The sequence below is a fragment of the Miniopterus natalensis genome, chromosome 10 (assembly GCF_054644295.1).
Source record: "Miniopterus natalensis isolate mMinNat1 chromosome 10, mMinNat1.hap1, whole genome shotgun sequence".
NCBI lineage: Eukaryota > Metazoa > Chordata > Mammalia > Chiroptera > Miniopteridae > Miniopterus > Miniopterus natalensis.
The window spans coordinates 3107709-3380611 of NC_142090.1; the positions used below are offsets into that span (position 1 = coordinate 3107709).

The 272903-nt window shown below is 56.9% G+C and overlaps 13 protein-coding genes across 24 annotated transcripts; 6 read left to right on the plus strand and 7 right to left on the minus strand.

Moving 5' to 3' along the window:
* Positions 1–1898: 1898 nt before the first annotated feature.
* On the minus strand, positions 1899–54247 carry AGAP3 (ArfGAP with GTPase domain, ankyrin repeat and PH domain 3). 7 transcript variants are annotated; one of them, XM_087820930.1, is made up of 18 exons: positions 53861–54238; positions 28287–28345; positions 27988–28075; positions 27762–27847; positions 27513–27654; positions 27055–27189; positions 26775–26902; positions 25218–25376; positions 21860–21952; positions 17346–17450; positions 11333–11501; positions 7483–7644; positions 5772–5909; positions 3914–4068; positions 3739–3829; positions 3327–3549; positions 2397–2652; positions 1899–2228 (listed from the first exon to the last, which is right to left on the minus strand). In XM_087820930.1, the coding sequence occupies exons 1-18, from the start codon at positions 54189–54191 to the stop codon at positions 2022–2024; spliced, it is 2727 nt and encodes a 908-aa protein (XP_087677056.1). In that variant the 5' UTR covers positions 54192–54238; the 3' UTR covers positions 1899–2021. The 7 variants fall into 7 exon arrangements, with proteins under 7 accessions (XP_087677056.1, XP_016052453.2, XP_087677051.1 ...); XM_016196967.2 differs by having other exon boundaries at positions 7525–7644; positions 53861–54237; XM_087820925.1 differs by lacking the exon at positions 53861–54238 and adding an exon at positions 29515–30409 and having other exon boundaries at positions 7525–7644.
* Positions 54248–58641: 4394 nt separating this feature from the next.
* TMUB1 (transmembrane and ubiquitin like domain containing 1) lies at positions 58642–60715 on the plus strand. 2 transcript variants are annotated; one of them, XM_087820937.1, is made up of 3 exons: positions 58642–58688; positions 59565–59983; positions 60282–60715. In XM_087820937.1, the coding sequence occupies exons 2-3, from the start codon at positions 59595–59597 to the stop codon at positions 60631–60633; spliced, it is 741 nt and encodes a 246-aa protein (XP_087677063.1). In that variant the 5' UTR covers positions 58642–58688; positions 59565–59594; the 3' UTR covers positions 60634–60715. The 2 variants fall into 2 exon arrangements, with proteins under 2 accessions (XP_087677063.1, XP_016052496.1); XM_016197010.2 differs by lacking the exon at positions 58642–58688 and adding an exon at positions 59086–59205.
* Positions 60716–61366: 651 nt separating this feature from the next.
* FASTK (Fas activated serine/threonine kinase) lies at positions 61367–65583 on the plus strand. Of its 2 annotated transcripts, none has more exons than XM_087820933.1 (10): positions 61367–61456; positions 62295–62717; positions 63179–63388; positions 63521–63660; positions 64085–64298; positions 64401–64560; positions 64781–64872; positions 64960–65095; positions 65168–65282; positions 65374–65583. In XM_087820933.1, the coding sequence occupies exons 1-10, from the start codon at positions 61375–61377 to the stop codon at positions 65479–65481; spliced, it is 1680 nt and encodes a 559-aa protein (XP_087677059.1). In that variant the 5' UTR covers positions 61367–61374; the 3' UTR covers positions 65482–65583. The 2 variants fall into 2 exon arrangements, with proteins under 2 accessions (XP_087677059.1, XP_087677060.1); XM_087820934.1 differs by having other exon boundaries at positions 63209–63388.
* A 90-nt stretch (positions 65584–65673) lies between these two features.
* Positions 65674–81699, minus strand: SLC4A2 (solute carrier family 4 member 2). The gene is made up of 23 exons (XM_016196969.2): positions 81616–81699; positions 79296–79409; positions 77371–77524; positions 76985–77226; positions 76788–76906; positions 75095–75327; positions 74552–74694; positions 72973–73153; positions 71388–71523; positions 71139–71304; positions 70922–71036; positions 70603–70787; positions 70285–70510; positions 69947–70162; positions 69719–69867; positions 69424–69618; positions 68271–68540; positions 68063–68152; positions 67292–67458; positions 66662–66915; positions 66396–66565; positions 65996–66169; positions 65674–65909 (listed from the first exon to the last, which is right to left on the minus strand). The coding sequence occupies exons 2-23, from the start codon at positions 79344–79346 to the stop codon at positions 65829–65831; spliced, it is 3717 nt and encodes a 1238-aa protein (XP_016052455.2). The 5' UTR covers positions 79347–79409; positions 81616–81699; the 3' UTR covers positions 65674–65828.
* A 1861-nt stretch (positions 81700–83560) lies between these two features.
* On the plus strand, positions 83561–88347 carry CDK5 (cyclin dependent kinase 5). The gene is made up of 12 exons (XM_016196972.2): positions 83561–83657; positions 84294–84382; positions 84475–84542; positions 84661–84721; positions 84820–84876; positions 85533–85628; positions 85752–85826; positions 85984–86080; positions 86248–86317; positions 86884–86944; positions 87050–87130; positions 87223–88347. The coding sequence occupies exons 1-12, from the start codon at positions 83621–83623 to the stop codon at positions 87307–87309; spliced, it is 879 nt and encodes a 292-aa protein (XP_016052458.1). The 5' UTR covers positions 83561–83620; the 3' UTR covers positions 87310–88347.
* A 187-nt stretch (positions 88348–88534) lies between these two features.
* Positions 88535–92306, minus strand: ASIC3 (acid sensing ion channel subunit 3). 2 transcript variants are annotated; one of them, XM_087820935.1, is made up of 11 exons: positions 91773–92306; positions 90911–91061; positions 90580–90707; positions 90186–90387; positions 90049–90105; positions 89800–89947; positions 89429–89520; positions 89259–89338; positions 89078–89155; positions 88845–88903; positions 88535–88709 (listed from the first exon to the last, which is right to left on the minus strand). In XM_087820935.1, exons 1-11 carry the CDS (start codon positions 92304–92306, stop codon positions 88631–88633), a joined length of 1608 nt encoding a protein of 535 aa, XP_087677061.1. In that variant the 3' UTR covers positions 88535–88630. The 2 variants fall into 2 exon arrangements, with proteins under 2 accessions (XP_087677061.1, XP_087677062.1); XM_087820936.1 differs by having other exon boundaries at positions 88535–88712.
* Positions 92307–94732: 2426 nt separating this feature from the next.
* ABCB8 (ATP binding cassette subfamily B member 8) lies at positions 94733–109950 on the minus strand. Of its 2 annotated transcripts, XM_016196973.2 has the most exons (16): positions 109795–109950; positions 105919–106231; positions 105410–105565; positions 105238–105332; positions 104991–105096; positions 104131–104292; positions 103945–104030; positions 103734–103831; positions 103265–103370; positions 100075–100108; positions 99751–99887; positions 99510–99604; positions 99215–99348; positions 98350–98497; positions 96792–97042; positions 94733–96238 (listed from the first exon to the last, which is right to left on the minus strand). In XM_016196973.2, exons 1-16 carry the CDS (start codon positions 109887–109889, stop codon positions 96113–96115), a joined length of 2142 nt encoding a protein of 713 aa, XP_016052459.2. In that variant the 5' UTR covers positions 109890–109950; the 3' UTR covers positions 94733–96112. The 2 variants fall into 2 exon arrangements, with proteins under 2 accessions (XP_016052459.2, XP_016052460.2); XM_016196974.2 differs by lacking the exons at positions 94733–96238; positions 96792–97042 and adding an exon at positions 97320–97879.
* A 2478-nt stretch (positions 109951–112428) lies between these two features.
* ATG9B (autophagy related 9B) lies at positions 112429–119854 on the plus strand. The gene is made up of 14 exons (XM_087820932.1): positions 112429–112978; positions 113109–113152; positions 113330–113394; positions 113529–113690; positions 114412–114553; positions 116015–116769; positions 116951–117104; positions 117326–117505; positions 118013–118249; positions 118428–118561; positions 118767–118863; positions 119052–119175; positions 119261–119402; positions 119568–119854. The coding sequence occupies exons 1-13, from the start codon at positions 112429–112431 to the stop codon at positions 119386–119388; spliced, it is 2772 nt and encodes a 923-aa protein (XP_087677058.1). The 3' UTR covers positions 119389–119402; positions 119568–119854.
* Positions 119855–120326: 472 nt separating this feature from the next.
* On the minus strand, positions 120327–138633 carry NOS3 (nitric oxide synthase 3). Its single transcript, XM_087821308.1, has 26 exons — positions 138470–138633; positions 137090–137192; positions 136628–136776; positions 136283–136445; positions 134936–135027; positions 134712–134853; positions 134353–134492; positions 134065–134239; positions 133012–133113; positions 132262–132456; positions 132088–132161; positions 131776–131920; positions 131473–131577; positions 128753–128820; positions 128269–128385; positions 128008–128182; positions 125584–125716; positions 125381–125459; positions 125084–125271; positions 124468–124640; positions 124008–124218; positions 123834–123921; positions 122513–122634; positions 121634–121782; positions 121159–121353; positions 120327–120917 (listed from the first exon to the last, which is right to left on the minus strand). The coding sequence occupies exons 1-26, from the start codon at positions 138631–138633 to the stop codon at positions 120756–120758; spliced, it is 3609 nt and encodes a 1202-aa protein (XP_087677434.1). The 3' UTR covers positions 120327–120755.
* A 13886-nt stretch (positions 138634–152519) lies between these two features.
* Positions 152520–185840, plus strand: KCNH2 (potassium voltage-gated channel subfamily H member 2). 2 transcript variants are annotated; one of them, XM_087820923.1, is made up of 15 exons: positions 152520–152595; positions 155398–155628; positions 170099–170263; positions 172629–173079; positions 173991–174213; positions 178155–178583; positions 179085–179472; positions 179782–179981; positions 180431–180683; positions 181699–181892; positions 182152–182251; positions 182955–183227; positions 183306–183492; positions 183863–184040; positions 185293–185840. In XM_087820923.1, exons 1-15 carry the CDS (start codon positions 152520–152522, stop codon positions 185440–185442), a joined length of 3498 nt encoding a protein of 1165 aa, XP_087677049.1. In that variant the 3' UTR covers positions 185443–185840. The 2 variants fall into 2 exon arrangements, with proteins under 2 accessions (XP_087677049.1, XP_087677050.1); XM_087820924.1 differs by having other exon boundaries at positions 172629–173063; positions 174002–174213.
* Positions 185841–220254: 34414 nt separating this feature from the next.
* AOC1 (amine oxidase copper containing 1) lies at positions 220255–224155 on the minus strand. The gene is made up of 4 exons (XM_016197003.2): positions 222568–224155; positions 221472–221757; positions 221071–221203; positions 220255–220524 (listed from the first exon to the last, which is right to left on the minus strand). The coding sequence occupies exons 1-4, from the start codon at positions 224153–224155 to the stop codon at positions 220255–220257; spliced, it is 2277 nt and encodes a 758-aa protein (XP_016052489.2).
* Positions 224156–249305: 25150 nt separating this feature from the next.
* TMEM176A (transmembrane protein 176A) lies at positions 249306–253225 on the minus strand. Its single transcript, XM_016197012.2, has 6 exons — positions 252975–253225; positions 252398–252517; positions 251081–251137; positions 250749–250958; positions 249749–249859; positions 249306–249383 (listed from the first exon to the last, which is right to left on the minus strand). Exons 1-6 carry the CDS (start codon positions 253155–253157, stop codon positions 249342–249344), a joined length of 723 nt encoding a protein of 240 aa, XP_016052498.2. The 5' UTR covers positions 253158–253225; the 3' UTR covers positions 249306–249341.
* Positions 253226–254553: 1328 nt separating this feature from the next.
* On the plus strand, positions 254554–264675 carry TMEM176B (transmembrane protein 176B). Its single transcript, XM_016197013.2, has 7 exons — positions 254554–254638; positions 260342–260550; positions 262176–262286; positions 262636–262692; positions 262924–263145; positions 264074–264193; positions 264583–264675. The coding sequence occupies exons 2-7, from the start codon at positions 260347–260349 to the stop codon at positions 264673–264675; spliced, it is 807 nt and encodes a 268-aa protein (XP_016052499.2). The 5' UTR covers positions 254554–254638; positions 260342–260346.
* The last annotated feature ends 8228 nt before the right edge of the window (positions 264676–272903 follow it).

Sequence of the window (272903 nt, forward strand, 5' to 3'; positions counted from 1 at the left end):
TATGGATCTATCTGCCTCTGTCTGTCTGTATCCCTAATAGGGCTTGGGAAAGTTGTTTCTTCAATCCTCTACCAGAGTTTAGTTCCATCTTACTGCCCTGAAGTGGTTACCATCTTGCCTGTCTATAATACATGGACATGGAAAGAAATGAAATGGAACAGTCGCTAGCTTCCTTAGAAACCCCTCAGCACACACCATCTCCTCTCATGTAAACTACCTCTACATTTGTCCTTTCCCAGCCCTGGGTCTGCCCACTGTGCACCTCTAGACTTCATGCTCCTAATGTGGCACTTTCCTCTCTACCCATTAAACAGGCAAGCTTTCTCATCTCTGCTTTCTTCTCTTTGGGAGAGCTGGCAACTTCAGGAATAGAAGACTCACATTTGTATTATGAGGGAAAATGAAATACTTGGCTCTAGTTTAGCTTGGGTGTGTCCAGAGCCTCCCTAACAAGGTAGAGTTCAGCAATTTGAGTTTGTTAGTGACTTGGGCAGGCCGAGGGCTCAGCTTCAACACCTGTGAGCTCATTGATCCTTGTCTATGCACAAGACACAGCAGCTTAGTGCATCTGCCACCATTTGGTATCCCAGACATGAGGGCCTGGAGTAAAAGACACTTTTCCAGTTGTTTCTTATGGCATTAATTGTGGTCTCTCCTCCCCCTCACAGCATTTATGAAGCTTAAGATACCAAATCCTCTTCTGTTATGAGATTGGTTGAGAAGGCCTACTGCAAAGTGGAGGCAGGAAAGAATCTGTGATGGTTCTGGAAGGGTATGTACTGTGGGGGAAGCTACGGATATAGGAATGCGGCTTTGGGGTTGGAATTCTATGAGCAAATTAAGGAATGGCATTAGTGGACACTTAAGAACCCTAACTTAACAAGTTCTCATCCTTCAAGAACAGGTACAGAGGGGTTTCCCCTAGATCTTCTATCATAACTAAGGGATAGAGGGAAAAGCAGAGCCTCTGGATTCTGCCCCAACTTGGCAAGATGGTGGGAGTCAAGGTGACTCTTCTGCCATCAGTCACCTATTCCCTCTCCTTTCCTCAAAAGCAAAGGCTAAACATGAGTCCAGAAAGAAGTGCTGCCCTAATAAGCACCGAGCCACTCCTGTGGCATCCTCAGCACTCTTGTGCGTTGACTCCCATACTTCCCTATACACCTGGCTGTGTGGGCTATTTCCCAGACTCTTAGGAAGGGGGACAGTGCTTATGCCTTCTTTGGGTGAACTTTGGCAAGTACAGGCACAGCAAGTTACTGAGTAGAATATTGATGAAAATAATTGGAAAAGTTTTGGGGGTGGGGGTGTGAGAATGCAGCAGGAAGCTTCCAGAGCTCCATATCACTTCCTATCCAGGTTCACTGCCAGTGCTGCTGACAAACTCAACTATACCCATGGCAAAAGAGGGCTGAGACGCACATGGAAGGCTGTTGGAAGACAGCTCTGCTTCAGGCCAACTAGCGGGGAGAAAATCCTAGAGGGCAAAGAGGTAGAGGTGAGGGCATTTTGGGAAGGGCAGATATATAAATGGAGGAAACAAGGCCACACACAGTCTGGTTTATTGGCTCATCATACACACACCAAATATGTACACAAACATAAATATTTCAATGTACAAATTTACATGGGACTCACAGATTACCCCCCCTTGTCTTTATCCAGCACCCCCAACCTGTGCTCTATCTAGGCTCCACTTTGGGATAGTTCACAGGGGGCTGGCACTAGAGGGTAGGAATCTGGAGGAGGGAGAGGTCCTGCTCCCCTCTCCTCACAGGTACCTCCAAAGGGTCCTGTCCCTTCTCAATGGCACGATAGGGCAGAAGGCTAAATACCTCCACTCCCTCTCTGTGGCAGCTCAAATCCCAGACGTCTTTCTTAGACTCTTCCTGTTTTCCTCTCCTTCCTTTCTGCGTGTCCCCACTTCTCAGTCTCTGTGTCTTTGTTTCCCCCAGTGCCTGTAGGGAGGAGGGCCTCCAGGGTATAGAGTCCTTCTGGCCCCTCTGCCCTCTTTCTGGGCCTTATAGGAGGCTAGGACTTCGGTGCAACTCAGCAGAGGCGTTGGTGCCATTGGCAGGCTCTCTGTTGGGGGTAGGTGTTAAGCCACAGCCCTCCCCAGGGCAGCCATGCTGGATCAAAATGTCTGCACACTCCTGGCTGCCAGCCCGGCGAGCATAGGCCAGTGGAGTCAGGCCCCGGGCGTCCCGGCTCCTAACGTCCACCCCGTACTGCAGAAGAAAGCATATTTTCACAGTTGGCATGAGGTGGCAGGGAAGATAGGTTCTTGGGGAGGAAAAGGAGGCTTTCAAAGGGCTGGGGTAAAAAGGATGTCAGGGCAGGTCAGAAGAGCCTACAAGGGTGGAGCTGGGAAAGCAAGGAGGGAACCCAGGACTCACCCAGATTAGCAGCTGTGTGAAGACGACGTTGGCCATGGCACTGGAGAGATGCAGAGCCGTCCGCCCATCCCCATCCCCGTAGGTCTCGTTCACCTCCTCCTTGGACCCGTGTGCCAGAAGCATCACCAACAACCGTAGGTCGTCCTCCACCACGGCCCGGAGCAGCTGCTGCCCCAGTGGCACATCCGAGCTCGGCAGTGGGGCCAGAAAGAGCTTCTGTTCGTACTTGGCTCGTATCCAGCGCTCCTTCTCCTCTCTAAAAGCACAGGTCCATCGAGGCATGAGCGAGGAAGAGTGGGGCCAGAGGGTAGTCAGGAAATGACATAAACACCATAAAGGAGAATAAGGAAACAGTGGGAGAAAGTGTCAGGGCAGAGAAAAGAGAAATCTAAGAGATCGAGGAGATCGAGGGCATAGAGGGGTAGCAGGCAATGCAAAGGGTGGGTAAGAAGCTGAAAGGAAGGAACACTGAAGGGAGGCCCTTAGGGGCGGCAGGGATGTAGGGGGCCGGAAGGGCAGGAAGATTCCAGGCAGGCTCGTGTGGCAGCTTATCTGGCCCTACTAGAACAAAGGGGATGGGAGACTGTGCTGGGGGCCCACCACTACCCTATCTACCACCCATTCTCCCCATCTCAAAGCTCAGGCTAGGGCCTTCACACCACAGAACAGATAGGGCCCTGCGCATGCGCCTCCTGCTGGCCCCCTGACCTGCTGATAACGACTCAGAAAGGGCCTGTTGTTGTGAGGCGCCTGAGTGACAGGCAGGGAGGGGAGAAGGGAACCTCAAGGGGCAACTGCCAAGCACAGCAACGGCCAGTATTAACCCTTCTATCACTGTTGCAGCCACTTGGCACCATCCCCAATCTTCCCCATACAGGAACACTGATGTCCCCTCCCTTCCTGGCCAGGTTCCAGGTCCCATCCACTCACCTGCAGGCGTCAGGCCCTGGCTTTGCATAGCCATCCAGGGCCCCCTCCCAGACGCTATTGGCCAGGGCATTGCCCATGGCAGTCATGACAGCTAGCAGCTCTGGTGGCCAGTCATCAAGGTCAAGAGAACGGACCCGGGACAAATGAGCCCCGAGATGTCGGTGGGTCCCTGAGCACTCAATACACATCAGGGCTCCCAGGTTCAGGCTGGCCCAGTCCGGATCTAGGTAAGGAGAAGCAGCACAGTGAAGCCCACAGGCAACCAGTGAGACCACCAGCAGAGCCCTCCTCCTCCCTGCCCTCCTCCTGGACCTACTGGAAACCTCTTGTCAAGCTTTCTCTATGAAGCTTGTGGAACTTTCTCTAAGCCACCCCCAAGCCTAGATCTGTCAAACCCGGCCCTGCCACTTACTAGGGGCGTCACAGTCGATACAGAAGCTGTTGCCTCGAACGGTTCGGACAGCCTGCACAGCCAGAGCTGTATTCTGGTTCCCTAGTCGAGTCTGCCACAGTGGGAGAGACAAGGCTTGGCTGGTCAGTCATGAAGCCACCTTTGGGTCCCACCCCACTTGGGCCTCCATGCCAACCTTGTCCTTGGCGCTGCGGCAGCCCTGCAGGCTGGCGAGGATCTGGGCCTGCACGCTTTGTACCCACAGCTCCCGCTCCTCTGCTGTCGAGGCCTCAAAGTGCCACGTCTGCCCGGTGAGGGACACCACCACAAATTCAAAGGACTCCTCCGCCTCTGTGGGGGATGGAGCATTTACCACCATCATAGCAGGCGTACCCAGAGACATGTCACTGCCAACTCCACTCACCCTCTGCCTTCCTGGCACCCATCCTTCCCTCACCCCAGCCTTCAGGACCACACTCTCCAGGGTAACTTGCAAGGTGGGAGGGAGTAAACTTGCAATAGTAGTGTAGAGCCTCAACTCTCCATTCCCAACCACCTGTGGAGCCTGGGTTAAAAGAGATGGGGGCACAAAGTTTCAGCATTGCTGGCACTGCCAGCAATGGGTCTAGAAATCAGGGTGCTTCCTGGAGCAAGAAGAGCTGAGTATGTGGAGAAGAATGTGCTGGGGTGCTAGGAGGCAATGCTGGGAGAGGGTGGGGGAGGCGGGTGTGGGCACCATCCGTACATGTCAGCTGCAGCCGCCTCATTTTGCAGCTCATTAAACCCAATATTCCTGACGGCGTCAGCGTGGGGCTCCTGGGAGCTGGGCCCCTCCCCCACTATCCTGGCATAGACAGGCAGGAAGGGCAAGTGGATGGGGAGAGGAGAGGTTTTCTCCACAAACTAGAATGTGTGAGTAGATAGGGACCTGAGGACATCTGCAGTGATTGGACTGTGACCCCAAGCAACATGGTCCAGCTGTTCCAAGTTCTGCTCCCCCAGAAGACAGCCCCATGAATCTCATTCCCAATGGTCACTGCCCCATGGGTGAACAGTTCCTAACAAGCAGTGTAAATGTCTCAAGGGCGCTGGAGAGACAGCTCAGGTACCTGTTGGAGGCCCAAGGCTGAGCCCATGGCAAAGGCCTGAATCACGTGTTCTGTCCAGGGCAGCCTCTCACCTCAATGACACTAACATCCCCTGGAAGTCCTGCTGGACTCCTGCTCTAAGGGCACCCCTAACGGAACGGCCTTCCTAGAAAAAGAAAACTGGCACCTTTTCTCTTCCTACACTCACAATTCCACCTCACCTTGCTTTCAACACAGCCTTTGAATTACATCATTGCCATCATTTGGGGCTCAGTTCCCTGGGACAGGTGACCAGGTGCCACCAACACTAAGCATCACCATGTCACAGGGTGGCTGGGAAAAGTGCCTCTTTCCCATGGAGGTAGTCTCCGCCCACCTACCCACGCACCTAATTTTGACAATCAGAACAGAAATGACAAACAAGGTGTCAATGTCAGAGAGAGGCTCCAACCACTGAACAGAGGAACAATCTGAAGATACTTTAGGGAAAACCAGAGAAGAGGCGCTACAATGGACAGAGGATTATGTGAGAGGGCCTACGGGAAAATGAGGAGCTGGAATCCCTGAGCTGGCAGCTGACTGAGGAGAGACTCAGCCCATCTGTACACACGTATTAAGCACCTAATATGTGCCCAGCATTCATTAAACTCAATGGGTGATACAAGAGACACAGAAAACATAGGTCCTCCTTTTCCGCAAGTCTTGGAAGAGCTATTGGAGTAGCCACCTGTGGTCTTTTACCTTCTATAAGAATAAGAGAAGCAAGCTCCACACTTTCACAGAAAGGGTTTAAGTTAGGCAAAAGAAAGAGCTCTTCTAAGACATCAGGTCTACATTACCAAAGAAGCTGTGGAATTACTTTTACTGGCAATTATTGAAAGTGCTTCACCTAATACTTTTAGGGTACTATCCCCAAGTACCACTGCCCACCTCCTATGCCCCGGTTTCCCTCTGGGTCCCCCTAACCTTCGGCAGCACTGCTGGGGCCATCTGGTCGGGGGGTCCCGGTGCTCTTTTTCCTCCGGTGCTTCTTCCGGTTGGAGTGGGGAGATGGGGGAGGCTCCAGCTTGGGGCTGGAACTGAGCACCTCAGCTGGGCCACTGGCTGGGGAGGGGAGAGTTGGAGAAGTGTGGGCAGAGGGGAGGGTGGGGGCAGAGCATAAGTCCTGCCTAGTGCCCCTAGGAGAGCCACCCTGAAGTATAGCTGGACCACCCTGGGAGAGCACCTGCCCAGCCAGTCCCAGTCCCAGTCCCAAAGCCTTGCCAGCCTCAGTGGAGAAGGTTGGGGACAGGAGAGTGTAGGAAAGTCAGGCAGAGCAGAATAAAAGCGAGGTGGAAATGCTGGCTTCTGCAGCCTGGAGGGGTGGAAGGCGGCCCAGGGAACTCACAGGGAGCTGAAGCCCCAGAAGCTCCGCACCAAATTTATCCTCAATCACACTCCCCGCTCCTCACAATTAATAGCAGAATTAGAAACAATCAGGGAGCTGCCTAATTACTGTCAATTAGAGCGCGCTAATCAAGCTCCCGTCTCCCACACCCCGCCCGGCGCTCACCACTAAATGTCAAACTTCATTAGAGGCAGACATGCTCCCTCCCACCCTGCCTTCCTCCTTCCAGACTCAACAGAGGGGCCCCATCAAGGCCAGAACAGGCCTTGGGGACAGTGACCCAGGAAGGGCCCTAGCTTTCCTTCTCAGGCCCTGCACACTCACTCCCCCAGGGGGCTTGAACTTAGGTCAGGAGCTGGACAGATTCCCTGTGCTGTGAGCACCCAGTGCCTTCCTGGGTCAGAGCTCAGGCTGGGGGCACAGCACTTCTGGATAGGTAGCCTGGGCTGGGAAACCCTATGAAAGGCCTTTGGGAGGCAAGTAGGGTTAATGGGCAGGGGCACAACTGCCCAGTGTGGGGGGCAGTGGGAAAGAAAGTTTGCCTGGGTTGTCACCCACCTCCTGGTACCCTGGGGTCTCCTCCTCCTTACACCTTCACTTAGGAAAGGAGGGCAGAGCTGTACCCATTTTCCTTTTAGCCTTCAGAACTGCTCCCAGGATCTGTGCCCAAAGGGTTAGGATACAGGTGAGAGTAAGGAGAGAAAGGGCAGAGGGAGGGAAGGAGGGGGGGGGGAGAGAGAGAGAGAGAGAGAGGGAGGGAGGGAGTGTGTGTGTGTTGAGATGCAAGCAAGGTATAAAAATGGACAGAGGGGAAAAAATGAAGAGCCAAGGAAAGAGAGATGAGAAGGGAAAGAAGCCGGTGGTTTTAGGTAGGATTGGGCCTCAACCTGTCTGAGGAGAGGGCAGGGGTGGGGACACCACCTTTCCGAACAACTCCCTGGATCCTGTCTACAGGGACCCCCTCTCCCTGCAGGCGAGTTGCCGCCTTCAGAACGTATTTAAAGCCCCCAGCCTACGACCTCCCTACTCAGCCCTGCTTCCTTGTCCCCCCCGCAGTGAGGCTGATGAGCTGGCTGCGCAGGGGGCTGATGGGGATGTGGAGCTGCCACCAGCGCCGCCTGGGGACAGCCGCTAGGCCAGCCGGCAGAGAAGCTGTAGAGGGAAGGTCTCTACCTGGGGGTAGGAAGCTCATAGGAAGGCTGGAGAAGGGTTAGAGCCCCTGCGACAGCCCGTGAGGGCTCCTCCCCCTTGCCTGGGCACCATCCAATTACAGTCACCCAAGCCAAAAACACTGCATGCTGCTTTCCTGTCCCTTGGCCGGGTCCTGCATACCTGGGGGCAGGGCAGCGGCCTCACTCCACTGGTCCGCGCTGGAAACTGAGCAGGAACGCTGGTACAGCCCCTCAGGGCGCGGGCCAGCCCAGGCTGGACTGCTGGCCAAGTGGGGGGCACCTGAGGGGGGGAAGGGTCAGACTGGGAGGGGAGGTCAGGGGAGGGGTGCACATATGCTTTCCTGGAAACAGGGTTGTGGGCACAGCTTGAGAAATTCCAACAGGAGGGTGAGCAGAAATTAGAGGGTCATGGGTACAGGGCCAGGCTTATTGGAGAACCAGAGCCCTCCATGCCTTAGAAAGCAGCCAGTCCAACTTCACACCCCTCCTCTCTCCATGCACAAGAAAGTGCACACCTCTGTCCCCTCCCTGGGACCCAAAAGTGTGGGGGAGTGGTACTGACACCCCCATCACTGCAGAGCCCCTCATCTGGCCATTATCCCCAGCCCCCTCTCTCCTGGTCAGGGCCCTGCACCTTACATTCTAGTCCACATATGCCATTTGCTTTGCCTCAGCTTTGCTGCCATTCTGACGAGAAATAAGTGTATCAAATTCAAGTAATTATGTCTAATTAGTATTAGTAATTATCCTGTTGGGCTGGAGAAAATTAATCTTTCGTTTCCCATCAGGGAAGAAAAGCAGAGCCAAGGGGAACTCAAGGCTCCAGAAGTGCCAAGGCCGGGCAGGCAGGGCCATGAGTGCCCTTAGAATTCCCTGCCTTCTCCCCAGACACTGAGTCACTAGTGGAGAGACTGTGCGAACAGCCACGGGACCTCAGAGCCCGTAACACTTAAAGGGCCTACACTGTTGTCCCCTCACCTCAGTCCACTTAAGACAGGTTGGGATAGAGGCCAGAAGGCAATGGCCGTGGAAGGTCTCAGGGTGAGTAGGCTACACTTGAGGTGTCTGACCAGAAGCAGAGGACCTAGCTAGACGTTGGAGGTTAGTAAGGAAGCAGAGATGGGCCTGCAAGCTGGATAAAGCTGGAGAGAGCAAGCAGCAAACACAAGACCTCAAACCAGCCCTGTGAACACACGGGTTGAGTTTCTGGAAGCCTAGAGATGGGAAGCTCTGAGCTGAAGCCACTAGAAGGAAAAGGAACAGGCCAGACATCCCTAATCCTCTGGAGACAGTATGATATTGAAAGGAGGGCAAGTTTTGTGTTTCTCTTGTATTTGTCATAACACCCAAGGCAGGACCAGGCACACAGTAGGTGCTTATTAATACACATGTGGTGCTGAGGCTGCAGCCAGTCTATCCTGTTTCCAGTCCCCCCAAGGCAACAAACTGACCTTCCTCTTCAGAATCTTGCTCCCCTCCTGCTCTGGCTTCAGGTCCCTGCAATCAGCCTTTCTCAGGGTCAGGAAACCTTCCAGGGGAGCAGTTCAGTTCCTAACTTTTCAGACACCTTGCTTCTCACCCCTCCTGCTTCCATCCCCTCCTGGGTTCCAAATCTTATTCCCTCCTTGCTAGCCCCACCCAAAGATCACAGGCCCACCTTCCTCCCCAAGCCCCTAACCCAGAACCCCAGGGAGGAAAAAGTACTCTCCCTTTTCTTTGTTAATTCTCCCCTCATTACGCCTGCAATCCCACAATCAGTGTGCACTGTAATTGTCGAATTTGATGCTAATGATTAATGAATTAAACATGGAGCCATCAATTAGTCCTCGGAGGATAATTCTGCATAAAGCAGCGGATAATGTAATTACAGTAACAAAGATAATGAGATGTTAACATCGCCCGGTGAGCGGGAGACATGTGTGAGTGTGCATGAGGTCGGTGTCAGCGTGCAGAGAGGGGACTCGGGCCTGGGTAAATGCTGGTCCATGTGTTCTGGGGATGCTGGTGAAGGTCTGTAGGCGTTGGTAATGATGCGGGTTAGTGTGATGCTGCGCCTCCCTCCTCGATGCGTCACTTCTGCTCCCCATGTGAAGTTATCAGGGCCCAGGAATGTGACTGGACAGAGGGTCTTAATGTTTCCCTCCCTTTGGGTTAACAGCCCAGCTTCTCTTGCTACCTGCCTTCAAGGAAAGGTTCCCCTTTGGGGCATTTATATTTCCTTCTCTAGTATGACTTGGGAAACCCTGAGCCAGACCAGAGGCTGACACTCACTGTCCCCAAGCAGCTCTAGGAGAGCTCTCGGGGCCCTGGCTGACCTCTAGCCCCTTCTCTACATGCCAGGGGTTTCCCAGCAGCCCTGACCCACCCTCCAGGCACAGTACTGGGGGCTGCACATGGCCTCCCATCTTTGCCATTGAGCCAGACCCTTCCCTAATGCACGCCCCGCCCCACGCCCCACGCAGGAGGCACCCCACCATGATGGGTGGTTGTCTTTCTTGCCTTAGCTTCCTTCCTTCCCTCGTCCACTAGGGCTCCCTCCACACAACTCAAGGGCTTTTTTTCTCAGCTCAGGGTGGGAGAGGACAGAATACAGTTTTTCAAGGCAGGAGCACAGGTTCAAACCACTTACTATGGGATTTTAGAGACAAGTTACTTAACCTCTCTGAGCCCTTGTTTCCTCATCCATAAAATGGGAATGATGATCTCAACTTCACAGAGTTGGGAAATGGGGCCTGACATAGACTTCCTGCACCTGGCTCACCTCAGTTGGCGGATGTCGGTGCCCCCCCCCCCACCTCTCCCAGTGCCTCTGAGCTGAACACAAGCCCCAGGGCAGGTGCCCAGTGCTCAGAGCCCTTGCCTCAAACGAGGAGCACACTCAGGACGCCATCGTCCCACCTACCGTCCTTAATCCCCGAGTTTCTCAGTGCAGGGCCTATCAACATTTTGAGTGGAGCAGTTCTTCAGGGTCTGTCCCATCCATTCTAGGCATTCTAGCCCCCTGTCCACTGAATGCCTACTGTGACAAGCAGAAACACCCTGCATCTGTGGGAAAGGCAGCACACCCATCCTAAGAGCTAACCCTGGGGCAGGGACCCAGTGGCAGCACCTAGGAGGGCAGGTCAGTGTATTGAGCAGCTACTTCTGGGCCAAGGGAAAACGAGATCCAATCATCTAGAACACCACCAGGGATATGAGGCCTTGAGAGGAAAAGTCCAGAGCCAAAGCAGATCTGGAGTGAGAGGACTGGGCATGGGAGGGACAACCCTCCAAAGAGAAATGTGGCTTAGAGCCAGAGAGGCCTAGGGAGGAACACAGCATCTTTACCTAAACCCACAGTATCACCTAGAAAGGGAATTGGCCAAGGAAGCACTGCCCTGCCTCAAGCTCAGACTCTCTCAGGCTCTAGCTCTTCTTTCCAGGCTGTTGGCCACATAGCACAGTCTGCTGGGCCTCCAGCTTCTTCTCTCTGCACTCGATCCTTTCTGAGCAAAGACCCACCTCTCACAGCACACTGAAGACATCTGCCAGGTGTGCCCCAGGCAAAAGTTCTGTCCCCTTCTAGCCCCCTCCATCCCCATATAGCAAGCTGGGCTGAGATGCTGCCCACGCATACCCAAGGTCCTGGCCCCACCATCACCTGCCTTGAGAGGTGATCCTGGGACCACTGAAGCCACCAGTCAGCATGAGGCTGTCTGGCCCCATTCTGACCTCTACATCATCTGCGGGACCACATCAGCTGCCACCTCCAACTCCACAGGGGCAGCATTCTGACCAGTGCCTTTGGCTGAGCTGCCCCTGAAGCACCATGTGGGGTGGCAACCACATTTGGAGTCTACAGGACTCAGCTAAAGAGCAAAGCCCCTGAATGCCTTCCCCAGGGACCGTCACAGAACTCCCCACTCTTCCAGAAAAGGAGGCAATGCTCTCCACATGCCTCATACCCCCAACCTCAGCAGCCACCTCACCTGTGCCCCCGCCCAGCTGTGTGTTACTCCGATCCAAGGCCAGCCCGTTGGCCCGGGGGCTGGTGCCTGGGGCTGTGGCTGGCGTGGCTCGGGGCAGGCGCTTCCCTGGCACTTTCACTGTTGTTCGCAGCAGGTCAATCTCCTTGCCGTGGATGTTCTGCATGTAATCCTAAGGGCCAGGTGGGTAAGACAGATGATTAGTTAGGTGGTGTAGGGAGGGAAAGCTCACGTTTAAAGAGCAGGATTGTGAGTACCACAGAATATCCCCAAATCTGGACGATACTGACACCTACACGCTGACCACGTGCAGCTCGGGGGACTCAGCCAGGAGCAGGAAAGAGTCAGGGGAGAGAGAAGGGTCTGGAGCCAGGAGCTGGGGCTCAGGCCTCCTTTAGGGAAGATGGCTCAGGAGGCAAAGCAAAGGAGGCCAAGTGCTGGACCTAGATGCAATTTAGGGGGAGAGGGCCCATGTGGTCGAGAGGAACTAAGACTCCATGGGATGCAGACAGCTGGGTTCTCAGGCTTTGGGGGGGCCGGTCACCAAGAACTTCAGCCCTGTTCTCAGAAGCTCACCCACCACCTGAGGCACGGAGAACCTGTACAGCTAGAACAGGGCCCAGTCCTTAGAACAGCGCCTAACAACAGTATCTGTTGAAGCCTTTGCTTCTTTGTGCTGTTCTTAGGAATTACGAGACAGGCCCATAGTGTCACAGGTACCAGTGGGATCCTGTCCACCAGCAGTAATGCCATTATCATCACATCCCTTCCCACTCGGGGGCCAGGTAGTCACTGTACCGTAGCTGTGTATCTATATTACACACATCCCCTCATGTAACCTTCACACCACCCACTCTACAGATGAGGAAACTGAGGCTTATAAAGGTTAATCCGCCCCAAAGTCACACAAACAGAAGGCAGTAGAGCCAGATTTAAGCCCAGGCTTTTCTGATCCCAAGGCTGTGCACTGAAGGCAACTTCCTTCCACTCTGCCTTCCAGTCAGCACCTGGGGGACCCAGAGCGGGAGCTGCTTGGTGCTTTGACCCCACCATCCCTGCCTGTTGCCCCCTCTGCCTGGGCGCTCCACTGGGGACTGGCCATAAGGGGCTGCAGAGCACAGCCCTGCCCCTGGGCCCAGCTTTTCCCACTACTCTGGTCTCTCCTCCAGATGGCAGACTCCTGTCTCCCCCCACAGGCCTCCCCACTGGGTGTCCCTGAGAGCAGAAGCCAGGTGCACAGAATCCCAGTGATTAGACTCGGAATCAATCCTCTTCCCTCAGGAGCACCTCTGGGACATTTTGCACCCAGAAAGCATCCGTGAGCAGCATAGTGCCATCTCAGATGCAGTCTTCGCAGGCTTAGAGCTCCTGTCTGTACCCACTTTGGAGCACCAGACTTCATGTCACCAAGGCATTCTCTGACCTTCTCATCTTTCAGCTTCAGGGATGAGCGACAGTGCCCTCTGCTTTAAAAAGCAGACAGAGGTGCTGCCTCTGGGAAGCAGGGGCTGCCATCACTCTGGGATGACCAAGAGAGAGGACATCAAGTGGAAAGGGGTCACCTGGCCCCAAGGAGCCAAGAGAACATGGGAGTCACCAGTTAGGAACAGGAGCGAGAACAAGGAAACAGCACCCAACATCAGTCTTCCTCCTGCCTTTCTGTCATTGGGCTGGATGTCACTCCAGGATGGGGACCAGTAGGAGGACCCTGGGGAGGCCTGGCTGGGCCTGGGGTTATCTTTTATTCTCCAAGCAGCTCTGACACCCTCAGAGGCAGATGGCCCTTCAGAAGGACAGGAGGGGCCTGGCCAGCCAGGAGGAAGCAGCCTCCAGAAGTGCGTGTCAAAGGAGGGGCTCCCTTCCCTAGCATTGGGCCCTCCTGCCACCACCAAGTCCTCTTTGAGGGATGGTGCCCAGTGCCTGGTCTCAGGCACATACTGCTTCATGTCTCAGAACCACTGAATGGTGTCACTGAGACATCACTGAGCAGTCTTAGCCCATGGGAACACCCTTTGACACCCTGGAACCGGACTGCTGAGTGCTGCCAGACCTCTGTCCCCAGCACTGAGCCTCACCACAGTGGCTGGGAAGGAAAGGAACCCAGGAATCCCTTTGCCCACTCTCTGTCTTCTCCAGCAGTCAGCCCATCCTACCCAGTCACTGCTGGCCCACTGGTCCTGCTTCAGCACAGCGCCCAGTGTGTGACTTCACTGTCTTGGCCCTCCCTACTCCTAGCCCAGCATCCCACTGACTCGGCTTCTGCACATACTGATCTCGAGTCCCTGTGCGTACTCATCCCAGGTCCCTGCACATAACCACATCTTGGATCCACTGCTCCAGACAACTGTCAGCAGTGGGCTGGGCCGAAGCCACAGCTGCAGGCCCTTTCCTTGGGGAGGGGCTTGGGCCGCTCTAGTTCACAAGGAGGTCACAGCAGCTGCAACAATTTTCAGGCCCCATGACAGCCTGGGATGCCCAGGCTAGGACATGGCGGGAGATGCTGACCCTATGCCAGAAGCTGCACGGAGGACTCTGGGGCCAAGGACCTGGACCCTGGCAGGAGGCGAAGACTGGCCCTGTTGGCATCTCTGACCTTGCGGGCAGGGGCTCTCTGCTCTGTGCCCTGTGCCAGGCCAGCTCCAGAGCCGTGCCGCTAGGAGATGGAGCCCGGCCCCGAGGTGAGTGGCGAGGACCTCAAGGAGCAGCAGCAGGGACAGAACGTCAGGGGAGAGCGTCAGCGTTTCCCTCCGTCAGCAGAACGGGGAGCGAGGCGGTGGCGGCTGCTCAGGAGAGCGGTCACCACGGCTGCCTTTATTACCCACCATCAAACAGCAATTTCTTCCCCAGCCTCCTCGCTAATTACCCAGCCAGCGTTCTCATCTCGTTTTATTACTGGAATTAACAACGAGTTCAGAGCGTGGAAAGCTATTAAGATGTGTGATTAAGCCACATTCAATTAGTTTCTACAAACAATTTAATTGATGTTGCAGATAGAATTAACAGAAGGTGATTGTGTGAATGGCTCCGCTGGTTGCAAAATGGGGGAGGCTGTGGCGGGCTCTCTTGGGCCAGGCAAGGATCGGACGCGAGGCCGGAGGCTTGCCCACCAGCCCTTCCTCTGCACACCCATCCAGCCCCTCAAGCCTGACTGGCCTAGGGGCTCAGGTAAGAGCTGTCCTGAGGGCAGCTGGCTGGGCCCAGAGTTCTGCAAGCAGGGCTGGAGTTCCCACGGGTCCTTTTTCTGCGTGCGCTCTAGCATGGCGGCTCACAGGGAGGCAGGGTGCCTGCTTACTGTTGGCAACTAAGAAGCTTGCTCAGGTTGGGAAAGATGGTAAGGGGGAGGTGGAGGCAGGTAAGCCAGGAACACGAGTCTAGCGGCAATCAAGGAAGGAAATCAAGAAGGAGGGGTGGTCCAAGGGAAGCAGCCTCTGCTAGGAGCAAACTCAGATCCCGTTCTTTTAGCCACACGTGGGGCCCTTGGCTTGGCCTTCACACAGCCGTTACTACAGTTCTAAATCTGATTTGTCTCCTGAATGAGAAAAAGCACCTACAGGGCAGGATGTCACCACCTGCATGTGCCAGTTCCTCCTGGCATCCAGTGTGGAGGAAGAACATGCGCTTTGACCCCAGAGCCAAAGGGCAGCCGGTGAAGAGCTGACAGATGGGGACCCCAGGCTCTCAAAGGAGCTGCCCACTCAACCTAGTCCTGCAGCCGGGAGAGCAAGAGTGGGCCTGGCTGGGGTGGGACCTGACATGCTGGGCCAGCACAGGCACCTGCCTCAGGCTCACCTTGCAAGAAAGCAAGGACTGGCCTGAGAGCCCCTGCGATCCTGTCCCAGGCCCCTGCACACACTAAGCTACACACAGTTCAACAAGCATGCTGCTGGAAGGGGCTCGGAGGAGCTCAGACACCCAGCCTGGCCAACCTCCTGTGTGACAGTAAGACTGGGCAACACTTGTCCTGATGTTAACTTTCCGGCGACTTTCTCAACCAGCTCTGAAAGGAGGTGCTCTTGGCATGTGCAAAAAAATCTGGGTAGTGCTCAGTCAGTCATGGGTCCAAGTCTTAGCTCAGCCACTGGCCCAGTGACTTTTTTTTTTTTTTTAAATATATCTTTATTGATTTCAGAGAGTGGAAGGGAGAGGGAGAGAGAGATAGAAACAGCGATGATGAGAGAATCATTGATCAGCTGCTTCCTGCAGGCCCCTGACTGGGGATCGAGCCCACAACTCGGGCATGTGCCCTGACCGGGAACTGAACCACGATCTGGACCCTAGGCCTATGCTCAACCACTGAGCCATGCTCAACCACGGAGCCACGCCCAGCCGGGCCGGCCCGTGACTTTGATGATCCAACAAACCCAGCTGAGCCTCAGCATAGAAGCAGCGCTCCCCTCCCTTCCCAGCCCAAACCCAAACCCAACACCGCACCACACCCAACCCTCTCCTTCCTGTTCTAAGACCCCCTCCCCTCTCCCTGTGCTTCCTCCACAATCCGGGGCCTGGGGACAAGCACAGGACCCAGCTAGGGCAGCACAAAGCAGAAGGAACAGGTAAGAACAACGCAAAGGGGAAAGACTAACGGTCCCCACCCCACCCCTGTACGAAAGTGGGGGAAACTGGATGCTTCAGAAAATCTAGTTTCCAGCTCAGTAGGCAAGACAATACCTAAGCCAAGAGCATGCACATCCTGCCTGGGGTGGAGGGAGCTAAGAGGCGCCCCTGTGGGCTCAGCCCCGGCATGGGCATGGGCATGGTAGCCCCTGGGCCCCTCTCAGCCAGAGACTCTGCACCCGCAGCTGCCCCTTGACTTTCTGAGACCCCTGTGCCTGGGTGTCAGTGCTTTTCCTGGTAACCCTGCTGCCTCTCATGGTGTCACTTACTCAGCAGTGGGACCAGGTCTAAGCGTGAGGAGGAGGCCAGAGTGGGAGAGGCAGTGCTGGGGAGCCTTCATACTGAATATCCAAGGTCACCTGAGTGTGGCCCCTCCTCCAACTGCGAGGGATCCCAGCACCAGCTCCCACCCTATGGAATAAAGGAGTCCAGAGCAAACAAGTCTAACTAGTACCGTCCCCCAGGCCAAGGGGAAAGGCCAGTGCCCGAGAAATCAAATACATGCCAGGCTGGGCTCTGGCTGGACTGGAAAGGGATCCTCGCTGCTTCTCCCTCTTCCACGTGTTCTCAGCAGGGCTGTCTGGATGGTGCTCTCAGGACCCGGTCACCACCAGCTACCAGCACCCCTCGGCTGGGGCCTCCCTGATGCCTTGTGCAGAGTCAAAGGCAGGCAAGGGACCCTCTGAGGCAGGCCCTGGGCGTCTGGGCCGGGGGTGGGGCTGGCCCACGTGCTGTGCTTGAGGGGCTTCACAGGAGAACTCATTAGCCCCACAGTGGGGTGGTGACAGAGATGGATTCTGGTGACAGCTGTGTGCTGGAGCCACGCAGTGAGGGGAGGGGGAAGAAGGAAGGGTGGGGGAGCCACAATCTACAATCATTGCAAACCCCCCCACCCTAGCCACAGGCCATGCACCCTCCAGACCTTTCTACCCACAAATGATACCACCCCACTCTCCTCCCAAGAGGACCTGTCCAAGTCCCCTCACCATTCTCCACAGCCCTGGCTTCACTGCCCTCTAGCTCTCTAGCATCCCAGGCCCAGGGCACCCCCACTGGTGTGGCTCCCTGAAGACACCTGGCTGGCAATGTTGGCACCCCCAACTTGAGCAATTCTGTGTAAATGGGCCCAATCAGCTCTTCAGACAACTAGAATGGGCGGATGCAGAACCTGACTGCCCACACCAGCCCAGCCTGGGTGACAATCCCTGGGGGAGAGTTCTCTCCAACAGGCTCAGGCACAACTCAGCTTAGTGTAAGTGTTCAGCCTGGGCCTGGGTCTTAGGGTCTGTGCAGTTCACAACCCACCAGAGTGAAGTCCTTTCTCAACTCAAGCAAGAGTCCACCTGACCTCACTAAAGTCCCAGAGTCAGCCCCTCCACTGTTCCAGTCCCGCTGGACTCACGTGCAGGCTGGGGTGGTAGGTCAGCAGCCCGTTGTCACAGAGCGTCACGTATTTCTTCTTCCACTCCTTGTTCAGGGACTTGCCGCTCCGCTTCAGTAGGATGCCCTGAGGACAGAGGCTGGATCAGAGACAGGCGCCAGCCTGCAGGCCCTCTCTCCAGGGGGATGTCTTTCCTCCTTTCCCTCCTGCCCAGGCCTCTCCAAGGGCACAAAGACCTCAGGTGGGCCTTGGCCTCTTACCCCCTGTGGTGGCCCCAGATTAGGAAAGAAAATCCCCTAACTATCCCCAGAATGCCCAACTCCCCCAAGGTAGGCAGTGCGAGGACCCCCAACCCAGCAACCCGATTTCCCACGTAAGCAGGTAAGACGCTCTGTCCAAGCATGAGGTCAGACGGGCATGAGGATGGACGAGCTCATGAGAGCAAGGACTGCTGTGTGTTTTGTTCGTTGATACAGTCAGCCCCGGGACAATGCCTGGACACAGTAGACACTCAGGAAACGTCTGGCGGATGGGTTAGGGAGAAGCCAGCCAAGACTGGCTGAAAGTGGGAAGAGGAAACGCGACCACACTAAGAGAAAGCCTTTGCTGCCTTCCTCTAATGACAACCCCTTAAGACAAGAGGCCCTCACCCACCTCTGGCTCTCCCCTGGAACAACAGACTGCGTGAGAGAGTGCGTGAAGCCAGGAGCTGGGGTGGGGAGAGGACAAGGACGGCTATGAATGTACACAGGTGGCAGATGACCCAGGAGAAGCATCATCAAACAGGAGGGCTGAGAAGAGGCCTGCTCTCTGCAGATGCCTGGACAAAAGTCTACAGGGGGACAGCCACACGGAGCCACAAACCAGGGGCCAATCGGGAATAAATCAGAATCAGCACTGGCTGGGAGGGTGGGGAAGTACCCTGAGTCCATCCCAATGGGTGTCAAAGAGGGGGAGAGGGAGAGAGACAGACAGACACTGTAATGGCTTCTCCTTTAGGAAGGGAGGGTGCTGCCCTAAGATAGGAAAGTAGGAATTAAGAAATTCAGGTGTGATGATTTCACGTCTGTGTGGAATCTAACAAAAGAAAATAAACGAACAGAAAAATCACAGATACAGACAACAAATTAATGGTCACCAGGTGGGGAGGGGGTTGGGAGGATGGGTGAAAAAGTAAAGGGATTAATAAAAATAGTCGAAGGGATGTAAACTACAGCACAGGGAATATTGTAAGAACTATATTACAATATTGTAATATTGTAAGAATATTGTAATAACTATATTGTTATTACAGGCAAAAATATTGTAATAACTATGTATGGTGTCCACTGGATCCTAGAAATACCATCTTTGTGAGGCATATAAATGTCTAACTGCTGTGCTACACACCTGGAAAGTATATAACACTGAATTTCAACTGTAATTGGAACTTTTTAAAAAAGATTCAGGTGTGAGAAAGCAGCCAGGCGTCCCTCCAGCATCAGCTGTGGCCCCGAGGACCAAGGAAGAGTGAGCCCAGATTCCATCACACCTCCCCTCTGAGTGCTGTGGAACAAGTCAAGGCTCGGAGCAGATCAGAAACAGTGATTTGGGATCTCCTGCCTGGTCTTTCCCCCAGGCAGGGACGCAGGCGCAGATTAGGGCCTCCCCTTGTCTCCGTCTTTTCAATAGATAGTTCACATCCTTGCTACCCTTCCTTCCGCCCTCCTCCTGCTGCCCCAACTGAGACGAGGTGGAGCAACATCCTGGTCCCCGTCAGCCTGACAGACCCTAGGGTCACAAGGTACTTCTGGACACCTGGTGTGAATGGGGCCTTCGCACAGGATGGGTGGAACATCTGGCCTGTGAAGGAGCCTTGGTGACCTGCTTCTGGGAGGCAGCCATCCCCTCACGGGCCAGGAAAGGGTGCCTGCCCCCCCCATCCTGCTCCCCTTCAGGGAGGGCTGGGGAACGGCCTCCTGGGCACGCTGTCCCCCAGCTCATCTTACTCCCCCCACCCCCACCCCAGCCGTCCCTGGGAGACTCCACAGTGGCCTCTGCTCTCAAATCCTTAGAACTCGAGCCCTGCCCTCCCTCCTGGGTCCAACCCGGGCTCCCATCAAGGGAAAGGGAAGCCGGCCTCTGCAGCCAACCAACCCTTAACGTCAAACAAGTTACGTCATTGCCTGGGCCTCAGTTTCCCTTACAGATAAGGAGAGGGGACTCACGTATAGCAGCCCTCCCTCCTAGCAGGAGACCAGGAGGCAGGCGAGGGGAGCCCTTTCCTACCCCAGCTCCGGCCTCTTCACCCGGGCCTGGCCTCGGGGAGAGGGCGGCGGTAATGAGCTCGTTAGTCTGCAGCGGGGCGTGGAGGCGCCGGTGTGGGAGGAGCGGGGCGTGGGAGGCGCGGGTGTGGGAGGAGCGGGGCGTGGGAGGCGCGGGGCGTGGAGGCGCCGCGAGAGAGAAGCCAGTGCAGCTGGGCCTGCGACCTGCCGCCGCCGCCCAGCGCCAGGCCCGCCCCGCAGAGAAGCTGGGCCAGCAGGACCCACCTGCCCGAGCCACGCAGGGCCGTTGTCGCGCGGCGTGCGTCCCAAGGAGGGAGAAGGAGCTCCAGGGGTCCCCGCTCCCGCCCCGGCCGGCCGCGCACGGCGGAGCAGGAAGCAATCTGGGGCGGAATGGGAGCGGCGCGGAGGCGACAGCCCCCAGAGGACCCGTTCCCGCCGCCGCCTCCCTCCCAGCTCCGCCAGCCGGCTTAATTGCGGAGTCCGGATTGATTGGGAATGCAAATGGCAACTGAAATGCAATCTCCACTCCCAGCAGGAGCAGGGGGGAGGGGAAGGAGCGGTGTCGGGAGACGGGGACGCGAGGCAGGAAAGGGGTTGGACCGCCCTGGGCAGGGGAAGGTGGGAGGGGAAGGAATGACCACCTGGCTGCCAGGAGCCTCCACCCTAACGGCAGGCACGCCCCCAAATGCCCTGTCTGAGGTACCTGCTGCCTCCAGCAGTAGCGGGGCCCAGGGCCCAGGGCTGTGCTGGGCTCCCTTCTATCCTCTTGAGGGGCCCTGAGGTTTAGGGGTCTGTAACACCCAGCTGGGTGCCTGGCCCTGGTGACTATTCATAGGGCATCGACCCCCACCCCTCAGCTCCTGCCTCCCCCATGTGTGGCCCATCTCGACCCTAGACAGGAAGGGCGTGGGGCTACTCTCTCCTCACAATGAGGGCCCCGGGACGGGGTCTCACTATTAAAGGTTTACGTGTGCGCACACTCAGAAAACACCCGTCCCCAGGCAGGGAGAGAGAGTCCTCTGGGAGCACAGCCACAGCGCTAGCAAGAGCCCCCAAGGAGGCACTTGGTTTGCACAGCCACAGTGACAGGCAATCACTCAGTCAACAGGTTTGTGGGGACCTACTGGAGACTGGCTGCTGCCACTCCTCTCGGCCTTCTCACCCAACCTCCCTGCACGCTGACCCAACTAGAGCGCAGTGACCTCTCAGGGGAGGGACGAAGCAGAAACAAAGGACCTGGAGCCCTGTAGTGTCCCCATCCTGCCCTCTGGGACCCTGAAGCACGCCCTGGGCTCCCCATTCTAAACAGACCTGCACGTGAATTCTGGTCATGATGGGCCCCAGAAGCCCCAGCCTGGAGGGTCAAACCTGAGCACAGGGCCCTGGCCAAGCTAAGCTCTGCTGCTCTGGCCACACCAGTCTCCTCTGTGGTCAAAACCTGACAACGTGGCCCCTAAAGACACAACATCTCTAACCACTGGCTCCCCAGAAGGTCTTTGCCAAGCCCAGCATCCTGTGGGTGCAGCAGACCACCAGCCCACGGCCCCCATCCTTGTGGCACCTCAGCCTGTAGGCTCCTGCCCAAGCTCCAGGGGGGCACCTCCTGGCTCTGCTCTTGTCCAGCCAGCAGTTCTAGAGCCCTGCCCAGTGCACCACCATCTCTGTGCAAAAGGCACTGCCATCACTCAAGTCCTTCCTATCATGGGGACCCACAACAGTTCTGGGAGCCCTGCCAGGCAGGGACTCGGGAAGGAGTTGGGGAGAGACACCTCGACTAAGTTTTTTCTTTACAAATGAACAGAGGCTCACATGGATAAGACTTGGCCAGCGAACCTGGGGGAAGACCAGCCCTCAGCATGCCCTTCAGTGCATACTCAGGGTACTCTTGTGAATTCTCTTCTTCTGGGCCAGAGAGCCCAGACTCAGCCCTCCAGCGGAGGCAGCGGGTCTCCCCCCAGGTCACCAACTCCAAAACCACCAGCAGAAGAGCAACTGGAGCCGGCAGGTGGCTCTCTTCTGCCCCCTGGTGGTGGTGAGAAGGTACAGGCTCCAGCCCAGGTTCGGATCCTAGTAACCAGACCTCAGCAGCGACTAGGCTCCCAGGCTACCCTCCCCAGAGATGAGTCCTTAGCAGAACCTCAGGCCTCCCAGGAGGGGGCGCCTGCTTCTCACACCATCTCCCCTGTCACAGTCCCAGAAAAGAACCATCCTCTAGCATTTCCTGGGCCTGGTCTCAGCTGCTCTCAGGCCTCAGGGAAAGGGGGTGCTGACCTGTTTAATGGGGATCGCCCGGCCACTCCCGATACTGTCCACCTTGCACTCGGCGGCCTTTTTCTCCCGGTCCAGATCAGCACCCTTCCGAGACTGGAAGAGAAAAGAAGAGGCATGTTACAGGGGTCTGAGGTCGGCGGGGGACAGCTGCCCACCTGGAACCCCCAGCCCGCCCGCCCTCCCTCGGCCTGGACAGGCCCCCTAGCAGTGGGGCAGGGCCGGGGCGGCGGGACCGGGAAGGAACTGAGACCACGAGTATTCCAATGGGTTTATTCTTACACACGGCACCATACAGAGCAGCACAGGTCACTGAGCCGGGACGCCCCTCACAAAAGAGCAAGGACACGAAATACCAAGGGCGTGAGAGGCACGCAGCCCAGGGGGCTGGGGTGGAAGAGAAGGGAAGGGGCCAGGAGAGGTGGACGGTGGCACTGAGGAATGGCCGGGAGCACGGGGCACGACAACCAGGGACAGCAAAGTCCAGAAGTGAGCGGGCAGTGGCCCGTCTGCGGCACAGACACCACGCGGCACGTTGCGCCGAGCTGGTCGGCGTGGCCCAAGGGGCACAGTGGATGGAGAGAGAGAGGAGAGAGGCCAGAAGAGGCCCTATGCCCCTGCCAGGCTCCTGGGGCAGAGCCGCCCCAATGCGGATCCTAGGAAACGGGGAGGCCAAGAGGGGGAAAGGCAAGCGCGCGGCGGTGCTGGCGTCCAGAGCAGAGCAGGAACGCAGAAGTCCATGCAGGAAGGAGCAGAGGAGGGGAGGGGCAGGAAAGCTCCCCCAGGAGCAGCCGGGCCGTGGGCGCTTGGACACCCCGCCCCTCTGGGCCTCGTCGCCGGGCAGGCGTGGGGCCGAGCTCCCTTCTTGTCCATGCAGCGAGCCTGGCGCAGCGTCCAGCCAGGCCTGGTCCCCGGCAGCCCCCGGCCGCGGGCTCCAGCTTCCTAGCCTTCCCTGGGGGTGGGGGTTAGTTACAAAGGTTCCTGTGGGTCTCTGGAGTGGGGAGCACGGCGGCCGCTTCTCATCTGAGAGCAGTCCCAGGGCCCGGCCCGCCTCCGGCCCCGCACAGGGGAGAATGTCCAGAGGTGCTGTGTCACCACCTGGTCTTCTAATTTGGAAGGAGTTGGAAAGGCCTTTTTGTTGATGAAAAGTTGGAAACAGTGGCACATATCTGCAAATATCGAAAGAATAAAGATTTTGGCAAGTTATACTCAAGCCCCGCGTAAGTTGGTCAGCACTGGTGAGGGCAGAGACCCAGGCGCCTGGGGAGAGGCGGCAGCGGGTGGAAGGAAGAGAGGCGGCGGCAGAGGGGCGGCGGGGCGGCCGGCGGGGACGCTCGCTCGGGCCCCACGCCCCTCCTGTTGGCCCGGCTGCCAGGAGCCAAGGGCACAGGGAGGGGGGAGAGTTTAGCAGCGGGGGGCGGGGGGGCACAGCTGAGGAGCGGGGAGAACTGGGCCCAAGGCCACTGCCCGCAGCTCCGTAAGCGCCTGCCCCGGCCTCCACTGGGTGCCACAGCCCCTGCCCCTTCGGCCCGGGGAGAAGGAAGGTGGACGGGACGGCTGCCCCTGGGGCAGGGGCGAGTGGGTACAGCCTGCCCCAGCCCGACTGGTCAGCCAAGAGGCCCCCAGTCACCGGAGGGTTCCCGTGAGCCCAGAGGGGGCACACCCACATGGCGGGAACCAGGGCAAGAGTGGCAACAAACGGGGCACATGAGGCCATGGGGGAGACTGGAGCTGTCAACAGCCATGTCCAGCGGGGGGTCCCAAGGGCACCGGCCCGGGAGCAGGCGCGGCTCTGTCAGGGGGATGAGGAGGGGAGGGGGTGGCCCCAACCGCGACGATGAGAGGGGAGGTCCCCAGATGCACCCTTAGAGACGGGGACGTGTCTTGAGGCTGCCTCAGGGGAACAATGGCCCAAGTGAGGTCACCGTGGAGACAATGGAAGGAGGAAATCAGGTTGCCACCATGAAGATGGGGGGACGGAAGGGCCCGCAGGACGGCAGGTGGAGGCGGCACAGTCGGCAGGCAGCGGGGGGCAGGGGCAGGAAGCAGATGGGCCGGCGAGGGGGCCGGGAGCCGGGCGTGGCGCGGGCAGAGGAGGGCTAGCGGGACCAGCAGCGGAGCAAGGCGGGGGGTAAGGATGGCGTCGAGGGAGCAGGTGACAGAGGCAGGATGTCAGGGAGCGGGTGCAGGGGGCACGGTCGGCGGTCACTGCAAACACAGGCACCCAGGGGACGCTACGGGGGCAGAAGCAGCGGCAGGTGGTACAAGCAGGCAGCCCAGGGCCCTGGGAGTCTCTGGGCGCGAACAGAAACAGGAAGCTTCGAGCCCAGGCGGGGTCAGGGCTGGGAAGTGCCAGGCGGGGCGGCAGCTGCCATCGGAAAGAGGGTCGGTCAGCGCGGACAGGGAGCGAGCACGCGGCAGGCACGGGGCAGAGGCAGGCAGACCGGGCAGCGGTGTGGAGGCGAGAATGAATGGGCAAGGCCCGGAGCGCTGGCTCCGCTGGGCTGGTTCCTGAGAGCCCGGCTGGGGCCCGGCCCGGCGGGCAGGACACAAGGCCGGGCTGGGAGCCCAGCCCCGAAGCTCGGAAAGAGGCGCATGGAGTGACGCAGAAGGACAGGGCGATCTCCTCAGAATCCACGCGGCAGCTCACCCACCTGTGTCTGACCCAAGGTTCCCGGAATGGTCCGGCCAGCTCCCAGCTGGAGGGTGAGCATTTGGGGGTGGGCTGCGCGTCAGACGCTAGAGGCTGGACATGACACGCAGCAGGCTGAGGGCACCTGAGAGCTTAGGGGTCGGGCCTGGAGCAGTGGGAGGCACAGGGGGCCCTGGCTGTGAGGTCTGCAGGGACGGGGGAGAAGTGACCTGTGGAGGTTGAAGGCGGGGTGGTGAGGACAGGATGGAGGCCTGGGGAAGGTGTCTAAGGCTTTGCTGGACCGACCGCGGTGGTGGAAGGAAGCGTGGAGTAATGGAAAAGAGCAGAATGGGGACAGGGGCCTGGGCCCTGGTTCTCGCTCTGCCGCTAGCCCTCTAATGCAGCCTCGGCGCACGACCTCCAAATCCAGGGTGTTGGGCAGTGAGAACAGATGCCTCCAAAGGTCCTCCAAGCTGGTGGAGAAGCCCTAAGGTGACGGGGGAGGTGTGGTGTGCACGGCGGGGCAGCGGGTCCGTGTGGATGTGCTGACGGCAGCCCGCCGGGCGCTGGGAGGAAGTCTGGAGCGCCTGGCTGTGCGTGAGGGCGCCGGTCAGGACCTACTGAGCTGCGTGTCTGTGTGGACGGAGGCCGGGGCGCCTTCCCTCCTGGCTGGGCCCTGCCTGCGGGGCGGAGGCCACTGAGAGGCTGGGGGGGGGCACGGGCACATACCGTGAAGATGTTGGAACGCCGCTTGGACTGCTTGCGGATGGGTGTGGGGGTGGAGGAGGCAGCGATGGTCTCGATGCGCAGCTCCCGCTGGCTGATGCTGGGGGTGGAGGGGACTGAGGACGAGTAGTCGCTGAAGGCGCTGCTGCCGCCATTCGTGGCCTAAGGACAGAGAGGGGGCTGCTGAGGGCGACTCTGGGATGGGGTGCAGGGCCGGCAGCAGTGTGGGGGACCTGGCCTGGGGCTCGTGGGGCGTCAGGGGGACACTAGCTCCTAGACAAGGAGCCGAGAGGGGCGGCATGGCCTGGAGGCCAGCGGAGCCCAGTGGTCACCGCGCGGGGCTGCCGACGGGGCCAATCAGAGGCAACGGCTAGCAAGTCGGAATCAGAGGCTGCGGCTGGATGTGAACTGTGGAGTCTGGGCTCACAGGTGGGTGTGACGCGAGGTAGCAGGTCACCCTGGGTGGGACATATGTCAGGGATACAGGAGGCCGGGCGGGGTAGGATGCCGTTTGCTTGTAAGGACCGTGTGTGACGGGGAGGGACACGGGAGCGCTGAGGCCGAGCACAGAACAGAACTCAGACCGCTGTCGGGAGGCAGCAGGAAGGGACAGAGCCGGGAAGAGGAGAGACAGGAAAGATGACAAGATGGGGACAGAAAGTGCATGCCAGTGTCCAACCCGGGGCTCAGAACACACACCGTCCAGGGCCCTGGCAGCCCCTCGAGCCCTAATCTGCACAAGGAGCAAAGGAGCTGCGCCCCCTCAGCCATCAGAGCCTCCCTGGGCAGCGCCCATGGGCCCAGCTGAGGCGAACTGCTCAGAGATCATGAGGAAAGAGCTCCGTCTATGTCCCTCCCTTTCTCCTCCACGTGGGACGCTTAGGGGAGAGCCCGGCTGCCTCCTAAACTGCTAAAGGGAGGCACCTGAAAGAGCAGCCAGGCTGCCGGCAGGAAGCTGGCGGCCGGGTGGGCCCTTGTCTGCTGGGCCGCTCCGTCGGGGCACCTGTGCTGACCCCAGGGCTTCCCAGGGAGCAGGGCACAGAGTGGGGCGACGCACTTACGGAAGGAAACTCTGGCCATATACCAAGGGCCGGAAAATAACCGGGCAGTAGGCCAGGAAGTGGACACGTGTCAACGTGGGATCATGGGAGGGATGCTGGCAGGACCTGGCTCAGAGGCCCCCCCACCCCACGAAAGCCACCGGTCCCTCAAACACTGACAGGGCCCACAGGTGGGGGGCCTGCTCGCGCTCCCGGTTTTGCCCAGGACACCTCTGTGCCTCCTGAGTCTGCTCCATGGGCAACAGCTCCTGAACCGGCCCTAACAGCGCTGACCAGAGCGAGTGTTGTGCCGCCTCAGCTGAAGGGGCTGCAGGGAGAGGGTGGCGAGCAGGGGTGGGCGCCAGCGGGAAGGCAGTCACCACAGGGGTGCAGATGAGGCCAGGCCAGTCGCGCAGGCTGCATGGGCTTTCAGCGCAGGAGACCAGACGGGGGGGCAGGCAGGCAGACAGACAGCATGGTAAGGCAGGGCCGAGGCACGGACGCGGGGAGGCTGCCGCACCTGGTTGATGTGCACGGCCGGGATGGAAGCAGCCGACACTGCCGAGTGGCTGGGGGAGTTGGGCAGGGACTTGCAGGGCCCGATGGCCAGCTGCTGCTTCTTCCGCAAGGCCACCACCTTCTGGGCCACTGCAGGGGACAGCAGAGTCAATTACTCCTCTGGGGAGAAGTGAGAGGCCCAGCTTAGAGCCGCCCCCTCCCAGAGCACAGGCCCGGCTGGCCAGAGGCCCCGCTGGCCCGCTCTGGGGAAGCCACCCCGCCCGCTGCGGCGCCCGAGTTACCGTCCTGGAAGACGCGCTCCACATTGAGCCCGTAGGTTGCACACGTCTCATAGTAGGTACAGCGCTTCAAGTCTGTGGACAGCTTGCGGGCCCTGCTGTCGTCGATGACCCGGGGGTTGGCGGCACTGATGGCATCTGTGGAGGCGGGAGGGTGGGGATTTACTCAGCCACCGGGAAGCTGGGGCGTCAAGGGGGCCCGCCTCTGGTTAGGGAGGGGCGAGCGCGAGAACACTGGTGTCTGGCCTTGTTCTAGCTCCGAGTGCAAACGAGCCAGCCACTCGGCTAATTCATCTCAATACACATCGACCCGATTGTCACATGAAGGCCGGATGTAGCTGGGGAAGAGCCAGTGAGCGTGGAGCCAGGATGAGCTGCCCCGTCAACATGGGGTGGAAGGGGAGGGGCTGGGCTTTCCCACGCCTGCCCGCCTGGGGACCCAGCCCCACAGGCCCGCTCACCCTGCGTGCCCACCAGCACCATGGGCACCTCGCTGGCGTTGCGGAAGCTGCAGAGGCGCAGGAAGTAGTTGTACACTGTCTGGAAGCTGATCTCATCCTCCAGGCTGAACACAAACACCACCGCGTCCACCCAGGCAGCAAACTATGGGGAACCGAGCACAATCACCAACCAGCCTCACCTGGTCACAGGAGAACTCCCTATCCCTCTCCCCACACACGCAACAGGCCAGGGCTGGGCAAGAGCCTCACCTGGAGCTCAGGTGGGCCTCCTTCATCTCGGATCAGCAGCAAGTAACTCTGGCCATCCACCACAATCTCCTTCTTAAAGCGACCCCCTAGGACAGAGTGCACGGTCAGGCCCGAAGCTGGGAGAAACGCCCTCCCGAGGGGCCAAGCAGAGGAGAAACGCACAGTCCCCCAGGAGATAGGAGCACCGAGAAACGAGGGGCTCGAGCCTCCAGCCTGTAACGCTCACCTTCAGGGGACTCCTCCTGGACATAGGTCCCTGTCAGATAGCGGTGCACAAGGGCCGACTTCCCACTAGACAGGTTCCCTACAATGCCCTGTGGGAGAGGAAGGGGTGACAGCAGCAGTCAGAGGGCACAAGGTAGGGGACAGGCAGGAAAGGCAAAAACCGTAAGGACTGAGAAGGACCAGTGCCAAGGATGGGAAGAGGGCCAGGAGGAGAGAGGGGCCGGAGGCAGGGAGCAATGCCCAGGCGGAGCCGAGCCCCCACCAGCCCCAGGGCTGCCCGGCCCTCCCCACCTCACTCACCACTTTAAGCTCCGGCACCGAGCGGCTCAGGGTCCACTCCTGGCTGTTCACAAAGGAGTCTGCGGGAGAGAAGGCTGCCCGTCAGGCCAGGCGGTGCCCACACCTGTGCTATCTGCTACCAGCTGTGGCCTACACTGCCCTTTCCTAGGCCCAGGCCAGAGGACAGCACTGTCCACAGGAGACCCCTAGTGCCCTAGGGAGCAGCAGGAAAGTGGAACAGAGTGAAGACAGTCCTCAGGGAGAGGACTCTCAGGGGTGTGGGCCCAGTTTCGCTGGCCTGGACCTGGGTCCCTCCTCCTCTTACTGCTCCAGCAAGGTAAGTAGCTCCCACCTTGAGCCACACCCGGCCCGGTGCCCCCAGGGCCCAGACAACAACAGACCCAGGAGAGAGACAGCTCCAGCAGGTCTCAGCCCAGGCCCAAGCCGGGCTGGGCACTTGGCAGCCAGGCAGGGGGGGCCAACCTCCTGCAGCAGGTAGGAACAGCTCCCCTGTGCAGGGTGGGGCCACCCACCACATTCCTGCCAGGGTGAGGAGGGAGGAGCCCTTACCTGGCCCTGTTCTGTGACAGCCCTCCAGCCCCAGCTCCTCCTTGTTGGGGGGGCCTCCCCCCAAGACCCGCCTCCCAGGCTCCCTCCTCTTCAGTCCATTCTCAGACCAGGGCAGCTGGCCTGACGCTGACACTGTCCTGGGGAAGGGGAGTCTTGCGCTGCCAGAGCCCTCCCTATCTCCTGGGTTGCAATGCAATCCTACAGCCCGCTTCCCCAGCCCAGGCCGTCTCCAAGGGTAGTTAGGGCACAGGCCGCCCGGGTCCCCGAGCAGCCCCTCAAGTCCTCTGCGGAGGCAGCCAGAAGGCAGAGCGCGAGCCCCGCCCGGGCGCTGGGACCTACAGACGTTCCAGCCGCGCCCAGAGCCCGGGACGCGGGGCTCGGCGCCCCTGGGCCCCAGCGCGGCGCGTGCCAAAAGCCAGGCAGGGGGCCCTGCGCCCTGGCCGCCGGTTCCACCAGGCCACAGGCCAGCGCTAGCCCCGCGGGGACCGCCTGGAAGTCCTCCCCTGTCCGCACTGCCACGGCCACGCTCGGGCACCACCAGCCGCCCCAGAGCCCGCGGGGCGCAGGCCTCGCTGGGCAGCCCCGCAGTCCCCCGCCCCCCACGACACGCCCACCTCTCCCAGGTAGGTCCCAGCTCTCCCACCGGCTCAGCCGGACCCGGCCCGGAGACGACCCTTACCGCTCGGCGCGCCCAAGAGCCCGGGGGCCGCGGCCGCCCGGCGGCTCCACAGCGGCTCCGCGGGCGCGGGGTCGGGCGCGGGGTCGGGCGCGGGGTCCCGGCGGCGGAAGCGGCTGGTGAGCAGCCGCCAGAGGCCGGCGGCGGAGCGGGGGCGGCCCCCGGGCTCGGGCGCGGCGCGCGGGGCCTCGGCGCCCAGCAGCAGGTCGCGGCGGCTGGCGAAGGCGCCCAGGGAGCCGGCGTCGCCGTCGCTGCGGGTGCGCGCGCGGGGCAGCAGCCCGGACTCGGCGCGCCGGAGCTCCTGGCCGCGGCGCAGGCGGAAGCTGAAGCTCTTCTTCAGCGCCGAGAGGCCGCGCCGGGGGCCGGGGGCCGCGCGCCCGCCGCCGCGCAGCACCTGCCAGCGCTGGCTGCTCCAGAGCGAGGCGCCCCGCAGGAAGCCCGCGCTGCCCGCGCGGCCCAGCCCCGCGCCCGCGCCCGCGGCCTCGGCCTCGGCCAGCTCCAGGCGGTTCACCTCCAGGAACGTCATGCTGGTGGGTCGCGGCCGCGCCGCCGGGGCGCCCCCGGAGCGGCTGCGCCGGGCGGGCGCGGGGCTGGGCGCGGCCGAGCCGGGGCGTTCCGGGGGCGCGGGGCCCCGGCGGCCGAATCGCGGGCGCAGGAAGCCCAGCAGCAGGCTGCGGGCGGCGGGCGGCGGCGGCGGCGGGCCCGGGTCCGCGGAGCACACGCTTCGCGGGCGCGCGGGCTGCTCGCGCCCGGCGCACAGGGCGGCCCGCAGGGCGGGGGCCGCGCGGTCGGCCGGGGCGCCGCGCAGGTCCAGCGCGTCGCAGACGCTGAGGGCGCGGCGGCAGGCGGCGGGCCGCTCCCGGCTGCAGCTGGACGCGGGCGGCCGGCCCCGCTCCATGCTCAGGGCCCGCGGGCGAGCGCCAGGCCCATGGCGAGGGGCGCGCGGCGGGGCCCGGGCCGGGGCCGCGGCCGGGGCGCACGGACCTCCGGCCTCTGGGCACCTGGCGTCGGCCGACCGAGTCCCACGACTCCTCCACGGCGCAGCCGGCAAGCCCAGACCTGGAGAGGCCCGCGGCCGCCCGGCGAGGAGAGCGAGGCGGCAAGCCCGGCCTGGAACACCCCGGAACGGCGGCGCCGGGGCAGCCCCGAGCCCTGGGAACAGGAAATTCCAGCCCAGGGCTCCTCCTCGGATTGCGGCAGGCAGGTGAGGCGCTGTCGCTGAGCGCAGGCCAACCGCCTAACAGTCCGTCCCGGGCCCGCTGCGCACACAAGTGGCCACTCTTTCTCCAAACGAAAAAAAAACAAAAACAAACCTGAAGGTGTAACGCCGGGGCCGGAATTAGTACAAGTGTACACCAAGAGTCAGGAGGCACGGCATACGCCCTCTCTGGGCCTCAGTTTTCTTATCTGCAAAATGGGAAGCCTAAAGGAGGTGATCCTATCTTCATGAGGCTCGGCTGGGAAACGAGAGAATCGGTTTCTGTTAACCAGCGAGGGTTTCTTCTCGCTAATTATGAAGTCATCCCGGCTGGGTTAAGTGTGGTCCTGCCTAAGGGCAGTGGAAAACCCAAAGGTCACCTCTGGCCGTGGACCATACAGCTCTGGACAAGGGACTCAACTTATGAGTCCCTGAACACTCTGGGTCTCCCCTCCCGCGCGGAGCCTGACCGGCTGAGCAGAGGTGAAGGGTTAGCTGGGAGTTCACCTCCTGTCCCGAGCCTGACCGGCTGAGCAGGGGTGAAGGGTTAGCTCGGGAGGACCGGCTGCAGCCTCATGCTCCCTCTCCCCAAGCCCTTTGGATTTGACCAGTGTGGGCTGCATCCGACACTCATTAAACGAAGGGCCCTCCCCCACAGCCCTGGAGATGAGCCAGGAGCCAGTTCACCATAACCCACAAGGACCCCAGGCAGATCAGGAGAAACCAGTTTTGGTGGTGGCAGAGGCGAGGGGGCTCGCCTTTTCCTTTAAAGAGATAATGCTCCCCGGTTTCCTCCACCCCCAGACCAACCCAACTCCCGCCTTCCCTCTCAGCTTCAGAATGCCATGGTCCTGGTCAGAAGCAAAGTACAAGATAAAAGTGGCACATTCCAGAGGGGGCTGGAGTGGGGGAATGCCTGAGGAAGGCAGGGCCTCTCCATCCTAGGTGCTCGGGCAGAAAAGAGCTGGAGACTCCCAAGTCCCGGGCTGGATCGCCCGGAGAGGCCTGGGGGTGAAATTGTATTCTCTCGGGACTAGTCATTAACAGTGACGAGGCAGCTTCGTGTCCTCTCGGGGTGCATAGTCTCCACTTAACGACAGACGGTTCCGCCGAAGGGCCTTTCCCAGGATCCTTCAGGCACGGAGACAAGAAGGAGACCCAGGAATCCTGACTCACACTTCCACGTTTGAAACTCCCACGCTCCGCTTCCCTATCTGCACATCTGTTTGCATGTCTCTCACACACACAGGGAATTACCTCTCCCCCAAAGCAAAAGGCTGCTCATCTCGAACCCTTCCCCCAAGCCAATGAAAATGCAAGCGCAGGACAGCAGTCTGGGGGCCGAGGGGACTGAGGAGGGAGAGGGAACACGGTACCTAAGGGGATGGCTGCCTCAGAATCCACATGACTCTTGGTGGCAGTGGCAGGACAGGGCTGGAGGGGAAAAGCCCCCCTCCCTGGCACAGGAAGAGGGACAGCAGTGCCGGGTCCCGGGGTGAAAGGGCGCCTCCCGTTCTCAGAGGACACACCAGCTCTGGGCCCCCACTGCACCTGCGAATCGGCCCCCGCAAGACGGTGAGTTCCCGAACCCGAACACCTTCCTCCTATCCCTTCTCCCCAGAAACTGTTCTCTACCGGCAGAAACGGAGCAGAGAAGGAGGATGGCGACACGTCAGAGTCCCAGGACATCAAGCCAGCCAGAGACCCCAGGAAGGACAGGCGCGGCACACAGCTCTTCCCCGCAGGCAGTGGCCCCAGCCAGGGACGAGGTCTCCGTGTCCTGTCTGACAAGGCTCTGCTCCGGAGAGAAGCGGCAAACGCAGTTCTCAACGCAGCCCGAAGGGAACGAGGGCGGCCCCGCAAAGCTTCACACTGGGACCCCGCAAACAGGCCCGGAAGTCCATAAAACAGCCCTCGTGTCAGCTGTTTGTCTGTCATCAGAAACACCAGGCTCCACCTGTGGCTTGGGAGTGAGTGTCGCCAAGGAAGTTTCTGGGGGAGCTACAGATGAAATGTCCCTCGATGCCTGCAGGAGCATTTTGGGTGTCGAGAACGCGCATCCCAGGGAGCCGGGAGGGCAGAAGCTCAGCCCCGCGCAGCCCCTCTGCTCCAAGCACCGGGAAACCAGAAGATGCTGAGTCTAGACGCGCACACAGCGTGGCGCCGGGGCTCAGACGTCCTGCCCTGGGTGTGCAACTGTGTCTGGGACCAGCAGGAATATACTGCTGACCGCATCAGGGTAGCTAAGGTGAAGGGAAAGGCCTGGTGCAGGCCTGGCATGCAGGCATGGCAGAAACAGAGTGCTGGTCCTGAGCCGGGCAAAGGGCGGCCTTGGGCTCAGGAATCCTGCAGAACCTGCGCCTGGTGTCTCCACTCAAATATTTGCTGGGTGACCCACTGATAAGCCGAGGTGTGCCCAGCTGAGGCCACACAAACCACATGGAGCTGCAGATGGATGGCTTTCTCGGGATGGGAAGGGCTAGCTTCCTGCCCCAACCAAGGGGCGTGTGGGAAAGGCCTGGCTTCTCCCTGCAACAGGGATGGTCCCAGAGCTATGTGGTCCTCCGCGCGGCACGGGGTTCCTCTTGTCCACAAGGTGGCAGCAAAACATCTTCGGGCAGCCCTGGCTACCAGCAGCGAGAAGCTGGCAACCCCCCAGCAGTGGCCATATGCAGGGTCTCCAGTCCCAGAAGAGAGAGGAGACTCAGGGCTGCCCCCTTGGTCCCTGCTGGCCCAAAGCCTCCCCAACAGCCCGCCGCTCACACTGGAGGCCTGCAGGACTCTTGAGTCTTTACAAGCGTCAGGGGCTGTCCACTGAGACAGTTCGTTGCAGCCGCAGCAACAATGAACCTCCCGATTCCATCCCCAAACCGCTCACCCCCTGGTTCTGTCTTAACTACTGCACAGCGAGGAGCCTTCCAGGCGTGAGCCTCCATTTCCTCACCACGCCCCACATCCAATCCCAGGCCAGTCCTGTTGGCTCCACCTCCTCAACGTGTCCCCAGTCCACTTTCTCACCGCCTCTGCACAGCCAAGGCAAGCCACCACCCTCCCTGCCCAAAGCCCCCACTGGCAATCCAGAAGTGACCTGGGCACGTCCCGCCCATGCCCCCCAGTGGCTTCCACTTGGCGCAACATTATACCAAGTTCCTCACCATCTTCTAATGCCCCACGTGCCTCTATGATCTCACCTCCTGGAACTCTCCCCGCTCCCCACCTCCGTCAGCCACAGAGCCCTGAACCTCGAAGGGCCTTGCTAGTTCTTTAGCTCACCCGCTTGCTAGTTCTTTAGCTCATCCGGATCCCCATCCCTCACCAGCTGGGGGCCCAGCCCCTCTCCAACACCACGGTCATATAACACTCCTTACTCTCGGATATCTTCCTGGTGTGTTTCACCTCCCCCCGGAACTCAGCTGGGCTCCATGACTCTGTGGATGGATGGATGGATGGATGGATGGATGGATGGATGGATGGATGGATGGATGGATGGATGGATGGATGAATAAATGAATGTCTTTGCTGAGCATGAACTGTGCACCCAGGCTTTTGTTCCCCTTGTGGGGAGGGAGGCAGGCATGGGAGAGACAGTCCCTGCTTGGGACAGTCTGTTGAGGCGACAAACCAAAGGCAAAACCGTTTTCACCGACCCTAAGTCCATAAGAGTGGCAGTGTACTGGCAAGACACGCCAGTACTCTGGAGCTGAGGGCTCTGGGTTCACATTCAGCCTCAGGAACTATTAGCTGTGTGCTGACCCATGTGCAGTCGCCTTCACCTCCCAGGGTCTCGGGGTTCAGTCTGTAAATCAGGGAGAGTCCACCCTGCCAGCTGAAGTCACACCACCGACGATGGGACTGGGGGGGGGGCCAGCACGGTGCCTGGCTTACAGCAGAGGGTTAATCAAAGGAGCCATCGCTGCTGGCAAGAAAGTGCCAGGGACACAGAAAAATTCACAAAAGCGATGTCTTCAAATCAGATCGAATTGGACACATCAGCAGTTCCACGTCTGCCCGGGGCCTTTCGGCTACAGGTCCCTCCACCTGTTCCCCAAGGAACTGCAGTTCGACCTCAGAGTCCCCAGGCCCACAGGCCCACGTGGATCATGGCTCCCTCTAAAAATCTGATAGAAGCTGATATGGGCTGGAAGAAGCAGATGCACACTGCGAAGTCCGAACCCCCAGGACCTCAGAATGCGGCCTTATTTGGAAACAGCGTGGTTGCAAATGTAATTCGCTAAGATGAGGTCACACTGAAGCAGGGTGGACCCCTAATCCCGTATGACTGGTGTCCTTATAAGAAGGGGAAATCTGGACATAGACACAGTCACGCACAGCGGGAAGACGGCCATCTGCACGCCGAGGGGAGAGGCCTGGAACAGATCCTCACAGCCTTGGGAAGGAGCAGGGCTCTGCCAACACCTTGATTTCAGACTTCCAGCCTCCCAAGCTGTGACAGATGCTGTTACAGCAGCCCCAGGAAACACACAGAAGCTGGTATAGACTCAAGGGGGCAGGCTCCACGGAGCCCAGCAGGTGTGACTGCGGGGACCAGCCTAGCCCCCAGCCCCCAGCCCAGCTCATTCTCCAGAAGGGGCCGGGGAATTCTCCCCCATCTACCGAGGCAGAGCCCCCCCGGGGCAGCATTCCCCTCCTCCCCTCGGCAAAGCTGAGGGGATCAAAAGGGCCAGGTCGGGAGTGGACAAAGGGAGGAAACCGAGACCATCCTCTGGGAAGCGGCGTCATCCCAGCCAGGAAATGGCCTTCTGGTCCCAAACTAGCTACTCGGTAAGTCTCTTCGTTTTCCTTTCTGTCCACAAACTCTGTCAGCACAGTGGTGGCCAGGACAAGACCGGACAAGACTGTCCTCCGGAAGACTCAGTTCCTACCGCTGTGCGTCCCCACTGGCCTACTGACCTTGGCCCACATTCTAACACCCTGAGCGGGACCCGGACACGCTGCTTCCTGCGGGGATCCGCTGCTTCCTGCCCAGACCAGAAAATATCCACAGGGCCATCTGAGGACCCCGGGTGCTGCACACTCCACGCTCTGCCAGAATGTCCCAAGAGAAAAGGGGCCCAGTGTGGTGAGACTGCACACGGCCACCTTGGGGAGGGGACAAGACTCAGAGTGGAAGAGCGGATGCGTCTTAGGCGCTCTGCCTTTTCACCCCAATCCTGACACGTGTCCTGCATTTCATGTTCTTATTTTTATTTATTTTTTTAATGTTTTTATTGATTTTCAGGGAGAGGGAAAAAGAAACATCAATGATGAGAGAGTCATTGATCGGCTGCCTCCTGCACGCCCCCTGCTGGGGATCGAGCTCACAACCCGGGCATGTGCCCCGACCAGGAATCGAACTGTAACCTGGATCCTAGGTGGATGCTCAGCCTCTGAGCCACGCCGGCCAGGCTGAATTTCATGTTTTTAAATGGTCCAGCTGCCCTGGCCGGTGTGGCTCAGTTGGTCGGGAATCGTCTTGTGCACCAAAAGATTGCTGGTTTGATTCCCAGTTAGGGCGCGTTCCTGAGTTGTGGGCTCGATCCCCGGTAGGGACGTACAAGAGACAGCCGATCGATGTTAAGCTCTCGTGTCGATGTTTCTCTTTTCTCCCTTCTCTCTCTAAAAATCAATAAACTATTCTTTAATAAATAAATAAACAAACAGTCCAGCTTACGTCCCATGAGCTGAGAATCTGCTGCTCCCAGCCCAACGGGCTTCTAAGATGCACTCAGGGACGAGATCACCGTTCCTCAGCAGTACTGGCACTATCGTCGACTTTCATCCTATTTTTACGAAAGCAGAGCATCTGAATCAAGGGGAGATGTGATGGAATATTCAAATAATTGCACAAATTTCACTCCGAGATGAAGGAGATGCAGACAGGAAGCTGCTGCCAGGTGCCCCCACCCCCTCACAGCTCAGGTGCACAAGTTCAGGGTCTCAAGTGAAGGGGACAGGGGCTCGGTGTAAACAATGAGAAAAAAAAAAGACTCCCCCCTTTTCTCTGACTTCTTAGCCACAGCAGCCCAGCCCAGGCTCATTTCCCCAGCCCTTTCTTGTTTCGCTGCCCCAGCTTTAATAAATGTCCTCTAAATTTAAGGAGAAAAAAAAAGGCAGGTGGATTGAGAATCTAATGGACAAAAGCTTTAAAGCATCTGAATTCTCATTACAGATTTTGAAAGCGGGGCAGGTAACTTCCCCAAGGGCAGGGGCCCTATACTGAGCCCAAGCCCACCCACTGCCCCCAGCATCCAACACACAGGCCCCGGGCTCGGGAGGCCTCAAGAAGCCAAAGGGCAGGGCCGAAGTGGACATCAGCAGGACCTGGACACCGAAGCCACCTCCCTCTGTCCCTGCCAGCTCAGTGGCAATCCTCAGTCAGCCATGGCTCACACCTGCTGTCCCCACAAAGACCCCCCTCCCGGGGGGGAGGTGTCTTTCAAACCTGCCCACCTCCTCTCAACATCCCTAGCTCATCTTGTCTCTGTTGTAGAGGCTCTGATCTAATTTGCCCTCACCTGCTGGGGGCTCCTGGGCACATGCAGGATGACAGACACCTGCCCTCACAGCTCAGAGCCCACCTTCAGCAGCTCCAAGGATAGCAGGGCCACCTTGGTGCCCCACGTGGGACACTGCTGGTCCCTGGAGAATAACAGCCACTTACTGAACACAAGAGGCCCCACTCTGGTCACTTTACACACACTGACCCACTGAACCCTCACAATAACCCATTTTACAGATGAGGAAATTGAGGCACAGGTGCCAAGTAACTTGCCCAAGGTCGCCAGCTAGTGAGTGGCTGAAGCTGGCATTGTAACCCAGGCTGTCTGACTGGCCCCGAGCCCTTAGGCCTCCCTGGCCTAGCGAGTCTCAGCTGACACAGGGCTGGCTTCAGCCCAAATTTCATCTTACAGGTGACCCCGCCTATCTTCCTTTCCTCCTGCCCTGGTACCCACATCAGGGGCTCTCCTACCAAAAACACTCCCCAAGGTTCCTCTTCACCCACCTTCCAAACAAATTCCTGCCCCCAGCCCCACTCTCCCAGCCCTGGGTCCTGGGAGGGGCTAATTCAGGCTGGGGCTACCCTCCCAGGGACCTGTGGCCCTTACAAGGGAGAAAGCTGCCCTGAATGACCACATCTGACAGCAAAAGGGGGCCTATCAAGGGGCGAATAGGTTCATGCCACGTGGACAGAGCCAGAGTGGCCAGGGCAGGCCCGCTGGTCCAGGAGGGCAGGAGTGGCTAAGTCAGACCACCCTCCCGAGTGGAGAATGCAGAGGACTGGGGCGGGGCGGGGGCAACCAGCCGAGCTCTCCAGGGCTCGGCTACCCTAGATGCGGCTGGTCCACCCGCACACTTCCTGCCAACCAACCACGTGTGCCCGGCCCCGCCGGTTCTCCTCGGCACAGAGTCACGGAAAATCGCATCGGAACCTCAGGCACGTGGCGACTGGGTTTAGGCTTCGATCTTAATTCTACCGTCATCTGCACTCAGCCCGATGACTGCGGCCCAGGCCAGCCCACCAGCTCGCAGGCCGGGGGCCCCAGGCCACACTGTCACTGCGAACCAGGGTCAGGTAACCCTGGTGACCATGTGGGGACCCACGAGAGGATGCGATGGAAGGAGCTCTGTGGCTAACGCTGGCCTTCCCCTCACTGGGTGGCCGGGCCCTCAGCTTCAAGATGACAAAGGCCAGGAGGTCTCCAGGCCACCTAAAGCCACTGCCCTCTGGGAACTTACAAGGCCAGAGTCAGCCGACCAGGAGGCCCATGGCAGGACCCCGCCCCGAAGAGCAAGGAGATCGGTCCTGGTCTGTGTGCGGCCAGTCTCAGGGCTGCCAGGTGCAGCTGGCCAGTGACAGGCAGTGGCAGGGGTGCTGGGCTCCCTGGTCACCTGGTAACTGTCTGAAAACGCCCACCCGCCGCCTCGCAGACAGGCCTCCTTGGGCTCTCCGCCTTCGCCTGGGCTCCTGTGTGCCCTCCTAACACCCCACCCGCCCGAAGGCCCTGCTGAGCCAGCCCGGTGCAGGGAGGGGGGCCAGAGAGTGAACCGAAGAGGAAGCTGTGCGGGGCTGTGGGAAGGGGCAGGCAGGATGGAGTTACAGGACAGGACGGGGGAGCAACAGAGTCAGCTACATCAAACAAGACAAAAAACTCTGGAAAAAAATTGTAAAAATCCTAGTGGAGCCCGGCTGGTGTGGCTCAGTGGTTGAGTGCACCGGAAGTCCCCGGTTCAATTCCTGGTCTGGGCACATGCCCGGGTTTCAGGCTCCATCCCCAGCAGGGGGCAGCCGATCGATGACTGTCTCTCATCATTGACGTTGCTCTCTCCCTCTCCCTTCCTCTCTCTCTAAAATCAATAGTCGTATTTTTAAAAAAACATCATGGGGATACAATTAAAGAGAAATCAATGCCTGAAAAAAAAAGTGACTCTGTCAATGGGCTGACATCATTAATACAGGCAGACCTTGCTTTCCTGCACTTTGTGGAAACTACGTTTCATCAGCATCGAGGCAAGACCCTCAGGCACCAGCGGAAAGGTCGCGGCTCACTCACTGAAGGCTCGGGTGAGGGCTGGCATTTTCGAGGAATAAAGTTTTTTTTTAATTAAGGTATGTATGTCTTTTTAGACATAATGCCACTGCTCATTTCACAGACGAACTACCGTACGGTGTAAACATAACTGCCATAGGCCCTGGGAAACCCAAAACTTCGTGGGGCTCGCTTTCCTGCGGGACTGGGAGATCGCGTAGTCGTCTCCTTCACATCACCAACGGCAGGGCCGGGTGTGACCGGGCAGGAGGTTCCTGCCAAAGGGCTTAACCTGGGGCTCGCCAGCCCCTAGACCTCGCTCCCGGCCCCGGCAGCACCGGGGGTAGACGAACACGTTAAACGCCACCAAGCAGCAGCAGCCTCTGGGCCCAGAGCACCGCTGTCTGCAAGAAACGCGGCTGGGACTCCACAGCCTGGGTGACGGCAAGAGCATCGCGATGGCTCCCGCTCCATCCTGACCCATCCCGACTGGGAAAAGCAGGCAGGTGACATAAGACATTTGGGGGATAAGTGAGGAAACGGGGTTACGGACGATGAGCTGCTGAATGACGACAGAGAATCCTTGTTCATATTCTCAGGTGAGATACTGGTATTGCGTTATGCAGAAAAAGACGCCCGTCCTTAGGAAATGCCTCCTGACGTGCTCAGAGGGGAAACGGTACCGTGTCTACAGCTGCTCACCGTGACCACTGCCGAAAAAAGGTGTGTGTGAGTGAGAGAGAGAGAGAGAGAAAATGGGGTAAAACATTAACAGAGTCCTTCAAGGTGGTCATTTTTCTTTTTTAATAAACCTGACCTGAGGATATTTTTTCCATTGCTTTTCAGAGAGAGTGCTCGGGGGCAGATGTGAGAGAGACCCATCGACTGGTTGCCTCCCCGCCGCACACGCCCCAACAGGGGCCGGGGATGGAGCCTGCAACCGAGGTACGAGCACTTGGCCGGACTCGAACACGGGACCCTTCAGTCTGAGGGCCGACGCTCTAACCACTGAGCCAAACTGGCCAGGGCTCAAGGTGATCATTTTTCAAAATAAAAAGCTGGGGGGGAAAAAACCTGTCAGTCTTTTCCTCTATAAATTCTGGGCTTCCTGTCTGGCTTAAAAGGCCCCCCCCCCTTACCCTAAGATGAAACAATATTCTCCTAACGTCCCCCGGTATTTTTTAAATTTTATCTTTTTCGTGGCATCACGGCGCACGCCAGCTCGGAGCACGGGCCCTGAGGCCTGACTTACTGGGTTCAGGTCCTGCCTCTGCCACTACCAGCAAGCAACCTCGGACAACTCCTTTACACCTCCATACCTCAGTTTCCTCGCCTGCAAGACGGGGACAAGGCGTGCCCCGCGGGGATGCCCGAGAGTTACGAGCGGGTACGCAGGGCGGCGCCCGCAGGTAAGGAGCGCCAGCGAGAAGTTCCTCTTCTCAGTACCTTCCTTTCGGGGGTTTCGGATCCGATCCCGCCGCCGAGCTCAGAACCCGGCAACTCCCCGTCAGGCTGTCAAGCTGTGACACTGGCAGCACAAACACGCACGTCTGAAGAGTTTAACAACACGCTATTCCAGCGATTTCCATAATGAAATCACGACGCCGGTAGAACGGTGTCTCGGTGCCCACCAAAGCAGCGGAGGGCACTCACACGTGGCTTCCTTGTAACTCCACATGGCCCGGCGGCCGCCCCCTCCCCCTCCCCAGGACCCCAGTCTCCAGTTCAGAGAAAGGGCCACACTTCTGGGCCCTCGGCTGCCTTGGGCAGTGCTGTGACCTTTACCCCGTTGTAGCAGCCATCAGTTTTACCGTGGATCACATCTGGGGGGGCATCCGGGGAAAGAATGGCACGTGGCATGCTGAAGCAAGCCTGGTGGTGACCACTGCCCCCAGGATTTATCTTCTTTTTTTTTTTAAAGATTTTTTTAATTGATTTTTAGAGAGAGGGAAGGAGAGGGAGGGAGAGAGAGAGAAATCAACGATGAGAGAATCATCGATCGGCTGCCTCCTGCACGCCCCCTACTGGGGATCGAGCCCGCAACCCGGGCATGTGCCCTGACCGGGAATCGAACCGGCAACCTTTTGGTGCACAGGACAAGGCCCGACCAACGGAGCCACACCGGCCAGGGCATCGGGATCACGATTTAGAAGGGTCTCGCCTTCCCCCGGCCTCACCCCTACCCCACAGCCGTCCCTCGGCTCCCTCTACCTGGACCACACCCAGTCCACCCTTGCTTTCCAGACAAGAAGGCTGGGGTGTCCTGGCCCGACTCTCACGTATGGATTTTCTTTACCACACGAGGAAATCTCAGTGTGTTTTCCCCTCAATAGCGGAGGAAGACACCACACTCGGGATGGCCCACAGCGGCCCCTCAGCCCTCAGCCCTCGGGGGGTCTATGTTAAGCTGTTTGGGTCGGGTCAGGGTCTCTGTATCTGTTCCATGGGGGCCCCTGACCTGGACTCCACTGTCCCTCCCGACTCCACGCAGAGGGCGCCTCGCTGAGGGCCAGGCTTCCTTCCCCAGAGGCGGGAGGCTCACTCGGGGCCTCACACCCACCGTCAGCCTACTGCTCCACCCCAGCAGCGAGGGTCACACAGTTTGGGCCAGTTCACAACTGCCCCCCCCCACCGGTAACTGGCTCCTCCCCCACGTCCACCTCCCTGGGCCCCGGCGGAGGGAAAGCCACTCACACGCCCGGGGGCAGTCCGCTCACTGGACAGGTTGTGGTTTTTACAACCGGAGCCAGCTGACCTGCCCAAAGCCCGAGCCCAACAGCAGGACATCCGTGTTTCCAGTGATCGCCTGGCTGACCCAGCTCTGACCCCTCGAGGAGGCACGGGAACTCCCACAGCGAGGACAGAGGACTTGACGCACTGCCACCCTCTCTCAGCACCAGCGGCTGGGCCCGCGCCAGACCGAGAGCCAGCGTGTCTCAGAGACGCAGCGGGAAGGCACCTCCCCAGCCTCCTGCCAGAGACACAGGCTCACAAAGAACAGCTGGCCTCACCATGAATGCCACCCCCCAGCCAGCCCACGAGCACCTGCAGCCCGAGCACCTGCGCAGGCCCCGCTCTAGGGGGGCGCAGAGCTCCTCTCTCAGACACCTGGCCGCCCGCAGCCCCACCTGTGCTCTGCTCCCGGGACCAGTGGGGCCCACCTGGCTGAGAGGGGACCCCGTGGCAGCAAAGTGGCCCTAAGAGGGACAGAGCAGTGGGACACGGGCAAGGGAGCTCCCTGAACGACCTCTAGTACCCAGTGGGACTCCTGGGCTGGGTGCAGGGCTGAGAGGCCCCTTGGTCGTTGGTTCAACATTACCTGCCAGGCCAGTGCTGGGCAGGGGGCTTGGGGCTCAGCGTCCAGAGGGGGAACAGGGAGCAAAGCAGACAGCGGCTGGTGACAAATGCTAGTGAGGGACAAGCACGGCCTGCTCCAGGCCCCACGAGGCCAGGGAGGGCTGGAGTGGGGGGGGGGGGGGCACCCAACAGACAAGGGCCTTGAACCCAAAAGGTGGGCATTGGAGCAGGTCAGAGCCAGGTTTAGGTCCCAGCTCGCCTCGGTGAGAAACAGGTAAAGGACAGGAACGCCTGGAGGGGCCGCAAAGGGGCTCAGGGCCCCCTGAGGGAACCGTGCAGGGCCCGAGGGCCACAGCTGCAGGGGGATGGAGACCCAGGAAGGGGTAAGAAAGCCTACGACCACAGGTCAGGACAGGGGAGAGTGAGAGGTCTACAAGGGGACGACCTCTGTCTTCTCTGGAGGGGCCTCGAGGTGTCCCACCCACAATGTCACAATGAGCACACGAAAGGCAGAGGGCTGCCCAGCAGGCCCATCCGCTGGCTCCCAGGACAAGAGTTAACACAAGGGAGCTGGTGAAAAGGACAGGCATTTACTGATGCCACACCCGGGGGTGCTCCTGACTGGCGAGGTCCACAGTCACCTCACCTCCAGGCAGGGAGGCAGGGAGGCAGGGGGGCAGGGAGGCAGGGAGGCAGGGAGGCAGGGAGGCAGGGAGGCAGGGAGGCAGGGAGGCAGGGAGGCAGGGAGGCAGGGAGGCAGTCCTGATTTCGGTGCTGGCGGGCGGCTGAGAGACAGGGCAGGGAGGCCAGCCTGGGCTGCCTTCCGTGCCACGTCCCAAGGGTATTTGTATGTTCGCAAACTTCCCGCTATTTTATGAATACGTAAGTCAGCGTCAATTAAGGACAAAACACAGCAAACGACAAAAGTACTTACAAAAACAGCCCCTGCCTAAGATGCCAGGACGGGGTGAGGGGAATAATGTGACATCTGCTGGTGCCATGTAGCATCGTGGGTCATGGCTGCGGGGAAGGGGGCTAGCAGGACCACCCAGCCACCGCTCTGCTGGAAGGAGGTCCCAGGACACAAAACGCCCAGGGCCAGACTGGGCCCTGCCACCCCCACCCGCTAGGGCCTGCGCAGCACCCGGGCTGCATCAGCAGCACCCTGTTCCCTGACCGCGCACCTCACAAGCCAGCACTTCGCCTGAGCCGTGTGCAAAGCTGCGACACAGGAGGCCAGCCGGTCCCCTGGGTGCTCGTACAGATTATGAATCTGTCCACCCACAGGCTCACGGCTGGTCCCGGCCAGCGGCGGTGAAAGGGCCGAGGGACGCGACACGGCCCTTCCCTGCCTGCCTTTCCTCTCCTCGCCCTAATTCAGGATTGTCCTCCAGGCTGGGAGAGGGAGGCGTGGGGCAGAGGGAACACGAACAAGGCGGCGGAGGCCACATGGGATGGAACCGCCACACTGGTGACGTGAGCCACACGGAGGCCAGTGGCCAGCCCACTGGTAACCGAGACGCTGACTAACCGGGGCCCACACGCAGTCCCCAAGACTTGCGCACTGTCGTCCTGCAAGAGCGGGGCAAAGAATACGAACTGTGGCTCCCAAACTTGGGGGAGTGGGGGCCCACTGACATTAACAAGTTTTGTGGCCGATCCTTCACAACAGTAGCTGTATTTCCAGATTTTAAGAAAATCCACACTGCCCTAGCCAGTTTGGCCCAGTGGTTAAAGCGCCGGCCCATGGACTGAAGGGTCCCGGGTTCGATTCCAGCCAAGGGCAGGTATCTCAGTTGCAGGCTCGATCCCCGGCCCCAGCGGGGGCAAGTGCAGGAGGCAACCAGTCGATGTGTCTCTCTCACACCAATGTTTCTCTCTCCCTTCCACTCTCTAAAAATCAATGGAAAAAAATATCCTCAGATAAAGATTAAAAAATAAAATAAAATAAATCCACAGCAACAAAAAGCTATGAATTCGGTAACTGTTTTCGATGGGTGTGTCTGCTATCGATCACCACAGCCTTACCAGGTCCCATAAATGAATGTTTGTTGAATGACTGAGTGAAAATGGTGGGACATTGTGAAAGGTATGTTATTTTAAAACTTTAACTACTTTAGAAAAGTGAGTCCAAAAGGTGAATACTCCTGTATTTGATTTTTAAAACAAACGTATTGTTATGTGATAGGCTAACGCGAGAGCTGTTCTTCCAGCATCACAGCTGCTGGCCACGTGCGGCTACTAAGCACTTGGAATGCAGCCAGTCCACAAGGAGAGGTGCTGGGGTGTGAACTCAGAGCAGAATTTGAAGACTTAGAATAAAAATAATGTAAAATATCTTATCAACAATGTTTATCCTGATTACGTGTGGAAAGGATGATATTTCAGAGATATAGACGAAATAAAATATAGTACTAAAATCTATTTCACCTTTTCTTACTTTCTTAATACGACCACTTGAACATTTAAATTTGCATGCATGTGACTCTTAGGGGTGGGGCAAAAGTAGGTTTACAGTTGTGAGTACTCAAAACACAGTTTATTCTTGTATTATTTATTAACTATTCTATTATTTTCCACACAATCAACTGTAAACCTACTTTTGCCCCACCCTGTATGTGCAGAGTTAGAAGAAACACTTTATTTTTAAATTGATTTTGGAGAGAGAGAGAAAGGGAGAGGGAGGGAGAGATAGAAACATCAGTCAATGATGAGAGGCAGTTATCCAACTGGCTGCCTCCGACTGGCGACTGAGCCCAAAACCTGGGCATGTGCCCTGACTGGGAATCGAACTGGTGACCTCTTGGTTCATGAGTTGACGCTCAACCAATGGAGCCACACCGGCCGGGAGAGGAAACACGTTAATCGACAGGCAAACCATGAAATGAAGGCTATCCTGGTGGCTGTGTGACACACCCTTGTAACAAGCTGTGGTCCAGGGTCCACATCCATCAGCTGGAACCTCAGATAAATCCCGACTTGGCAACCCTGCCCCAGGGCCTCCCGTGCTGTGCCAACAGACCCCAAACTGCCCTGCAGGGTCCGGCTCGGGTTCAGGAAACACCCCTGGAGGAGCCAACCGCTGGGAGCAGACCTGAGGTGCACACGCCCGCACCCTCACTCAGTGCTCACCACCACCCCGGAAGGCAGCCTGGACAGCTGGGTTATGAGCGGGGGACCAGAGCTGCCACATGTGAGCACTTCCTAGGGGCTGGGGCTGGTCTAAAAGCTTTCTGAGCATTAACTTACTTCACTTTCCCACCTAACACCATGAAATGGGGGCTTGTTAACATCATTTTAGCAACAAGGAAGCCAAGACACAGAGAGGTTAAGGAACTCGCCCAAGGTCACACAGCGACCAAGCGGTAGAGGTCTAGGGTTCAAATCTCGCCAGACTGGCTCCAGAGCTGGGATTGTAAACACTCCCTCATACAGGCTCTGACAGAGGAGGAGTGACGGACGCCCAGGCTTCACTCCACCACAGCACCCAATGCAGAACAGTCTGGAATAGTCTAGAAGCAATAACCAGGCAGAGGGGGGCTTCGGAGTGACCGAAAGCCACCAAACCTTCACAGCTTTTTGCCAAAGGCCTTGAAGTCTTCATTTAGGGACGATTTAAGAAAAATATCTTCATGGGTCCCTCCCTGGAAGAGCCCAGGCAGGGGAGGGGCCGGGAGCGCCCGCCAGGAGCAGACGGGAGCCCCCCTGCATGACACACGCAGACACGCACACGCCGAGAGGCTCTCACTCCACTCCAGAGCTCAGGCTCTGGGCCTGCAGGCCACAGAAACATCAAATTAAAGGCAAAAGAGAAGCACCGTTGTCGGCAGGCCCCAATAGTATAAGGAGGGTATTGAGAGAAAAGAGAGAAATAAAAATACACACTATAAACAGGCACAAAACCAGCTCAGGCTCCTCCCTCTGGGACCCCGAGGGTGGGGTCACCCTTCGCGGGGCCCGAGACGGCGCTTACCCAGCGACACAGGAATGTACGCTTCAGGAAAATCTATACGAAGAGGTGATAATTGTCCTACACGTAGTAAGAAAAAGAGGAACAAGCCCAAAAGGAAGGATATAAACAGAATTAAACAAAATACAAATGACCAAACAACAACATGGAAAATCATTTCGTCCATTTTTTAACCGATCGGGTGGGTAGCGAGGGGTCAGGGAACAGGTGGTGTCTGTCCCTGGAACCGGGAGGGCAGCGAGGCCCCACAAATATGCACACCCCAAAGTCTCACTATGCTATTCCTCCTGGGAATCTGTCTGAAGGAAATAACCAAACAAGTGCTCAAAGATCTACATCCAAGGAAATACATAATAAACTTCCACGCTGACACGGGGCACCACGCGGCCTTTTAAAACGACAGCATTCACTGGGTGCTTGCTGTGCCAGGCGCTGCTGTGAGCCCCTTGCATGCACAGCCCCCCACACGCACGCACACGCCTCAGCACACCCTACCGGCAGGTTTTGTTATTACCCCTCCATCTCACATGGGGAAACTGAGGCACAGAAGATCCCATCTCTCCGCACAGGACCTCTTCAACCACCAGCTCCTTGAGGGACCCCAGGCAGCGTGTGTGGCGCAGAACATGGCAGGGACGGAGCCTGCACCCCGGACAAGTGGGACTCAAGGCCAGACAGCCAAGACCCAGATGGTTCAGACGCTCCCGTGCAGGGTCACGGCCACGTGTGCACATGTGCGTGTTTCCCAGGTTCCCGCGGCCAGTCAGCGCGCAACAGGACCTGGGGCCCAGGAATCCTGTCGCCCCGTCAGGGAGCTGCTAGGGGGGCCTCTCGTGAATCTGTGACTCTCTGGTTCCCCTTCTCTGGCCGCGCGTTATCCACACACACCCTCCTTCTGCTGTGAAACACCAACAACCGAGCAGCGATCGCCGAGCAGCTGACAGCAGATAAGTGGACGGAAAACGGACAGGAAGGGCACACGTCAGAGTCCACGCAGGTACCTCTTAGGGGGAAGGCAGAGCACGCACATTTCTTCTACTACCCTGCACACGTGAATTTGTTACAACAAGCAGGAGTTACTCTTGTCATCTGAATATATATTTAAACTTTAACAATATTTAAATACTTTGAAGAATTTCCTGATCAAGCACCTACTATGCGCCTATCCACATCCGGGCTCCTCACCGAAGACAGAGGCAGCTCCGTGAGCCACCGTCCAGCTGGGGACTCAAGATGTCAGAGGACAGTTACAGCAGGCAAGGAGAGCCCTGGGTGGCCCTTAAGTTACAGTCTAAACATTTCTAAACGTGAAACGCAAGGTCAAAAGCATCCCTGAGAGGCACCTAAGAAGGGCAGACCGGGGTCCTGCACGGCCCCCCAAAGCTCACTGGTCCATCCCTGAAGGGCAAAAGCAAGACTGGAGCTGGAAAACCAGGTGAGGCCCCTGATTCAGCCGCTCCTCCTGTGGCCTGGGGGAGTCCCCCTGTCCAAGTCCTAGGCTATCTCATTTGCAAATGGGGATGATAACCTGCACATCTCAAAAGAGCCCGTGGGGACAGGAACCCTATGCTGCATCGGCCCCGAGACACTCTCCGGCAGGTAGGCAGGCAGAAGAATACTAATTGGTGCACTTCTGCACAGAGCAATGTCCCCATTCTCCAAGCAGGTGTCCCCGACACCTCCCTTTCCCACGTCCACAGCCTCAGGCTCAGCCCCAGGCTCCAGCGGCCTGTCCCTTACCCCCTAGCCTGCACGGTGGAAGTCAGCGAGGGTCAGAGGAAACAAACTGGTTAAACTGATTTTGAGTTACCTGCCTATTAAAAAGAAAATGAGAACAAGCCAGAAGGTCCAGGCAGGTGGGTGTTTAGAAGACGCTATATGGTGACACAGACCCTCTCAGGGCCCTGTCTGCCTCCCCCAGGCCTCAGCTCACCCAAGCTAGTCCCGCTTTTCAAGAAGGGCATCTTTGCCCAGCCGGCGTGGCTCAGTGGTTGAGCGTCGACCCATGAACAAGGAGATGGAAGTTCGATTCCCCATCAGGGCACATACCCAGGTTGTGGACTTGATCCCCAGCAGGGGGTGTGCAAGAGGCAACCGATCAATGACTCATCATTGATGTTTCCATCTCTCCCTCTCCCTTCTCTTTGAAATCAATAAAAACATTAAAAAAAAAAAAAAGAGCATCTTTGCTCCCTCCCCTCCTGAGGTTCTGAGGGCTCACAGAGCAAAGGCCCTGTGTGGACACTAAGAGCCCACTAATCTGCTTCCAGCTCCGCCTCTGATCCACCCGGCACTGCACGCCGTGGCCAAGGAGGCGTGCTCTCCAATGCAACCCTCCCAGGATAGCCCGTCTCCTGCAGGATCAAGCGCCATCTCGAATGATCTCCTGGAACACGGCAAGGTGTAAATGGATGATACAGGACAGAGCATTAAAACCACCGAACCAGGGTCCTCCTGCCTGTCCCTGGGGACTCAATGCCCCAGCCTGCTGCTCTTACCATCCCCTGCCGCCTCTGCAAACCTGTCCCTTCTCCCAGACCCCGTGCCCAGCACTCACATTCTGTTAAAGAAATAAATGGTAGCCCGGCTGGCGTGGCTCAGCAATTGAGCATGGACCTATGATCCAGGAGATCCGAGTTCGATTCCCGGTCAGGGCACACGCCCGGGTTGCAGGCTCGATCCCCAGCAGGGGCCGTGCAGGAGGCAGCCGATCTATGACTCTCATCATTGATGTTTCTATCTCTCTCCCTCTCCCTTCCTATGAAATCAATAAAATATATTAAAAACAAATAAATAAATGGTAAAGTAAATGATAAGCACTGGCCACAGGATATTTGTATTTACCAGGGGGTGTCCCCCACCTGGCAGTGAATGGGGAGGGGGGGTCCTCCCTGTCGCCTGAGGTCAGGCTGGGGTGGGTCTTTCCATTCCTCTCCTGTGATCTTAAGGAAAGGGGTCTTGAGAAGTCTTCCCCAGTATCTAACTTTTGCCCTGATTTTTTGTAAATCTGGGTTTATTCCTGTCGCTCCCAGTCCCCTGTCTGGTACCTCCAACAGGCTGATCCACTCACCTCCAGGTCCAGAGAGCAGCTGTAGCCCCTCCTCTCCCCTCCTCCCCTTCCTTCCTGCCTTCCAGGGAGCTAGGTGCAACTGGGCCACACAGTAGGAGCTAAATAAATGTATCTAGAGCAAGTGCAGCTCTCCCTGGCCACCGGCACCCACACGGATATCCTCTTTTAAAGAATTCCTAGAGCTCTTTTGTGCAAAGTCCTAAATAGGCAACCAGCCCCCCACCAGGCACTCATTCCCTAAACCAGCTAATTATGGGAATGGCCCCAGGAAGTTTCCAAACGCAGACCCAGATCCCCACATCCCAGGCCTCTTGGAGGGAGTCTCAGAAATTTGTACTTTAGCAAATCCCACAGGTGAGCATCCTGTCCAGGTTGGGGGGATGCCCCTTCCCCCCAGGACAGGCGAAAGGGCAAAGGAGGTAGCTTCCCTGTCTCTAAAATGGATACAATTCTCTCTGCATCTCAAGGCTATTGCTAGGATCTAGCCAAAGGACACACAGAGACGGGGGACAAACTCTAAAGCCCCAGGCAGGCCTGCCAGGAAGTGTGTGACTGCTGAGTCCCACTGAGTCCCCACCCCAACACCCAACACGTCGGCCACAGCTCAGCGCCCCGCTCTCTCTAGCCTAGATCTAAACCAACAGAAAAACCCTCTTTAGGATGTTACCAAGCCCTGGGCCCAGGGAGGCAGGAAGAAAGTCCCCCAAAAGAGTGAGGTGAGGGTGAGAACAAGCCAGCCTGCCTCTGGAGCGCTCAGAGGAACTCTGCTTTAAAAAAAGACCCAAGGGGAAAGCAGGGACAGGAACAAATCACCCAGTAGACAAAACCCGGTCCCTGCGTACAGCAGCAGCCATGTGGCACACCCACGGTCAAGGTCTACTCCAAGCCTGCCTGCGGGGAGGGGGCATATCTTCTCAGGGACAAGCTTGCCTTTCCAGGCCACCTGCTGGGACAGGAAGGGCTGCTTCTCCCAACAGCTCACCTGGCTCCTGCTCACTTGGCCCAGCTCCCTGCATTCCAGGTGCCCAGGCTGTCCCCCATCTGGCCTGAGGCCCAGTTCCTCTGCAGCCTTCTTTCTAAGACACAGCAGGAGACCCAAGCAAGTTCCTGGAGCTCTTTTTTCTGCAGGATCCAGGCTGAGGCCCAGCCTGATCGCTGGCAGATCAGCTTGGATACCCTCCCTTCCCTGAGCCTCAGTTTCCCCACCAAAGAGGTGCGAGCAGCTCAGAGGTTCTGCACGTGGTGAGCCTTCCATCCCTGTCCCAGGTTCTGGTTAGACTTCTTTCATTCCTTAAGACCCTGGGGTGGACATGTTTTCTCTTTCTTTGGCCCTTGGTGGGAAAAGGAACTTTTCTTTCTTTTTTTTTTTTAAATATATCTTTATTGATTTCAGAGAAAGGAAAGGAGAGGGAGAGAGAGAGAGAGAAACATCAATGATGAGAGAGTCATTGATCGAGCCCACAACCCAGGCATGTGCCCTGACCGGGAATCGAACCCTGATCGCCTAGATCCTATGTCGATGCTCAACCGCTGAGCCACACCCGGCCGGGCAGGAAAAGGAACTTTTCAAAAACGGCCTGCACCTCCCCTCAAACCTTGTCCTAAAAGCCCGCAAAGCTGAATGCTCCTCAGCTTCCCCCTGCCCTAACCATGGGGTCAGAGGTGACCGAGAGAAGCAGAGAGAGGACAGGAGGGCAAGGAGCCACTGTACTTCCTCAGTCGCAGACGGATCCTGCCTGCATCTCCCAGGTCACCTTCAGAGCTGGGACACAGAAACCCTTCACTCGAGTATTTACCGGAGTGAGGCGGAGGCTTATGATACACCAGGAAAATGTCATTCCTTCCCACTACGAGGCTCATCCCTAGTAAACACAGGATCTGCCTCCCAGGCCAGGAGTGTGTTTATGTAACAGCCGCAACCCAGGTCTGCTGGGCCCTGGCAGCGGGGGCTCGGTCAGGCTCAGAGTGAGCAGGGAACCGCCCGAGAAGCTGCTCCCCTCCCTCGGCCAAGAAACAAGGTGGGGATGCCGCTTCTCGGGACGGCAGCAATATGGTTTGGCAGATGGAGAGAGGAAGGATATAGGGCAGAAATTGGAGAAGTTTTCTGGGGTTTTTGATGCCTGCCTACAGCAGAAGAGCTGGGGAGACAGAAGTGGGAAAGCAGGGGTGAGGTGGGTAATAAAAATGGGTTCCAGGAAAGAAGATGGAAAAAAGGGGGGGGAAGCAAGAGGTGGGAGGCCTCGCCAAGAAAGAACACGGAAGCAGGGATCAGGAGAGCTGAGAACGGATGTGTGAGGAGCAGCTGGGCCTGGTGACAGTGAGACATCAGGTCCCAGGATTCATAGGGGTAATACCAAGCTCCCAGGCTACTAAGCAGGAACATGGGGTACTTCCAAACCACAGTGGGGAAGTTGGTCACGGGGGAGGGCTCTACGAGGGGGAATTTGCCTGTTGTGTTGAATGTAAGATGGGTGAAAATCCAAGTGCGCCTGGCAATCAGGGCCTTCACATCACTGAAGATGCCGCGTCAGAGACTTCCTGAGCTGGGGGGCAGGGGTTAATCATTGACAAAGGAAACAGAGTTAGCCTTGGAAGCTGAGATTCCTGCCTCTCCCTGCTCTGGGAAAGGCTCTGCGACAGATGTCTTCCCTCACCCCTTCTGTGGCTGTCCCTCCAAGTCTCTACACCAAAAAGGGTGGGGGTGGGATCTTGGAGCTGATCCGGGACTTCTCTTACTTCCTCCAAAGGGCGCCGAAGCTGCAGGGAATGACTGCTCTCCCTGCCCCACCCCCTTCAGCTCTAGAAGGAAAAATTGGTCATCTCCTCTCTTTGAGGCCGCTGGGGCTCACACAAATGCCATCTCCAGGTCCCCAGCCACAATGGTGATTCAGGCCATTTACTCGGATCCATGTTAATGAGTTCTTTTTCCTGTCACCTAATTAGTTCACAATGAACTCAGCCTGGGGAGGAAAGAGGCTAGAGAGGGCTGGGGAAAGGACAGAACGCAGTTGGACTGAGATGTCACAACAAAAGGGCAGGGCCCCAGCTCTACTGGGGCCCTTTACACTCAAAAGACCCAGCCGCAGGGAGCTCTGAAAGCAGAAAGGGGGTGTTGAGGGGAGGAGCCCCCAGGGCCTCACGCGAAGAAGTGAAAATGGGAGTGGGGGCCCTAACTGCGAGGCTCAAGCAAGTGGACAGGCCCCCTGCGCACAATTCCGTGTCATCAGCAAAAGGCCTTGGGCTCTCCCCGCATTTCCACTCCTGCCGAACCCACCACCTGCTGGTGGGCGTTCCCCCTTCAAATGGAACCGGAGGAGGAAGCAGATGGCCCAGGGCTGAGGCCCATCTGCCTACTGGGCACTCAAAGGTCGCCATGCCACAGGGGCGCCTGCGGGTGGTGCCAGCCCCCGCCACACCAGGGGTCGAAGGGCATCTACCAGCAGCTCGCTCCTGCTTCCTCTGTCCCTCCGCAGCTTAAGTTCAGGGTACAAGAGCCTAGAGAAGGGAGTGCTGGGCAGCGCGGGGTTTCAGTCCCTACCGCCCCGCACCCTGTCCCTGGAAGTTGGTCGATGCCCCCGCGAGAGGCTTCCCTAGAAAGCAGCGGCGGGTCCCGGCGCGCGGGGGACGCGGCCAAGGCGCGGACGGACTGGCCAGCGCCGCCCACGCGGTCGCAGAGCCCCAGCGCCCCAGCGCCGAGTCAGGCCCGGCCCACCACCGGCCTGGGCAGCCTGCGGGATGTGCGTCGGGAGAGGGCGCGCCGCTGCCACCGCCGCCCGCCCTGGCCCGCGGGCGCTGGGCCCGGGAAGGCTGCCATCCGCTAACGGGAAGCCCCGATCCCCTGCCCCGCCGCCGGGCAGAGCCTGGGCAGCGCCTGGGCAGCAGCTGAGAGGCCTCTCGGGCAGCGGCCCCACCTCCCGGCCGGCCCAGGCCCTCCGCCGCGCCCACCCTCCCGGGCCATGCCTCACCAGATTTGGCCCAGCCCCCTCTCCCGGAACCTCGGCGGCTCCGAGCGCCCCCGTCCCCGGAGAAACACTACCCTCGAGCCCTGGGGCACTAAGAGCAGAAAACAGACACCCTGGCACGGGACCGGCCCCCAGCCCAGAGTGCCCCCAGGCGACATATGGCGAAGCCCTGGACACCGGCTCTGCAGCGCCGGCGCTCAACACGCCGCGTGGCCCGGACGCGAGGCGCGCGAGGACCCCCGACGGGGAGCGAGCGGCCAGGCCGAACCCGCAGGGCCCGGGGGACCACCGCGCCCCGGCTCCCACAGCCCCGGCGCCGCTCACCCTCGATGGAGATGACGTGCTCCCGGATCTGGTTCTGCAGCGCCAAGTCCTCCATGCGCTCGATCAGGTCGTAGATGGCGTAGATATTGGGATGCACGGACTCGAAGCGCTGGATCTCGGCCCGGATGGCCGCCGAGTTGGAGAGCGCGAACTGCTGGGGGGGCCCGCCGGCCAGCTGCTGCGAGGGGCCGCCGCCGCCCCCGGACCCCGGGCCCGCGCCGCCGAACTGCCCGCCGCCCCCCGCGCCTCCGCCGCCGCCGCCGCCGCCTCCCGGGGCCGCCAGGCTCGGCTGCTGCTGCGGGCTCTGCCCCCCGCCCGCCTGGAAGTTCATGGCTCCGAAGCCGCGGGGCCCGAGGCGGGCCCGGCCGAGGCCGGGGCGGCTCTGCGGCGGCGGCGGCGGGCGGGCGGGCGCGCGGGGCTGGCGGCGCTGGGACTACGGAGCCGGCGGCGCCGGGCTAGTGCATGGGGCCGGGGGCCGGGGGCCTTGGCCGGGAGGCGCCGCCGCGCACGCTGTGGCCACCGCTGCCGGGCGCTTCCCGGCGCCGCGATCCCGCCGCCTCCAAGCAGCCTCCAGCGGCAACAACAACGGCACCGGGAGCGCGCGGCCCGGGCCCTCCCCCCGCGTCATGCGCACGCACTGCCACCCCCGCCGGCTACAGCACACGCAGCCCGAGCCCCCTCCCCGCCGCCCCCGCCCCTCCTGCGCGCGGGCCCCGCTCCCCCGCCCCTCGCTCGCGGGCTCGGCCGCCTCCGCCCCCGAGCGGCGCGCTCCAGCCCCGGCCCTCCGGCCCCTCCCACCGCGCCTCGGCCCTTCCGCCTCCTCTCCAGCCCCCGCCCGCGCCCGCCGCAGGGCCACGGCTCCGAGCGGACAGCGGCCGGGCCTCCTCGCCTTCCTGCGCAGGTCTGGGTGGGGGTCCGATCTCCGGGCACCGCTCGCACAGCGCCCTGCGCCTGAGGGTGCTGATGAGCGCGGCTGCTTGACCGAGGAGGGCCGCCAGCCCAGGCCCAGCTGCGCCTCCCTCACTTGGTCCTGCCTTAGTGCGGCACAGGCCCCCTGTCCCCAGCCTGAGGTCATCCCTAGAGACCACCCCTCCCCTGGGGTTCTCTCTCCAGCTTTCCCCTGGCCTCTCCACTGCCAGCTGCAGCACAGAGGCTGAAATTCTGTTTCCAGTTCTCTCTGAGAGCTTCATTGGCGGGGCCCTTGGAAATGACACTTTGAACAACAATGCCCCCACTCCTGTCTCCCCTCCTCTCCTTAAAGACCCCTCTGCGGAAGTGGGGAGGGTTCCCTGACCACTGCTGCACCCCACAGGTACACAGAAGGAAGAGGGAAATCACATAGGTCTTCTTCCCCAGCTCACGCCTTTCAGGAGACACCACAGCCCACATGCCTGTCTTCACCCCTTTGTCCATCCTGTGTCCCTGTCCACTCCTCTGGGGCCGCGGAGCTCCCTTCACTGTCCCAGTCCTCTGCATTCCCACTGCCAAAGCTGTCTGCAGTTCAGCTAGCCACCCCTCTCACCACCTTTCCTAAAACCCATAAGAGGCAGCATGTGCAGGACACTGGCCCAGCCAACCAGCCTGCTAGGGCTGCCTCCTTGGCTTCCTGTGTCCTCTGGCACAGTTGACATGTGTCATCGTTTTTATTTTATTTTTTAAAATATCTCTTTATTGATTTCAGAGAGAGGAAGGGAGAGAGACAGAGAGATAGAAACATCGATGATGAGAATCATTGATCAGCTGCCTCCTGCACACCCCCTATTGGGCATGAAGCCTGAAACCTGGGCCTGGGCTCCAGTGTCCTGGATCATAGTTCCATGCTCAACCGCTGAGCCATGCCGGCCCAGCAGTGTCATCCACTTCCACTTCCCAGGCCAAGCTGGACCTTTTCCCAGCATAAAGTTGTACCCCACTTGACTACCCACCCGACTCTGCCCCAGTACCAACCCAGTCACCATTCCTAAGTTTCTTGTACCTTCCAAAGAACCAGATGTAAGCTAATGAACACTGCGGCCTCCCCACCTCCTGAGAGAGACGGATTCCACCTACCTGTTTGACCTTCAGGATGTCTTACACACTCTCTGGGCTTCATCTGCAAAATAGAGTGGTTGAACAGAACATCTAGTCCTGATGTTCTATATTCTAAAAGCAGTATCCAACATCTTTCAGATGCTTAATTAGAATCCACATCAAGAAGTTGCCACCAGGCCCATCCAGTGTGGCTCAGTGGTTGAGCATCTCCTTATGATCCAGGAGGTCAGGATTCAATGCCCGGGTTGTGGGCTCGATCCCCAGTGGGGGGTGTGCAGGAGGCAGCCGATCAATGACTCATCATTGATGTTTCCATCTCTCCCACTCCCTTCCTCTCTCTGAAATCAATAAAGACATATTAAAAAGAAATATTGCTACCGGGTACCTCCCAGGAGAGATGCTGAGGCTACAGAGCTTCTGAAATATGTTGCCCAGCAGCCAGCACACACCTACTGCAGCACTGGTGTGTCTTCTGGTAGTATATGAGCCCCATGAGGGCAGGGACAGCATCTTACACATGCCTGGCATATAGTATATATTTAATACGTGTTTGTAGAAAAATATGGGTGAATGAGAGGGAGGGAACTAAAGATATTAGTTCTGTATGTTATAAATCTAAACTGACATTCTTCGCCCTGGCCAAGTAGCTCAGTTGGTCGGAGTGACATCTGTATCTGCCAGGGTTGCAGGTTTGATCCCGGATCAGGGCACATACAAGAATCAACCAATGAACTCATAAATAAAGTGGAACAACAAATCGATGTGGTGTTTTTTTCTTTCTCTGCCTTCTTCTCTCTAAAATCAATAAATTTTTTAAAAAAATGAAATAAACAGATTTCTTCTAGATGTATCTTTATTGATTTCAGAGAAAGGAGAAGGGGGGAAACATCAATGATGGGAGAGTCATCATTGATCAGCTTGCCTTCTGCACGCCCCCGACTGGGGATCGAGCCCGCAACCCAGGCATATGCCCTTACCGGAAATCGAACCACAATCTCCTGTATCCTAGGTTGGTGCTCAACCACTGAGCCATGCCCAGGTGGGCTAAACGGACATTCTTAAGGCAACACTTGGAGTACTTACTCTTACAAGTAGGCATGTACTATGGGAACACGAGGATATATTACCTTTTTTTAAAAAAATATGTCTTTATTAATTTCAGACAGAGGAAGGTAGAGGGGGAGAGAAAGAGAAACATCAATGATGAGAGAGTCATGGATCGGCTGCCTCCTGCACCCCCCCTACTGGGGATCGAGCCCACAATCCAGGCATGTGCCCTGACCGGGAACTGAACCACCATCTCCTGGATCCTAGGCCGATGCTCAACCACTGAGCCACGCTGGCTGGGCAAGGGTATATTACTTTTTGACCAAGACTGGCTTATAAAATCCAGGGTGTGCCCTAGCTGGTTTGGCTCAGTGGTTAGAGCGTTGGCCCGTGGACTGAAGGGTTTTGGGTTCAATTTCTTTTTTTTTTTTTAATATCTTTATTGATTTCAGAGAGAGGAAAGGAGAGGGAGAGAGAGAGAAACATCAATGATGAGAGTCATTGACAGAGCCCGCAACCTGGGCATGTGCCCTGACCGGGAATCGAACCCTGATCAGCCTGGATCCCAGGTCGATGCTCAACCGCTGAGCCACACCCGGCCGGACTGGGTTCAATTTCAGTCAAGGGCATTTACCTCATTTGCAGGCTCCTTCCCATCCCCAGCCTTGGCTATGCGCACGTGGGAGGCAACCAATCAATGTGTCTATCACGTCGATGTTTCTCTCTCTCTTTTCTCCTGTCCACTGTCTCTGAAAAGCAATAGAAAAAATAGCCTCGGGTGAGGATTTTAAAAATAAAATTAAAAATCCAGGATGTGGGATCTCTGCAGCTACAGGAGCCCAGGGGAAGGAGGCAAAGCCCACATAAATGAGCTGGCCTGAGCCAGGCTGGGGAATCAAATCAACATCCTCCACACAGCAGCATGCTAAGGACTCAATTTCCAAGTCCAGGTTTGAGTGGAGGGAGTGTACTGATACCAGCTGAGCAAACACCTGCCGTGTGACAGATTCCCTTACCTAGTTTCCACACTTACTTAACAAAACATCTAATTTCTTCCTTACAATTGCCTTATGAGGGAAGTCTCAGGAATGAAGAAATTGAGGTTCAAAGCGATTCAGGGATAAGGGACCAGCATTGTGTCAGGTTCCAAAGTCCATGCTTCCTTCACAGTCTTGCAGGTGCAAGGAGGAAGAGGGGTCCAGGGAGACAGGACAGCCCAAGCCACCTTGGCCAGCCCTGGGCACGAGCACGGGATACTCAGCCAGGCTGGTTACTGGGCTCTGGGCCGAAGAGTCAACTTGGGGGGGTCCAAGACGCCTCCTGGCGTTCACCTGACACCGGGGCAGGCCGAGCCACCCGAGCTCCCCAGAGCCTGCACCTCCAAACGCGCTCTCTGACGCGCTCAGGAGGACGCTGGTTTCTGCAGTGACAGCTGCCCTGGCTGCTGGCACAGGGAGGGGCCGGGTCCTGCCGCCCCCGGGACCTCTGGGGGGGCTGTGACAACTCCCGAGCCTGCCCTGCCCTTCCCTCTGCAACTGGAGGGCACCGGAACCCGTGCGCCGAGCCGCGCGCGCGGGGGCGCAGGGCGCAGGGCGGGGACTGCGTGCGGCCGGGACTACAAGTCCCACAATGCTCCGGACAGCGGCGGCGGGGAAAGGGGGGGCGGGGGGTGTCTCCAGGTGTCTGCGACCTCGGCGCCTCCCGCCCGGAAGTGCCCGAGGGTCCGCTATGGAGCTGGCGGAGCCGGGCGGTGAGTCCCCGAGCCGTGCCCGCGCCCACCCCGCCTCCCCGAGCCCCAGCCGTCACCCGCTCTCCCCGTCCCGGAGGCGCCCGCGCCCTCCTACGTCCCGGGGGCCGGAGGGGGGCGAGGCTGGGAGGGGTGATGGAGGAGTCGGGGATGCGGAGGGCGGAGCCCCCGGTTCCCCGGCGGGGTCTGGGGTCCAGCAGGGGCTGGGTTTGGAGAGGCCTCCCGAGGAGGCGAGGAGTCGGGCCGCCGCGGGGTGGGGCCGAGTCGGGTGGGGGGTGGCAACCTTCGGAGGCTCGGGATGGCCACGGGGCGGAGTTTGACGTTTGGTGTCGGGACGCGGCCCGCGTGGGTGGGTGGGGTTTAGGTAAAAGGGGGCGGGGGCGGCATAGAGGCCCTTTCTCTTCCCCCTTGGAGAAACTTGAGCGACGGAGCAGGAGATAGGCTTCGGGGGTAGATGAGCAGCTTTGGGGTGATACTGGTGAAGGAATAGAACTTTGAGATGAAGCAGACGGAAGAATAGGTAAGATTTAGGGTGAAGTTTGGTGGGGGTTGAATTTAGGGGAGAGGGTGCTCAGAAGGTCAAGGCCCTTATCTCCAGATAGGGTTCCCGTGAATTGGGGAGCTGGTTGGAGACCTAGAACTCAGGTTACAAAAGTTAGGACTTGGAACCTGGTGATGGGAAGGGGCACGTGAGGCAAGTTTGGGGCAACTGGGAGTCAAAACAGCCTGTGCCCCTGGGCTGGGGTTTGGGTAAGGGGATGGAGGAGTGAGGACTGTGGGAAGGTGGGGTGGGGTCAAGAGCCTGTTGAAATTCAGAGAGCTGTTGGCCCCCTATGAGCCAGCCCCTCAACCCCTCATGGGTTCTTTGTGCTTCTCCAGCTCAGTAGCACGGCGGGCAAGGCGGGTGCCATGGCCCTGATTGAAGGGGTGGGTGATGAGGTGACTGTCCTTTTCGCGGTGCTTGCCTGCCTTCTGGTGCTGGCTCTGGCCTGGGTCTCAACACACACATCGGAGAGCGCTGACCCGCTGCCCCAGCCATCAGGGACCCCAACACCAGCACAGCCCAGTGAAGCCATGGCGGTCACCGACAGCGTCACAGGGGAGGCCCCCGGAGCTGAGGCCCCCAGCCTGAGACACAGAGGTCAGGCTGCACACCCAGAGCTTGGCCCAGGGCTCCCAGCAACGCCACCACCCCCGGACTCCCCCCAGGAGCCTCTAGTGCTACGGCTGAAATTCCTCAACGATTCAGAGCAGGTCGCTAGGGCCTGGCCCCACGACACCATTGGCTCCCTGAAAAGGTAAGCTGGGCTGAGGAGAGGAACCAAGTGCTGAGGAGTGGGCGGGAGTGATCACGGACCTGGAAGGGCCACGGGAGACACTTGAGACTTCCCCCTCATCTTATAGATGTGGGAACTCAGATGCCCAAATCACACACTGTACTGTTCCCCTGTAGCAGGAGGGAACCCCCTGGGGGGCCATGACCGGGGTGCGTGGTGGGTGTGTGGAGGGCAGAGGTGAGGGGTGGGAATGTTATTCTGGGCAAGGGACTAGGATTGCCTGAGGCCTGCTCTATTACCCAGGTCCCTCTCTCCTCAGGACCCAGTTTCCCGGCCGGGAGCAGCAGGTACGGCTCATCTACCAAGGACAACTGCTGGGAGACGACACCCAGACCCTGGGCAGCCTTCACCTCCCTCCCAACTGCGTTCTCCACTGCCACGTGTCCACGCGGGTCGGTCCCCCACATCCCCCCTGCCCACCGGGGTCAGAGCCAGGCCCCTCCGGGCTGGAGATAGGCAGCCTGCTGCTCCCGCTGCTGCTCCTGCTGCTGCTGCTGCTCTGGTACTGCCAGATCCAGTACCGGCCGTTCTTCCCTCTGACTGCCACCCTGGGTCTGGCCGGCTTCACCCTGCTCCTCAGTCTCCTGGCTTTTGCCATGTACCGCCCATAGTGCCTCCACGGGCTCTGGGCAGCGTGGCCGGCCCTGCAGGACCTCGCTCCTCGCCACACCGAGGAAGCTGCTGTCTGCCCAGGCCCACCTCTGTGGCCTGCCTGTTCCAGCTGCCCTGGAGCCCAGCCCCGCGCAGCAGAGCTCTCCGGGGGCAGGTGGAGGCCCCTCCGTGTGACCTCCATGGCTCTGAGCCACCTCTTGGGGCTGCAGGCCCTCAGCCGCCACTGACAGTGGGCTCCTCCGGGTCAGCCAGCTGCTGTCGCTGCATTGGCGCTGGGCAGAGCGGGGCCACACCCCTGGGCCCGGCTTAATGTTCTGCCTGACGACCCAGCCACCTGGAGTCCCCTAATTGCTGCTTGTGCTTATTGGGGGACCCAAGGACCGTGGAAGGGTGGGAGGGGCCGAGGGAGTTCTCTGGCACTTTGTGCAGATTAAATAACTGTGACGTTTTCACTTCTGGTGTGTGTCTGAGCGTGGGGGACCCGCTGGAAGAAAAGGTGTGATGGGGACGGACTGGGGCCCGGGCACTGCGCTCACCTTTCCTCCGCCTGCGAGCGGGGCTCCTCGGCCCCGCCCCCTGGCCCCCGGCGCGGCGCGCGCAGCCTCCCGGAAGCGGGGGGCGGAGCTGGCGGCGCCCCGGCGCGCGCGGCATGACGGGAGCCACGTCTCCGCTGGCCGAGGGCTGAGCGGCGATTGGCGTCCGGGGGCTGCTGGGAAGATGGCGGGCTCGGTGGCCGGCGGATGAGGAGACCGCGGGGGGAGCCCGGCTCCCGGGCCCCGAGACCGACTGAGGGAGCGACCTGCGCGGGGCCTGGGGAGTCATGTAGGGAGGGCGCCTGCGGGGCGGGCCGCGGGAGGGCTGCGGGAGTTGGTGTCGGCGCCCGCGAGCGCGGTCTCCGGGCGCCCCCGGCCTGGGTGGGTGTGGGGGCCCCCGGCACCGCCGGCGCCGCGCCGCTGCAAACCCGTGCGCTCGGGCTCCACGGGCGCCCCCCGAGGCGGGCGTCGCGGCCTGGTTTCACAGGCGAGGAGGCTTAGGCAGAGAGACGAAGCCACTCGCCCAAGGTCACGCCGCTGGTAAGTGGGAGCGCCCGGCATGGAACCCAGGCCCGCCCGGTGCGGCGCCCGCGTGCCGCCCGCCGCGCTGCCGCCGCCTCCTGCAGGACGGGGAGCGGCCGGGGGCGGGTGTCGCCGGGCCGCGCCGGGCTCCAGGCGGGGCGCGACCGCCACTAACCAGAGGCGTGACCTCGGGCTTTCCCGGAACCCCTTCACCTCTCGGGGTCTGGGTTTCTCCACCTGTGAAATCGAGGTCATGCCAGCCCTGCCTGCCTCCCTCCCTGCCGCCCGCCTCCGGGGCGTGCGAGGAGGGCCGGAGGAGATGATGCATGTGGACTTGCTTTGTAAATGTCCCTGCGCTGAGAACACTGCAGCATTTTGATGGCTGTCTCAAAGGATGGAAGGAGGCAGAGAGAGAGAGAGAGAGAGAGAGAGAGGGGCGGGTGGGGAAGAAGACCAGAGCCGTCACCAAGAAGGGTGAGCACGAGTCTGGCTTGCTCTGACCCCAGGCCCCCCTCTGGATGGGGCGTGAGGTGAGGAGTAGATAGCAAGCAGGCTTTTCTCCCCTCTGGAGAAAACCTCACCCCCTTTTCTGGGCCGCCCCTCAGGGTCTCCGTCACCCAACTCCATGCTTCGAGTCCTGCGCGCTGCCCAGGCCTCTGCTGCTCGGCTGTCTGGCCTGCTGCTGCTGCCGCCAGTACAGCCCTTCTGTCTGGGGCCCAGCAAGTGGGGGGACCGGCCTCCTGGAGGAGGCCCCCATGCAGGTCCCGTGCGGGGGCTGCAGCGGCTCCTGGAACAGGCGAGGAGCCCTGCGGAGCTGCTGCGCTGGCTGGGCCAGAACCCTACCAAGGTGCGGGCCCACCACTACCCTGTGGCGCTTCGCCGTCTGGGCCAGCTCTTGGGGTCTCAGCCACAGCCCCCTCCCGTGGAGCAGGCCACACTGCAGGACTTGAGTCAGCTCATCATCCGAAACTGCCCCTCCTTTGACATTCACACCATCCACGTGTGTCTGCACCTTGCAGCCTTACTTGGTGAGGAGGGTGCCTGGGGGTGGGTGTTAACGAAAGAATAGTAGAGAAGAGCAGTAGAGGACCTAAGATCGCTGATAGAATTCACCTCTTAGGCCTTGCCAGGAATGGCCATACCCCCCGACCCACTGCTGTTCCCCCACAAGCACAGCAGACATCAGAAGTCAGGCAGCATTTATTGCAGCTTGGCCAGGGTGCTACCCCAGATTCCTTCTACCATAGTGCTCTAGGGGCCACCACAGTGTCACCATTAGCACTAGATGGGAACGTATTTGCCATCTTTGTATAAGGCTTTCCCTGCGAGCTGTTCTGATTCCTTAGTTCACACAGTATTCACATCTCACTAGTGTTTCCACTTAACACTATAGCAAATCTTCCAGCCCAGAAAATGGAGATGAGAGAGGTTGGGGATCCACTAACAAGCCCAGGACTGGAGCAGAGCAGAGCAGCTCCCTGTTAACCAGGACTGCCTCCTCTGACCCTCTCCGTCTCAGGCTTCCCATCTGATGGGCCCCTGGTATGTGCCCTGGAGCGGGAGCGAAGGTACCGCCTCCCTCCGAAGCCTCCCCCTCCTCTGCAGCCTGTCCTTCGAGGTGGGCAAAGGCTGGAAGCTGCTCTGAGCTGCCCCCATTTCCTGCGGCATCCACGGCAGCACCTCATCCGAAGCCTGTCAGGTGCTGGAGGGGGTTAAAGGCAGGTTGGGGGTCAGGGGCTGAGGAAGAGGCAGGTGGTGGGGTCTGGGCTAAGGTGGACACTAGCCTGGGGGTCTGGCCTGAGGGTCCATCGTGATACGCTGTTCTTCACAGACGCCAGGCCAGAGGAACTGACTCCCCATGTGATGGTGCTCCTGGCCCAGCACCTGGCCCGACACAGGTTGCGGGAACCCCAGCTTCTGGAAGCCATTGCCCACTTCCTGGTGACCCAGGAAGCCCAGCTCAACAGCAAGGTGGGATTGCCTCCCACGCTTTTCAGCCACCAGTCAGGCCCAGCCCCTGTCCAGCCAGGCCCTGTCCCCAGGGTTCCTTCTCACACCCTCCTCTCACCTTGGCTTCTCCACCTCCCAGCACCTGCCTGCTTCTCTGCAGTCCTCCAAGCACTCAGCGCTCTTAACTTCATTGATCCCACCCCTTCTCTAGGCCTTTAGGGCAGGGCCCCACAGCAGTGTCTCCACCTGTTTGGTGGTTGATTGCATGGGGCTCAAGACACTGCTTAGGCCGTGAACTTCTGGTGTGCCTCAGGTAGAGGGTGGTTCTGCCTTTGCAGTGATGTGCTGAGCTTGCCTTGCAGGCCAAGCCTCCCTGAGGCTCACCTCAAAGGGTTTTGGAAAACTGTTTCTTGCGGGGCAGTTGATGGCTGCTCTCCCTTCACAGGTGGTGCAGAAGCTGGTCCTGCCCTTTGGGCGGCTGAACTACTTTCCCCTGGAACAGCAGTTTATGCCCTGCCTTGAAAGGATCCTGGCTCGAGAAGCAGGGGTGGCCCCCCTAGCCACTGTCAACATCTTGATGTCACTGTGCCAGCTGCGGTGCCTGCCCTTCCGAGCCCTGCAGTTTGTCTTTTCCCCAGGTTTCATCAACCACGTCAGTGGTGCGCAGACAGGAAGACTGGCTGGGACCCGGAGGGCTGGCAGGCAGGGGAGAGTGGGATGGGGGTCTGCAGCCCAGCGAGCCTCAGTCCCCTTGCCTGCAGGCACCCCTCATGCCCTGATTGTGCGGCGCTACCTCTCCCTGCTGGACACGGCCGTGGAGCTGGAGCTCCCAGGATACCGGGGTCCGCGCCTTCCCCGAAGGCAGCAAGTGCCCATCTTCCCCCAGCCGCTCATCACCGACCGTGCCCGCTGCAAGTACAGGTGGATGGGGCAGCTTGGGGACGGGAGGGGACCAGCCCAGAAGAAGCAAAGTAGAAAAGCCAGAGAACCGGGACTCATCTAGGCTGATACACTGAGCAGTCATAAGAAATGGGCCTTGAGGCAGCAAGGGCATCTGCCCAGGGACTCTTTGGAGCTAGTGGGGATGGAGCTAGGAGACTCCCTGGACCTCCCCACCATCAATGTTCCTCTTCCCTCTCAGTCACAAGGATATAGTGGCAGAGGGGCTGCGCCAGCTGCTGGGGGAGGAGAAATACCGCCAAGACCTGACCGTGCCTCCAGGCTATTGCACAGGTGAGCTCCAGGAGGGTGGGCAGGCAGCCGGCTGACATGGAGCTAGGACTGAAAGCCAGTGGCCCTTTCTCTCCTGCCGCCTTTCAGACTTCCTGCTGTGTGTCAGCAGCTCTGGTGCTGTGCTTCCCGTGAGGACCCAGGACCCTTTCCTACCGTACCCCCCCAGGTCTTGTCCCCGGGGCCAGGCTGCCTCTCAGCCCACTACCCGAGACCCTGTCCAAAGGTAAGGGAAGAGGGCCGGAGGGCCTCCCCTGCCCTGACGGTGACCCTGAGCCACAGCTCACTCTCTCTCTAGGGTGGTGCTGATGCTGCGGGAACGCTGGCACTTCTGCCGGGATGGCAGGGTGCTGCTGGGTTCACGGGCCCTGCGGGAACGGCACCTGGGGCTAATGGGCTACCAGCTCCTGCCGGTGAGCCTCTTCTGCCCTGCCCCTCGTGAGACTCTGCATCCCCAAACCCCCACCCAGGGCCTGTGGGTAACCTGCTGCCCTCTCCCCGCAGCTACCCTTCGAGGAACTGGAGTCACAGAGAGGCCTGCCCCAGCTCAAGAGCTACCTGAGACAGAAGCTCCAAGCCTTGGGCCTCCGCTGGGGGCCTGAAGGGGGGTGAGGGGATACACATGGGGCTCACCATTGCCCCCCTATGGGGGGTGGACAATTTGCACTTTGGCTCCCTCTGTGTTTGTTCATTAAAGTCCCTTTCCTTCCCCTTCGCACATCTTGTTTCTGGAACGGGGACCAAGCTGGGTCCCCCCACCTCTTTTTCATCCATGCTCCCCATACAGAGACAGAAGGCTGGAGATAGGTGGGGGCCGAAGCACTTTACTGCAGGGGTAGGGGAGTAGGGGACTTTAAATTATTCACTTAAATAAAAATGAGGAGGCTAGGGGATGGGAGCGCACCCCAGCCCGTTCCCTCTGTCCATCGTCCGTCCCTCGCTGTCCATCCCAGCAGCGGCTACACAGGCATGGGCATCTCGTTGTACTCGTCCACACCCTCCCGCTCATCGAACACGGGCTCTGCCTCGTTGGCGTCCAGCTGTGGGGGAGGACCGGGTCAGGAGGGCTGACCCCAACCCTGCCAAGGCCGGGACCATAGAGGGGCTTGGGGGGGGGAGGACTTACGCATTTCATCTCCCGCTCGGTGAATATGCGGGTGAGCACCACCATGCGCAGCGGCACGGTGAGGATGAGAATGAAGGGGAAGGCCAGGGAGGCCGCCGTGGACATGACGGCCCAGAGCAGGGCCAGGCAGAGCAGCTGCAGGGCTGTGAACAGGTGCATGCGCAGGGTCCGGACCTGGGGGTGAGGAGGGCGGGGTGAGGGGCGAGTCCAGCTTCTCCCTAGCCACCAAGGGCCCTGGTCCCTGGTGGGACGTCGGGATGGCTGACCCCTCTCCCCTCCACGGGGGTGAGGCCAGCAGTGCCTTCTTGAGTGCGCACCGATCCCGGTCTGCACAATCCGAATGGTGACCCACCCAGCCCCAGAGGGGGCAGGCACAGGGCCCTTCCAAATGGGGTCTCACCTTCTTCACGTAGGTGACGTCTGGGTGGTGTTTGGGTGGCATGAGTAGCAGGTGCAGCCTCTCATAGAACTGGATCCCATTAAGGGAGGTAACACCCATGTACAGGAAAATCCCGAAGAGCACGGCCAGGGGTATCTGCCGGAGCAGGTCCCCGATAACCATGGAGAGGCCTGGGAGGAGGGGGAGAAACAGTTGTCCCCAGGGCTCCCCACCCTCAGTGGACCCAAGGCCCCTCCAGGACGGGCGGGATCAAGAGGTGAACATACCCACAAGCAGGGCAACTAACAGCCCTGTCACCCGCTGCTCCTTGACCTCCTGGATCTTGGGCTTGTCCCCGGGTGCCACAGCCTTGCTCATGACGGTGAGCGCGTTGGCGTGAGTGACGGAGCGGACGGTGGCAGCAGCCAACCAGGGCAAGCCAAAGAGGGCACAGATGCCGCCCATGGCCACGATGAGCAGCAGGTCCAGGTGGAAGCCGGAGCCCTTCTGTAGCATGCGCTCCTTCTTGGAGATGATCAGCCTGAGCGGGACAGGCGCGCACTGAGGCCCGGGGCCAGCTCAGCGGACAACCAGGTCTTTCCACAGAGCCCAGTCGGTTGCCTCTGTTTTTGGAACCTGGTGGTCCCTGCCCATTCCGTCCAAATGAGAGTTCCGTCCTGGAGCTGGGCCCATTCTGCACTGCCCCCTGCCCTCTAGGACAGCTCCCAGCCTGACCTGGGCCCATCCCAGCAAATATCAGCGGGATCTTCTGCCGTCTACAAAATAAACTCAAGTGGCCAGCTTGGCATCCTGGGCTCCCCTCACCCAATGCAGCCCCTGCCCGGGGCTCTGGCCCATCCACGCACCACCAGACGGTTCCCATCTGCACAGCACCCGCCTCGGCTAGGACCACTCACGTGGTGATCTGTGTCTCCATGAAGATGAGAATGAAGACCAGGATAGCGGGCAGCAGGCTGGCCACCATCATCCACACGGGGAAGGAGCTGTTCTCACCCAGGGGGTTGATGACCCAGCCCCGCTTTTGGGGGGCTGTCACTGAGAATCCATCTGGCACACTCAGCTTCTGCAGGGCAGAAGGGGGGCCAGTGAGCCTTGGAGGGAGAGCCCTGAGGGCATGCAGTGGAAAAGGCCCATGATGCCCGGCCAGTGTGGCTCAGTGGTTGAGTGTTGAACCATGAACTAAGAGGTCACCGGTGTGACTCCCAGTCAGGGCACATGCCTGGGTTGCAGGCTCAATGCCAAGTAGGGGGTGTGCAGGAGGCAGCCAATGGATGTTTCTCTCTCATCGCCGTTTCTATCTCCCCCTCTCCCTTCCTCTCTGAAGTCACTAAAAAAAAAAGAAAAGAAGAGCCTGGCCAGGTGTGGCTCAATGGCTGAGTGTTGACTTATGATCCAGGAGATCACGGTTCTATTCCCGGTCAGGGCACATGCCCGGGGTTGTGGGCTCGATCCCCAGTCGGGCGTGCAGGAGGCAGCCGATCAATGACGACTCTCTCATCACTGATGTTTCTCTCTCTCCCTCTCCCTCCCTCTCTCTGAAATCAATAAAGACATATTAAAAAAAGAAAAGGCCTGTGTCTGCCCAGTTAAGGGGCGGCTCTGAGGGTGGGACTGCAGAGCCCAGTGCCAGGCAGCATGTTCTCACTGCTGCATGTGCTCTTCCTTACCTGGGTGTAGGTGTCCTCGATACTGTAATCCACAAGCACCATGATGAGGATCGCGATGGGCACCCCAAAGTCCCCAATCACCCGGCGCACCTGTGGGCAAGCACTATGCTCAGACCAGAGGCCCCTGTCCCGCTCCAGACAGGCCTGACTCCACATCACCCCCTCATGCCTCCAGCTCCCGCTTCCCTCGGGCCTCCAGCCCACACACCCGGCCAGGGAAGAACCGGCTGTTCTTGAATTTGCGCAGGAAGAAGGCGATGAAGAAGGTGCCGGCCATGAGCACCAGCGACAGCAGGGCTGTGTTGGGCTGGCCCTGGGGCCTCCCCTGCCCAGGGGGCCCGGTCGAGCTCCCATTCCCTGGCCCCAGCGTGGCTCCTGCCCCAGCCCACGTGGTATTGTCGCCAATGTCTGCCTCTCCACTGTCTGCTTCGGAGCTGTTGGAGACCGAACAGCCATGGAGGGGGTGTTCCTGGAAGATCTGGGCAGGGGACAAAGGACTCTGTCAGTAAAACCGAGGAGATTTCCGGGCTCACCTGTGTGCTGAACGAGACAAGTGGGGCAGGGATGGCCAGCCTGCCCACAAGGAGCTTGTCCTGTTGATTAAAAAAATAACCCAGCCCTGGCTGGTTTTGCTCAGTAGTTAGAGCATTGTTGGCCTGCGGACCAAAGAGTCGCGGGTTTGATTCCCGGTTAAGGGCACATACCTTGGTTGCAGGCTTGATCCCCAGCCCCAGTTGGAGCGCATGCGGGAGGCAACCAATAGATGTCTCTCTTACATCGATGTTTCCCTCTCTCTCCCTTCCTGCCCTCCTTCCTCCCCCCCTCCACTCTCTCTAAAAGAAAAAACACACAAAACAATGGAAAAATATCCTCCGGTGAGAATTAACCGAAAAAAAAAAAAAAAAAAAGAAAAGAAAAGAAAACCCAGAAGACCAGCTATGAGCACAGGGCAACTGAGGATTAAGAGAGGGGCTGCTCTAACTCAGGAAGGCAGCTGGGGCGTGTGGCTCCGCCCAGGCCTGGAGGAGCACAGAGCACAAAGCCCGTCACAGGCATGGGTCTGAAGTGCTGTCCTCTTGGGGGCTTCTCCTTTCTCCATTTCTGGATTGTTTGCCACTTTAACAAAGGTGTATTATCTTTGCTATTAAAAATATGTTTTTAAGATCAATCTCAAGCCCTGGTGTGTGTCGATGACCTGGTGGGACTTGGGGGGAGGCAGGAGGAAAAACCAGCGCGCACTCTGTGGGCTCAGTGGACTGTGGCCAGGGGATCTCAGAGCCAGCCTGGCCTCACACCCAGGAGAGAGAACAGGAGGGGCATAGCCCCCGCCCCGCTCCCTCTAGTCCCAAAGCGTTGCCCACCTTAATCAACTTGTAGAAGGTCTCGTAGATGAAGATGAGGGAGATGAGGAAGGCAAAGATCTCCTGGGTGAAACGGGAGACAAAACGCACCAGGAAGCTCCCCTCCAGGGCCACCATGAGCAGGGCCAGCAGCACCAGCCAGAAGCCAATCCACACGCGGCCCACCAGGTACTCCAGGTTGTTGCTCTTACAGAACTGAGGGGCAGGGATGGGACAGGTCCAGTCAGGTCCAGAGCCCGGGTGGGTGTGTTCTGGACAAAGGAGGGGCAGCCCCAAGTAGCCTGTGGATCCTCACCGAGAAGAAGGCCTCCTCGAAGACCAGCAGGGGCCCGGAGAAGCCGATCACCAGCAGCGGCTGGGCGCCCAGCAGGCAGAAGATCACGCCCTGGAGCGCCGTGGACATGATCAGCTCCGACACCCCGATCAGGTCCTGCGTCTTCTCTCCTGGGGTGGCAGGAACCGGCTCAGGAGCTGGCAGCTGGGGCCTGTGCGCAACCCACCCCCACCTGAAGCCCCTCCTTACCCAGCAGCCCTCCGAAGGTGATGGCAGGAGACAGGGCTGCAAAGTAGATGAAGATGACCGCGGCCAGGCACTGGGGGTCGAGCGCATCCCGGAAATCGCTCAGGTAGTGGGGATAGCGGCGCCGCACGTCTCGGATGAGCCCCCCAAAGGGACGGCCTGTCCGCCGAAGGGGATCGTCTTCCACTGTGCCTGTCGCCTCTACCATCTGCAGGAGCGCTGCAACCCAGGCCTCCATCAGGGCGCTTGCGGCAGGACTCCCCCCGCCCGCCCGCTCTCCTCCGCAGATGCAGACCACCCAGCCCCTTCCCCAGCCAGCCCTGGCCAGCACTGGCCCGTACCCTTATCTTGGGCTGACTTGGGCTCCAGCCCAGCCCCTGGGGGCAGGAGGCGGCCCTGCTCCTCCCGCTTCTTGAGCATCTGGCGCTGGAAGTGAGCAACGGACCGAAGCAGCTCCTCGCCCTGCACTTCCGAGGGCGGCAGCACCACACTGCAGTCCAGGAAGGCGTTGATGGCGGTCAGGAGGTCCTCCCGCTCGTCTGCCAGGTAGGCTGCCTCATGGAATTGCTGCCGAAGCAGGACCGGGGCCGGTGAGGGCACAGAACAGGGACCAGGGACCAGGGGCCTGGGGCGGGGCGGGGCTCTGGGCCCGGGCTGACCTTGTCGGACATGAGGGTGGAGATGGAGCGGCCGATCTCGTGGTAGTCCATGTTGGCGCTGCTCGGCCCCAGCAGCAGGAAGAGGAAACGCACAGGCACGGGCACCTCCAGGACCGCGTCCAGCTCCACTGCCTCCCGCAGCCGCACGAAGGCCATGGTGGGCCGGGAGAGGAACTCCACGCAGCCTGGGGGTATGGGGCTGTCATCACAGGCAAGAGCAGGGCGCAGGCCACAGGCCACCTCCCAGCCCCAAGCCCAGGGACAGCAACGAGGCAGGCTGGCGACCAGGACCCTGGCCCCCAGGACTTGCCCCACATACCCACGAGGACCACCGTAGCCTCGGCGTTCTCGGGGATCTTCTCCAGCAGCTTCAGCTCGTGCTTGGACTTAGAGCGAGTGATGCCGGCCGTCGGGGCTGGAGGCGGAAGCTCACGCTGGGGATGTAGGAGAACGGAGCTCAGCCCAGCCTGCTTGCAGCCCTGCAGCCACCTGTGGTGGCCAGACCCGACCCAGGCAGGGCCATCTTCTCCCCTCACCTCTCGCTCCACCTCCAACCTGGTCTCTGGGACACCTCCAATGAGAGGCTCGGTGACATGGGGGTCGCTCTCGGCCCCCTGGCCATGGTGATGCCCCAGCAGGGAGCCCAGGGATCCGGCCGAGATATTTCGGGGGAAGGAGAATTCCTTCTCGTCACTTGGGTGGCTGGTGGGGCAAAGGGCAGTAAGGTAAGAAGGGTGATGACGGGCTAGGGACAGGTGGCAGGTTGTGGCCAGTGGGGGCCTCACCTGTGTTTCAGGAGCAGGGCCCGCAGCACGTTGGCTCTGTCCTCCGCCTTGATCTGGTCAGAGATGACCATCTGCTCCACCACCTGGTGGGCCACCCCAGGCAGGGTCTGCTGGTCCAGGTCCAAGAGCACGGCCCCTAGAAGAAGGATGGCTTAGGGGGACCCTCATTCCCAGGCAACAAAGAGCAGGGAATAGGGTGCAGCCAGGTGAGCCTGGTTCAGGGGACAGTGAGCTGGGCTTGAGACCCAAGTCCCATGGCCTCTCTGACCTGTTCCTTCCTGTCCCCTCTCCTCCCAGGGATGTTATGGGGCTCAGCAGAGGCCTTGGAACTCCAGCTATCAGAGTGGGCACATGGGCCGGAAACTGCCCAGATGCCCCTTCCAGGAAGCAGGCCACCTCCGCCAGGGCCCCAGGCCACCCACTTGGGCTGTGAGAAAGTTCCTCCTTCGGGGAGCCGCACACTGCCTACTGACATCCATTCTAGGGTCCTAGCCCTGCCCTCAGGAGCATGACAGAGCTGCTCTGGCCTTGTCCACTTGGCAGCCTTGAACCACCTGAAGATGCCCCCTCCACCCATCTCCTCAACATCCCCACATCCAGCAGCTGCTCACAAGACACATTCTGTACCTCTCCCCACAGGTCAGTACTCTCAGCTGCCATTTCATACAGCAGTGAAAGTTCTTTTAAAAGTCACCAGGTCATTTTCCAGTCAAGGTCAACTTTCAGAACACAGAGCTAAAGAACAAACAGAACCAAAAGCCCCTGTGCAGCCAAAATGAAGACCACAACGCCTGGCGATAAAGCCCCCACACCGTGGCACCTTCACCAAAGCGCTCAAGCCTCCCTCAGAGCCAACTGACTCCTAGTTTGGAAACAATTCTGAGGGCAGGTTTCTCAGTACTCAGCAGCTTAGAAAGGGGCCTCCTGACAGCACCTGGGAGTGAGTCTCCCAGCAAAGAGGAGGAAACAAGTAAGGAGCAGACACAGGGGACACAGAGCTCGAGAGGCCTGCATCTGCGGTCATTCGGGGAGGTTTGCACAGTCCTACAGGCTAGACCACTTCAGAAAGCTTCCCATCAAACCTGTCTAAAAACCATGTCAGCATCCAAAACATAGCAGCTTCCGTTATTTGAAAATGTCACTTAGACAAGCTGTTGGATGAGCGAGAGCAGTGACAATCCCACCCTGCAATGGCCCAGTGAGAGAGGGGACCCCGAGGAATGGCAGGCGGTGCAACATCACGAGGGGAGGCTTCCTCTGGGCTCTGGTGACACTGATCAGTGTTGCTCAAGACAAATGTGGGGCCCTGGCTGGGTAGCTCAGCTGGTTAGAACATTGTCCTGAGATGCCGAAGTTGTGGGTTTGATCCCCAGTCAGGGCACATACAAGAATCAACCAATGATGCATAAATGAGTGAACAACAAATCGATGTCTCTCTCTCTCTCTCTCTCTCTCTCAGTCCCTTCCTCTTTCTCTAAAATCAATAAAAAATTTAAAAAAGACAAACGTGGGGGCCATTTGGTCCTCAAGAGAACTGGCTCAGGGGAAGGGTATGTCCTGGGTGGAGGATGGGGGGGCAGGGTACCATGGGCTAGGGTCCGGCGGAGCTCCAGGAGGCTGCGGAAGGACAGGGAAGCCACGTGGGGCTTCCCCCAGCGCTCGGTCTCCTCTTCCACGTCCTCTTCGAATTTGATCCAGCGGGCAGTCTCCCTCCACTGCGGCTCCTGGTTTTTGTCCAGCAGCAACTCATTCAGCTCCACAAACACCTTGGGGTGAGATGAGAGGGCACAGCAGGGTCAGAGCCGTCGGGGGTCCCCAGGGACTGCTCTCAGACCGGCAGTGCCAAGGTGGGGCTGTGAGACTCTGGACAGCACAGGGCATTGGCATGGAGTCTCGGTGAGTTCCGATCCAATCTCAGACTTCATTTACCTCATCTGTAAAATGGGAGCAATACCATCCACCTCGAAGGGCCCTTAGGGGGATTAAAAGAAAAAGCACATGCCCTGGCCAGTGTGGCTCAGTTGGTTGGGAATCATCCAAAAGGTTATTGGTTCGGTTCCCGTTCAGGGCACACACCTGGGTTTCCGGCTTGATCCCCGGTTAGGAGCATGCAGGAGGCAGTTGATCAATGTTTGCTCTCACATCGATGTTTCTCTCTCTCTCCCCCCCCCCCTTCCTCTCTCTAAAAAAAAAAAAATCAATAAAAATAGTTTCTAAAAAAAACACACAAAACACGGAGCACAGTACACGACTCACGGTAAGGGCTCAGTAGACAGTCACCACACACACAATTCTGTGTGATGCCATCTATGTGCCATCAAGAACTGGCAGCCTGGCCGGGCATGGCTCAGCGGTTGAGCATCGACCTAGGATCCAGGCGATCGGGGTTCGAGTCCCAGTCAGGGCACATGCCCAGGTTGCGGGCTCGATCCCCAGTCGGGGGTGTGCAGGAGGCAGCCGATCAATGACTCTCTCATCATTGATGTTTCTATCTCTCTCTCTCTCCCTCTCCTTTCCTCTCTCTGAAATCAATAAAGACATATTTAAAAAAAAAAAAATAGAACTGGCAAAACTCGCCGAGAACAACAGAAAAGCCGTCGCCTCTGAGGGTACCACCTGCGCGGAGGCGTGAAGGACCCGTCCATGTGCAGGAAACGGCCCACATCTCGTGGGGTGAGCCCTCTGCGTACATGTGCACAAAGCCATCGAGCACTTAGCCCGAGCGCACTTTACTGTATGTCTATTTAGACCTCAATAAAACAGTTTAAAAAAATCCACTGGAAGGGTCAGGGTTCAGGGCCAGAGCCTTGGAGTCTACGAGGGGCAGCATCACCAAGTCGCTGAGTGGCCTTGGCCAGGCGCTGCCCCTGATTTATGGCCGACGCCACCTGGGCCACCACCTTCACGGGTGGGTGGTGGGAGGACTGAATGAGTCAGAGGCAAATGGATTCGGGAAAATGAAGTTCAAGGCTCCCCAGAGCTGCCTCTCGTCCAAAAAGAGTCCACGGCCAGAAAATGGCCGGGACAGAAATCGTCAGCGTGGAAGAAAATGTTCACAACCAGGGCTGGTGCCCCGGGGGCTGGGGGAGATCACTGCTGGTCCGAGAGGAGGGGAGGGGGCCGTGGGAAAGGGGAGGAAGCAGGTGAAGCAGAGAGAACCTTACCTCGTGGGGCTTGTGCGGGGCCCGGGGCCGGCCCCGCGGGGTGGGGCCCGGATCGCGTCCTTCCCGGCCACTCTGCCCAGACGCTTTGGCGTTCTTCCGTACCAAGTGCCGCCGAACCCCAGGAACATCCTCAAACCGGTGACCTTGGGGGGCAGAAGGGCAAGATCAGGCTCCCCCTTTCTCTTAACCCTGTTCCCACGAGCACTGAGCTTGGCCCGGGCCCAGCACTCACTCTTTTTTTTTTTGTTTGTTAACCCTCACCAGAGGATATTTCTTCCATTGAATTTTAGAAAGTGGAAGGAGGGGAGAAGAGAGAGGAGGGGGGGAGAGGGGGAGGGGGGGAGAGAGAGAGAGAGAGAGACATCAATGTGAGAGAGACACATTGATTGGTCACCTCCCCCATTCAACCCAACCGGACAGAGGCTGGGGATCGAACCTGCAACCCAGGTATGTGCCCTTGACCGGGAATCGAGCCCTTCACACTTTGGCGCTGGGGTCAATGCTCTAACCACTGAGTCACACTGGCCAGGGCCCAGCACTCACTTTTCATGAGATCTAGGTCAGCCGTGGCCAGCGTCTGGGCCTCACTCTCGTCCGTGGGGACCCGGGGCAGCAGTGCCTGCTCGGCCCCGGTCATGCTTCCGATGCGCCTCCTCTCCTGCAGGTTGTAGCTGCGGTGCCCAGGCTGCGCTTTGGTCAGGGGGCGCCCAGGGGCACCGCCATCATCACCTCCTGCTGTGCCGCTGGCCACTGCCACCACCTCTTCCACCATGGCTCTGGATAGACAGAGCAGCCATGAGCCAGAGAAGGTGGGCACCCTGCCCTCAGCAAGGAGCCACACAGGACCCCACCCTCCGAGCACCCCACTCTAGGGAGTGCAGTTGTGAAAGACGGAGGATTCTGGGAGCGGACCACAGCATTTAAATGCGGCCCTCCCCGCCACTGGGTATGTCCCGAACAATCACATCAGCCACCTCGGAACAAACTCCTTCGCAGTAAAACTGAGCGGGGGCGACTAATGTGGTGTGGGGAGGGGGAAGTCTGGAGATGCCACTCAGAACAGTGCTGGTCCCCTCCTCCCCTCCCAGGCACATCCTTAACTGTCAACCCAAGAGGGTCAAAGGGTCCCACATTTCTGACTAAATGGGGTAAGGTACATGTAATTGAGCTTTGAGACAACAGACAGTCCCCTGCAGTCATGAAGAAGATAAGACTTCTTATCCCGTACAGGTTCCAAATTCTGTCCTCCAAATCAAATGTCTCCTTCCTCTCTGCCATTGCCAGTGTGCCCTGATCCCCGCCACACCATTCTAAACCACTGTCCTGGTATTTAGCACCCACCCCACCACGTCAGGCCTGTGACCAGAACCCCCTACCACCAGGCTTTCTCTGCTTATGCCCACCCTCAGTGCCCTAGGCTCTGCTTCCACCCTTGCTCACAATCTGACCCACTTCTGCAATGCCAGGCTTCCTCTGAGGTTCCCCACCTCCTACTGGCCATCCGCTGCCCACGGGCCAGTGCCCGCAGTGCAGACCCAGCTGGGGACCCAGCGCCACCCACACAGCGAGCCTGTGCACACCCTGGAGGGGCACCGTGCCCTTCACTTCCCTGCAGTCCTTCACACTGCCTGGCACCCAGAAAATAACCTATCAAGGTCCATGATAGTAATGACCTTGAGAACTAGTTCAAAGTGATTTCCTCCAGGCAGCTTTCTCTGGCTGACACCCCCAAACTCCAAGCACCTTCGGGTGCTGACTCCGTGCCTGAACCGGCCATCTGACATAGTAACTTGTTCTGGTGCCATTTCCTGAGACGACAACCGGGGTGGACTGGCAGCTCCCCAAGTGCAAGTGGGGGGGCTCCTACTCTCTCACACCCTGAGGGCCTCAAGGGGTGCCTGGAGGTCACCAGACCAGGCCCTGACACAGAGCTTGAAGAAGCCTGGGGCAAGAGGATGGCGGGGGTGGGGGGCCCAGCTTACACTGCACCTCTGTTCCATGCCAGGCTAAACCACTCCTAAACCTTAACTCACACCACCGCTTAATCCCCACAAACACCTTTCGGGAAAGGTTCTATTATTCTTGGTTTACAGGCTTAGGGAGGTTACTTGCCCAAATAGCTAGGGAGCAGCAGGAATGAGATTTGACCCCGAGTCTGATGATCCTGAGGCTCTGCTTCGTTTCCCAATCACCTCGCTGACAACAGCAAGGAAGGTCTCTGTCTGGGGACACTTACCCAGTCTGGGCCCCTTTGGTGGCCCGAGGAGCTGCCTCCTGATGGGGCAGTGGCGGAGGGGGAGAGGGACTGGTCCTCTCTGCCTTCCGGTCAGTGCCTTCATCTTCCTGGAGAAAGAACTGGAAAAGGGACACATGTAGGCAGGTGAGGCCAGGCCAGGGATCCCCGTCATCCCCAGGAGCCCTGCCCCCACTCACCTGCACGGAAGAGGGTACAGGGGCAGGGGTAGGCTGGGTCAGTGCCCGGGCACCCTCAGCCTCACTGGCCTCATCTTCATCTTCTTCTCCCTCCTCAATGGTAGGGGTCTCCCCAGTGGGTGAGGCTCCGGGGCGCCTTCGAGGCTTCCGTCCGGGGCCCTGGGGTGTCTTGCGGCGGCGGGTGTCCGGAGGCAGGTGGGTGGACAGTGGGTGATGGATGTGATGGGAGGACTGGCGGTGGTCTGCAGGGAGAAGATGACCTGGTTGCTGGCAGGCACACCTTCGCTCCAGGGCCATCCTGGCCCCAGCCAAGGACCCTCCCACTAGGCCCCTCGTCCCTTCCTTTGTGGGCAGTCAGGCCAGAGCCTCCAGGGTACCCCCCTCACATTCAAAGTCTTCCTCCCCATAGCAGCGGCCTGGCTCCTCCCCGGCCTCCAGAAGGATCTCCTCAAACCGCTCCACGCCCAGGGTGCGGTGAAGCTCATCTTCCTCCTGCTCGGGGAACCCAGGTGCAGGGGGGCCTGCGCTCTCTGGCTCTGGCTGTGAGGCAGAAGGGATGGAAAGAAGACACAGGGGCTCAGCAGAAGCTCACCCTGAAACCCCACCCTGCCCAGTGCTGGAGGTCTAGTACCCCCCCCCCCCCCAAGCCTGTCCCATCAAATGCTGGGGACTCAGACCTGCCCCCTAGCAGCCTGTGCCCTAGATCCAGATTATCTGGACCCTGGCTGTGCCCATCCAGTTAGGGCAGGTGGAAAGGGTGTGCTCTGGAGGTCTCAACAGAAATCCTGTGTGTGCAGCCCCCTGGCACGGTGTGTAAGCCTGGCGGCTCCCGGCGGCTCACATGGGCGATGTGAATACAACTCCCTCTGGTTTGGAGGCAACAGCGGAGCCTGGAAAGTAACTTCTGGAGGCACCCAAGCTAACTGACCTGGACTTGGGTGTGAGTCAAACTGAAACCCAGGCCCTGGACAGGAATACAGCTTCATCTTGTCAGGGGAGCCCCCCCATGCACCACAGCCGCACCCCCTGGGGTCCCTGCGCGCTCCCTGGCCCCGCCCCGCCCCCACCCCCACTCCCCCCACCTGAGTCATACTGCAGGAGCCGAGCCCGGCGCAGCCGAGCAGCGAGCAGCGGGCAGCGGGCTGCGGCGGCGTTTTTGGAGAGCGCAGCCCAACTGACCGCCGGCTGCCTAGCCCGGGGCCTTGGTCCAGCCCCCCACCCACCCCCTGCCGGTCTCGGCTCCCAGCGCGCGCCAAATATTTGCTCAAGAGCTTCTGGACCTGAAGGGCATCAGGATCTCAAAGGGCGGGGTACGGCGGGGTACGGAGCCCCCTCCGTAGTGGTGCCGGAGCGCCGGCGAGGGAGAGCGAGGGAGGCGGCTGGGAAGAAGGGCGGGTCTTGAGGGGACTCCCAGGTGGGGATGGGAGCGCTGGGGTGGCAGGGACGCTGAGCTCAAGCAGGGGGCGGGGTCTGGGGGCCCATCTCCACAGCTCCAGCCCGGCAACCCCCAAGCGCTTGCCCCCGCCCCCCGCCCCCCGAATTAGCACGCTGCGGAGAGGAAGGCAGGGGGAGGTGCTGAAGCAGCAGAGAGAGCGCGCGGGGAGCCAGCCGAGGTGAGGGAGGGGGGTCGACAATCCCTCGCACCTGAGGGCGCAGGAGGAAGTCCATGGCTGGCAGGGGTGAACTTGGGAAGGAGGGGGGAAGGGACCAGCCCGCGCCCCTTCTTAGTCACGTGCCCGCCGGGCCAAAGTGACCAATACGGGCTGATTATGGCACTCAAGGTTAATCATTAAACTTCCCAGGAAAATCGGGAGGGGGCCACGTGGGGTAGGAACCACGTGGGGGGCTGGGAGGGGCCTGGGTGGCAGGTGGGTGGGGGCGGGGCCAGGGGCGGTCACTGCTGGGGAGCTCCGCCCAGGGCCTCTGCGCACAGGCCGCCGCCGGCTCTAGGACCCTGCGCAGGGGTGGGCATCCCTGGGTGGGAGACCCCCCAAAGTTTCTCTCTCACGCTACCATCCAGGTCTTCTGTAAACAGCCTCAACTCCCTCCCCAGGGCTGGAGGCCGACTGACCACGCCCCCTGGCCCCCACCCAATACCCATCTCAGACCCCTAGCGTCCCCTCGGGAATCCATCACCGGTTCCCCTCGCTCCCACGCCTCTGCACACGCACACGCACACGCACACATGCACACGCACACACGCACATGCACACGCACACGCACACACACGCACGCAGAGGGAATCCTCAGGAGGAACACCTGTGGCTGGAGGAGGGACGGTGGGGTGGCCAACTCGGCCGGCAATACTCACAGTTCGGAAAGAATCTGCGCCCGAGGCGGGGCGCCTGGGGGCGCTGCTCATGGCCAAATCTTAGCCCTTTTCACTGTCGCTGCGGCTTTCAGGGCAACAAGGTGGCGGCATAACCTGGTCGGGGGAGAGGACCGAGCACCTCGTGAGAGCAGGGCCAGGCCGGCGGGGTCAGCCCGCGCATGGCGCAGCCCTCGGCCCAGCCCAGGGGCGGGCAGGATGCGGGGCTTCCCGCGGGCCGGCCGCGAGGAGTCTCCCGGGTCACTAAGGGCCTCAGAGTGGCCCTTAGGGGCAGCGAGAGCAAAGAGAAGAGTTATTTATAGGAAGCAAGGAGAAGAGCAAAGACAAAGGCAGGCGAGGACTGGGGCCAGGAAGGGCCAAAGGACCAAGGAGGCGCTAGGGGTAGAAAGCAGAAGGTGGGAGAGGCTGCAAAAAAAAAAAAAAAAGCGGGAGTGGGGGGAGTGAGAAAGGAGTCAAGGCCCAGACCTGGAGAGAAAGCAGCAGAGATGGGGAGGTGTGTGTGTGTGGGGGGGGTGAGATAGAGGAGGGAGGGAGGGAAAGGACAGGCTGAGCCAGAAACAGGAGCAGTGACCTAGTGATGGCATGCGGAGGTGGGCTGAGACCAGGGAGGGGTGTGCTGTGGGGAGCGAGATACCCCACGGAGCAGGAACGTGGGGAGGAAAGGAGAGAGAGAACTCTGGAGAGAGTCCAAAAGGGCAGCAAGGGGGTCAGGAGACAGCCCAGGGCAGGGAAGGGGAGCATGACTGTGCCCCCTCCCCTGATGAAAGCCAGGCAGGGAGGGAGGGATGCAGGCTGGGGGGGGGGCAGGCAGGAGCCCAACTCCACTCACTCAGTGGGAGGGAGGGAGGGAGGACAGTGGCACAGACCTGGCAGTTTTATAATGGGGGAGGGTGGGCACAGAAACCCTGAGGTTCTGCCTTGAGGGGCAGTCCTGATCCCGTCCCTCCCCTGGGACCAGGAAAATCTGAGTGACAGAGCTGACGCCCAAACCCTCCTGACTATGACTATAGGGGTGTCTGGGGAGAACACTGTGTGTGGTGGGGGAGGAGAGAGCTGCAATTAGGGAACCTGAGCAGTGCAAATCGGGGTACCCATTCACAGTGAGGCTTTCTGAAGGTAAAAGTGCTGAAACTCCCCACTGTGTTGTTTGGGAGCTCAGGGTTGCCCAACTTAGGGCTACCTCGGGGGTAAGACGGGCCAGTGGAGGATCAAACAATATAGGTACAGGGTGGTCAGTCCAGGATGGGGAGCCTGAAGCGATACATTCCTGGCAAGCACTCCCAACTCAGCTGACGGTTCTCTTCACCTCCCCCAGCAGGCCTTTAGCCAGGACACGTCTGGTGTGGGGGGAGAGAAGCAGGGGGGCGGGCTGGGAAGCCTGTGTAGTAGGCTGAGCACCTGCAGGTGCCCCACTCTCACCTCCAGGCTGTGCCCTCAAAATGCTCCTCCATCTTCCCTCCCCCTTTAACCCCCCCTGCCCCCTCCCCCGACATCCTAGAACACAAAGCAGCTTCTGTCCAGAGCACCAGTGCCGATAATCCGGGGTGGGGACACATTCCGGGGACCAGCCCCGACCGGCCCGAAGGATTAGCATCTTTCCCCCTGCCCAGGGGATTAGCACTCCGGACCCCCACTTGGGCCTTAACCAAGCGAATTCGCACATTCCACAGCTCTTCGAGGTGGGGTTGGTTGGGGTGGGGGGAGGAAGGGTAAAGCTAAAGTGGACCCTGAATTTCAGGCAGCACCGCCCCCCCACACACTCAGCGCGGAGCTCCCCACCCAGAAAACCAGCCCCCCAGGAGTCTCGGGGCTCGCCTTTGCCATCCCCACCCAACTGGTCCCTCTTCTACCTGACCCCTTGTCCTTACCTGACCCGCCACCCCCCACCCCTTCTCGGCTCTTCCACCCAACCCAGAGGTTGGGGGAGAAGGCCCCGGGCAACCCCCAGGCTGGGTGCCCTGCACAGGCCTGAAGGATAGAATAGGGGGTCGCAAGGAAGAGGTGTCGCTTGGAGCCCGCCCAGGAGCTGGAGGGTCGGCGGCGCCTCCCTGAGACTACCCCGCCCGGGTGGCAGGGGGCGCGGCGCGCTCGCCTTAGGGAAGAAGCGGACCCGGGACCTCCTTCCGACGCGCACTCCCCTCGCCTCCCCATCATTCTCCCCAGACCTCGCTTCCCCGCGCCCCAGTCTCCGCCCTTTCCTCCACTTCCACTCCCTCCCGGCTCCGAGTCCCGAGTCCCCCCCTCCTTTCTCCACCCTTCCTCCGCGGCCCTGGCCCTCCCCCGCCGCCACCTCTCCGCTCACCCGCTTGCTCTGGACTTCGTGCCCTGGGGGTCTTGGGGGTCTCTCCCCCTGCTCCGGCGCCTTCGCGCGCTCCCGACGACTCCCCGGTGCCCACCTCGGGGCTCGCCCCCGCCGCTCCCAACTTCTCCCAACTCAACTTTCCCCCGCGCTGCGGGCAGGCCAGCCCCCTGCGTGCGCGCCCCCCGGCGCACCGTGCGCGGCCCCGGCGCATCGGAAGGGGAGGTGGGGAGGCGGGGAGCCCGGGCCCAGACCCGCGAGCGGAAGCTCGCTCCCAGGCACCGCCAGGCACCCGCGCCCCGCGTCCCGGAGGCGGCCCCCACTCTCAGGCGAGGCCGCCGCCCCGGGCTTCCCTGCACGGGGCTCGGGCGCCCCGGGGACGCCGTCTCTTGGCCCCATGTAGGCACCTCTGGGTGGAAAGGAGCCCGTCTCACGCTGGGGATATTCCAGGCAGGAAAACGGAGGCACGATGAGTAGGAAATTCGGGACGGAGAAGTAGAAATAGAAATGCATCGGGGTTAAGAGTCTCTCCCGCCCGCCGCCCCTCCCCCTCCAGTAATCCCATGGACCTCCTGGAAAGCCCCTGTCTTGCCTGGGAAAGGGCGGGGCGGGGGGGCGAGAGGGGTGTTGCGGGCTGGAGGTTGGATACCCATCACCCCGAGCTGACCTCAGCTTTCCAAATGTGGGGGGACTTCTGCCAGGGAGAGAGTCCCTGCGAGGTCCTCCTTCCTTGAACCCAATTCGTAGTCATCACCTGTCATTTAATAATCTATGCACTTCTGGTTTTCTCAACTAAATTATCAATTCTTCCAAATAAGGAATATACTTTTCGCTTGTTTTCTATAGTCTGCCACTGGGTGAAGCACAGCATCGTGAAGGTAGAAAACGTTCAGATATAAACAAGTTAATTAGCAAGTGTTTATAGCACCAACTCGGGTTCCTGCGCCGAGCGCTGTTGTGGACCCTTTTCTTCCAGTTCACAGCGCTCAGAAATGCAATCATGAGACAATTAGAGAGCAGCGCAATAAAATCTATAATCACCTCCTTAAGGGACGAGGGCAAGGATCTGTCTGTGCTTCTGTCTGTGGAGGGCGGTAACCAGCCTGCCAGCCCTTGGCCACACCCTGGCTGACTCTTGGGCTCGGACTCTGGAGAGTGGCATGGGGTTGTGGGGCAGGGGAACGACTCCCAGTGCCCCAGCCAGTTTGCCCGGGGATGTCAGAGTCAAGCGAGCGACTGGAGTCGGGTGGGCTCCAAGCCCACAGATGGGGTCCAGAGAAAAGAAATGGTCTCTGGCGCGTATGTTACATCCAGTTTCAAACGGAGCACACCTGCCTCCCTGCCCAGCCTTATGGTCAGCTGGTCCCCGTAAAAGTCATTATCGGTAAGAGACGGCTCAGTCATTGCCCAGTCAACGCGGGGGTCACCAGGTGGCCTGGGGAGAGGTGGAAACCCGTGCAGAGATTGTCACGAGGGCGTTGGGACCTCCACACCACCATCAACCCGGGCAGAGCTGGGCCACCTGCGTCCGGGAAGTAGGCCGCCAAACCCCAAACCGCAGAGAGTGCCCACGCCCACCCCCGCCCTGCTGCACTCGGGAATGTGCAGTCCCGGGGAGGCCTTTTTCAAAAGAAGGCAGTGGCCACGGAAAGAAACAAGAGCGGAGCACACTGGGAGCCGCGGCGCTACGCTGGGGCGCCCGGAAAGCGGACACGTGGTGCTTCCTGGGACTTGAAGTCCAGGGTTTGCCTCGGCGGTGGAACCGGAGTCCCGGGAAGCGAGTGCGGCAGAGAGCCTGAGCGCAGCATGCTGGGAGTTGTAGTCCTCTTGTTGTCTAAGGCCCCGGGCATTACTGGGAAACTTGGCCGTCTTAGGACTACAAGCTCCAGAAGCTCATGCGCAGGCAGGAGGGCGGGGCGGGGCTGGAGGCTGGGGTGCCGCCTCCTCTGCATCTCCGGTGCCAGAGTATTAGAACCGAGGGCCCGAAAGGGTCCCCGCGGCTGCCGCGATGCAGAAATACGAGAAACTGGAGAAGATTGGGGAAGGTAATGGGACCACGAGATGTTCTTTGCAAGATCATCTTCTGCGTTCCTTGCATCTCTGGCTCCTCTCCCATCAGCCATGCCCACAGACTCCGACCTCAGCCCTGGCTGCTGCCTCGGCCCTGAGCACAACATTCCGTGCAGACACCCATCCTCCCGTTAGCGTTTCCCGCAGATGCCACCTCCCAGCCTTAGCACTCCCTGTAGGCCCGACCTCCCGACCTCAGCACTTCCTGCATTTCCCACCCCCAGCCTCAGCACCACTTGCAGAATCCCACCCTCCCCCCAGCCTCCGTTCTGGCAGCAGACCTCCAGTCTCAGCATTCCTGCCAGCCTTCATTCCTCTCCCAGACCCCTGCTCGCTATTTCCGGCCCCTCTCCAAGCACCGCCTTCATTGTAGACCTCCTTGCCTGGCAGCCACAGCCTCCCTGCTGCAAAGCCCCTTGAGCCTCTGCAGGCCCCTTCTCTGCCACGTCCCCACTCACAAAGCTCTGCCACGCCCGGCCTTCACCCTGATTCTCCACCCTTACTCCAGGCATCAAAAATAACACACTCCCATGATGCCTCCTCTCCCCCGAGGGACTTAGGTTGGAGAAGGGTGCCCCATCCTTTCCCTCACCCCAACCTCCTTCTTCTAGGCACCTACGGAACAGTGTTCAAGGCCAAAAACCGGGAGACTCATGAGATCGTGGCCCTGAAACGGGTGAGGCTGGATGATGATGATGAGGTAAGACTGGGGCGTCTGGGCCAGGGAGGTGGCTGAGGGCCCAGGCTGGATGGTCTGTGACTGTTGCCCGCCGGGCCCCCTCCCCTGTGTAGGGAGTGCCGAGTTCTGCCCTTCGGGAAATCTGCCTGCTCAAAGAGCTGAAGCACAAGAACATTGTCAGGTGTGTAGACCGCAGGCCAGTGGGAGGAGGTGGGGGCTTCAGAGATGGACTGGGCTGCTAGTGGGATATTCAGAGCACACTTGTGGACCTGCCTGGCTGAGCCCTCCCCTCTCCCTAGGCTTCATGACGTCCTGCATAGCGACAAGAAGCTGACTTTGGTTTTTGAGTTCTGTGACCAGGTGAAAGGGGGCCTTGGGGGACAACAGTCTTGGGAGGGTATAGGAGCCCAGGTTGAGGTTAAACTCTGTCCTGTTCCCCCACCTCCACCCCTTTTTAGGACCTTAAGAAATATTTTGACAGCTGCAATGGTGACCTAGATCCTGAAATTGTGAAGGTGAGAGGACTGGTGTTCTGGGGACTCATGGAGGCTGAGGTTGGAGGATATGTTCAGTGTCCTACTCTTTGAGCACCAAGTTCGGGCCCTGAACAGGGATGCTGTGGGTGTCAGGGACTGAGAGGATCTGTTTCTGCTCTCCAGGAGCATTTTCCCATGATCCCTTTGACCTGACAGTAATGCTCTGGTCTCGGTGATATGATTTACACTTGAGAGATGAGATTCAGAGAGATACGTTATTCATTCAACAAACACTCACTGAATGCTTTGCTGTACGCCAGGCACTGTTCTAGGCCCAGGACCAAGTGACTTGTCCCAGTTTGCAAGAGAAACAAATGCTGAATAATAATATAGCATGTATATGTATATGCGGACAGGTAGGGGAGAGGTCAGCATTGGCTGGGAAGGCAGAAAGGCCCACTAGCTATAAGTTCCAGAAAGGTGGGTACCAGGGCCCCCATTCACTGTTCACTTCTAATACCTGGCATAATGCAAAGTAAGTCCTTGGTAATAAAGGAATGGCATGTCACTCAACTTGGTGCTGAAAGACGGGTGGGTGCGAAGCAAAGCAAAGGTGCAGAGGTGAGTGTGAGCCATTGCTAGTCACAGCTTCCTGTCCGGAGGGTCTGATGCCCTCTTCCATGCCCCTCCCCCAGTCATTCCTCTTCCAGCTGCTGAAAGGCCTGGGATTTTGTCACAGCCGAAACGTGCTGCACAGGGACCTGAAGCCCCAGAACCTGCTCATAAACAGGGTACCTCTCAGGGAGAAGGTGGGAGATGGGGGAGGCTGGAGCCAAGGGCTGAGCGATGAGGCAGCCGGGCTGGGAGGTGGGAGCACAGAGCTGGCCTTGACACTGTTCCTCTGTCTCCCTCAGAATGGGGAGCTGAAACTGGCTGATTTCGGGCTGGCTCGAGCCTTTGGGATCCCTGTTCGCTGTTACTCCGCTGAGGTGAGCTGGCGGGGTGGGATGTCAGGGTGAGGGAGGGCTTCCCCAGTGAACACCTCTCAGCTCCTACTCCAGGACCCAGAACATTATTTTCTCCTCTCTGAGCCTACGCCTCCCAGCCCTCTAAGTGGGGGGTCCCTGTGGGTGGGGTCTTTTCCAGGTGGTCACGCTGTGGTACCGCCCACCGGATGTCCTCTTTGGGGCCAAGCTGTACTCCACGTCCATTGACATGTGGTCAGCCGGCTGCATTTTTGCAGGTGACATGCTGGGGGTCTGCAGAGGCACTTTCCCTCCCCTTTGAGCTGACAGATAGGGCTTGGAGGGTCCCCTCTGGGGCAAGAAGCAGGGCCCTTGGGGAAGGGGTGTCATGGGAGTGAGGGGTTCTTCATATGTCAGCTCCTCTCACCTCTCCTCTTTCTCCCAGAGCTGGCCAATGCAGGGCGGCCTCTCTTCCCTGGCAACGATGTAGATGACCAGTTGAAGAGGATCTTCCGATATCCTTCCATTCCCCTTTGCCTCAAGCCCTCTGGGAGGGGAGCAAGGAGCCTTGGAGCTCCGAGTGCAGGGATTGAGGGTGGCGATGGGCTGGGCCAGCATGGGAGGGCCTGTGGGTTCTGATGGTCAGGGAACAGAGGGCAGAGGGTGATTGACACCCCTGGTTGTCACAGTGCAGCTGCATGCAAGCCAGCTGGAGAGAGTGACATGTAGACAAAGAGGGATCCCTGGGGGAAGAAGCCAGGAGGATGCTCCTCCAGCTTCAAGGTGACTCCTTAGGACCAAGGAGCCAGAAGGATCAGCAGGAGAATCTGCAGGAGTCAGGGAAGTCTGACCACAGACATCAGGGTTCAGGTCACAGCAGTTACTGTGTCTCTGTAGTGCCTGGCCCACGGTAAACACCACACCGGTGGGACTGAAAATGAGTCGCATGTGGTGGGGCCTCTTCTGTGGTGAGCTGGGGAGTAAAGTGAGGAGGGCAGGGGTGAGTCTGAGGCATCCGTCTTTGGAGAAGAGCCTCTCATCCTGCCCCGTTGCACTGAGTGGTCCTTGACTCCCTGGACACACTTCTGGGGACACCGACTGAGGAGCAGTGGCCCGCCATGACCAAGCTGCCAGACTATAAGGTGTGATGGGGATGAAGGGTCATGGTTCATCAGTGGTCCCTCATTTCTCAGCCCAAGCAGACTCCATGCCCTACACCCCTGGTCTGACTCTCCCTGTCCCCCCAGCCCTACCCGATGTACCCAGCCACAACATCCTTGGTGAACGTCGTACCCAAGCTCAACGCCACAGGCAGGGACCTGCTGCAGGTGACCAAGGGCAGAGGGACTGGGGGAGGTTTGGGGCTCTAGGTAGCTGACCCTGCCTGACCCGGCCACACCTTCCTTCCTCCTGCCTCTAGAACCTCCTGAAGTGCAACCCCGTCCAGCGCATCTCGGCAGAGGAGGCCCTGCAGCACCCCTACTTCTCTGACTTCTGCCCCCCCTAGGCTCTCGGACCCTGGCTGCCAGGCTGGGGCCTGGTCTATTTCAGCCCCCTCCCGGGAGGGGAAAAAAAAAGCAAGGACGCACCATGTGCTGAGCCCCAGCTGTGCTGGGCCCACCAGGGTGGAGGCGCCCACCCCTGGGTTCTCTCTCCCTCCACGGACTTTATTTAATTTCATAAATTGGCTCCTTTCCCACAGTCTGGCTGGTGTGGTGGTGGGTGGCTCTGAGAGAGGGTGGGCTTGGCCAGGGGCCCCTGCTCTGCTTCACCACTCTGCACCCCTGCTTCCAGCTGGAACACAGCCCAGCTGTCCCGTCCCGCTGTACTTCTTTAAGTGGCCTGAGGCTGGAGGCTGGAGGCTGTGACTCTCACCCCTGTGGCTGGACTCTGGGTAGTGCTGTGCCCACACCTGTCTGTGCTCAGGCACTTGTGCACACCCTGTTTTCTGCCTGGGAGGGCCTTAGACGGTCCTGAGGGATTGGGCAGCCAGTGCCTGTCCCTTCCCTCTTCATCCCCACCCCCATACCTAGGCCTGCAGGCTGAGACAGGAGACACCCACAGATGTGGTTAGATCAGGAACACCTCTCCCTGCTCCTTTATTTGTCAGTTTTCTAATATTTGGGGTGCAGAGAAGGAGAACAGGAAAGTGAGCTGGGGCTGGGGACTGGGTGTGTCCTTACTAGCACATGTGGGAAGGGAGGGCCCTCTCACCATCTCAAGCTGGGGCCTCTGCTGTTGTAGGGAGGTTGGGGAAGCAAGAGCTGTTCTCATGGAGACAGAGCACGCTTGGTCCCAAATGTGAGAAAAATAACCATGATCTAAGGCAGGACAATAGGTTTGTTCATGGAGGTGGAAGAGTCCCTCTGTCTTCTCCTTGCCTGCTCCCCAACTTCTTGCCAGGCTCTGGGTCAGAGCCTCCTCCCAGCCATTCCCTTATAGTCCCCCAGACGGGACTGTCCTGCCACTGACTCCTCTCTGCCCGCACACCTGGCTTCGGGCTCCGTTTTCTGAGATGTCAGGCTGATAAACTCATTCCCACTGAGGTGCAAGTGACTGATGCCTGCTTATTGCTCTTCTCTCCCAGAGAGACATCTGGAGGTAAACTGGGAAGCCACCCACGTTTCTGACACAGTGTCCTCTAGATGGTGGTTGGCAGAGGTCTTGTGCCTGAGTAGGGCTGACCTTGGCCTGACTAGTCTGCCGGTAAGAGGAACAGCTCAGGCTGAGGCACTAGAACTTTATTTGAGATGAAGGTGGCAAAGTCACGTGCGGGCAGGGCATGCCCCAAATGTCCAGGTTCGGCCCTGAAGACACAGACACCAGGTCTAGAGCCGTGTGACGAGGTAGCAGGTGCGGTGGGAGGCAGAGAGAGTCCTGGTGACGGCACAGGGAGGGGTGGGGGACCTGCTGAGACACAGACCACAGGGCTGGGACAGGAGGCCTTGAACCAGTGCCCTGCTCCTGCCCCCCTGGACCCGAACTTCACCCTCTGGATTAGACTTGCCCGTCCTTTGACCTTAGGGGGGCATTTTGTGTTACCTGGGGCCCAAGCTGAGATGCGGCACTTGGTTTCCATGGCTGCTCAGCCCTTCCTGAAGCTGTGGGAGGAGGGAGAGGGTCAGAGGAGGGGGGAATCCTCCCTCCCACCCAGGGACCAGCTAAGGTCACTGCATGCCCCTCCCTGCCACGGTTTTTTCCCAGGTGGGAAGGGATGGTGTTCTAGGCTTCACGGGGACAGCGGAGATGGCAGGGGAGGGAGAGGGGGCTGTTACCAGGTTGGTGCTGGAGTGCCTTTGGGAGCGCTTCTGCTTCCGGTTCCAGAAATATCCCAGGACCCTGTCTAGGAACACCTGGGGGCAGGCATTGGGGGGGTGGGGGGTGGCCAGCGCCCCCTCCCCCCTCCCCCTGTCCGGCTTGCTTCCTGCCCTCCCCCTGCTGGGGCCCCAGGCCCACCTCACAGAGGTAGTCCAGGATCTCAAGGATGGTGAGCAGGCTGGCCCCGATGAACAGCCCCATCTGGCCCCCAATGTCGCCTGCGGAGGCAGGGTCACTGGTCAGCTCGCAGTCACCTGCTCTGACCACCCCTCCCCAGGCCCCCCCCGGGGCGCCCTGCGCGCACACACCGAGCAGCTCCGACACCTCGTAGGCCTTCTTCTGCTCCACCGTCTCGTAGTTGAGGGCCTCGAAGAAGATGTCCAGCACCAGCACGTTCTCCCTGGAGGAAAAGGCGGGAGTGGCTGCCGGACAGGCCCTGCAGCCGGGACACAGCTGCGCGTCCTGCGGCCTCTGCTTCCTTCCAGGAGCCTGAGGGGGGCATCGGGGCCCCGGCTGCAGGAGGGTTTGCAGAGGGCGCAGCGTCGGATGTGTTAGCTCGTCCAGAGTCCAGAGCCCCAGGAGGACATGCAGAGGGGAGTCCCCACCCCGCGCGCGGTGCGCGCAGGAAGGGCTGGGCCCCGAGGGGCGCCGCCCCGCCCCGCCCCGCCCCGCGGCTCACGCGATGTAGGCCTCGCTGCGGTTGTATTTCCGCGCCAGGTAGCGGGCGGCGGCGCGGCTGGGCATCCGCACCATGGAGAGCTCCTTGGCGTAGCGCGTGATGGAGCAGGGGTTGGGGCAGACGCACGCGTCCTTGCGCAGCATCGCGTCTGCGGGCCAGGGTCGTGCGGGTCAGCGCCGCCCGCCCGGCGGGGTGGGGTCCCGGGCCGAGGGGCGGGCGAGGGCGGGATTTGGGACGCCTGCCCCTTACCCAGCGTGGGGTTGGCGCAGTCCTTGTACTGCTGGGGGCTGCAAACAGGTGCGCCACCTGCGGAGCGTGTGCGACAGCTTCGGGGCTCCTCCCAGCTTCGGCCCCTCCCCACCGGACCCCCCCCGCCCCCCCCTTACCCGGCATGTGCATCATTCGGCAGCCGCACTTCCGAGACACGTAGCGGGTTTCGCAGGCCAGGCGACACCCCATGAGACTATAGGGAGGGCTGGGGCCTGGGCTGGGGCTGGGGGGACCCAGGGGACCCGAGGGCTCCGGCTCAAAGTCGGGGTCCAGAGATGTTGAGCTGCAGTCGCCCCAGGGTGGTGGCAGGAAGCTCAGCTGTAGAGGGACTGGTTAAGGAGGTTTCGGGGAGAAGCGGGCACCCGGGGAAGATGTGAGCGGTCCCTGGGGGGCGGAGGCCCTGGGACAGGTCTGAAGAGCTGCGGGGCTGGGGTCTGAGGTGCTGTGGGCTGAAGGAGGGCGTTGGGAGCCTTGGTGGAAGGGGGGCTTCGGAGGCCCAGGTGAGGATACTTGCTGCTGCTGGCAGGACACAAACACCTGGTAGCCGGGGGCCGCCCCAAAGCCCAGCTGGTCAATGCTGGGCGGCTCCTCCTGGGTGTGGATCTGCACTCGGACCCCCACCTCAAATAGGGTCTCCTCTGTGGGGGGAGGGGGCCTGAGTCCTGGGCTCCAGGAGGCCCTGGCTGCAGCCCCCTCTCCCCAGGATTGTGATGGACCAACCCCACCCGCTCCCTTCTCATAAGGAAGGACATGCTTCAGGCCCCTGCCCGCACCCCCTCTCTTTCCCAGAGCCTTTTCCAGCACCCCCATGGCCCCCGGCCTCACACGTGGTGCTCCATACCCGTGTCCTTCCACATGGGCAGATATTCATCCTGCTGCACGTCCAGCATGATCTCCAGCCCGTTGCCCGCGCCGCCCTTGGGGGTGGTGAGAAGCTCTGCCCCGTCAGCGCCGGAGTTGAAGGTGTAGCACTGACCCATCCGGGTGAAGATCTAGGGGTGGCAGATGGGTACAGACCTCACCAGGGAGCAAGGGGCCCAGCCAGGCAAACCCGGGCCTGTGGGACCTTGCCTCTCCCTAGCCTCTACTTGGGTCTCTCTTTTGAACACTGAGGCCCACATCTCAATGTCCCCAGCCCCTACCTCATATAGTTGGACCCTCATGGGCTCCCATCACTCCACCTCCTCTCCCCCTCCATCCCCAGCTAAGGGCACAACCCACAGGGCAAGTGTTTCTTTGGAGACCGGGGTAAAAGGCAGTGGGTCCCAGCTGCCCTCCTCCAGGACTGGCAGAATGTGGAAGAGGCAGAGGGAAAGCCAGCCCCTCCATCGGCAGAGAGCGGGGGCTTCTGCCCCAGAATGGTCCCACTTGCATCCCTCCCATGCCCAGTAGCGGGGTCTCCATAGACCAGACCTGAGCCCAGAGCCTGCCTGGGTAAGTGCCCCAAACTGGAGGGTGTGACCTTGCACCCAGCTGAGTGACAGAGCGAGCCCCAAGGAGGACAGCTTCCTGAGCTGAAGAGAAGGCACTGGTGGGGTGGGGGCCTGTGGCCTGGCGGGGAAGGAAAGGGTCTCAGGGCACCAGTGTTAAGGTTCCCTGGCTTTGGGGGAGCCTGGGCTGGCAAGGCTGAGATGGTGGGTAATGGGCAGGGACTGGCAGGCACTCCTTGGTCTCTGGTGGGACAGGGTGGGTGGCCAGCTCACAGCAGTGAAGTTCTCGGGCCCGCACGGTTGGCCGCGGTAGCGACAGTCCAGCAGCATGTCTTCCAGGGTGTGCCCGGCCCGGGCGTAGAGTCGGGCCATGTCGAAGGTGGGACTGGGCATGAAGCCGGGCGGTGTGGGGGGCTGGCCGAGGACACGCAAGAAGGCCGCGTGCTCCGAGGGCTCCAGGCCCAGCAGCGACGGCCCAGCCCAGTGCAGGTCGTTGGGCGTGAGGCGCGAGCGGCGCAGCGGGTTGATGTTGCAGAGGGTGATGGCGGGGAAGGTGAGCTGGTGGCTTTCCCGCTCGTCCAGGGCCGTCTCGTGGTGGAACTCCCCGTAGTAGCGCACCCTCTCTGCCACCTGGTAGAGGAAGGCGGCCATCGACAGGAGCATGGCCAAGGCCCACAGTCCCCGGCGCGGGGTCAGGCTCCCCGGGCCAAAGACGTGGCCCAGCCCGTGCAGCGTGCAGCTGCTGGCGAACACGCTGATGTCCGAGGCCTGCCGCCGGGGCTCCTCCGTCCCTGAGGGGGGCTTCATGGCCGGAGCTAAGGTGAGGGGACAAAGAGGGCTGGAGGTGGTGACCAGGCTACAGAGGCTTAAAAGGAGGAGAGGGTCAGTCGGAGGACTGGGAGGGGATGGCCAGGCAGGGAACAGTGCAGGTGTGAGGCAAGGGGAGGGGCCCAGGCCAAGAGGGAGGTCAGGAGGCACTGGCCTGGCTGGGTCGGATGCAGTGACCTGGAGGGTCCAGCTGGCCTTGTCCAGGAACAGGCTGTGGCTCCAGGGGGCCCCGTGCTGGGCTGGGGGCTCCGCAGCAGAGAGCAGGCAGGGTGCAGCCGGCGTGGCAAGCAGGGCTGGTCTGCTGCTCTGCTGAGCCAGAGCTGCCGCAGAGGATTGGGTTTCAGCAGTGAGGGGGCCAGGGGGCTGGCAGAGCAGCCTGGGGCGTGGGGAGGTCCCTGGGGCCCCAGGCTGAGCCATTAGTGCAGCATGGGGGGGCCGTGGCTGTTGAGGCCAGAGGCGCCAGCGGGAAACCACAGCAACCCTGTTTGGGTTTGAGGGGAGCAAAGAGACAGTCAGGGCTGAGGGTGCCCTTGGGGCCTCTAGTTTCCCAGCTGCAGCCCCTGTATGTGGGGCTGAGAGTCAGTCACTGGCCCTTGGCCTGGCTCCTCCCTCCTCCTGCCTCCTTCCTTTCCACTAACCTCATCATGGGGTCATTTCACAAAAAGCGAACTTGGCTCTTGACCAGGCTGGAAGGTGGTGGGGCGTTTGGCATTGGCCATCTCCTCCTTTTGAGCCCCCAGGGTTCCAGCCTACGCTGGGTGGCCCAGGCCTCCGCAGGTCCCACGTCCTGCGGTCCCTTAAGTGACCCTCTTCCCCTACCCCCCTGCCAACTCAGGCCCTCCTGTCCGGGAGGTTGGCCTCTACCACAGTGAATGTGGGTTCACCTGCCACCCTCCCAGGTAGCACAGTCCAGCTCCCATGTATAACATGGGTGTCCTATGGTTTCACGTTTTTTTCACTTAACATATTCTGGGGACCATGTGATATCCAGTACCTGGGAAACTTCCCTTTTTTAAATGGCTGCACACCCTCCCGACATGTGGACATACCCTTGTTTTCAAGTCACCACCTCCCTGAGGAACTCTGGTGGTTTCCAGTTTTCCATTACCAACAGCGGTGCCCTCAGCAACGTTGCACAGCTGTAACTCCCACACACCGATCTGCTGGGTCAACAGGCACCCATGTGGGCTGTCTGATGCCACAAGCTCCCGGCCGTAGGAGTTCCACCCTTTGGTGCTCCCAGAAGTAACATGGGAGTGTGGGCTTTTCTAAAGGAAGACACTGTGTCCCTGAGCTGGCTGGAGGGCCCTGGGCCACATCTGACTGGAGAAGCCTCAGAGGACCCAGAGCCCATGGGCCAGTGGGGGATCTCCCAGCAGCTGGAACAGACACCCCCAGAAAGCAGAGCAGGGCCTGCAACGTCACTGCCGGCTGGCCTGAGAGGGAGAGGGCGTCTTGGGGACTCAAGGGGCAGAGGGCCACAGGAGCCAGCCCAGACAGGCCCATGCAGGACGGTGTCAGGGCCTGATCCTCTTGTCAAGCTCACCTGCCCTCCGGGTATGGGGCTCGGGTAGGCAGACACTGCACTGTGGGCCGAGACAAGGCAGGTTTATCTCCATTAACTCACTGAAATGTTTCTACTTGGTCCCTTTTTGCAAAGCACTTGAGGCCTCTGGGTTCCTGTTGGTGGGCTACTGGCTGAGAGCAGGAGACGTGTTCACATGGTCACGCTGTGCTGCAGCCACCCACCCACCCACCTGTCCTGACAAGCCCGTGGGCTGCAGGGGCCAGGGGCTGTCATCCCCATCGTGGGCGCCGGGGCATGATAGGTGCTTAATGAACACATTTTAGACAGAATGAGTGGATAACATGGTTTATTGCCCAGAGCTGACCACCTTCGAAGGCTGCAGCATGCTGAGTTTTAAGTATTTTACCATTTAAACTCTGAAAACAAGCTTTCACGATTAAGCATGGCCAGGCTCAGGATTCATGTTGATGAGCCAAAGTCGCCAAGGTCAAGTTCAGGCTACACAGCGCCAACCTCATGGCCTTCCAGCTGAAGGCACCGTGGATGGCACTTCCCTAGTTGAGCTGGTGGGGGTGGGGTGGGGGGGCGGTTGGCAGGGGCAGGATTTGGAGAGGCCACCCGGAAGGGGTAAGGAGAGACCTAGAATCTGGTGTCAGAGGCCTGAGCAGGAACTAACCCCAGCTGGCTCTCCTCTCTTAAGGGAGGGGCCAGGGAGGTGAGTGTAGACTGGGGGGGTGGGGTGTTTAAGGCCTGCTTGTGGCTTCACTGGATGTTTAGTGGCAAAGCAACCCGGAGACAGCCCCAGGCTCCGCTTCCTGGGCCAAAGCTGCCCTGGGATGCGACCTCTCACCCACTGCTCAGGAAGTAGGGCAGCAGAGTGCTGTGGCCCTGGGATATTTTGGGTGGTTTCTGGTCCTAAATCACACCCAGAAGAGGCTATGGCGTCTCTCACCCAGCTCCTGCACTCACACTGGAGCCACCGCTGCCTCTTCCAGGCTGCCCTCCAGCCTTAGGGAACGCTGTTCCTCCTGCAATTGCTGCTGCCCCCGGGCCATGGCCTCACCCTAGGTGCCACAGGATAAACCCAATATGCTTGGTCGGCCTTAAAGGTCTGGTACAGGCAACTTCTCTTCCCACCTAGGGAGCAGGGCTTAGTGGGGACTTCAGTCTGGACGTGGCTGTGAAGGGGGAAGGTGGTCTGGTGGGAGGTGACATGGGCAGAATCAAGGCAGGAGGGGCGCCCACAAGGGCTGGTGGGAAACCATGGCTACTCCCGGGTCCTTATTCACAGCTTCAGGGCCACAGGCTCAGGCGCTCGGGCAGTTGGCCAGTCCTTTTTCCAGGTGGCTCCAGTCCCATCTCCCCTGGTCTAGCAGTGACTGGTCCTCCTCCGACTGGTTTTGTATTTTGTTTGCCCAAGGGGGTTAGCATTAACCCCTCCCTCACGGTCTGGTGACTGTTGGTACTACGTGCCCCCATAGCTGGAGTTTGGGGTGTGTCGGCTCCTGCTCTGTCCCCTTCAGGCTGGTATCCTCAAGTAGAGGGGGGCTGTCTACAATCTCACCAGGTGATAGGCTCAAGGTGGGGGCCAGGGCAGTGGTGAGGCAGCTTGACTGGACCACAGCGCACCCCCCCTTCCCGGAGGGCCTGTCAGGCATCTGTTCTGTTTGAATGGGGAGGGTGAAAGCTAGAGACAAGGACTGTGTGAAGGAAGAAAAACTGTTCCGAGGATGGGACTGTGGGTTTGAGGGGTTGGCCCAAGGCAGGGCTCCTTCCCTGAGGGCCCAGAGAGGCAGTGGGATAAAGGGGTGTCAGGAGTCAGCCAGGGAAGTGAGGTTTGGCACAGGTCGGGTAGAACCCCAGTGTGAATCCTCCACCCACTCCCTGACCCTGAATGTAGTCTCCTTAGCTCCGGGGCCTAGACATCTTTAGGCTGTCAGGTAGGGGGGAGGCTGGCAGAGTTTTTGAGAGGGGTTAGGGAGGGTCTGGGTAAAGGGAAAGAACAGAGCAAGGGCCTGGGACTCTGCCTCCTCCCCTGTGCAGCCCAGTGACTTGTGGCTCTGGCAGGAGGGAGGCAGCCTGGGGAGAGGAGGGGGAGTAGATGGGAGCAGCCCCAACCTACTCCCAGCCCAGGGCCTGTCTTGGTTTTATTGTGAGCAGGGGCGCAGCCCACAGCCCAGCATGCTAGCCCTCTGGGGCTCAGTCCTCAGCCCTGGGCACTGATGCTTGGCAGTGACCAGACTGCAGAGGGCTGCTCTCAGGACTCGGGGTGGCGGTTCCTGGGGCCTCTGGGTGCCTTCGGAGGTGGGGCATCCAGGGCCTGTCTCCTGATAAGCTCGGCATAGAGCCCGCCTTTCTTTAGGAGCTCTTCATGCGACCCCGCCTGGAGAGAAGGAGGAGCAGAGGGTCACCCAACCTAGCTCAGAGTTCAGGACACCTGAGCCAGTGACCCTTCTGGGGTCACTATGAAACCAAAGCACAATTGCTTATAGATGCCACTGGCACACCTTATTTGTAGGTACCACCTCCCTGCTGTCCTCTGGGTCCCTCGTAACAGCCCAAAGATCCCAGCTCAGGGCCCAGTGTCCCCACAAACCCTTCAGTTTTGGCTTGAACAGGCCCCATGCAGCCTCCAAGCCCTGCCTCGGACCCCGCCTCTGGCTGGTCTCTGGGGCTATTTTGCACCTCAGTCCTGGTCGTGCTACACTTCCCTGTGACCCTGGGAGCTCTACTGCCCCCAGGGGACGAAGGAACTCTGGGGCCCTGAGAGGCCAGGGCTTACCTGAGGGCAGACATCTTTGAGTCCACCTGGGGTGCTGCTTAGAGAAGGCGGCCCCAATCCCCCAGGACCAGGCCGGACCCTCCCAGCTCAGCTGAGCCACTGTGTCTATGGTTCAAGCTGTCCCAACTTCCCCTCACCCTGGGCCCCTGCTGACCTCACAGACACGGCCCTGGGCCATGACGACAATGTGGTGGGCCCCGCGTACGGTGCTGAGCCGGTGGGCGATGACCAGCACGGTGCGGCCGGTGCTGGCTCGGTCCAGGGCCTCCTGAACGACCCGCTCAGACTCCGAGTCCAGAGCGCTCGTGGCCTCGTCCAGGATCAGCACTGCTGGCTGCTTGATAAGGGCTCGGGCGATGGCCAGGCGCTGCTTCTGGCCACCAGACAGGGTCGCGCCCCGCTCACCTGGGGAGGAAGGGAAAGGGCGCAGCCTGAAGCAATCCTCAGCTCTGCACCTGGGGGGCCCTGCAAAGGGCACCAGGCTGTGGGAACTTCCCAGCTGGCTCTCGGGGTCCTTGCCCGGCCTGTGTTCACCCTGCCTCTGTAGCGGCTCCCACCTCCCTGTGCAAGGTGACATGAATTGGTGAGCTGTGTGTATAGTGGGGCTCTGGCTCTCAGAGCCAGGATGGGACCTGCGATTCTAGCTGCTTTCCCCTGCTTCCCGGGTCTCTGCTCTGCGGGGACATCCGGGACCCTGATGTAGGCTCCTGGGGTGCGTGATGACAGCACAGTGGGATTCGAAGCCCACCACCCGGGCATTCTAGGGAGAGCTGCAGGAGCGGCAGCCTCAAGGTGATGGCAGTCATAGAGCAGGGAGGGGCAGACTGGGCCCCAGAGAAGCCCGGAGCGTGTAGGTCAGAGGTGCAGGACAAGGCCACCCAAGAGAGCAGTGAGTAACACCAGCTGGCCGGTAACACAGGGCATGAAGGACGGCTACAGAGGGACAGCACTTGGGAAGTGGAAGCTCAGCGAGCCTGAGGCCAAAGTTCAAGAAAAGAGCTGAGAACCTGATATGCCCGTGCCTGGAGACACGCGGGGACATTAGCAGCAGAGCCCAGAGACTGGACGATAAACATGGCCCAGAGGCTGGAGAGATGTCCGAGATGACCGATGCCGCAGCTGCCGCACGGACGCTCTACAGTGTCTGTCTGTGGATCTTCCAGAACCCCCAGAGCCCTCTCCTGGGGAAGTCAGAGAGGGACCTGCTCCCCCACGTCAGTCCCACGGTAAGCGAGGACACGCCTTTAAGTGAGAGAGTAGGACAGGAACGGCACCGGCGCCGGAAAGATGAGAGACTAGGAGGAGATACACCCACTGCCTCTGGCTGGGTCTCGGGACGCAGGGATCCCAACACTCTGGCCGGGTCACGGTACCCCTGGCCGGTGCTGTAGTCAGGAATGTGCTTAACAACGGAACACATTCTGAGAAATGCGTCTCCGGGCGTTTCTGTCGTTGTGGGATCACAGACAGTACGTCCCACAGCACACCTGGCTGTGTGGTGCACCGCGGTCCTGCCCGTGGTCCGTCACTGACCGGGATGTCATCACGCGAGCCGGACACGACTGCTCTCCCTGCCGTGTGCCTGTCTCTGCAGCCTGCTTGTGCCTGGCCTCCCGTCCCCACAGGCCACAGTCTGGCAGGGTCTTCCCGGATGCAATGCCCGTTCGCTTGTCCCCGGGGTCCCAGCCTCACGCTGCGGGCCCCGCACTCACCTACGACGGTGTTGTAGCCCTCAGGGAAGCTGGTGATGAACTCATGGGCGTTGGCTTCCCGGGCAGCCGCATAAACCTCCTCATCAGAGGCACCCAGCTTCCCAAAGCGGATGTTCTCCATGATTGTCGTGCCAAACAGGACTGGCTCCTGGGATGGGGTGGGGAAGTCCACAGGAAACATTCTGACTTTGCCCCAAACCCCCCAGGGGGGTGTCAGGAAAGGCTATTTTGGCCAAACCGGAACCCCTTGGAGAGCAGGTAGGGACAGTTCAGTCACAGGTCAAACGAGAACAGAGGTGCCTCAAAGCTGCAGAGGCTGAGCTCCCCGCAGGCCTCCCCTCCGTGAAGAGATGGGACAGAGGGGTGCGCACCCCGGCTTTCTTGCGCCGTGGAGGGAGCCCTTGTGAGTCAGTAAGTCCCCTCAGCCCGCACCCCGCGGGAGCGTGGGCCTGCTCTGGAGGCACGCCCCACACAGAGGCAGCATGGGACCTCACTCGGCGGGCGGGCGGCTGCCAGCAGTCCCCGGCAACACTGCATGGCGTCTCCAGGCCTCCAGACACCGCGGGCTCGTCGCAGAACCAGGGACCCTAAAGCAGCCACCCGAGCCCCAGCTTCCTGGCTTTAACGGAGGAGCAGCATTCCTGCCCCAGTGAGATGAGAGCAGAGCTGCGATGGCCCTGGATGCAGAAGCCTCAGACCCCAAGGGATGCCAGGGAACAAGCGCAGGCGCCCAGAGCCCCCAAGAGCAGGGATGACAGGCTGGGAAGGAGGAAAGGCCCAGGTGCCGTAAGGACTGAGAGAGGCAGGGCTTGGAGGAGGGAGACGGGCTGGACAACTGGTGGAGGAAAGCCTCCTCCCTCCGCACCTGGCTGATGAAGCCGATGACCTGGCCCCGGAGCCAGGAGGGGTCAAGGGTACGCAGGTCCCGCCCGTCCAGTGTCACCATGCCTGCCGTGGGGTCATAGAAGCGCTCGAGCAGGGAAGCCACAGTGGTCTTTCCTGGGGAATGAGGTTAGGAAGACAGGGCAGTTAGGGAGGGGGCACAAGTTTCTGGAGAAGTGCCAGGGGAGAGGGACACGTGGTGGCAGTGGAGGGGCTCCGCTCTGAGTGGCCACCACAGGGGGAAAGTCACGGGGTGCAAGGCTGTGGGCTCCTCTTACCTCCACCGGACTGGCCCACGAGGGCCACTATCCTGCCCGGAGGCAGCGTGAGGGTGAAGTCTTTGAGCACCTGGAAGCCAGGGCGGCAGGGGTAACTGGGAGGAGCCGAGAGACCCTCAGTCAGATCAGGTTCCCAGTCCCTGGTTGCCCCGGTCCCTCCTGAAGTCTCCCTGTACCCGAGGGGGCACAGAGGTCCCCAGCCCCGAGGGAACCACCCCTGGGCCCACCCACCAACACTGACCTGAAGCTGACGTTGTGAAATGTGATGGACCCTCGCAGCTGCTCCCTGGGGACCCAGCAGCCCCCGGACAGCGGGATGCATGGGCTCAAAGTCATGTACTCGAACACCCGGGCGCCCGCGCTGAGCCCCCGCACCACCTGGGAAGTGATGTGGTGTGCCCTCAGGGAGGGGAGGGTCCCAGGGAATGAATGGGGGGGAGTGACCGTAGCATCGCCTGGACTCCCCACACAGGCAGGTGTGGCATCCCCTCTACCCGACACCCAGCTCCCCCTGCGCACAAGTGATGCTGGTGGCTGACCAGAAGCACCCCCAACTGCCACTCACCTGACCAAACAGGACAGAGAGGTTGGCCATGGACCTGTGAGGAGCAGAGGAGAAGGGTGAGAGAAGGCTGGCACCAGAGGGAAGGCCCGGGTCTCAGCTGCATGGAGGACATGTGGGCTGAGGCCTGGAAACCTGGGCTGGAGACAAACTTGGAGGACAGTCCTGGAATCTTCGATCCTAGGAGCCCTGGGCCCAGGCAGGTCACAGGGCAGGTCCCTTCTGCTTTCGGAGACTGGCCTTTCCTTGACAAGAGGAGGCTGATGACCCTCACTACCTCAGGGCTGGGGACTCCGTGGCTCAGTGGGCCTGGATCCTGCACGGCCCACAGCTTGCAGGGGGAAGCTGGCTCCCGCACAGGAGAGGCACCAATGCTATCAGCAGGGGTCAGGGAAGCAAGGCCGCAGGGCAGGGCAGCTCTATCGCTGCTGACCCAAGGGGAAAGCAAGGGTAATTAAGGGGGGGAGAATGTTAGCCTTTTATTTTTTTAATCCTCACTGGAGGATATTTTTTCCATTACTTTTCAGAGTGGAAGGGGGAGGGAGGGGAGGGAGGGAGGAACATTGATGTGAGAGAGACACATCGATTGGCTGCCTCCCCCATGTACCCGGACTGGGACTGGGGATTAAGCCTGCAACCAAGGTACATGGTCTTGGCCAGGATTGAACCCGGGACCCTTCAGTTCATGCGCCAATGCTCTAACCACTGAGCCAAACAGGCCAGGGCCTGATGTTAGTTCTTTCAGAAAGAAGAAAACAGAAGACAGTGCACCACAGGGGAAGCTCTGGGGACACCCCCCCAAATGAAACTCCCTGGAGACGCTTCACTGTGGGCTTGCCCTGTAGGGGATGCCGAGTGTGCATCTGTCTAGACAGCGGGCCACCTCCTCCACCATCGGGGCTGCTGGGAGGAAGGTGAGTCACTGTTTAGTCACCAGGCCCTGCGGGGCCGGGCGGCCCGTGACAGGGTGTGCGGGGTGGTGTGTGCAGGGCCTTCCTGAAGAGGACTCACTCCTTCGCCACCTCACTCCTTCCAGCACTGGGCGGGAGGACAGCCTGCAAGGAGTGGTTCTAGCGGGCTCGGAGCCACCAGCGCTTGCCAAAGGGAGCGGGAGGCAGAGCAAGGAAGAGCCAGGACAGGGAGTTATCTGTGATGAGAAGGGAGAGATCTGGAGCCATTAGTGCCTGGCACAGGGGCCGGGCAGCAACCAAAAACCAGGTGCACATGACTGGCCGGTGAGCCATGACCTTGCTCTCAGAGATGGCTCAGAAGTCAGGCCTCGGCTCTCCCTGGAGACCAGGTGGGGGAGACTATTCCCTGTAGGGCCCAAACCTGGATGTGGACCAGGTGGCCTGGCCCTAACTGTGGTCTAGGTGCCTCCCCATCTCCCTGGGGGCCCCAGGGCCACCAAAAAGAATACCTGGATGGGGTCCAAAGGCTGGGGCTGCTTGAAGGCAGGGCAATGCTGCCTCCTTCCCTCCCCTCTCCCCCCTGCTGGGCCCCAGGAGGAAACATACCAGCTTCTTTAATAAAATGAGACCCAGTTCCTCCAGGTGGGTGGTGAAAGTCCTCATGAGGTGACGGGCCCCCAAAAGGATGGGCCCAGGGCCTGTGGCCCCACTTAGCAGCCTGCAAGACGCAGTGCAGAGGATCTCCCAGGGCCTCCTTATGTCTGTCATGAACTCGACTAACAGGCTCGGCAGAGCAGGGGGAGGAAGGAGGGGGTCTACTCAGGCCAGAAGGGGGGTGGGGCCAGGGCAGGCGAGTCTGAGGGAGGCCAGGAGCGGAGGGTGTGGCTTCCATCCCACAGGGAGACTTTGCTGCTGCTGCTCTGTGAGGCCGAGGGGTGAAAGCATGAAGGGAGCAGGCGGGTTCCTAAGGGTCCTTGGGGCTAAAATGAGAGGCCGACGGTGGGCCTGCGGATAGGCAGCCGGGGGGGGGCCCCAAGTCCCTTTTCTGTTCCTGGGGCTGCGGGAAGGGTGAGGCCACCCAGGACCAGAGGGGCTGAACAGGCCCAGGTCAGAACAGGCAGAAACGGGCTGAGGACGGGAGTCCTTCCCACCTGCCTGTCTGGGGTCAGCTCCGTTCTGCCAGGGACAATAACAAGGCCGAAGGTGAGGGATTCTGTGAGGAACAGGTGGGAAGACATGAAGCAGAGCCAGGCCCCAAGTGCCATCAGAATGGGCGCAACGGGGAAAGGGCCCGGGAGGCGCCCAGGGAGAGGCTCTGTTTCCTTGATGTGGTTGGTGGTAACACAGGTCTTCGCCCTTCATGACTTTCTATACAATATTCACTCTTCGACTATTTGTTGTAACCGATATTTATGTTTTACGCATTTTTGTGTACATTGGATGTGCGCGGTGGGGAAGAGAAAGTGAAGAGGAGCGCAGAAGGCACGGCTGGTGTTTACTGGAAGGAAGACACGGGAGGATGCCTGGGGCATCTTGTGGCTGAGTCAGCCGAGCTCCGGGCCGCCCACGGGCAGCCGGGGCCCAGAGGAGCAGGTAGATTTCAAAACAATTGGCAGAAGGAGCCCCCAGGTGGAGGGCAGGGGAGTGAGCGAGGCAAAGGAGGGTGGGCCAGCTCTTAAAAGGCATGTCAAAGATGGTCAATCCATACACAGAATCTCACTCAGCATCAGAAAGGAAGACATCCTGACACAGGCTACAACGTAGATGAACCCAGAAGACATCACACTGAGTGAAATAAGCCAGTCACAAAGGACAAACCCCGTGTGATCCCACTACCAGGAGGCCCCAGAGCAGTCAGACACTGTGACAGAGTAAGGTGGGGGTCGTGCCAGGGGTGGGGGAGGAGCCAGGGGGTTAGTGTTTAATGGGGACAGTTTCAGTTTTGCAAGATGAGAAAGTTCTGAAGACGACGGTGGTGATGGACGCACAATGGGAGTGTGCGTAACGCCACTGACTGCACACTCAGAAATGGTCAGGTGGCAAATTTCATGTTATGTGTATTTTACTATAATTAAAAAATGTTTTAAGCTCCTGGTTGTTTGGAAGGGTGAACATGACAACCGCGTTTCTGAGTGGGGTCAGCGAGGTGGGCGGGAGGTGCTGCTGGAGCCTGAGGGGCTTTCCTGGATAGGGGGCAGGGGCACACCCCCAGCCCTGTGCCTCCCCGGGGAGCAGGCTGGCACCCACAGGGTCCTTAGGAATGGGAATGGCCCCACACTCACCTCTGCACTGTCTGGGAGGCCACCAGGAAGGACATGAGGTCTCCCCCGGTCAGTTGCTGTCCAGCCACGAGGGAGCCCCCAATAAACAGGGTGCCCAAGACCATGCCTGCATGGGGAATGGGATAGGTGGTCAGGAAGGAAGCAGCTGGAAGCAGAGGACAGAGCCTGGCCCAGGGGGTAGTCCCTGGTTCATCCTTGCTGTGCCTCTACTGACTGGAATTTCGGTGAGTCACCAGAATGGTCTGTTTGTTTCCTCCTTTGGAAGCAGGTGGTGGGAGGAGGGGCCATGTCCACAGCTTCCTCCTGGGCAAGCTACACATAGCTGGGCTGTGACATCAGCCCACCTGCCCACTGCGTTGCCAGCTTGGGCTCCTGGCTCTGAAGGACACCAGGCAGGTGAGAGCTGCCGCGGGGCCCTGTCCTCTGCCCCTCCAGCCCCGCCCCCCAGGCGAGGCCGCTGCTCACTCACAGTTGAAGGCGATGTTAGAGAGCCCCTGGAACAGGGCGATGCCTCTGCCCAGCGCCTCTGCCTTAGAGCGGGACTCCTCCAGCTCTGCTCCGTAGCGTCTGGGGACAGAGGCCAAGCCCAGTCCTCAGGAAGCAGCCGGGCGGGGTGCAGGGCATGGGAGTGCGTCTGGGGAGCCCCTCTGCTCTGGGTTCCACCCCTGCCCGGGACTCACTCCTCTTCCCGCTGCTCCATGGCAAAGGCTCGCACAGTCCGAACGTTACCCAGGGCCTCATCAGCTACACCCGTTGCCCTGGCTATCTGCAAGGAGTCCGGGAGACGGGGTCAGGTTGGTGATGGGGAGGAGTGACAGGGCAGAGAGAAAGGGGAGGGTGAGGAGGGTGGGCAGGAATTCTGGTACCTGCTCCTGACATTGGCGAGACAATTTTCGGAGGGCTGAGCCCATCAAGGTGCCAACTCCCATCAGGGCGGGCATGGCCACCATCATTAGCAGCGTGAGGCGTGTGGACAGCATGGACAGGGACACCAAGCAGCCAACCACTTGGGTGCAGCTTCGCAGCCCCTGGGTAGAGGGAGGGAGGCAGGCAGGCAGGCAGTTTGGCGCCGCACCACGACTGGTGGCTGTTATCAAGGGTCTGCTAGCTATTGCTCTACGCCCACAAGGCCAAGGCTACAGGTCTGACTTTTGGGGGCCGACTGGCGGTCTGCTGGTCACAGAACATAACCCTTTCTTGGCCAGCAGGCACGAAGGGGCCGGGTGAGAGTGTGTGTGGACATGACACCCTTCCCCTGACAGATCCTGGTTTGCTTCTCTTTCTGCTCTAGAAACTGAGCAAAACTGTGGATGTCGTGGGCCAGTGTCTGCTGTGACCCTGGTGCCGACGAGGCGGACGAGGGGAGGACATCGGTAATACAGTAAAAGCCACCGCTCCTTTTCTCAACACTGTCAGCGTGCCAGGCCCTGGGGGCAAGGCAGGCCAGGGCGATTCCGCTCTTGGCAAGCTGGGCAGGAAAGGCTGTTGTCTGAGTCCTTGAGAAGGTTTTCGGGGGAGGTAGGATTTCAGAAGAGGAGAGAAACAGCTCATCCTGACCTTGGACAATGCCACGGCACCTCCCTTCTGTGAACTTCTCCAGCCCTTCACCCACACCCACACCCTCACCAGGGTGGGGCCCAATGGGCCAGGCGGGGCTAGCCCAGTTCGCTTGAACTGGGGAGCGTGCGCGCGTGGGTGAGTGGGTGGGGAAACCTGGGGCGCTGACCTGGGAGATGACAAGTTTGAAGGATGATTTAAACTCCTGCACGTCAGTTGTCAATCGGTTCACCAGCTGCCCTGTCTTTTTAGCATCAAAGAAAGCAATGTCTTGTCTGGAGGTGGGACACGGGCAAGAGGTGGGAGAAAGAGGGAGACGTTATCGGGATGAGGTCCCACCTCCAGATATTCCCTAGGACCCCAATGGGGCCCATCGGTGACCCCACCCGCAGTCTGCACCCTGCAGCTGGCAGTACCGGAGCAGGTTGCTGAAGAGGGCCCTCCGCATGTCCACGGCCATGCGCTCGCCGATGCGGGACAGGAGCACCAGGTATCCGAAGGTTAGCAGTCCCTGGGAGAGAGGCGGGGGGCACTCAGGGGAGCCCGGGTGGCTCCTGTCTGCCCCGGGGCCCTCCCCTCCTGCCATACCTGGAGGCCATAGAGGATGAGCAGGTGGGTGCCGAGATTCCGGGACTCATGCAGGAAGTTGCCCATGTGGTCCCTTGTGTACTTGGCCACGACCTCCACCAGCTGGCCCAGGAGCAGGGGGATCTGCACATTCACCAGTGCCGCGCCCAGTGCCAGCTGCAGGGTCACAGACATCGAGAGGGGGCCATACTCGCCTCCACCCCCGCCCTAACCCTGGTCCTCCTCTCCTGCCACTGTCCATGCTTCGGCTGCTCCTGCGCCTGAGGGTCAAAGCTCAGGTTGCCAGGACCTGGGGACCCTTACACCCTGCACACCCAGCCTCCTGCGCAGGCTGTTGGTATCCCTCGGCCTCCGTCCTCAAGCCAGTCCTGGCTGCTCCCTAAGGTCTTCTCCCTAAGACTCCATGAGGCAGGCAAGCGGTCCCCAAGCAGCTCTGGCTGGGGCTTCTGCAAACCGCTGGCTGAGTCTTTCCCTATCCCTGCTTTCAAGGGTGCGGGGGAAGATCTCACCACAATGGCTGTCCCCAGGATCAGCAGGTGGGGGCGCAGAAACTGCCAGAAGAGCTTCCAGTTAAAGCGGGACTCCACGTCATGGGGTCTGGGGCGGGCAGGAGGGGCCTCTTCTGCCTCACACAGCGCCACAAGGCAGAGGCGGGGGCACTTACTCAGCACCACGGGGCCCAGGAGGGCTCCGCCAACCCAGCGCCAGGCACAGGGGCTGCGGTCAGGACCTGGGGGCGCTCGAGGAAGGCGAGCCCGGAGCTGGGACCGCAGCTGGGCTACGGCCCTGAGGAGGTAGGAGCTGGGGTGGCCATCAGAGTGCCTGTAGGGAGAGAATTGCACTGAGGGCTCGAGGCCCCAACTGTCCTTCAGCTGAACATGAACCAGCCGGGCCCTGGGCTGAGCCCTCTGGCGGGCAGCACTGCCCTCTGCCAGGCCCTCTACTGCTCTCAGGCTGCTCTCAAGTGCCCTGTTTCTGAGACACACACAGGCAAAGTAGCTGAGGAATGAGACGGGTGCATGTAATGAAGTCTTACAGGTGTTCTCCCTCAAGCGGTCACTCAGGCAGCCAGGCCCTATGTGCCTCCGGAGGTACCTCTGGGCTAGTGACCGGCTCCAACCCACACGCTGGCAGATCCCTGGACCACAGAGCAGGAGGGCACCCTGCATGGCAGCTAGTCCACTGTACTGCCTTCCGGTGAAGGACACAGAAGTCTGAGTGCACAGGGCTCAGGGAAGAGGGGGAGAGCACCCAGCCTGGTGGTCATAGCCCCACCTCAAAGTGTTAACCGTCTGGAACAGGCAGGAGGGGCCTCTTCTGCCTCACACAGCGCCACAAGGCAGAGCAGGGGCACTTACTCAGCACCACGGGGCCCAGGAGGGCTCCGCCAACCCAGCGCCAGGCACAGGGGCTGCGGGCAGGACGTGGGGACGCTTGAGGAAGGTGAGCCTGGAGCTTGGACCGCAGCTGGGCTCCAGACACGGCACAGCAGAACAAGCCTAGATTCTGCAATCACCCGTCAGGGTTCCGCTCTAGTCCCAGGTCTGCTGCCTGGGGACAAATTATTAGCTCTCTCAGCCCCACATGATTTTGCTGTCTATCAAGTGAGCATAACGGCAGACCGTTAACACTGTGAGCCCCATCACCCTGGCTTCTCCCAGGCCTCCAGTGCTCATGTGACAATGTACAGAGGGAAAGGGTGACACACTCCCTCTCCACCAGCTGAAGGAAGAAAAAGAAAAATCCAAATAACGTATGTTGTCATCTTGGGTAGGCCAGGATCACCTCCTCTTTCCTGCAGTTCCCATATCTACAGATGGCAAATAGGGCTGTGTGCCTACTGTGCGCAGTGCTCTGCTGTGAGGCACTGAGAGCAGGAGCTGAACAGGAGAGACCAAGCAAATACCTCCTGGTGGTTACACTTTACTGGTGGGTAACAAACAGCTCATGGCAAAGCTTGCAGAGTGGGGAGAGGGGAACCACAGGGCACTTGGCGAGTACAGAGCAGGGGCTCCTCCTCCTGTCGGGGGGGGGAGGCAGGAAAGGCAGCAGGGGGTAGTCAGCACAGTCTTTATAAAACGGCTGGACTTGGGGGCAATGAGGACCATTTCTGGTTTTTAAGCCGGAGTGTGACATAATCAGATATGTATTTTAAAGATCATAGCACAGAGGCCTGTTAGGAGCAGAAGTTATCTTGCCAAGAGTATACGTACAATGGGATGTGCAAAAATCTGAATAATCAATGAGATTATTGATGGGGAAAGGCAACGAGGGAGAGGTTTTTCCTTTACTGTGATAGTGTATATTCCCAGGCCCTCCTAACTGCAGACTTCACCTTAACCTTCCCTTCTGTCAGAGAGGCCCAAGCTTCTTGCCACCTCTAAATTATGCCTCCACCTACCCCTTTCCACCTGCCTGGGTTTTATGTCTTGCTTTTCACTGTGTACTTTATGTCTGTCCTAAGTTTTAAATAGGGAAGCTCACTCTCCTCCTGCCCTGTGTAGCTGTCCAACTTCTCCATTAGACTGTCTGTTCCTTGAGAGCAGGAAACTCCAGCTTATTCCCCATTGTATCCTCAGCACTTAGCAGCTCTCTGGAATATAACAGATGTTTAAAAAAATGTTTGCTTGTTGAGTGCACACCCTCATTAGAAATGCAGAAGAACCTGACCTAACTCACCACTGCAGTGTTTGCAAAGTTTCAGATTTACTGAGGCCAACAGTAAAAAATACATTTTACATTGTAACCCAGTACAACCAACTTATGTCTATGTCACACAAAGTTGAAATGCTTCACAAAATGATACTTTCTCTATTTTAAATATGTACTCTATTTTCTATTATAAAAAATGTTTTTTACTGATTTCAGAGAGAAGAAGGAAGAGGGCGAGAGAGACAGAAACATTGATGAGAAAGGATCATTGATCTGCTGCCTCCTGCACGCCCCCTACTGGGGATCCAGCCCTCAACCGAGGCATGTGCGGTGACCCGGAATCAAACCATGCCCTCCTGGTTCACCGTTGGACACTCAACCACTGAGTCACACCGGCCTCTGTTTTCTATTATACTCACTTTTAAATGGTCCTAACCCACTAAGTTCATTTTATGATCTAGTGTGTTGTGACTTCAACATTTGTTAAACATTGTACAAATACTTGAATATTACTGGGTCTCTTTCCTTTGGCCTCTCTTGGCTTAAATAATATTAACACCCTTACTCTTCTCCTGAGGATTGTTCAAACCTTTTAATAATTAACCACGGACACTTTCCGGCTTTTCTCATCTTCTCCAAGCTGAGGCTCTAGGCAGGGCTTTGGTCACTGCCAAGAACTGGCAGATCACTTCCCAGCACCGGTACTTCTGGGTCCAGCTCCGCCCAGCTCCTGCCCTGTGTCAATCAGGTGGACTTTCAACAACCCAAGTCCACCCTGCGAATCTGGTGCCTGCCTGGCCCTCGGGTTATTCACTCCGGGATCACAAGGGAGTCGGTACCTTCTCATAAGGCGTTTACACTGCAGTCTCGGTTCAGGGTCCTCTTCGTTCCCCATCCTCTCCCTTCCTCTCTTCTTAGACCCACGTGTGCAGAGTGAACACACAAAGAACACACACGGGCCCCTTACTAGATTGCCTCTCTCTGCTGAAAGGACCCCATCTAGGGAATCATTTTTGTTCAGCTCATTTTCAACCTTGGGAGCACCACCAACACTGAAAGTCTCCGGACAGGAAATAATTTTTTCCCCCCCACAAGGAAATAAAAATTTAATTCTACACATTTTACACGCCACGATAAAATAGAAATGAGACGTGGGAAACCAAACAAGATCAGCAGTCCAAGGCTGGAGGTCACTATTTACCGCAGCCCAGGCTGCAGCTGCAGCTGTGTGGTCGGGGCAGGACCCTGGGTCTGACCCAGCTCCTGCCCCCGGTTCCCGCTGAGCCTGATGTCCATTCTGAACCTCAGAACTTGAGGCTGAAGCCAGGGCCTGCAGCAGAATAATTTTTATCCAAATCGCCAGATCAATTGCAAGAAAGAGGACAGGGCCAGGAGCGGAGACCAAAGGGCCAGCAACCTGTGCAGCTCGGCGCCCCCTGGTGGGGAGGCAGTATACACCCTGGGCGTGGTCGCCGACCCAGAGAGTCCCTCGGTCGGCCCACGCGCGGATCCAGATGCGCTGAGCCTCCTGCGGGCACCTGGCTCGTCGCAATAAATAATTGAGGCCAGTCCTCCGGGGAGTGACATTCCACCCCTGGCTGGGTCGGCCTACAACTCCCAGCAGGCCTCGCGCGAGCCCCGGACTCCATCTCCCGGCGGCCCCCGCGCCCGGCCAGCGGGTCAATGGCCCCGCGCTCCTAGTATGATTGTCAATTTTTTATTTATTTTTTTACCTGACGGCCAAGGATGTCTGGAAGCGGAGGGGGAGTAGAGGCCTGCCTGCGACAGTGCCTCCCCGAATCGCGACCCGAAATAAGTGCACCAACATGATGGGGCGGGAGAACAAGCGGCCGGCAACGGCAGTTTCACCCTTATCCCATTGAGGGCTCCATGTTGGTTCCTGCCCCCGTCCCGACAACCCCCTCGCGCCGCGGCGTCGATTGGAAGAGAGACGCAGCAATGTCGTTTCGAGCTGTGATTGGAGGGGATCCTGTCGGTTCTCCTCCCTCCGGAGCTGTGATTGGAGAGAGCCTCCTGCCCCACCCCAGCAGTGGGCGGGGCCGAGGAGGCCGGGACCCTGCGTACGGCGCGCTAGCAGACCCGGCTGTGGGTTGACGTTCTGGGCGTGCCTAGCGCGTTCCCGGCCCCGGGGTATCCATAGTAACGCGTCGGCCCCGGGCCTCCCCGCCGTTCCATCCCGGCTCCTGGGGGGCTCTACACGTCCCGGGGCTCCAGGGAGCGTAAGGCGCTGCTGGTTCTGGGGAGAGAAGGGACAAAACTCGGCTGGGGCGTTCTTTTTCAAAACATGCAACTACTAACTCAAACAAACAAACAAACAAACAAAAACCAAATGCACATGCCTTGCCCGCCGTGGCTCAGTGGTTGAGTGCCCACCCTTGAACCAGGAGGTCGCTGGCTTGATTCCCGGTCAGGGCACATGCCCGGGTGTGGGCTCGACCCCAGTAGGGGGCTGCAGGAGGCAGCCGATCAATGACTCAATGTTTCTCTCTCTCTCTCCCTCTCCCTTCTCTCTGAAATCGATATAAACATTTTAAGCAAACAAACACACAAAAAACAAACCAAAAAAATCCCCCAAAACACAAATGCACGTGTTTTTCCACCCACCCTGCTGTCCCAGGCTGGTGGGCAGCCACTTATTATAATGGAGGAAAAGCTCCCCGGGTGATTCTGATACGCTCCCCCTATTCAATGATTGAGAACCATTGATATTCAGGTCTGGTAGCTTATCAAGGCACCGCCTCAGACGCATCTCCCCACGGATGTCTCCCTCACCGCAGGTCAGGCTGACCAGGGCTCCCACCGCAGCACAGCTCTTGGACCTCTCTATTCTGCACTTCCTTTATTTGTTTGCATAGCCGCCTCCCCCACTGGCCAGGATTTCTTTTTTGGGTAGTGGCTCTGTCTCATTCTTCCGTTTCCCCCCATCCCCTTTGAGTGCCTGGCAGGAAAAAGCGCCCTTTATAATAAATTGACTTGAACTGGGGGGTGGTGGTGGTGGTAGGGAGGCTGCAAATGAGGTGGAACTGGGTGAGAAAGTGTGCCAGGATTAGCACACAGGCAGGGTGTGTGGGAGGGGTCCTATAGTAAGTGTGGCAGAATATTGAGGTGAGTGAGGCTGAGGGGAGACCAGATGAAACCCCACATAACCAATCTGGACAGATGTCTCTGAGACTTCATGGGAAATTCCTAGCCCCTCTACAATGTGGGATTCCATTTTCGGCACTAGGATGACATTTCTAGGAGGAGCGACTCTTGTTTCCATAGCTCTGCCCCCTGATCAGAGATAAAACTATGCAAGTCCCGAGCTAGGATGACAGCTCTCCCAGGAAGGAGGCGTGGAAGGAGAAACGGGCCTATCTGGACCCCAATGTTGTGGGCAATTCTGTGATTGCCTCCATGTGCTTCCAGGGAACAATCTGGGAAGCACTCTGTTCCTCTCCATTTCATGGATACTGGCCCCTACGTCAGCCCTTGGCCTCACACCTGGCTGGCTGAGTCAGCATCTCAGGCATGGGCTTCAGTAGGAAACCTGGTGGGTGATTCAGGGCCTCAAGAATGGCGTTGGACAAGCCACCGGACCAGCTGCCCGGGCCTCCTCCCCCTCCTTGTTGACGTGGCCACGAGGAACTCAACTCAGTCAGTTCATCCCTCGGTACCCAAACTATCCTTCCAAATTCCTGCCCCCCAGCTGCCCTCTGCCGGTTCAGTCCTGAGGCTTCTCAGGGGCCTCCAAAAACTGGATCAGGACTTGGGGGAAAGGGCTTCAGGGTTCGAGAGAATAAAGAAGTAAACATAATGGAACATCCAAGGAACTCCACTTTTCTACTGTAAGCTCCAAAAACCCGCCTCTCACGTCTGAGATCGCTGCTCTCCTTTCTGTCTTCCCTTCCTTCCTCTCAGTTTCCCCCAACCTGGACGCAAAGTTGGGCAGTCTCCCCTCTTGATTTACCATCTTGACCCCATAGTCCTATAATCCTGTGACGGGGTTTTCTTTTTGCTTTTGTTATTTTGGCTGCTACTCTCTGGACTCCCCTTCAAATCTACTTGAGGTCTGAAGACGGGGCAATAGGTGCCTCCTCTGGTCAGTTCTCAAGCTTCCGTCTGCCCCCCCCCATGCCCCTCCTGCATGGAGGCGGGGCCCTGACAGCGTAGGCTGCAGGTGGCCCTGGAAGGGGGTGTGAGTGCTTAGACAGGTGACTGGGAGCTGGGACGCCTGGGGCCTGCCCCAACTGAGTCACTGTGTTGTTGTTGCTGTCCTATCGAAGTTCCTGCTCAGCTCCTCAAACCTCGGTGGAAGCAAGAGCAGCTCCCAGCCTTCCAAGCTTTCAGGAGAAGCCACCAACCCAATGGTGAGGCGAATGGGCTGGGGGGGGAGCAGGGGGCAGCTGGGGCGGTGGGGAGACCTGGGGCCTGGATCGGTGCCCCTCCTCCCCATGCCACTGCCTCCTCTTCCCCCTCCTCCGTGTCGGGGGCCTGGGGGAGGGAGGCTCTCCATCTTCTCTCTGTCCCCTGCTCCTCACACCAGAAGTGTGCCTTCCTCAGCTCCTCCCCCAGCCCTGGGGGCCCCCTGCCCAGCTGTGCAGACCCCAGGGGCTTCTCAGCCTAGACACAGTGCCCCGCCCACCCCAGCCACACCCCCAACACAGGCAGAGCCTGTGATGAGACTCACGTCTGCTCCCCCTTCCTGGGGTTCCCACTCCACCCCACCCCTGGCCTCGGTGACTGCCCCTCCTTTGCGCCGATGCCCCCAGGACAACCCTGGGCTGCGAATAGGCCCTCTGATCCCTGAGCAGGATTATGAGCGGCTGGAAGACTGTGACCCTGAGGGGTCCCAGGATTCACCCGTTCACGGGGAGGAGCAGCAGCCCCTGCTTCATGTGCCTGAAGGGCTCCGAGGTGAGTGTGCAGGTGTGGGGCTGTGGGGGGCGTGGGTTGGGGGGGCCTAGGGGGTGAGGCAGCAGGTCGAGGGCCTGGAGAGCACGCTCAGATGAGAGCCGAGTCCCAACACCCTCCCCTCTGTGCCCAGGCTCCTGGCACCACATCCAGAACCTGGACAGCTTCTTCACCAAGATATCCTTTGTGCTGGGCCTGGTCGCGCGGCACAGAAGGGCCCCTGGGGCAGCCGCCATTCTTGGCAGGGGGACTCGGAGGGTGCAGTGGGTTAGGGGACTTTGGGTGGAGTGAGGGGGAGGCATGCTCAGGAAAGGCCCATCACGCCTGCGGCTGATTTCTTGACACACGTGCCACATCTACAGCTACCACCAGAGAAACGGCTTCGCCTGTATCCTGCTGGAGGATGCCTTCCAGCTGGGGTGAGATGCTTGTCCTGGTTGTGCCTGCTGATTCTAGCCCACTCGGGGCCTCCCCAAGCAGCCAGGGCCGGGACTTGGGGGAGAGGGTTCCGAGTGGGTCTGACCACTGAACCCCTGAACCCCTGGCCCTCCAGGCAATTTGTTTTCATCATTGCCTTCACCACCTTCCTCCTGCGCTGCGTGGATTACAACGTTCTCTTTGCCAACCAGCCAAATAACCGGACAAGACCTGGGCTGCCACACAGCAAAGTTACTCTGTCGGATGCCATCCTACCCTCGTCCCAGTGTGCCCAGCGGTGAGTTGCCACTGGTGGGGGGAGGGGGGAGGGGAAGACAGTAGACAAGAGCCACCCATCTTTTGTCCCTGGGCTAGATCATCAGTTCTCCAAGGTTTGGGTCTCAGAATACCTTTGTTGTTGTTGTTTAAATATGTCTTTATTGATTTCAGAGAGAGGAAAGGAGAGGGAGAGAGAGAAACATCAGTGATGAGAAAGTCATTGATCAGCTGCCTCCTGCACGCCCCCTGCTGGGGATCGAGGCCACAACCCCAGGCACGTGCCCTGACCGGGAATCGAACCGTGATCTCCTGGATCATAGGTCAATGCTCAACCGCTGAACCACGCCGGCCGGGCTCAGAATACCTTTTATATACTTAAAGTTTATTGAGAACCCTAATAGCTTTTGTTTATGAGAATCATAGTATCTATATTTACCTTATTAGAGATTAAAGCTGAGGACACATTCCATCAGCTGTCAGTGTGATGTCACCTAGCCTCTAGAAAACTCTACGTTCATGAGAGAATGAGAATAAAAATGACAGAAACACCAGTATTATCTGAAAAAAGTTCTGACCTTGCAGACATTTTCAAGGGTCTCGAGGACCCCCAGACACCCCACACTTTGAAAACTGCTGGTCTTGCTGGATCCCCTCCACGACTTTTCCATTACTCCCCAAGTCTCATCTCCCTCTCTATGGAGGTCGAACTTTCTCGCTATGTTACTCCCCCCTCCCCCCAGGATCCACTCAAGCCCCCTGCTGGTCTTCCTTCTGATCCTGGCTGCAGCCTTCTGGCTGGTCCAGCTGCTTCGCTCAGTCTGCAACCTCTTCAGCTACTGGGACATCCAAGTGTTTTACAGGGAGGCCCTGCACATCCCCCCGGTGAGCTGGGTGGGTGCATCTGTGTGGAGGGTGCCGTGTCAGGGGGCAGAGGATGGGGAGGAGTGGGGGCTGTACAGACAGACTGGAAAGCAGGCAGAAGGCCTCAATGACATCCACCTTAGGCCCTGAATAATGTTAGGAGGTGGGGTACTACCACTTATAAAACACGGGTCCTACCCTGGTGGAGCTTAGCAGATTTAGATGGGTTACAGAAGATGACTTATAGTCACATGCTTGTGATATTTAGAGGAGGGGCGGTCATCTGGCTTTACAGAGCAGGAGGAATTGGGGTGGGGCTGAGAAGGACAGGAGGTGGGGGGCAGGACAAGCCCTGATGCAGAAAGGGGAAGGCAATGAGCATCTGTGGGCAGCAGTGAGAAGATCAACCCACCAGCCTGTGACTGAGGGTTCAGGCCCCGTGGGGTGATCCCACTCCCCTTCCTGGCTTTGCCCCCTGCTGCTGTCAGCCACTGCAAGGACCCCTTCACTGTCCCCGGGGTTCACTTTGCCCTTTCTTCCCTCCCTGTCTTGCTCACGCTCCTTGCTCTGTACCCAAGTTCTTCCTTTAAAGCATTGCTCTAAGGTCATCTTCTGTAGCCAGCGCCCCCTAGAAATCTAGAGCCTTTTCCATGCCTCCCTGTACAGCCAAGGGGAGAGGCTCTAGAGAGTCGCCTGGAGCAGGGGAGCACTAGGCACAGCACAGGGGAGACCAGAAGGACCAGGGAGGCAGAGGCAGTGGAGGGGAAGAGGCAGACTACTGCTCCTGCAGGAGACCACACACCCTCCTTCCTTCATTTCCCTCCTCCCCTCTTCCTTCCAGGGGAAGGGGAGACCCTGGGATGGACTGGAGAGGCTGGCCCGGAGGGACTTGACTAAGCTGGACTGGGGCAGCTGGGTGAAACTGGGCTAACGTGAGGTTTGCGGAGGAGATCCAAGTGAGATCTGACAGCCTCCACCCCAGACGTGGACACAGCCAGTGCCTTAGGAAGGTTACTGCGGGGAAAGGCACGGGGTGGGCACTTGGAGGCAAGCGGCCTGAGGCCTGTGCACCTGTGTTGGCAGGCGCCTGGGCACTGTGGCCACTCAGTGTCTTCTGTGTGCAGGACTTCCCCGGGGGGAAGGGGAGGGGGCTCAGGAAAATTTGCTCTTAAGGAGCTGAGGTCAAATACCCGAAGAGTTTAACCTGTGAGGTGTCGCTGGGAAGCACATGACTCATGGCCTCAGGAGTGGCAGGTCCACGTGGAACAATCCAGAAGAGAATGCAGGGTAGTAGGAAATGGCCCTGGGTGGTGACACAGTTAAGGAAGGGCAAGGAGAGTAGGGAGTGGTGACAGGTTTCCCACCCGAGGGACACTGGTGGGGGGGAGGGGCTAGGGATGTAGCTCTGGTCGTGGTGAGTTTGGGCATCACGGTGCAGAGGGATCCGGGGCATGGCGCTCACCCCCCCCCCCCCATCCTCAGGAGGAGCTCAGCTCCGTGCCCTGGGCGGAGGTGCAATCGCGCCTGCTGGCGCTGCAGAGGAGCGGGGGGCTGTGCGTGCAGCCGCGGCCGCTGACCGAGCTGGACGTCCACCACCGCATCCTGCGCTACACCAACTACCAGGTGGCGCTGGCCAACAAGGGCCTGCTGCCGGCCCGCTGCGCGCTGCCCTGGGGAGGCGGCGCGGCCTTTCTCAGCCGCGGCCTGGCGCTCAACGTCGACCTCCTCCTCTTCCGAGGGCCCTTCTCGCTCTTCCGCGGGGGCTGGGAGCTGCCGGACGCCTACAAGCGCCACGACCAGCGGGGCGCGCTGGCGGCGCGCTGGCGGCGCACGGTGCTGCTGCTGGCGGCCGTCAACCTGGCGCTGAGCCCGCTGGTGCTGGCCTGGCAGGTGCTGCACGCCTTCTACAGCCACGTGGAGCTGCTGCGGCGGGAGCCGGGGGCGCTGGGGGCGCGCCGCTGGTCCCGCCTGGCCCGCCTGCAGCTGCGGCACTTCAACGAGCTGCCGCACGAGCTGCGCGCGCGCCTGGCCCGCGCCTACCGGCCCGCCGCCGCCTTCCTGCGCGCCGCCGCGCCCCCCGCGCCCCTGCTGGCGCTGCTCGCCCGCCAGGTCGTCTTCTTCGCCGGCGCGCTCCTCGCCGCGCTGCTCCTGCTCACCGTCTACGACGAGGATGTGCTCGCCGTGGAGCACGTGCTCACCGCCATGACCGCGCTCGGGCTCACGGCCACGGTGGCCAGGTGCGACGGGACCCGTCCGGGGAGCGCCTCCTTCCTTCCATTTGGCGCCGAGTCCCCCTTTCCGCTCCCCCTATCCCGACTCCTCCCAACGCCGGCGTCCCTCTCCAGCCCCGCCTCCCCCATGCGCGCGACCTCCTAACCAACCGCAGGCACCTTTTCCCACCCGGATCCCGCCCTCCAGGTCTTTCCTTCCGGACGAGCAGTGCCAGGGGCGTTCTCCGCAGCTCCTCTTGCAGTCGGCCTTGGCCCACATGCATTACCTCCCCGAGGAGCCCGGGGCTGCGGGTAGGGCCAGCGCGTACCCCCAGATGGCGCGGCTGTTGCAGTACCGAGCGGTGAGGGTCGAGACCTCGGCGGCGCTGCTTGGGTGTGAAGCCAGCTCTGCAGCCGTCTGGTCTTGGAAAGGGCCTGGGACAAATAGGCCCCGGGCTGGCTATGTTGGCAGCCCGGGAATAACTTTGTTGGAGGGTTCCTGCCCTGGTCAGCAGCCTTGGGGACCTCTTGGTCCTGGTCAACCTCAGCAACCCTTTCTCCCCTCCACCCCCTGCTTCCTCAGGTCTCCCTCCTGGAAGAGCTCCTGTCCCCTCTTCTCACCCCGTTGTTTCTGCTCTTTTGGTTTCGACCTCGCGCCCTGGAGATTATTGACTTTTTTCATCATTTCACTGTGGATGTGGCCGGGGTTGGTGACATCTGTTCCTTTGCCCTTATGGACGTGAAGCGCCACGGCCACCCTCAGGTTAGAGTCCTTCCCTGGATGTGCGGGGTAGTGGTTAGGTAGGGGTTTGCCCCCTAGCTTCATCGCTTGCCACCTGTGACCTTGAGCCAATTACTTCACTTCCCTGGGCCTAGTGTCCTTGAGGACAGTGAGTGTCCTGAGGATTACACATGTGATGTGTGTATAATCCTAGTGCCAGTAAATGGAGTGAAGGCCAGCAGAGAGGCGGAGAAATGGGCTGGCCAGTGGGTGGCGCTGGAGTGAGACTGGCCCTCCCCACCAAGGCCTTAGGGCTAGCCCTATGGTCTGGTGTGTACAGATTGACAAAACACTGAGTCCTCGCAGCTTCCTGTGCTGGGCCTGGACCCAGGTCCTGCTCTGCTGCTGTGTTTTTGTGACCTTGAGCAAGTGTCCACTGTGGCCTGTGTTCTTTCACCTGAGGACTGGGGCTGGTGTTTCCTGTCCCGCCTACCCCACGAGGCTCCCACTGCAGCTATAAGAGCAATGTCCATGGCTTTTTTCTCTCAGTGGCTCTCAGCGGGACAGACAGAGGCCTCGCAGTCTCAGCGCGCAGAGGACGGAAAGACTGAGCTCTCCCTGATGAGGTTCTCCCTGGTGCACCCACAATGGCGCCCCCCAGGGCACAGCTCCAAGTTCCTGGGGCAACTTCGAGGCCGGGTACAACAGGATGCAGCCGCGTTGGGCGCCACTTCGGTTCGCAGTCCGGTCACCCCCGGGGTGCTCAGCGACTCCTCCTCACCTCTGGTGAGCCAAGCCTGGCCTGCCCTCTGGCCTCACCTCCAGCCCCGCTCACCTCCCCTTCCTCTGCCTCACTTTTTGTATTCACCTGCTCACTCACTGGTCCAGCCTGCTCTCCAGCCTTGCTGAGACCTCCTCCCTCCACTTCTGTCCTCTCTTCTGACCCGTCTTCTCTTGCTCACAGCCTGAGGCCTTCCTGGCTAACCTCTTGGTGCACCCCCTGCTGCCCCCACGGGACCTGAGCCCCACAGCCCCCAGCCCAGCTGCAGCCACTGCCAGCCTCCTGGCCTCCATTTCCCGAATTGCCCAGGACCCCAGGTGAGGGGTGGGGGCCCGAGGTGCAGGGAAGGAGGGGTGGTGGGACTGAGCGTCCAGGAGGAGGGTGCAGGGTGCGGGGGCACGGGGGTGGGTGGTGGTGGCAGTGGTTGGGGGGGGTGATTAGGAATGGGAGGCTAAGCCTGGCCCTCCCTGTGGGGTGCAGGGGGAGGGGCATGTCTTTGATGTATCCCGCCCTCTGTTCCAGCTGTGTGTCCCCTGGGGGCACTGGGAGCCAGAAGCTGGCCCAGCTGCCAGAGCTTGCTTCTGCTGAGATGAGTCTTCATGCCATCTACCTGCACCAGGTGAGTGGAAAGGTCAGAAAAGAGAAATGTGGGGAGAAAGCAGTTGCCCAAAAGGAGGCTGAGGAGGGGTAAGGAAATACCCAACAGGGACTGGAAAGGAGGCTTCAAAGCCCTCTGCGCCCAGCCCAGGGCCTGGGCCTTGTGGTGCGGGGCAGGAGGGAGCCCTCACTCTTCTTCCTCCCATTCAGCTCCATCAGCAGCAGCAGCAGGAACTGTGGGGCGAGGCCTCAGCCTCCTCCCTGTCCAGGCCCTGGTCCAGCCCCCCGCAGACACTGTCGCCTGATGAGGAGAAGCCGTCCTGGTCCAGTGATGGTGAGGCAATCAGAGTGTGCAGGGGGCAGACCCTGGGTGGTAGCAGGCACCCGGGCATTGCCCAGCTGACGGCTTTTCTCATCAGGCTCCAGCCCTGCCTCCAGCCCCAGACAGCAGTGGAGAACCCAGAGGGCCCAGAATCTGTTTCCTGGAGGGTTTCAGGAGACCACAGACACTCAGAAGGAGCCTGACCAGGCCCACAGCACTGACTGAGAGGGCTCCTCAGGGTCAGTATTGTCTAACTGGGTGGGGGAGAGGGGTGAATAGGAAATTAGGTGGAGCTAGACTTGGAGGGATGGATGGGAACAGTGGTGGGCATTTGGGGTGAGGGGATGGCCAACTCTGGAACCTAAACCCCTGGACTGCTTGCTAAGAGCCTTCTCCTCCCTCAGGTACCCCAGCTTTTCCAGCCACAGGAGATCAGAAGAGGTGGAGTAGAAGAACATGTTGAGCCCTTCTTAGGGCCCCCCCAGAGATGCTTTAGTTGGTCAGGACTTGGGGGTCAATGATGAACTCGCCCCAGAGAGCAGAGAAAGAGTAGGAGAGGGGATGCCAAAGGCATCTGGAAACAAGTCTTACAGACAATGCTCACATGGAGAGGAGAAGGGGACACCCCCAACTAGCTGCCCTGGAGCGGTTGCCTGGGAAGAGGTCCCTGAGTATCCTCAAGGTGGGGGGCAGGGCCAAGGCGGAGGCTAAGCTAAGTGTAAGGGAAACAGTGAGGAGCATTACTAGGAGGAGTTCGTTCTTCAGGGTCCCATGGGATTTGTGGAGGGGGGCCATGGGGACTGTGAGTGGAAAGACCAGAGAGGGCTGATGTTTTTGGAGTTCAGCGTCGGTGTGACGTCTGAGGAAGTGGGTGTGGCTCCCCATCCTGTCTGAAACAAGCAGTAAAGGTTGCTCATGGCTGAGTTACACATCTGTGTGACCTTGGTCTCCAGCGGCACCATTCCTGGCAGCAGAGGGCGGTACCTGCTTCTCAATCAAGAGTGAGGGAGCGGCCCCCGGAATGGCCTGTGACTGGCTGGGAGCCATGTTCCTAGAGCGCTGGGTCAGAGCTGAGTGTGCAGGATAGGACTCCTCAGAGCATTACCATCCCCACAGCTGCACGAGTTAAAAGACAGAGCTTGTCATTCTGTAATTTTAATCCACAGCGCTGGGTTAGGCATCTCAGTCGCTCTCATTACACCTGGTCCCGTCTCTTATGGTGAATCTTCAATAATAAATATTTGAATGATTTGGAGATTGGGTTTCAAGATAAGATACTCCCGAGAGAGGTAAGGGAAATCTAAAGTTCACCTAAAGAACACGGAGAGGGTGACAGGAGGCCTTGGGATACCACTGCTGGGGGGAGTCCTTTCAGATTTATTCAGACCCGGGGTAGGGAGCCAGGCCTAGAGAGACAAAGACACTTCGCTCATTCCCGGGTGTTAGGCGAGTCCCCGCAGACTCGGGGAAGACACCTCGGGAGGGGAGGGAGAGGTGGCCGGTCCTGGGCAGGTCGAGAGAAGAGCGGCAGCGCCCGTGTGGACTGACGGCCCCTCTGCGGGAACCGGGGTGGGAAGCAGGAAAGAGGGCTCTCAGGGCCCGGGGGTGTCTGCGCCCGGCGGGTCGAAAGCCCAGGGCACTGCGCTGCGCATATGCCGCTCCTGCAAGGAGAAGCTCTGGGTGCGGATGCGGCTTGTCACCTCCTGGGTGCGCAGCGTGAGCCCGAAAATGTCCTCGTGATAGCGTTGCTGATCCTGCGGGGAAAACAGAGCCATTAGACCTCGAGAGGGAGGTTCGCATCTGAGCGAGCCCCGCCCCTCCCAGACCCCGCCCACCAAGACCCCGCCCCTCTCAGGCCCCGCCCCATCCAGGGCCCCTCCCCTCGCAGACTCCGCCCTCCGAGGCCACGCCCATCCAGGCCCCTCCCCATCGCAGACTCCGCCCCATCCAGGCCCCGCCCCCCAAAGCCCCGCCCCCGGATCCGCCCCTCGGCACCCGCAGCACGCCGATGACGTCGCCGGCCTCGTCCAGCTCCATGTCGCCCTCTGTCGCCAGGATGCGCTGCACCGTCTGCAGGACGCTGGTTGCCATGGTGACATCGCCGCAGACAAACATGTGGCCCCGTTCGAGGCACAGCACGCGGTGCACCTCGGCGGCCAGCTCCGTCCGCAGGACGTCCTGCACGTAGGTCTGCGGGGAGGGGCGGTGCGGGGGGGGGCACAGCGAGCTGGGATTGGGGCCTAGAGAGGTGGCCGAAACCCGGGCGAGGCGTGGGGGTGGGTGGGGGAGACCCAAAGGGGCCTCGGGCCCGCCGTGGGGGCGAGTGGGAGCAGGTGCCTGAGTGCTGCTGGGCGGGAGCTAGGGGCTGGGAGGAGGGCGTGCACTAGAGGGGGTGGCGCTGCGCCCGGACCTGTGTCCCCCGCCAGAGTCCCTAGCTTCAGGGGTCCCTGCGCCCTCGAGGGTCCCGCACCTTAGGGCTGTTGGGTTCCCGGGAGAAGGCAGTGAGGACTCGGCCAAACACGCCGCGCTGCTGGGCGTCCTGCACCTCGTCGCGGTAGAGGTGGTCCAGCTGGGAGCATCGGCAGCCGAATACCAAGGTCATGGGGGCGGGCTGCAGCCCTGCAAGCAGCACTGCGGTTGGGGAGAGCCCCCTCCCCCCCCCCCCGGGGCGCAGCCCTGGCGACGCCCCCTACTGGCTACTCTCGCCCACGCTGACCCCACGACCACTCTGGCCTTTTGGCCTCTAGGAGAGCGCAGGAGGCATTTCTCAGACACCGTGCCCCAGCCGACTCACAGGGAAGCCCAAGCTCGCAAGAGGTGGTGCGTTTCCTGGGGTGGGATGGCCAGCGGTGGCGCTAGAACCTGGGGCTTGGGACTCAGAGCCGCTGCCCTCCGCGGCCCCAACCACATACTCGCCCACACCTTCAGCCCCCACACTTCCTGCCTTCCTCTCGGTCACAGCCCCCGTCTTGAGACTTTCACCCTGAACACCCTGTAGCCCTTGGGTCCTGGACTCACCGAGGTGAGCTCCAGCCCAGCTCAGAGTCCTCCTGGGGCACCTGTCTTCTGAGCCTCAGCCCCATCCTCTCCAGACTTCCAGCACCCTTTGTCCTTAATCCAATCCAACCCGGACTTTGTGCCCAGCACCAGGAAGCCAGGCCTACAGGGCACTGCCGGGGCCTCTAGGCCCCCCTCCCCTTGCTCTGATAAGCGTCTTTTCACCTTTGTGGCACATTCCGTCCCCTCTTTCCAATCTGGTTCCTGCATTCCAGCCCCCCCTTGTCCCTTTGTCCCTAGAATGTGTGACTCCCTCTGGCCTTCCAGTCATTCCCTGGGCCCCCAACCTCACCTTTGCTCTCAATGTCGTGCAGCCGCTCCTGCCAGAATCCTCTGAAGGGGGCGATGCCAGTGCCCGGGCCCACCAGGATACAGGGCAAGCTGGGGTCAGGTGGTAGCCGGAAGGAGGGAGCCCTAGGAGAGAGACACTTGTCAGGCCTTTTTTGCTTCCCCGGCTTCCCATTCTTATCACCTCTGGCGGGGTGGAGAGAGAACTCAGCTTCTGTGGATAACTGAGTGAATACTTGTCAAGCGCTTACAGCTGAGTCTAGTTGGTAGCAAGCACGATGTGTTTAGTAAAAGAACCCTGCCAGCAGGCAGAAGCTCCCTGGGCCTGTGGTTTCTAGAAGATGGGTTAAAGGAAATATAGTTCAAATCTGAATTGAAGAATATTTTGATGTCTCCGTTTAGGAGATTTAGAAACTAGGGGAAGGGAAGGACAGTCAGTCTCTTGGTTTATAATGAGTTCACTGAGTGTGTTTATTTTACTGATTTCAGAGAGAGAAAGGGAGAGGGAGAGAGATAGAAACATCAATGATAAGAGAGAAACACTGATCGGCTGCCTCCTGTAGGTCCCCGACTGGGGATGGAGCCCGAAACCCAGGCATGTGCCCTGACCGGGAATCAAACCATGACTTACTGGTTGATAGGTCGATGCTCAACCACTGAACAACACTGGCCAGGCCTGAGAGTGTTTAAATCATAGACTCCACGTTGGTATGTGGCTTGTATTCAGTAGGTTGCCACAGCTTATTTGTGGATGGGTTTGGGTCGCTGGGCCTAGCTGGTGCAATCCTGCTAGGTCCCACCTGAGACCTTTGGCTCCTGGCTGCTGGATGGGGCAAGACTGACACAGCATGAGGGAAGGGGACCCTGAGTCTGCCTTGATCCCAACTAATTCTTCCTGGACAGAGAGGGGACTTGTTTTCAAACAGGCACAGTGACTGGGTGCCGTGCCTCCCAACAGCAGACTGACCCCAAGGATGTAGCGAGGGACACGGTACACCTTCTAAAAGTGACAGGGCCTCCTGGTCGAACCCCAGCCCTGTCTCCAGGAGCCACAGTATCAGGGCAGGGCCGTACATCTGAACTGGTGACAGGCCCAAAGCTTAGCCCAAGTTCTGAAGGGGCTTAGCTGACACCCCATCCCTGATATGTGAAGTGGGTCTTCCCTGCTCCCAATCACATCCCTCACCAAAGCTCACCCTCACCCTGGGCAACCCCCACCAAGTCCTCCGTCTGTCCGGGCCATCCATGTGGCACTTTCTCTGCTCCTGCTTGGACAGACAGTCTCTTCTTGATGCCCCTTCCGCCTCCGTCCCCTAAGTACTCACCCCCTGATGAAGCAGGGCACAGGGTCTCCAGCCTTGAGTTGGCTCAGCCATGTAGAGCAGACTCCGTAGTGCAGGGGACCCAGCCCGTCTAGTTGGGGAGGAGACGCGGCCAGTGAGGGGTCCATTCCGGGCTCACTTCGTGGCCCTGGCCCTGCCCCACCTCCCCAGCCTCACCCTGGGTCCTGTATGCCAGCACGGCCACTGTGAGGTGGATCTCCCCTGGGTGGGTGCTGGGTGCTGAGCTGACTGAGTAGTACCGGGGCTGGAGCAGGGGCAGCTGAGTGAGGAGCAGGGGGGCGGGCAGAGCGACCGACGGAAACTGCTCCAGCACCTCCAGCAGCGTGGGGCAGCGGAACCACTTCCACTCCTCGTAGCGCCGGGGGTCCTGGCGGGGGCAGGGGGCGGTGCGCGTGGAACCTCCCAGCCCTGCCTGCTGACCTCCCTTCTGGGCCCCACCCGAGCCCAGCCTTCCTGAGCACCTTCCCTGTGCCCAGCTCTGTTAGACCTTGAGCAGCTGAGATGAATCAGTAACTCTGCAGCTGGGTCTTTAAGCCCCAGGACACATTTGGCTCCCCTCCCCGCAGCTCACCCATGCCTCACAAGCCCCTGTTCCCCACACTGGGGGGCCCCCAACCTGGCTGAGGCTCTCAAGCTCCTGCTGTTCGCTGGACTCTTCAGCCAGGGTGCTGAGCAGTCGGAGGAGTCGAGGGCTGGGTGGGGACGTGATGTCCAGGAAGAAGGTGAGAGCCTGGCGCAGTGTGCAGGGGGGCAGCCGGGGGTCCCGCACCCAGCCTGGGGGAGGGCCACCTGAGGGGTACACAGGGGACCTCTGAGGACAGGGCCGGCCAGACCTGCATTGTCCAGTGCGGTGATTGCTTCATAGAGAGTACGTGGGGACTGACCACACTTCATTGTAACCCTTGTCTGGACGGCCCCCATGGGTTTCTTTTGGGGCCCCTCTACTTCTCCATCCAACTTATTTTAACCCCAGGCTCTGGTGCAGCAGAAGGTAGACCCCATGCCAGCTAACAGAGCAGGCTGGGCGGCCAAGCGGAGCCTTTGGGAGGAGCCCAGAGGAAGGAGCCTTTAGGGGGGCAGGGTGTAGGGTCAGGTTCAGAGAAAGTAGCCATGCGCTGGGGACTGTTCAGCTGAGACATGGCAACCCTCTGCCAGGTCCTGAACCCAGGGGACCCTGGTGCCATGGGGATGGAGCAAGCCCACAATGTCATGCCTCAGGCCGGGCCCCTCACCAGGGCTGCCCTTCTCCAGCTGCTCCACTGCCACGGGCTCGCCAGGTGGCGGCGGGTCCTCCACACGGCTCAGCAGCGCCTCCACGAGGCCCGGCCGATTGGGCGGGCAGACGCCTATGTGGTCCCCTGGCTGGTACTGGAGCCCCTCCAGGCCTCCGGTGTCCAGGCGCACCAGGATAGTGGCCCGGCTGGGGGGAGGAGAGGGGCAGTTACAGGGGGTGGGAGGCAGGATGTGGGAGGAGGAGGAGGGTGCCAGGGCCCGGGAAGGAGGGCTGGGTCATGGGGGGTCTTCCTCACGTGGACTTGCTGCTCTGCAGGTTCTCCACGGAGAGGACAGTGGCCTGGAACACCTTTCTCCTGTGCACGTGGATCAGGCCTGGGGGGCGGGGTGGAGTGGTGTTGAGACGGAGCCTGAGCCAGGGAGCAGGCGCCTGAGAGCTGGTCCTGGGACCCCGGAGAGTCCAGAGGGCCAGCGGGGTGAGGGGGAGGTCAGGGCGCACCTGGCAGCAGCTGGAGGCCCTCGGCCTGGGTGCTCAGCCGGTACCTCTGGCGCTTCCAGCTCCTTTTGGGGCTGAATATGTCCCGGGCGGCGGCCTTGGCATCCTCCCCCACGCAGAAGGTCTCACAGGAGGCCTGTGGGGCAAGGTGGCGAGGGCTGAGGACCACAAGGGGGCTGATGTGGGAGGTGGAGCTGGCCTGGTGGGTACCCAGATGCCACCTTCCTGGGACTGTGGGAGCAGAGGAGCCGGGAGTGGGAGGCGCCATCCGAGGCTCACAGACCACTGTGGGATCGGCTGCCGCAGTGGCAGGAGGGAGACTGGGACTGAAACGGAGGCCCGGGCCGCGGCCCCTCGCTCTTCAGCCCATGTCCTGCCTTGGCCACTGGGCTAGCTGTCCCTTTGCACAGATTTCTGTCCCAGCCACGAGTTACTTAATCTAGAGAGTGTTAGTCCCGTATCCCAAGGGCCACAGTGCTTGGGACATGGTCGCACCCAGTGAATGCACCAGCTGTTCTCTGCGTTCAGACCTGCACTCAAATTCTGCTCCTACCCTTGCAGTAAACTGTCTCAGTTTCCCTGTCTTTTTAAAAAATATATATTTTTGCCTGGCCGGGCGTGGCTCAGCGGTTGAGCATCGACCTAGGATCCAGGAGATCGGGGTTCGATTCCTGGTCAAGGCACATGCCCGGGTTGTGGGCTGGGCAGCCGATCAATGACTCTCTTATCATTGATGTTTCTATCTCTTTCTCAATAAAGATATATTTTAAAAAATAAATAAAAAAATATACTTTTAAATTGATTTCAGAGAAAGGAAGGGAGAGGGAGAGATAGAAACATCAATGATGAGAGAAAGTCATGGATTGGCTGCCTCCTGCACGCCCCTTACTGGGGATGGAGCCCTCAACCCCGGGCATGTGCCCTGACTGGGAATTGAACCCTGACCTCCCGGTTCATGGGTCGACACTCAACCACTGAGCAACACTGGCTGGGCAGTTTCCCTGTCTTTATACCTCATTAGGTCCCGCTGAAGATGAAATGAGGTACTTTATTAAAGCTCTTAAGAGTTCCTGGAGCGGGGCTGTGGAGGAGTCTCTGGCGGGTCCGTCTCCCCTGCACGGCGCCCAGGGGCTGGAGGGGTCCCTGGGAACCGGCCCTGGGAGGGAGCATATTTCATTTGTTTCTGCTCAGGCACAAGTCTTTGCAAACAGAATGGCAGCCCGGCTGGAAATCTTGGGCTCATCCAGCTGGGTCGCTCCCTCTCTTCCCACCCCACATCGCCGGTCCTGTTAATCTCTCTTTGTGTGTGTGAAGTCTTATATCTCTTCCTTCCTTCCTTGGCCCCCTCCCTTCCTTCCTTCCCCCACCGCTGCCACCCCTTAGCTCAGGGCCTTCCTGCTTCCCACTGGACGCTCCTCCCGCTGACTCTGGGCCTCCAGACCGGGTCCCGAAACCTCACCGTGCCCCTTCCTTCTCGGCCCCATTCCTGACTCCCAGCCGCTTCCCTGTGCCTGGATTCTTAGTCTTGCTTTCCATTCCCCGCTCTCCTCCAGTCTGAGCCTGTGTCCCCAGCTTGACCTTCTCCCCAACAGCCCCTCCGCCTGAGCCAGCCCACATCCTGGGATGCCTCCTCTCCTTCAACCTACACCCGCTGGGCTCGAGCCCGGAACCCCAGCGGGGCCGGCGCGGCCCAGACACTGGCAGGACTTGCAGAACGAGCCCCCTTCAGGTTTAGGAAAGTCAGCCTTGCACGGCCGGTGTGGCTCAGCAGTTGAGCATCGACCTAGGATCCAGGAGATCCCGGTTCAATTCCCGGGGCACATTCCCGGGTTGCGGGCTTGATCCCCAGCAGGGAGCGTGCAGGAGGCAGCCGATCAACGACTCTCATCATTGATGTTTCTCTCTCTCTTTCCCTCTCCCTTCCTCTCTCTGAAATCAATAAAGACATTTAAAAAAAAGAGAGAGAGAAAGAAAGTCACAGCCCTGGAACCCACCCCTGGCACTGCCCGGAGCCTGTCTGGCCTCTGACTCCCTGGAATTTCTGTGCTGGCCTCAGCTCCATTCCTCGCCTCTGTCTGTCCCTCTCTTGACCCTTCCCCTCTGCCTCCATCCTTCCCACCCTGCATCCCCTCCCTGTGGGCCCCCACGCAGGCCCCCACCTGCCAGTGCCTGTCTGCCGTCTTTTGCCAGGGCCAGGCACCTCCCATGTTGTTAGGGCCACATTGTCCACTACTCAGGACTGAGCCAAAATGAGGGTGGACTTTGGAAGGGACCAGAGAACCAAAGAGAACTGGACGGCAGCGAGGCCCCAGTGTCCGCACTGCAGGTCTCAGTGGGGAGGTGTCCGGGTTGGAGTGAGTCAGAATCGGGGCTGGAGTGGTAGTGGCGAGGGGAGGGTCAGATGTCGGGGCAGGCCCAGGGGCTCACCTGGAAGGCGGCCTGCGCCCAGCCACGGAAGGCCTCCTCCTGGCCGCACAGCTCGTCGCCCTGGCCCAGCTGCAGGAGCCGCTCCCCGCCCAGCTCTTCCAGCCGTGTGTCCACCGCGCGGGCAAAGGCGCAGAAGTGGGGGTAGGCCCGGGAGCCCAGCCCAAACACGCAGAACCTGGGGGGCGGGGGCCGTCACGGGAAAGCCACCCCATTGCAGCCCATGTGCCCGGGGAGCTTGCCCTCCTCGCCAGGCCCCCAGACCTGAGGGTGCCCAGTGCCCCCGCACTGTCTGTGTTGCTGGACTCCTTCCTCTTCCGCCGCCAGGAGGACACCAGCGGGTCCGAGCAGGAAACACTGTTGAAGCGCATTTTGTAACTCCTGGCAAGAGAGAACAGACAAGAGTGACACGGGGGACTGGAGACGTGACACAGGCCCCGGCACAGCCGGGAGACAGCTTCAGGGCCTCTGCATTGGGACAGGAAAGTCCCTGACCCCGGGCTGGGCTTTGTTCCTCGGAGCCGCCTTGGGATGGAGGCTGAGGGACTGCGTCCCGGGGTCTCTGGGTTTCCAGGCTCTGCTCTGCCTCCCCTCCCCTCTCTGAAGGACCCGTGGGCCTCTTAGAGTCCTGGGCATGCAAGTTGGCAGGTCACAGGAAGGAGGTCAGTGTGAGGCTGTGATGGGGGCTCTCCAGAGCTCCTTTCCTTTTCTGTCTCCAATGCCTCACGGCCCCCATGGCCCCACTCACTTGTGCTGTTCCGGCCTGGGGGAGCTGTTGTAGGGTCCGGACATCTCCATCAGGGCGCCTGCGAAACTCTGCAAGGGGAGGTGTTGGCATCACGGTTCGTTTTAGTCTGTCATGGGCCTCCCTCCAGGTCAGCACACCGACCTGAATGGCCGCGCAGTCTCCCACGATATGTGCATGTCACGTATGAGACTCCCTTCTGACCGAGGGCCCAAGGACCCCTGGGTGGTCTAAGACCAAGGCTCAGAAGCTCACACACGCCTGCTTCCTCATTTGCACATTGCAGCAGGGTGGCCTTGGAAGTGGAATTGCTGAGTGGGAGGACTGGGGAGCCTGGTGGGCTGGCCAGGTGGCCCTCCGAGCATCAGGGCAGCAAGTTTCAGCCAGGGCGATAGGCAGAAACCGCTTCGTCTCCCCGCTCTGCCTGATCCCTGCTGGCACTGACATCTAGGAAGCTGAGCCACAGTGTCATGGCCATGAAGACAGCCTAGAACTACACAGAGCTACCTTCGCACAGGAAAAAACAAGACTCGGCCAGGCCGTCACATCCCTTGTTCACTGCAGATGTATTTGGGCGGTGGTCTTCCAGGTTCACCCTAGCTAGCCTGTCCCACCTTAATTTGAATTTTTGAACATTTTGTTGAATGCAATGTACAGACAGAGAAGCTCACACATCCGAAACTACAGCTTTCTAGATTCTCACAAACCGAACAGACTCGTGTAATCAACATCCCACCAAGAAAAAATACCCGCGGCCTGGAAGTCACCTTCATGCCCCTCCCAGTCATTAATCCAACCTGAGGGCACCAGCCACTCTCCCGATGAAAACGGCACAGGGTCGTTGTGCCCCTTTCTGAACCTGATGCAAAGTGAATCCCACGGTGTGCATGCTTCTGTGTCTGGCTTCTTTCACCCTACGTTATGTTTCGAGTCTCACCTACGTCACTGTGAGGTTGTAGTCCGTCCACCCTCCTTACTGTGTTGGCTTATTTATTTTTTGAAATCCTCACCTGAGGATATTTTTCTTCCTCACTGATTTTTAGAGAGAGTGGAGGGGGTGGAGGGGGCGAGAGAAACATCGATGTGAGAGAGACACATCGACTGGTTGCCTCCCGCATGTACCCTGACCGGGGTGGGGATCAGACCTGCAACTCGGGTACGTGCCCTTGACTGGGAATCGAACCCGAGACCCTCCAGTGCTCAGGCCAACGCTCTAACCACTGAGCAACACACTGTGCCACTTCCTCTATCCAGCCTGCTGCTGACAGCCATCTGAGTTGTTTCCGGCGTGGGGTATTATGAACAATGCTGTTACGAATATTCTTCTTGGTGACTTTAGTGAATAGACCCCATTTTCTCTGGGATATAACCCTAGGTTTGCTCCATTTTTTAAATTTCAGGTAAACTTTACATACATTGAAATGCACAGAAGTTAAGGGTGCATTTCAATCCGTTTGGCTGTTTGGCAGTTAAAAAAAAAAAAAAGTTGAACATGCATCTGCCCGGTGACCCAGCATTCCACTTCTAGGTATTTTTCTAAGAGATAGGAAAACATGAGCCCGCAAAAGCCCTGCGCAGGAATGTTCCTAACAGCCAAACCCTGGACCCGGCCCAAGCGGTCGTCCACGGGAGAGTGGAGACACACCGGGTGCATTCGCAGAGGGAGGCCGCTCGGCCTCGGACCGGATGCACCACTGAGTCGCCCAACCGAGAGAAAGCAGGCTGTGCAAGAAGCCAGAGTGCCGCCGATCCCCCGGCTGTCTCCCTGGACGGGGAAGCTGACCCAGATGACAGAAGTCAGATGGTGGCCGCTTCTGGTGGGGAGATTGACTGGGAAGGAGTTTGATGGAGGAATTGACAAGGGAACTTTCTAGATGGACATGTTCTACATGTTGGTAGAGTGGTGGGTCACGTGGGTGTAAACGCTTTTATACTAAACAAAAGTTAGCGGCTCTCTCTCTCTTTAAATGGGCTAACCCGGCCCTGGCTGGCGTGGCTTAGCAGTTAGAGTGTCAGCCCACGCACCAAAGGGTTAAGGGTTCGATCCCTGCCCAGGTCATGGCATGTTTGAGAGGCAACCCATCTTACGTGTCTCTTTCACATCAGTGTTTCCCTTTCTCTCTCTCTCCCCCCTCCTTTCCGCTGTTTCTAAAAATCAATGGAAGATTCAAAAAAAAAAAGGGGGGGGCTAAACTGGGCAGCAAAGCAGGGGAGAGGCTTACATCTGGTTGCTGCCTTAGGTGCCAAGAAGGCAGGCATCGCCTAGAAGCAGGGAGGCAGGCGGGCACCTGAAACGAGCGGAGGCAGAGACGCTTGAGAGACAACAGCCAACAATAAAGGGCTGAGTGGTGATACTCAAGTTTGTCTGTTTCTTTTAAGATTTGTCCAGAAAGTTGCCTAATCTCTGTTGACATCTGAGCAGGGCTCCTTCCTTCCATTAAGAAGAAAAAGCTGAAGCTGCATATTAAGTGGCGTATTCCTGTTTTTCCCCTTTGTCACCGTCCGCAGGCCCTGGGCGGTCTGACAGAAGGGCCTTTAGTGTGTTCAGCGCTCGCACCGGGAGGGGAAGTGACGTGGGGATGCAGCTGAACCGTGAGCGTCGGGGCAGCTGGTGGGCGGCCTGGAGCGCGCGCCCACTTTCCGTCATGGGGCAGGGGCCTGCCCAGCCACCCCAGCGCTGATTCTCCCCTCACGCCCAGGGGCCCCTCTCCTGCAGGCCTCACCTCTCCATTCTCCGGGGGATCCCCATTCCCAAACGTGCTGGTCACCACCAGCACCAGCGTCTCATGCTCAAGGGACACCACGTCATACTCGTCCATGCACAGGACCTGCGGGTGAGAAGACAATTGTCCCTGCTGCCCGATCCCCCTCACTCCGGCCCTTCCCGACTCCCCGTGGATCCCCGTGAGCCTTGTGAGCCCTGACCTGTGACCCTCTCCTGACCTCCAGGGAGCATCTGGAGATTCAGGCGGACGGCTCCCCCAGCCCCCCCAACCAGATCCCCGCTTCCCTGGGCTCCATCCTACCCGGGGGTCGAAAGCCTTCCGGAAGAGCCTCCCCAGCTGCTGCGCGTAGCTCTGGGCCCGGCCGGTCTCGGAGCCGTACAGGATCGTCGCCTTCACACGCTTGGCCATCACGGTGCCCATAAGCGAGGCAGAGATCTTCACCGCACTGCGGGCAAGGGTGGGGTCAGGCGCACGGAGCCGGGGCCCCCCCAGGCGTAGGGCCCAAGCGAGGCCTTGGGGCACCGAGTGGCGGGTGTGGAGGAGCGGTGCCCGGGCCGTCACCGGGGCCGGTCCCCAGGGCGTGGGGTGAAGGGCAGTATCCTAGGCACCTACTTGGCCACTTCCTTAAAGGTCTTCTTCCTGGTGATGCCCGCGCCCTTGGCTGCACTGCCCTTCCAGGGGTCTGGCTGCAGGGGGGGGGAGTGAGTCAAAACAACGGCAGTTTAGAGACCCTTGGGGGCTGAGCAGCTACAGCCACCCTGGGGGGCAAGGCCAGTGGGCGGGCACCTGGTAGCGGAAGGCAGGGGACAGGAAGTAGTTGACCATCTCCTGGTGGAAGACAGGGGTAAGGCTGCCCGAGATGGGGGGCACGATCCAGGCCCAGTCGGCAGGACAGCCGCCCCTGGCCTTCTGCTCGTTCTCTAGGTGCTTCATGAAGGAGGAGGTGGCTGCGTGGTGGTCCACGATGGTCACCTTGGCCAGCTGGGGCGGGCGGGGAGGAGGGGTGGGCTTAGACCCAGCTGCAGGCCCCACAACCTGTCCCCCCAAGACCTACTGTGCCCTGCGTCACCCCGAACCTAGCATATCCTGTGGTCTCCCTAGCCTGCAGCATGCACGGTCATGCTCAGAGCTCAGTAGACAATAGCCGCTCCACCCCCAAAACCAACGTCCTAAACTCTGGAGGCCCCGTAGACGTGCTCAGCAGGCACCAGTTCCCCCAACCACGATGCTCGGCGTGCTCTCTGCAGGGAGAGTTTCCAGAATCCACTGGGTCCCACAAACTTCAACACCCATTGTGGCCCCGGGGACCAGAACTGAGCACGCACTAGTCAGCGGGGCTCCTGGAGCACACAGGCCCCCACACTGCAGCACCTGGAATAGTATACGCCGTGTCCCCGAAATGCAGGCCTGGTGCGCCCCATGGACTGTGGAACTCCTCCCTGCTGTCCCCAACTCCTGCCCCAGTTTCTAAGTGCCTCCCTCTCTCCCAGCCCTGGCCCTGGCCCTCGCCCTCCCGGCCAGCTTGGTCCTGCGCACCTGGTAACTGTGCAGCACGGCCAGGTTGATCTCCACTGCTGCTTTGTCCTTCCACAGGGACGAGGTTGTCCGGGTATCCAGGTCCATGCAGACAGCCACATCCTGGGAGCAGAGGCACGTGGCATTGGCACGGGGTGGCGGGGGGTTGTTGGAGAGCATCTTTGTCTCAAACTTGTGAGTGGAAGGAGTGAGGGTGGGTGGGTGGCCAGCAGAGGCCTGTGTGCCTAGATTGGGGCTGGTTCGAGACCTTGCTTCCAGAAGCGCCACAGAGCAGAGAGGGACCCTGGGTCAGCTACTTCTCAGCCCTGGGCCTTAATTTCTTGTCTCTAAAATGGGCCCACCCTATGATCACTGCAGCATTATTCACAGTGGCCAAGACATGGAAACAACCAACGCGTCCCGCGACAGAGGCCTGGACAAAGACGACGTGGGACACGCACACGATGGAATACGACTCAGCCATTAGAAAGGATGACACCCTGCCGTCAACAACAACATGGACGGACCTTGAGAATATCATGCTGAGTGAAATAAGACAGGAAAAGCTAAGAACGATGTGATTTCACACATACGTGGGATGTAAAACTGAAACTCGTGGACACAAACCGCAGTGTGGTGGTTGCCAGAGGGAAGGGGGGGGGATCTTAATCTATGGTGACGGGAGAAGCTATGACTTTGGGCGGTGGGCACACAGAGCCACATACAGGTCTCGTAGCATAGAAACTCACACCTGAAACCTCTATGTTCATATTCACCGTTGTCACCCCCAATATATTTAATAAAAAAATAAAATAAAATGGGTCTTAACATTTTTGGGGTCAAACAAGGCCTGCCTTGAGGATCTGATGAAAGCTGTAGAACTACAGATCCAGTCCCAGAAAAATAACCACATACAGTTCACCCCTGAACAACGGGGGGCCCACGCATATACGCTGGAGCTTCCCGCACTGAGGCTCCGGGGGCAGCCGTGGGCCTAGCGCTCAGCGTCTCGCTCTGCGGACGTTCTGCCGACCCGCTCGCCCGCGGAGGCGCCCACCCGCAGCGGGAGCTCACCTCCAGGATGTTGTAGCGGTGCGGGTCACACAGGTTCCGCATGCCGATCTCCGTGCTCATGTACCAGCCGCTGAAAGGGGCCGCGGGGAACTCCAGGCCCCCGATTTCCAGCAGCATGTTGGACACGGCCGGGAGCGCGTACCAGCGCAGGCCCAGGGAGGCGAACCACTCCAGCCTGGGGGGCGTCGGGCGTGGGTCAGGCCCCCTGGGCAGCCTCGCCTGCCTGGCCGCCCTCGGGGCCTGGCCCAGTCCCCCTCCTCCACCTGACCCAGTCCCTCTTGTGCTCACGTGGGGTGCTCCAGAGGCACCTCGAGGACTAGCTCGGGGGGCACAGTGAAGAGTTCCGGAGGTTCGTCGGGGGCCTGGAGCAGCAGGGGCAGGACGTCGAAGCGGCCGTTGCCTGGGGTCCAGCCGTGCTGGATGCAGAGCTGTGGCAGCCCTTCATTAACCATCTCCATCCTTCATGCCAGGGCACCCCCGTGGCTGGGTCTCCATGCCCACCCGGGGACCCCTTCTTTGGCATCGCTCATCCTTAATCTCAGCGAGGTCCCCTCTCCCTGCCTCACTGACCCCTCTGTGACCCCCTCCCCCAATCTCACCCCCAGCCCTCACTGGATGGCTTCCCCCTCCTCTGCCTCTGTGCCCACCTCCGTGATCTCCACGTTGGCTGGGTCCCCCCTCACGGAGCCATCCTGCTGCCTGTAGCCCGCGTAGCGCACCAGCTGGCTGTTCCAGATTCGGAAGTCCCCGCGGCCCGGGGCGCGCTGGGGGAACACTGTGATGGCGGAGCTGTCGAGGGAAAGAGCTGGTCAGGGCCCCCACTTCATGCCACCTGGGGGAGAGGTGGGTCTGGTGGGTTTGGGGCACTCACCGCAGGTTGCCCCGGTTGGTGGCGTACTTGATGTGGCTACAGATGTAGGTGAACATCTCCTGTGCAGAGCTGCAATCCCGGGCATCGAACACCTGAGAAGGGCGACCGCGTCTTGAGGCCAGCCCAGGAGAAGGTGCGGAGGCAGGGCAGGGAGTCGCCAGCTGGCCTGTAGCCTCTGAAGGCGCCGAGCCATGGTTGTCTCTCCTCTGGGAGTGTTCCTGACCATTGCAGCCACACCGACCCCTTCCTGTCCTTCACTCCCCTCTGCCCCCCAGACCGATCTGTTTCTTATCTCCATTTCTACAGAGGCACCTGGTTCGGAGGAGGGGCCCAGTCACTGCCGAACTGATGACTGAGGAAGGGCCCCAACAGATGGGGAGGCCACCTAGAGGTATGGGTGGTGAGCTCCCTGTTATTCATGGTGTTTAAGTGAAGGCAGGTGGCCCCAGCCAGTCACGGGCTCTCAAGCACATTGATGATGGGAAGGGAGGGTGGCTGCTCTTGCTGGCCTGGGGGCTCTGCCCATCCTGACATTCTGATGCTAGGAGGAGCCATCAGGACTGGCTGAGAGTGAAGGTCCCAGTAGGAGGCTGGGAGGTTCCTTTCCTGCCCCAGGGAGGCGACTTGTGTTGGTGACAGGGCAGGAGGTGGCAGGGGCTGGCCTGGGGCCAAGGGAGGGACATGCCGGGGAGTGGGGTTGAATATGGAAGCCTGGTGGGTTCAATACTGAGCTAGAGCTCTGAACAATTTAAAGAGCGAAGCGGGCGTCAGACAGGATTGTTCTTATTTTATTTGGGGCTCCTTCGGGATTGACTAAGCACGTGGCTTTACTCCAAAGTCTCTGGTGGTCAGTTACAGTAAGGAGGCCAAGGTCATGGGTTCAGTTCCCCTGTGGGTCAGCTTGCTTTCCTGAGGGCCACGGGCTGCTCCAGTGGCCCAGGCTGGCTCTGAGTCATGTGTGCCCGAGGCTGTGGGCTGAGGTGCTAGGGGGCTGGAAGGGAGCGTGTGTTTGGGGTGAGGGGACCGGGCTGGGCAAGCGAAGCCCACATGGAAGAATCAGCCAGGAGCTTTAGAAGGCGGCTCCTGCAGCTCAGACAATACCCCCCGGGGACCACTGTTCAGCCGTCCTCACTGACAAGGTGAGTCTGGGCATTTCTTTGCTACGACATTGCTACAGGGCTTAACTGAGCAAGGGCTCCCAGGGGTGCGCCAATCTCTAAGGGAAAAGGCGGGGATCTTCGCACTGCTGGGAACCCCCCCAGGGAAGCATCAGGAACTGCCCGCAATCCTCCCCTCCTTTTTTGTGTTCCCCAGTCCTCATCCTAGGTCCTTGCTAACCAGCCACACCTGCAGCTTCCCCCACTGGATCCGGCCCACGCAGCGTGGGGCGTTGCGCCAGGCCTGCTTGGCCCCGAACACCAGCTCGCTCTCCCGAAGCTGGTAGGTGCCCGTGGCTGCCACCTCGGCTTCCACCTCCTGGAGCCGCTGCTCGTGGGCTTGGGAGCCAGCCCTGCAGAGGAGAGGGGAGCAGAAGAAAGTCTAGTGGGGTGGGGAGGGCCCCCAAGGCCATGTGGGCGTGGGGGAGGTCCATGGGCACTGAGCTCAGGCTCCTTGTGGGCGGTTTCAGGATGGGGCTGGGAGTAGGCCCTGGGGATGGACAGGGGTGGGCTGGGGTCTCAGTCGGGGTCGCACCTCTTGATGGAACTGTAGTACTGGTTTATGAAGTCCTGGGCCTGGCTCAACAGCTGCTCGGCGGGTGGAGGGCCCTGGCAGGGCCGGCTCTGCAGTTTCCTTGGAAATACTAGGGAGCCCAGGCAGCGTCGTGGGGTGCAGGGCCCATCCTGGGTTGGGGTGGGGGGTAGAGGTAGGGAGAGCAGGGAGCACAAAGGTCAGGACCAGGTCAGGGTGCAGGGACCAGGGGTGGGGGGCAGAGGGAGGTTGGCCCCGGAGAAATGTGGGTTCAGGGCCGGGTCTGACTGGAAATAGGGGTGAGGTTGGGCTGGGTGAGAGCAGGACTTGGGGTGATGGCTGGCGGCTAAGAGTCACTGAAGTTCCTTAGCTCCTCTGGTTCTTTCCAGTCTTGTCTCCTGGCCACTTTAGGAGGGGCCAGGCCTCAGCCCTCCTGACCCTGACTTGGGGTAGGGCTCCCCTTACCTGCTGTGCCTGGGCACTGAGGGTGTCGTAGGTAATGCTCCCCACCTCCCAGTTCTTCACACGAGGGAACTTGGGCCCCTCCGGGGGCCGGGTCAGCGGGGGGCTGTTGGGAGAGGGTGGAGTGTTTCCTTTTGGATGTACCCCAGAGACCCCACCCACAGCACCAGTAATCCCAGTGGTTCGCCCCTGGCCCGTCATATGCTTCCTTACACTTTTCCTCCCCTCACGACAACCTAGGAGGTATAATACTGGCACCCCATTCACAGACCAGGGACCTGAGGCTCACAGAAGTTAAGTATTTTGCCAGAGGCCACATAGGCAGAGCTGGCCCTGTCCATACACAGGCCCCCACCCCGATTCAGGGCTGCTGGGGTTGCAGCAATGAGCCCCCCAGCCCCTGGCCCAAGGCTGGGTCCTGATCCCCATGTTGGGCCCACCTTGCCTCTTCTGAACATGGGGTGTCCAACCCCCTGAAGTTGCGAGGAGCCCCACCTTGAGGGGGTAGAGGCCCTTGCCCAGCAGGGATTATCAGCCCAGATTTCCCTCTGCGCTCACACCCCTCCTGACAGTAGCCATCGTGTGAAGGGAAGCCTCGGAGGCCTTATCACTTCCTCCCAGCCTCTGGGAGGAAGGGAGGGCCTCGGGTCTCGGGCGCGCCTGTGTGGAGACCTTCCCGCGGAGCTGCCTGCAGTCCAGCCACCCTGCCCGGCCTGGCACCCCACCTGGCCTCCAGCTTTCCTTTCTCCATGGACCTCTGCCCCAGGGAGGCCCCTTCTGGGGACTGGGGCTGCCCCCTTAGTATTGGGGTTGATGGCCACTAGGAAGAGGGACCTGGAGCAGGGGGAAAAGACCTAGCCGCTCTGCCTTCTCAGCCTCCCACCCTAAGGACCTGCGCCCCAGCTCTCCCCTTCCAATGAACCCTGTCTTCTCTCTCTCCTGTAACTATCCTCCCCCCCCCCCCCCCCCCGGCAACTTTCTCTGTTAAATAATCATCCTTGTTTGTGGAAGGCTTGTCGTGAGCTAGAAACTTACAATAACCCCACAGAGTAAGTATGCTACGTCCCCATTTTATATAAACCAAGGCTCAGAGAGGTTAAGTAACTTGCTCAGAGTCAAACAGCTCTTGGCGGCAGAGCAGCATTCAAATCTGGTAAGCTGGCACCCTTCCCTCCTACTTTCACTTGTTGCCTGCTGGCCCTGATCCTGGTCTCTTATTTGAGACCCCCCCTGACCTTCCTGCTCTGTCCACACTGACAGCCCTTTCATCTTGGCCACCTGACACTCCTGGCTGGGTTGCAGGCTCTAGCCTTTCTAAGCCCCGGGTTTCAGGCCTTGACACCTGCCCCCCTGTCACCTGCTCCTGGCTGTCCTGGCCCTCACCTGGGGTCTGGTGCAGGCAGGGGTGTGGGTGCTGGTGTCCGGCTGGGCTCAGACGCTGGTGTTGGGGAGGCCGGGCCTTGCTTGCCGCACAGGCTGAGGCCCAGCCCCAGCCCCAGGCCGCAGGGTGGCCCGGGCTCCTGGCCCACGCTCTTCAAGTTGCCCATGTCGACCTTGCTCCAGCTATGCTGCTCTGAGCAGAGCCTGGCCTTTTCCTTAGGAAGGGGAGGGGGCTCTCTGATGCTGGCCCTCGCCCCGCCCCGCCCCGTCCAACACACAATGGGACAGGAACAAGGCAGCTGGGAGGCTCTAAAGCCTCGGCTCCATGCCCGCGGGCCCACGGGGTGGGGAGCGGACGCCTGGGTTCCGCTCCAAGGACTAGGGCTAAGTGGGAACCCAGGTGTCCAGTGGTGTTCTGGGGCTGGCGTTCAGGACTTGGGGGCGGGGGCAGGGAACGGCAGGGTGGACAACCAGAGGGTCAGAAAGGCCCTTCCGTGGTGTCTGACTAGGGAAGGCCTTCCACCTCGCCCTGGCGGTGCCTGAAGGGTCCTGTGGAAGGTTAGCACTGTATCAGTAACGAGGAAGGAGTCCCAGACTCTCGGTGCCCCCCGGGACCTCTAGGGTCCTCCCAGGTGCTCACCACTCCCTCTACATCTAAGCGGCCCGACCCCACCTTTGAGTCCTTTTGGGTTCTTAGGGATATAGGCCCAGCGGGGATGCAGTGACCTTTTGTCCTTGAATCTGGCATTAGGGCATCCCTTCCCCTCCCAGCCCCAATTTCCTGGAACCCCCGCCCCCGTGACTCAAGTGAAGAACACAAAATTGCAGGAAACTGTCTTCCAGGGCCTCCACCCCCCACCTTGTCACTGAGTGACGTATGCTTCCCTCGGGGCGGTAGGTCAGCAGAAAGACCCAGCGGTCAGGGCTGAGGCAGCCCTAGCAAGAGCATGGGGACAGGGAAACTACAATTCCCAGAATGCAGATGGTGTACACCAGCACTCTTCAGACACCTCAGAGTGCAGTGCATGCTGGGGTTTGTAGTTCCAAGCCATCTGGGGGCTGTAGAAAGGCCATGAGCTGGGGCATCTGGATCTACAGGGATCCAAGCCTCGTGGATTTGAGACCACACAGACTAAGAGAAACTGCAAGAAAGAAACGGAAGTTGAGAGAAGGGACAGGCAGAGACTAGGAGGGGCAGACAGGCAGACAAACAAACATGTAGATTTGTGTTGGCTGGACTCCTTTGGAAAGCAGTGGAAGATAAGACTGGGGTGGGGGGCGTCTGGCGGATCAGCCGGAAGGAATGGGCTGTGCTGAGAGCTCTGGGGTCACACCAAGAAGGTAGGGTCTGCCAGTTTGGAGGGAGGCGGGTGAGGGGGCCTTGTAAACACGGACAAGCCTGAGCTCCTGAGCTCCTTTGCTGCACGTCTCTCAGCAAAGGGGCAGGTGAGAGGCAGAAACACCAGGTCTGTGCTCAGTCCAGACCTCGCCCTGTAGCCCCAGAGCCCGAGGCCCCGCCCCACTCACCCCCCTTGCCTTTGAAGCGGGACATGGCATCGAAGCCTCACCTCTCAGACGTTTTCACCCCCATTTCTGGTTCCCATTCAGACACCACCCATCCAGATTCCAGTTGATGAAACTGTGGCTGGCCTCGTCAGGGACAAGGTGATGACAGGCGTCAGGTACTGAGGTCCTTCTGATCTCTTGCCTTGCACCGCTGACCACTCCTCTCCAGGAGTCTCCTGACCGCCTCCCTCCCCTCCCCCCGCCCCCCTTTTCTCCACACTGCTGTCAGATTCATCTCAAAAGCAGGGTTTACCTCATGCTTTGGTTCACCCTGATTTTCAATCCACTGCAAAATGTTGGTCGGCCCTCAATTTTCCAAGTGCGCTGCTCACACTCTGTTTTAGACAAATGGGTTTCCCCACGGATTCCCACATAGTCTTTGTGTTTTCCTGCCTTGGGGAAACTTGCCTACTCTGACCTCTCCCTTCGCACTCTGACTAAAGGGAATCTTTCTTCCTCTTTCTTGTGGCTCAAGCTTGGTAGCTCTGGACGAGCCCTGCCCAGATTTCCCTTCAGGAGATAACCTGTTGCCCTGGCCAGTTTGCCTCAGTGGCCTTCGGACTGAAGGATCCCGGGTTTGATTCCGGCCAAGGGCATGTACCTCGGTTGCAGGCTCGATCCCCAGCCCTGGTCGGGGTGCATGCAGAAGGCAACTAGTCAATGTGTCTCTCTCACATCGATGTTTCTCTCTCTCTTCCTCTGCCCCCCCTCTCTGAAAAGCAATGGGAAAAATATCCTCTAGTGAGGATTTAAAACAAAAAAAGTTAAAACAAAGAGAGAGCCTGCTGCAGGAGGTACAGGTGGCCCACAGCTCTCAGCTGCGAAGCCTTCAGAATCTGCCCAGCTTGCAACCCAAGGCCACGTGCTTCCTGGAAGCTTTAGCGGGTCACTGAGCCCCAGGAGGGAGGCATGTGGGCTCACCACGCCTGTCCGACTGGGATCCTGTGTGGCAGTCTTTCTGTAGAGCTCCCTTTGGCCTGGCGGAGAGCCTCTCAGAGCTCTCTGTGGTCTGAGGCTCTCTCCACCTGACCCTCCCCCTTTCCTCTCTCCTTTTGTAGATGTCAGACCCGCATCCCCTTCTGGAGGCTTTCCCTGCCTCCCTGCCATCTTTCACAGGCATCACCGCAGTCAGTCTGTTAGGCCTCTCGCTCCTCAGGGTGCTTCCGGGGGGCCCTGCCCATATACAGCCCCCAGAGCCCTTGCTCAGTTCCCCGTCTCCATGCTCCCCCGGCCACGGAGCATCTCTCGCTTGGTTCCTCCTGGGGCAGTTTGCTCTGCATCTGCAGTTTCTTTCCCAAATGACCCTGTGTGCTCTGGAAGAACAGGTCAAATGCTGCTCATGTGGGATCCTGCTGGGCACCAGGGCCCTGCACTGAGTAGGTGCTTCGTGAACATTGGCTTGTTTCACCGCAAATGTATGTTCTGGAGGCAGTGGACAGAGGCCACCGTGGAGGGAGTCGGCTGAGGCTGGACAGGTCTGTGTGGGCAGAAAGAAGGGGTCGGGCTGGTGAAGGCGATGGCTCCGAGTGGGGGCATTCTCTGGCCGCAGGGAGATTGGGGACAGTTCATAGCCGCACTGACGGCAGGGGCCAGCTAGGCCTGAACTGGTGTTGATGTGGGCACAGGGAGCCACAGCCTGGGTTTTAGGAAGAGGGGAAGAAAGTCAAAGGAGAGACAGAGAAAGTGGAGGTGGCAGCTTTCACCACGGGGACTTCTCTTCCCACGTGTCCTGCTAGGGCGTTAAGGCGTCTGCATCCCAGGGGCTGACTGCTCTTATCAGAAACTCCATTTCAAAGAGTAATTTCTGAAAAAACAATGTTTTCAAGACCTGCAGATCTGAAGTCCCACGGATAGGGAAAACCTTGAACTTTAAATGGCGGGATATCAAGCTGGCAGGGGGCTTTGGAGAGGATCTTTGGCCCACCCTCTTGGTCTCTGACAGTGACTGTGTCTTCTGCTACTGGGGAGACTGGCCTAGACCCCAACTCCCATCAGCCCTGGTCGGTGAGGGTGACAGACCCTTCTGAGGAATAGCCAGGCCCCTGGCTCCTCTGGCTCCCTCAGAGGGTGGCAAACCTTGCGCCAGCCCTCCCTCTCAAAGCTCAGAGCTGTGCAGTGCTTGAGGTGGGACGCCCTGACCTTGGGGGAGGGGAGGCCTTGGTCCCAGGGGTGTGCGTGGGGGCTGTGGGGGGTGGCGGGTGACGGGAGCGGAAGGCCCTGACTCTTTATAGCTCAACCCGGGGTTGTTCAGTGTGAGCTGGAAGTGCCCCACCCTCCCCACTATGAGCAGCTTCCTTCCTGCCTGCTGGCAAGGCCTGGGTGGGGAGAGAGGGGACAGGAGGGAAAGGCGGGGGAAGTGGGCAGAGGGGAGGGGAGCAGCCCTTTTCAGCTCAGGATATAACTCATGTTGCATTGTGAGGTCGGGACCAGAAAGGTTTGCTCAGCCTCCAGATTGCAAGGCGGAGGCTGGGCGTTTGGGGAGGGGCTTTGGGCAGGGTCTGGGGTGTTTAGGGCTCAGGCAGTGGAAGATGCTGCCTGTCTGGAAGGGGCCCGGCTGGCACTGCAGGGCCATCAAGCCACCCAGGCCCTTCTTGAGGAAGCCACATGGGGGCAGCAGAGAGCCAATTAGAAGAGACTGGCACAGAGGCCGGGGCTCAGACCCCAGAGACAATGAGACCCCGATGAGTGAGGGCCTGAGCCAGGCTGGCAGGGTGGGCCAACCCCAGCCCTCTAGGACCCTAAAGGGGTGTTCCCATAAACCTGAAATTCTTTTTAAATTTTATTTATTTTTTATTTTAAAAATATATCTTTATTGATTTCAGAGAAAGGAAAGGAGAGGGAGAGAGAAACATCAATGATGAGAGTCATTGATCGGCTGCCTCCTGCACACCCCCGACTGGGGATGGAGCCCGCAACCCGGGCATGTGCCCTGACCGGGAATCGAACCCCGATAGCCTGGATCCTAGGTCGAGGCTCAACCGCTGAGCCACGCCCGGCCGGGCTAAACCTGAAATTCTTGATGATGACTGCGTGACCAGCCCGCCCCAGAGGAACAGGGCCGCCTTCCCTTGAGAAAACTCCTTGCTGCTGCCCAGACTGCCAGGGGGTGGTAACCTGAAGGCTCAGGGGCCAAGTTCACCGCAGCCCGTGAGGCAGCTGCTGGGGCGGCCTGGGAAGGGGTGCAGGGCCCTGTCCCACAGGTGGGCTCCCGAGGGCAGATGGCCCCTGTTAGGACACTCTTCTGCCTCTTGGTCCTCAGCCTCGTGGGAAAGTCCTGGGGCTGAGGAGCCTTTGAGAACCCCAAGTCTTTGCCCTGAGATGACAGGTGGCTGCAAGCCCAAGGGAGCTGCTGGGGAGTTTGCATGAACTTCCTGAGGGAAAGCTGGTGGCTCAGGCCTTGACTGTCCTGAGGGTTAGGCTCTGCCTTCCGGCATCCTGAGTGTATCCTGTGCATGTGAGGCGTGAGTGTGTGTGTGTGCGTGTGTGTGTGCATAGATTGAATGTGTATATTTATGTGTGTGTGAGTGTATATGTTTGAGTGTGTATATGTATGTATGTGTGAGTGTGCATTGTCAACGTAAGAAACATTCAAACCTGCAAAGAATTTTAGTGAGTTTATTTGAGCCAAACTGTGGACAAATGCCTGAAAGCAGAATCTCAACGGATTGAGACAATGCTCCAGAGACTGGCAATTTTGTACCTTGCTTTATACATTACAGCCAAAAGAGGAGATGTAAGTGGGTTACATGAAATCCACTGGTGATAGGTTAGGGAGGTGGGAGAAAGCAAAGTGGGAAACCTCTGGGGTTGGATAGAAAGTAAAATGATAGACACACACTTCTTTTACTTAGGTGGGTGCAGGAGAGTTAAGTCAACAATTAACTCAATAACAATGAGGGGATTTGTGGCCTCAGGGGTCCAGTAAAAGGAAAATTACTTTGACATTGCAACAGTATGTTATCGTGGATGCAAAAAGACAATAGACAGGCTCAGTTAAGGTAAAGATGGACCTTTGTCAGGGATGATACCGGCCTAGGACATGACTACCCTCCATAAGCTGCTTTTAGTTTAAAAAGTTTCAACTTCAGACCATCCTTTGTGGTTACTATAGGTCTCTGAGTTTGCAAGGCCGCCACGCAGGCCTCCCCTGAGCTCATCAGGTTAGTATGTGGCCCCTTTTCATCTACAGTATGTGTGTGTGAGTGGGTATGTGTGTGTGCAAACACACATGTGCATGTGCCCCTGAGCAGTGTGTCCTGGGGCTCACTTCTTGACCTGCCTCTTCATCTGGTCCTGCCTTTCCAAAGCTAATTTGGACCAAGAGCACTGGTGTGGATATGAATGTTTTCACATCCATGGGGACTTGAAATTGTCTTTCCTCGGATCCAGAGTGAAAACAAGGAGTTTTTAGGGTCAGGTGGAGGTCTCCCGAATGATGACCATAGGGGTCTCTGTCTCAGGCCATGGGAGCCCTACATAGAAGGGCACAGTTGTCAGGGATCAGTGTGACAGGCCCTGGCCCCGTCCCCCCTCCTCTTCCCCTCTCCTCTCCCTCAGTCCCTTGGCTGGCTCAGTTTCCTGGTGTGGTTGCTGTGGTGCTGGGTCTCTTGGGAACCAGGGCTTTGTGCGACAGAGTGTGCCTAGCCTAGAAATTCCGTAGCAACCATCACCTGGGATTGGCTGGACAGAAACCCTTCCCTGCCTCTCAGGTGCCCCAGGAGGGGCCAGACCCTTTCTCCAAACGGGTGGGAGGAGAAGCCTGTACCGACTTGTGAGATACAGACTCTGATCCCAAACCCTGATGTAACATCAGTCATTGTGTGGTCTCTTTCCTGTTCTCCCAACTGGATATAAGCCCCTTGACTCCCAAAGATCAGTATGTGAGATGTTCCTGGTATATTTGCTGCTGATGGCGACTTTTTTTTTTTTTTACTCTCTTAGCCTTTTTTGTCTGAGAAGCTCTTTATTTCCACTTTGATTTTAAACGATAGCCTTGCTGGACAGAGTAGCCTTGAGCTCAGGTCTTTGTTTTTTTTATTACTTTGAATACTTCATGCCAATCCCTTCTGACCTGAAGTGTTTGCTGATGGTGACCTTGACCTTTCCTGGGGTCCCCACTCTGTTGTCTGGTTTTCAAACTCCAGGTCCCCCAGTTCCTGGAGGATCCTGACTTCGATGGTGTTCTGCCTCATGGATCCAGAAGGGGGAGCTCTCTTAACCTTTCCTGGGGGGCGGGGGGGGGGGGGGGGGGAGATTCCTCTCTTCCTGGACATTCTGGGGCCCTGCACCGTGACTGGCCTCTGCTCTGGCCTTCACACCCTCTCCAGCTTTATCTTCCTGCCGGAAGGCTCCACGCTGGACAGCTGTTCTCCAGGGGGACAGAGAGGAGGTGCGCCGATCTCCATTCTCAACTCAGCCACATTTCCCCCAAGCCCTGCTCCTTTGTAAAGTCTCCACCCTTTCCAGCCTTAAAACTCTCTCTCCCTCCTCCAAAGTCAGAGCATTCATGGTCTGCACCACTTCTTGGTATCTGGGATTCAGGCTCTTCTCTGTTGGCTGCCATGGGTTGTACTGGACTCTTGTAACATTGCCTATTCACGTGTGGGCATCTTTTCTTCCCAAATTATTGCAAACATTTTAAGGCCCTGGGGTTGGATGGTATGCCTTATATTTCCCTAGGGGTCCCAGCCAGCTTGGGGCACCTGGAAGTGATGGGCAACTGTTTGCGAGTAGATTGGGGAGATGATGGACTGGGGGACCTGGGGGACCTGAGTTCTCTTTTCTGGCCCTTCCTGTTGGCTGGTGATCCACGGGGTGGGATAGCTGCCTGCAGGATATGGAACCAGCGCTGGGTTCCACCCACATGCTCATCACCCGCCCAGGCTGGGTTAGGCTCTGAATTCCGCCCGATGAGCTTAGCAGGATGAGCAGGGCAGGTTCTGGAGAGCTGAGGTAGCCACCTCTGCATCTGGAGTTCTCTGGGCCCACACGGCTGAATCTTTTATCTCATCTAAAAATATGAAAGTGTTTCCTCTGGCTCTAATATTTCATAAAGCAACAGAAAGCCCCAAGGGAAAGCCCACGACTTGCAAGTGTAAAGTTCAGGGGAGGGGCCATATCTTTTTCTTGATGGCTTGGGGAGGGGCGGAGGGGAAGGCACATTCTGGGCGTATGGAAGTGAGACCTCAGGCTTCACCATATGCTGCCTCCTGGAACTACTGTCCAGTTCATAAAGCATTGTCATGGCTTGGGGTGACTGTCTAATTTACTGTGTCCCAGGGACGGCCCCCCTCTTAACCCCCTGAGTGGCCCTTCCTCGTTTCCCGTGGAGCTTGGCAAGAAGGGCTTTCAGCACCTTGGACAGAGCTCCAGCCTGACTGGGCCTGAGCGGCCAAGAGAGCCTGGGACCTCTTTCCAGGCCACAAAGCGTGGTTTGCTCCTTAATATATTTTCAGCCCTTCAAAGACACCAAACAATAATGTGTCCTGGTCTCCCTTATACTCAGGTTCCCCCTCCCCACCAGTGACTCCTATATAGTAATTCTGGAGCTTCAGCTCACTGAGTTCTGGGGAGCCCCTTCTTGTGTCCGAGGAGACTTAAATCTAAAGGACAGATGGCCATTGAGTTCTCAGGCATTTGGGGGTAAGTAGATGGGTGGGAGGACTCCACACCTAACCCCCCGCCCCCTGAGATCTTGCTTTAGGAAGATGTTAGCTCCCTTCCTCTGTGCCTCAGAAAACCTTTCCCATCTAGGAGGGCCCAGCCCCTCCAGGAAGCCCTCCTGGCTGCCCCAGACCACCCAGAGCCCCCCTCCTCTGGGCCCCCTGCACGTGTTGTCAGTTACACAGCGTCACGCTGGATGGTTCTCATGACCTTTCATGCCCATCAGATCCCTCTCCCCAGTTAGATTATGAACTCTGTGCAGGTGGACTCCACACCACATACCTTCTTCCAGGAGACCCTCCGGCGATGAGCACACAGCAGGGCCGAGTGGGAGGCTGATGAATCTGGGGGTCTTCTCACCTGTCATTGAAAGGGTCTCCCACTCCACTTTTAAGATTCTGAAATAGCCCGGCCGGGCGTGGCTCAGCGGTTGAGCGTCGACCTAGGATCCAGGCGATCGGGGTTCGATTCCCGGTCAGGGCACATGCCCGGGTTGCGGGCTCGATCAATGACTCTCATCATTGACGTTTCTATCTCTCTCTCTATCCCTTTCCTTTCCTCTCTCTGAAATCAATAAAGATATGTTAAAAAAAAAAAAAAAAAGGTTCTGAAATAAATATAGAGGATGGACCAGGGTGCTCTGCGGAGTAACCGTCGGCCTCAAGGGCACCTAGGATCGCAGAGCAGAGCCAGGAGGTGGAGCTGGAGGTGAGCCCTGTGGGACAAGGGAGGCAGCATCGATGGATGGGGAATGTCATCGTGGAGCATAAGAAACAAATCACTCCCTGTTGGGGCTGGAAGGGATCTGAGAGATCAGCTTGTTTGGTCTCCTTGTTTTACAGGTATAAGGAAAGTGACATTTAGCGATCCTTCTAGAGTTACACAGCAAGCAGGCCCTTTCCATCACCTCTACCAGGTTCAGGTCTCCGACATCTCTCTCCGGACTACGGCACAGCTCCGTGTGACAGATTCTGTTTTTCCAAGGTGGTTGTGCCATAGGTCCCATCACACATGGTTTTCTCAGACTGTGTCAGTGACACTCCTCCACGGAGAGGTGGGGTCTGTGCGCCTCTCTTGGACTCTGATTGGCCACGCTTGTGGCAGAACTGATTTTATGCAACTTTTAAGGCTGAGTTATTAAAGGTGCTACAGCTGCTGTAGCCCGTTTGGCTCAGTGGTTAGAGCGTCGGCCCACGGACTGAAGGGTCCCGGGTTTGATTCCGGCCAAGGGCATGTACCTTGGTTGCAGGCTCGGTCCCCAGCTCTGGTCAGCGCCAGAGCAGGAGGCAACCAATCGGTGTGTCTCTCTCACACTGATATTTCTCTCTCTCTCTCCCCGTTCCACTCTCTCTGAAAAGCAATGGAAAAAAAATATCCTTGGGTGATGATTTAAAAAAATAAATAAAGGTAGTACAGCTGCTGCCTGGACCTCTCTGGGGACACTTGCCCTTGGAAGCCAGCCACCATGCTGTGAGGCAGCCAGGCAGCCACGGGGAAAGGCTTTATGGAGGCACCCTGGCCCCGGTCCTAGCTGAGGTCCCAGCTGACGGCCGGCATCAACCACCAGCTGGGGAGAGTGAATGAGCCTCTCAGTCCCGAGTTGGGCGCAGTAGGCACAAGTGGTTCTGGCTGCACCTACCCAAACGGCAGCGAGCAGGGCGAATGCTGCCATTGATTGAAGTCGTGGCGTTTGGCGTGGCTGTTAGGCAGCAATAGTAACCGAAACACCTGCTATCTGCCTCAGTTTCTCTAAGCTGTGATGCGTGCTTTATTAATTCGACAGACCTTTATTAGATACCGACCACATGCTAGATCTGTACAAAGACAGACATGATTTCGATATTCGTGGACAATGCATTTCAGCGGCCACCAATGGCTTTTTTGTTTGTTTTGCTTTTACGCACAGAATATAGACCAGACTCCTCAGCCCTCCACCAACAGCCCCAGCCTGTTGCTGCACCGACACCACACAGGCCCAGCCTCCGTTCTCCGCCTCTATGCCACCTTCACGGACCTGCTCCAAAATCTCCTCCCCTCACCAGGCGCTCCCAGTGACCTAATGGACAGCTCTCAGTAACCCCGAGGCACTCAGAGCAGGCCACATAGTTCTGCCTGCCTCAGTAGGCTGAGTGGAGATCCCAGGTGACCTTCCTGTCCCTTCTCCACCCCACCCCCAATGTCTGGCACAGGGATCGGTACACAGGAGGCCTCCAGTAAACATCTGTTGATGTGACTAGTAGCGGAACCAGAATTAGAAGTCAGGTCTCCTGAATCTTAGTCGCTGGCCTACCTTATTTGCCTCTTTTGATATCACCATGGCAAGGAAAAAGTCCCATCAACGCCGTGCATCGTGCTGGTGAGAGTAGACCTGGGTTATGGCCCTGGGCAGGGTGGGGGTTGACGGGATCACCGCAGGTGGGGCTGCAGGCAACACTGAGTGGAGGGTGCACAGGTTCCAGGCTGGGGGTTTGAGATGGGTCCCTTTCTCCCTCCTTCCCTCCCCCCCTCCTTTCCCGTCTGGCCTTCAGCAAGCCCTGAGCACCCATTTTTGGAGAGGAAACATGCAGTGTCTTTGATCTCTCCTCCAGCTCTAGTTCCTATCTGGAAGCATCTGCATCTTCAGGACGTGCAGCTGCCCAGAAAAGCGAGGCCCCACGGTGCAGTCCAAGCTGGCCTTTCACGTGGATAATGCTCTGTGGTCTTCCTCCGCAAGGTTTCCGAGGACCTATTCCTCCCTAAGCTGCCTCCCAGTCCCCTGTGACTGCCACTTGCTCCCCTGGGCCCATTCTGGCTCTTGCCGGGCCTGCTCCTTGCTCCTTGAGGTTCCACAGCAGGGAGGCTGTAGTTTCTTTTTTCCTCCCGGGATGTCCTGACTTGACTCCGTCAGGCTGAGCAGGAGCAGAGGGTGGGGTGGAGAGGATGTTTTCCACAGGCTCGTCTCCTTAAATTGTCTCCGGGAGCTGGGCGAAGTCTAGCGTCTCCCTGTCTATACAGTGAGGGTCCCTCAGCCACAGGCAGGGTAGGGAGGCCTCTTCCCAGGATCAGACTCCGCAAATGGCTCTTCGGGCCCAAGTTGGGACAGGGTAGGCTCTAGTTGCTCCGGGCATTAGGCTGGGCACCTTCGTCTTTCTCCCGGGTCTGGGGGCAGTGGAGGCGGGAAGGAGACAGGCGGGGAGGCTTCAGCTCATCTGTTGCCCTTCGCCTCTTGGTGCCTGACACCTGTGGGCCCAGGAAGGATGCCTTTGGGGAGAGCTTGTCCCCATCTGACAGCCTCTCTTCCTTGCCCCAGTTCTTGGCTGTGGGGGTGGCTCAGTGAAACTGCCTTCAGGCTCTCCCCTCAGCCTCCAGGAAGAGTGTGTGTGTGTGAGAGAGAGGGAGAGGCAGGGAGAGAGACTTAGAGAGGGGCAGCTTTCTCCTGCCTGCCTCATGCCCAGGAGGGCTATTTTGAGCTTTGACTCCTTTCTTTTGGGTGGACCAAGGGCCCCTCCAGTTCCTTCACCCTCTCTCTGGATGAGAGCAGAGGCCTGTCCTGGGACATGGGTACTGAAGTGTGGACAGCTGGCTGGGCCAGAGGAGTACCCCCCCCAGCCCCCTTCAGCCGGGCTCTCCCTCACCCTTGGTCTGGAGAGAAGGGGATGCTGCCTACAGATGTCCCCTTCATGTCCTCAGTCCCCACACCCATTCTCACTCTCTAAATCCCTCAACCTGGAGGGGAAAACACACCCCTCCCATGGGGATCACCCTGGAGTCGGGGCAGTAACCCGGCATCCAGGGAGTGGTCACGGGTGGGGCAGGCGCCCGGCCAGTCATACATAGGCCGGGTTTGGCCCGGCACCCACGATGAGTTAATGTGCCCCATGCCAGGCACAAAGGAAGGGGAGTCTGTGCCACCGAAGGCTCTGGGGAATCTCGGAGGGCAAGTGAAGATGCGAGCGAGGCCGCTGCCGGAGGTGGAGAGGGCCGAAGGGATGAGATGACAGTGCAGGCAAGAGCCTCTGGTCTTTTTTAGCATCAGCTGGTGGAGCCACCTCCTTTTCTCCCACTGGCTGCCTCCCTGAGTCACTGCCCACCCACCAGCAAATAAAAAAGGGGGTGTCATCTGCCGGCCCGTGGCCCTATCTGGACCCAGCATTTGCACCTGTTTTTTTTGTTTGTTTTTTTTCTCTTGGGTGATAGGTGAGAGCCTGGGGAGGGTGGTCTCCCCAAGACCTATTCCCCTGGGCCTTTCTCCTTCTTGGCCCTTTGTTCCTCCCCTGCCCCCCACCCCGCGATGGTTCTCCCCGGTGACAAGACCCACCCCCTAGCTCCAAGGACAGAGCAGCTGCAAGCCCTCAGGGGCCCCCCACTTGGCCCCGTCCATCTAGCCGGGTCTCTGATCCGGGGCTGCAGGGGAGGGGGCCCGCCCGCCGGCTCAGCTGTCAGCACCCGCCTCTCGGCCCGGCCTCCCCGGCCCGGGCGCCGCGCCCCGCAGACCCTCGCGCGGACCCGGGCAGGGGTGGGCAGGCGGACACCGGCCTGCCCCGAGCATCCCCAGGCCTCCTTGCCTAAATAAGGGAGCCGCAGCTGCCGCGAGCCAGCTGGCCGGGGGAGGGGCCGGCGGCCGGGCCAGGGCTTTCCGAGGGGCTGGGCCGCCGCAGCGCCGCGGGCCCGCGCCCGCCGATTGGGCCCGCACGGCTGGCCCCCCGCGCTGCGGACGGAGGGCGGGCCGCTCGCTCGAGGGGATCCCCGGGCTGCAGCCTCGCGCTCGGGGGCTTTTCTTTGATCCCGCAGCCAGGAGGCCGCAACTGCTTTCGGAATGTCCCTCCCTGTGCAGGAAGGGCCCCGATTAACCCCAGAGAGGGCCGTGCGCGCGTGTGTGCGCGTTGGTGGGGGCGCCCCGCTCTGAGCGCACGTCCCTCCATCTCACCCACTCTCATCTCAAGTCTGGGCCTCCAGATTGTCTGGCCCTTCACCTTTCCTGGGCTCCCCCTGACCCGGGGCTCGTGGGCCCAAGGCCCAGGCCTCGCGCGCCTTACCCACAGCAGGCACGGAGCGCGCACCGTGCGTGCCCCCCGGTGCTTGGCTCGGTGGGGGACCAGCGCATAAGGGACCCGCCCTCTCCCTTCAAGCCTGGTTCCCCAGGCCTCCTAGGACAGGGCTGGGGGCGGGCGGAATCCCCAGGCCCCTCCCCGGCCGGCCGTGGCACCTGTCCTCGTGGCTCCCCTACCTAAGGGTCCCTTCCCCCTCTTCGGGGGCGCGAGTCCCCGGGGCGCCAGGGCTGAGGGAGGGGCTGGGCGTGTGTGGGGGGAGCCCTCGGCGCGGCTCGGCCAATGGGAAGGGCGGGCGCGCGGGGTGTGTGTAGGGGGGGTGGGGAGAGGGCGGCGCTGCGGGCGCGCGGCGCGCGGGAGGGGGCCGGGAGGCGGGGGTCGGAGCCCGAGGGGCGCGAGCCGCGTTAACCCTTCCGCGGCCGGGCCGAGCCGCAGGCGCAGCCCGAGCCGCGGGCGCCCGAGCGGCAGTCGGCGCGGCGGGTGGGAGCCGGGAGCCCGGAGCTCGGGCGGGCGGAACGCATCGCGGGGACGCGGCGGAGCGGGGCGCGCGGCGCGGCGGGGGCCGGCAGACAGGTGTGCGGGCGGCCCGAGCTCCGGCGGCTCCAGGCCCGGCCCGCAGTCCGGAGCCGCGAGCCGAGCGGGGACTCCGCGCCCGCAGCCCAGACCCGGCCCCGCCCGTGCTCGGCTTGGCCGCGGGGTGCGGGGACCACGGCCGGACAGGGCTACCCAAAGCCTAGTGTTGGGCCGGGCCGGGCCGGGGTGGGTGGGGGCCCGCCCGGCCCGCCCATGGGCTCAGGATGCCGGTTCGGAGGGGCCACGTCGCGCCGCAGAACACCTTCCTGGACACCATCATCCGCAAGTTTGAGGGCCAGAGTGAGTGGGGGAGGGGACGGGGGTGGCGGGCGAGCTCCCCGGAGTGTGAATGGGGGGGAGGGGGGGCGTGCCCGGGCCGTGTGCATCGGCCAAGTGCGAGTCAGCGGGGGCTGGTGTCCTCCAGGCGCTGGCCGGGGGTCGCAGGGGCAAGGCTGGGGGCTGGGGGCTGGGGGCCAAGGGGCTTGGCGTTGGGGCGCGGGGTGGGGGGCTCAGCTCAGTCTTCCCGGATGGAGGAGTGTGTGTGAGACACTCTGAGTGTGCAGGGCAGGGCGATGGGATGGGAGTGTGCAGGTATCCTCAACTCTGGGCGCCTGCATGTGGATGGGGCTGGGTGGGTGCAAGGACAGAATGGATACGGCCGCGACCGTGACCTCCACAGGATGTGCAGGTGCCGGTCCAGACCATTGTGCGAGACTGAAGGCCAAGCACGCAGGGTCGGTGCCCAACCAACCTGCTCTTGGTGCTCTTGGGTGTGCGTGGGGTTGTATGTGTCATCCACGGGCCTGACCCTGCACGGGCGATGGGGAGGCGTCTTAGACAAGGCTACACACTGTGGGCCCTGGGGAGAGAGGGTGTCATGGGCTCAAGCCGGTTTTGAGGGTCCAGCAGCCTCAATGCAGTGCTCCCCTGTTGTGGATTTTCCTGTCCTGAGCCTCTTTGTGGGGACTATACACCACCCCTAAACCGGCCTGGTGGGGGAGGCCTCCAGAAATGTCCCAGGCTGGGTGAGTGTTCCGGGCGTGGGCTTTGCACCCGTGCCCGGAGTGCATGTGTCTGTACCCAAGGCTGCGTGTGCCACAGTGGGTGCGACTGCCAAAGGGCCCTGGGAGTGAGGAGCTGGTGACATTCCTTGCCCATGACCCTGTGAGCACAGGACAACGTGTGCTTGTAACAGTGGGGGCAGAGGGAGGGGGTCAGCGGACGGACAGCATTGTCTGAGCGAGGAACATGATGATCCTCAGGGGGAGGAGACTGACAGTGTGGAGGGAAGGCAGGGGCTTGCTTTCCCTCGACTCGAGCTCCAGGAGAATGTGTAGGCGCCTGGGCTGGGACCTGGGGGCCTGGCTCCTGGCCCTCCCTCTGCCACTGATTGCCATGCGACCTTGAGCGACTCTCTTCCCTGTCTGAGTCTCAGTTTCCACATCTAGGAAGAAAGGTGCATGAGACCAAAGGAGCCTTTCAGGTCAGGTCTGTCCTGTATTCCACGAGCTCAGCAAAGGAGGTGGGGGTGGGGCCTGCCTTCGAAGAAACTCGCTTTCCTCTCCAGGCCTGGCAGTGGGGGGCAGGTGGATTTTCTTCTCTCTCCAAGGCTGGTGTGTGTGTGGTTGGTACTCCGGACTGCCTGGGGCTCAGGTGGAGATGGAGGCGGAGCCAGGGGTCTTTATAGTGACGGAGAGCCCTGACTCCTAGGGTTGACCACTGCCTGGGGCCTAGGGAACTGACCTGAAGATGACCCAACTTCAAAAAGTAACTTCCTGAAGGCCAGGGTAAGGGACTGCGGAGGAAGGCAGGAGGAGGCCAGGTCCTGAGGGCCTCGCCTGCCTCAGTGAGGCCTCTGGGTGCAGCTTAGGCCTTGCCCCTGGGATTGCCCGGGGCTGCAGCCTGAGGGCTGTGAGGAGGCAGAGTTCCGACTGCTACTGAAAGCCCCAGCATTAAAGGCCAAAGCGGCCGGAAACTTACGTGTTTATAAAAAGCTCTTATCCCGGGAGCATCTTCCCTGGCACCAGCTGCTGCTGCCTGCCTGCTGCTCACCGGCCAGCCCAGCCCAGCCCAGCCCTCAGGGCAGGCGTGGAGGGGGTGAGCCCAGTCTAGCTAAAGTGGGTCCATTGGGAGCATCTCTCCTCGATGGGGCAAAACCGAGGCAGCCCTCACATCCCTGGGGAAAGGTCCCCTTCCTGAGTCTGTCTTTACAAGTGGGCCATTGTCGCAGGCCCGCCCCAGGCGCCAGGTATTTCCAGGGTTGGAGCTGCAGAGCTCTTTCCTTGCTCCCTACGACCTTGGGCTTCTGCTTGTGGCCCTCAGCTCACTCCTTCAGCTTCTGCCAGCACAGAGCTGTGTTCAAACGCTGGCTCTGTCATTTACAAGCTGCAAGCGTGGGCACGGCTCTGAACTCCTCTTGAGCCCCTGTATCTTCACCTGTAATGCGAGGATGCCTACCTTGGGGGTTGTCAGTGTACATGAGCTAAAGCGTAGCAGGTGCTCACGCGGGGCTTACCTCACCCTCTTTAGGGCGCCCACTCCCCAGCTCCTGACTGCCCTTCCTGGATGTACTGATACTTGAGGAAGGGATTCCCTAGGGATCCCCAGGGTAAGGAGTGTCCAGGGAGCATCCCCCATTCTAGGGGGGGGGGTGTCAAGAAGAGAAGCCGAAGGAGCCGGTGCATAGGGAAGGCTGGCCGCCATCTCTGGCCCTTCCCAGGCTCCCTTTCCAGGCCCAGTGTTTATCCCTCCGCCGCCGCCGCTGCTGACACGCGTCGCTGACACCCGCCCAGTCTGGCCCCGGCCCCAGGCGCGGAGGGGGCGGCAGGCCCCTGGCAGCCTGCCCGGGGGAAGCCACGGAGCCAGGCCGAGGGCCGGGGCGAGGGAGAGGGCGCGCCGCCCGCCGGGCCGGCGAGGCACCTGTGTCCGGGCGCAGCTGCGCTCGCCCCCTGCCGGGAACCCCAGGCTCCTCGGTGCTCCCGGGGCGGGGAGTCCCTGGGCCGGCTGCAGTGTGGGACTCGGAGAATGTAGGTGAGGGCTGGGAGCCCTGGAGGCAGGGGTCCCTGCTCGCGTGCCCGCTCATCCCCGCCCCCCGCCCCCCAGGCCGCAAGTTCATCATCGCCAACGCTCGGGTGGAGAACTGCGCCGTCATCTACTGCAACGACGGCTTCTGCGAGCTGTGCGGCTACTCGCGGGCCGAGGTGATGCAGCGGCCCTGCACCTGCGATTTCCTGCACGGGCCGCGCACCCAGCGCCGCGCCGCCGCGCAGATCGCGCAGGCCCTGCTGGGCGCCGAGGAGCGCAAAGTGGAGATCGCCTTCTACCGGAAGGATGGTAGGCGGGGCCGCGGGGGGCGGGGCCGCGGGGGCGGGGCCGCGGGAGGGGCGGGGCCACCGGGCGGGGCCGAGAGGGTACCCGGGGAGGATGGACAGTGGGATGGGGGCGGCTGGAGAATGGCCAAAGTGGAGATCGCCTTCTACCGGAAGGTGGTGGGCGGGGCCGCGGGAGGGGCGGGGCCGCGGGAGGGGCGGGGCCACTGCGGGCGGGGCCATCCCGGGGGCGGGGCCGAGAAGGTACCGGGAGAGGATGGACAATGGGATGGGGGCGGCTGGAGAATGGCCAAAGTGGAGATCGCCTTCTACCGGAAGGTGGTGGGCGGGGCCGCGGGAGGGGCGGGGCCACGGTGGGCGGGGCTACCCGGGGCGGGGCCGAGAGGGTACCAGGAGAGGAAGGACAGTGGGATGGGGCGGCTGGAGAATGGCCCAAGCCTGGGCGGGTTCCGTAGCGGCGTGGCCCTAGCTGGGGCCATAGCGATGGGCCAGGTGGGAGACGAGGGCTGGGCACTGGGGCCGCAGGGCCGTCTGAGTCTCTTCGCCTCACTCCGGTGGGATGGTTTTTGTGGGTAGCCCAGGGGCTGCTTGGCTATGGGCCTGGCCCCTCTGGGTCCTTGCTCCCTGGGCAGATGTGGGTAGGTGAAACTAGGTGGGCTGGAGTGTGACGGGGCCCGGGTGGCAGGTGCTTGCCTGGACAGAAGTAATAGATCAGGCTGGCGGCTGGGCGCTCACCTCCGGGCACAGGCCCCTAGGTACCCGAGCAGCCCCCCGCCATATGGCTGACTCGTCTGGGGAGGAGTCACCGAGGGCCAAGGTGGGGAGGGCTGCGGGCCTCTGGCTCGCTCTCTGCTGCCCTTCTCCTGCCCCCTTTCTCTTCTGCACTTCAGCTGCACCTGGCATGAGGTGTGGGCCTCTCCCCAACCTCAGTTCCCTTTGTCTCATCTGTGGAGGGCCCCGCCCTCCACCCCTTCCTGCAGCCAGGTGTCTCCGCTCAGCCACCGCCTTCTAGCCCAGCTGCTCTGGGCTTCCGGGGATCGGATAAACAGAGCTCTGGGCGGGGCTGTTCCCACATGTGTCCATCCTGGGGTGGGCTTTGCTCTGGGAGTTCAGCGCGCAGCAGGGCTTTGGGGGTGTGTGTGTCTACACAGGGCTTGGGAGGTGGCTCCAGAAGGTGCTGCTGGACTGCCCATGGGTTCCCAAACCTTGCTGCTCACCAGTGTGTATCCAAGGACATTTACTGTACCCAAGGCCTTGCAGATAGAGCAGTGAACAATGCGTGAGGTTCCTGCCCACAGGGAGCTTTCCTGTTGTGGACAGCATGCTCTGCCCTCCCCTCGCCCCAGGGTACATAAAGTGAGCCAGCAGCCCCACACCCCTGGCCCTGCCTCTTGGAACCTCCCCTGTAGGCTCAGGGTTGGCTGAGGCTGCCTTGTAAAGGCTTGTATTCCAACCCCCTCACCCCAAGCCCCGTGGCCCTGCTTTTGCAGGGGTGCCCAGCCTGTGACACTGCTGCACAGCATTAGAGGGGACGGTGTCGCTGGGGCCCCATGGAAGATTTGCTCACAGCACGTGGGGGTTCTGGCTAGGAGGCAGGGGCTGCAAGATTAGATGGAAACTCTGAAGGCAGGGCCTCCCCTCTGCTTGTTCACTGAGGTCTCCCGAAACCTTAATCGGAGCCGGTTTGCTTTTATATCTGCCTGGCCATCTAGTACTAGCTAACATTGGTGGGTGGCTTCTATGTGCTGGACACTGTGCTGCTAAATGTTTCACTTGCATTATCTCATGGAATCTTCACAACAACCCTGGGAGGTAGATATCATTTTTTCTCCATTTATGGGTGAGGAGACAAGTTCAGAGAAATTAAGAAAATTTTCCAAATCACACAGCTAGTTAAGGGGCAGAGCTGGGAATGGAACGGTGTCTGTCTGATCAGAGCCCTTCCCACTCTGCTTTGCTGTCATATATTAAAAATGACACCAACTTGCCCTGGCTGGTGTGGCTCAGTGGTTAGAGGTGTCGGCCCAAGCACTGAAGGGTCTTGGGTTCGATTCCTGGTCAAGGCCACATATCTGGGTTGCAGGTTCCATCCCGGGTCCCGGTCGGGGTGCATGTGGGTGGCCACCGATTGATGTGTCTCTCTCACATCGATGTCTCTCCATCTCTCTCTCTCCCCTCCTTCCTTCCACCCTCTCTAAAATAAATGGGAACAATATCTTTCAGTGAGGATTAAAAAAAAAAAATGACCCAACTAGTCACAGGGGTACCTATAGATGTGTGTTACTTTATGTACGATTTTATTCTGAAAGTCACAAACCATTGGGGTAATGAACAGAATGTGAATACATTAAGTCCTGGGTTCATGTCTAACACCAGAAATGATTAATATGGGCCAAGTTGGTTACTGCCTTGAGCCTGTTTCTACTTCTGGGATAATATGCCTGCTTGGAACCCCTTGGCACCAGGGGCCTGAGTGCTTTTCCTGCGCTGTAGTGTGCACTTAGTGTGCGGAGAGCTGGCCTTCCCTCCTTTCCCAGGCTGGCTCCTGTGGGACGGCCAAGGGACCCCTTCTGCAGAGCTACTATGGAATCTTGGTGACCTTGAGGATCAGTTAATCCAGCCCACTTGAGTTACAGATGGGGAAACTGAGAAGCAGAGGTCCAGTTACCAGTGAATCAATGGAGGGAGTAGGACTGGAACCCAGGCCCCTTGCCCAGGGTCAATCTCTTTGCCTCCTTCAGGTTACTACTCCAAATGGGGCTGTGACCCAGAAAATCCTGTGCCAGCCATCTCTGGCTGCCCCCTTCTCTGCTCTCACTGAGTTTCCGTGGGATCAGGTATCTCTTGTTGGCCAACAGGCTGGCCTGGGCCCTCAGGTCATGTGGGTCTCCACTTGTCCTCGCACTGGAGGCCAAGGAGGCAGACACATTTCCTCCACCTCCCCTCCCTCTGCCGGGAGACACCCGTCCCTTGGGAGGCTCCCTGTGGCCCAACTTGGGCTATGTGCGTGTGTGTACTAGCTCACACCTCTTCGCCTGGGCAGAGCAGGGAGGCAGAGGGGTACAATGCCAGGCAGGGCCACCTCTGGTTTCTGTCCAGGCCTTTCTCAGGGTCTCTGCCTGGGCCAGCCTCTGGGGAGTGGGTCCCTGGGCTTCAGCCCCGGGGAGGTGGGTGTCTGGGCGGGAGGCGGGGCCTTTTGCTGGCAGGCGCCAGTGTGGACAGCTGTGCTGTGTCTGTGCCTCTGGCCTAGCTCTGTGCAGTATCAGGGCCTGGAGCCAGACAGCTCCGTTATTTAGTTGCTGGGATTGCTGGGAGGCAGGGAGGTTGGACTGGGGGTGGGGGGTGGGGTTGTGGGCTAGAGGGAGAGATGTGAGGTGCCTGGGGCCTGCTGGCCCGGTGTCCATGCCCCTTAACATCAGGCCCAGGAGTAAGGTGGCATTGGGAGCAGAGCTGGGCAGTGCGGGGCTGGCAGGCGGTGGCATGGCTGCAGGGCCCTGGGGCCGCGCCTGGGCGGCAGGTGCTGCTGGCATTTGTCTGCTGCATCGCTGTAGGGGTGGCTGGGGTCCCTTTGAGCTCCTCCTCACTTGCTCCCCTCCTCTGCCAGGCCTGGTGGTCTCCTGCTCTCTGTCCCTTGCAGTAGGTCTCTCTGCTCTTTGTTTCCACCGGCTCCGTGCGCCCCGCCCCCTGCAGCCTGCCCGCCTGTGCCCGGGGTTTTTGCATTTTCCTTCTCCCTAGGGCTCTCTCCCTGCTGACACTCGGTCCCCTTGGTCCCTATCTCCTCCCTGCATCTGTCTCTCTTCTTCCCACCAGCCCCCTGAGCCTTCCTCCCTCTGGGCTCTGTCTGGCTCCTCATACCCTCTGCCTGTACTGGTCCCGTCTCCATGTCCCTGTGTCCCCAGGAGCCCGTGCGTGGGTGGGGATGGGGGTGTCTCTGGAGAAGAGTCTGTCTGCTTCTCGGCTCCAGCTGCAGGCTGGCTGCCATGGTAACAGGGTCAGAGGGCTCCCACTGCAACAGCTGAGCTGTGGGCTGGGGAGGGGTGGGGACCAGCGGGCCAGCCTGTGCCCTGGTGCCCCCAGTGCCGGTGGGGAGCCTGAGCCCCAGAGGTGGCCCCGTACCCAGACTCAGACTCAGACCCCAACTTATGCAGGCCCTGCTGGCACCAGCAAGGCTCCTATGGGCCTCTCATGACCCTCCACACCCCTCAGGCCATTGCCCCATCTCCCCACATGCCCCTCCTTCAGCAGGCTGACTCCTCTCCAAGCTCAGACACCCCCTCCAGGCCCTGACCCCCAGGCCCCGGACCCTCAACACCACAGTGCCCTGTGCTGCAGAAGCCCCACAGTGGGTCACTGGTGAAGCAGCCCCAGGGTGTATTGAGCTGGGCAGACCAGGCAGACAGAGGCTGGTGCCTAGGTGTGTCCTTGAGATGGGAGCAGCCTGGAATGAACACCGGAGGACGAAGTTAGACGCAGGGAGCCCTTCTCTTAAGGGGCGGAGGCCATCGGGGGCTCCTTCCACCTTGGGCCTTCTGGGACAGGGCAGGTGAGAGCACCTGCATGTGGCCAGGAGGCCAGGAGAGGTGCCCAGGGCTTCCCCACTCAACATCTTTCCTCTGAGGCTCCAGGAGGAGTCATTCCTGAGTGGGAGCAGCAGGGTGCCCTGGCCCTCTTGGGGGCTTCCTGTCCCTCGGGGAGGAAGCAAGACAGGCCTGCCAGGACTGAGGGGTGCCGGCCACTCCCGGGCCCACTCTGGGGTCTGGAGAGTGTCAGGAGGGCGGCTCCTCCGTGTTGTGTCTGCTGCAGCCCCCGGAGAGGAGCTATGTAAATATTTGCACAGAGCAGGCTAGGATGGGAGCGGAGTTTGCCGGTGGCCTTGGGCTCTGGGGATGGGGGCTGTGGGCAGCGGGAGGGCCAGTGTGGGGGCGGGGGAGGGGGTTGACTCAGGGGTGGCTTCCAGGGTGGTGCGACTTGACAGGTTCCAAGAAAGACCTTTTACACTTAAACGTTTCCCCGATGCTGCCTGAAATACCTCCCTTAGGGAACCTTTCCCTTGGGTGGGAAATGAACCCTCTCCTTTGAAAACACATTCGCTCTCGTCTTCCCTCCCCTGTAGGCAGGGAGGAGCAGGGATTATCTAGCCCCTTTGGGTCGGGAGTTTAACAGAAATCTTCCTCCCTGCTGTGGGCGGAGGGCCCTGGGTCAGGGACAGAGCAGGGGGAGTGGAGGGACACCTGGGACAGGTGATCAGTGTGGTAGAGGCTCCCCTCCTGTCCTTGGTGCCCATAGAGATCTCCATGCTGGGAACTGGTGGGCCTGGAATGAACCTCGTCTGTTTAGGTGACATGAAGCACCTTGAGGGCTAGGCAGTGTCTTCTTTTTGGCCCACCATCTATCTCCCTAGCTCACAGTTCTGGATGAGGTGGCCGTGTCCAAGGTCTCCCACCAGATTGTAAGCTCCGTGAGGGCAGACAACAGTCTGTTCTGTTCTGTTTAATCTACGTGTCTAATGCCTAGTGGGAGCTCAGTATATCCTTGTTTGCTTTCTGGCTGGATTGCTGAATGAATGAATGAGTGAGCGAGTGAATGAATGAATGAATGCATGAGGTGGACCGTATGCTGTTGCAAAAGCCCCCTATACTGGTGTCAGTGACTTGGGAGTGGTTTCTGGCTCAATTACAGAGCTGCTGTGTGACTCTGGGTAAATCACTCTCCATCTCTGGGCCTCAGTCTCTCCCTCTCTGAAAAGCCTTAGAATTATAGAATGCTGGGGCTGAGAGGGATGAAGATTGGAGGGCAGGGAGGCTGCCAGGGCCAGAGGAAGGTGGGCCAGGGAGAGGTTGCCTGAGAGGCCTAGGCTTCCTTCAGCCCTGCTGTGTGTGGGGGACATTGTGGGGTGCAGGGAAAGTATCTTGGACCCCCAGCCTCTCCCCACTCAGAGATGGACCGAGGAGGCTTGAGTGGGGGAGCAGAGCTGGGGGAGGTGGTGGCACTCGCAGGCACAGTCACTGTGACTGCAGGCTGGGACCCGCGCTTTCTGGCAGGTGGTCCTCGTGGCCCTCTGAGGCAGGCCTCCTCCCCATCTTTTCCCAGGAGGGAAACTCTCGCTTAGAAAGGCTAGGGAGCTTGCCCATGCGGACCCAGCTGGTGGGCACCTGAGTGGGAACTCGAACCCAGTCTTCCTCTTTCTGCTCTACAGCCCTGCCCAGCATGGGATATGGCCACACCAGCTGTCTAGCCCTAGAGGGTCCTTTGGGGGGGTGTGATGGGCTCAGGGCCCCAGGAAACATGGGTTTCAGCTCTGGGCTAGAGCCTCGATTCCTCATTTGCTAAGTGGGATCAAACACCTGCCCTCCCAGGTAATGCTGGGAGAGGTGCCAAAAATCAGATGGTAGATGCCAACGAGGGAGAGTCGAGTGTCAAGGCTCACTCTGCTTGCCACGAGGCAGGTGTCACCCACGTGGCCTCAGGTCCTGGCCGACCCTGGGAAGTTACCCACCCGGGGCCCCAGCATCCCTGTGCCCTGCAGCGCTCCCCCTCGCCCTGTTTCTGCGCAGGACCCTGCCGGTCTTGTCCTCTCCCTCCCCAGCCTTCTGCTGGCCCAGCTCCTGCCCCTCCCCCAGATCATGGAAACCAGGATATTCACATTACTGTTTCTTCATTCCCTCTTACTTGATTTTTTTTTCTTTTTCTCTCGCTCCCCAGTACCATTACCCTCCCCTTAGGCAGCCATTCAAGTGTGCTTCCTGCAAATGTGTGGCTTGCATATGTTCCCGCAAAATGTGTGTTTTGTCTGGATGCGTATAGGTTTAATTTATGTAAATGGCATGTGCCCGCTGCTGTGTCCTGGTGCTCACTTTTCTTACACGGGAGTCTGCCTTCCAGTCCCTCCTGGCTGTTGCTCGACATCCAGCCCGCGCCTTCATATTCTGCGGGGCGCACCCACCTCGTTCTGCCCCGGGGGGCCCTCCGGAGCATCTCCGTAAATAATGCCGCGTTCTCACCCGAGGCCCCTTGTGTTTTTTATAAAAATGTGTCTTTATGGATTTCAGAGAGAGGAAGGGAGAGGGAGAGAGAGAGAAAAACATCAATGATGGGAGTCATTGATCGGCTGCCCCTTGCACGCCCCCGACTGGGGATCGAGCCCGCAACCTGGGCATGTGCCCTGACCGGGAATCAAACCGTGACCTCCTGGGTCCTAGGTCAATGCTCAACCTCTGAGCCACACTGGCTGGGCACCCGAGGCCCCTTTGGACTCATGTGAGGGTGTCTTCGGAATACATCCCCAGGGGTGGAACTGCTGGATCACGGGGTCTGTGGACACTTAATTCAACTGAGTACCGTCGGACTGTGACCAGCTGGGCCCACCTAGAGCAGGGGGCCGCTCTTCCTCCGCGTCACCGCTGCACCTGGCATTGTCCGCCTTTCTAAGCTTTGCCAGTCTAATAGGTGAAAGCGATACCTCGCTGCTTGAATTTGCATTTCTTTGACTTCACCTGAGTCCCAGCATCCATCCCTTGGGCGGGAGAGCCTCTCGGGTTTACTTTCCTGTCAATCACCGGCTCCTATCCTGTGCTCACTGTTCCACAGAAGCCGCTGCCTTTTGTTCTTGGTTTGCAGGAGGTGCTTTGTGTGCTCTAGAAATGCAAATGCATGGTTAACTATTCAACATACGTACTCTGGAGTCCTGCGGACATATCTTGATTCCTGCTGAATCAAGATACTGCAAATAGCTTCTCCCATTCTGTCCGTCTGTTCCATTTATCCAACAAAGATACTTAGTTTGGATACAGACAAATCTATTGAGTTTGAGCTTTGTCTGTGCTGTTGAAGTTGGGCTGAAGAATTTCTTCATCATCCTGAGGTTGCAAAGGCCCACACCCCCTTCTGTTTACTTAATTGCTTCACCTTTCTCCGTTGGGTCTTGGATCCATCCCGAGCCTACCTCCGTCTGTGGTGTCCAGTAAGGATCAAGTTATAGTTTTTTCCATGTACTGAGCCAATTTTCCCAACACGTCTAGTAAACAGCCTGTTCTTTTCCATTGACTTGTGGGGCCACCTGTGTCACCCGTTAAGTACCCCTGTATCTGTGTGGGTCTGCCTTTGAGCTCTCTGTTCTGTTCCAGATATTTGTCTGTTCTTGCATTAAAACCACATGCAAAAACAAAACCAAAACTATGATATTTAGTGTATCTTAGTACCTGGGAAGGCAAATCTTCTCTCTCAATTCTTCCTTCTAGAGGTTGACATAGGGATTTTTTTTTTGTTAACCCTCGCCCTAAGATATTTTTTCCATTGATTTTTTTTTTTTTAGAGAGAGTGGGAGGGAGGGGGAGAGACAGAGAGAGAAACGTCGATGTGAGAGAGACACACTGATTTGTTGCCTCCCGCATATGCCCCTACTGGGCCGGGGATCGAGCCTGCACCCGAAGTACGTTTCCTTGATGGGGAATCAAACCCGGGACCCTTCAGTCCGAGGTCCGAAGCTCTAACCACTGAGCAAAACCGGCTAGGGCAGACCTAGGGATTTGTGGCCTCTCTTTTTGTTTATAAACTTTAGAGAAACTTTTTCGAGTCCCCGGAAAGAAAACCCCCACTAGAATCTTGACTGGAATAGATTGGTTTGTAGATCAATTTGGGGGAGAACTGACATCTTTATAATATTTGTCCCATCCAAGAGTTTGGATTGTCCCTGCACTTATCAGATCATTTCTGTACCCTTTATTAGTTTGAAGTGTTGTGTCCCCAATTGCATCGCCTGCTGCTGTTAGGAGAGAGGCCTTGCGTTGCTCCACCTGCCCTAGCAGCTCTGTGCTGGCGGCGAGGAACGCAGGCTGCCTGTTTGTGGGCTGATCTTGTGTACGCAGCTTTACTGAGTTCCGCCATTCGTCCTAATAGTTTATCTGTTGATTTCGTTGGTTTTTTTAGGGAGATGGTCCTATCACCTGCACAGAATGCCAGTTTTCTCTGTGCATGATTCGGTCATTGTCATGCTTTTTTTTAAAAAATAGTGTTTACTAATTTCAGAGAGAGGAAGGGAGAGGGAGAGAGAGAGAGAAACATCAACGATGAGAGAGAAATATCATCGGCTGCCTCCCGCACGCCTCACCCTACTGGGGATTGAGCCCAAAACCCGGACACATGCCCTGACTGGGAATTGAACCGGTGACTTCTTGGTTCCTGGGTCGATGCTCAACCACTGAGCCACACCAGCCAGACTTGTCATGTTTTGATGCTCGAATGTTCCACGGGACTTTTCAGGAGGCTTTCAAGAGTGCCTGTCTCTGTTGGTGCATCCCTGTGTCCTGTGAGGTGGGTGAGTCCTGGAGGGATTATAAAGCCTCGGTTGAATGGTTGGAAAGCTGCAGCTAGTGCAGAGCTAGAGTTAGGGTGAGGTGTTCTCTAGGCGCCCCAGGCTTTCTGGGGTATGCTGGGGGCTAACATGGGGCACAGTTCCAGAAGCTTGCTGAGCCCTGGGGGAGGGCGGGGTCCCCAGGTTGTCTCCTGGTGGACAAGGTTGTGGGTAGTCGCAGGCTGGGAGGGGTCTGAGGCTCCAAACCCCTAAACCGTGAGGCTCCTGTTCTGCCCCTCCCTGGGTTCCCGGGTGCTCAGGCTCCGTGTGCTGTGCTAACTGCTGACCAGATTTCATCCAGGTCAGCAGGGACACCACCTTAATTTCCACTATGGTTCCCGCTGCTGTCTGGACTCAGGATGGTTTGAAATGGGCAAATTCGGTTGTGAAGGGACAGCTGGTACTCTTGGCCCCAGAGCTTTCCTAGAAGAAGCTCTTCTCTTGAGACTGTCATGTGGTTAGGAGGGGGAGATGATGCAGGCAGGCCATTTGTAGTGGGTTTAGGGGGGGTCTAGATGACTGTATAGGCCCCCAGACCTCTGTATGGCCCTCTAAATCCCTGGGATGGTGTCAGACTGGGAGGGTGGTGGAGGGTCTGTCTGGGGACACCTCTTCTGTATGGGTCAGGGTCTGGCGGTCTGGATCATGGCTCCCAACACCCTGCAGCGAGTCTTCCCTGGGGGTGCCTGCATCAATCACTCAGCCCCTGGAGCAGGCCGAGGAGATGGTCTCCCCCTCTCTCTGTCTCTCCCCCTGGCATACACACTCATTCACTGGCTGGCCTCTCAGGCTCCCCCACTCTGTCCCTTGGGCCTGCAATGTCCCTGGCTTCCCTAGGCCCCTGGCTGCCCATGAGAGCTGTGTTAGTGACACGGTGGCCCCCGTCCAGGAGCCGCTCCTTTTGCATCTTCCTGTCGCCACCATCAGGCTAAATATAACCTGACACTGCACAGCCCCGGGCTGCAGGGAGACAGCGTCTCTGCCTGGGGGCGGACAGGGCTGACTGGGGCCCCAGCCTCCTGCCCTCGGCGTGACTTTGGGCTCAGCTCCTCCTGCTGGGAGGGAGTTGGGGAGGGGACCAGGGCTAGGATGGCTGCCTCCCCGAGGTCACCTTCCCTGCAGGGCCCCAGCACCCTGTTTCGTTACAGCTCTGGATGCTTCCACAAAGCCATCTGTCATTTCATCTGGCAGCCAGGGCAGGAATTGCTCATCCCTGCGGTTCTCCCAGGGAGTCTGATGCTCAGAGAGGGGAACGACCTGCCCACAGTCACACAGCAATTGCTCAGGTCTCCCCGTGGGAGCAGATCGGCTCTGCTCCCCGGGCCTGGGTTATTCTACTCTCTTCCTCCATCCTGCCCGGGCTCTGAATTGGGGTCCTGTTGACTCCCTGGTGCAGTGTAGGCGGGTGCTTCCCATCGGTGCCCTCAGTGAATACTTGTGGGGGGCGAAGAGCTACCCCTGAAGGAGCCATGATGACACCTGGGTTTCAGACAGAGGTCTGACCTGGGGGCTTGCTGAAGGACACTCAGAATCCCTGCTGCCCCTCCCCCCTGCCCATGCTGCCCTGATTGACAAGGCCTGGCAGTGATAAAGCCCAGGCGGGAGCTGCCCAGAGGTGGGAAATCTGGTTTGGGTCTGTGGGGGCCCCGGATGGGTTGGGACTCTGGGCAGAGGTGAGCCCCTGGGTTGGCAGCAGATGAAAGCAAGCCAGGTTGTGTTCAGGCGAGTGACGGCACCCTTCCCTGGGGTCAGGAGGAGATGTACCTGCTGCAGCTGGAATGTGTCCAGGCCTGGTTCTCCCCCACGGTCCCTCACACTGCCCCCTCACCCTCCCCTCCTCAGTGACCTGCAGGACTGCCCCTACTCTCCTTTCCTCCATTCCCGCAGGGCCCAGGGTGTCCCGAGTCCCAGGAGGCAGGCAAAGGCTGGGCACCCAGCCTCCCCACCCAGAGCCAGGTGTCTTCAGCTGGGGCTGGGCGTTGGGGGGCCTGAGCGAGGTGTTCTTGGCATGAGCCGGATGGGCCCGGCCTCTCCTCCCATGATCAGGACCTCCCCAGAGTCCTGCTTCTGTGTCACACACATCACATCACTCATCCCTGCACCCTTGTGGGGTGGGCGTGATCTCCTGCTGCAGACAAGCACCCAGGGGCCCGGGGAGGGGAGGTGACTTGCCCAAGGTCATTCTGACACAATGAGCAAAGGCCACCTAATTCCACAGCCCGTGCTCCTCCCCTTTGCGTCGGGGAACCCCGCAGCCTTGCTGTGGGCAGAGCTGGGGCGGAGGGGTGGGGGTGGGGGGAATCCTGCTCCCCTCACCTCTCCCCTACTTTCCCCGAGCTCTGGCGCCGGCTGCCTCGGGAATGTGGGCCGCGCCTGCCACGGTGTGGCCATCCGTGGAACTGCAGCCTCGCTCCCCTCGGCCGGCCTACGTCCGCCCCTGCGCCAGGGGGAGCCGCCCTGGGGGCCAGGCGAGGTGGGGAGGTCACGGGGAAAGAGGAACGAGCGACCCGCAGGAGCGGGGGCTGGTGGGGGGCCAGGCACTGTGTGTGCATGTGCCAGCGCGGGGCTCTCGGGAGCAGCTCAGCCACCGACTGCCAATATCTCTGCTGCCTGAGGGTCAGAGACCACCTGCCCGCAGGCTGGAGTTTGCTCCTGCTGTCCCTGTGCCCCACCCCTGGCCTGGCTGACCCTCAGCTGCCCTCAGGGACCTCGGGCCCATACTCACAGCCAGTGATGGGATGGGGTCCACTGGCGGGTCTGGCTGGAGGGCCGGGGGTATGTGACGTGCAGCTCACAGAAGGCCCGACCAGCTTGGCAGGAGGGTTGGAGGTAGAGCCTCAGGGAGCCCTGAGGCCACCCGCTTTCCTTCCTTCTGCGTCCCCTCAAACATAGCAGCTGGAACCTCCCCCTGCGGCCACTTCCCGCAGCCATCAGGCAGGGCTCCAGGTCACATTTTTGGAAGAAGCTGGGCTTTGACAGGGTTATTTGAAAGGAAAAATTCCTTGAATGTCACAGAGAGAGGGCCAAGGGGGCTCTGCGTAGGACTGTGTCTAGGGGCCAGGGTGAGCCTGAGCTGCCTGGGGGCTTCTATTTGGAGTTTCTGCAGCCAGGCAGGGGGTGAGCTGGCAATCTGCATGCCAGGGTGCTGGGCTGTGGAATGCAGTTCTAATCTCTAGCTGAGAAGTCTGAACGGAGTGGGCAGCAGGGTGCTGAGGCCTCAGGGTCAGAATCCCCAGGCCGTCCCGAGGCTGGGCTCCTCTGGTTCCAGACATTGGTCTTCTGGGACGAGTTTCCTGGTGAGGATTGAGGCTCAGAGGCTTGGATCACTAGGGTTCGGGGGGTGTTAGGGGCCTCCAGGGCTAAGGTTTCCTAGTCTCTGGCCTCTCCTAGTCCCAACGAGGGCCAGTCCCTATTCAGGCCGCTGCTGGCCATCACCATATTAGGACATAAACTCTAGGCGGGCTGTCTGGGTGCCAAATGGTCTCCAGCTGGGTCCGGCCCCCTGCAGCTCCCAACACCACAGCTGTGCTTCAGTTGGGCCATGTCAGAGGCCGGAGGTCAGGGGACAGGAGAGTCTGCTGGTGGGAGATCCAGACAGAGCCCCCCCCTTAGTTTCCGAGGGCCGAGCCAGAAGGGCCTGGGATGAGGTGAGTGGAAGGACCTCAGGTGGGGCGGAGAATCCCTGGCCAGCCCCTGCCCTGGTCCGGAGCCCCTCCCCCCGCCCCCCAGTGCCATCCTGTTCCAGCTGGTTTCAGAGGATCTCCTTCCACGAGATAAATTCCACAGCTGTTAGAATTGCTGGTCTAACGGCACCCTTCACACCTGGTCTGCTCAGGCCCTTGGCGCCACACGCCCCAGGGCTCAGCCCCCAGGGCCTGGCGGCAGGCATCAAACACCACCCAGAGCGCCTCCAGGTTGCTGGCCTCTCCCTTGACCCAATTCACCACCTCCATGTCCTCTCCGCCTCTCTCCATCCCTGGCCCCTCCCTCACCATAATATTCCATCACCAGCCCCACTGGCCAGTGCCTGCTCCCGGGAGTGCTGTTTTAGGTGGTAGGCCCCGCGGAGGGGATGCAGACTGGAAAGTTAGGCCCCTGCAGTTCCGAGAAGACAGATGAGCAGGGGGAGTGAGACAAGGAAAGACGTCTGTCCCCAGAAGAAAGGGTGATAAGGGACAAGCCTGGTGCCCGCAGGGTCCATGGGGAAGAGGAGGGTGAGGGGCTGTGAGCTGGGCAGGGAGCAGAAGGGTATGGGGTGCATCCGGCCTGGTGGCCTGGCCTTGCCTGGTGGCCTGACAGGGAGAGACTGGGAGAGGAAAGAGAGACAAGGAGAGACAGAGATGCAAGGTCTAGGGGCTGTGCTTCGTGATTCTTTGGCGAAAGACCACCTTTATTTCTAATATGTCACAGACCAATACCTTTGTGAAATACAAGATTGCGTGTTTGGAGACCGTGGCACTGTCGAATTGCTTAGAGGTTTTGAAACTTGCTCTCCGCTTCTGGGCGGATCTGCTGTGGACTGATACAGCAGCTGGGGCTAAAGCGGAGAGGACGGGATGGCAACTCGGAGAGGAGGAACTAACCGTGTGCCAGGTGTTGCTCTCGGCTCTCAGCGTGTGTTGACTTAATCTTTACAACTCAGGACAAAGGAGCTATTATCATTCCCATTTTATAGCCCAGGAAGACGAGGCCCAGGGAGGTTAAATAATGTAAGCATCGTGCATAAATGACTAAGCGGCGGAGGTGGGATTTGAACCCAGGGACCCCCCAGGCCTAAAGTCTGTGGGCTTAATCCCCACACTACATGACCACGTGTGAGGGAACACGAGGCTAAATTGAGAGGCCGGGGACAACGAAATGACAAGGTGGAGGCAGAAAGGAGCTTAAGCGAGGGTGAGGGCTAGAGAAACGACGAGTGGGGAGAAGGGAGAGCCGGGCCCACAGCAGGTTGGGGCGGGTAGACTAGGGCAGAAGCTCCGGCTGGCCTGGCGGGCACGGAGCAGGAGGGGTGGGGCAGGAGGCCCTGGCTAGGAGGGGGCCGTGGGGGAGGCAGAGGTGGACAGGCCCCTTCGGGTTTCTGCTCTGCCCACCCAGGGGCCCTGGTGCCGTGTCCCTCCCTCCGCAGGGAGCTGCTTCCTGTGCCTGGTGGATGTGGTGCCCGTGAAGAATGAAGATGGAGCTGTCATCATGTTTATCCTGAACTTCGAGGTGGTGATGGAGAAGGACATGGTGGGGTCCCCGGCCCGGGACACCAATCACCGCGGCGCCCCCACCAGCTGGCTGGCCCCAGGTAAGTGTAGCCACACTGGGGCTGGTGCAGGAAGATGAGGTCTCCCTTTTCTGGGGCCATGAGGCTACCCAAGGCCATTGCCCTGCAGGAAGGAATGTGTGTGTCCCTTCAGAGGTTACCGAGGATGTGGCCCGGTCCCCTCTGGCTCAAGATGAACAGAGATGGAGTGACAGATTGAGCCCAGACCCACAGGTCCTTGGGGCAGGATCGCATCTGGTATCCTAGCTTTACCTGCTTGGGTTTCCACCAGCATCCTCCCTGCAGGAGTGGTCCTCTCCGCAGCCCCAGGGATGGGGTGGTCATGCACCCTTCCAGGCAGCCCCGGCCACCTCGAAGCCGCTCCCTTTGCTCATCATAAGGCCTCGTCTCTCAGGGACTCAGGTGTCTCCCTGGGAAACTTCTGCCCCTGACCCATTCCTGGACTGGCCAGCTCCCTGCTGGGGCCTGGGCTGACCGAGAAGAGAATCTGAGGGGAGTGCTCACCGTGGCTGAAGACTTGGAACCCTCACCTCATCCCGGTGACTCAGGCTCAGCCTCTTTGGGTTGGAACTCTAATTCACCCTTTAGAGTCACGGCAAAAAAAAGCCCACCTCACGGTCTCTCAAGCTCTAAACCGGCAGTGTTGACGCTGGGCCCTCTGCAAGGCAGCAGGGTTTGGCGAGAAGGCCGCGTGGCTCCCCTGTTCCGAGGCAGGCTACCCCCGCCCCCATCTGGTACTGTGTGGCCTCCGGCAAGCCACACACTCATTCGTGCCTGTGTTTCCTCACGTTTGTGATGGGGGTTATGTTGCCCACCAGCAGCTACGTCACCCACTGTTTGTGTGAGGCTCACTGTGCTATGTGGCTCAGAAAAATAGTAGTTTATTGTTTTCAGGGCCTTAGGTAAGATTAGATACTAGAACTTTTAAAAAAAATCCTCACTCGAGGATCGATCTATCATCTATCTATCTATCTATCTATCTATCTATCTATCTATCTATCATCATCTATCTACCTAGATATCTATTATCTATCTATCTATCATCTATCTATCTATCATCTATCTATATCTACCTATCATCTATCTATATCTATCTATATCTATCATCTATCTATCTATCTATCTATCTATCATCTATCTATCATCTATCTATATCTACCTATCATCTATCTATATCTATCTATATCTATCATCTATCTATCTATCTATCATCTATCTATCATCTATCTATATCTATCTATATCTATCATCTATCTATCTATCTATCATCTATCTATCATCTATCTATATCTACCATCATCTATCTATATCTATCATCTATCTATCTATCATCTATCTATCTATCTATCTATCTATCTATCTATCTATCTATCTATCTATCTATATCTATCATCTATCTATATCTATCATCTATCTATCTATCTATCTATCTATCTATCTATCTATCTATCTATCTATCTATCTATCATCTATCTATATCTACCTATCATCTATCTATCTATCTATCTATCTATCTATCTATCTATCTATCTATCTATCTATCATCTATCTATCTATCTATCATCTATCTATCTATCTATCTATCTATCTATCTATCTATCTATATCTACCATCATCTATCTATATCTATCATCTATCTATCTATCTATCTATCTATCTATCTATCTATCTATCTATCTATATCTACCATCATCTATCTATATCTATCTATCTATCTATCTATCTATCTATCTATCTATCTATCTATCTATCTATCTATCATCTATCTATATCTACCTATCATCTATCTATATCTATCATCTATCTATCTATCTATCTATCTATCTATCTATCTATCTATCTATCTATCATCTATCTATCATCTATCTATCTATCTATCTATCTATCATCTATCATCTATCTATCTCTATCTATCATCTATCATCTATCTATCTCTATCTATCATCTTTCTATCTATCCACACACATATACATATTTTTCCATTGCTTTTCAGAGAGAGTGGAAGGGAGTGAGGGAGGGAGAGAGAGAAACACGATGTGAGAGAGACATGTGGATGGGTTGCCTCCCGCACAGCCCAGCTGGGGGCAGGGACCGAACCCTCAACCCAGGTGTCTGCCCTTGACCGGGAATTGAACCCGTGACCCTTCCCTGCCCTGGTCGGCGCTCTAACCGCTGAGCCACACCAGCCAGGGCTGGATTCTAGGCTTTTTTTTTTTTTTCTATAGGAGCGAGTTCTGTGCAGTGGAAGTCAGGGTGGAGGGGTGCCCGCTCCCAGGCCTCCCACTTCCCCACCTGCGTCTGCCGGGTGGCCGGGGCTCCCGCCCCTGGGCCTGCCCGCTTGGGGCGGCTCCGGTCGCCAGGGCCGCCCAGCTCCCTCTCCCCGCAGGTCGCGCCAAGACCTTCCGCCTGAAGCTGCCCGCCATGCTGGCTCTGACGGCCCGGGAGTCCTCGGCGCGCCCGGGCGGCGCGGGGGCCCCGGGCGCCGTGGTGGTGGACGTGGACCTGACGCCCGCGGCGCCCAGCAGCGAGTCGCTGGCCCTGGACGAGGTGCGGGCCATGGACAACCACGTGGCGGGGCCGGGGCCGGCGGAGGAGCGGCGCGCCCTGGTGGCCCCCGGGTCCCCGCGCGCGCGCGCGCCCGGCGCGCAGCCGTCGCCGCAGGCGCGCGGCCTCAACCCCGAGGCCTCGGGCTCCACCTGCAGCCTGGCGCGCACCCGCTCCCGGGAGAGCTGCGCCAGCGTGCGCCGCGCCTCGTCCGCCGACGACATCGAGGCCATGCGCGCCGGGGCGCTGCCGCCGCCCCCGCGCCACGCCAGCGCCGGTGAGGGCGCCCCCCCCGCCCGCCCCGTCGGGCCCGCTTCCGTCGGCTCCGCCCGTCCCGGGTGCCGGGGAGATGGAAATCCCATTAAGCACTTATTTAATCCCACTAAGTGGCCTTTTACTCAATTAAAACTCCATCCATCCCCTAACATTCTCGCACTCTCAGCCTCCCGGGCCCGGGAAGCCGGCTCCCCCACGCTGTCCTGGAGCAGGACGGCCCGGGAGTCTGAAGGGCAGGACAGGCGCCCGGGTCCCTGTCCCCACCTGGCCCCTTGGCTGGGCCTCAGTGCCCTGGACACCTCAGGGAGGCTCTGCGGTCTCCTGGTTGCTCCGGGGGCACGTCCCTCAAGTGGGAAGGACTCAGGCCTGTTTCTCACTGAGTCTGACCCCGCTCCGGAGCCAGCTCCCGTGACACACTGACCCCAGTGGCCTGACTCCTGAAAGCCTGGTCTTCACCTCAGTTTCATGTCGGCCTCTGCCTGCCACCCAGGCCCCACTCTCCCCACACCCAAAGGGCTGTGCACCCTCTGCCGGCCACCCTGACTCCACTTCCCCCACCCAGGGGCCATGCACCCCCAGCTGCCGCCCTGACCCCGCTCCCCCCCCAGGGGCCATGCACCCCTGCGCAGCCCTGACCCCGCTCTCCCCCCCCCAGGGGCCATGCACCCCCAGCTGCCGCCCTGACCCTGCTCTCCCCCCAGGGGCCATGCACCCCTGCGCAGCCCTGACCCCGCTCTCCCCCCCCCCAGGGGCCATGCACCCCTGCGCAGCCCTGACCCCGCTCTCCCCCCCCCCCAGGGGCCATGCACCCCTGCGCAGCCCTGACCCCGCTCTCCCCCCAGGGGCCATGCACCCCTGCGCAGCCCTGACCCTGCTCTCCCCCCCCCCCCAGGGGCCATGCACCCCTGCGCAGCCCTGACCCCGCTCTCCCCCCCCCAGGGGCCATGCACCCCCTGCGCAGCGGCCTGCTTAATTCCACGTCAGACTCGGACCTCGTGCGCTATCGCACCATTAGCAAGATCCCCCAAATCACCCTCAACTTTGTGGACCTCAAGGGCGACCCCTTCCTGGCTTCACCCACCAGCGACCGAGAGATCATAGCACCCAAGATAAAGGAGCGGACCCACAATGTCACAGAGAAGGTCACCCAGGTAGGGGCCCAGTCCCTGGCTCTCCCCGCAGCTTGGAGGAGCTGGGGTGGGGGGGGGTGGGCTGTGGGCCAAGGTGGGTGGAGGGTCCAGTCAGCCAGGGCCTCTTGAAGGTGGGCGCACCTGCGGGCGGGGGCTGGGGGTTTCAGAGCTGGGGTGAGAGGACAGTCTGGGAGGTCCTGAGGAAAAGGAGATGAGGGGAGGTGGCCTTAGGACAGGGTGGGTACAGAAAACGGGGTGATGGGGCACAGGAGGGCGTGCAGTTGAGGCTGGCACCTGAGAGGGTCAGGGTGGATGGGAGAAGGCAGCCACAGGGGCATGGCAGGGTGTGGCGAGGGGACTACTGGGGGGCACCCAACGGGAAGCTTTGAATTAGAAGGGGCAACAGAGGTCAAGGTTGGGCGCCCTGAATCTTCTCGGCCAAGGCGATGAACCAGGAATAAGGCGGGGGCCTGGTGCTAGCTGCCAGGGTGGCCTGGAAGTGCCCGCCCCTTCCCCAACCACGTTGGGAGGGGAGGGCGTCGTGGTGGGTGCACAGATATAGGGGGAACAAGCCCCTGACTCGGGGGGCAATGCCCAGCACTGCCCGGTGGCAGGGCCAGCCTTGTCTCCTGCCCCCTCCTGGCAGCAAGATGGCCTGCACCACCCCACCGCCCATTCCATTCCAGATCCTTCCTTGAGTCCTGGCAGAGGGAGAGGCCCCGGGCAGGGCTGGGGCTCCCGTCCTTTGCCCGCCACGCCTCCGTCCCCGGGCTGCCTCCCGCTCCTTCCACAGCAACTCCCCCGGGTGGCCCACGTGAGAGCCGCCAGCGCCGGCCTCCTGGGCCCTCCTCCTGGCCCCGTGCCCACTGCCACTGGCTCTCTGGGTCCCCGCCAGGTCTCCAGCCCCTTGGCCTTGAGTCCAGAATGTTCCCCCACATCCCAGGCCCCCCGTCTGGCTGCCTGCGCCCCTCCCCTCCGGCCCCTGGCTCTGTGGCTCCCACCTGGAGCCCGGCCTCTGCCCGGCCCCGCTTCTGTGCGCGCCTGTGAGTGTGGAGAGCGAGCGCGCGCGTGTTCCGGGCTCTGCCGGGCCCTCCGTCTCCGGGTGTCTGTCTGCCTCTGGCAGGCTGGGCCCTGGGCCGGCGGGGCGGGGGTGTCGGGGGGACCATTAATCTGCGGTGACAGGCCGGGCTGCGGGGGGCGGGGCGGGGTGCGCCGGCGGAGCGGCTGCGGCGGGAGCCGGGCGCGGCGGGGGAGGGGGCGGCCGGGCGCGGCGGGGTGGGGACCCGGGCGGCGGGGGCGGGCCCGGGGGCCGAGGTGCCGACCGCGGCGCCGGCGCTGAGCTGGCGGCCGGCAGAGCGCAGCACCCTGGCAGCGGGGCCCGCCCGGGGGGTCATGGGCAGCCTCCGCCCCGCGCGCCGCTGGGCGCGCTCGCTGCCAGGGTGACCCCGGCCCCGGGGGCCCAGCCCCAGCGACCCTGGCTTCATTCCAGAGGCTGCCCTGGGAGCCAGGCCGCCGGTCTCTGGGGCTCAGCCTGGGCTGGGACTGCTGCTGGGGCGCAGGTGAGGCGCTGGCCGGGCTGTCGGGGCCCAGGGCAGGCAGGCTGGGGGGAGCCAAGTCCCGCATGGCGGCCCCCGCCAGGAAGGCGAGCGGGACTGGGGCTCTGCAGCCCAGGGTCCAGAAAGGCCGGGTAAGGCGGGCCGTGCGCATCTCCAGCTTGGTGGCCCAGGAGGTAGGTGACCCCCAGCCCCTCCCTCTCCCCTCCAGGGCTGGGACAGGGACTCAGGATGCGGCCCAGAGGATTCTGGCTCCAGGCGGGGAGAGGGCTGCCTAGAAGCAGGACAGTTTGGGGAGCCGGAGGGTCCGAAGCCCTGCTCACCCCACTCCTGGCCCTAGCTCTCAATTCCCCAGGCCTGCTGGGCCTGGGCGGACAGTGTTTTTCTTGCCAGGACTTCCCTCTCCAAGGGCTCCCGTGGCCCAGTCTCCTAGCTCAAAATGCTGAGGGAGGAGAGGAAGGGTAGGAATGAAATGGGTGCCCAGAGAGGATGGTGGGAGGTGGGGAGGAGAGGAGGTCGCCCCCCTCCCCCTCCCCGCCAGTGGGCAGCGGCCCTGTGCTGGGGGTGAACCAGGGGTGGCAGAGGGACGGGTGGGCTGCTTCAGGGGCCCAGGCTTGCAGGCTGGAGTCTGAGGAGGGTGGGGTCGGAGGCCCCTGGATGGCGGTGAGGGTAGCTGAGCGGGGGCAGCTGGCTCACTCTTCCTGGACAGCCTGAGGTGCTGGTAGCTGCCCCGTGGTCCTGGGAGCACCTCTTCCCCCCCATGTCAGAGAGCCTGGAGCAGGCTGGGGGAGGGTGGCAGAGGGGGTGTTGGAGGTGGCTCAAGGGTGAGTCCGAGAATCCCACCGCTGCCACCACCGCCTGGCACCTGAGCTCTCTGCCGTGGCTCATGCCCCTCCCAGCGGGGGACAGGTATGGGGCAGATCCTTCCCACACACAGGTGAGGACTCAGGATTTGGTTTAAAGGAGCTTCTGTATTCTGTGGGACCACAGGTCAAAGGAGGTTACACAGCTGGCCCAAGGCCGTCTAGTAAGCTGGTGGCTGCAGGGCTGGGCCTGGCGCCAGTGAGATGAGGTCTGCAGGTCCAGGTGTTGCGTCCCAGGCTTGCCCCGGGGGGGTGCGTGTGTGTGTGTTGCAGCGGTGCCAGTCCTGCTATGGGCAGACTCGGGCTGGGTCATTGTTACCAGGTGTGGTTTAGCCTCTTGGGTACCTGGAGGAGAGCCATGGTCTGCAGGGGCCCTGGCCCCACTGGACCCCGAGAGGCCACTGTCCCATGCTCTCTGCCTAAGGAGCAGGCAACATGGGCTGAAGACCAGCACAGTGGGGACCTGGAAGTCACACCCTCCATCCCCTGCCTCAGTCCCCAGCAGCTCCCTCCACCCATCCTGTGCCTTCAGAGCTTCCGGGGCCAGCCCAGGGTGGACAGACCCCTACATATGGCCCATCTGAACTCCCAGTTACTTCTTCAAAGACGATGTCCTCCAAACAGTCCCTCTGGTCCAGAGGGTCCCCAGCATGAGTGCAGAGTCCTGAGGACAGAGCCCTGGCAGTCAGTGCTGCTGGGAGCAAGGGGCAATTTTGGCTCCCAGGGTGGGCCAGGCTGAGAGAGCTCATGAGGGGCTCCTGGGTGTCAGATGTCTGTGAGAGGATTCTCAAGGGCGGGAGAGGCCATAGGGGGACAGACAGAGGCTCCTGGGACAGTGCGAAGCTGGCCTCAGCTGTTCCTAGTTTGGCTTCTGCCTGACTGTCGAGAGGCAGGATGTGCAGGTGAGCCTGTGCTGGGTGTGTCACTCCTGGACTTCTGCCTGTGTGCATGTCCCTCCGTGTACCTGTAGATGCGTCTATGGCTTCGTTAGGTCTTCTGTGTCTATTCACAGGCATGTGGGAGGGCTGCTCTGGGCCAGGAGAGGGGGCTGCAGGAGCAGGGGTGGGAGTGTTTAAGTCTCTCTCTCTCTCTCTCTCTCTCTCTCTCGGATGGCTGGTGTCCTTGGCCAGTGGCATGGACAGAGGCCATGGTGTGTGTGTGTTCATGGGGATATTGGGTGTGGGCAAAATTGAACGGTGGGAGTCACACCCCAAAGTAGGGGACTGCGTTGCTGGTGGAGAAGAGTACTTCTGGGCGTTACTGCATGGTGCCCTGGACTGGGAGCCAGCTGGGAGGTCCCTGTGCTCCATGGGGAACTATAGTGCCCAGATCGAGGGGTGGGCAGTGGCTGTGGCCATGTGGCCAAGGGGTGGACATTATGATCAGAACATTTTGGCCTCCCCCTTACTCTGCTTGGCCTCTTCTCTGGAGGCCCCAACAGAGACGTCACCTGCTCCCACCCCGGAGGTCCCATGGCCTGTCCTCCCCCCGCTCCCGACTCCAGTGGGACATCACTCCCTCCCCGCTGCCTTCCCTCCCGGTGCAGGTCCTGTCCCTGGGGGCGGACGTGCTGCCGGAGTACAAGCTGCAGGCGCCTCGCATCCACCGCTGGACCATCCTGCACTACAGCCCCTTCAAGGCCGTGTGGGACTGGCTCATCCTGCTGCTGGTCATCTACACGGCCGTCTTCACGCCCTACTCGGCCGCCTTCCTGCTGAAGGAGACGGAGGAGGGCCCCGTGGCGCCCGACTGCGGCTACGCCTGCCAGCCGCTGGCCGTGGTGGACCTCATCGTGGACATCATGTTCATCGTGGACATTCTCATCAACTTCCGCACCACCTACGTCAACGCCAACGAGGAGGTGGTCAGCCACCCTGGCCGCATCGCCGTCCACTACTTCAAGGGCTGGTTCCTCATTGACATGGTGGCCGCCATCCCTTTCGACCTGCTCATCTTTGGCTCTGGCTCGGAGGAGGTGGGTTGGGAGGGAGGCCGAGGGAGGGGAGGGCAGGAGAGGCCTGGAGGGTGCGGGGGAAGGGTGAGGAGGGGGTGGGCGAGGCAGTGGCTAGAGAAACAGGGCTGGAGGGGCCCGGAGGCTGCCCCAGCTGCCCCGTGCCAGCCCCCTGCCTACCCTACCCGAGACACTCACTGGGTGCAGAGGAAGTGCGTTTTTCTCATTTGTGTATCCAAAGAGACCACTGTCTTCTAATTCACACAAAAGTGCCCCGGAAGCTATTGGGACCCCTGGCCAGGCACCTTAGGGTGGGTGTTGCACCTTTCCAAGTCTCAGTTTCCTCACTCTCATGACCGGGGGTGGGGGGCCACGTACCCTTTGTCACCAAGCTGGCGCAAAGATGATTGGGACTGGGCTGGGCGCGTGGGAGGCGCTTAGATGATCAGGAGGAGGTTCTGGGAGGAAGACCGCAGCGCCCCCCGCTTCTCACGTGCCCCACGTGGAACTTCTCCCCCACCCCAGCTCATCGGGCTGCTGAAGACGGCCCGGCTGCTGCGGCTGGTGCGCGTGGCCCGGAAGCTGGACCGCTACTCGGAGTACGGGGCGGCCGTGCTGTTCCTGCTCATGTGCACCTTCGCGCTGATCGCGCACTGGCTGGCCTGCATCTGGTACGCCATCGGCAACATGGAGCAGCCTCACATGGACTCCCGCATCGGCTGGCTGCACAACCTGGGCGACCAGATCGGCAAGCCCTACAACAGCAGCGGCCTGGGCGGCCCCTCCATCAAGGACAAGTATGTCACAGCCCTCTACTTCACCTTCAGCAGCCTCACCAGCGTGGGCTTTGGCAACGTGTCCCCCAACACCAACTCCGAGAAGATCTTCTCCATCTGCGTCATGCTCATTGGCTGTGAGTGTGTGCCGGGCGGGGGGCAGGGTCAGCGGGAAGAGCCCTGGGTGGAGGAGAGGGTGGATGCTAGAGGGGCCCGCTGGGACTCTGGGGACTTGGAGACTCCAGGGCCACCATCGTGGTGTGTTTGGGGGCTGGGATGCCAAAGTAGGGGCACAGGCTGAGCCCACGGGCGTGCATGCCTGGGCTTCTGTGTTCGTGACTCTTGCGTGTGTGTTCACATGGAGACGTGACTGCATGTGTCCTTGACTGGTGCAGGGGCCGGCGGGCCCCTTGGATGCTGACGGCCCCGCTCACCCCCGCCCCCAGCCCTCATGTACGCCAGCATCTTTGGCAACGTGTCGGCCATCATCCAGCGGCTGTACTCGGGCACAGCCCGCTACCACACGCAGATGCTCCGGGTGCGTGAGTTCATCCGCTTCCACCAGATCCCCAACCCGCTGCGCCAGCGCCTCGAGGAGTACTTCCAGCATGCCTGGTCCTACACCAATGGCATCGACATGAACGCGGTGAGGCCCCTGGGCCGCCCGGAGGCTGGTGGCAGTGGGCTGGAGGGAGCTGAGTGGCAGTGGGGACGCCGCTAGGTGCAGTGAGCACGTCTCCCGCTCTCTGCTTCAGGTGATCACAGTTAGCACTTAGAAAGACCCCGAGAGGCATGTTGCCCTCCTTTTGCCCTTGGAGAGGGGGCAGGCTGTGACCGAGCTCTTGCAAGTAGGGTCCTTATGGTTAATCCTTACAACAGCCCCACCGGGAACTGGTCTCCACCCCATACGCATCAGCAAATAGGGGCCTAGGGCAATGAGGCTGCGTCCCCAAGGGTGCCCGGCTAGAAGGGGTGGAGCCAGAATGGGCACCCGGGTCCTTGCCCAGAACTGGACCCTGATGCTCCTCCCTGGGTCTCTGGGCGGGGTGGAGTGGGGTCCCAGAGAGGCACTGAGCCAGCCCCACCTGCCCCCAGGTGCTGAAGGGCTTCCCCGAGTGCCTGCAGGCTGACATCTGCCTGCACCTGAACCGCTCGCTGCTGCAGCACTGCAAGCCCTTCCGTGGGGCCACCAAGGGCTGCCTGCGGGCCCTGGCCATGAAGTTCAAGACCACACATGCACCACCAGGGGACACGCTGGTGCATGCAGGGGACCTGCTTACCGCCCTTTATTTCATCTCCCGGGGCTCCATCGAGATCCTGCGGGGTGACATCGTTGTGGCCATCCTGGGTACGGTGGGGACTGGGCACCGGGCTGGAATGCCGCCCGCCAAGGCCTGGAGAGGTCTGAGCCCTTTGAGGACACAGATGTGGGATCTCTGGACTGGGGACCTTGGGCTCCTTTAATTCACCCAAGCTCAGGCCCAAGGGGGCAGTGGAGAGGAGCCCCATGGGGGGCAGGATTGCTGAACTCTGGGAGTTCCCAGACGGTTTCCCTTCAGGATCTCCCCACAGGCAGCAACACCTGGCTTCCCTAGAGCAGCACCAGGTCCTGCTCCAAGGCGGGCAGTGGAGAGAGGTTATGCATCTGATTTTACTAAGGAAACTTAGCTCCCTGCATCCTCCTGTGGTACAGCCAAGCCTGGCCCACACCGGCTGCCAAGCAGAGGGAGTTCTGCCCCTCTGCCCCTCTCGCCCCTCCTCTCCACCCTATCTGTACACCTGGACAGGTGTGCCTGGGCAGGGGACCACCTGCCCTCTGCCTGTCCTTCCTTTGTCACAGCTGGCCATTTTTTATTTTCATTTCTCAGTTCACAGACGCCCCCAGACACAAGTGAAAGTAGTTTCTGCACACGACTCTCAGCCTCACTAGGCTTTTTCTGGGCTGTGGGAGCTATTCGAGCCTAATTCTTTCAGTAAATGAAATGTGGGGTTCAAGTCCCTACTGCTTTCTGACCTGTAGTCTGAAAAACAATTATGAGGGTGCAGTAATCGGCCAGGGGGTACTTGGGACTTGGGTTTTGGGGGCAGAAGTGGAGTTAGAACCTAAGGAAGCCTGGGCCATGGGCAGATGGGGCATCGGCTGGTCCTGCTGGCTGATTCCAGTTGCTGGGAGGCAAGAAAAGCCGAGATTCCTGCCCTGCACCCCTCAGGCACTGCTGGCCAGTCCTGCTTTCCGGAGCTGAGGGAGCAGGGGCTGTGGCTGGGGATCGAAGGTGGAGGGTGGGTGAGGATTCCGGAAGACAGTTGCCTGCTGTCTCTGCTGCTGCCCCAGGGACTGAACCCCCCCTTTTGGTGGCCTTCAGGGAAGAATGACATTTTTGGAGAGCCTCTGAACCTGTACGCGAGGCCTGGCAAGTCCAACGGGGATGTGCGGGCCCTCACCTACTGCGACCTGCACAAGATCCATCGGGACGACCTGCTGGAGGTGCTGGACATGTACCCCGAGTTCTCCGACCACTTCTGGTCCAGCCTGGAGATCACCTTCAACCTGCGAGACGTGAGTGGGCTGCCTCTGCCGGCTTCACCCTGGGTGGCTGCCCTGAAGCTGCTGGATCCTCTCCTGGGCCTGTTTCCCTGCCTGTCCAATGGTGTGGCGTCCGACCAGGATGTGCAAGTCCCAGCCTCGGCCCTTGTCCTGAGGCCGAGGTCCCCGGGGTGGCGCTCTCCGCCCCACGGTCTCTGTTAATGAGGGGGTTTGAGCCTCGCCCGGCAGAGTGGGTGGCGCGGAAGGGCCCTGACGCCTCCCTTGGTTCCAGACCAACATGATCCCCGGCTCTCCCGGCAGCACGGAGCTGGATGGCGGCTTCAACAGGCAACGCAAACGCAAGCTGTCCTTCCGTCGGCGCACGGACAAGGGTGAGGCGGGCGGGTCCCGGGGAGGTGGGGAGGGCAGAGTGGGGCGGGGAGGGCAGGGTCCCTGAGAGCCCAGAAGGGGGCGGAGGGAGGGGTCCAGGTGCAGCGGGGGAGGGGGAAGAGGGGCAGGGCTGGAGGGTGGGGTCCAGAGGGGGCCTGATGGAGCGCTGAGGGTGAAGTCCAGGCCCAGGTGACAGGGAGGAGGGTGCATTGGGGGGGGGTAGCTGTGTCTGCTCTATCCAAGCCCCGCAGACATTCCTGCCCCTATCTTCAGTGTTCCCCACTCCTCACCCCAACTGTCCAAACACTGCCCACGTGAGCTGTCACCTCTTCCAGGAAGTCTGCCCTCCATGGCAGGGGCGTGCCTGAGCTGGTTTGGTTCTCCCAGGGCTGGTGCCTGGGTGGGCACTGCCTTGAACTGATGAGTGGAGAAGAGACAGGACAGAGGAGAGCAAGGGGGCCAGGGACCGAGGCTGAGGGCCCAGGGACCCAGAGAGGCCCACCCAGCATTGCCACCGGCCGTGCTTGGGCAGCCAGCAGTGGGAGATGACCTGGTCCTGTTGCCCCGAGTTCTCAGTCCACTTTGGGATGGGGAAAAGAAGACACACCAGGGTGTCTTGCCAGAGCCCCCTCTCAGGCCTGCTCTGGTCCCCTCGCCTCCCCTTCACTCTGATCTCCTCTGTGCTTCCTGCTCTGTTTCCTACAGACCCCGAACAGCCAGGGGAGGTGTCGGCCTTGGGGCCAGGCCGGGCGGGGGCAGTGCCTAGGGCCCGGGGCCAGCCAGGGGGACCATGGGGGGAGAGCCAGTCCAGCGGCCCCTCCAGCCCTGAGAGCAGTGACGACGAGAGCCCAGGCCGCAGCTCCAGCCCCCTCCGCCTGGTGCCCTTCTCCAGCCCCAGGCCCCCTGGAGAGCTAACGGGAGGGGAGCCCCTGACCGAGGACTGTGAGAAGAGCAGCGACACTTGTAACCCACTGTCAGGTAGGCAGGTAGGGTGAGGGCCGAGGGGAGGGGCATGGCGTCTGTCCTGGTCTCCCTCACCCAGCTCTCTGGCTCCAGGGGCCTTCTCAGGAGTGTCCAACATCTTCAGCTTCTGGGGGGACAGTCGGGGCCGCCAGTACCAGGAGCTGCCTCGATGCCCCGCCCCTGCTCCAAGCCTCCTCAACATCCCTCTTTCCAGCCCCGGCCGGCGGTCTCGGGGCGAGGTGGAGAGCAGGCTAGATGCCCTCCAGAGGCAGCTCAACAGGTGAGGGCAGCCCTGGGGTCCAGTCTAGCCCCCACCGGGTGTGGGGAGGGCCTGTGGGCAGCCCTGGGGTCCAGTCTAGCCCCCGCTGGGTGTGGGGAGGGTCTGTAAGTTATGCGGTACCAGATTTGCAGTGTGATCTGTGGGTTCCTGGCAGTATTGTACGGAGAATGGAGAGTGTCCGTCCAGGCCTGCCTGTGTGTCTGGCAGTGTGACCCTGTTCTGTGGTTCAGAGCTGAGCCAGGGGCTGCCACACCTGGAATGGAGAGTGAGCCTGGAGTTGAGCAGCTGGCCCATCCATAGAGTGCCCCAAAGTCACAGCTAATGGGTCTCCGCTTCCCTGAGACCCAGAGTGTCCCCCTCCTTGCCCCAGGCTGGAGACCCGTCTCAGTGCAGACATGGCCACCATCCTGCAGCTGCTACAGAGGCAGATGACTCTGGTCCCGCCCGCCTACAGTGCTGTGACCACCCCGGGCCCGGGCCCCACCTCTGCCTGCCCTCTGCTGCCTGTCAGCCCCATCCCCACCCTCACCCTGGACTCGCTTTCTCAGGTGAGTTCCAAAGCTCCCTCCTGCCAAGGCACCCCAGCCCTGCCTTTTCTGAGCCAGGTCTGCTTTGCTGCCTTTTCTGGTTGACCCTGGGCCCCAGCCTCCCCCCAGACTGTGCTCCTGGAGGGGGGCAGCCTCAGGAGCTGTGGGCTCAGGGCAAGGCAGGAGAGCCCCCAAACCAAAGCCCCCTGACAGCTGGGCAGAGGCGCCAGCAGGCCAAGTGGTGTGGGCTCCCTTATGTCACCTGGATGGCCTGATCTGCTCATGGTGCCTGTGTTGTGACCACAAGTGGTCTGCGGGGGGACTGATGAGCCTGAGGTCTGGTCGTCGGTTCCGAGTGCCAGTGAGCCCTTGGGACAGGGTCCCAAGTCCCTGGTGTGAATGGCACCCCCAGGCCTGACTGTTGCCAGCCATTGGCTATCACGCTGGCTGCCTTGCAGGCTGTCTTGAGGGCTTCGGCTAGTTTCTAGGTGGCACCTCTGGCCCCCATCTTTCTCCTCCTGCCGGACACGGGCCTCTGTTGCCCTTTGTTCTCTCCTGAGTGGCCTCCTAAGAGACAGCTGAGTCTGGGCCTCTCTGGTAGCCTGGGAACTGTCCCTTTCCTCTGGCATCTGCTCCCCCTCCCACGCACTGCCTGCTGTTTGCAGACACAGGGCCGCGTCAGCAAATGTGCCAGTCTCCCTTCACAGCCTTCCTGCGGATCTCACTGCGGGCTTGTCAGCACCGCCAGACCCCCTCTGCACCCACAGACCTCTCTGCCTGCTCTGCAAGTTCCCTGGCCTTCTGGGCCCGGCCTCCAGCCTGCCCCTGCATTTGGTCCCTGAGTTCATTCTAGATTGGAGGAACCTTGTTTCTCTTTCTGTCCCAACTCAGGGTCCCTTATTCTGGGCCGGTGTGGATTCAGCTGCTATGTCCCTGGGAAGGAGTGGCTGTGGCCTTGAGTGCCCCCCACCCCCCACTATCTGGGGAAGCTCCCACAGCCCCCAGCTGCCCAGTTTGGCTCCTGCCCGCCGACAGTACATTTCTCTATTTCCACCCTCAGAGCCTCTCCCTGTGGTTCATGTTCTGTCCTGCTCCGTCTGCCTTGGCCCTTCAACTTGTTCTCTCCAGCCCCTTCCTGACCCCCTGTCCTCTGTCACCGGATCCTCCTGACCCTCCCTGAACTCTGACCCTCCTTTCTGTCCATTTGACTGCCCCTCCATTCCCTCCTGTACCCTCCGAGGGCTCCTTGCCTCTTACACTCTGTCCTTTGCAGGTTTCCCAGTTCATGGTGTGTGAGGAGCTCCCCCCGGGGGGCCCAGAGCTCCCCCAAGATGGCCCTACTCGACGTCTCTCCCTGCCGGGCCAGCTGGGCGCCCTCACCTCCCAGCCCCTGCACAGACACGGCTCAGACCCAGGCAGTTAGTGGGGCGGCCGGTGTGGACACATGGCTCACCTAGGATTCAGCGCTGCCCGGGCCCCTCCCCTCGGAGGCCCCGCCCTGGAGGCCCCGGCCACGAAGGGGAGAGGAACTCGAAGGCACAGCCCCTCCCGAGCTCTTGGGACCATCTCCTGCTGTCCCCTGGGCCTCAGTGGGAGGGGCAGGGGCAGGGCCGGGCAGTGGACAGGGGGGGTCTGTGGTCCCCCCACTGCCCTGGGGGCAGTAGCTGGTCTAACTGCCCGGACAACCGGCCCTGGGCCTTAGGCACCTCAAGGACTTTTCTGCTATTTACTGCTCTTATTGTTAAGGATAAGAATTAAGGATCATATGAATAATTAATGAAGATGCTGATGACTATGAATAATAAATAATTATCCTGAAGAGACCGCAGTGGTGCTGGGGGTGTGGCATAAGCATGCAGTGTCCTGTGTTCACACTGCCGTGTGTGTGGGCGCTGGCCTCTGTAGGAATCCATGCTCGGCCTGCAGGGGCTGCCTTGACGTCTGAGTGCGGAGCGTGTGTGGTGGTGGGTGCTCCCTGGGGCTGCCTTCATGGGCCCTGGACTCAGGAGAGCACAGACCCACCTGGGCTGTGTGAACGTAGAGGCAGTCCTGGTGGGTGCAGGCCTGGTGGGTGCAGGCCTGGTGGGTGCAGGCCTGGTGGGTGCAGGCCTGGTGGGTGCAGGCCTGGTGGGTGCAGGCCTGGTGGGAGGCAGCCCTGGTGGGTGCAGGCCTGGTGGGTGCAGGCCTGGTGGGAGGCAGCCCTGGTGGGTGCAGGCCTGGTGGGTGCAGGCCTGGTGGGAGGCAGCCCTGGTGGGTGCAGGCCTGGTGGGTGCAGGCCTGGTGGGAGGCAGCCCTGGTGGGTGCAGCCCTGGTGGGTGCAGGCCTGGTGGGTGCAGGCCTGGTGGGAGGCAGCCCTGGTGGGTGCAGGCCTGGTGGGTGCAGGCCTGGTGGGAGGCAGCCCTGGTGGGTGCAGGCCTGGTGGGAGGCAGCCCTGGTGGGAGGCAGCCCTGGTGGGTGCAGGCCTGGTGGGAGGCAGCCCTGGTGGGTGCAGGCCTGGTGGGAGGCAGTCCTGGTGGGTGCAGGCCTGGTGGGAGGCAGCCCTGGTGGGTGCAGGCCTGGTGGGTGCAGGCCTGGTGGGTGCAGGCCTGGTGGGAGGCAGCCCTGGTGGGTGCAGGCCTGGTGGGAGGCAGTCCTGGTGGGTGCAGGCCTGGTGGGAGGCAGTCCTGGTGGGTGCAGGCCTGGTGGGAGGCAGCCCTGGTGGGTGCAGGCCTGGTGGGAGGCAGTCCTGGTGGGTGCAGGCCTGGTGGGAGGCAGCCCTGGTGGGTGCAGGCCTGGTGGGTGCAGGCCTGGTGGGTGCAGGCCTGGTGGGAGGCAGCCCTGGTGGGTGCAGGCCTGGTGGGAGGCAGTCCTGGTGGGTGCAGGCCTGGTGGGAGGCAGCCCTGGTGGGTGCAGGCCTGGTGGGAGGCAGCCCTGGTGGGTGCAGGCCTGGTGGGAGGCAGTCCTGGTGGGTGCAGGCCTGGTGGGAGGCAGCCCTGGTGGGTGCAGGCCTGGTGGGTGCAGGCCTGGTGGGTGCAGGCCTGGTGGGAGGCAGCCCTGGTGGGTGCAGGCCTGGTGGGAGGCAGTCCTGGTGGGTGCAGGCCTGGTGGGAGGCAGTCCTGGTGGGTGCAGGCCTGGTGGGAGGCAGCCCTGGTGGGTGCAGGCCTGGGTCCGGCCCCTCCGGGTCATGTTGCTTTGCTGGCTGCTACTGGTTCCCAAATCTGGCCCCACACTGCCCACTAATGCAGCTGTGCTCTTGTCCCTACACAGTTCATGAACCAGCCCACACCCACTGTAAGCTGTAGCTGGATCTGGCCTAAGTTCTGGCCCTAACCCCCCAAACCCCCAACTTGGCCTTATCTTGACCTTAACCCAGATTTTCATGGACTGTATATAATTGGCCCCCACACCTACCCACCCCTGGGCACACTGGTTTCCTGGCCCTGCCCAGAGCTCTCCTGCTGTCTGGCTGCAGATGGGCGTCACCTTGATCCCTGGATCACCTGTGATCCTTGACCACAGAGGAGCTGCCTGAAGAGGGTGGCTCATTCCTATTATCAGGGTAACCTGTCAGAACAGATGACCTGGGGCTAGTGAGGGCGGTGTCCTCACCTGTGTGCACGTGGGGTGGGCAGGTGCGCCTGGGCCGCTGCTCTCTCGAGGACACCCAGCTTCCCCAAGGAGCAAGTGCAGTGGCCCGCTCTGCTGGTGGGCAAGGGAGCTGCCCTCCAGAGGCCTCCAGAGCCCACCTAGTCCACAACCCCTGACCCTTTGAGGTGACTTTGTTAACCTCATTTCAGTCAAACTCGGCTATTCTCACTGCCAGGGTGGGCAGGTGGTGGGAGGAGAGATCAGGGTCTCTGCAGCCTGGAGGGGTCTTTGCTGTGCCCAGGGCAGGTGGGAGAGGGAAAGAACCTCTCCTGTGCAGACGATTGTGCACCAGGGCATAGAGACCGGAGAAGGGAGAGGTCCCGGGGTCAGGGGTAGAGGGCCACAGAGAGAGGTAGACCAGGCAGAAAGGGTGACAGTAGCCTGAGAGCCTGGGAGAGGGATGCTTGAGGAGTGTCTGAAGCCTGGGCCTCAGGAACGGAGGAAATAAGGATGTGTGGGCCCACCCTGAAGCCCCTGTGCATCCCAGGACAGGCCCCTGGTTAGAGGAATGGGCTGTTTCCTCTGCTGGCCTGCAGACAATGAGATACGGGCTGTCAGCTGTGGGAGGCTCCGTACCAGCCACTGAAACATGCTCAGTGTTGAATGAATGAACGAACGAACGAATGAATGCAAGCAGTGCCCTCCTTCCTGGGACAGAAACCCTTGGGCTGGACAGGCAGGGCTGGGGAAGGCCTCATGTAGCTGGCAGGAGCAGAGGGGGGCATCTTCCCAGGGCTCTGGCCCCTCACCCTGGCGATTGTGTTCTCTGTGTCTGCCCTCATGCCCACACCAGACCTGCTCCCTGGCCTCCCCTGTTACCTGGGCTCACAGAACCACAAGGACTTTGGTGGTGGGGTGGGCAAGGGTGGTGGTGAAGTCCTCTCCTCTCCTGTAGGGCCGGCACCAAACTGCTAGGGGCCTGCTGTCCAGAGCTGAGGGTTCCAAACCACGAGCGCCAGCGAGGTGGGGCGGGAGCTGGAGGGGCTGTGTCGGTCCAGGAAGGGCCTAGAGCTGGCACACCGGCAGGGGTTGGGGCTGGAACCAAAGGCACAGGGCCAGGCTGCCTCCCCCCTCCATCTGCACACCCAGGACGAGGACGGAGGAGCTGCGCGAGGCCCGGCGGTGTTCCGGCCTCATGACTCAACCGCCGCCCACGGCCCAGGTGCAGGCTCGCCTCCGCACCTGTCCTTACCTGGGTCCCCGCCCCCCTCAGCCCAGGGAGCCCGGCGCTCACATTTCATTGACAAATAAGAGGAACTGACACTCAACACATCCTTTGTGGCCAGCATTATTCCTGTCGCCTGAAACCAGAGCCTGAGGCCGCGCCTGAGGCTGCAGTAACCTGCCTGAGCCCGCAGCTCGTGAGAACAGAGCTGGAGTGAGACAGTCCGCCGGAGCCACCACCTGCTGGCTTAAGCCTTGGGCACATGCCCCCCCCCCCCCCCCCCCCCCCCCCCCCCCCGCCACCTCCGCCTTGCTCAAGGGACAGTGACTAGATCCTTGCCAGGTTCTGGGATTTCTAAAACTTTCTCTCCCCTGCAGACTTTCTACCTTCTGCTCTTTTGCCTGGAGCACCCTTTGCCGGGTGAATTCCTGCTGGTCCTTCAGGGACTCTTCTGGGAAAGGCTCCGAGCTCCCTTCCCCTGGGCTGGGAGCCCTGCTGTGGGACCCCCCAGCCTCTGCTCTTCCCACCCCGCTCTCAGCACCCTGGACTGCCGGATCTGGGGGGCTCACTGCCACTGTGCTACACTCTGTCCCCCCAGAGCCAAGCACAGCTGCTCCCCCAGAGCAGGCACCTGGCAACTTACTAAATGCACTGGATTTGGCAGCAATTTTGTAGTAACATCCTTAACATCAAAAAGGCCTGCCCTGGCCGGCGCTGCTCAGTGGCTAGAGCCTAGGCCTGTGCACGGAAGGGTCGAAGGGTTGCAGGTTCGATTCCTGGTCAAGGGCACGTACCTGGGTTGCAGATTCGATCCTGGGCACCGGTCAGGGTGTGTGAGGGAGGCAACCAATCGATGTTTCTGTCTCTCTCCCTCCCTCCCTTCTACTCTCTCTAAAAATCAGGGGGAAAAATATCCTCCCATGAGGATTAACAATGAGAAAAAAAAAAGGGTCTGCATGCTTGACCTTGGGGGAAGGCTGTGTCTTCCTGTGCAGCCAGGCTTGGGGCTGGGGGCTGAGGAAGGGTCTCTGGGCTTCTGGCACTCTCGAATCTCCTGTTGATAGGCAGGCACGGGGTCTGGTACCCCAGGGGTAAGGGCCCAAGCTGTTTACATCACTCACCTCATTCTGTTGGCTCAGCTCAGTGCCTGGGATTGGTCCCTGCTCTGAGTTACAATTAGGGACCTTGTCTGGTGCCCTCTGGGCTGGAATCCCTCAGGATACGGCTGGACACCCCGTGATGGCCGGCGCCCACCAACCTCTCAGAGGCTGTGCCATATGCCTGGCTGTCCCTCTAGGGGCAGCCCTGCGGCCCAGCTGACTTCAGGGTCTGTTCCGCCACAGTGCCGGGGGAGGGGGTCTGTGCCAGGCCCTTTCTGCCACCTACCTGCCCATGAGCAGATAGGCCAGAGTGGGCCCAGGCCCCGAAGGGACAGTTGGCCTTCTCTGTGCCTGCAGGACAGCGCCCTCCATACCACTTGGCGCACCAGTTCTCAGCTCCCTCTCCAGAGTTGCCCTTTTCTCCTGCCGCGTGCCAGCCCCTGGGCCACGCGAGGTCACGTCCTGCTAACTGCTAACCACGCTTGTTTCTCCCTCTCTGCATTTGCCTTGTCTTCGCTCTTGTGAGGCAAAATCTGCCCTTCCTGGTCTACAGAAACCCTTCCATCCTGTAAGTCCCAGCTCAGACATCACCTCCTCCAGGAAGACTTCCCCAGGCTTCTCCGTTGATCTAAACCTCTTACAGCACTCAGCTCAGACCCGTTAGGATCCCCGACCCTGCCCCCCAGTTTCCTTGGTTCTCTGTCCTACGGAAGGGAATGCTGAGTAGTGGTCCTCTTTGCATCTCCCAGAGACGCCTCTGCCGCAGAGCCGGGAGATGCAGGTACCTTGCCGGGATGTCTCGCTCCCCGTGTCCAGTGCCCAGCTGGCCTCCCCGTGGAGGCCTCCTGCTTACTGCCCCCTGCGTGGCTGCACTTTTGTCCTCTGATGGTCGAGGCTGAGAGAGGTTCCTCCCAGGGTTTTTCTGTTCCACCTTCAGGTCTGTGGGACCCCCCCCAGGTGGTGGGCAGTCCTATGGGAGCCAAAAGGGGCTCGGCCTGTGGCTCAGGTGAGACTTCACACTCACACCCCGGACAGCATTTTCCTGGCAGGCGCCCTGGGTCTGACCACGGGGGGGACCGCCCTTCTCTCTCAAGTGCCCCAAAGCTTGAAATGAATTTGAAGCCTGGGGTTTTCCAAGGTGACTGTTTTGAGGCATTTTTAGATAATTGTGTAGCAGGAAAGGGTGGTCCGTGTGAAAATTAATGAGGGTTTAGTAAAATCGAATCATAATAGTTTTCCCAAAGCTGCATAGGTGCGTGATATTAAATCCAGTAAACACTCAATTTATCTCGATCACCTTATTGCAACAGCAATTTACATAAAGCAATTCTTGATCGTCCAAGCGTGGTGCAAGGTTTTGGGGTTTGTTTATTTTTTGGTTAACTTTGTCTTCCAAAAAAAAAAAAAATAATGTATTCTGAAGCTTTTGTTTAAACAACCAGCTCCATTATTTTATAATCACAGCTGATAAGTGAGCTGGAAGCCTGCGAGAGCCAGAGCTAAGAAACCAGGGCAGGAGAATTGAACACGATGTCTTACCATTATTTTAAAATTAGCACGAGCATAAGGTCTGGCTGCAAAAGACTTCCATGCTGACTGGCAAGCGAATCAGTCATTAGGGAAACAGTCTGGAGAGGGCTCGCGGGACAAGGCGGAGGCGGCTGTGTGTGGCAGCCTCGCTTCCTCCCTGGGCTCCCCCAGGCGACAGGAGCCGGCGACTCTGAGGGACCTTGGTGATTAGGGACACCCGGAGGGTCAGACGAGGCTGTTCTCATGGTGTCGAGCAGCCCAAGTGGAATGAACCTCTTAGCGGATGGGAAAACCACCAAGTGTTTTATTTAATGTCAAACCGCCCCGGGTGCTCCTGAATTGTGACAGTCCTGCTTGCGAGTTTGTCTTCCTAGTGACCATAAAGAAGAGCTATGCTCAGGGCTGGTGACAGGAGCTTGGGGGGAAGCAGGACTGGGTTAAACAGAGATTAGAGACATGGCCCAGCTGCCCTCCCTCCTCCTGCCCTGGGTGGGGGGCTTCCCTTGGGACCCTGAGAAATGGCTGGAACGTTACCTCATGGAGACTAGGGTGTGCCCAGGGCCTCCCCCTGCCTCGGGGCGCCCAGGGATGAGGCTCCTGTGCTGGGCTAGTCTCCCTGTGACCTGTGTCTCTGCAGGCACCTGTTCCCTGTGTGCTCTGACTGCTCCCACCTCTCTTCCATGCCACTCTGGCTCAAGCCGGACACTCCCCGTCTCCTTCATGTTCCAGAGCTCCACGAACCACAAGCTGTCGCCTGTAGCAGATGACAAATGCAGATTTGGGGGGGTCATTGCGAGCGCTGGGGAAGTTAGCTCCCAGCCCAGCCCAGAACACAACTGCAAAGGGCATCCCAGACATTCCAGCCCGGAATTCTTGGCCGCCTCCTTGCCGGTGCCTTTCTCACTGGCTGACCGCCTTCTTCATCCTTCCAAGACCCTCTTGGTTGGTTCCCATCTTTCCAAAGACCCTTCTCTGCCTCCCCTCAACCCCCCTCCCCCATTTCCCCGGCCTGCTCCCAGGCGCTCAGCGTGCTGGATGGACAGATCCGTTCAAGTCTCTCCAGGCTGCTCTCAGCTGACCTTGACCTTCTTTGTTTAAAAATCCTCACCCGAGGATATTTTTTTCCATTGCTTTTTGAGTGAGAGTGGAAGGGACAGAGAGAAACATCGATGGGAGAGGGACACATCGGTTGGTTGCCTCCTGCATGCGCCCCAACCTGGGCCAGGGATCGAGCCTGCAACTGACGTATGTGCCCTTGGCTGGAATCGAACCCAGGACCCTTCAGTCCACGGGGCGATGCTCTAACCACGGAGCCACAGTGGCTAGGGCTACCCTTCTTCTAAGTGGCCCTTCCCGCCTATGGGAACACTATTCAGATACACATCTGAGGGACCCAGAACTAACCATGGCCCTAGAAGGGAGCAGCGCTTAGGCAAAGTTTTCTCCCTCCCTCCCTCCCTCCCTCCCTCCCTCCCTCCCTCCCTCCCTCCCTCCCTCCCTTCTTTTTATTTTTAATTTAATTAATTTATTTAAATTTTTTGTATATTTTTAAAAATTCTAAGTATTACAGATGTCCCCTTCTTTCTCTTTCTCTTTGGATTAGCAAGCACTTCCCCTGTAATAATAAGTAGTGACTCATAATGAGACAGGAGATGGGAGCATGAGGCAGGTCTGAGGACAGCGGCCCTGTCACGGTCCAGAAGGGGGAGGGAGGGAGTGTTGATTTCGGGCAGAGCCGGGCAGCCCAGGTCTTAGGAAAACCCTCTCCTGAGCCATCCAGCTTCCCTCCAGCCGAGACCGTCCTCTCTAACCTCAGGCCTTTGGAGAAGCCGCGGGTCTGGAGGGGACTGTAGGTGCCACAGCCTATTAGAGACCCAGCTCACATCAGGCAAGGCCCGGGGGAGGGCTTGGGGCCCCAAGCGCTGCTCTCTGGGGACAGATGCCTCATTTCCCGCTAACTTTTTGCCAGAGGACTGGAGAGCACGGGATGTGCTGGGTGGCTGTCAAATCTGTGGGCTGGGAATGAATGCAATGCAGAAAAGCGACTTTGGCGAAGAGGCTGCTCCTTTGGCTAAATGCTTGGCGAGCAGCTGCTGTAACAGGGCCAAGGCTTGTCTCTCTGCACCCGGTCCCCACTGTTTAGGGGGGCAACTTAGGAATGCGGGCGGGGGCGCTCTCCGCAGTGAAGACCCGTCCACTCCCCACTTCTTGCCTGGACACGGCACATCCTCCCAGCCCTTCTGCGCGGACGGGGTTCTCTGTGGCGGGAAAGGGCTGCGGCCCCCTGGTATCCCCTCATTCAGTCCGTCCACAGCTTGGCTGTCCCCTGTCTCCTCACTCCCTGATTTCCCCCCTGGACGCAGGGGCAAAGTGTGTCGGCGCCTTGTTTCCTTCTCCAGCTCTGTGTTGGTCAAGTACCGCTTGTAATTTGGGGGACATATCCACCTTTTCTTCAATAGCAGAGGCTCCCCCTAACTGTGAATTAGAGAGCGGACCTGGGTAAATGCCCTTCAGTGCCACCGGTGACCTGAGGTTCTGATCTCACCTGTGGCCCACGCTCGCACACCCAGGCGGTGGATCCCAGGGACTTTTTTTTTTAATATGTTTTTATTGATTTCAGAGAGAGGAAGGGAGAGGGAGAGAGACAGAAGCATCAATGATGAGGTTATTGATCGGCTGCCTCCTGCACGCCCCCTGCTGAGGATCGAGGCCACAACCTGGGCATGTGCCCTGACCGGGAATCGAACCGTGCGACACTCAACCACTGAGCCAGGCCCCACTGGGCTGAACTTCCATTTCTTCCTGTGAACCCAGCGGGGCAAAGTATTCCTAGACTGATACTGTGTTCTCTTTGAGCTAAACGAGGGCTTGAAAAGGGGGCTTCAGTCGTCAGAGCAATACTGAGTCTCACAGAGTTGTTTTCATTTTCAGAACCTTTCAAATGCAAAGTTGTCCCGAGTAGGGGAGGAATGCACAGATTGGAACCTGAGCCTGGCAGGGTCTCGTTTGTCCCCTGGCTCCTCAGGCAGCCTGATGACCATTCAACTGAAGTCACACACTGACGCACGACAGCAACCGGCACAGTTGTGGGTGGGTTGGGGTTGCTAGAAAGCCAGGCAGGGGTGTGACTCTGAGAGCACCTGGAATGAGAGTTCAGTCCCAGGGAGTGGGAAGAGCCCGGATGAGTCTTAGTCCGGCTGCTATAACAAAAATACCACAGGCTGGGTGGCTTATGAACAACAGACGTTTCTTTCTCACAATTTGGAGGCTGAGCAGTCCAGGATCAAGGCAGATGCCATGTCTGATGAGGACCCACCTCTTCAGATGGCTGAAAGGGTGAGGGAGCTCTCTGGGGTCTCTATGAGGGCACTAATCCCATTCGTGAGGCCTCCACCCTCATGACCTAATCACCCCAAAGGCCCCACCTCCTGATCATCACGTTGGGCCTTAGGTTTCAACATATGAATTTTGGGGCCATCACAGACATTCTGTTCATAGCAGAATAGACCAACCACAGCAGGATGGTCCCGCTAGACCAACCGACATGCCCTTATGTGGACCCGACAGCCATGTTTTGGCCAGAGGAAGAAGAAATTGCTGGGAATGAGCTATAAATGATGGGTCTGTTCTTTTGTTATTTTAAAGTAGAATTTAAAAGCTCATGTCAAGGGTTATAAATTATGAAACAGACCTGGAATAAACCAAGTTATTTTGGGCCTACATTTTACTGTTGTGGGGAAGGTGGCATTTTTCAACGTTGGCAACATAAAATAGAAACGTGTGCTAGTCTTGACTTCTCAACACGAGTATAAATTGCTTGAAGACAGCACTGAGACTAGAGGTGAAGTGAAGTGAGGGGCCGTCTGAGAAAGTCTGTCACCAAAGGAGCACATGAAAGATCAGCTGCAGAGCAGTGGCTCCCCAGCTCCTGCATCCCTTGTCCTGAGTGCAGCAAATAGAGACCTGGGGTTGGGGTTGGGTTTGGGATTGGGATTGGAGTTGGGGTTGGGGTTAGGGTTGGGGTTAGGCTTGAGGTTGGGGTTGGGGCTGAGATTGTGGTTGGGGTTAGGGTTAGGTTTGGGGTTGGGGTTAGGGTTGGGGTTGGGCTTGGGGTTAGGCTTGAGGTTGGGGTTGGGGTTAGGCTTGAGGTTGGGGTTGGGGTTGAGATTGTGGTTGGGGTTAGGGTTAGGTTTGGGGTTGGGGTTAGGGTTGGGGTTGGGCTTGGGGTTAGGCTTGAGGTTGGGGTTGGGGTTGAGATTGTGGTTGGGGTTAGGGTTAGGGTTCGGTGAGAGGCAGAAGGATCCATTAATTTTTTTTTAGAGAGAGTAGAAGGCAGGGAGGGAGGGAGGGAGAGATACATCAGTGTGAAAGAAGCACATCAATTGGTTGCCTCCCACATGCACTGGGACCAGGTCAGGGGACCCAACTTGAAACCCTTCGGTGCACAGGCTGATGCTTTAACCACTGAGCCACACCAGCTCGGGTGAATATGTATTACTTTTAAGAGATAAAATACATAGTGTGTTTGTAATGATATTACTAATTCATATTCCGAACTACAGAGTTTTAATTGAAACTTGTTGATCTTCCATCTTTCTCTCCTGTTCCTTAAAACCCTGACTCCTCATCGCACCAACATAACTACTTATTTGCTTTATCCCACGACAAGCACACACACAACAGTCTCAGAGTAATGATACCAACCGCCGCAGCCAATGAGACGATCACAGGAAACAGCTTGTGATATTTCTGAAGTTCTTTTTGTCCTGAGAGTGAATCCCACTAGGGATTTACAGTCAGATTACTGTGTGTAAGTTCCTGGGAACAATTCCTGCTTGGGTGGTTGTATCACCAACTGGTTGTGTTACATAATTATGATTCATTTGTATAATTTCCCTTTTCATTTTTAGGGCTTGCTTTTTACTTTTAATTCATTCTGAGGCTGAATCTACGAAACAAGTTATATTCAAAGCAGTCTAGCTTATCTCCCTGTCTCCTCGATTTCATTCCCTTCCCTTCATTGATAACCAGTCAGGTATTTTTGTCCTTCCATTATTTTTTTAAAATAAGCAAATGTACCCTGGCCGGTGTGGCTCAGTTGGTTGGGCGCCATCTCATGCACAGAGAGGTCAAGGGTTCGATTCCTGGTCAGGGCACATGCCTGGTTGCAGGCTCGATTCCCAGTAGGGGGTGTGCAGGAGGCAGGCAATGGATGTTTCTCTCTCATAGATGTTTCTTTCTCATGGACGTTTCTCTCTCTCTTCCTCTCTTCTCTCTCCCTCTCCCTTTCTCTCTATAAAATCAATAAAAACATTTTTTTTTAAAAAGCAAATGTATGTATGTATCTAGTTTCCCTACTTTTTTTTGGAAAAATGAATTAAAGTGTTTCCCACTTGCTCTCTGGGGAGCACCCACATTACTTTGAAGAGATGGTCCTCTGTCCTTTTCATAGCTGCATAGTACTCCACCAGGTGGATGTGCTGCGTTTACTCGATCAGTCTCTTATTTGTTGTCTTTTGTGTCCACTCCTTTGCTGTTATGATAGAACTGTGCTACAATAAATAGACCCGTGCACCCATCTTTCCATGCATTTGTTAGTATATCTTTGGGATAAATTCCCAGATTTCCCGGGTCCAAAGGTTACTGCACATATGCTTTTGTAAGATACGACTAAGCTTCCCAGCAACAGTGAAGGGTACTTCTTCCCCTAACTTTGCCCACAAAGTGCGTTGTCACGCTGTTGGCTTCGTGTCCACTTTGGTAGATGAGAGACCGTATCTCAGTGTATTTTTAGTTTGTATGTTTCTGTTGCAGATTCAATTCCCTGGAAGCAGACTCCGAGACAGAGACTATGAAGCAAGGCATTTGTTGAAGAATGATCTTTGGACGAAGCCCCGTGGGAGGGATGGGAAGGGGGCAGGACCGGGCCGAGGAACAAGCTGACCCGTCTCCGCAAAGGACCCAGCCAGCCCACCGGGAGCCCTGGAGCTGGGAAGGCCGCTCTCAGTTGGGACGACTGTTCCCACATTAACCCTTCAGTGGATGAGGGCTGCTCTGGAAGGAGGTCTGACCTTGGACGAGGCCTTTTCTTCTGCTGAGGGCCATCTCCTGGTGGCACATGCTGCAGGTGGAGGGTTACATCTTTCATTTCGGAAGGAAAATGGGTGTCACCGCAGGACCCACCTTTGTCTGTTAGTTTTGTCTTTATTAGATCTACCTTAATGAGTTTGTTTTTTAAGCTCTCTACAGGCAGCCTTGTGTTTATCTAGCTTATCTACCTCCATCTGTCTGTCTGTCTATCTATCTATCTATCTATCTATCTATCTATCTATCTATCATCTATCTATCTAGTTGATATGTCTTGGTTTAAGCTCGATATGTTACATATTCTTGTTTTTTTTTCAGTGCCTTTCTGGACATTCCTCCTGTCAGGTCTCTGCCTTATGAGAGCCGTTGCTAGGCCATTGCGAGCAGAAATAGTATTCCCGTTACGTCTTTATCGGGAGCTGCAGAGTTCAGAGTCCCACAGTGTCCCGCTTTATCTCACTTCATGCCCTTTGGCCTGAATTCTACCTCGCTGAAGCAAGACGGCAACTCCTGGCTTCTCCGTCATCTGCGTTGGCCTCTTATATCTTTTAATTATTTTAAGTTTTTTCTCTCCTATCCTTTTATTTTTAACCTCTCTGTCTTTGTGTCAGGAGCGTCTCTGATCGGCAGCACAGTATTCGATTTTGTCTTTTAAGCCAATCTGAATTTTTTTCTTTCATAGGTAGTCAAGCCCAATAACATTTACTGATTGAAAGGATGTGCCTGACCTCAGTCTGTTGGGTTCTTTTTTTATTACACTTAGATCGCAGTGTGATCCATTTTGTGTGTTCTCGCTTGGCATTTAGGAAGGTTTGAATTATTGATCTTTTTTTATTGATTGGTTGATTTCAGAGAGAGGAAGAGAGAGAGAGAGAAACATCAATGATGAGAGAGTCATTGATCGGCCGCCTCCTGCACGGCCCCTACTGAGGATGGAGCCACAACCGGGCCATGTGCCCTGACCGAGAATCGAACCCTGACCTCCTGGCTCATAGGTTGTCGATCAAGCACTGAGCCATGCCCGCCGGGCTGAATTAGTGTTCTAATGAGTGCATTTATCTTAGTACCTCTGCACGACACTTTCCGTTCCCTCGTTTCGCTTATTGCCTATTAGTTCCCTCCCAGGAGCAATATTAAACTGAGCTGGTGACCTTTCCTTCTGACCTCCATCTGCCTCCCTCAGCATATAATTGGAAACAATACTCTCTCACCTCCTGTTTCTACCTTTGAGGCAACCAGCAAGCTGATTCTGTGCTTTCCATCCCTTCCCACTCTCTCCCTCCACCTGTTGTTTTTTATAATCCTCACTGAGGGTGTTTTTTCCCCATTGCTTTTCAGAGAGAGTGGGAGGGAGAGAAAGAGAGAGAAACATCGATGTGAGAGACACATTGATTGGTTGCCCCCTCCAGGGACCTGACCGGGGGTGGGGATCGAGCCTGCGACTGAGGTACGTGACCTTGGCCAAAATCGAACTCGGGACCCTTCAATTCAAGGGGCTGACACGCTCACCACTGAGCCAAAGCGGCCAGGGCTCCCTCCACCGGTTTCTGATAGTTGTATTTTACCTATAGCGTCAGACACAGTCACACTCTTCTCTGCGGCCCGTAATTATCATTTAGCTTGGCACGGAGCTTGCTGCCAGTCTTTATTCTGATGTCTTCCAACTCATTTTTGCTGCTCGGAGCTTGTTCTCTGGTCTTTAGCAAGAGCTCGTGAGAGCAATAGGCTCCGAGTCGTTGAATGTTTATAGCAGTCTGTCTACGGCCTTCAGGCTTAAAGGTTGGCTTGGCTCACATTTTCTTCCCTCGAGTAGCTTAAATATTTTTTCCACTGTCTTCTGGCATGCGGCGTGGACATCGAAAATCTAATGCATCTGGCCTTCTTTCCTTCATAAGTGAAGCGGACTATTTAACCAAAGTCCAAAGGTCCTTTTCTTCTTTAATGCCCATTTGTTTGGCATTTGTCTCTGTCAGCTGTGCTGGGGTGATTTTCCTGGGGGTACGGTGTGCCCATGAAGTATAGTTTTAAGTATTTTTATTTCAGAAAAAAATTTTCAAGCTTTTAGTTTCAAGTATCATTCTGTTTTATTTTATTTCATTATTTTATTATTTTATTTTGTTTATTTTATTTTATTTTATTATTTTATTTTATTTTATTATTTTATTTTATTTTATTTTATTATTTTATTTTATTTTTCTTTCCCGGCAGGGTATAACCTGAGATAACACTCTTTTACCTCCTGTCTCTACCTATGAGGCAACCAGCAAGCTGGATCTACATATTACATCCCTCCCCACTCTCCCTCACCTGTCTTTGACAGATGCATTATACCTACACCGTTAGACACAGCCGTCCCCTTCTCTGTGGTCTCCCATAATTATCAGTGGGTCTTGGCACCAAACTTGCGGCCGGTTCTTATCCTGATGGGAATCCTGGGGGAGGTCTCGGGAGAAGAATATTCATTAATTTCCCAGGTGTGTCCTTCAATATGTTGATTCATCAAAACGAGTGTGTAGAGGGATCAGGGTCGTTCTCTGGTCACTGTCATCTTTATTTTTATTTCTTTATTTAAAAATATATCTTTATTGATTTCAGAGAGAGGAAGGGAGAGGGAACAAGAGATGGAAACATCAGCGATGAGAGAGAGTCATTGATCGGCTGCCTCCCGCACGTCCCCTACCCGGGATTGAGCCCAAGCTGGGCACGTGCCCTGACCGGGAACTGAACTGGAATCTCCTGGATCTTAGGTCGATGCTCAACCGCTGAGCCACACCGGCTGTGCCACTTTCATCTTTAAAGAATATCATTGAAGAGGGACTGGGATTGAGGTGGGTCTGCCTCGGCACAGTCTGGAATGTGTAAGCCATCTGCTCCTAAGTGTCCTTGGTTAGGGAAGATACGACCTTGGGATTCACTAGCTGGCTGTAAAGTGTTCAAATCTGGCCTTGTTTAATTATTTCGTCTCAGTTTCCCTCCTTCCACTTGCCCAGGAATTTTCCTAGCTTCCATCTATCCGGCCTCAGAAGTATGTGCCCGGTGGTATTAATGAAATGCTAACCAGTCACTGTGTCCTGTGTGTTGGAAATGCCCTATTCAGGGCACAGTGTCTGCAGGAGGCACGCTGAGCAGACAGAGTAAAGATTTAGGGGTTGTATTAATTTCCTCGAGCTGCCACAACAAAGTACCACCAACTCGGTGGCAGCTGCTTCACAATGAACGTGGGGGATTCTCTGAGCTCGCTGACCTGTTCTGATGCCTGATTAACGTGCCCGTTGCCTTTATGTATCATTTTTGAAGGATTCGAGGGGCTTTTCCAGGAACTCAAATTCCACTGGAAGTCAACTCTGTATTAGCTTTGCAACCTTTCTGTAAACCTGAAATTACTCCAAAATAAAAGGTTTCTTTAAGAAAAACGCATCTTGGAGAGAGAAACAAGGTGGCGGCGCAGGTAACAGCGGCACCCGCCGCCTCCCGCAGCCACATCAAAATTACGACTAAAATACAGACCCACCGTCCCTCAGCCTCCTGAGACCCGGCTGCACAGAAGCCCCCCAGCCAGGGAGCTGAGGAAGCACCGAGACCGGGAGGAGGGGAGACGCGGGCGGGGCGGGGCTGAATCGGAGACTCGCCGCAGGCCCACACCCAGTGCCGCGGGGAAACCCGGGAGGGAATCTCGGCGGCGGAGGTTTCCTGGAGGAGCGAGAGGTCCCAGCCCCACATCGGGCCCCCAGCCCAGGGCTCAGGGCCGGGAAGAGACGTCCCCACAGCTTCGGGCTGTGAAACCAGCGGGGACTGTGCTGAGGGTCGCGGAGGCCGCGGGAGCCCCAGCAGCTCTTCTAAAGGGCCCGGCGCGGACTCACTCGGACGCTCCCTCTGAGCCCAGCGCCGGGAGCAGCCGGAAAGGACCCGGGACAGTCGGGGAGGAACTAACCTGCCTGAGATCCTGGCGACAGGTGGAGGGCGGCTTCCTCCCGGGCAGAAGGGCTGGCGGAGGCCATGGCTCCTGTGGCGAGTCCTCCCCGCACAGCCGGCAGGCGGGCGCCATGTTTGAGTCGCCAGCACGTGACTCGCACCCTTGGCCCCGCCCCGTGATTCCCGGAGGCCCCGCCCCTCCCACCTGCAGCTCATCCAGGCCATTTCCAGGGGCTTTTCTGTGCAAGTGGCCTCTCGAGCCTCATGCTTAGAACTTTCCTAAAAATCTCTCAAACAAGCAGCAGCTGCCCCATATGGCTTGATAAGCGGCCCCAGGCCTGGCACTAGCGGCAGTTGCATTGGCTCATAGCTTGGCCTCTCCTGGGCTCCTCCAAGCCCAGCACAAGGAGCAGCCAACTACGGTTTGCTGTGTAGCTCAGGCTGGGTGGCCCTGGGTAAGGCACTGGCACAGGCTGACTTTGCACCTCCCAGGAGGCCCCAGAGACAGTGCACCTGGTGCTCAGACTCAACCACACTGGATAACAACCCTACCACACCCACGAGTGACACTCAAGGGGCGCACTTGGTGAACACCAAAGCTCCACTGAAGTAAATCCTGCTCCATAGGGGTGTCTCCGGCATAGCAGCTCTTTGGCTGTAGTTGCAGCTGGTCCCCGCAGCTGATTGGCCTGGGGGTCAATTCCTCCCAGTGACACCAACAGCAACCAAGGCTCAACTACAATAGGACAGTGCACACAGCCCACACAGGGGAGCACCTAGAAGGCCCAGCTCAGGTGACTGGGGAGGCTGAGCCACTGGACCCTACAGGACACCTACTACACAAAACCACTCTACCAATTCCAGGAGACATAGCAGCTCTACCTAATACCAAACACCTGGAAGCAGCCAGAATGTGGAGGCAAAGAAACATGTCACAAAGGAAAGAACAGAAGAAATCTCTAGAAGAGGAACTAAATGAAATAGATCCAAGCAAGCTAACAGATACAGAGTTCAGAATTTTGTTTATAAGGATGTTTAAGCAGACTATTAGGGAAATAACTGAGAAAATTGATAACATAATAAAGTACCAATTTGAAATGAAAGCTACAGGAACTGAAATGAAGAATAATTTACATGGAATCAACAGTAGAGTAGAGGACACTGAGAATCAAATCAGCAATTTGGAACATGAGGAAACGAAAAGAAACCCAACCAGAAGAGCAGAAAGAAAAAAGAATCCAGAAATATGAAAACAGTATAAGGAGCCTCTGGGACAACTTCAAGAGGCCCAACATTCGTATTATTGGGGTGCCAGAAGGGGAAGAAAGAGACCAAGAAATTGAAAACCTATTTGAAAAAAAAAATTACAGAAAACTTCCCCCACATGGGGAAAGAAATCGACTCACAAGTCCAGGAAGCACAGAGGGTCCCAAACAAGAGGAACCCAAAGAGGCCCACAGCAAGACACATCGTAATTAAAATGCCAAAGGTTAAAGACAAAGAGAGAATCTTAAAAGCAGCAAGAGAAAAGCAGTTAGTTACCTACAAGGGAGCATCCATACGACTGTCAGCTGATTTCTCAACAGAAACTTTGCAGGCCAGAAGGGATTGGCAAGAAATATTCAAAGTGATGAAAAACATGGAACTACAACCAAGATTGCTCTACCCAGCAAAGCTATCATTTAGAACTGAAGGTCAAATAAAGAGCTTTACAGATAAGAAAAAGCTAAAGGAGTTCATCACCACGAGACCAGCACTAAAGAAGAGTCTTAAAGAGTCTTCTTTAAGAAGCTAATGAACAAAAGAACCTGACGAACTAAATAGATTCAGAGACATTGATGCATGTAACAGACGATCATATTTCAGATGAAAGAGGGAAGGGGGGGTGGAGGGTGGGAAGAGATTAACCAAAAAGGTTATATGCATATATGCATAACCCATGGACACAGTTAATAATGGGGTGAAGGCCTAGGGAGGGGGTGGGAGCGAAGTGGAGGGGGTCAATTTGGGGGAAAAATGGGACACCTGTAATACTCTCAACAATAAAGATAAACTAAAAAAAAGAAAAAAAGAAAAACATCTTTAAGAGAGGAAAAAGCTAAGCCACAGAGTGGAAGGAGATATTAGCAGTGCATACAACCTACAAAAGACTCACGTTTCCGGTATACAAAGAATCCCTACAAATCAATAGGAAAAAGGCAGGCAGGCCCACAGAAAAATGGGCAAAAGGATAGAACAAGCACATGACAAAAGAATGGCCGTTAAACAGGAGGAAGTGCTTTATCTCATCCGGGACGTGCCCATGAGCTACTTCTCTAAATATTTGTTGTTACTTTGTTTTTCCTCTCCAGACACTCCAATTATGCGTAAGTTGGAGCTCTTTTACCTTCTCTCACATGGGCCATTTTCTCCCTGTATGTGCCATTGCTTTGCTTGTCCTTCTAATTTATGTCTTCCTTGCCCCTGTACGCAGACATGTCTGTTCTTTTTTGTGCTGTTTGCAGTGCTGTCCTCATTTCTGGGATGATTTTATTTCTGATTCTACACTTTTCCTGAGTTTTGACAAGTTGGCTTCTCATATCCTTCTGTTTTCTCACCATCTCTTTCTTGAGCTCTTGCTTCATTAAGTTTAACAAATTTGTGGCAAAATATTTGGATACAGTCTGTATCTGTTCCTCGCAACACATTTTTTACGAGTGTTTTTCATCTGCTATTTTTTCTTTCATTTTTATGCTACAATTTTTTTATTTTTATTTTTGGTATAGATTTTGTGTAGATCTAAATATTATCTGTATTTGAATTGGGTGAGTTTTCCTGAACCAGTTATTTTCAGAAGGTTCATGAGGGTCCAAGGCCATTCTAGGCTAGCAAAAATTAACCTTATAAATTTTTTGTTGTTGTTGTTAATCTTCACCTGAGGATATTTTCCATTGATTTTTGTTTTTAATTCTCACCTGAGAATATATTTTCCATTGCTTTTAGAGAAAGTGGAAAGGTGGGAAGGAGGGGGAGAGAGAGAAACATCCATGTGAGAGAGACACAGCCATTGGTTGCCTCATGCATGCACCCTGACCTGGGCCGGGATAGAACTTGCAACTCAGTTATGTGCCCCTCGACCCTTCAGTGCATGGGTCAGTGTTCTAACCAGTGAACCACACTGGCCAGGGCCCTTATAACTTTTTAAAAATTTTGAGTTTAATGTTTTACTTTTCCCCACTAAATAGATATAGGAAGGTGTGGAGCTGGGCTTAGGGGAGAAGAAGGAATTCCCAGCAAACAAATCAGTTTGGGACTGTACTCTTGTAAGAAGGGGAGAGTGGAAACATTAACTTTGGAGTCAGACAGGTTTGAGGTTCAAATATGAGAGCTCCAGTGTATGCCGGTTGCTGGTTGTGTGACCTTGGAGACATTGCTCAGAACCTCAGTTCCTGCATCTATAAAATGGGAGCGATAGTATCTCCGCACATAGGGTTACAAAAATTTAAAGAATATGTGAAAAAGCAACTCACTCGTTAGATTGAGCAATGCTATCTGCCGGGGGCAGGCAAACTCCAGAATCTCAGAGGCTTGTCAAAACCATGGTTTGTTTCTTGTTAGTGCAAAGTCCAGGCTGCTCGGCTCCACGTGGTGACAGGGATGGAGTTTCCTAGTCTGCGGCTCTGTCTCTCAACACGGGGTCTGTACAGCTGCTGCCCAGAGGAGCTGGAAGACGCACACCTGCTCTTTGTGCTTGGGGTGGAGCTGGCCACGGGGCCCCACCTGGATGCAAGGGAGGCTGGGAAAATAGGGAGCACAGGGACACTGGACATTCAATTTACTCACACCGCTCAGTGCGTCACTCCATCAGCATGATGCCTTTTGCCTTTGTCTTTTACTCTGACTTGTCATCCCCCAACAATTCCTCTAGTGCATCCCATCATTGCCTCAGCTGTGACGTCAGGAAAGGGATTTTCACACTTTCAGACTCAGGCCAGAGGGTGTGGTGGTGAGGTTGGCAGCTGGGAAGGAGACTGCTCTGGTGGGAAACGTGATGATTCTGGTCCCTGAAATGGGGTCCGGTGTCCTGAGAACGAATAGATTGGTGCCTGCTTCGTATCTCTGTCAACTGGCAAAAATCTCTCTAAAGCCCACCTCGCAGAGATAACCATTGCTTGTACGGTAGTAAATGTCCTCGTAGACATCCCTGGGTCTATTTAAGTAATGCATTTCTTACATAAATGGGATGGATTCTGTAACTTGCTATTTTCTAGGCAGTCGTGGCCCTCTTTCCAGCGATTTTGTGAAGATAATCCATTCTGTCTACTGCCTGCTTAAATATAGATCTACTTTTTAAATTTCAGCTATTTTCATATTCAAATGCTGTTATTTAAGTAGGTATACTATAAGCAAGCCAGCCAATCCTCAATTGTTATCTAATTTTTGATATTTATGTACAGGGCTGCAGTGAAAAGTCTTGGGTAAACATCTTCTAGAACTTTTCTGATTACTTTCTAAGGAGAAGTCCCTAGAGGTGGGCCCTCTGGCTCTGAGGGTTATGCCCGAGTCTCCCACGTGCCCTCCAGGCCACACCGCTGCCCTCTGCGTGACCCCTGCACTGCAAGGTCATCCTGGGGACACCCTGGCTCTGTGCTGGCTGGCCCGTCCATGTGTGTAAGCGGCCTAGTCTCTGTGGACCCGGAGATCGCTCAGCGGGCGTTTAATCATTGCCTTTTCTCTCTGTCTGGCTCCTGACGGGGGAAAAAGTCTTATTTACGAAATTCTTCCCTGAATTCAACCTCAGGTATCAAACACATCATTGTATGTTTTTCCCCCTCTAAGTTTTATAGTTACATCTCCCCATTTAGATTTTTGATTCACCTGGAGCCCACATTTTGCCTACGGTGTACAGTAGGAATTCACCTCCCTCCAGTATAAAGAACTAGATTCCCCAGCAAATATTTGCTAAACACGTTCTTTCTACACTGATTTGTGGTGACTTCTCTCCCCTGATCCAATTTCTTGTATAAACAGGGGTTTATATGTCTGAGCTCTCTAGTTTGGTTTATGATTCAAGAACTTTACTGTTTTACTACTATGACCTTGGAGCCTGTCTTTATATCTGATAAGATGAATTTCTTTTTGCCCTTCTGTTTTAAAATTATGTTAGTAACTTGAGAACTTTTATTTTTCCTTATTATAAGGTCCCTGGAAACCCGAGTCCCTGGCAGCCCTAGTCCAAAACTCCAATCTTGGTACCAGCAGTCACAGAAGCAGGAGCTTGGCAACCGACACAGACACAGGAACGCAAAAACTCAGCAACCGACAAACCACAAAGTGACCGCAGGCCCCTGCCAAACCACAAATGACCAGTGAGAACACCTGTACCTGACTCCAGAAAGAACAAACAAGACTGATTCTTTACCCAACTCCCCACTCCCTCCCAAGTCCGACTTAATCCTGTAAAAAACAGTCTCTACCTCCTCGGGGTGGTGACTGCCCATTGAGCCTCGCCTCACCAGCACCCAGGTGGTTTTCAATAAATCTGTTTTTAACTCTCAACAAGCCTCGTACGTCTCTCCCTTGGCAGATCCCCCTAGCACTTATAAATTTTAGAATAAGTTTAAGTTCCTAAAAAAGTACAGCTGGAATTGATTAGGGTTATAATTATGATAGTACTTGAGTGGAAGTAACATTTTTATATTAAGTTGTCCCATCCAATAACATGGACTATTCCATTTACTTAGATCTTCTTTTATCTCATTTAATAGAAGGTAAATTTTTCTCCCATTGAGGATGATGTATTTCTTGTTTTATTTTTAGGTATTTTGTAGCTTTTGTTACTATTATGAATGGTATCCTATTTTCGGTCATATAGTCTAGGTGGTTATTGTGGTCTAGCGAAAGTGCTATTGATTTTTGTAAGTTGATCTTACATTTATCCAACAATCCTTTTAGTAGTTCTAATCATTTGTCTGTTGAAATTCCTACGTAGATCATCATATTGTCCTCAAATAATAACATTTTTGTCTCTTTCCTCCCAATTCCTAAGCCTCATTTCTTTTTCTTGTTTTATGACATTGGCCAGGATCTCCGGTTCTTTGTTACATAGTAACAGTGCTAATAGGCATTCTTATCTTGTTGCCAATCTTAATAGGATGTTTCTAAAGTTTCTCCATTAGGTAAGATGTTTGCTGTGGTTTTTGATATACAGCCTTTAAAAGGCGTGGAGAGAACGCTGGCCGTGAATCAGGCTGTTCTGAGTTCAAAACTGAGACCTGCCCCTTACTAGCTGTGCAGTGAGGACAAGTTATTTAACCTCTCTAAGTCTAAGTTTCTTCATTCGCAAAATTGAGAAAATAAGCATACCTACTTCCCCAGGGAAGCCACATGGTAGGTTGTCCAGTGAAATAACCCAGAAAAACATTTAGCGGAGAATAGGAACTGTCAGCTATTGTATTCATAACCCACGCAAGAAATATCAAGGACACCATAAGTCTCACGGAATTTTTTAACCATGTGCAGAATGCTTTCTATAAAAGGTTAAGTGAAAGCTACAGACTAAGTCAACATCTGTTTAAAAATGCTTTTAGAACTGTGTAAATAAAAGACGGAAGAGAAATACATTGAAATGAGGGATTACAGGTGATTTTAAATGGCCTTTGTATTTTTTCTGTGTTTTTGAATTTTTCTCTAATGAGCACAGGATGACTTTCATAATCTTTAAGACATGTTTTCTGAAAACAAAAAACTCGGTGTGACTCAGCTCTGCCGAGGCTGCCAGGAAAGCTGGTGCCATCTTTGGCTGCCCGGGAGAAGCAGTGCCTGGCCTGGAGAGAGCGGCCTGCAGGGCTTGGCACTGGCCAGACCCTGTCTACATCAGCGTTTTGTTTAGCTCTGGGCATAGGTAACCATGGGGACCTTAAATGTCACGGAGAAGCAAAAATGTGGCGTGTGTGAAGGCCTCACAATCTAGAGGAAAATAGGGCTGTGGAAATAGGAGGGAGTGACGCCAGACTGGAGCCCCAGCTGGGGTGTGGAGGTCAACAAGGTGACACGTGGGGGGTCGGGCTGGGGTGAGGGGAGAAGAGAGGGAAACAGGGAGGGAGGAGATAGAGAGAGGAGGGGGAGAGAGAGGAGAGAGAAATATCAGCGAGGGGAGGGGGCTTCTGTAGGAGCCCAACTGACCCTAAGGCCCATCCATTGCTCTTCTTGTGCCTGGTGCCTGGAACATTCTTCAGGGCACTGACCTTCCCCATCCCACCAGGAGGGTGACTCTGAGCTGCAGAGCGTTGACAGACCCTGCCCAATGTCCCAGGGTCCACTGACCCCGGCCAGCAGGTGTCCTGCTGGGGCGCTTGCTCAGCCTGGAGGGCTCGGGCACCAGCTGGGCCTTGGCCTCGGGTGGTGGCCAGTGCTGGGTCCCAGCAGCCCCATCCTCTTCGGGGTGGGCCCTCTAACGCCTGCACTGGGAGTGGCGCCCACCAGCTTTTCAGAGTGGATTTCTTGTTCTTAATTTTCTTCGGGTTGGGTTTTTATCACCTGAAACCAGAGAGGTCCTGAGGAACACAAAGTGACAGACGTCAGTGGTAAAGGGGAGCTAAACGGAGAGGCTCTAAGGAGAAGGTGGCTTGTGAAAGACACTGTGAAAGGTGTGTCCCCTGGGAGGCCGGGCCTGACTCACCTGCCCTCACCAGTGTGCTAACTCTCTGTCTCTCTCTGTCTCTGTCTCTGTCTCTATGTCTCTGTCCATCTCTATCTCTCTGTCTCTGTCTCTCTGCCTCTCTCCATCTCTGTCTCTGTCTCTCTGTGTCCCTTTGTCTCTCTGTTTCTCTCTGTCTCTATCTCTGTCTGTCTCTCTGCCTCTCTCCATCTCTGTCTCTGTCTCTCTGTGTCCCTTTGTCTCTCTGTTTCTCTCTGTCTCTATCTCTGTCTGTCTCTCTGCCTCTCTCCATCTCTGTCTCTGTCTCTCTCTGTTTTTGTCTCTCTGTCTCTGTCTCTCTGTTTCTCTCTGTCTCTTTCTCTCTGTCTCCAACAGGCCCCTCTTCCCCCCTTCCTGGTCCCTCTCTGGGGCGCTGGCACCACCTCCGCACCCAGCCTTGAAGCCCACAAGCTGCTGCCTCCCCTTCCTCCTCTACAGCCAGCACCCCCCCCCCCCCCCCCCCGTGCTTTGCCTCCTGGATTGTTCTGGAATCTGCCTCTTGGTTCTAACCCTCCCACCCCTGCCCTGATTTAGTGTCTTATCATCTCGCTCATGAATATTTTCAGAGTTTTAAATGGTCTCTCTGCCTCCACTCTTGTTCCTCTCAAATCCACCCTCCTGGCTGTCACCATGGCGAGCTTGCACAGTCCCAGATGGCATGGTGCCTGCCCGCAGCGGGCCCTGCCAAGGGCCCCATCACTGGGAGTCAATCTCAAGGTCATCGCTCCCTCCCCGCCTGAGCTAGCGGCTCCCTGCCCTGCGCCCTGCTCCGGTTCCACTGGGGGCTGCGGCTCCCTGCTCCCAGCATGACCCTCACGCCTGTTCTCTTCTCTGGGTATCTGCTCAAACTATGATCCTCGGGCCAAGCCCTTCCCTCCTGGCCTGGCCCACTTGGTTAGGCTCAGGTCTCTGCCAGACGCCCTCCACCCAGCCGCACCCCTGCCACACACAGGCCCACAGGGAGGGGATGTCTCTGCATTTCCACCACAATGTCGTCCAGTTATTTCCTCAGGGACCGGTGCTTCCCACAAGGCTTGGTGCATGCAGGGCTGGGGCCTCTGACACGTCCTCTGCAGTGTGGGCCAGAGCTGGGGCGCCACAGAGACTCAGCAAATGTCAGAGGAACCCACGGGGCTGGGCACTGCTGGTGAGACTTTGGGGCGAGAACAGGAGGGCTGTCCATGCCCATGTCCGTTAACACTCTGCTGGGCTTTGGGCTTGGCTGCTGCGGACCTGTCCTGAAGGGCCTGACAAATCATGTTAATGAATACAGTTTCCCCCAAAGGACATGGGGAGAGACTGAGGCTTCAATCAGGAGGGTGACGTGGTTTGATTCGGACTTTAGAGTGATCCCTCTGGAAGTGAGGTTGAGGATGGTCTAAAGGAGGTGAGATAGGGGGCTGGGGGGACACCTCAGGTCTGATATGATGAGCAGAAAGTCACCATGGGAAAGGGAAGGTGGAATGGATTCAAGGAGTGTTAAGAAGTGGGATCTAGCCCAGCTGGCGTGGCTCAGTGAACCAAGAGGTTAGCATTCGATTTCCAGCCAGGGCACCTGCCCAGGCTTTGGGCTCAGTCCCCAGCAGGGGGCGTGCAGGAGGCTGCCCATCGATGACTCTCATCATTGATGTTTCTCTCTCTCCCTCTCCCTTCCTCTCTCTGAAATCAATAAGATATATATATTTTAAAAATAGATGGGATCTACAGGGTAAAGAGAGGGAGTGGTCTGTGGGGGCAGAGGGTGCCCAGGATAGGTTCCAGTCCTTGGCTTAGGTGGCAGGGACATACTGGCTGGATCCACGAGCTGGGGGGTGGGAGGGGAGGTGGTGAGCTGGGGTGAGTGTGAGGTTCTTGAAAGGCACTCAGGTGGGCGTGCGGGTCTTGAAGTTTAGGACAATCTGGACGTGAACATACATTTGGAGGTCATATTAACCAGAGGGTAGACAGTGAGGGAGGCCCCAGTCATCCCAGTTCCCCGGGGGTTGGACAATATGCTCTGTGGGTATAAAAGAATTCCCGGTGGCGTGTATAGTAATATGTGGCCGACATTGCTGGTTGCTCTTGGCTCTCCATTCTCCCGTTCCTCTCCCAAACAGAACCTGAAACTAACTGGGGGTGGCAATGTGCAGGTAAAAGACTGGTCCCCAGCCTCCCTATCTGGCCAATGCCTTGTAAATAGAAGCGATTCTTTGAATTCTGGGAAAGCACCTAAGAGTGTGGGGCCATTTCTCTCCCTTCCTCTGTCCTACTGCCTGGAACTCAGACGTGATGGCTGGAGCTCTAGCAGTTGCTTTGGACTAGGAAGCTGAGGGCCACATCCTAGGTGGCTGTGGTGAAGAGGCAGGAGGCTGTGTCTCAGACGCCTTCACCGAGCTCCTATACCAGTCCAGGCTGCTTTTTCATAAAACAGAACTCTCTTGCTGAAGCCTCTGTTTTATTTTCCTGTGGAACTCAGCTGAACTTAGTCCAAATGAAAACACTGTGGTTCTGCGGTATTTGTCAAGCTACAGCCTGGCACCCTGGGCGGGGGGGCTTTTCCGGGCTCTGCTGTGTCACCTCTGGGGAGGGTACAGTGACAGGCCCGCGCCCGGGGGAGCTGACAGCTAAGGTGGCTGCGCCACCTGGTGGACACATGAGAGCACCTTCCTCTCAATGAGGGCGCGACGCTCGGCGGCTGGGATGCTCCCCTGGGCCGTGGGGCTTTTACCAAGCAGCCCAATTTGCATTTGACCTGAGCCCCAGGTCATCTTTAACCAGTTATAAAATGAGTGCTCCAGAGCCCTGAACGTTCATGGACCTCTGAGAACTCCAGGAATTTCCCACTGTCCTGAGATGCTCAGAACCAAGGGGGATTTGGCCTGTGTGTGTGTGTGGGTGTGTGTGTGCCCGCAGCTTGTAGCTGTCTCCACTGGTGGTGCTCCCCTCCCCCAGGTTGCGAACTTTTGCACTAAATAAAAGATTCCATGTGACCTCTGGTTCTTCAGACGCGGGCCTCAGAGCAGTAGCTGGAAGGGGAGGGGAGGGAGGCGATGACTCATGGCCTCTCCGAGCTGTAAATGAGCACCCAGGGAGCCGAACCTGGCAGCCGCCTGGGACACTGGGATGTGACCTGCGGTGGGATGACCCTCAGGCAAATTGGGCTCTTGTGGGCCGCCTGTGAATGCACAAACCCGCCTGTCGAACTCCGTCGAAAGTAGAGTTCAAATCGTCAAAACCAGTCTTGGGGTTTTAGGAATCTGAGCGGTTTGGCAGAAAAAGACCCCTGACCCTGGGCACACATATGCGCACCTAGCCTGCCACCCGCGCTGTGTGACCCCTGCCCACTGTCTCTCTCCCAGATCCCTTTCCTTGGTGGCTGGAACCTCTCAGCCCTGACATTGTGTCGTTGCCCCGGCCTTTGTAGTTAGCGTCGCCTAGGTCACTAAGGCGAGAGAGCAGAGGCTTTGGGGAGAAGCACAAACAAGAGCAGCGGGAAGATGATTTTGCCAGGGGTTACCCCAGAGCAGAGAGGGGGCGCCTGCCTGTCTGTGGTGTGTGTATGGGGGGTCTATGTTCTGTGGGAAGGGGTGGGGACCAGCGGGTTCATGAGCATGCTTGGTTCTTCCTGGAGGGACCTGTAAGCCTGGGTGGGGGTGGGGAGGCGAGGCAGAGGCAGACAGAGCGGCCGGGCCTGGGGTCTAGGACAGCGGGTGCTGAGAAGATGCAGCTGGAAGAGAGAATGAGATGGGGGGAGGGGACAGAGAGCCCCCATCCAGGAGCCCTGCACCTCAGGACTGCAAGGAAGGACCTTAGAGCCAACCCGTCACTTGAGGGCGAAAGAGACTGGGTCTCCGAGGTGCTGTGGCCTGCACAGGTTGGTGCGGGCTCGGTGGGCAGAGCTGTCAGGCCAGGCCCTCCACCTGCCAGGCTGCTGGGGTCAGAGTCCTGCTGGCCTGAAATCAGCACCCAGACAACGGGGAGGCCTCCTAATTCTTCATTCTTTTTACGCTTAAGAAGACAAAGGGTTTCTGTGCATTGGTCAGGTGAGAGGGTCGCTCTTAACCTGACACCCTCAGGAAAGGCCTCTGGAAGCAGCAGGGTCTTGGCTCCCTAAACCGTCCAGCTTCCTCCCCTCAGGTAAAGCAACCTCGCCAGCTCTCTCTCAGCTTTTCCCATTTGCATCTCCACCTGGAAGCCCAGTCACAAACAAAACAACTTTCTGTTTCACCCGGGGGTGGGGCAGGGGACGTGCAAGGCTGGAGGGAGGGAGGGAGGGAGGGAGGAGGGAGGGGGGAAGAAGAGGGTGTAATTCCTCTTCTCTCTCTTCTCCCCCTTCTCCTGGGTCTCTGGTCCTCCACATAGAAGGTTCGGGTGGGCCTGGGCGCATTTCCCACTCAGAGCCCAGCGTGAGCTTCTCCTGCCCCCCTCCTTGGACATTTCTGCCAAGCTTGGCCAGGGAAGAGGGGTGTCACTGGCACTCTTCCAGCATGACTGGGGGCCTGTCCTAGGGGAAAATGCACAGGACCCACCCCCACCCCCACCCCCAGGGGCAGAGCCTTCGGCAGGTGTGAGTGCGCAGAGGTACGTGTAAGGAGGGTCTCCCTCCAGGTATGTCTTCCACCCACCACCAAACACACAGAGATGTCCAGGCAGCCCGAGAGTGTCCCTGTCATTGCCCCTATGTTGTTCTGGGGCCCCTGAGCTGCCAGAGGAGCGGGTCAGCCTGGCCACGTGGAGGCCCCCCTGACCCAGGTGGAGTAATATTCCCAAAGGGAGTGGTCAGGATTTCTCCTCAGAGGTTTAATCCATGTGACTCTGGGGCCAGACCACCCGCATTGGCTGAGCACTGTTTGTCCTGTTCCTGGGGCCAGCAGGACTATGAGCCCATCTACTGAACAATCTGGACTAGATGGGGTGCAAAGTACAAATGGAGGTTCCCCCTTTCCATTCTCTGCCGTTTAACCTGCCGTGCTGGCCCTGAGACCGCCCCCCCTCCTGCTCCAGGCACCAGCTGAGGACAACAGGACCACAGACAGGAGGGGGTCCAGTCTCCTCCTGTGAGCCTGGCCCAAGGTCCAGGGTCAGTTCTTCCTCCCTCTGTCCCTGCTCCTGGGCTGCACATGGTCCCTGCTGCTGCGTCTCTGGAATGCTTGGCCCCTGCTTGCTTCCCAGCTCCTCCATCACCGGAGCCATCGGGTCCCTGACTTCACGGGTCTCTGTGCTCAGCACCCCAGTGTTCTGCTTCCTGACACCCATGTCCACCCAGGTCTCCCATCCCGGCCTCAATGACAGCGGGGCAGACCCTACCATCAATGTTTGATTATGTCCAGGTATTAAACTATTAAACAGCCTATGAAGTTAATTTAAAAACTCTTGTCTGACATCCAATTCAAAGGTTTTTCTTCTCAGTTCAGCCTGACACCCCTTACCCAAGGGTCCCACCTGCTCCTTGCCTGCCTCCTGCTCTGGGTCTTGGGAGGCCAGGCAGGGGTTGGGGGGGACTGAGGAGCCTGGCCTTGCTATTCCAGAGGAAGTGAAACCTGTTAGGCTGAGGACCAGGAGGGGTGCAGCCAGCTGGGGGGGGGGCATCACTGGAGAGAACAGAGAACTAACTCAGGGTGGGGCCTTCGAGGCCTGCAATGCTCAAAGACACCAAGACAGTACAGGAAACGTTAGCTTCCCAGCCCACGCAGGTACTGTGCATTTGGTGCTGGCAGCTTTGGGCTTTACAAAGATTCACAGACACCAAAAAAGTCCCCTTCGATGGCCTGTTGCCTGTGTCTCAGGTTTCTTTTTAATTAGCTGTTCTAACGGAGCATTCAGGCATCTGCCCAGGCGTACGGTCAAGTCTAAATCTGTTCAATTACTTCTTGGCAATGAACCGTTCCTGCAGCCACCTGGCCTGCCAGCCCAGAGCCTCCTGCCCGCCACTGGCACTGGACTCTTGGCTGGGTGGCTGGCGGCTAGGCCCTTTGGGTTTGACACTCACCCTGACACTCCTTCCCTCTGCTTGACATGAATTGTTTGTGGATTACAGCCAGGAATCCCTGGGTAGGAGCAGAGATCTTTGTACCTTGGGGGCATGAATTAGTCTTAATTCCAGATCCGGTGGAAGGACATTAGAAGTAATGAGAGTTTGAATGTTTCTTCCCAGAGCAAAATGGCCCACTCCCTCCCTATCTCCCTCCCCCCTTCCTCCATTTCTCTCTTTATATTATATATACACACACACACCCCAGCTTTATTGAAATATAATTCACATACAATATAATTCACCTATTTAAAGTGGACAATTCAATGACCTTTTTTTGCTGTTAATCCTTACCTGAGGATATTTTTTGACTGATTTTCAGAAGGGGGGGGAGAGAGAGAGAGGAGAGAGAGAGAGAAATACTGATATGAGAAAGACACATTGATCGGTTTCCTCCCATACTCATCCCTATAGGGGTTGGGGATCGAACCTGCAACCCAGGTACATGCCCTTGACCCGGAATCAAACCTGCCACCCTTCGGTGTGCTCTAACCACTGAACCACCCCAGGCCAGGGCTCAATGATTTTTAACGTATTCGCAGAGTTTTGTGCAACTATTGCCGCACTGAATTTGGGAACGTATTTATTGTCCCGGTAAAGAAACTCTATACACATTAGCGGCCATCCCCAGTTTCTCCCCAGCATGGCCCAGCCCCGGGCCATCGCCACTCTGCGGAGAGGAGGGAGGAAGGGGGCCGCGCCGTCTGCGTTCCAGTCTCTCCACGGGCTCACTTGCACTTGCTCATGTCGGTCTCGGATCCTAGCCTCCGCGGGGAAAGTGAACGGCCTCTCTTCCTGGCTTTGATTGGCATTTCTCTAATGAACAATAACATTCGGCATCTTGATACACTTATTGGTCATTATGTATCTTCCGCATTCAAATGTATCTTTTTATTGAGTTGTGTGCGTGTGTGTGTGTGTGTGTGTGTGTGTATCTCTTTCCTTTTTTCTTTGTTTTGTTAACCTAAAGGTTAATAATAGATTACGTCAGATGTTAGAAATGATGTTAGCATGTGGATGCTATTAATAGGTATACTAGCTAATGCTGAAGACACTCTTTTTAACTCCAGGAAAATACGATCATAAAAAAAAAAAAGAACTTTTAAGGCACAGTGACTGGCTTTTTCAGTAAGGCTGAAGGTCAAAACTAAACAGTCTCAAAGAAAATACATTTCCTGGCTCCTCTTGACAAGAAGCTATTGTCTACTGAACACTAACCCTTTTTGTTTAGGAAGATTAGATTTTTTTTTTTTTTTTGCCCTAATGCTAGAAGATTTGCTCTTTCCTTTCCTTTTATGGACATTCATAGTCCTTTGTCTTTTAGTAGTTCCAAAGCTTTGAAACAATGTTCAGACGATTTCAATTTTTTTTTTTTTTTTTAAACCACCAAGATAAAAATTGTTGGTGTTTTAAATATTGTATCAGTTGTTATGAAAGTACTTTGTCCAAATCCCAGGATGTTTGTCTTCATGGTGTGAAGATAAAAGGTTTAAGGTTCATCTTCTTACAGCCCTACAAGGAAAAGCTCTTCAGACAGGTTTCTGAGATATTCAGCGTAATCAAGAGTCTGTTTGCTCGCCCTGGCCGGTGTGGCTCAGTGGTTGAGCCCGCCCTATGAACCAAGAAGTCACCGGTTTGATTCAGGTCGGGGCACATGCCCGGGTTGCTGGCTCGACCCCCAGGAGTGGGCGTGCAGGAGGCAGCCGATCAGTGATGACTCTCTCTCATCACTGATGTTTCTATCTCTCCCTCTCTCTAAAATCAATTAAAAAAAGAAAACATTAAAAAAAATTCACTAATTCAACACACACGGTGCTTTCCTTGCTAATAAGAGACGCATCCGTGCTTTTGGGCGGGTGTGCTTTCCTGCCAAGGTGTTGCCTGCCCTTCCGATTCAGAGGTGAACCAGGGGGGGTCTGAGACAACCCGGGAGATTTGGGAGGAGCAGCCTTGGGGGGCCTGGCAGTGGAGAAACAGAGAAGGCAGGACAGAGGATGGGAGTGAAACATGCAGGTAAAATACGCCAGAGGACGCTCCTTGCAGGAAGGCAGGCCTCTGGCCACCCTGTCTTCGGCCTTCCACCCCCCCCCCCCCCCCCCCCCGTCCTCCCTGGGTGCACCTGTCTGGACCCTGAACTTGGACCCAGCGGCGCGAACAGCAGGGCAGCCTCAGAACCTCCGTCCTGGCTGGAGCCTTGGGCACGGGGGTGGCAGCGGAGCAGGGGAGCCACCTAGCGCCCAGCCGGGGGAGGCACTGGGAAGGCTCAGCGCTTAACCCCCAAAAGGAGCCAAGGAGGGGAGCCCAGAAACAGTAGGTCTTCAGAGCCTGGGAAGGCCTGAAAACAAGAATAGGGACAGCCTGAGCCCCTCTCTCTCTCGACATATACCTTTGAATTCACGTGTCCTTGTAAAATATGGTTACTCCATGCCTGAGATTTTATTTTACTTTTTAAAAATATATCTTTATTGATTTCAGAGAGAGGAAAAGAGAGGGAGAGAGAGAGATAGAAACATCAGTGATGAGTCATTGATCGGCTGCCTCCTGCAGGTCCCCGACTGGGGATCGAGCCCACGACCCGGGCATGTGCCCCGACCGGGCATCAAACCATGACCTCCTGGTTCATAGGTGGACGCTCAACCCCTGAGCCACGCCAGCCGGGCATAGTTTTCTCATTTCAAGATGCCATCTGAATGAAATCATACTGGATGCAACACTTTGCAGTTGACTTTTGTTTTCCTACTGAGCATAATGTTACTGAGGTCCACCCAGGTCGTTGCCTGGGTCAGAAGTTCATTCCTTTTCGCTGCTGACCAGTGACTGCTCTGTTGGACCAGAGCGTGTTCAGTGATTTCTCCACCGAGGGACATTTGGGTCATTCACAGGCCGTTACGATGAATAAATCAGCCGTGAACATTAGTGCGCAGGCTTTTGCCTGAACATAAGAATCCATTTCTCTGGGCTCAATGCCCATGACCACAAGAGACGGCTGGTCCTGCAGTAAGTGCAGGTTCCTTTCTAAAAAAAAATAAATTAAAAAAAAATTCTCACTCGAGGATATTTTTTCCATTGATTTTTAGAGAGAGCAGAAAGGAGGGAGGGAGGGAGAGAGGGAGGGGGAGAGAGAGAGAAACATCAATGTGAGAGACACATCGATTGCTTGCCTCCTGCACGCGCACCAACCGAGGCCCGAGGATTGAACCTGAAACTCAGGTATGTGGCCTGGACTGGGAATCGAACCGGTGACCTTTCGGTGTGAGGGCCGCTGCTCTGACCACTGAGCCGCACTAGCCAGGGCCTCTCTGGGGTTCTTGGGGCTGCCATCTGGGGTTCTCTTGCCATCTCATTAGGGAGCGAAGGGGGGGGGGACAGTGCTGTCGTAGCCAAGGGAATAGCCAAAACCATGATCAGGGCCAAGGGAAAAAACTGGACCAGGCGGGGGAAGGGAGGATGTGAGGAGTAGGTGTAATGTGGAATTTGCATTTCCTGAGCTGTGGGTCACTCAGCCACTCAACAAGCATTGCCGGGTGCCCACTGAATGCGGCAACGTTCAGACACACAGTTAAAGGGGGGCAATGGTAGTAAGGGGCGGGGCTTTGGGAGGGGCTTAGTCTCGAGAGAGGAGCCTCCAGGACAGATTAGTCCTCCTAGAGACTCGACACGGATCCCTCACTTCTTCCCTCGCCTGAGGACAGACGGAAGTCAGAAGTCTGCCCGTTAGAAGAAGGCCCTCACTCAGCTTCGCTGGCACCCTGATCTTGGACGTCCGGCCTCCAGAACTGTGAGCAATACATTTCATTTATAAGCCCCCTCCAATCCATGGTATTTTGTTATAACTGCCCGAAAGGACTAAGACGACAGGCAGCTCATTTTATTAGTATCTTGTGTACCTTTCTAGGGCTTTTATAAAAAAATAGAAATACGTATATATACTTATAAGAAAACCTACATCCTGCTCTCTTCTGCGAAAGTTAGCACACTGTACATAGTGTTCTATGCCTATTTTCCTTTCTTCCTTAGTTTTTTTTCTTTTAAATCCTTATGCAAGGATATTTTTTTTCCACTGCTTTTCTGAGAGAGTGAAAGGGAGAGAGAGAAACATCGATGTGAGAGAGACACATTGATTGGTTGCCCCCTGCACGTACCCCATGTTGGGGTCAGGGATCGAGCCTGCAACCAAGGCCCTTTCCCTTGACTGGGAATCGAACCCGGGACCCTTCAGTGTGGGGGCCGATGCTCTAACCACTGAGCAACACCAGCTGGGACATTTTCTTCCTTAGGTTTTTCCCCTCATCAGTATAGAGAACATGCTCATTCACACGTTTTTTTTCACGTGACCCCCCCCCCCCCCCGCCCAGAACTGCACCAGGCGGACGTGCCAGAGTTTATTCAGATTGACAAGCTCTCTCCCATAGGTGGCTGGCTGGCTCGTTTCCAGACTTTCTGTTCCAGACAGCTCTGCAGTGAGTCATGTGTACATATTTTTTTCTGTGTTTGTAAGCAGCTCTCTGGGATAAACCCCTAGACACTGGCTCAGTGTGTCTGAGGGTAAAGATTTTGCTAGTTTTTCCCCCCATGGCGTCTCCCTACGGCTGTGCTCCTTTGCACGCCCATCAGTGACGTAGGGGAGTCCCCCCAAAGGCTCCTGAGAGGAAGCCCTCAGCCTCAGATTTTTTTTTTAAAAATATATTTTTATTGATTTCAGAGAGAAGAAGGGAGTGGGCGAAAGAGAGAGAAACATCAATGATGAGAGAGACATTGATCAGCTGCCCCCTGCACAACCCCCACGGGGATCGAGCCTGCAGCCCGGGCCTGTGCCCTGACATGGATCATAAGCCAATGCTCAAATGCTGAGCCACACCGGCTGTGCAGCCTCAGGCTTTGAAAAAAATGAATCTGAGAGGTAAAGCTGGTATCTCAGTGGCCATCGCTCGTCTTAGCAATGGGAGCCTTTTCCGGGACGGAGTAGACCAGGGCGGACGGAGGCCAAGGCCAGGTGTGTGTCTCGCCAGCTGTGACCCCGCAAGAAGCAGCACTTGGAGCTGAGTCCTGGGGGTTTATTTTCCATCCCTGGGTGGGATGGGGGGCTCAGGCTTTTAGTTAGGAGTTAGCGGGGGGCAGGGGACCCTCTACACAGGTGTGTAGTTCCCGTTGTAACGGAAGGGGTTCGGCTTCACGCAGTGCCCGCCCTCCTCAGGGATCCATCGCTGGACAAAGTTGGGGCCGTTGTCCCGATGCCACACAATCACCGTGTCTTTGGACGCCACAGATGGGTCCTCCTCGAAGAAGTTGAAGGGCCGGAGCAGGAAGCCTATGGAGTTTCCCGGGGTGGCCGTGTTGGGGACGTCCTCTGAGTGGGGGATGTGCAGGAAGCCCACTGTCACCCAGGCCACTAGATCCTGTGGGAGAGAAGGGTGGGCAGTGCTGAGGAGACTCCGAGAGGAGAGGGGTGGGAGACCTCCTCCAGCCCCCTTTGTAAGGAACCGGCAGGTCTGGGGACCACAGAGCTTGCTCTCCACACAGCCAGCTGAGCACAGGTCTCGGGATTGGGCACAGATCCCACCACTGGGCACAGATCCCGGGATGGGGCACAGATCCCTGGAAGGGGCACAGATCCCATCACTGGGCACAGATCTCGGGATGGGGCACAGATCTGGTCCTGGGCTGGGGCAGAGATCCAGGGATGGGGCACAGATCCTTGGACAGGGCACAGATCCCACCACTGGGCACAAGTCCTGGGACAGGGTGCAGATCCCAGGACGGGGAATGGATCCCGGGACTGGGCACAGATCCTGGGACGGGGTGCAGATCTGGGGACCAGTTACAGGTCCTGGGATGGGACACAGAGCTTGCTGTCCACGCAGCCAGCTGCCGCAGGGCACAGGTCCCGGGACTGGGCACAGATCTAGTCTTGGGCTGGGGCTGGAAGAAAGCGGGGCCAGTACCTCATTTTCAATGTTCTCGTTGTTGCGAAGAAACTCCTCGAAGACCACAGGCGGGTCCCAGGGGTCGTTCTGGTTATAGATGCTGCTGCTGTACAGCTCAGACTCCCGGTACTTGGTCACCGCCAGGGGGTACCTGCCGGCGGAGAAGCCAGGTGGTTCTGGGCCCTCCAGGGCACATCTGCTGGGTCGGTGAGGTGAGTTTTCCCCAATTTCGAGATCGTATCCTGGCCCAGTGTCAACTGGGGCTCAGCTCCTCCTCCCCAAACGCAGAGCCACACACACGCCCGCACGCCCACGCGTCCAGATGCACTGCCCCACAGACTCAGAGCCCCATAGACAGAAACACAGACACGGGGAAACGCAGGGCAGAGCCTCGGGCCTCAGCCCCCGAGCCCGCTCACCTGGCCCAGGTGACGGCCCGCTCCTCCTGCCAGCCGGGGGGCAGCACCTGCTGGGCCATGGAGTGGATCTGCACCCGGTAGCTGCGCTTGTGGCCCCAGCGGTTCTTCTCGGGGCTGGTGAAAAGCAGGTGCTTGGGCAGAGCTCGCCGGAAGCTGAAGGCTGCCTGGCGCTCGCTGGGGTAGTGCTTCTCCTCCAGAGTCGGTTGGACCACCCGGTGTTCCGGGCTCCAGGGGATGGTGATGTTTTCTAGCTTCATCCCCAGGGTCTGGAAGCTATTCTTGGTACCTGCGAGTGTGCACAGGGACACAAAATGAGGATCCAGCCCCCCAAAATGACGCCCTCCATTCTGCGCTGAGATCTCCTCCCCAGACCGCATCCAGCAGCAAACCATCAGGGGCGAAGGGGGTGTCGGGGGTACGTGGAGCCAGCTGTGGGTGGCGTGTCCGGTGGGACTACGGGCAGTGCCTCTGAAACGTGTGTCCTGAGCCTGTGGGCCGCCCCGCAGTCCTAGAGGAGGGGCGGCCATCTTCCGCCGGCCGGGGACTGTGGCCAGCGCCCTCTGCGTCCAGGGGGGCAATGGGGCCGAGCCGGTGGGGAGGGTGGGGTCCAGGAAGGGAAGCCCCCATCTGGTCCTGGGGGCCTGCTCTGACATGAGGTTTGACGTCAGGCCGCATCCTGTCTTGACGCCTACCCACAGTGACACCGTTAATCCAGGAGACCCAGGAAACGTTTCCGATGACTCTGCGTCCACCTCAGAGGGCTAGACGGCGGCCACATTCCTCACGCTCCAAGGCGTCATCCTGTCCCCCGCCCCGAATGCACCTCACTGCCCACCCCGCCCGTCTGGAGGGCCAGTGCCGCCCCAGGGCCCGGACGGGGTTCGCGATGCTGCACCCCAGGCAACACCGGGGGGCTGTTCACTGCCACCCTTCTTCGGGGACACGGGTATTCCAGCCCTGTGGGGTTCAGAGGCCGGCTGAGCCCGTTCTCCTGACGGCATGCCCCCCGGGGAGCAGCGGCCTCTCCCACGGGTGGGAGTTCGTGTTTGGATGCGGGCATTTGAGCCCGGGGGGGGGGGGGGCAGCCGAGCCCTACCTGCCACGTCCAGGTCCACGCGATAGTGCACGAGGTGGGTGTGCATGTTGCCGAGCAGGTTTGTGTGCAGGCGGGTTCCGTAGCGCAGCCCCTCGGGCGTGTAAAAGGTGGTGTGCACGTAGCCGGTGGCGTACACCTTGGCCTCCATCACCCCGTTGGGGTAGAAGACGAAGTCCCAGATGTAGTCGTAGTTGTAGACCGTGGATGTCGTCCGCAGCACCAGCACCTGGCCCTCGAGCCCCGCGTAGAAGTTGAAGCCGCCGTGGTAGTTGGAGTCGAAGTGGCGCCGCAGGGGCACCCCGGTGGGCATCTCGAAGAGGCAGAGGGCCCGGGGGTAGCGGACGGGGTCGTCGGCGTCGTAGTAGTGGAGGGCGTCCAGGAAGGTGGCTGTCTCCGGGCAGTCGATGCCGGGGGCCAGCTCGTGGGTGACGGTACTCAGGCCCCAGCCCAGGTCCATGTACTTGGTCTGCATGCCGGCGGGCGTGTGGCCCCCGTACAGAGCCACCGCCTCCTGCACGCTCACCTCGTAGGCCACCTGCTCCCCGCCGAAGCGCACGTTCAGGACCTGCAGCCCCGACGTGGACGGCAGCCTGAACGCGAAGCTCCAGCCCCCGTAGAGGACGCTGTTGCCCTCCAGCCGGTAGCGGGGGCCCTGGGGCTGGGCCAGGCGGGGGCCGTGGGTGGTGATGGGACTGGGGAAGTCCCCGCGCGGCTTGTAAGAGGAGAAGAGGGGCGGCTCCTCCGAGGCCTCTGCGCCCTTGCCCTGGGGCGGCAGGTCCTCCAGGACCACCACGTCGACCTCCCCGTTCCGGTACTTGCGAGCGAGCTCCTCGGGGCTTCGGTAGAACTTCCCATTGTACCAGACCTGCTCCACCGTCCAGTCCCGGGCGTCGATGCTCCTGTGGTTCAGGAGCAGCTCCAGGCCCGTGGGGTGCAGGAAGAAGCCTTCCACGAAGCGCTGCAGGATGATCCAGGTACGCCGCTCGCCGGAGGCCAAGCCCCGGGGGGACACGTCGGTGAAGGTCAGGCATCGGGAGGAGCAGTCCTCGAAGGAGAAGCCGCCGGTGGTGTCGAGGAAAAATTGGTGCAAGGGCTTGGTGGCCTCCTGCAGGGTACTGCTCAGGAGGACGGTCTCTGCAGAGGAGACAGGCCGGGAGGCCCAGGAGAGCTGGTGCCCAGGCCTGGGGGGCAGCTTGCGCAGGTAGCGGGGCCGTGGCAGGGGCCCCACAGCAAACTCAGTGACGTTGCGATGCTCCTGGGCTCCGAAGAAGATGACCGCACGCGCCTCCCGAGCAGGGCGCCTGTGACCCTTGGTCAGACATTTCAGCACATGCTGCTTCTTGGGCAGCAGCAACTCGATAAGGAACACGGAGTTCTTAGCGAGGGTGGGGGCCCTGTGGGGCTCCAGCCGCAGCTCCTCCCGGGACCAGAGGAAGTCACGCACGGCCTTCAGCTCCTGGGCGCTCAGGTCTGCGAACACCTCCGCCTGGCTGCACAGGCGCCGCCGCGAGTGGTTCGCCACGGCCAGCGTCTGCAGCACCAGGACCGCAGCCACGGCCCGGCACAGGGCCAGCGTCTCTCGTCTCATGGCTCTAGAACGCAGAAGAGGTGAACTTAGTTATTTTGGGGGGGGACATGGGTTTCCACCAGGCTGGGCCTGGGACTGCGATGTCCTCCGGCCCTGGTTTCCCTACAGATGCAGCCAGAGGCCACCCTGGGGCAGGTGGGGCCCTGAGCTGCTCCGGTCGGTGTTTTCCATCGATTATAATTCTGCGCTCTCCTCGCTGGTCGGTTAGTCCTGCAGATTTTCTTACCTACGTCAACCCTGTTTCCCACCTTGTCTGCCATTATCTCAGCTCGGCTGCACCTCCACCTTTAGGGCTACTCAGCCAGGGCTGGTGACTCAGGGCCTCCCCCCAGATCCCACTGAGCCCTTCTTGGGTCCTGGGTGTGGGTGAAAAACAGGGTGCTGTGATCAATCACAAATCCCTACCTGGGAAGCCACAGTGGGTAGCCAGGCCCAGGCCTGGAATAACTCTTTAGTTAAGCCAGCCATGTCCAGGGTTCTTGACCATCTAGGTTGACACACATTTGAGATGCCAGAGTGACACCCCCTCTCACCCCCGTGGAGGGGTAACCCCCCTCAAGAGGAGGCAATGTGCAGGAAGCCCCCAGCACCTGCTTCCCACCTCTTCCTGTAGTCTTTCTCGATTCCAAATGTGTAACTGAAACCACAGACTGTCATTCTTGGAAGGGTGTGAGATCCCTCCCGCTTCCTGCCACTTGTCATCAGTTTGGGCTCAAACGAACTCTTACAAAAACGACCCACAGGTTTGGATGTTCCTTACGTCGACATGGGCATTAACAGCAGAACTACCCTTTTGATACGTCAAAATGTTTTTCATGTGGCTACAATCGGAAATGCAGCGTAGAAGTTCCAAGAGTGGGCTCGGGAGTCAGGCTGCCTGGGTTCAAGAGCTAGCGTGTCCCACTGCTAGGGCCTGCTGTGTGACTGTGGGCAGGTTGCTTAAACTCTCTGGGCTTCCATTTTTTCGATTGCACAATAGAAATGAACAACCATAGTACCTGCCCCCTACGGTAGCGACGAGAAATCAATTGGTCAATAGAATAATGTGTTTAGAACTGTGCTTACCTTCTAGGTCCTAGGAAGCACTCTAGAATCCTTAGCTCTTCTTTTTTTTTTTCAATCCTCACCTGAGGATATTTTTTCAGAGAGAGTGGAAGGGAGAGAGAGGGAGAGAGAAACATTGATGTGAGAGAGACACATCAATTGGTTGCCTCCAGAACGTGCCCCGACCTGGGCTGGGGATCAAGCCTGCAACTGAGGGTACATACCCTTGGCTGGAGTCGAACCTGGGACTCTTCAGTCCATGGGCTGACGCTCTAACCACTGAGCCAAACCAGCCAGGGCTCCTCCTCTTCTTTTAAAGCCAATCCTCAGAAGACAGTGGTACCATAAGATTTAAAATTTAAGCAATGTAGCCCTAGCTGCTTTGACTCAGTGGTTAGAGCGTTGGTCCACGCACTGAAGGGTCCTGGGTTCGATTCCAGTCAAGGGCACATACCTGGGTTGCAGGCTCTATTCCCAGCCTTGGTCAGGGCATGTGTGGGAGGCAACCAATCGATGTGTCTCTCTCACATCGATGTTTCTCTCCCTCTCCCTCTCTCCCTCCCTTCCACTCTCTCTGAAAAAGCAATGGAAAAAATATCCTCATGTGAGGATTTAAATAAATAAATAAATAAATAAAAATAAAAATAAAATAAAATTTAAGCAACGTAGATGGATTTGACTGAGGCTAGGCTGCAAGCTGTGGCTTTGAGAGTGAGTCCTGCCCGGACTGTTTGGTCCCCTTGAGTGGGGCACTCTGGTTGTGGCCGCTTGACCATCCATAGCTCCTAGGAGGGCACCTCAGGGTGGGGCCATCCCAGGTGGTGATAGAGGGAGATGCCCTCTTCTCTTCCATTTTGTGGGAGGGTCTTCACCTCATAGCCCACCCCCCAGAGCAGCCAATACAGCCCCCGGTGCCTCGTCCTGTCCCTCTGGCCCTAGTGTGAAGACCTGGGGCTCCCTTGATTTTGTGCCATCCAGGCTGAAGGGATGGGTGAGACATAGGGGTGCCAGGGGAAGACAGAGAGAGCAGAAGGATATGGGGTGAGCTCTTGTTTTACTATTACATTTTGGCTCAGCCTCTTTTTTTTCTTTTAAATAGACTTTACCTTTTAGAGCAGTTCTAGGTTCACAGCAAAATTGAGCACAAGGTAGGTATAGAGATTCCCCATAGGCCCCCTGCCCCTCACATGCAGAGTCTCCCTCACTATCGACATCCCTCTTCAGAGGGTACATTTGTTACAATCAGCAAACCTACACTGATATATCCTTATCACCCAGAGTCCACGGTTTACCTTCAGATTCATTCTTGGTGTTGTACATTCTATGATTTTGACAAAAGTATAATGACAGGTATCCATTGTTATAGTATTGCATAGTTTCAGTGCCCTGAAAATCCTCTATGCTCAGCTATTCATCCCATCCTACCCCCAACCCCTGGCAACCCCTGACCTTTTCCTGTCTCCATAGTTTTGCCTTTTGCAGAAGGTCATAGGCTGGGGTCCCCAGTCTATAGCTTTTTGAGACTGGCTTCCTTCACCCAGGAATATGTGTTCAGGTTCCTGATGTCTTTTCATGGCTGAACACCCCTTCCTTTTTTCCCTCCTCTCTGTTTTTTGTTGATTTTTTTAAATTTTAATTTTATTTAAAAAAAATTTATCTTTATTATTGAAAGTATTACAGGTGTCCCATTTTTTCTTCCACTGACCCCTCCACTTCGCTCCCACCCCTCCTCAGGCCTTCTCCCCATTATTGTCTGTGTCCATGGGTTATGCATATATGCATATAACTTCTTTGGTTGCAGTGTTTCTTCCCTCCTCCCCCACTCCCTTCTCTCTTCCCTCTGAGATACAACCATCTGTTTGACACTTCTATGTTTCTGGGTCTGTTTTGTTTGTCATTTTCTTTTGTTCATTAGTTTCTTCTTAAACAAGACCCTTCAACATTTCAAGTAATACTGGTTTGGTGGTGATAGACTTTAGCTTTTTCTTACCTGGGAAGCTCTTTATCTGACCTTCAATTCTAAATGATAGCTTTGCTGGGTAGAGCAATCTTGGTTGTAGGTTCTTGCATTTCATCACTTTGAATATTTCTTGCTATTCCCTTCTGGCTTGCAAAGTTATGTGGGGAAATCAGCTGACAGTCATATGGGTGCTCCCTTGTAGGTAACTAACTGCTTTTCTCTTGCTGCTTTTAAGATTCTCTCTTTGTTTTTAACTTTTGGCATTTTAATTATGATGTGTCTTGCTGTGGGTCTCTTTGGGTTCCTCTTATTTGGGACTTTCTGAGCTTCCTGGACTTGTAATTTTATTGCCTTCCCCAGGTAGGGGAAGTTTTCTGTCATTTTTTCAAATAGGTTTTCAATTTCTTGCTCTCTTTCTTCTCCTTCTGGTATCCTCATAATGCGAATGTTGGGCCTCTTGAAGTTGTCCCAGAGACTCCTTATGCTATCTTCATATTTCTGGATTCTTTTTTCTTTTTGCTCTTCTGGTTGGGTGTTTTTTGTTTCCTCATGTTCCAAATTGCTGATTTGATTCTCAGTGTCCTCTGCTCTACTGTTGATTCCCTGTAAATTATTCTTCATTTCAGTTCGTGTAGCCTTCATTTCAAATTGGTCTTTTATTATGTCATCGATTTTCTCAATTATTTTCATCATACTCTTACTAATATCCTTGAGCATCCTATGACTATTATTCTGAACTCTGTATATGTTAGCTTGCTTGGATCTATTTCATTTAGTTCCTTTTCTAGAGATTTCTTCTGTTCTTTCCTTTGTGACATGTTTCTTTGCCTCTGCATTCTGGCTGCTTCCAGGTGTTTGTTTCTATGTATTAGGTAGAGCTGCTATGTGTCCTGGAATGGTAGAGTGGGTTTGTGTAGTAGGTGTCCTGTAGGGCCCAGTGACTCAGTTTCCCCAGTCACCTGAGCTGGCCTTCTAGGTGCTCCCCTGTGTGGGCTGTGTGCTCTCAGCAGTTGTATTTGAGCCTTGGTTGCTATTGGCGTCACTGGGAGGAATTAACCTCTAGGCAATCAGCTGTAAGGACTAGCTGCAGCTACAGTCAAAGAGCTGCTGTGCTGGAGACACCCCTGTGGAGCAGGATTTACTTCAGTGGAGCTTTGGTGTTCACCGAGTCCACCTCTTGAGTGTGTCACTTGTGAATGTGGTAGGGTTGTAATTCGGTGTGGTTGAAGTTGATCATCAGGTGCACTGTCTCTGGGGCCTCCTGGGATGTGCAAAGTCAGCCTCTGCCTGTGCCATGCTCAGGGTCACCCAGCATGAGCTACACAGCAATCCATAGATGGATGCTACTTGTATTGGGCTTGCAGGTGTCCAGGAGAGGCCAAGCTATGAATTAATGCAGGCTGCTGCTAGTGCCAGGCCTGAGGCCACTTATCAAGAGGTATGGGGCATGCTGAGGCCAGCTGCTCCTTGTTTGAGAGAGTTTAGGAAAGTCCTAAGCATGAGGCTAGTGGGGCCACTTGCATAGAAAAGCCACTGGAAATGGCTTGGATGAGCCTGCAAGTAGGGAGGGGCAGGGTCTCAGGGATTCACCAGAGCAAGGTGAAAAGTGTGAGTCAGGTTGGTGGAGATTAAGAAAAGGTGCCTGCCTACTGGCTCTGTGGGAGGAGGGCTCATCAAAGGAGCAATGGCCTCTGTCAGCTCTTCTGTCTGTGAGAAAGCTGGCCCTCCAGCTCTTTCCCTGATTCCAGGCAAGTTAGTTCCTGTCCGAATGTCCCAGGTTCCTTTCAAGCTGCTGCCCAGTGCTAGAGCTCAAAGGGAGCATGTCTGAGTAAGTCTGTGCGCTGGCCCTTTAAGAGGAACACCTGGGACTCCTGCAGCCTCCGAGTCCTTCAGCCACAGTCCCTACTGGTTTTCACTGCCTGAAGTTGTGGGGACCTCTCTTCCCAGCCCTGGAACCCTGGGCTGTGAGGCCTGATGTGGGGCTGGGACCCCTTGCTCCTCCGGGAAACCTCCGCCGCTGAGATATCCCTCCTGGTTTTAAACCACAGCACCAGGTGTGGGACCGGCCGCATCTGTGCGATTCTGCCCAGATTCCACCCTGAGTCTCCGCCCCTCCCACCGGTCTCGGTGCTTCTTCAGTACCCCAGTTGTAGGACTTCTGTTCAGCCAGATTTCAGGAGGTTCTGAGTGATGGGGCGGGGGATGTTCTGTGTTTTAGTGGTAATTTTGATGTGGTTGTGGGAGGCAGCGGGTACCGACCGCTGTTACCTACGCTGCCTTCTTGTTGCCCTCTGGGCCCCCCGTTTTTATAACTGCTTGTCCCCAAATGCCTGTCTGCTCTGGAGAGTACAGAGACGACTCAGCAACTCCTTTACGCTTGTTACTCCTTTAAGCTTATCCTTCCCAGTACAGCTTTGTGTGCTGTGGCCCAGTGGGCAGCCGGGGCCTGGACGATGGCACTGAAGCCACAGGAGGGGAGAGCTTGGTGGCAAGTGCACTCTGCCCACCCAGCACCAGAACAGCATCCGCCTCCTCGCTATGCCTTCCCCGTCTCGCCCCTGGGCGGTTGCCCCTCGTTGCCTGGGCCTTCCCTCTTGTGTCTTCCTTTCTCCTGGCCCCTCACTGTAGGTCCTTCTTCCCTCCCCTCCCAGTCATCTCCTCGACCCTCTCCCAATGTCCCACCAGAACGTACCTGTGTACTCTGCTCTGCTCGCCTCCGCTGTCAGCCTTTGTCTCGCCTCCTTCTGGAGCTTTATGGCTCTGTCAGACCCGCCCTGACAGAGGGAGGGACAGGGAGAGGGCTGGGCCAACCAAGGTGGGGACCAGCGTAGGGCTCAGGGGGCTCCACAGTGGGCAGGGGCAGTGGCTGAAGATGGGCGTGGGACTCCGGCTGCTGAAGCCTGGGGGTTCTATTGCCCCTACAAGTACCCAAGTTAGGAAATGCCCCAGTCCTCCACCACTCCAGCCAAGGAGTTCACTTCTGTTCCTTCCAACACTACCCTTAGTGTCCTAGGTGTCTGTTTTCTATCTTCCTCCTGCCATAGGGCACCTTTCTCAAGGTTGGGGGAGGTGGGAGCTGTGCGATGGCCATAATCTATTAAAGTAAATGTTGCGTTTCAGAGGCTGCATAGAAAGACAAGGGGAGATTTACCAGCAAGCAGTCTCAGCTGATGCAGGTAGATGGACAAAGGCAGAGGCTGTTAGAGACGGACACCTGACACCGACATCAAAAACAGGGAATTTGACCCACGTATAGAATGGGGAGCCAGAGCCAGAGCAGTTGGGGGAGCATTGAAGCCACTGAGCTGAGACTCTAGAAGTCTTTGCATCTCTGAGACAGACCCGGACAGGGGTCAGAGAGAAGGGAGGGGTCAGCTGGGGAGAAAGCCACCAGGATAACTTTGGCTAGGGCCGGGAGAGAGAAGGGACAGGGGGCTGGAGTGGGGGGGAGGCACCTGTTCAGGGAGGGGGCCCAGTACTAATGTGGCTTAGTTAGATGACAGGGGCAAACTTGAGCAAGGGAGGGAAAGACTAGTCAGGAACAGTGCATGGTCAATATGCCCTTACTCACCAAGTCTCTATTGCATATTCTTTTGTTTTTATATGACTTTTGTATTTCTATATTTCTTTTTTTGGTCTTCACCCAAGGGTATGTTTTCACTGATTTTAGAGAGAGAGGAAGGGAAACAGGGAAAGAGAAAGACATCAATGTGAGAGAAACATTGATCAGTTGTCTCCCCTGCACGCCCCAAAGGGGGACCGAACCTGCAACCCAGGTGTGTGCCTGACCAGGAATTGAACTGGCAACCTTTTTGGTGCACTGAACAATGCGCCAACCAACCGAGCTGCTCAGCCAGGACTGGCTTTTGTGTGTCTCTTTATTAGCATCCTGCTACTTGCACTGGGAGTGATTTCAATATTTATTGGCAGCTAGATAAAGGAAGGAGAAAAGTGTTAGTCAGCCTGCCTGCCTGGCCTGCGTGGCTCAGTGGTTGAGCATCGACCTATGAACCATGAGGTCACAGTTCAATTCCTGCTCAAGGCACGTGCCTGGGTTGCAGGCTCCATCCCCAGTAGGGGACATGCAGGAGGCAGTTGACCAATGTTTCTCTCTCACTGATGTTTCTATCCCTCTCCCTCTCTCTTCCTCTCTCTGAAATCAATAAAAACATAAAAATAAAAAGAGTTAGTCAACCTGATACTTGCTTGCAATTCCAGAAGGCCCCTGGAGTCTCCAAGGCAGGCAATTAGCTTTAAATGCATAAGGGATGATTGATACAGAGACTTCACTGGCTGCTTTCACCCTCAGTCATGGGGTCGCCATGGAGACTGGAGGAGGTTCGGGTCCTAAGAGAATTCCTGCATTGAGAAGTGCAGTCTGTTTCCATTCCACAAGGACATCACAACCAAATTAATGGAGTTGAGGACAGACTGGGAGAAGATACTTATAAAGATTAAAAGAGGAAGGGACCACACTTGAAAGAATGAAGTTGGACCCTTAGCTCACACCATACACAAAAATCAGCTCAAAAATAGATCAAAGACCTAAAGGACAAAACTATAAAACTCTTAGAAGAAAACATAGGAGTAAATCTTCTTGACCCTAGATTTGGCCAAGGATGCTTAGTGATGACTCCCAAAGCACAAACAAGGGAAAAAAACCACACAGATAGATTAGGCTCCATTGAAATCGTAAACTTTTGTATTTCAAAGGAGACCATCAAGAAAGTGAAAAGACAACCCTCAGGATAGGAGAAAACATTCCCAAATCATATATCCGATAAAGGACTTGCCTGTAAAATATGTAAAGAACTCTTACAACTCAATAATAAAGGGAAAAATAATTCAATTTAAAAATGGGCAAAGGATCTGAATAGACATTTCTCCAAAGATGATACACAGATGGACCATAAGCACACAAAAAATGCTCAACATTCTTAGTCATCGGGGAAGTGCAAATAAAAATCACAGTGAGCCTGGCCAGGTGTGACTCAGGGGTTGAGTGTCAACCTAGGATCCAGGAGATCCTGGTTCCACTTCCGGTCAGGGCATATGCCCGGGTTGCGGGCTCGATTCCCGGTGGGGGGCGTGCAGGAGGCAGCGGGTCAGTGACTCTCTCATTACTGATGTTTCTCTCTCTCTCTCCTTCTCCCTTCCTCTCTAGGAAATCAATAAAGATATATTTTAAAAAAAGCAACAACCCAAACCCAACCAAGCAAAGAATCACAGTGAGATACTTCTTCGCACCCACTAGGCTGGCTAGAATAAAAGTCAGATAAAGAGGTGGTGGGAGAACGTAGGCAAGTCAGAACCAGATGATGGGATTGTAAATGGTGCAGCCACTTTGGAAAAACAGTCTAGCAGGTCCTCAAACAAATATAGAGTTACCACCGGATCCAGTTATTCTATTCCTAGGTAAATAGCCAAGAAGAACGAAAACATATTTACACATAGAAAGCTGAGCACATCTGCTCATAGCAGTGTTATTCATAGTAGCCAAAAGGTAGAAACCTGTCCCTCATCTAGTGAATGGATAAACAAAGGGAGACAATGGATGCCATTAAAAAGGAATGGAGTGCTGATGCCTGGTGCAATGTGGATGCACCTTAAAAGCATTATCTCAATGAAAGAAGCCAGTTAAAAAAGAACACCCATGATGTAATTCCATTTAAATTAGATGTCCAACCCAGCTAGTGTGGCTCAACAGTTGAGCATTGACCTATGATCCAGAAGGTCACAGGTTCGATTCCTGGTCAGGGCACATGCCCGGGTTTCAGGCTCCATCCCCAGCAGGGGACGTGCAGGAGGCAGTCGACCGATGTTTCTCTCTCATCGATGTTTGTATCCCTCTACCTCTCTCTCTTCCTCTCCCCAAAATCAATAAGAACATAATTTTAAAATAATTAATTAATTAAATGTCCAGAATAGGCAAATCTATCAAGACAGAAAGTAGTTCGTGGTTGCTTAGGGAGGGGTTGGTGAGAGCTATTGATCATGGGTGACATTTGGAAGTGATGAAATGGTCTAAAATTGACTGTGCTAAGAGTTGCCCGTATCTGTGAGTATACTAAAAATTCATGAATCATTCACTTTGTGGGTGAATTTTATGGTAGGAGAATGAAAGCTCAGAAAGCTGTTGTGTGTTTTTTTTTAAAAAGTGGAGACAGGGGATGTAAAGCACAGCACAGGGAACATAATCCATAGTATAGTCATAATTACGCACGATGCCAGGTGGGTACCAGACTCATGCGGGATCACTTTGTAAGTTATGTGAATGTCTACTCACTGCTGTACTTCGGAAACTCACATAATATTGTATGTCAACGGTCACTGAAAAATGAAAACAAATTGTAAATTAAAAAATTAATTACAGTGGGGGCGGGGAATGAGAGAAACTGATATCTAAAATGCACAGGAAGCCCTACAAATCAACCGGAATGAGGAAGCCGTCCCAGTGGAAACACGAGTAAAGGATCTCGGGGCAACTTCCGGAAGAGGAGACCACCAGGGCTCACGTGGTGGTTATTAGAGCGATGCAAACCACTCAGCAACGAGGTAGAATTTTATACATCGCTGGCTGGAGTGAGAAAGCTGGAAGATGCTTTCTCAGTGTGGGCAGAGAAGTGGGGAAATGGGAACCACAGGCACGGCTTGCCGGAGAGGCTGCAGACGACACAGCCGAGCGAGCATAACGCCACGTGCTGTGCCAGCACTGAGAGTCGTGCGCCCTGCAGGACGGAGACAGGCCTTGCTGTGGTCGTGGAGACAGAGGGCTGGAGGCCATCGGGTGTCTGTCCATCACCAGGAGAGGCGGCCGGTGCTCGCTGCGGGGTGCTGTGCCCCTCCGTGGGTGCAAAAGCGCGGACGTCCACACGGAAACTCATCGGAGTAGGTCTGAGAATGTAGGAGGAAACAGGATAAATGAGGGAGCAGAAATAGCGCAAACTAAAACACATGCCCACAAAGCGAGGACGGGTACAAATGAGGGGACAGACGTTAATTAAGACATTAGGATGGTTGCCTGGGAAGGGTGGGCGTGGGAACACACACACACGCGCGCACACACATACATATAGACACACATACATACACATATGCACACACATCAGGAAGACAAGAGCGAGGCCTTGTGTGGCCGGTGCTGGCCATGTCCATGCACAGAGGTCCATGCACGGAGGTCCACAGCTAATTCCATCCTGCCGTGGTTGTCCACACACAGAACCTGAAAGGCCTGAGGAGAAGTGCTGAGTGGCTGCGGGTCACCACCTGGGGCAGCCGGCCTGGGAGCAGGGATGCTGCGGTCACAGGCCTGGAGGGTGCCGGGTGGTGAGGGCCAGCAGCGCTCCGTGTGCAGGTGGTGAGATGGGGCCTACAAGAGAGCAGAGTTCACTTTTTATGTGAAGGAGCATAAAACGTATACAGAAAGATGAATAACAATCAAGGTAGCCTAGCGTAAGTGCGACATGAGTTAGGGCTGAGGGCCCTGCCCGGCAGGAATTGGAAGGAGATGGATCTCCAGATGGCGAGCCCCTCGAGGCCAGGGGCTCTGTCTCCCTGTATTAGGCTCCCAGGGCTGCCCTAACAAATACCCCAAATGGGGACCGGGGGGGGGGCTTTAAACAACAGAAATGGATTGTCTCACAGTTCTAGAGGCTGGAAGTCTGAAATCAAGGTGTCCCCATGGCTGTGCTCCCTCTGACGTCTCCAGGGTGGGGGCAGTCCCTCCTTGCCCCATTGACACGTGTGTCTGTACCCAGTGTCCCTTTTCTTCTTACAAGGACACCAGTCATTGGCTCAGGGCCCACCTACTCCGGAATGACTTCCTCGTAACTAATTACATGTGCAATGATCCTATTTCCCAATACGGGCACATTCTGAGATTCCAGGTAGGATGTGGATTTGGGCGGGGGGGGGGCACTACTGAACCCAGGGTTAGGGGGATTTGCCAAGGGAGAGACGTACACGCCTTGTTGAGAGTTAAAAAGAGATTTATTGAAAACCACCTGGGTGCAGGTGGGGCGAGGCTCACTGGGCAGTCTCCACCCCAGGAGGTAGAGACTGTTTTCTATAGGGCTTGCTTAGTGGGACAGGAGGGGGAGTGGGGAGGGGGGAGCTGGGTAAGGAATCAATCTGGTTGGTTCTTTCTGTGATCTTTCTGTCATTCCTGGGGTCAGGTACAGGTGTTCTCACTGGTCATTTGTGGTTGGGCAGGGGCTTGTGGTCACTTTGTGGTTTGTAGGTTGCCAAGTTCCTGCTTCTGGGGCTGCTGGTACCAAGATGGGAGTTTTTGGACTCAGGCTGCCAAGGACTTGGGTTACCAGGGACCTTATACCCAGCACATCTCCTTGTGAGCCCCACCTTGCAGATGCCTGACCCTTGGCAAGCGAGGGCATCCTGGGCCCTGTGCTCTGGGCTGCCGCCCTGAGGGCTCCATGGAGAGGAAGACGGGTGGGAGCGGAGCCACGGAGCTGAGATGGGCGGTGTGCTCCCGGGGCCCTGAGCAGCGTGGGGTCCGAGGCGGAGTCGGTGATGTGCAGAGGAGGGCAGAGGTGGGAGAAGTGTCTGGGGGGAGGTGGTTAGTGAGAGGAACCCCTCTGTGCACCTCTGTAGAGATGTGGGTGGCGAGGAGGGACTTGAGGGGAGCCACGGGACTCGGAGTAAAGGAACCCTTTAAGAACAAGCCGAGGACCCTGGGACAAATGTAGCCATCGGGCAGAAATGCCAATTTTTTTTTTTTTTTTTTTTTTACTCAACCACGCGCTCTCTTTCCCAGCTCAGGGCCCTGGATCTGGCTGCTGGTGCTGGTTATTGCAGGTGACTTTGATTTCTGAGGTGTGGCTTCTCCCCCCTGAGGGTTAATGATTGGTGGCCGTTACCGATAACACTTGGGCAAAGATTGTGTCCTTTAGCTTCTGCGCTGCCTCCTTTCTTAAAGGCGCAGAACCGGTGGCCTCGGGATGAAAATGTTGTACCCGCAGGTAGAACGTCCAGTCTGGGGGAGGGGCCGAGGCCGGTTCAGTGTCTGGGTTACTGTCCAGAGATCCCAGGGCACGGCCTTCCCATTGCTAAATGCTGATATTTTAGTTTTCAGAAAGTCACAGCACATCGGAGATGAGTGAAATCATCTGGAAAGTGGGATTTTTTTATGGAACCACGGGAAGGACAGACTCCCACAGGTGCCTGCGCTGAGGCCCCCTGGGGGTGGGGCAGAGAAGCCCCTCCATGAAATCTCCAGGCTGAAGAAGCCAGTAGCAGAGATTTCATCTCCGATGAGGAAAGGCTGGCTTACAAAGAGAAATTCCTACCGTTTTCCAAATGCAGGCCACTGATCCCGAGGGGCCCCGTCGGTGCGGCTGTTTCGGGCCCGATAACTCTTTGTTATGGGACCGTCCATTCGGTCATCCTAGGATGTCCAGCAATACCCCTGGCCTCCGCGCCCTAGAGGCCAGCAATACCCCGCACCTCCCACCGCGGTGGCGAGTTTCATTCTCCTTACGGCTGAGTAATGTTCCGCTGTCTGTAGGCCCCGCTTCTCCTCTGTCCACTCGTCGACTGAGGGACACGTCAGTTGCTTCCATATCTTGGCTTCTGTAAACAGGACAGCGGTGGACATAGGGGCGCGCGTATCTTTTTGAATTCGTGTTTTTATTTTCTTCAGATAAACACCCAGAAGTGGAGTTGTTCGGTGGTGGGGTAGCTCTACTTTTAATTTACTGAGGAATCTCCATGCCGTTTTCCACGGTGGCTGCACCAATTTTACCACCCCGCCGACAGTGCCCGAGGTTTCCCACCGCACCACGCCCTCGCCAGCGCTTGTTCTTTGCTGATAGTTGAGCGACAGTCATTAGGATTAATTTTCCGCAGGTCTGTCTCTCTCACCGCTTCCTCGAAGGCTGTATCTTAATTTCTTAATTTCTTAACTTCTTCAAACATACAGAGACCAAGACAGTGCCTGGCCGAGTGTGGGTGCCTGTGTCTTGCGTTTAGAGGAAATGGTGGAACAGATTGTGTAGACGAGGGGGATGGAAGAGATGTTAGGAACCCAGACGTCAGAAACGTTTTGATTAATTGCCGTGTGGCCTTCTAAGGGAAAAAAACCATACTCGATAGCACGGCTTCAACCAACCCCCCTCCCCAGCTTTATTTATTTAATGGACTTATAACATTGGGTAAGTTTAGGGTGTGGGATGTGTGGATCTCATACACTTGCAGGTTGCCATATGGTTTCTACGGCAGCATTCGCTAGCGCCTCTGTCATGTCGCATAATTACCGTTTCTTTTTTTTTTTTTATGGTGAGAACATTTAAGATTTAATCTCTTAGCAGCGTTCACGTATATTATACAATATTGTTATCGGTAATTGCAAAGCTGCGCGTTCCATCCGCAGAACTTACCCGTCTCTAACTGGAAGTTTGTGCTCTTTGACCTCCGTCTCTCCATTCCTGCCACCCCCAGCCCCTGGCAGCTGCCATTCCACTCGTTCCTTCTTTCTTTTTTCAATATATCTTTATTGATTTCAGAGAGAGGAAAGGGGAGGGAGAGAGAGAGAGAGAGAAACATCAATGATGAGAGAGTCATTGATCGAGCCTGCAACCCGGGCATGTGCCCTGACCGGGAATCGAACCCCGATCGCCTGGATCCCAGGTCGACGCTCAACCGCTGAGCCACGCCTGGCCGGGCCTCTACTCTCTCTTTCTACATGTTTTGCTTTTTAAATTCCATATGTAAGTGAGATTTTACAGTATTTGTCTTTCTCTGACTTATTTCACTCAGCCGCCACGACCTGCGCGGGGAAGGGGGGATCCTGAGAGGGAGCGACGGGAAGCCACAGAGACCTAGAAGACAGGTGAAGCTGGGGCCGGAGGCGACACTGCCCTCGGATGGAGAGACGGGGACCCCAAGCAAGCTCAGCGTCTCTAGGACATACATCAAGGTAACAGTTCTTCAAGGAGACTGCGGGTAGCTGGAAAGGTCAGAAACAACCCCTTGGCAAGCTTTCTCAGAATCTACTGCTTTGCTGCGCCAGGAACGACATCTTGGGGATTTTCTATTGTCAGGCACCGCGCCCACTGTACACGGAAGCTGGCACCTGACCGCCGCTCGGCGGATCTCACATCCTAGCCTTTGACAGGACATGCTGCGCGCAAGCACGGCTCTGCTCAAGCCAGCGTGTCGGCCTGCACGTACAATGGACAGGAGGAACCTGTCCCCGGGCACGGCTTTGCCTCTGCCCCGCACAAGGTCCCTCAAGGTCCCCAGGGCACGGCCTTGCTCCAGCCCGAGCCCCGGCCAGCCTCCAGGTTCAGCCGCTCTCCACACTCAGCATAAGGCCCTCAAGGTCCATCTACGTTGTCGCAAATGGCAGAATTTCCTTCTTTCTCACGGCTGAGTAATATTCCAACGTATATCCCACATTTCCTTTATCCAGTCATCTGTTGACGGGCACTTAGGAGGTTTCCATACCTCGGCTACTGTGAGCAATGCTGCAGCAAACATGGAAATGCAGACCTCTCCTCAAGATCCTGTTTAACTTCTTTTGGAGAGATACTCAGAAGTGAGATGGCTGGGTCATAAAGCAGTTCTATTTTTAATTTTTTGAGGACCCTCCATACTGTTTCCATAGTGGCTGCACTAATTTGCATTCCCATTAACAGTGCACAAGGGTTCCCGTATCTTCACATCTTCAACAACCTTGATCTCTTGCCTACCTTTTCATGTACCTGTTGGCCATTTATATGTCTTCTCTGGAGAAATGTCTATTCAGTTCCTCTGCCCATTTTTTTTTTTGGTTAACCCTCACTCGAGGATATTTTTTCCATTGATTTTCAGAGAGTGGAAGGGGGTGGAAAGAGGGAGAGAGAGACAGAAACAGAGAAAGGGATACATCGGTGTGAGAGAGACACATGGATTGGTTGCCTCCTGCACACACTCCAACCGGGCATGGGGATTGAACCTGCAACCCAGGTACGTGCCCTTGACGGGAAATAGAACCCAAGACCTTTTGGTTCCAGGGCAGATGCTCTAACCACACTGGCCAGGGCTGCTCTGCCTATTTTTTAATTGGATTTGTGGTTTTTTGTTATTGAGTTGGTTAAGTTCTTTACATGTTTTTAATAATTAACCCCTTATCGGCTCTATGACTTGCAAATATTTCCTCCTATTCTGTAAGTTGCCTTTCTATTTTGTTGTTTCTTTTACTGTGAAGCCTAGTCATTTGCTGTGGTCTTTTTAACGAGGTCCTTGTTAAGATGGCCACATAGCTGGGGGGTTGGGTCATCAAATGGGGGAAGAGCCTTTCTACGGTAACACAGGCCCCTTCGGGCAAGGACAGCTGAGTTCTTAACTTCAGAACAAAGGGCCTTGCATTTTTGTTTTATTCTGGGCTCTGGAATTTATGTAGCTGGGCCTGGCTTTAGAAGGTCAAGGTTTAGATCTGACTTTGGAGGGCTCAGGAGGGGTAGGGCAGGGTAACAGGGTGGAGGGAGGTCAGGCCAGGCCAAAGCCAGGAGTGAAAGTAGATGAACTGGGTTGATAACATGAAGGGGCAAGGCTGAATTGCAAGGGGACGTAGGCCAGGAATCAGAAGAGAGGCTGCAGGCAGATTGGAGGCAGCAGCAAAAACATAACAGGTAATTGAGGCCAAAGTCTCAGGTGCCTGATCCTGGGCACAGCTCGGCCACCGCCTCTTTCTTGTCTCTAGTTTGCTCTCTTAGGCCCGCTCCCTGTATCCAAGGACAGCTGCACCAGGGCTGGTGTCTCTGAGAGCAAATGCCCACTTGCTGTCACAGTGCCAGTTCTGGGGACATTTGCATTATTGGGCAAATGTCATTATCATCATCATTTTTGATTTTTGGTAAAGGCTGTGGGATTTTATAAATAGCAAGAAAAAGAAAACATATCCTCATGCATTATCCACATCAGCAGAGGGATGGATGAGGCCGGGGCAAGTAGATCAGATAAGAGGCAGATGGAGAATCGAGACCTTAGGCCCGGGTGGGGCTGGGCTGAGAGAACATTAGGAGATAGGCTTTGGGAGCCCCGGTTCTGTGGGGCCAGTGCCTCCTTCCTCATGCCAATGCCCATCCTAGTCCCCGTTTCACTGGCTCCCTACAGGATTTGGTACAATTTCATATTTCAAGTTTTCACCCGAGTGAGCTGTGTCGTGTGTTCTTGTCAAAGGGAGGTGAGTCTGCAGGCAGGGAACCTAAAGGAGTCACCTCCTTTAGGGGATGATTTAGGGGATAAACGCAGGCCACCGATCAGCTCTTCTCTACACACTGACCACTCACACCAGCCCAGGCACCACCTCGCCAGGACCCTGTGCACATGGCCTTGCTAAAGATGACCTTGCAATTGGCACATCCCTGCAGCTGCACGGTGCCTCAGTGGCAGAACCAGGATTTGCACCTGAGTCTCTCTGGCTCCCAGACCTGCAGCCATCCCTGAAAGTCACTCCTTCCCTGTGACAAGGTGGTGTCAAGACCTATAAGGGCGGAGTGGACAGCTTCCTCTACAGGAGGCGTGTCTGGAGCCCTGTCATCGCAGTAGGCAGCTCTTCAGTCTGCTCCTGGAAGCGAGCTTTGTGTCTGTGCAGGATGGGTGTATGCGAAAAAGGCCCACTACGCAGATGGAAGCGTTCCCGCACCTTTGCTTATACATATCTATAAAAAAAAACTTCAAATATTTGTCAACGTAAGAAAAGTTCAAACCTATAGAGAAATTTTGTGAGTTTATTTGAGCCAAACTGTTGACAATTGCCAGGAAGAAGAATCTCAAGGGATGGAGATAATGCTCCAGTGAAAGGCAGATTTGCACTGTATTTTATACATTACAGTCAAAAGAGAAAAAGCTTGTGGGTTACATGAACTCCATTGGTGCTAGATTAGGGAGGCAGGAGAAAGCAAAGTGGGAAACCTCTGGGAATCGATGAAAAGTAAAATGAAAGACAGTACATGTGTCTATCTACAGAATAGTTAACAGTCAACAATTAACTTGATAACAATAACAATGAAAGGATTTACGGTCTGCACTGGTTGTGCCTGGAGGGGTCTGGAGAAAGGGGAGTTAAGGGTAGATACAAAAGACAATAGACAGGCTCAGTTAGGGTCAAATTGACCTTTGTCAGGGAAGATTCTAGCCTAGGGCATGACTACCTGCCATAAACTGCTTTTAGTTTAAAAAGCTTTCATCCTCGGTGGTTACTTAAGGTCTCTGAGTTTGCAGGGCTGCCACACCGGCCTCCCCTGAGCTCGTCAGGTTAGCATGCGGCCCCTTTTCGCCCACACATGAATGAGACCCATCTCCTGCAAACTCAAGACTCAACTTTCTGTGCCTCCCGGTTACTTTTGTCTTGGGTCTGGCCACGTGCTCTGGTAGGAAGGCGGCTCATAAATCAAGTTTCTAGGACAGAACCTAATTGGTTTCCACATGTTCTATTCTGAGCACCCAGATCCAAGCCCTGTGCCTTCAGGCAGAAAACATCATGCCCAGAATCCCGGGCCAGACTAATATGAAGGATGCGGCGTCCCGGAGGAATTCTGTGCCACCTCCCCAGGTAAGGGAGCGACAGGAAAGCCTAAATCTATTCGGAACAGGCCAAGGGAACTGGCATGGCCCCGGGCGTTAGGTGGACCTGGGTAATGTTTCAAGGGACCTGTAGCCTGGGACATCCTCAGGTAAGAAGTGGGGATATGCAGACACACCTGAGCCAGCCCTGACTTCAGGGTTTACGGTCTAGCTGGGGGGGGTTAAGGGGGCTGCAAAGAACACACAGTGCATGCGGTGGGATGGGGCCTTCCGGAGCGAGGAGAGCCCCGTTTGTGAAAGGGTTGTGCACACACGTGGGGCAGGTGTCTCAGCCAGGTGGGGTGGGCGTGGCTGCACCCCGGGGGGCTGCCCAGGAGCTCCTGAGAGGCGGGGGAGGGGCTCGCGGGCAGCCCTTGGAGGAGGGGATCCAGACACTGGGTGGGGACGGCCCGGGCGTGGGGACCGCTCCTGGCTGGGACCCTTTAGAGGCCACATCTCCCCAAGTCTACGGTCTCCGACGGTCCCCCTGTCCGAGATCGGGGCGTGTCCTCCGAGTCCGCTGAAGCACAGCTCCCTTCTCATTGGCTGTTAGAGAGAGAGCGGCAGTCAGGTTGTCCATTGGCTACGAGGCTGTGGCCGCCCTCGCTCTAAGCCCCGCCTCCCTTCCTTTTGGTTGCGAACAGCGCCACCTCGTGTCCGGGGAGCGCGCCTCGGGGAGTTTGGAAGCCCCCTTGATGTCCAGGTTTCCACTTCCCCCAGCAAATGTCCAATGCGTGTCCACTGCGGGGGGGCGCTATGCCCGGCGCTGACTTTTCCTGCATAGCAGGGACAGACCTATATCCCTCAAGCCCTTGGGAATATAGCACCACCCTTCTAGACTCCTCTCCTCTGGTGCTGGGCCCTTTATGAACTGAGCACTGGAATGGGAGTGCATACCCTGGGGGCGTTTCTAGCTATTGCATTTCTTTATTTCATTCAGTCCTTTGGTCTAGCCTCGGCTGCTTTTACTGCATTTCCCATGATTTCTGGCTTCAAATGTTTCTGGAACTAGGGGCATCCCCAATGTGGGTTTTATTTTATTTTTGAAAGCGCTGCTGGGCATGCGAATGCCACTTTCTATGGTTGTGCTCCCCAGTTTCCCCGGAATGAGTTTCCAGCTCGCTGAGGCTTCCTAACAGTGACAGCACCTGGTTGGGGTGTGTTTGCATCCACACCTGATAGAGGAACGGGACACCCTGCACCCTATTTGTAGTCCAAAATAGGGACTTTTCAACTTAGAGGAGGGGGGTCATTTAGTTTTACCTCTCAGATTTGGGTTATATTTCTAATTTTCGAGTCAGATTATAATCTGTAAACTTCTGCCCAGGTCACTACCCCACTTCGGTGAAATTTGCATTCCTGTTGTTCCTAAGATTTGTCCAAAGATCTTTGAACTTGGCAGAAATTTGAGTTCTTTGTTTTTTTATTGTAAAATATAACATTTGTACAAATGAACATTAAAAATACAAGTATGGTTGTATGATTAATTATAAAGCAAACATATATCTCTAAATCAAGAAATAGCTCAGAGTGCTCTGCCCGGTGTAGCTCACTGGTTAGAGCGTTGGCACAAACACCAAAGGGTCTCGAGTTCAATTCCTGGTGAAGGGTACACAACCTGGGTTGCAGGTTTGATACAGGGCCCCGGTCAGGCGCATGTGGGGAGCAACCAATCGATGTGTCTCTCTCACATCAGTTTCTCTCTCTCTTCTTCCTCCCTCCCCTCTACTCTCTCTAAAAACCAATGGAAAAAATATCTTCGGTGAGAATTAACAACAGCAAAAAGAAATAGCTCATAGTCCCAGAAGCACCTCCAATTACCTAATAATGGCCCCCTTTCTTCCTCACTCCTCGAGGGACCCATATAATGGCTCATGTGAGAATCACTTCTTTGCATTTCTTTAGACTAGCGTTCTGCCACCCACGTATGCGTAAAGAATAAAGATGGATTTTGCCTATTTTGAATTTTATATAAATAGAATCTTGCTGAAGGTATGTTTTTGTGTCTTGCATATTTTGTTCAATTTAGCTGTGAGTTGTTTTTTGTGGTGTAGTTTTCTACTCTGGGAATTTGCAACAACTTGTGTCTGTTCTGCAGAGGATGGCTGTTAGGCTTGTTTCTGGGTATTAGGCTTGTTTGGGGGTATTATGGACAATGTTTCTACCACCCTTTTTGTGCACGTGAGCTGGTGACAGTGTGGACCTGAGTGCATACCTTAGAATGCAATGGAGTGGCCATAGCCACAGATCTGTCTGACTAGGTCATGCATGCGTTTCAAAGTGCTTCTTGCATGTGTGTGGAAGGTCTTCCCAAGGAATCAGTGGACCCATGTCTCACCGGCCAAGGTTGGCGCCCGGCTGAGCTAACATCTCTGTGGATGCTCAGGCCAGGTGGGCTGGGACAGGGGCTGACTCCAGCTCAGAACTGGGATATCTGGTTCCTGAAGCAAATGAAATGGAGCAGGGAGAAAACTGGCTGGAGACAGTGGAGCAGTGGGAAACCCCCCATCTGCCCTCTAATTCTGGGGTTTTGGGGGATGGAATAGCATGATTCTGACCAATTGGCTCAAGCAGAGTGGGTGATGTGGGGGTAGCCACAGTGCCTGACACGTAGGCGGTATTAGTAGATATTTATTTAATAACACATTAATAATTTTCAAAGAATTGTGTGAAAAAATTAATTTTGACTTTTCCAGTTTCTCCTGAAGAAAACTCTTTGTGGCCAGTAGGTGGCGGTGTCGCTCACATCTACATGGCTTATAAGGGGAAATTCAGACGTGGCACCAGGCATTGGAATTTAAACTCAGTCTTGTTTCAATTCCGTCTTTGCACTCGTTAATCATTAAGCTAAAAAAACACATATTATCCCCTTGGCAGGGTGGCTCAGTTGGTTGGAGCGTTGTCCCATACACCAAAAAGTTGTGAGCTTGATTCTCTGTTAGGGCACATGCCTAGGTTGCAGGTTTGATCCCATCCGCGCACTCACAGGATGCATCTTTCTTGCACTGATGTTTCTCTCTCCCCCATCCTCTCAAAACATATCCTTGAGTGACGATTAAAAAAAAACCCCCAAACATATTGTCATAAGAACTATTTGCAGGCTAACACTGAAATAAAGGTCCGGGTGAATAACTTTCTCCCTCAAACTAAAGATGGCATGAATTTTTCTCCTACAGTGTTTCTAAATCTGTCCTTTTATGGCCTGACTGGATGTAAATTCTTTCCATTCTTCATTTAGATAAATGAATGTCAACTCAGTTTGCCCGTCTGCTTGGAAGTGGCCTCTCACTGCGAGGATCTGGCAGCCTCCCTTGTTGATTGCTTCTGGCGGATCTGAGTCTCTTAGAGATGCCATTCCCTCTGCCTGACCCTTCACAAGCCTCTCCTCCAGGCCCTCCCAGAGCTGTCTCCCTCAGTGACCCTCCTGCCCTCCCAGCAGCCTCAGAGTCCTCGATCTTTGGTTTCCTCTTCTGTGGGAAACCAGATGTCACACCACACACCACCCCTGCTTTTTAATTTTTTTAATTTATTTTTTTATTCAAAACCTATCTGATTCTTTGCAAAGACAGCTAAAGCCACAGGCCTGAGGTTCCTGTTTGCTATGGGAAAAATGAATATACAAATCTAGAGACAACTTTGAGATGTTGACAGAGATAGACAAATAATTCCAAATTCATCTCTTTATCATTATCTTGGTATCATGATAAATTATCGTTATAGTAAAACTGACCTTTCCCCCTCCTGTGTACAGTTCTGTGAGCTTTAATACATGTATGGATTTGTGTAACCAACACCATACCCTGGTCAGGGTAAAGAACAGTATCATCACCCTCAAAAAAACTCCCTGTGCTAGTACTCCTTTTATATTTTTAAATTTTATTTTATTATTTTATTTTAATTTTTTAATCTTCATTTGGGGATATTTTTTCCATTGATTTTCAGAGAGAGTGGAAGGGGGGAGAGAGAGAAAGAGAAACATCGATGTGAGAGAGATACATTGATTGGTTGCCTCCTGAACACGCCCTGACCAAGGCCAGGGATCAAACCTGCAGCCCAGGTATGTGCCCTTGACCAGGAATCAAACCCACAACCCTTCCGTGCTTGGGCCGACGCTCTAACCAATGGGCCCCACTGGCCAGGGCTAGTACTACTTTTGTAGCCACAGTGAAAGGTTGCTGTAGACCATGGTGCCTCTACTTAATAACTAAAACAAAAACACCATTCTGCCACTTCCTCTGGCGGTAACGCTTTCCAATTTGGATCACTCTTCTCTACGGGTCATTTGTATTTAGCTGTTTTCAAGGTTTTTTTCTTTAGTCTTCAGCAGTTTGATTATGATACGTCTGGGCTTATACTTTGTTGTGTTAGTCTCCTTTGGGTTCACCGAGCTACTTGAGTTTGTAGGTTTATGTCTTTGCGAAGTTTTCAACCGTATTTCTTCATACACAAACAAGAGTAATTGTTCCGGATAGCTTTCCCGTGCCTCTCCAGATGTTCTTTCCACCTTTCTCCGGCCTTCTCTGTGCCTCAAAGGGGAGTCTTACATGGATCACATCATTGGGCTCTCTTGTCCTATGATTTCCTGTTCAGTTTGGCCAATAGGGAACCCTAGCAAGACCTCAGAGGAGAGTAGTTTGGGCATTTATTCACCAGGGCCCCTCACTGCCAGGTCATGTCAGGCTGGCTGTGTTTCTCCAGGAAGCTGACAGCTCAAGTCAAGCACCACCTCCATCAGTTTTCTCTGTCTTAGGCTGGAACAGAGCAATTGCTCCCTTTCCTCATCTTTTGGCCCTAGGGGTCATGACACCCTCTCTGACCGACCTTGGTCACCAACCCTGGTGTGGTATTGTCACTTCCAGTTTTCCCTACACTTTGCTGGCATCTTTGTAAATAGTCCCTTTATCAAACACTTCTCAAATGACCCACTTTGAGCTCTTTGAGTGTGCCATCTGTTTTCTGCCTGGATCTTGGCAGGTTTTGGGGGGATTATAGTTAGCCTTACTCTGACTGTCACCCCCAAGCAGCTGTCTCCTACTGACCCTTTTTCGGGTTGGGCACCCCAAAGGAAAAGGTCTGTTTGATGCATTTGATGATCGTGGATTAGTTTTACATTAAGTGATATGATTAATGATTTTTTGCACTAGACATTGTTTTTATAACTTTGAAGTTAACAATAGGGAGTCCTAATGTGTATTTATTATTGTGATTATATCATCCATACAGAAGAGGGTATAAAATATATATGTGCAGTTTTAATAATAATAACAACATGTCCACCATCTAAGTTAAGAAGATGAGATTAGAGGCGGTCAGGGTGGTATGGCGATAGACCATCTAGGTTAAGAAGAAAAGTTGACCCCAATTCTAGACCTCTATGCAGTTCTCTATACATGCATCTTCTCTCCCCCGTTTTCACCCCTGCCAGGAGGACACTGCTGTCCTCACTGTCATCTTACTCATCTCCCCACTTTTCTTTTTAGTTTTGAGAGATGTAGATGTAAGTAATACAGTTTTTGATTTTGAAGAACTGAGGGGCACATATGAAGCTAGGTGTGTCAGGAATGGTGAGACTGGTGTTTGTAAATGAAGATAACTCCTTTCCTGTGAGTTATAAGAACCCTTTCTGGGGAAGAGAAGTCATTGGAGAGTCCCTAGCAAGTCTAGGGAAACAACGGCTGCCCGTATTTGAGGCAATAGCAAGGCTATGTTGTGGACCAGAAGGAATATGGTCAGTGGGTCCCCTGACTCACTCGACTAGAATAGACCAAAGCAGCACACTTCTGTGGAAGTGGTGGGAATGTCCTCAGCACAGCCAAGCGGAGCTATGATCCAGAGGCACAGGGTCCAGACAATTCAAGTAAAATAAGAACCTGGCCGTCTCTCTGGCCGTCTCTTTGGCCGTACTGGTTGATCGAAAATATATATGCACCCCTATGTTCATTGTGACATTATTTACAATAGCCAAGATTTGGAAGCAACCCAAGTGCCCATCAACAAATGAATGGATAAAGAAGAGGTGCTACCTATAAACAGTGGAATATTACTTGGCCATAAAAAGAATGAAATCTTACCATTTGCACAACGTGGACAGATCTAGAGGGTATTACGCTAAGTGAAATAGGTCAGACAGAGAAAGCAAATACCATATAATTTCACTTATATGTGAAATCTAAAGAACAAAATAAGCGAACAAAACAGAAACAGACTCATGGATACAGAGAACAAACGGAGGGTTGCTGTTCTTGGTATTTTGATTCTGTATCAATCTGAGAATTGGCTAATCAAGTACTAAGACAACTCTGTTGAGATTTTGATTGGAATCACATTGGATTTAAGCATCATTTTTGTTTCATTTTGTTTGGTTAATCCTTACCTGAGGATTTTTCCATTGCTCTTCAGGGAGGGTAGGAGGGAGGGAGGGAGGGAGGGGGAGAGAGAGAGAAACATCCATGTGAGAGAGAGACACATTGACTGGCTGCCTCCCGTACGTGCCCAGACTGGGGATGGGGAGGGAACCCCCAACTGAGGTACGTGCCCTTGACCAGGAATCGAACCAGCGACTCTTTGGTACACAGACCAATGCTCTAACCACAGAGCATACTCGCCAAGGCTGGATTTAGGCATCATTTTGGAGCGTGATGCTATCTTTACAAAACCAAGTCCTCCCTTCTCTGGACAAGTGTATATATTTCCATTTATTTAGGTATTCATAAACATTTTTCAATAATATCTTATGGTTTTATTAATGTCTTGATTGTCTAGATTTATTCCTATAGTTTTGTTGCTATCGTAAATGGTTAAAAAATTTTTTCTTTTTAAAAAATCAGCAAGGAATGACTTTTCCTCATATAAAGATATTCAAAGGTAAACCAAAGGGTGGGCACCTTCTGTTGTGTAGTTGAAGGCCAGGCTCCTTGGGCCTTCCTCTTGCACCATCTCCAGCCCGTGGCTCTAACTTACCCTCCTGGCCACAAGCCGGCTCCTCCAGCTGGAGGGATGCGGTCTGATCCCAGGAGGGAAAAAATGAATTGGGAGAAGAAAGGAGAGAATGACTGCAAGACTGACCAGTTGATCTCTGGGAATACCCTTTGCCTTAAAGTTTGATTTTAATAGAGCAGTACCGATTTAATTGCGATATGTATTTTCCATCCTCTTAGTCTCAGTCTTCCTGTATCCTTGTTTTAGAGGTGTTTCTTGTCAACAGTACATGGATGAATTTTATTAAAAATACAGTGGGCCAGCAACTCTAGACGCCGAGAGGGGATTCAGAGCGGGTTTGCGTTTGGCTCTTTCTCTACTGCCTCTATAGCCAAAGGGCAAATCCTTGGAATAACTAAGCAGGAAGCTGGGAGCAACAACACAGGAGTTTATTATCATCACTGCTCAAGAGGGGACATGAAGTGGGGCAGGGTGGTGAAGGCGTGCAGTTACATGGGCAAGAGGCACTGTGATGGTTGGTGGATCGGGGCCATGGTCTTGGCCGGGGCTGTGGGGGAGGACAGCGGAGGCCACTGGAGGGTCTCATGTCCCTTGGCTGGCTCTTCTTCCAGGAGTCAGATGCAGAGACAACCGGTGCAGAAGGGGAGCTCCAGGCATGAGTACTCAGGAGAGGCAGGGCTAGATTGGACTCACTCCCAGCAGTGGCTTTTGGTCTTTTTCCTGAGGGAGGAGGGGAAGGAGGTGAGCCAGCCCAGCGAGGGAGGGGAAGCACAGATTCTCTCCTCTAAGGCAGCTTAGGTCTGGAGCCAACCAGGTCCAGCATCCTCCTCACGGTATGTAATGCCAAGAGCTCCAAGGCCCCAGCGTGGATACAGACTTCCCTGATTCCTGGGGTCTTTCTTTGGCCTGGGAACAGGGAGCTCTCTGGGCTGACTGACCACTGGGGTAGAAAGACAGGCGCAATGTCCCTTGGAACTCACTGTCATGGGGCCTCTTCTCCTGCCCAGCCATCCACTCTCCATCCCTGTCTCCTAGCCCCATAGCCTGCTGCCCCAAACACTCAGACACATATGTTGGGGACTCACCTCCTTGGGTTGGCGTCTTCTCCAGCAGTACAGAAACAGGGGGGCCAGAGATGTTAGAAGCAGCAGAACCCAGATACTCAACAGCATGGCCTGAAGGCCCAGGGACAGGGCCTGGGGACAGAGGAGCAAAGCTGCAGGTGCCAGAGTGACCATTGCTGTGTGTGCCTCGTCCCAGCCTCCCTGTCATCCTCAAGTCTGTAGCTGCTGGAGGGGGCTGAGGAAAGAGCGCTGTGTGCAAGACGGGCACCCAGGCCTGGCTGGCATGTTTCAGCAGTTGAGCAGCAACCTATTGTCCAGGAGATTGGGGTTCGATTCCCGGTCAGAGCACATGCCAGGGTTGTGGGCTCGATCCCCAGTAGGGGGCGTGCAGGAGGCAGCTGATCAGTGAGTCTCTCATCATTGATGTTTCTATCTCTCTCTCTCCCTCTCCTTTCCTCTCTCTGAAATCAATAAAGACATATTTTTAAAAAAGAAAAAAAGAAGTGCACCCAGAGGCCCCTCTCCTTGGGCTACAGCATCCTCAGGCCTGGGCTATGATTTGGTTTTCCAGCCGCCCCTAACTTTTGCCTTTGCACCAGCACTGCGCACACTGGCAATGCTGATTCACTTATTGTTATTTCAGTGTTTGTGTTTCCTACCAGGCTGTGACACCCACAAGCACAGGAACTGTTTCTGTTTGTTCAATGCCACCATCTGTGGTGACAGCAGTCAGGCTTGGTGCAGAACAGGTGACACTGTTGTTGTTTTTTAATTAATCCTTACCTAAGGATATTTTTCCCCCCATTGGTTTTTAGAGAGAATAGAAGGGAGGGATGGAGGGGGGGAGAGAGAGAGACTCCCATGCGAGAGAGACACATTGACTGGTTGCCTTCTGCATGCACCCTGCAGGCCGTCACTCTAACCACTGAGCAACACCGGCCAGGGCTAGGTGACACTGTTCTGGATGGACAGTCTTTGTGTTGCGCACTGTCTGCGCTGATCCCCTCCCTTGCCCACTTACTGTGGCCATGTGCAGGTAGGACAGGCACCGGTGCAGCCTGCTGGCTTCTTCGGGAGTGCTGGTGGGCAGGGGGGTCCTCCAGGAGGGGGTGCTATCACAGAGTTCATCCATGAACTCATAGAATTCTCCCTGGAAATAATATGCCCCAGTGGAGATGGCGGCAATGGCTGTGGCGAAAGCTGCCAGGGCTAGCAGGGTCCTCAGCAGGGCCTGGGGTGGAGACAGAGAGACCTTGTGATTCAGTCTCCCTTGGAGACCAGCCCAGGGGAAGGGTGTGCAATGGGGAGGGAGGCTTGGGGTGGCCTCCAGTGTCTGCAGTTCCCCAAACTCACCCAGCAGGTGCCACCCCTTTTCTCATAAATGAAGACAGCGACTCCAGCCAGCACAGCCTGGGGAGAGACAGGAGAGACGGCAGGTTGGCACAGGACACGTAAGCCCTTCCAGCAGCCTGCTTTTCTTCCCCTCTGTACCTCTCACAGGTAGAGCCGGCCCTGCCCCAGAATAGGTGGACTGGGAGTTTTGAGCTAAGCTTGTTGTGAGTGGGAAGTCAGCGGTGAAGGTGTGGAGGCCTTGACCAGACTCCTCCGGCTGAAGGACCCTCTGTTTTAGTGACATCAAAAAGCATTCATGGTTGCCCGGCCAGGCGTGACTCAGCGGTTGAGCGTCGACCTAAGATCCAGGCGATCGGGGTTCGATTCCTGGTCAGGGCACGTGCCCGGGTTGCAGGCTCAATCCCCAGTTGGGGGCGTGCAGGAGGCAGCCGATCAATGACTCTCGCATCATTGATGTTTCCATCTCTCTCTCTCTCCTTTCCCCTCTCTGAAATCAATAAAGATATTTAAAAAAGAAAAAAAAAAGAAAAGCACTCGTGGTCAAGCCAGGTGTGAGCCCTCTCTCCCTTCTCCAAAGCCTTCCTCTTTAAGCCACACCAGGTGCTTCCTGAGAGCTCAGGTAGAAGACCTGGGCTGTTGGAGAAGTGCTCAGTTCAAGATGAGTCCGGGCTGCCTCAGGGAGGTGCCTGTGCCCGCATAGCTCTGCTCCAGGGCTCACAGGACAGGAAGCCTGGTCCATCCCAGTGGGCAGATGACGACTTCGGCCGCGCTTTCAATAGCGATGTTTCGCTTTATTCTGTGAGTGTGTGTGAGTTTGCCAAAGGCCCTCAATCCTGCCATGACCTGCCCACCCAGCTGCTACTACAGATCGCATCCCCACGGCCTGCTGACATGAACAGTTGACCTTCAGTGACACCCAAGGACCTGCAGAGGGCAGTGCGAAAGGACCAGGAGGTGCCCCTTCCGTGGGGAGTCTACACTCTCCAGGGCGCTCTATCTGCCCCACCTCTATGCAAGCCAAGGGTCTGGAGATGAGCCGGGGCCTAGATCCTTAGTTGATATTTGCTGTTGAGAGTGAGGAGAGGTGGCTGGCTTGGTGGGAGATGCCTGGGCAAGAAGCCAGAAGAGCTGATTTATATCACTACTCCCCTCAGCTCTTTTCTCATCTGTGAAAACAGGGAACTGCCTGGGGGACTTGGGGTCTTTTCCGTGGGTAACATTCCACAGTACCACATTGACGGGGATAGTGTTGATAGTGACGGGCAGTCCCTTCTGACACGTCCACTAGCCCGCCCACCATCCTCTGGCCCCACTCACCACAACTCCTGTCCAGATGCCAGCGGCACACACCCTCGTGAGAGACCAGTTATTGTAGAATGTGATGCAGCCCAATCCTCCTAGTAACCCGCTCAGCAGCCCCAGCACGATCTGCACCACCTGAAAGACTAAGAGCCTGAGAACCTGGCCCCCAAGTCCCAGGGGAGCTTTAAGGCCCTGCTGCTCCAGGCATTGATTGTGAGAACCCCATAAAGAAGAAGGGGAGAGGGAGAAAAAGAGAGGTAGGGGGAGGGAGAAGGGAGGAGAGGGGAAGGGAGGCAGCCACGCTGCGTCTGGCCCAGGGGAGAGCCTGGACTCAGGGTTCCACCGGCTGGGACTTTCGTGGTCACTTCTGTAGCCCACAGTATATCCTACCTACAGCTTTCACTGAGACGGGCAGTGAGTGAGGAAGGAAGCCAGAAACGGGGCCCAGGGGAACCGGGTTTCCAGGCATTAGATAAAATGGACTCAGTGTCCTATGCAGATTGAGGCTGGCCCAAAGTGAGTTTGGCAAGAGGAGGTGGCTTCCCTTTTCTGCTGTAGGGACCCCATGTGCCCCACCAGCAACTCTGCTCACCCAGGAGGCCACCAGCACCCGTCTGCTGCCCGGGGTGTGGGGGGCGGCATCGGGGGCAGAAGAGCGCAGCAGGGAGCTCAGGTTCAGCACAGGCTCCTGGTGGACGTGCACCTCAATGTGGGTGGGCTTGGGGGCCCCAGGGGCCACCTCACCTCCGTCTGCCATCCCCATGCCCATGGACATTGCCTGGAGGAAAAATCGGCAAGTTTTTATTAAAAATTTGTTAAGTTTTTATTGATTTCAGAGAGTTCAGGAAAGGAGAGGGAGAGAGAGAGACAGAAACATCAATGATGAGAGAGTCAACTGGGGAGCCCGAAACCCCTGCATGTGCCCTGAGAGGGAATCAAACCGAACCAGTGACCTCCTGGTTCATAGGTTGATGCTCAACCGCTGAGCGGGCAAAGTCGGCAGATTTTCACAGATTCCACTGGAGTTGGGGACTGGCGGGGACCCCTGGTGACAGAACAGCATCCCTGGCTCCCTATCCAGGGGTGAGGAGTGTTGGTCAGGGCAGCCTGACTTTGCTGAGCCCCTGGAACCGCCCCTTTCACCTCGGAGCTGCTCTGTCCCCCTATTTTTCTTCCCAGCCTCAGGAGCTGGACCAAGTAGTGCCTGCACCCCCACCTCTCCACCTTCTGCTCCCTTGGGGCCATCGCAGCCCATGCCCGGCTCTTCTCCAGGGCTGCCCGACAGATCCCCCGTCCCTGCTGCCTGCTGAGCTTCTACCATTGCAGCTGCGCCCCGGCCACTGCTGAGCCCCTCAGCGCCTCACTCTCCACCTGTGGCCGCTCAGCCCCCGTGAAGAACTGCATCGTGGGTGAAGGTGGGCTGACTTGGCATCAAACAGGGGTGCACCTGGCCCCACTCTTGCCGCCTTCTTGGAGTCACCTGCTCTATGTAGTGATTGGTCCCTCCCTTCCTCCCTCCCAGCAAGTTCGGAGGGGCGAGGCTGCAGAGGCCTGTTGGGGGTGGGTGAGGAGAGATGGAGGTCCCCCTGGGGAGGGGTCCTGTGAGCAGGGAGAAGGGGGAAAGGGCCGGGGCTGGGGACTGCCTCACCTGCACTCCCCAGGGGTCGGAGGCTAGTGGAGCAGGGAGGCCTGGAGGAGCTGAGTGCTGAGACCAGGCAGGCGGAGGAAGCAGGGCTGGTTGGGCTTTAGCCACCAGCTTCCCGGAGACCAGCTGGGACAGAGGGGCCCCTCTGGGGTCTTCCAGCGGCTGGCGGATCACCAGGAGCCAGATGGGTGACCTAGGGGACCGCGGCACTGAGTAGCCCTGGGAAACTCCATGGGCTGTCCTTTCCCCAGCCCCTGGGCAGGGGCCTGCTGAACAAGACTTTGCCTGTATGTGAGTGTGTTCGTCCCAGTGCCAGTGTGTGTGTTGTCTGCATAGGTGTGAGTGTGTGTCTCTGTGTGTGTCCGTGTGGGTGCTCTACCTTCTCCAGCTAGCCCGATTATTGCTCAAGACAGAACCCCCCGAGAAGGGCCCCTCTGATGAGTCACATATTCATTAGCTGTTTTCTGGGAAGTTGTGATGCTGAAGGTCAGAGCTTACCCTCTCTCCCCCTTCCTTCAGCTCTTCTCCTCCCGCTCAAAAGCAGGTCCTCAGCTCCGTGTCTGCAGCAACCAGCCCTGCTCTGTGGGGTGCCGACTCCCAGGGGACAACAGGTGAGCAGGGCCCTCACAACCCAGGTGGCCCCTCACTGCAGGATCTCCATCTCTCTCTAAGTCCCCCAGGCGTGTCCCTAAAGCCCCCATCCTGTCTCACAGAATGCCATTCTCCCCCCATTCCTTGTTACCTTTGACTGGAGAGGCAGGGGGGCCTGTGCCAAGGCAGCCTGGCCTTCCCCCTCCCTCACGAATGCCTCACGCCTTTATTCTGGGTGCGGTAGCTGAGGCTCAGGCAGTTTGGTGGTGAGAGATCCCTCCAGAGTAAAGCCCAGAGTGAAGCCCAGGTTGTGGTGGGGATCTTGGTCTTCTGTCCCCAACTCCAGGGGATCCTGGTCCTCTGTCCCCAACTCCAGGGCATCCTGGTCCTCTCCCCCCAGCTCCAGAAGGAGCTGGGCAGCAGGGAAGAGCCACAGCCTGGAGTCAGGGTGGTGTGGATGGGGAATCTTCATGGGGCTGGTCTGATTCTAAGGAAGAGCAGGGGGATAGAGTGGGGTGGGGTACCCAGAGGGCTCAGAGGGAGCCCCAGGCATATTCAGGGCTGTGACATGATGCTGATGCCTGGGCTCCTGGGGACAATGTTGGAATCAGGGCTGGACTTCTTTGCATGTGTCTTTGATAAAGTTGGAACCACCTTGTACATCTGCAGAATTGTCAACCACCTGTACCTTATACTTTAAAGGAGGCCAGGTGGGTGAGAAGGGGCCTGCTCTCAAAGGCACATAGAATATAAATGGGAAGACTCTAAGATCACTGTCACTGCTGCTGTTGTTAGAACTGTTACGCATAACATTATGATCAAAACAGTGATACTTAAGTAGGATGTGCTCTAGAATCACCCACAGAGGATTTCTTTTGGAACTAGGCAAGTTGATTATAACGTGCATATGGAGAAGTAATCTAGGAAAAATGGCTGTGGAGAAAAAAGTAACATGGTGTGTGTGTGGGAGGGGTGTCATGAAATAGCTCATCTAAATACTAAACTCTATCGTATAAATTAAAATTTTGGTCATAGTGTATGACTCATCAGACACACCAATGGGTAGAATATCAAGATTAGAATACACCTGAATTCCTAAGGCAATTTCATTTTTGCTTAGGGAGCATTTTATTTTATTTTTTAATATAACTTTTTTGTTTTTCAACTACAATTGACATATAATATTATATTAGTTTCAGGTTTTACAACATAATGATTAGGCATTTATATAACTTATGAAGTGATCACCCCAATAGGTCTAGTTTACATCTGACACCATACGTAGTTGCTACAATATTATTGACTCTATTCATTATGATGTACTTTACATCCCTGTGACTGTTGTTATAGCTGGCAGTTTGCATATCTTAATCCCTTCCAGTTTTTCACTCATTTCCCCTACACCTTTCCCATCTGGCAATCATAAAAATGTTCTCTGTATTTATGAGTTTGTTTCTGTTTTGTTTATTTATTTTGTTCTTTAGATGACACACATACATGACATAATATGGCATTTGTCTTTCTCTGACTTACTTCATAGTAGCCTCTGGTTCATCCATGTTGTAGATGGCAAAATTTCCTTCTTTTTTATGGCTGAGTAATATTTCATTGTACTATCTCTTCTTTATCCATTTGTCTATCCATGGACACTTATGTTCCTTCCATATCTTGACTATTATAAATAATACCACAATGAACAAAGGAATGCATATGTCTTTTCAAATTAGTGTTTTGGGTTTCTTTGGGTAAATATCCAGAAGTGGAATTGTTGGGTCTCTTTGTCTGTTGTTATAGCCTTTGTTTTAAAGTCTATTTTGTTTAATATAAATATTGCTACTCCAGCTTTTTAAAATTTCCATTTACATGAAATATCTTTTTTCACCTCTTTACTTTTAGTTTGCGTGTGTCTTTCAATCTGAAGTGGGTCTCTTGTAGGCAGCATAGGTATGGATCTTGTTTTCTTATCCATTCAGCTACCCTATGTCTTTTTATCCATTTTTAATCCATTTACATTTAAAGTAATTACTGATAGGTATGTAGTTATTGCCATTTTATTATTCATATTTTTAATCTTTTTCTTCTTCTTTTTGAAGAAGTTCCTTTAAGATTTCTTGTAATACTGGTTTGGTGGTGATTAACGCCTTAAGCTTTTTCTTGTCTGGGAAGATCTTTATCTCTCTTTCAATTCTAAATGATAGCTTTACTGGGTAGAGTAATCTTGGTTATAGTTCCTTGCTTTTTATCACTGAATATTTTGTAACAATCCCTTCTTGCCTGCAAAGTCTCTGTTGAGAAATCAACTAACAGTCTTATGGGAGCTCCCTTACAGGTAACTAACTGCTTTTCTCTTGCTGCTTTTAAGATTCACTCTTTGTCTTCATTCAACTTCGGCATTTTAATGATGATGTGTGTTGGTATGGGCCTCTTTGGGTTCATCTTGTCTGGACTCTCTGCGCTTCCTGGACTTGTATGTCTATTTCCTCCATTAAGTTAGGGAAGTTTTCTGTCATTATTTATTCAAATATATTCTCACTCCCTTGCTCTCTCTTTTCTCCTTCTGATACCCCTGTGATGTGAATGTTGTTACACTTGATGTCCATAGGTCCCTTAAACTATCCTCATCTTAAAAAATTATTTTTCCTTTTTGCTGTTCTGTTCTGATTGGGTGTTTTCTGCTACCTTGTCTTCCAAATCACTGATTTGGTCCTCTGCTTCATCTAATATACTGTTGATTCCCTATTTCTAATGTATTCTTCATTACAGTTATTGTATTTTTCACTTCTGATTGATTCTTTTTTTAAAATGTTTTCTCTCCCCTTTTTTAATGTTTCATATCTCTTTGTTAAAGTTCTTACTAAGTTCATTGAACATCCTTATAAACAGTATTTTGAACTCTGTATCTGGTAGCTTGCTTGTCTTCATTTTGTTTAGTTATTTTTCTGAAGTTTTGTTTTATTCTTTCATTTTGGAACATGTTTCTTTGTCTCCTCATTTTGGCTGCCTCCCTGTGTTTGTTTCTATGTATTAGGTAGAGCTGTTATGTCTCCCGGTGTTGGTAGAGTGGCTTTATGTAGTAGGTGTCTTGTGAGGCCCTGTGGGGTAGTCTCTCTGGTTGCTTGGGCTGGGTGCTCCAGGAGTACCCCTTGTGTGGGTTGTGTGTGCCCTCCTTTTGTAGTTGAACCTTGATTGCTGTTGGGATGTGAATGGGAGGGATTGACCCTCAGGCTGATTGACTATGAAGGCTGGCCATGACTATCGCTGTTGTGCAGGGGCTGACCTCATGGAGCAGGATTTGCTTTAGTGAGGCTCCAGTGCCTGCCGAATCCACCCTTTTGGTGTGTCATTTATGGAAGAGGTTGTGTAGTGCTCTGGTGTGTTCTGAAGCTGGCCACCAGGTTTGTTGGTTCTGGGGCCTCTTGGGACGGTCTCTGGTGCAGGCAAGCTCATTGGCTGCCTTTGCTCTGCCCAGGGCCACACCAACACACATCATCATTAAAATGCCAAAGGTTGAAGACAAAGAGAGAATCTTAGTAGCAGCAAGAGAAAAGCAGTCAGTTACCTATAAGTGATCTGCAGATGGTTGCCGATTTTTCTGGGATTGGAGGTGCCTGGGAGAGGCAAGACATGAACCTAAGCTGGCTACTACTAGTGCTGGGCTTGGGGTTGCTTATTAAAGATACAGGGTATACCTAGGCCATTCAAGTTGGGTGGGGCAGGGTCTCAGGGAATCACCAGGGTGAGGTGAACAGTGTGAGCCAGACTGATGGAGACTCAGATATGGTGCCCACCTCCTGGCTCTGTGGGTGGGTAGGTGGAGGGTCTCAAAAAAGGAACAATGGCCTCTGCCAGCACTTCTGTCTGGGAGAAAGCTGCCCCTTTAGCCCTTGCCCTGAAGACAGATAATTCAGTTCCTCCCTGTATGTCCCTCACTTTTTGAGCTGCTGCTCTGGTGCTAGGGCTCAGAGAGAGTAAGTCTGAGTAAGTCCGTGTGTGGGTCCTTTAAGAGGAACTGCCTGGGACTCCAGCAGCCTCTGTCTCCCTCAGCCTCAATCCTGGATGGTTTTTACAGCCAGAAGTTATGGGGACTTCTCTTCCTGGCATCTGACCTTGGGCTGGGAGGCCTGATGTCGGGGATTTCCACAGCCAAGATATCTCTCTCAATTTTAAACAGCCACATGTGGGTTTAGGACCAGCTTGTTCTGCATCTCGGTCTCTCCTACCAGTCTCGATGTGGCTTCTTCTGTATATTCTTAGTTATAGGACTTACATTCAGCTAGACTTCAGGTGGTCCTGAATGATGGTTGTTCTGTAGTTTAGTTGTAATTTTGATGTGGTCGTGGAAGGAGGCAAGTGCAGTATTTACCTATGCCACCATTTTAACTGGAAGTCCCCCAAGCATCCGAAAGGACTTCTTGATGCTAATTAGAAGCTATGTGAATTGGTGGGCAATTGATCCAGACTGGACCTAGAGAAAATGGAAATAAATATGCTTCACTAATCCACTCTAGGGACACTCCCCAGAGAAACTTGAGTCCAGGTTCAAAAAGGGACAGGCATATAAAGATGTTTATAATGCCAACAATCAAGGCAGGAATGGAGGTAGGGTTCACACTGGATCCAGACAGTCCAAAGAAAAACTGGGGAGCTGAAGGAGGATGAGACATGTCTTTACTTCAGCCTGTGGTGGGACTGAACGTACACGAGAAACAAACTGCACTTTTCCCAGTGGCAGCCAGCTGGGCATACATGGGGGATAAAACCACACTACAGGGGACAAACCACAGCCTGGAAAGTCCTGAGCCAGTGTTATAGGAGCCAGTGTTATAGTGGCTCTCAGCCAAGAAGGGGTTAGACATTAGTCAGCTAACATGACATCTGTTATGACTATGCTATATCATGTTTACATAACTGGGGCCTTGGCTGGGAGGAAATGGAGAGAAAGCCTAAGTGTTTTCACTGTCCCTGCAATGTTCATTACAACGGCAGGTCAGAGGCAACTGGGTGCCCATCACTGTGTCAACAAAAGGCCACAGCAACCAATCCAGTGCCAACAGGTGTCCTCAGTCAGGGAAACACAGCCTCTGGTAGAAACCAAAAGTGTGTTCTCAGGGGAGCATTGTAAAGCATTGGGGGAAAGATGATATATTCCACAGGCAGAACACACCCTTCAGAAGTTAACCATGTGAAAAAAAACAACAAAAAACCCCAACCCCTGTCTTCCAATTGACAAGGAATATTCCTGATGGATCAATATTTAAATGTGAAAACTGAAAGCCTAAAACCACTTAGAAAACATACACAGAAGCATTCTACTATCATAAGGAAATCATAAGGCAGAGAAAATGCATTTATAGGGTTAATTGAAAAAAATCCATGTATAAGTGGATCCATGCAGTTCAAACCCAGGCTGTTCAAGGCTCAGGTGTACATGCTAAGTCACTGAAATAAATAATACAGATTCCTTTCTTTGTCCAACCCAAGACCTAGACACAATGTGTTAGACCATTTTGGGGATATGCCCAGGAACATACATGGTGAAGAACTCTAGAGGTGATTTGGGTTTGCAGCCCAGATCAAGGTCATTGTGACATTGACCCTGGCACTGGGAAGGCCCTTGGAATCTTGACAAAGAGCCTGTTTTCTCTCCTTTCCCTCATGCAATGTATCCCTCGTTATCTCACCCAGTTCCCAGACCTTGTTTCTGCACGTCTTCTCCCCAACAGGTAGGATGACCCACTACACGGTGACCGTGAATGGGGCGGACATGGCCTCTGCGCTGTCCCAGCCCACCCACATCAACATCCACATCCACCAGGAATCGGTTTTGACACAACTGCTGAAAGCTGGGGGCTCCCTGAAGGAGCTCTTCTCTGGCCCTCGGGGCACTGGCCCTCCCACAGCCAGGATAAGCCAGGGGCTGCTGGCAGGAGGGGTAAGAGGGGGCTGGAGAGGTGGGTGGGCCAGGTGATGAGGACAGCAAAGCTCCTCCTTCAGTAGGGGGCCAGAAAGGAAAGTGGGTCAAGTCCCCATGAGGACTCACTCTTTGTGTCCCATCTTGTTTGGGAAAAGAAGGTTTGGAAGTTTCTGCACGGACATTTGGGTGGAAAGCAGCGGGGCAGTCCCAGCCAGAGGTGGGGATGGGCAGAAGATCCCTGGAAGCTGTCCATTCCTTTTAATTGAACCCCTGTGGGCAGAGTGCCTACAGGTAAGGCCACATGATAGGTGCTTTGGGGAAACTCCAGGGAGAACCCCTAGGTTTTATAACCCACAAGTGCACAGCACCCACCAGAAGGGATCAGGCAACTACAGAAGTGCCTAGAATTAAAGGTAGATCAGTTGATGTCCTTGGGAGGCTTCAGGCTGCCTCAAGCCAGGAGCTGTCTAAGGAGGAGGTATGGAGGGTCTGCACCTGTGTGGTCATGGCAGAAATGACAAGGAAAGAGAGGAGTCCAGATCCTTTGTGAATTCCCCCACGACTTGGGAGTGAATGGGTTTGGGAGGAGAGGAGTCTAAGAACATGCTGAGGCTTGCAGTGTGGGTAACCAGGGTGTCGGAGCCCTGGAAGTCAGGAGAGGCAGGTGTCAGGAGTGCGGGTAGGGTGTGGGGTTTGGATGGGAGGATTCTGAGATGCCGGAAGAGCGTGCAGGTGGTGATGTCCAAGATGCGGTGATAGTTGGGTTCTCCAGGAAGCAGACATGAATTGGAGTGAGGTGTGCAAAAAGTTTTTTGGCATCTAACCACCTATGACAGGAAAAGAGAGGGACAAGGATTGAGCAGGGGTAGACATTAGGATATGATGTAGGTCTGACAGGTCTCTGCCAGCCTGGTGGGGAGCTGGGCATTAAAGACTGCCCACTTCAGTTCCCTGGTAGGTGGAAATGGCTCCTTACCACCTCCTTGCTTAGCCGTTGGCTGTGTTTGTGCCTTTGGAGGAAGATGAGGGGACCTGAATGAGCTGACCCCGGTAGGCTGTGAACCAACCACACTCCCTTCTTTTCCCCCTCATTGATTTTTTAGAGATAGTGGGAGGGAGGGGGGAGAGGGGAGAGAGAGAAAGAGGCAGAGAAAGAGAGAAACATCAATGTGACAGAGACACACATCGATTGGTTGCCTTCTACACGCACCCCGACCAGGCCTGGGGATCCGATCTGCAACCTAGGTACGGTAGGTGCCCTTGACTGGGAATCAAACTTGTGGTGTGCAGGTGGACACTCTCACCGCTGATCCATGCCAGCCATTCCTCTCTTGAAGGGGATCTTTGCCACCCATCCTGGACAGGGTGATGGGATTCCCAAAGGAGAAGCATCCAGTGGGATGACAGAGCGTGGTGTTTAGGAAAGAGTAATGAAGGACAAAAGCCTGGCATGTCAGAGGGATCAGGGAGAACCAGGACATGCCTCTTCATGTATGTTGAGGGAACAGAATCTTCCAGACTCACAACTGCAGAGGTCAAGACAGAGGAAAAGGAGAGGAAAGGCACCTAGATAGGAGCTAGGTGGCTGCTCCCGGGTGTGTAGGCTTGTGGGAAGGGGTCTGATCTTTCACCCTATCTTGCAGGTGACCCAGATATTACTGGGGGCTGTGAGCTGTGCCTTTGGAGTGCTTCTGTACTTTGGGCCCTGGACCGAGCTGCGTGGCTCAGGCTGTGCCTTCTGGGCAGGATCTGTGGTAAGGAAGAAGCTGTGAGCTCAGTGGGAGGCAAGTGATTATGGGCCAGGAGAGAATTCCTTTGGGTCTGGGCCAAAGTTTTGGGGAAGAGACCAATGACCTGGAGTCCAAATGCCCTTTGCCAAGAGGAAGCTGCCTTAGGGGGTGAACAAAACCCTCCCACTCTTCCTTTTCCTCTTTAAGGCAAGGGTGGGGCAGTTGTATGGAATCCTGTCCATAGGCTAGGCTTCTTGACCTGTCCTTTGGATCATGTTTCAAACTGGCAGTTGTGGGAACTGTTGGGAGAGGGTGATGTCGGAGATCATTTCAGAAGAGTAACTGGAAGGACTTGTGTGGTGTCTTCTCCCAGGCTATTGCAGCAGGAGTTGGAACCCTTGTCCATGAGAAGCACCGGAGCTTGCTTTCAGTGAGTTGGGCACCCGTTTTCCCCACCTTTTCCTCTGCCCCCTCCCAGGTCTCAAGTTTTCTGCCCCATTTTCTGTCTTCTCCCCTTTGGGTCCCAATATCCTGAGATCTTTCTTGGAGGGCAGGAAGGGTTTCCTGGGCCAGGAAGCTGGGGAAGAGGAGACAGGTTTGAGGCCGGGACCCCATGGCTCTGCCAACAACAGAGTCTGCATCCAGAACTTCTCTCTTTTAGGGCTGGGCGTCAGGTTTTCTTACCTTGGCTGGCATTGCCACGGGCGTGGCTGCTGTTGTCTTCTCTGTGAACAGCATCATCTGGGAGAGCGATGACCTCTTCAGTTCCGTGTGTGACCTCCCAGTCCCTGCCACCACAATCATGGATTACCAATGGATGCAGAGAGACACTGACTCAGTGTGGCAGAAGGCTAGGTGTAAAATCTCCATGCACTTACTGAGGGTGAGAATGGGGAGTCCCATTTTTCAGGGACCCATCACAAATATTTGTTTAGAAGGAACAGGGCACTAGAGGGCACAGATGTAGGCTCTTTGGGATTGGACCTCATCCTACGTCTTTGGCTCAAGTTTTAACTTAAGCTGAAGACAATTCTCAGACCCTCGTGGTATGAAGATTTCCTGAATCAAAGGAGATGAGGGGCAAAGCAGAGACACTTAAGAGTGGATGTCATAGACCACTCATCTGTCTTTTCTGGTGGCTGGGTGTTCCAGTTTATCTTTTGCTGCATAACACACCTCTCTCAAATGTAGTGGCTTAAACCTATAGCTTATCATTACCTCTCACAGTCTGTTGGTGGAGTGGGCTCACATGGCAGGTCCTCACTTGGGTTTTCTCATGAAGCCGCAGTTGTGTCAGTTGGGGCATGAAGTCATCCAATGGCTGGTCTGGGCTGGACATCCAAGTTGGTGCACTCCCATGGCTGGCAATTGATGGCTCTTGGCTGCATGGTCAGCTGAGCCTGGCAGGCAGAGAGCCTACAATGGCTTTTCCACATGGGTTGGGCTTCTCATAGCCTGGCAACTAGGTTCTGACTCAGAGTACCCCACTGTGAGCACTCCAAGGGGTAGGAGTGGAAGCTTCCAGGAATGGAAGCTGTTAAGGGCTATCCTTGGCATAGTGTCATTTCCATGGTATTTTATTGGGGAGAACGATTGCAGATCCTTCCAGATTCTAAGGGGTGGAGAAACAGACCCCACCTCTTCATAGCGGGTGGTAAGGTCACACACAGGTGGGGTGGGATCTGCTTTGGTGGGAAGTAGTTAGTTGGGTAGAGTCTGATTCCTTTGTGGGGGGAGGAAGATGTGGTAGTCAGAGTAGAATCAGAGGAGTGGACGCCTGGCACTTATCTTATTTCTTCCTTTATCTCCAGAAATTGTTCCTAGGAATCCGTATTCTGCTCCTGGCTGTCTGTGCCCTTCAGGTCATTGTATCCTTGGCTTCCCTCAGCCTGGGTCTTCAAAGCTTGTGTGGCCAGAGCTCCCAGCCCACGGTGAGCTGTCAGGGAGGCACTGGGACAGAGTGGGTCTGGTTGGTGAGGCCCTGGGAATAGGGGGGCTCATGGGGCGGGAAACACTGCTTCTCAGAAGTTGTGCTCCACCTTCCTCAGCTTCTTCCCAGGGCTGGGTTCTGTCCTTGGCTGTCTGGGGAATTGGACCCATCATTGTCACCTGGGTTAACTCTGGTCCCCCACCTCTCCGCACCCTCCTTTGCTGTCACTTCTCCCCTCCCTTCCTTTGTGTCTTAGATCTTTGTCCAGCACCCCTTCCTCTGCCACCTTTTCCTTCTTCCCTTTCCTTTTCTTGATTCCAAGTTCTGTGGGGCTGCCTCTGCCCCACCCTTTTCTCCCCCAGGGCTAATTCCCCACCCCGTCTGTTTTAGGGTGAGGAAGAGTCTGAGAAGAAGCTGCTGGGGGAGAATTCAGTGCCTCCCTCCCCATCCAAGGAGAAGACCACACCTGCCATGGTCCTGTGAATGGCCAGAGGCCCCGCCTGGATCCCCCCCGCCCCCCAGCCCCCGCCTGCATGTCCCTCCAGAGTAGCCCAGGGCCTGTGGTGACCACAATGCTCTCTTCCAGGGCCCCTCACCGCCCTGTCCCTCACACTTGCCTCTCCTTTGGCCACTGTCCAGCCCCTCCTCCTCTCCCCGCCATCCTCACTGTGTGTCCTCAATTCAGTGAATGCTGATTAAACAGAAACAATCACAACAAATATTTTAAAAGAAAAAAGACACCGGTCTCTCTTTGTTTAAACCCGCAGTGTGCCCGGAGAGGCCTTTTTCTGTGTGGATATTTGGGGAGTGACATGAGGGCTGATCTAGGACATGCAAACAAGGTCCCAATAAGACGAAAATGAATTACGTTCTGCTCTGTATCCCACCTGGCAAAGCTGCTTTCTGTGACATTCAAGGCAAGGTGAAAATAACTCTCATGTACTCAGAGTGCTTTTACCACTGAGATTGTCTTTGAGCGTCTGTGACCTTGACCTGTGGGAGTTACAGAACTATGTGAAGCATGAAACAAGATTTCCCCCAACTCCCTTCCTCCCGCCTTCTTTCTTCCCTCCCTCTCTCTTTCTTCCCTCTTTTCTTTTTCTTCCTTCATTTCTCTCTCCTCTTTCCCTCCTTCCCTCCTTTCCTTCTTCCCTCCTTCTCTCTCTCTCCTCTCTCTCCCTCCCTCCCTGGCAGTAATCAGTGTTGGTTCTCTTTGCACATACACACCTATTACCATCCTTCACTTTCATTGCAAATGATACAATCAGTCTGCTTTTTACTTTTTTCATTCTCTTTACACATAGATGTACATATAAATATAGAGTGTAAGCATTTCTGAAGGGTAGGAGAGCAGGTATGGTGTGTAGAATTAAGATGTGACAGTGATTCTGGTCCCTCCTCCACCCCCACCCCTCCGAGTCCAACACAGCAAGAAGCCTTGCATCTCCAGTGTGATTCTGGAATCTCTGGGCAGCAGGTTTCATTACTTAGCCAACCCACAGGGGAAGAACTGGTCTTAAAGCAGCCTTGCCCAGAGACCCACCTTCACCTGAGTATAATACAGGCTGTGCAGACAGGGGCTGGACGTGGCCTCACTGGGGGCTGGATTTGCTGGTGGAGGGCCCAGGGCTCCCCACTGGCCTAGTCCTTTAGAGACTTGTGCATGACCTTGTGTAACAAGAGGTCACAGAAATGGGGCAGAAATACCTTCCGAGTATTGGGCAGTAAACAGGGGTACTGGACAGGGGTTGGCAGATTATAGCCTGAAGGTCAAATCCATCTGCCACCTGTTTTTGTAAATAAAGTTTTATTAAACACAGCCACAGCCACTTGTTTACGCATTGTCTACCCTACAGGGCAGAGCCGAGTGGTACTGAGAGATCCTGAAATAATTACTACTGCTGTGGGTGGAAAACAGGCTCTCCCACAGGATCCCAAGGAGAAAGCATTTCAGGAGAGTGCGGTGTGGTTGGGTTAATGCGAGATGCAAAATCAAAGGAGCGCCCCTCCTGGTTCTCCAGAGTCCCTGCTCCCTCTGACCCCACCCACTGTGGAAAAAGCCCAACCATGTTTTCAGCAAGGCCAAGACAAAGGCCAGCATCCAGGGTTTCTGCTTCATGTTCCTTCGGGCAGTGTCGGACTTCCCTTGCTGTCTTTTTTCTAGCTAACTACAGTAACACACCCAAGCCTTTTATTATTATTTTTTTATTTTTTATCCTCACTTGAGGATATTTTTTCCATTGCTTTCCAGAGAGAGTGGAGGGGCGGGGGGAGAGGGAGAGAGAGAGAGAGAGAGAGAGAGAGGGAGAGAGGGAGAGAGAGATTGATTGGTTGCCTCCTGCATGCACCCCAACAGGGGCTTACGATCAAGCCCTTTCTTATCTTAGTGATAAGAAAGACAAGCAGGTGCCCTGGCTGGTGGTGTAGATCAGCGGTTAGAGCGTCAGCCTGTGCGCTGAAGGGTCTCGAGTTGGATTCTGGGTCAAGGGCATATACCTAGGTTGCAGGCTCGATCCCGGGTCCGGTCAGGGTGCATGTGGGAGGCAACCAATCGAGGTGTTTCTATCTCTCTCTTCCTCCCTCTCTTCCACTCTCTCTAAAAATCAATGGAAAAAATATCCTCAGGTGAGGATTATCAACAACAACAAAAAGACAAGCAGGGCAGAACTGAAGATACTGGAAAGAGAAGGCATCTTTACTTCCTTGGAAATCAGGAATTAATGCTCTTAATTTTTGTGCCTCAGTTTTCCAAGCCAGTCCCTTTTATGGCCAGATCAGTTAGAAACTCTTTTCGTTTTTCATTCTGGTAAGTAAATGTCAGCTTGTCTCCCCGTGCCCTCTTTTTTGGTTGTTTTTTGTGTGACGTGGTCTCTTATCTTTGGAATCTGGCAACTTCTTCTGCATTCTCGGTCTCTGAAGGAAGATGTTTGCCTCTCTCCCCTCCCCCACTTTCTAGGTCCCTGCCCTCCTCCCCCTCCCTCTGTGAATGTCCTTCCAAGTTTCTGAATCTTTTCTTATTTGTAAGACACCCGATGCCATCCCACCCCTCTTCTCCTGGCCTTTGTTTACTTAGAAAAACCAACAGCGAGTTGTCTATTTGCACAACTCAGTCTCCGCAGCAAAGCTGTATATACAGATGAAAATGATGTCACGACCCTGACATGGGGTCAGGCAAATGACCCCAAACCTATGTGTGTGTAATATACTCACTGAAGGATTTAAAACAATTCAGAGTATAAACAGGAAATGGTTCTGGTTTTCTTTTCTGACCGCTGCTCTGACTTGTGTTTTGTCAACACCCTACTCCATTGGATATTGGGTCCTTCACCATCAGGACCAGATTCCAGACTCCGCAGCTTGGCCATTAAAATGGTCTCAGTTTTGGCGTTCAAGACCCAGTCCTGTTCATTTTTATTTTTAATTAATTAATTAATTAATTTTTAATCCTAACCTGAAGATATTTTTTCCATTGCTTTTTTCAGAGAGAGTGGGAGAGAGAGAGAGACAGATGCATCGAGTGGCTGCCTCCCTCTCTCACCCTGACCACGGCCCGAGCCTGCAACTGAGGTATGTGCCCTTGGCCGAAATCGAACCCAGGACCCTTTGGCCCATGGGCTGACGTTCTAACCACTGAACCAAAACGGCGAGGGCAAGTCCTGTTCATTTTTAAAACTGCAGTCATCGGCCCAGCGGGTGTGACTCAGTTGGTTGACCTTTGTCTCATGCACCCAAAGCGGTCGCAGGTTCAACTCCTGGTCAGAGCACATGCTGGGGTTTTGGGTTTGATCCCCAGTAGGTGGCAGGCAGGAGGCAGCCCATCAATGTTTCTCTCTCTCTCCCTCACCCTTCCTCTTTCTCTAAAATCAATAAAAACATTCAAAACAAAAAGCCTGCAGTCAGAGCTTGGGGGGGTTTGCTACAGGAGGCAGTGGAGGGAAGGGTGTCTGGGCTTTCTTGGCACCTTGGAGATCAGCTGACATTGGAGGCCCTGGCTGATGTGATGTGGGTGCTGTCTATTCTTACTGCTCAACCTGGGAGGCACCTGAGAATTTCCCTGCTTTCTGCTTGGCAGCTGCCTGGATTAATTAGAAGAACTTCCTGGAAAAATATACCCAAGGGGGAGAACTCTGAAATGGCAGGAAGGGGCGGGCTTTCCTGCAGTGGGGACATTCATTGACTCTTTCTTGCCCCTGGAGCCACAGGTCCCAAGATGTGCTCACAAAAAAATTTGCAATTAGGTTTTAGAAAAAGCCCACCAACTTCTGAAGTAGGAAGAGAGATTATAGTTCTCTGTTTCACCTTTAGGTGCTGCTACAAATTTCTTTAGCATTTCTGGGTTTAGTTTAATTCCTCCCTCTAGCCTTCTCCCACCCCTTACTCCTAATGCAAGAGGATTTCTATTTTTTTAGTGCTTTCCCCTGGGATTTTATTTATTTATTTATTTATTTATTTATTTATTTATTTATTTATTTATTTATTTATAAAAAACCACATTTGTGCTTAACTAAACACATTCTAAAGGTTATCAAAATCCTTATCCTCTCTCTGAAAAATACAATGTCTTTAGAATGCTGCTTGTTACATATTCTTGTCTTGAATTTTAGTTTTTGTGTTTTTTTGGTTAATCCTTACTCGATATTTTTTCCATTGATTTTTTAGAAAGAGTGGAAGGGAGGGAGGGAGGGGGAAAGAGAGAGAGAAACATCAATGTGAGAGAGACACATTCCGGGGGCAGAGATTGAACCTACATCCCAGGTACGTGCCCGTGATAGAAATAAAACCTGTGATCCTTCGGTTCCCGGACAGATGCTCTAACCACTGAGCAACACTGGCCAGGGCTCAATTTTTAGTTCTATCTTGATATACTTTAACCCCACAAATTACACATTTTAAGTTTTTTGTGTACTCAATGTTTGTTTAGATTTTACTTGCTTTTATTAAACCACATTGGAGTGGAGAAAATATTGTTTGAGAACCAATGGGTCAGTGTTAGTGTGGATTTCATACTAACCGGTCCCTCCTTTAGGACCACCCCTGGATTTCTCCATATGGGAATCCACCTTTTCCTCATTGCCTGGTGATAATGGGACCAGACAACAAATGAGTGTGGGCTTCCTGTCACTACTTGAGCCAATTAAGCAGAGACAGGGTTGAATCCTATAAGAGCATTTATTCCAATAATGCTAGCAGTATGGGACAGCAGCAGGTCATCCACGAAAATCCGCTCTACTGCCCCCCTCCCAATAAGCCAGCTGCTTATATTGGGTAGAAGAACAAAGATTATATTGGGGAAGTAGGCAAAAGGAATAATGGGTGTAATGGTTATAGGTTACAGGTAATGTGGGCTGGGGGTTGCAAAGGGCGGGCACCTCCAGCAACAAGGTTGTCAATCTTTCCATGATGATAGGCAGTTCTCGGATAAGGCAAGGTTAACTCCCATGTCCTAGGGCCCTATAAACCTCAGCCAGGTTAGAATGCTCTTTCTCTAATCAGAACAGAACAATCACGGTTAACAGAGCATGATTAACATCTCTGTCCCTAACAATAATGTTCATGGTGGGGCTTTATTCTCAGTTCCAGGAATAAAGCATGTGATCCAAACTTAGATCAAGCAGCAGATCAGTTCCCTGGGCAATGGCAATTATTTTAGAGTGGCACGTGATAGGCAGTTAGACAGACATAGGCAGAGCAAGGACGATGGGCCAGGTAGAGAAGGTCATCTGGGTGGAAAGCCCCAGATGCCTATCAATGGACAATTGTAGGGTGGGATCTTGCCCCCAGGGTGGCCACTTCTCTAGAATATCTCTGGTCTTGTGGTTTGGACTCCCTGACCTTTCCTCCCGAGATACAACGTCTATGCCTCAGTTGTATTTCAGCTCCACGCCCAGAAGAGCAACAAAACCTCCCAAGGCTGACCTCAGGGACAGCTGCATTGAATGATAGCCCCCACCCTGGCGCCAACCAATCAATCAGTGGAGACCACAACCCTGAAAGGACACACCTGGAAAGCTATTGAATATTATAATGAGATCTTTCCCTGGGACCTCCCCTAAGATCCCCACCCTTAAAACTGTTAGGACAGAGAACCCAGCGCTTTCCCTCTTGAGAACCCGTCCTGTGCTTTCTTTTTCCCTTCCCCCTTCCCCTGCCAGGCCCGTTAGCATTAGCATTAGCTTTAGCTTCCTTACTGCCAAGCTCCAAGGGCCCTTTCTTTTCCTCTATAATTTGTTTCCTAAGCTCATTTATTTTAGAAATTACTTTTTCTACTTCTTTGATTATGAAATAAATGTTCTTTTATAGTTTGGGTCTTGGCTCTGAATTCTTTCCTAGCCAGAACCAAGTACCGAGGTTGCTGAACCCAAATCCGGTCTGACTCCACTGGACTAAGACCCAGTGCGGTTCCCACCACCTACAACAGCTCCTGATATTATTGCTCTGAATTCAGCAGTGACTGAAGTCAGATGACTTCTCACCATTGGCTTAAGCCACTTGCAGTTGAGTTTTAACTGATAGGCTGAGAGACTAGAATATGGTTGCCCACATCCTGGGGTGCTGCACTCAAAGCATCCTGAGCGAGGTGCTGTTTCTGAGAGTGAACCCAGGTATACTTGCTTGGTTGCTTTTATTTGGGATAAAACATCACATATGCACCAACACGACCTCCACCATTCCCTTAATTTACCCCTCCCTATGAGTGAATTTGGGTTACAAAAACATATGTGTGGCATAACATTACATATATTCTTTGCAATATATGCAAACATATACATGTATATATGTAAATATATGCAAATCTATTTATATATGCATAAGATAGAATTGAAAGAAAACACCAAAACTAGCAACACAGACTGTCTCAAGGGAGGGGAATTGAGCATCTGGGAGATGAGGGAAGAGGGAGACTTTTCATTGTATATCTCTTCTTTCATTTTAAATATTCCTGGATCAAAAGCATAGTTTAAATTAGATCATTAAAAGAGTTTTTAAAAATGGAAGAAAGAAGTCTCGTAGATCCTTTCTATCCTCTCAAAGCCAGACCCTATCTGGCTTCATCACTTAACCTACCTGCTGTTGTCATTTTACTTCTTTAAAATAAGACACCACTAGATTTGCTCATGATGACATCCTAGGACCCATGGAAGGATCTAGTGTGCAGAGAACCCAGGGCAGTCAGGCCTGAGGCCACAAGGAGCCCTTCTCTAAAGGGATTGAGCAGTCGCTCTGGAAAGAGCTGAGATTTCCGGTAAAGCTGTGAACTGCAAAGTTCCCCTTTTTGGATGTTTTGGGGTTGGGAGCCACTGCCTGACAGACAAAAGTCCCTAATCAGACTGCCTGGGTAGAGAGGAGTCCCCTGATCATGCAGGCGGCCTCTTCCTTCATTTGTAAGGACAGAAAACCAAGGATGACCCGAGGTGAGTAGAGGCTAAATAAGCCAGTAGAAAAACAGGCATTACGAGAAGCAGAACATCCAAACAGCACCTTCAGAGAAATGAAGACTGTAGCATCAGTCAGCGGAAAGAACACTCTATATACGGGGATGGTTGGAAGACAAGAGTTACTTGAGATTAACCATGTAGTCACTGAAGTTAAAAATGTCCAAAGAAAAACTAGGAAATAAAAGAATGAAAAAAACCACTGGTTGGGTAGCTCCATTGGTTGAGCATTGTTCTGTGCACTAAAAGGTTAAGGTTTGATTTCCAGTCAGAACACATACCTAGGTTGTGGGTTGGATCCCTGGTGCAGACAGAAGGCAACAATAGATGTTTCTCTCTCTCTTTCCCTTCCTCTCTCTCTAAAATCAATAAAAAACATATCCTTGGATGAGGATTTTTAAAAAAGGTAAAAGAGATGGACTTCACATCCAAAGCTCTGTCTCCCCAAAGGGAGGCTTAACCAGTGTTTATAAAAACTATTTGGTAAATTGCATGTTGATTTCTTCTTTGCAACTGGCTACACTTCTCTGACTGGGTTCCTGCCAAGCTCATCCTGTTTACATTTGTCTGCAAAACACTGTGCTATATTTTAACATTTAGCAAGAACAGTATTGAGTAAGAACCGCTCAGACCTTGAGACCCTTGTCCCATCTAAAAGAAGCATGAAAGGAGACAAGATGGTAACTGCGGTATCTGTCACCTCCCACAACCACATCAAAATTACAACTAAAATACAGAAAAATCATCATTCAGAAACTCCTGAAATATAGCTGAACAAAAGCCCTACAACTAGGGAACTGAAGAAGCATTGAGATCAGTAGAAGGGGCAGAGACCCAGGTTGGAATCTGGGTTGAATTGAGGAGATGCAGCCAGTCCCACACCCAAGTGCTTCGGTTTAAAACTGGGAGGGATATTTTGGTGATGGAGGTTTCCCTGAGGAACGAGGGGTCTTAGCCCCACATCAGGCCCCCCCCCCCCAGCCCAGGGTTCCGGTGCTGGGAAGAGAAGTCCCCACAACTTCGGGCTGTAAAAACTAGTGGGGATTGTGGCTGAGTGACTAGGAGACTGCTGGAGTCCCAGGCAGTTTTTCTCAAAGGGCTGGCACTCGGACATACTCAGATGCACTCCTGAGCTCCAGTGCTGGGAAGCAGCTTGAAAGGGACCTGGGACATTTGGGGAGGAACTAACTTGCCTGGAATCAGGGTGAGAGCTGGAGGGGCCCCACTCTGGTGATTCCTGGAGACCCCTCCCCTCCCTACTTGCAAGCTCATCCAAGC

Excerpts from the sequence above, each read along its gene's own strand:
- AGAP3 (XM_087820925.1), bottom strand. The coding sequence starts at position 30,409 with ATGGAGCGGGGCCGGCCGCCCGCGTCCAGCTGCAGCCGGGAGCGGCCC. Across the intron at positions 28,076-28,286 it reads CGGTGCCGGAGCTTAAAGTG|GGCATTGTAGGGAACCTGTC; the intron begins GTGAGTGAGGTG and ends CCTCTCCCACAG. Across the intron at positions 2,229-2,396 it reads TCACACAGCTGCTAATCTGG|TACGGGGTGGACGTTAGGAG; the intron begins GTGAGTCCTGGG and ends TTTCTTCTGCAG.
- TMUB1 (XM_087820937.1), top strand. The coding sequence starts at position 59,595 with ATGGCCCTGATTGAAGGGGTGGGTGATGAGGTGACTGTCCTTTTCGCG. Across the intron at positions 59,984-60,281 it reads ACCATTGGCTCCCTGAAAAG|GACCCAGTTTCCCGGCCGGG; the intron begins GTAAGCTGGGCT and ends CTCTCTCCTCAG.
- FASTK (XM_087820933.1), top strand. The coding sequence starts at position 61,375 with ATGAGGAGACCGCGGGGGGAGCCCGGCTCCCGGGCCCCGAGACCGACT. Across the intron at positions 63,389-63,520 it reads CCTCATCCGAAGCCTGTCAG|ACGCCAGGCCAGAGGAACTG; the intron begins GTGCTGGAGGGG and ends TGTTCTTCACAG. Across the intron at positions 64,873-64,959 it reads GCCTCCAGGCTATTGCACAG|ACTTCCTGCTGTGTGTCAGC; the intron begins GTGAGCTCCAGG and ends GCCGCCTTTCAG.
- SLC4A2 (XM_016196969.2), bottom strand. The coding sequence starts at position 79,346 with ATGAGCAGCGCCCCCAGGCGCCCCGCCTCGGGCGCAGATTCTTTCCGA. Across the intron at positions 71,305-71,387 it reads GCCCTGCTCCTGAAACACAG|CCACCCAAGTGACGAGAAGG; the intron begins GTGAGGCCCCCA and ends TTGCCCCACCAG. Across the intron at positions 66,916-67,291 it reads ATGGAGACACAGATCACCAC|GCTGATCATCTCCAAGAAGG; the intron begins GTGAGTGGTCCT and ends TGTCCCGCTCAG.
- CDK5 (XM_016196972.2), top strand. The coding sequence starts at position 83,621 with ATGCAGAAATACGAGAAACTGGAGAAGATTGGGGAAG. Across the intron at positions 85,629-85,751 it reads AGAACCTGCTCATAAACAGG|AATGGGGAGCTGAAACTGGC; the intron begins GTACCTCTCAGG and ends TGTCTCCCTCAG. Across the intron at positions 86,318-86,883 it reads CAGTTGAAGAGGATCTTCCG|ACTTCTGGGGACACCGACTG; the intron begins ATATCCTTCCAT and ends CTCCCTGGACAC.
- ASIC3 (XM_087820936.1), bottom strand. The coding sequence starts at position 92,306 with ATGAAGCCCCCCTCAGGGACGGAGGAGCCCCGGCGGCAGGCCTCGGAC. Across the intron at positions 89,156-89,258 it reads TCCTGGACTACCTCTGTGAG|GTGTTCCTAGACAGGGTCCT; the intron begins GTGGGCCTGGGG and ends GCCTGCCCCCAG. Across the intron at positions 88,713-88,844 it reads CATCTCAGCTTGGGCCCCAG|CAGGTCCCCCACCCCTCCCT; the intron begins GTAACACAAAAT and ends TCTGTGTCTCAG.
- ABCB8 (XM_016196973.2), bottom strand. The coding sequence starts at position 109,889 with ATGTTGGTGCACTTATTTCGGGTCGCGATTCGGGGAGGCACTGTCGCA. Across the intron at positions 105,097-105,237 it reads CTCTTCAGCAACCTGCTCCG|ACAAGACATTGCTTTCTTTG; the intron begins GTACTGCCAGCT and ends TCCCACCTCCAG. Across the intron at positions 96,239-96,791 it reads CCCAGGGCCGTGTCTGTGAG|GCGGGGTCGCATGAAGAGCT; the intron begins GTCAGCAGGGGC and ends CCTTCTCTCCAG.
- ATG9B (XM_087820932.1), top strand. The coding sequence starts at position 112,429 with ATGGTGAGGCGAATGGGCTGGGGGGGGAGCAGGGGGCAGCTGGGGCGG. Across the intron at positions 116,770-116,950 it reads CTCACGGCCACGGTGGCCAG|GTCTTTCCTTCCGGACGAGC; the intron begins GTGCGACGGGAC and ends CCCGCCCTCCAG. Across the intron at positions 118,562-118,766 it reads CGAATTGCCCAGGACCCCAG|CTGTGTGTCCCCTGGGGGCA; the intron begins GTGAGGGGTGGG and ends CCTCTGTTCCAG.
- NOS3 (XM_087821308.1), bottom strand. The coding sequence starts at position 138,633 with ATGGGCAACTTGAAGAGCGTGGGCCAGGAGCCCGGGCCACCCTGCGGC. Across the intron at positions 128,183-128,268 it reads GGGGCACTGGGCACCCTCAG|GTTCTGCGTGTTTGGGCTGG; the intron begins GTCTGGGGGCCT and ends CCCGCCCCCCAG. Across the intron at positions 121,354-121,633 it reads GGGAACCCAACAGCCCTAAG|ACCTACGTGCAGGACGTCCT; the intron begins GTGCGGGACCCT and ends CCCTCCCCGCAG.
- KCNH2 (XM_087820923.1), top strand. The coding sequence starts at position 152,520 with ATGCCGGTTCGGAGGGGCCACGTCGCGCCGCAGAACACCTTCCTGGAC. Across the intron at positions 152,596-155,397 it reads CCGCAAGTTTGAGGGCCAGA|GCCGCAAGTTCATCATCGCC; the intron begins GTGAGTGGGGGA and ends CCCGCCCCCCAG. Across the intron at positions 183,228-183,305 it reads CACTTGTAACCCACTGTCAG|GGGCCTTCTCAGGAGTGTCC; the intron begins GTAGGCAGGTAG and ends CTCTGGCTCCAG.
- AOC1 (XM_016197003.2), bottom strand. The coding sequence starts at position 224,155 with ATGAGACGAGAGACGCTGGCCCTGTGCCGGGCCGTGGCTGCGGTCCTG. Across the intron at positions 221,758-222,567 it reads CGTGGACCTGGACGTGGCAG|GTACCAAGAATAGCTTCCAG; the intron begins GTAGGGCTCGGC and ends GCACACTCGCAG. Across the intron at positions 220,525-221,070 it reads ACGAGAACATTGAAAATGAG|GATCTAGTGGCCTGGGTGAC; the intron begins GTACTGGCCCCG and ends TCTCTCCCACAG.
- TMEM176A (XM_016197012.2), bottom strand. The coding sequence starts at position 253,157 with ATGTCCATGGGCATGGGGATGGCAGACGGAGGTGAGGTGGCCCCTGGG. Across the intron at positions 250,959-251,080 it reads AAAGGGGTGGCACCTGCTGG|GCCCTGCTGAGGACCCTGCT; the intron begins GTGAGTTTGGGG and ends TCTCCACCCCAG. Across the intron at positions 249,384-249,748 it reads GAAGACGCCAACCCAAGGAG|GAAAAAGACCAAAAGCCACT; the intron begins GTGAGTCCCCAA and ends CTCCTCCCTCAG.
- TMEM176B (XM_016197013.2), top strand. The coding sequence starts at position 260,347 with ATGACCCACTACACGGTGACCGTGAATGGGGCGGACATGGCCTCTGCG. Across the intron at positions 262,287-262,635 it reads CCTTCTGGGCAGGATCTGTG|GCTATTGCAGCAGGAGTTGG; the intron begins GTAAGGAAGAAG and ends GTCTTCTCCCAG. Across the intron at positions 263,146-264,073 it reads TCTCCATGCACTTACTGAGG|AAATTGTTCCTAGGAATCCG; the intron begins GTGAGAATGGGG and ends CTTTATCTCCAG.